At 37.3% G+C, this 288,358-nt stretch overlaps 2 protein-coding genes across 5 annotated transcripts; one reads left to right on the top strand and one right to left on the bottom strand.

The window, feature by feature from the left end:
- Positions 1-66,357: 66,357 nt before the first annotated feature.
- CCDC68 (coiled-coil domain containing 68) lies at positions 66,358-95,411 on the top strand. 2 transcript variants are annotated; one of them, XM_033087775.1, is made up of 11 exons: positions 66,358-66,451; positions 69,170-69,294; positions 70,423-70,509; positions 73,797-73,937; positions 74,953-75,078; positions 76,557-76,685; positions 81,746-81,828; positions 88,152-88,257; positions 89,548-89,631; positions 91,854-91,930; positions 94,946-95,411. In XM_033087775.1, the coding sequence occupies exons 2-11, from the start codon at positions 69,178-69,180 to the stop codon at positions 95,001-95,003; spliced, it is 1,008 nt and encodes a 335-aa protein (XP_032943666.1). In that variant the 5' UTR covers positions 66,358-66,451; positions 69,170-69,177; the 3' UTR covers positions 95,004-95,411. The 2 variants fall into 2 exon arrangements, with proteins under 2 accessions (XP_032943666.1, XP_032943665.1); XM_033087774.1 differs by having other exon boundaries at positions 69,166-69,294.
- A 12,741-nt stretch (positions 95,412-108,152) lies between these two features.
- On the bottom strand, positions 108,153-233,842 carry RAB27B (RAB27B, member RAS oncogene family). Of its 3 annotated transcripts, XM_033087568.1 has the most exons (7): positions 233,771-233,842; positions 233,565-233,638; positions 119,386-119,557; positions 117,675-117,760; positions 112,905-113,008; positions 109,979-110,102; positions 108,153-108,910 (listed from the first exon to the last, which is right to left on the bottom strand). In XM_033087568.1, the coding sequence occupies exons 3-7, from the start codon at positions 119,536-119,538 to the stop codon at positions 108,721-108,723; spliced, it is 657 nt and encodes a 218-aa protein (XP_032943459.1). In that variant the 5' UTR covers positions 119,539-119,557; positions 233,565-233,638; positions 233,771-233,842; the 3' UTR covers positions 108,153-108,720. The 3 variants fall into 3 exon arrangements, with proteins under 3 accessions (XP_032943459.1, XP_032943458.1, XP_032943460.1); XM_033087567.1 differs by lacking the exons at positions 233,565-233,638; positions 233,771-233,842 and adding an exon at positions 161,050-161,294; XM_033087569.1 differs by lacking the exons at positions 233,565-233,638; positions 233,771-233,842 and adding an exon at positions 149,358-149,476.
- Between the last annotated feature and the right edge of the window lie 54,516 nt (positions 233,843-288,358).

Raw genomic sequence — 288,358 nt, 5'->3', positions numbered from 1 at the left:
TTCAGATCTGTGCTGGCAGATCCAGATCTCATCTCTGGAAAGCCTTTCTTATTGGCTGTATATTAATCCTGTTATAATTCCCTCAATGTGTAGTCCCTGAATCACCACTTTCCAACTTCATCATATACTGGGTGGATTTTTCTGTTTTGTTTTGGTTTTTTTTGGTTTTGTTTTAACTGCTTTAATAAAGTATAACTGACATACAATAAGCTGCATATATTTAAAGTGTGCAATTTGATCATTTTTGACATATCTATGAGTATACAGCCATGAAATCATCACCACAATCAAGATAATAAACATATCATCCGTAATTCATAAAAGTTTCCTTGTGCCTCTTTTGCTTTTTAGTAACTCCCTAAGCAACCACTGCTTTGTCTTTTGTCACTACAGATTATGCATTTTGTATTTACTAGAACTTTCTATAAATGGAATCATAATTATACACTTTTTTGTCTGCCTTCTTTCACTAAACGTAATTATTTGAGTTCCATCTATGTTGTTGGTTCATTCATTTTTATTAATGAATATATTCCATTGTATGGATATACAACAATTTGTTTATTCATTCACCATTGATGGACATTGGGTTGTTTCCATATTTTTGGCTGTTACAGATAAAGCTGTTTGTCATATATGCATCTTTGTATGAACATAAGTTTTCATTTTCTTGTGTTACTTGCGTAGGAATTCAGTGGCTGAATTATATGGTAGGTGTATATTTAATTTTTTAAGAAATGGTCAAACTATTTTCCAAAATGGTTGTACAATTTTATAGTTCCACCAGCAGTGTGTGACAATTTACTTTCCTCTATATTCTAGTTAACACTTGGAGAGGTCTGTTCTTAAAAATTTAGCCATTAAAATAGGTGTGCGATGGTATCCCACTGTAATTTTAATTTGCATTTCCTAAAGACAGTAATGTCAAGTGTCTTTTCATGTGCTGCCTTGCCATCTCTATGTCTTGGTGAAGCAGGTACAAATGTCTTGCCCATTAAAAAAAAATAGGTTGATTTTTTATTACTGAGTTTTGAGAATTCTTTGTATATCTGGATACAAGTCTTTAAGCAGATATATGATTGCAAATATTTTCTCCCACTCTGTGATTTGCCTTTTCATTTTCTTAACAGTGCTTTTTGAAGAACAGAAGTTTTTTATTTTGATGAAGTCTAATTTATCAATTTGTTCTTTTATGCATCATGCTTTTGGTGTCAAATCTAAAATATCTTTGCCTAACCCAAGGTCACAAAGATTTATTTCTGTTTTATTTTAGAAGTTTTATAGTATTAGGTATTACATTTAGGTCTATGATGCTTTTAAAATTAGATTTTATAATGCTGCTAGGTATAGATCAAAATTATTATTATTATTTTCTATGTCTGGAAATCCAACTGTTCTGGCACCACTTATTGAAAAGACTATCCTTTCTCCACTGATGGCTTTTGCCTCTTTGCTGAAAATCAATTTTCAGTATAGCATATGTTTCAGTCTATTTCTGGACTCTATTCTATTGCATTGAACTATTTATTTATCTTTATGTCAATTATCATACTGTTTTGATTATTATGGCTTTCTAATAAGTCTTAAAATCAGATAATACTAATCTTCCAATTTCGTTCTTTTAAAAAGTAGTTTAGTTTACTGTTTTCTTATTTTTACAATATAACTCTAAGCTAAAAAAGTTGGCAATATTTTATTCTATCTTGCCCACCTTAAAATATTTTACTATGCACACTAAATACTTAGTTCTATTTTATCGGATTTATGTTTCCAAATAAACTTAGAAATACTGCAGCTTTCCCCAGTCTCTTTGGAACTTGTTCTTGCCATTTGTCAGAATTCTTTGAGAATTTTTGAAGTGTGACAGTTTTTGCCAACTTTAGTTAATCATAAAGTGCTCACGTACTGACAAGCCAGTCATTCTATATGTTGGGAGGCGTGCTTTCCCCATAGAACGAGAAGAAAGAGGAAGAAAAAAGTCATACACATTAGTGCACAATGCTGCAGAAGGTGTTTTTCTGAACTCTAGACAATGGACGCTAATGGATCATTTGTGCTGTGTGTTGAAGTCTTTTCAATTCACAACAAGAGAAATCATCTCTGATGATGCTTTGCTCAGCCAAGTTCTCCAATCAACCAAATTACAAACACTGAAACTTCAAGAAATGAGACCATCTTTGGAAGGACAGAAAGTCTGTTTGGCAGCTTGACTACTGAATAGCGTGGGGCACAAGCTGGTAAATAGTCTAGAAAGGTGAGAATGTATGCGGGATCTATTATTCCATGTATTAATATATATTTTATGTAATATATACTATATATAATTTAATTATAGTTGGCAGTCGATATAATTCTACTTCAGCTTCAGGTGTGTAGCACAGTGGTCAGGCATCTACACAGTCTGTGAAGTGATCTCCCTGATAAGTCCAGTGCCCATCTGGCCCCCTACATAAGCTTTGCAACATTATGGATTATATTCCCCATAATGTATTTCACATCCCCGTGACTATACTGTCTCTACTAATTTGTACTTCTTAATCCTTTCACCTTCTTCCCCATCCCCGCACCCCTCCCATCTAGAAACCATCAGTTTTTTTTTCTCTATATCTCTGAGTCTATTTGTTTTGTTTGCTCGTTTATTCTGTTCTTTAGATTCCACATATAAGTGAGATCATATGGTATTTGTCTTTCTCAGTCTGACTTATGTGGTAAGCTCTTTTGGAAGCTTCTCTGAAGGGTGTATCTTGCAGGTGGCTGGTGGAATGGAAAGGCCTGTCCTGTTGGGATGCTTTGGCTCATCTTTAAAATGAGTCTTGCTTGCTACCATATTATAGGAAGTTGGAGCAATCATATCATGTATATCATTTTATTGTGGTATGAAAAATTGCTCCCTGAAATCTCACCTTGCACTAAAAACTTTAACCATTTAGAAACAAGGACTTCACATCAAAATACAAACACAGATTTTTCTAACATTTCCTTGTACTTAATGCTAAAGCGTGGCCACTGAAAAATTAATCTCATTTTTAAAAAAATGGTTTTCCTTCACCATAAATTCTCTATGTAATGTTGAGGACATCTAATATCCATGGAATGAAATCTATCTTGAGAGGCTTACACGACATTGTTTTCATTTTCAGTAATGGATAATCCATCCACTCAACAAATATTAAGTGAACACCTATCACGAACCCCTATGTAGGCAACTAGGAAACAGTGATGGACAAAACTTCATTAACCAGCATTCTTATTCTGGATGGGGGAAACCTGAGGAAGTTAGACTTTTTCTGTTGGTATTCTGGCTTTGGAGCTCTGGCATAATTTAAAAGTTCTGAGGGTCTCAATGATAGTAAATAGTATATTGATGCTTTTGTGACTTTAAACTCTAAGCTCTGCAACGGCTGGCTCTTAACGTAGTTCCCACAACTGAATATCCAGTGTTTTACACTGTCTTTATCATATATTAAGGTGCTCAATAAGAATTAAACAATATAATTAAAATTCAGGAAATGCAAAAATGTCCTGAGGTCATGAAATATAAGGGAAGAAGCTGAGGGTTCATAGAAGTTAAATGCTTTCGTATTTAACTAGCATAGGCTAGGCAAATGACAGGGTCTTTGTTTTGTCCTTATCACATTTGCTTTTAATTCGTTGTGAAAATCTTTGACATAAAACCAATCTTTGGGAAATGAGGGTCAACCTTTGAGTCCACAGTTGTAAAGTGATAGCTCTTTATACTCGTATACCTTCCTTAATAATACATTTTTATTAAAGTCCCTTTTATTATGAATGAATTTGACCCTGATTATTGTTGTTGCCCAGGTTAATAGTATTTGTAAAATCCCGTTGTACAAAACTCAGACCTTATTTTAGACAGTGTGTTGGGAGAGAAAAAGCCAAAGCTCTTACTTGAGTATTTTTCATCTGGAGATGAATCATAGGCAATTAACAGGAACAATTCTAATTAACTGACATAATTAAAAAACTAATAATGTTTAACATTATTGTTTTATACAATGACATTAGCTTTAACAGCCTAGCAACACATCAAGACCTCATTTCCATAGTCACAGAATATATTATTTATCGTAGGTTTCTCGGGTAACTAGTTTGACAATAGTAACAGTAATGTGGGTTCCTAAATTGTTTTGCCATACAGTTTCATAATTTATGCCATTGGCAGTAATTGTAATGTCTGTATAATTTCCTTTTAATTATCAACTAATGAAATTTACGTTCATTTGGGTAAAACAAATATTCACATTCAACTTCCAATCACCTGTCCATGCTTCCATTTAATTTAGTCAAGTTTGATGCCTTTTATTTATATTTTAATATCAAACTGTGAGAGAAATATTAACATTTATTTTCTGATTAGTGTTTAGGGAAACATTGATTATGTGGTTCTTTTCCCTTCTTTGCCTTTAAATTTTTAGTATGAGAATTTTTTAACCTGAGAAGATACACACTTCTTAGTTTTTTCACATTAAACTCCAAGGAGTTTAAGTGGAATTAATTTAGTAAACTTTAATTGCAGAATAATCTCTGCCTGTTCCCTTATCTCTTGATTTATTACAAGCATTTATTTCTACTTTGAAAAATTCTCATCAGTTTCCCAGGGAATTAATTTAGATTTCTAAAAAGAAAAAAAACCCCAACAAATTGCATCTAAATTCAAATTAAGATGCTAATTACAATAATTATTTCATCACATTATATAGAAACTTTGTATATATGAGTATAGCAATTTTGAGGCAAAAAGTGTTATTTTTTTTCACACTGCTAATTCTTGCAACTTTTGAACAGATGAGTTTCTTAGTTTAATTAGTTGTATACAAAGACAATGCCCCTCAAAAGAAGCTATGCTAAATGCCAATCAACTTCGAATTTGAAAAATTGATAATAAATAGTGTTGATAAGTGAGCTGAGTGCCAATATGAATCCACCAAAGTGAGATGAGCTTGTGATGAGTAACTGTGGGGGTTGATCATTAACAAGCTTGAACAGTACGCTGTGGACCGGAGAGACCACAGTCACAGACTGTACTTATCCAAATGACGAAGAACTTATTGAAAAAGTGATTATAACTTTTTATTATTCAAAAGGGGAACACATTAGGAAGAGCATTAGTTTCTTCCGCACCTGGGCCCAGGTCATCTGGGACAGCTCCCCTCATTGGATGTCCATAGGCTGCACACTCAGGGTTTAACTCTAGGGAAGAAACGGCTGGCGGACTTCATGAAAGGGAATGTGCACCTCAATATTTGGGGAAGGAGATTCGAGCAATTCTGGCTTCTTCTTTTGATTGGGGGTTGGGGGGTGGGGAGAATCAAGGGTTTTTTACTCTTTTTTTTTTTCCAGATGAATTCACGTTATTTCTTCTGTGCCGGCTGAAGTGAATGGAGACAGATGATACACGCGCATTGAGAGTAGAGTTGATGGGTCTGTTCCTACACGTTATTATTTTTTTTGGTAGGCTAGGGATAAATGTGTTTTAGCATATTCATACAATATACCAATTATAATCATTCCTCATCTGACCTTTCTTGGAAAGGAAAATCAGCTTATTGGACTTGAAATCTGCTACTAACCTATGTTAAGATTATGTGTCATATTTTATTAGCAAGACCGGTGGGTTTGAAGCCAGGATAAATAGATCAGCTACTTACTGTCTATGAGACTCTGGGGCAGAGACTTTTCTGCTTCTTTGATTTCCTATTTTGTAAAATGGGGATGGATACAATACCTGCTACTTCAGAATTTATATGGAATTAAATGAGATAATAGAGATCAAAGTCATTTAAGAACTATAAAATCCTATACAGCTCTAAGGTACTGTTATGATTATTCTATTCTGGTCTTCAGTTAAAAATGGAACTAACTTCAATGAAACTTCCATTTTGTAGAATGTTTGCTTCCATGAATAGACATTTAAAGTATGTATATTCTTACAGTAAATCTATGACATATCTTTGAACGTTGAAGACTGTTTTTAAATATAAATCATATAGACTTCCTAACTTATCTGTTTTTCAATTTTAGATTTTTTTCACATGGACTATTTTGCTTCTAAAATTGCACATACTTTAGTAGTAAGCCTCTGATGGATTTTAACAATCATATTATTAAATATTAATTTTTCTACTCAATTGATTTTACTATAGGCTAAGACTGTTTAATGGTGATTAATAAGTAGTTATGTGTTACTCCCTGAGGTCACCAAAATATGACATCTAAGGAGTCCCAAAATGATTCTTAGGTACATCTCCTGTGGCTCAGAATGAGAATTTACTTCTTGATCTTTCAATTTAAGAAATTTACTTTTAATTTAGACAAACCAAAAATAATGAATTTATTTAATATACAAAATGAAACACTGCTTGTTAAAACCGAAGTATAGACAATGAATAGAGCATCTGTGTCTTGATGATTACATGAATAATTGTTTTAATATTTATAAAGTCCATGGCAAATTGCATTGGTCAATATAAGTTTGTAGGGTTTATATTTGAGCCCTGTATTACTTGTGCCATATTCCTATTATTATAACAAGGCCTGGACTGTGATAAAAAATACTATTAGAGTTGATGTCCCTTTTCATTATGCGAGATGTGATGAAAACTACAGTGAATGTTTCAATAAAAAAAATTTATTACACTAAAAGACACATTGCCATTAAAGACACATTTGTCCCCTCAAAATACTCCCCCTCACTTCAAATAGACTTATCCCATCATTCTTGCTACTTTCTGAAGCAGTTCTGGAAGTTCTCTTTCATGAGTGTCTTTACTTCATCCTCCATTATGACAACGCTCTGTGTCACGCATAGCTTCTGGTATGGCAATTTCTGTCCAATAAAAACATTACCCACGTCCTCATACATCTTATTCACCAGTCTGACATTGTGTGACTTCTGGCTCTTCCCCAAAGTCAAAATGATTCAGGACATCAAGGCAGCCACAAGAGTGCAACACTCACTAAGAGGATTTCCAGAATTGCTTCAGAAAGTGGCAAGAATGATGGGATAAGTGTGTCCAAAGTGAGGAGTATTTTGAGGGGGGTTAGTAGCAAAGTGTCTTTCACTGTAATAATTTTTTTAAAAAATTTAAACATTCACCGTAGTTTTTTTCTCACGCCGCGTACACAGTTTGCAATGCTCTCTTCACACAGAAACGTCATCCATGTCGAGACTGTCTGTTGACTGAAAGGTGCTTGGGTGACCAAGGTATGTTATAAGGAGTTCTTCCTCTCAAGATGTTTTCATTCGATTTGGGAAAGTATCCTAAGAAAGTAAAAAAAAAAAAAAAATTACAAAATAGCTTATGGCCAGTGTAAAATGAAAGGTAGAAATAGTAAGCTTTAAAGGAAAATTCCAGAGGAGTTGGTTTGGGGCAGAAATATCAATGTTGCTGTTGTAGCATTTTCACAGAAGCAGTATTTGTTGAAAGCACAGGATGCCAGGATATAAATTCGCTGTACCCCTTACTAATTCTGTGACCTTGAGCAATTTAGTTTCTCTTAGTCTCAGTTTTCAAATCTGTAGAAGAGACTAACTGTAGATCCTACTTCCTAAGATAGTATTTGATATTATTATTTTATCTATATTATTAACTATTATTATTTTCATCTTCCAAATGAGGAAACTGAGACATAGTGAGGGGACGTAACTTAGTAATAATATGTCTGGGATTTAAACCAAGCTCTTAAACCTCATGCTACCTTGCTTTTCTGTAACTCTGTATACAGACCATCTCTGGAAAAAAGTGTATTTCAAATTTTAACACAGATGGTAAATACATCCGTAAGTTGTTACTGAGACTTGAATATCTGAAATTCATGCGTGAAACTCAGTTATGGAAGAAGCTCTCAATTTAGTTGAAAAAACAGGTTTAATATGTGGAAGTATACAATAAGTTGAACTACAATTAAATTTTTGAAATATGAGTTTAAAACAATGCCAACAGGAAGTGTCAAAAGGTAGTTCTTGATAAGTGGCCAGTTAAGTGAATTGAGTGGTCTATCTAATAATTACCTCAGTAGCAATTAGAGAAACCAGTGGAAAGACAGATTTCCCCTGGTTAAGAAGCATACTACCCCACCTAAGAGGTTGTTCCAGCCTCTATTAGGTTCAGTTATGAGTAATATCATAGTATAACCCAAAATAATAGTGATTTAAACAAAATAGAGGTTTATTTCTTTGTCACTTTAAGAAGTCATGAGGTCCAGGGCTGGTATGGCAGGACATAGTATCAAGGCTCCTTCTATCTCGTTCTTCCATCTGTGACTTTTATTTGTAGTGATTCTTATGGTTCAAAGTGACTACTGGAGCTCCAGCTATTAAGTTCATTTTTTCAGTCTTAAAGGAAAAGAGAGGGAGAGAGAGAAGGAAATGGCTTCTACTTTTAGGGATGTTCTCTGGAGTCTGTACAGTCAACTTCTGTCTCTCTCCTATTGGCCAGAAGTTAGCTGCCTGACTCCACTGATTTCAAGGGAGGCTGGGAAATGCAATCTTTTTTTCTTTTCTTTTTTTCCCCCTGGATGGTGATATGCTCAGATAAATGTATTTCTGCTACTGAGGAAGGTGGGGGCAACAATTGGTTGTCTAGGGGCCCAGTGGCTCAGGCAGTTGGAGCTCCGTGCTCCTGACTTCGAAGGCTGCTGATTCAATTCCTCCATGGGCCAGTGGGCTGTCAACCACAAGGTTGCCGGTTCAACTCCTCGACTCCCGCAAGGGATGGTGGGCTGTGCCCCCTGCAACTAGCAACAGCAACTGGACCTGGAGCTGAGCTGCACCCTCCACAACTAAGACTGAAAGGACAACAACTTGAAGCTGAATGGCACCCTCTACAACTAAGATTGAAGGGAGAACAACTTGACTTGGAAAAAAAAAAAAGTCCTGGAAGTACACACTGTTCCCCAATAAAGTCTTGTTCCCCTTCCCCAATAAAATCTTTAAAAAAACCCAAAAAAACAATTGGTAGTCTATGCTATCCAACCTCATAAACAATGTTTATAGGCACCAGGCCACACACGTGATGACGGTCCACACCCTGAAAAGATTCAGAGGTAAGACAATGGATGAAGACTGGTTCCTTTCATACCCTTGCTATAAGTTTTTTCTTGTCCTAACTAAGTGGATAAATGGATTGGTGAAGCTAAGTTACCATTTCCATATCTTTACCTTCCCTTTACACTTGTATGCATTCATCACTTGCCATAAGCTTCCAGATGAGGTCAATAAAAGTAACCCCAAAAATCTTTTGCAAGCAGTATACCGTGATCCCCAGTTGTATTGAGAGAAGAGTGGAATGATGGATCTCTGCCTTATTCTGAAAAGTTGAACATGTCCCCACAATACTCCTAGAAAGCTCTGTATTTGTAAAAGTAAAAGGAAATATGTGCATGAATTTGCAAAGTATTTGCAAAGGGCACATCATAGGTCACTCTTCGGCCTGTGTTTAAATACGAGACTGATTATGTGAGCAGACGGTGAACTAAAATGGAGACTTTATTCCAAACTTGTACTTGTTGTTTTTGTTTTATTGGTGTTCTTGAAATCTTGAAAGATTTATTTAAGCTCTGTAAGAATCATTTTCCTCTTCTGCAAATAAGAGACCAAAATTAGTACCCAATTCCTTTCCTCACAAGGGAGAAAGCTAATTAGAATAAAGCTGCGGCAATTATTTGAGCTCTGTGGAGAAAGGTTAAGCAATTTCTTATAAATTCCTACAGGGAAGGTCATTATTGTTAATCTATGAGTATACATATATATATTTTTTCTACCTAGAAAGCTCTTCCAACTCATCTCTGCCGTCTCATTCTTCAGGATAACTTCACTGACATCCCCCTGGTTAAATGTAGATGTGTGTCTTTCTTTTCTGACACTTGTGTGATTCCTGAAATTTCCAGGATGTGTTTGTGTCTTTAACGGGGCTTTTATGATCTTATTTTGGTCAGCAGTTATTTGAGCCATGTGCTTCCCTCCTAGTATGTACTGAATGGTGTGAGTGGTTAAGCACTCACGCTTTGTGAACAGAAAAAAACGGGTTCAAACTCTATCTCTGATGCTTGCTAATTCTGTAAACTGTAGCAATTTAACCTTTTAAGCCCCAATTTCCTCAATTGTAAAGTAGATATAATTAATACCTGTTTCATAACATTGTTATAAGAATTACTTAAGATGATGTATATACAGCATCTTAATAGATTTAGCTACACAGTCAGAGCCTAATAAATAAATGCTGCCATCATTTTAGTAAAATAATCAAATATAGAGGTTTTCTTCATTGCTGTGTCCTCTGAGGCCTAAATATTTGTTGGATAAGTGGTTAATAAAAATATTTAGCATTTCATGTGTAGAGTGGGTGGTAATCATCAGATCATCAAGTTTGAAAATGGCAGGGTTAGAATTTGAATCTGGGTCCTCTGACTCTGGACTTTTTGCAAGTAGCCAGCACTCTCTCCTCCAGACCACTGAGGCTGGTAAAAGTCGCACGTAGATACCTGCAAGGATTGTCAAGGGTTTTGTCTCTACTGGTGTTTGTGAGGCTCCATTGGGATTGACACCTCTATGCTCCGATGGACTCCAAACACTGGGCTGTCACTCAAACTTGATCCAACACTTGACCTTTGGAAGTGGGAGGTGGTGATGGGCATCAGCCATGCAGAGCTGTGTTTTCCACCACACACTGCAACCACTCAGCCCTCCAGCATGTGGAGCCCTGCACTGCTGCAAGTCACAATTGCTGTCCTGGCTGGCTCTGCAAAATGCCCTCTCAACAGTGGCCATATAGCAATGCCAGACCTGGTCCCTATAATGGGGATAGAATGTTCTAGCAAATTTTCTCCATGGGTTTGGAGCCAAAATGTAATACTATAAATTCTCAGATATCTATGCTACTAAGGAGGAGCAAATATGTTCATTGAAAATATTACAATTAACTTGGCAGTACAGGAAAAATAGACCCTTAAAGCGATGTGGTATGGTTATGATGGTTATGACTGTGCATTTAGAAACACATCTATACCACACACACACACACACACACACACACACACACACACACACACCCTTTTTCAGATAGTAGACCCCTCTGGGACATCACACTGCTTCCAGTTCTGGCTCACTTTATAAGGCACTAGGGCAGAGAGATGGGAAGTAAGGGTTTTTGAGAGATGGATAAATGTTTAGAGAGGTCACCGGTTTATATAATCCACGCATACAAAATTAGGTGGCTACTACTGTACATGATGAGGCATGCCTATAGACTGAATTGAATGATCTTTGCAAAAGCCTATCAGAATTCTTACAGACACTTGAGTATTTGATCTTCACCTGAGCATTTCCTATCTCTGCAAAGAGAAACCGAGGCAGTTAGTGCTGTCATCATTTGCTGTTGGTCAAAACTGCTTTAGAATTCCTTTTTGGGATAACAAACCTGGAGCACAAACTTTAAATAATCAAACGGTACAAGATATATTTTAGAGTTGGTTTCTCAGTTTTAGAGAAATTGTTTGAGATCACTGGGCACTAACTTTGGGAGATAAGATCAGGCTGGATAGCAACATTTAAAATTAAAAATAACCAGTGAAGACAACATCATATCAGTTTCCTGTGATGCTCACCAGGTTGCTTTGGGGCAGATTTCAAAGATGAGTTAGAAAAATGTTTTGATGATGTCAATACCTGGGAAATAAAAGTGTGTGAACCTCCTAAAGTATTTAATTTAGAGGGTATCAAACAAAACTGAATATATTAGGTTGGTGCAAAAGTAATTGTGGTTTTTGCAATTATTTTTAACCTTTTAAACCGCAGTTACTTTTGCACCAACCTAATACAAAATCTGAAGTTTGTTAAAAATTGAAAGCTTTTCTTTAGAGTTATGCTTCATTCTCTTTAACGTTTTGCTTTTTCGAATCAGTAGATGATTCTCTTCTCTGGGCTAGACCTAATCTCAGGACTTTTAAAAATAAGCACTGAAGCAGAAATAGCATACCGAGAGACAGAGACAGGGTGCTTTTCTACTCTGCCATTATTCTCTATCTACAGACTATTAAACATCATTTACTATCAACTCTGATTTAGGTCCCTGGCTTAAAATAATCTTTTCCAAAAATCCAAGTCATTTGATGGGGAAGCCGATACTACACAAACTGCTTAACATGGAGGTGTTTTTATGACTGTTTTTATTACCTCCCCAAGCAGAAATGATTGACTTTTGTGAAAGCCGATCATAAAGCCATTACCTTATACAGTCTGGTACCTCAGCTGGTCTGAGGGCTGTCATTACCTTATATGTTAAGAGGTCAACAGGACTCTGTAACTTAGCAGCAATGTCCAAGTAAATAAGCATTGTTTTGGCTAGTAAAGATTTCTTAAAGGAACTTTGCAATCATTCCATGCTTTGCTTGTTGCAACATCCAGTATCTATCTTTGGGAAAACTCTCAAAAATTTGGGTATCACTTACTACAATACCATGACTTGTTAATTACGTTTTATTTGTGTAAGATGGGGACGGAAATCACTAGTTGTACAATGAGTCTAGAAAGGAAAATTGTACCAAGTTGGACCAAATCTGACTCCAGGATTTCAGAGCCTCTGGAACTTTAATGTGTAGGAATCACCTGAGGACCTTGTTGAAATGGAGATTCCAACTCAGTTGGTTTGGCTGGAGCCTTCATGTAACATTTCTAACAAGATGCCACGAGATGCTGATGTTATTGGTCTGAGGGCCACGCATGGAGTGGCAAAGATCTCAGGAAATATTTCTTTCTGAAGAGTCCCTATTAAAAATAAATAACAGTGAAGAGGGATGGCCTCCCAGTTATAACTTAGGCACGTGCTCCCTGTGATTCATGACGTTCTGAAGAGTCGAGCTCTGGAAATCACTAGGAAGCTGTACCTTTCCACGTGTACAGTGCGTGGGATCAGTTAGTGGTGGGTTGGGCCAGGTGTTGCCTGATTGGTGAGTGGCCTGGGAGGTGAGCCTTGGAAGTCAGTTCAGGTATAGGTGTATTCGGTTTTTAAAACCACAGGGATCAGGATGATGGTTTTAAGTATCCTAAAACTCCGGGGCCTATGGCGCCTTTGGGTGATCATATAAATCTTCCATGTGAGAAAGAAGAAGGAAGGTTTGGCTTTCATTAAGAAATGTGTTAAAAGCAAGAATCCTATCAGATAGTTTGCTTTGATGTTAATTCTTCAATAAAAATAGGAACTTCGGCTTTTGGTTACAAAAGCGATACTTTTAAAACATGAAGACTAAGAACTCTCCCTAGGGAAGCCATCTCTGTTTGCTGCCACCACTTACTCTGCAGTATACTTACTGTATCTGAGCATAAATGGAAGGCCTAGATTTTAGTGTCCAAATGTATTTTCTTATATCAGGGGAAATAATCTAACTACTCCTTGATCTTCACCTCAAGAATGGTAGCTACAGCTTTGCAGGGTTAGATACACTGGAAGCACAGATGTAAGAAAGTGTGCTATTCATATCCTGCCATATAAATCAGATCAGAGTGTTTGGTGTTTGTTTAAGAGTGTGTTTAAAGAAGAGCAAAGTCACATATCAGTTTGTAATATGAGTAGAAGTTTTTAAATCAGTGTAGAGCTGAAAGTTATCACAAATTTCTACTTGCTCATATATTTTAAAGATGCTCAGATTGACAAAGAACTTGGGTCAAATTCTGCATATTCTTTGAAGGATGGATCCAGTGTCTCACCAACCTCGTAGAGGAGCCAATTTATGTTTTGTTGGAATGCCAGTCCTACAAGGTATTTTGAAAACATGAGTCCCATTTTCAAGTGTGTTTGGGAAATGTTGCCGACAATATGATCCTCATCAAGAGTCCCAATGCATGCTAATCAAGTAAAGGCTCTGAGACATCTTGTGTAAGGATTCCTAGCTGGTAAATTATTAACTTCCTGCACAACAGTTTTGAAAAAGGAGACCCTAATCAAGTTTTTATATATAAGTGGTTTTTATATATCAGTGGTGATTTTCATATTATCAAATATTTGTGACTTCTATTTATTGTTTCACTGTAGCCATACTATGTTAATTGTATAAAGATTTCATATAGTTTTAGTGAAATTGGATGACTAGTAGAAAATGTTATGAAAATGCAAGCTAATTCCACATCTATATTACAGTGGTGGTTTCCAATCTCTGGTATATGGTTATAAAATTTTTTGATATTGTAGATATCACATTTGCTCCTTTACATAGGAACCCCTAAGATGAAGTTCTAAATCGTCAAGAGCCTAATATAATTCTTGCTATGAGGATGCAATTAATAACTTTTTACTGACTGATTGACTAAAAATGTCTCTAGAATAACAATTACTGTAGACTTTGAATTAGACTGGGTGCCTTGCAAACACAAAGAGACAATTTTCTGGACTTTAAGAATTGGCAACGTAATTGGAGAGACAAGACAATCTCCCTTAAAAAGTTAAATAATAATAATAATAAAACCCACCATATACTTAAACACTACATGTGTGGTATAGCTATTTGGACGGTGGCTATTTAGAGAAGGATATTCCATGCTGCTGGAGGGTGAGACAATTTATTTCTCATTCCTTCGCTCACCCTCAGAGCCTAACAAAGAATTCTGTTGAGCTGCATGGGATTATACCGGTTGGCTGGGGTAGTCAAAGAAAGCTTCGTGGAAGACAGTGGCTCCAGACCAGTCTCATCTGCTGCATATGAAGACTCAAAGGCTCTTCTTTATTTAGGTTATACAAGCAGCCTCATGGCAAAAGGAATTGGCACAAGGGCAAGCAAGAAAGTCATAAGAAATCATATGAGAGGGTCTCCAAGCTCAACCTTATGAGGTCCCAGCATTTGACAGACAAGCTTAGCCTGCAAAGATAGGGGAGCACTGTTTAAAGAAAGGTGTCATACCGCCCACAACTCGAGGGTGGCTCCTCATGGCACCAACGAGTGCCAAAGGCAAATTACTAGTGTCCAATGAGTAATTCCCCTGGGTTTGGAATGGTGGGAAAACTCACACACAGCTATGCTCTCAAACAACTTCACAGAGCATTCACTTCTATAATGTCATTCTCGTCAATTTAAAAACTCACCCTGTGTCCCACCAAAGACTGTTGGTCCTCCAGCCCTCCTATGTCCTCCATGGATGTATCTGTCTTGCAGCTTTTTTTCCTTTTCTCTGAAAGGTAACAGGAACATTTTTCTTTTGTTTCTGTGGATTTTCAGTTATTTTGAATTTTGACTTCCACTAGGTTTGTTTCTCTAACTTGAACTAATCACAGAAGAGATCCGCTGACAGGGACAATAATAGAGAAGAATGAAGACTCACTGGGGCCCAAATGAACAACATCTTCACCGATGTACTGACGAAAACAGTCTGTTACTTGGGGAATAACTGGTTTCTGTCAGTTTTCTTTTGCCCATTATTCCTACGCAGGTGTTCATGTCCCACTGTACCCACAGATTCATTGTGAAGCTCGACACTTTGACGGGTAATGGACCACAGAGAAGAATCTGATGAATGGGTGACATGGGAATGCAAGGGAGTAGAGGACAGCAGTGTTGGCGGAATTGCTATGGGGCAAGGGGCTGGGATGCCATTGTGCTTCCAGGATGAGTTCCATGGACTCGCAACCTCTCGTAACCTCACTGTCCCCGGGGACTGGCTGGGGGGGCCCTTGTCCAGCCACTTAACCTCCCTGTGCTTCTCTTTCAGGCTCGTAAGTTAGGCATGCTGCTGCCTACCACTTTGTAACAGGCTTTGGGATCCCCGCATGTTGTAAATTACTTGATATTAACAATAATTGCCTACAGATTTTTCCAAACCATTTACATGAAGAATCTGTGCAATATGAAGTGAAATTATAATATGCTTGCTAATAGTCAGTCAGTGTTGAAAAGTATACTTTCATACACTTTGCCTGCTCAAAGCCAGTGCATTCCTTTTCATATTTAAGTTTTTTTGTTTCCTTCTGGTTCAGGCTTACAACTCTCTTGGCATTAGGGAAATAAAGTCTTCCTGACATAAGCTTTCCTCTACACTTACGTGGAGGCACAATGCTTTGGAAACCACTCATGTATCTCCCTTCCTGAAAAAGTGATGGGCTCATTCCAGTATAGGAGGTGTGCAGCTGTGGTGAGACGCTCTAGAATTCTTGGGAACAAGGAAAGCTCTGTGCTGAAAACAGAGCTTAAAGGAACGGCATTAAGCAGGAGGCAATTTTCAGGAATCTACCCAAAGGAGAGGTTATCGGAACTAAATTTCGACCAAGAATAATGTAAATAAATCTAACTTGTGTAGGACCTATAAACCAGAGAGACCGTGGACAGTGACTAGAAATGTAAGCGACCTGATCCAGGCTTCTGACCTGCTTTGAAGGACAGGTGGTAGACGAAAGTGAGGTCAAGGCTGCTGGAGAGGTATCTTTGGCAACATTTACACTTTCTCCCCTTTGGCGGCAAAATTAATCAACCAACAGTACGTTATTACAAAATTGTCAAGTGGAAAACACGGAAGCATAAAAGAAGCATACGCCACAGCCTCTTACCTTGAGAAGCTTACAATTTAGTTGATGAAACAAGACAATCACCCAAAATGGACAACCTAGTTAAGTTTCCCTTTATGTCATAGGTCAGTAGATTTCACAAAGATGTGTATCTTGAATGAAGAGTAGCCTTATCTGGAAGCGTGTATTGCAGACGCTGAGTTTCCAGAAGGTAGAATATCATCCTCAGGAGTTCAAAGGACTTTATTTTGTTCGTCACTATATCCCCATCATCTGGAAGATTTCCTGCCATGGAACAGATGATTAATAAACAGTGAATCAATGGAGTGATGAATAGAAGTGAAAGGGAGCATGAGTGTAGTAAATATGAACCGAGGTCTATATTCAGATGACAATGATTTCCCTTTTCATCAGATGAAATGGGTTGGGCTAAAAGAACATAACATCTAACCACAGAGAAAACATAGGGCTTCATGAAATCTGGGACAGCCCAGTGCCATGAGTGACCCAGGTCATTCCATGTTTCTGCTTTGCCATCCTTAGTATATAGACTTTGTCGTCATTGCTGTCATCTCATGGTCACAAGATGGAGGTTGCAGTTACAAATATCACATCTGTGATTTGGGCAGAAAAAAGGGGGAGTGGGGCAATAGAATGACGGGGGAAAGGCTGAACTACAAAGAACTTTTTTCTCCTAGGGAAGCTTTGCCCTTTATTTTTGTCAATTTCTTCTTCCCCCCAAATTCTTGCAGGCATTTTGTTGTCTAGAATCATGTTAAGAGACTACTATTTCTAACTGCAGGGGAGGTTGAGAGCAAGTTTTCAGGATTTTAATCTCTATAAGAGAGGAAGGTATGAAAGAATGAGATTGAGAAAGGTTGGTGAGTGACCACCTATGGTATTTGCAACACAGCATTTCTGTGACTAGTTGATGGTCCATGGGATTGGAAGCTTGGAAGTCATATTCAAGAGGAGTCTACATCCTGAGCCATCATTAGGTGATGTAGAAGTGGCTACCTACCCCAGGCTTCCTAGGATTCTAGAATCAGAATGAGTCAAGTGAGTTCAGAAGATTACTGGAATTGCGACATTTACGAATGTTCCCAAGCTGCTACCAGGGGACTCTGGAAAAGACTAGAAATCTGGTTTCTGGACAGAGAATACACAACATGGATATGGAAAGAGTGAAAATTTACATTCATTGCAACTCAAATGTGAGTATATATATACACAGAGGATGCCAAAAAAATGTATACACATTTTAAGAAAAGAAAAAACTATTAAAATTGCATTACTCAATATATACCAATAACAAAAGGTGAATGCAAGTCACGTTTGACTTCTGCAATTATAAGAGGTACTCAAAGTGGTTACCATCAGTGTCCAGACACTTCTGATTACGACGAACTACTGCTTGAGCACCGTTGACAAAAGTGTCCACTTGTATACATTTTTTGGCACCCTCGAGATTTTTTTATGTGTGTGTGTGTGTGTGTGTGTGTGTGTGTGTGTGTGTGTGTGTGTATGTTGTTTTGGTTTATATAACTGATTTAATGATTATGCTAAATAAATTTCTCCTTTCTGGGCATCAAGAAAAAAAACCTTTATGTTTAAGTTAACTGTTCTTCAGTATCTTTATTGGATGGTTTGGCCTTTTTCGAGTAAATAATGATTAGATTTTTTTCACCCTTTCCGTATCCATGTAGTGTCTGTGAATGTTCACTGTTTTCATATGGTCTCTCGAAATATTCCAATACCCATTGCTCTAGCTTCTGATCCTCTCCGTTTGCTTTTAATTGACAAATCTCTGCCTACAAAATCTTCTTGTCCTGACCCAGACTTATGTGGTCTACCATCTTTATACATGCTCCTCAGTCTCCCCACGAGGCACGGGGGAACTTTCTGGGTCTCCCTCAAGCAGGTTCCATTCTTAGTCCATTAGGAACAAAGAATTCTCCTCAGGTTTATCTATCAAACCACTTTCTTTGGCCACTGATGTGAAATCTTTCAAACCCAATTTGGAAGTCTCTTCCCAAGATTCCTGCTTTCAGGGCTCCCATAAACTTATCTAGTGTTTTTCCCTTCTTCAGTGCCCTAAGTCACTCACTCAAACCTATTATCCCCCTCCTTTGCCTGACAGTAAAACTTCACACTCTAGGTCACCAGGCCTCCTTCAGGGTAGAGTAATGGAAGCTAGTGGAATAGAAAAATGATGATTGACTTAACCCAAACCTACTTTACAAGATGATTTTCTTCATGCAGTCTCAGAGAAATCATACTTTGAATGTCAAACGCTGACTCTTTCTTGTTATTAATACTTTTATTGAGATATAATTTACATGCAATTAAAAGCACCCATTTTAAATACACATGTTGATGGTATTTTATTATATGTCTCACTTTAATTCAGTGCTAAATGAACTTAATTTGTATCGCCAAGAGCACAAGTAAAGAGCCCAGGAGAGACGGTGGGAGGCTTCTGAGGAGTTCAGAGAAAGTAGACTTTTTAGTAATTCTCAGTGAAAATAATGAACTTGGGAAATCCAGGTAATCGATATATGACTAGAGGAATAGTCTTAGATGTGATCTTTGTGGCTCCCTCTCAGGTCTCTGAGTCCCTCTACTATCTCCAGATTGGCTTCCGGAGACTCAAGCTGGTCAAAATCCTCTCCCAACCAGGTCTAGATCCCATCTTTTAAAACATGCCTTCTCTTTAACTAAAAATTCTCAATCCATAAAGGAGCAGGCAGGGCTTATTTGATGGTAGCAAATTAAATTAAGGTATAAAGAAGGGTACTTGGGGTTACCTACATTTCCAAAGATTGTCGGTATCCAAGTATTGAATCTAATCTGTAAAAAGGCTATAAGAGAGAGTTTGGGGCTTGGGCCTTCACACAATCAATTCATGGCTGTTTCAAGCCATCATCTGCCTGTTTGGGGGATAATTCTGATGCTCTTCTCACTTTACCTTGTCCATCTGGGAGCCAATGGGAAGTCAGTTTTGCAGCTTCTTTCTCATGCCTCTTCTTCACTCTTGCAGTGATCCCTGCAAAGGAGTCGTTTCATGTGTCAAGTGCATGAACCCTAAATGCTTAAAATGGTGAATTCATAACCATGAACACGTAGAAGCCACATGAGGTTGCTGTAATATTAAACACACAATATCACAAAGGTCAAAGGTGTGGACTTTGATAGACTCATGTTTGAATTTAACCCTATAAGTCCTATTTTTTGAGTACTTAATTTGAGCCAGACACTTTGTCAAATGTGTTATATATTTCCCAGAATTCTGTTATCCATGAGGGTAAATTTCCTTTGAGCACCTAAATTACAATAATTTGAACCCTTATTCTATTTAATAGCGGGAGAGCCAGTCTTTTACTCAGTATTTTTTGGAATCCTTAGGAAACACTTAAAATACATCCCTCAAATCCAATAGCCCATTTTTGTCTACAATGCTGGTTTCCCACCCTGTCTCTAAATGCCCACGAGCCTCTGCTCATGAGCAAGCTTGTCAGCTCCAGGGATTTGAAGGCTGGTTTCTCTGTATCACTTTACTCCACGTGTGGGCTCAGGACCACCCCTCTCCCCATTAGAGGCAATAGCAGAAATTAATTTTTTATTTAAATTTAAGAAGTGTCTAAGAAAAAAGTCACAGCCATGTGTATCTAGATGGGTTTATGTCTGTCCTGTTAATAATGTATGTACAACAGGAGGGCTCACTGAGATGTTTATCCTCCCAGTAATCTAGGGACGATTAACAAGAGGTCTATGGTGGGCCTGCAAAGATGGTCACCATCGATCCTGCCCACTGCTCTCTGTGCATGCCACCTCTCCAATCAAGAGAGAAACTGTATTCCCTCTACTTGAATCTGGGCTGGCCTTGTAACTTGTGCTGAGCAATAGATTGTGACAGAAGTGAGAGTTCCCCAGTTCTGGGCTGAGACCTTAAGAGATCTGATAGCTTCCACCTTTGTCTCGCATAAGCCATTACCATGTAAAGAATGCAAGTAACTTTTTGGAGAGAAAGGCCATGAGGAGAAAGAGAGAGATTAGGTAAAGTTCTTAATGTCAGATGTCTAGTCAATGGTGGAATTGGGATTAGAACCCAGTTCTGTCTGTCTCTGAGGCTCCTGCACTTAATCTTTCCTTTTCTAGCTCTGAGATAGTGTGCAATTATTTAATTCCTAGTAAGACTTAGTTTATCTTTTTATATAATGGGATAGTTATAAATTCAGGATGTTTTAAGAATTCACAAAAATAATATTTATAAAATATTCCACCACATACATTTGCGCGCGCACGCGCACACACACACACACACACACATACATGAAATGCATAGAAAATTGAATGACCACCATATTAACATATAAAAATCAGAGATTTGCATTGATACCAAAACTAGTTCATTTATTTTATTATAATGCAAAGTGATACAGAATTTCATTGCAGCCAAGATGCATTGCAAAAGATGGCTACTTTCTCCAAGATTACCAGTATAGAGTTTGCTGGTCTCCAAAGCAGCAGCAGTGGTCACGTGTGTGCGTAACATGGTTTGGATGAGTGAAGGTCATTTTAGACCTTCTGGCAACACAGCAGGCTCTCTCTGAGTCCTTACCTCACATACATAGGAGCTTTCTGCATTACTTAGTATGCATCCTGCTGGGCCATCACACCTGGGCCAGGTGCAACTCCTCGATCGTGGAGTCATGCGTTGCGCTGTAGATTGCAGGGATCTATAAAATTCAGGCATCAGCAAAGTCCTTCTTCAAACTACACTTGAACACATCAGTGAAATACAACCCGTGCCCAGGATATTACTAAATTCAGGGCCACAAAACTAAAACAAAAGTCGTGTTTCAAAATTCAGTTCATTCTCTCAATAAGTAGACTGACTATGTCTTGTATAATAAGATGTGCTAGTGATTTCTTTTTAAACAAAAACATACACCAGGGGAAAACTGAAAACTAAGATTTACAACATTACATATAATTGCAGCGTAATGAGGCTGACAGGCCACATGTGACTCTCACTCTCCATAACTCACGTGCACAGACTTAACGTTCCACTGCCAGGAAAGTCTTTCTTGCCAATGCACTGCGTCTTTAAACATAGGAGGGTGTGAAACTGATCAAAGAACCAGATATTAAAACTTTTTACCAAGAAAACTATGGTGTATTTTTTAACACATGTAGGCAATGTTTTATTTTTTTCCTGATATAAACAAAATAATGATTATTTTAGAAAAAGTGGAAAATACAGGAAAGCCAAAAGAAAAAAAATGAAAGGCACCCAAAAGTCCATAATTTTTAAATAACCACTACTCTTTTGATCTATTATTTTCCAGTTTTTTCTTACAAATGTGTTGATTAATGTTATATCTATTATGAGCAAATATGTTATATGTTTTTAAGAGCCTGGGATGATTAACATAATAAAGTGAACATTTTATCATATTATTAAATATTTTTCACCCACTGGATCAATCAACATGTAGTCTAAATAAATTGATTTCTAACACAAGATAACCAATTGATACTTCCATGTGAAGTGTTAAAGAATGCTCATCATTCTTAAGCCTACAAGCACTGAATTTTTTATTTCATTTTAAACAAATTAAAATTGGTACCTCTTTAATTTGTAGACAATATCTCTATGATTACTGGAGATTTAAAATTTTTATGTGCTTACTGGCCAATTATATATTATCTTTTGCAAACTACCTCGTCCTGTCCTTTATGTAGTTTGGTGGAGAGGAGAGTGGGAAGTTTTGTTTCTTACTGATTGGTGAGACCTATTTCTGTGAAAGAATAATAAACCTTTTATCTAACTTTTATTGCAAATATTTTTCTGTTTGATGTTTGGCTTTCTTCTGGTCATTTTCAGTGGTAGAAATTTAATATTCTTATGTGTTCAAATCTCAGGGACTTGGAAAGAACCACAAATGTGAACGCATAAGTAAATAAATCTTTCTAATCAGGACATTCCTGAAATAGTTTGGACCTAGGAGTGCATATGTTTGTGTATGCAGGTGGCTGCTGGCAGGTCCTGGCCCAGGCTCAGTCAATGGCCTCTAAGAGGGTGGCTAGTTTTAACATGCATTTGCTGCGATTGCTTTAAGGAAAGGTACAGGCGTGTTAGGCACCCTTTCTGCTGCGCGGAGGTGGATAACCTTGTGAAGGACCCAGTCAGAGAGCGAGTTGCTTAAAATAAAATGGGAGGAAGACTTTTAAGAGATGGAACATCTGTGATAAACTCATTTTCTGTATGAGCACCAATGGAGATGCCTGTCTGGGTCGGCTGAGCAGCATTTCTATAGCAATCGAAAATTCATTTCATTTCATTATCGGAACTGTTCAAGCACCCCGGTTTGGATCAGGGAACAGCTTCTTAAACCTGCAGGAAGCTCATTTACCCCCGCTGAGGCCTCCGTTCCCTTGCTTATGGAAAGGTGGAGATGGCTTGCTTACAAATCCCAGCAGATATATACTATATATATGATCTGTAGTGAAGGAACATGCATATTTCCCGGGATCCTCCATCTCTAGCAGCCTTAGTTGGATCCTTTTCCTGTTTGGTTTGGGCTTGTTTCAAGGCTACTTTCCTAATCCTCTCATCTGTTAAAAACACTGCTCTCAGTGCATTAGTAAACAGAGAAGTGCCTCTGAGGTGGTGCGCAGTAGAACAAAGAACAGAGCATCAATGCTCGCAACATCCAGCAATAAGGCAAGCCGAGTATTTCTCAAACAGCAAACATTGATTGAGAAAACTTTTAAAGAATCCCAGATGGCATTTACAGATTCAAAACTAAATTAATGGAGGGGGAAAAAACATCCATATAATCTAAAGCCTTTACAATGAAAGCCTTAAGACCTATTCCTTGCCTGTGATTCTCTTGGGCTCAAAAACCATAACTGTAAGGGTATTTTTGGATCCCCCCTGTCAGAAGGAACCAGAAGCCAGTGGGCAACAAGAAGAGGCTGGCTAAGTGATGCTCAGGTGGGGGAAGGTGGCAAGTGGGGGTCAGGTGATTGGGTGAGACTAAGATGGAGGTAAGAAAAGAGATGCAGCCAGTTAGAGCAATTTGGTGTTGAGAAAGTAGAATGGCAAGGAGTGGGTGACAGCCAAAACAGTCAACTAGTGTGTACCAGTGTCCCAGGAATCGGGGAGGAGGTGTTGCTGAGGAATCCAGGCAGGTGGGCCCCAGTCAGGGTAAGGGAGTTTAGAAATAACTCCGTAGAAGGGAACCAGCACAACCCTCCATCCTTTTGTGACTGCTGTAATAAACCACGATCACTCCCTGGAAGGAGCCCTGGGCAGATTACTCAAGCACGGACCCAGGCACAGGGACACAAGGTTCCCATCAGAGATGACGGAGGACTGGTGGAGCAGCTCCGTGGAGGAGTTCACTTAGACTCCCTCTGCACGTCTTGGGTTCTGGCTCCTTCTGTTTGCCCCATTCACTGTAGGATTGGTCTCACACCTCCAGGGTGCTATGTCTGCAGGACGGAGAGAGTCCAGTTGGACTAAGGGCCAATCCATATAATAATAACGTGATCAAGTTCTGCTATTTTCAGGGAGTTAAAACTGAAAATAATGAATAGTATTTTACTAATTTTTCAATGCCTGGCAGATTGTGTTTTTGTTTTTTGCTTTTTTTTAATTGAACTTTCATGTAAGATGATTAAATATTTCCAAAGGGAAAGACTAAATTGGGACTTTGTAGGCACCGTAAGAAGTGAAGGGATAAGAATCAGGAGACCAATGTGTACTGGGAGCATGTTAGCATTAAGATTCTTATATTTTAAAGGGTGCACTGCGTTTATTTTGTACCCCCATCTATTTCTTTCCTCCAAGGGGTCTGCTTATCATGTCACTGTGTGCGCAGTGGGAGTTATATTATGTCATGTTGCTGGACTAGCGACGTCTCAGGAAAATCAAAGAAATTGGCATTGTGGTTAAGCCACTGGAACCAGTTCTGGTCCAAGGAACCTGGGCTCTATTGTGTGGGATAAATGATTGGGTCATGGACTGATGGAGGTCAGACAAAAACAAAACTACAGCACATGGGCTTGGTTGAGCACTTTTTACAGACCACCATGTGAAAGAAAGGCTTCCTGTGCATTGTCTCATTTACGGAAGCCCTAGGAGATAGGTACTACTTTTTTCATTCCCACTTACAGATGAAGAAAGTAAATCTCAATGTAAATAAGAAACAGCCCCTAGATCACACTAAAATAAGTGGTAGAAGTGGCACACAGATTTCTCTGACCTGGAAGCATCCTGTACTGTAGCAAGTCTTCTTGGGCGGGTAATATTTGTGACACGTAATGTCAGGCTCAGCCTCATTGACTCACTGCTGTTCTGAAAGTACAGGATCACATATCTTGTCAGCACAGTTAGGATACTTTATTTGAATTCCCGACCTTCAACGGATTCACCCTTTGCCTGTGTGAAATTAGTAAAATGGCTGCATTAACATTTCTCTTAATGCTCTTTTTTAAAGAGTACATTTTTAAGCACGGAAATAATGCATTTAAATGTGCTCTATAAAATGTGCATTTGTTTATAATAGACCAAGAAAATTGCAAATGCAAAAGTACAAATTGTTTTAGACATGAGCAATTTTTGTACTGATAGTACTTATAATGGCCTAAAATACACATTTTAGTGTATATATGCTGAGAAATGCATTTTTAAATGTTGACTTGTAATGTAGGCATATCAAAAATTCTCATTAATTGCAAATATATCCTAGTTACTACCTATTTCCTGAATTAGAATAATATCTACCTCATTTTAATGACCAATATAGAGCAATTCACACATACGTAATTTATGAGTAGGAAGCAAGATGGAAAATAAACATACAAAATGGTAAGTCTGTTATCTCAAAAGACAAACACCTTTTTTTAATGTATTTGAATAATTGTGCTTGTTGTTTGATCTGAACAATAAAGATGGAGATGGGAAGAAAGGAAAATAGTAAAGTAAAATGGCAGGAAGGAAACAGAAGTAGAATTAACGGTGGGAGTGGGGAAGAATAACATTTATCCACATGACAAATAAAAATGAATGATTTTTTGGCAGAAATATTTCATTAAGGTAGAACTGTGCCTTTTTTACTCATTTATATTAGACTTACATGCCAGAAAAATGTTATTATTTTGCCTACTTTCGTTTATTAAAATCATTTTTAAAATGTAGTTCCCAGACATCCATCTGTCATATCAGGAAATAAGCTAATTTTCTCTTTCTGTCTCTTTTTTCAAATATGCTAAAAGAAATTAGATAAACTAATATAATGTAATTTATCATATATTTTCGCCACTGTGTTAGAATACATATACTTATTAGAAAAACTTGGAAATAAAGAAGAGGAGAAAAATCAGTATTTCCACCACCCAAAGAAAACAAATCTTAACATTTTAGTGAACGTCCTTCCTTCCAGTCTTTTTTCCCCCCTATAATCTCTAACAGGTTGAAACCAACATTTTTGCCAACTGTTAAAATATCCAGAGTTCAATAATTATTAGGTCCATCGTTATTATTTTCTCCCAGATTGTAAAGAAGCAAAAAAAAAAAAAAAAAAAAAAAAAAAGCCTTCAGGAACTCTTAGTTCATGCATCTTGTTCTGAGTCCAATAGAAATGATATTTTAGTCTGAACTGAGTTAATTTCAACCTTGCATCCCTCACTGCTTTTGATGTATCCAACCATATGTGTGACAGAGCAGAGCTTCCATATACTGTTCCCAAGTCTCTCTCCCAAGTGTATTGTAATGATGATGGAACCAGGAAAGCAGCATCAATGAAGAAATCGCTCAATTCACAGTGTCAGTGCAGAATAAATCTAATGAACTTAATGTCTCAGTAGGTAGTCATTGGTTCCAAAGTTGGAACATACTACATGGTAAGAATTTTCTTCCCTGGAGACTGTAGCCAGTAATATGTCAGTTTTGATTCCACTAGCTTAATTTAAAGTGTAAGTTGCTCTCTGCACTACTTAGTCTTTTAACCAAAGATTGATGAGAAAATGTCTATGGGGTCCAAGCGAAGGGAAATGTTGATCATTCTGTGGGAAATTCAGGTCTACAGGAGCAGACTTTGGATCTGAATGTGCACTTCCTTACTTGACGCAAACTTTAAGTCTCTGCTGTGTGGCTGCTTGAATGAGGACTCACGAGGCTTAGAGGCTTTGGACGTTCAGTTCAGTCAGTCACTCAACAGCCTGACTGTTATTCTACAGTCTCCAGTTGAGGCATGAGAGAAGTTATTCTAATTTTGAGAATGGAGATTTTACATTAATTATAACTGATATAGTTTACAGATTTGAACATCATAGACTCAAACCAATTAGGTATGCTCATTGAGATGTCAGCATTTGGTGCCTTCGTACATGAGTGGCCAACCCTATGACAGAGGAAACGATGGGCGGCTTTGCAGCTTTGGCAATTCTATCACACAGAGTCCATGATTTCTTCCTCAAGAGAGTAGTTCTGGCCTGATGATTAATATAACTTTTTGTCTTGGGGATATGCCATTGCCTTGATCTTCTCAACATGGAAGGAACATCACCCAGTCATTATCTCTATATAGGCTGGATGTTCTTGTGAATCTTCACATATACAGAGGGTGCTAAAAAAATGTATACACATTTTAAGAAAGGAAAACTGTATTAAAATTGTAATACTCAATATATACCCATAACAACAGATGAACGAACACAAGTCACGTTTGACTTCTGCAATTACAAGAGGTGCTCAAAGTGGTTACCATCAGCGTCCAGACACTTCTGATTACGGAGAACTACTGCTTGAGCAACATTGAGCAAAGTGTCCACTTGTATACATTTTTTTGACACCCCACCCCCCCTTGTATCCCAACAGCTTGACATCTACTTGTAGATAATCAGACAACCAGATTTTGCTGACTTTTCTAGGTTCTATTTTCTCTGCCATAGTTGTCTTAGAGTTAGTGTCAATATTTTTGAGGTGCGCACACATACATTTTTAAGAATTGTACACAACTTCACTGATTAATTTCTGTATTTTATTATTGCCTTGGAACATAGACCTATTCAGCATGAAGGCAGCATTCCTTGTTTGCCTTAGTTGCTAATATGAAACTTCATTTTTCTTTGCTCTTCCTTATCCTTTCTCTTTCCCTTCAGTAAGATCTGTTCTACTTGATTTTCTTCTATAGAAGTTACTATGACTGTTTTGCTTATTTGTGAATCAGAGTCATTCTCACACTATCTCTTCCTTTGGTATCTCTCTAAGGATTGCATTTCCTTTAGTGCCCATATATTCTTCTCTGATCCTTGTATTCTGTTTATGATCTGGATAATGAGATGGCAAATTTTTTCTGTAGAGGACCAGATACTAAATATGTTAGGCGTTGCTGGCTATGCGATCTCTATAGCAACTTCTCAACTCTGCCTCCATAGCACAAAAGCACCACAGACGATATTTAAGAATGGGTGTAGTTATGGTCCAATAATATTTTATTTACAAAAAAGGCAGCAGACCTGATTTAGCCTGTGGCTTACCGTTGGCCAATCCCTGTTATGAACTGTCATCTGCCAGGTCAGACTTGCCATTATCCCATAACAGGTTTGGCACATTGAGAATTTATAAATATTTGCAGCTATGTGAATTATTAACCATAAGGAAAAGCTAATAATAATAATAATAATATTTCTTAAACACTTAATATGTCCGAGGCACTGTGTGAAACATGGCACATGAGTTATCTCATTTAATTTGCTTAATGGCTTTATGAAATCTATTTTAAGATTAGTCTTATTTTGGGGCAGCAAGTTCACTCAGTTGGTTAGAGCGCAGTGCTTTTAACAACAAGGTTGCCAGTTCGATCCCCGCATGGGCCACTGTGAGCTGCACCCTCCACAACTAAACTGAAACAACTACTTGACTTGGAGCTGATGGGTCCTGGAAAAACACACTTAAAATAAATAAAAGTTTAAAAAAATATATTCGTCTTATTTTATAGATGAGGAAAGTGAGGCACAAATAGGTTAAATATCTTGTTCATGACTACCTATGAAAAGGTATCAAAATGGACTACCCTCAGAGTCCACTCTAGTAACTAACCACTATTCAGTATTACCACCCATACGTATGACTCCAGGTGGGAGGATGGTAAGCCCAAGAACACCATGGTCAAAATGGCCATTCTAGTTTATTTTAACTAGCTATTACCCAGAAAAATAACAACACTGCTATGAATGATCACCCATATCTTAATGATATTAAAGGTTAGGTATTACTATCTTAGAAACCACTATAAAGCATTTTAGCTAAGGTAACTTCCTTTTCCTTTTCTTATTGCCTTTTGATTATCCACAAGACTAGAAGAGGAGATTTAACTATTAGTCAAGAACATATTTATAATAGCGTCGACATCATTGCTTAGTTCTCCATTCACACGTTAACATCAGCAGCAAATCAGAAAACTTCTAGCTTCTGGCAGAAACTCTGGGCTCAAGTAGCACATCCTTAGAGTTTCCTCTGACTGAAACCTGACTGTAGTGTGTCCTTACTTTGCTTTGTAGAATGTAGATACAAGATGAGGGGTCAGATATGCATATTATATCTTCTAGTAGACCCCTTAGCCTCTGTGATAAGTGAGTACACATTTTTAAAAAGTCTTATTCTGTAAAAGAAAGCTACAAAACCTCTGATAAGGGGCTAATATCCAAAATATATAAAGAACGCATAAAATTCAACAACAAAAAACAAGCAATCCAATTTTAAAAATGGGCAAAGGACCTGAACAGACACTTCACCCAAGAAGACATACAAACAGCCAACAGATATTATGAAAAAATGCTCAACTTCACTGGCTATTAGGGAGATGCAAATCAAAACCACAATGAGATACTACCTCAGACCTGTTAGAATGGCTATCATCCACAAGACAAGTAATAACAAGTGTTGGAGAGACTGTGGAGAAAAAGGAACGCTCATACACTGCTGGTGGAACTGTAAACTGGTACAGCCACTATGGAAAACAGTGTGGAGGTTCCTCAAAAATATTAAGAATTGAAATACCATGTGATCCAGCAATCCCTTTTCTGGGTATCTACCCAAAAAAATCTGAAAACATTTATCCATAAAGATATATGTACCCCTATGTTCATTGCAGCATTATTCACAGTGGCCAAGACATGGAAACAGTCTAAGTGTCCTTTGATGGATGATTGGATAAAGAAGATGTAGTACATATATACAATGGAATATTACTCAGCCATAAGAAAAGATGAAATACTTGGCGACAACATGAATGGATCTTGAGATTACCATACTAAGAGAAATAAGTCAGACAGAAAAAGTTGAGAAGCATGTGGTTTCACTCATATGTGGGATATAAAACTGAAAGCAACAAACAAACAAAAAATCATAGACACAGACAACAGTTTACTGGTTACCAGAGGGTAAATGGGAAGGGAAGATGATAGAAGAGGGTAAAGGGGGTCAAATATATAGTGATGAAAGGAGAATTGACTCTGCTTGGTGAATACACAATGCAATATACAGATGATGCATTATAGAAATGTACATTTGAAACCTATATAATTTTACTAACCAATGTCACCCCACTAAATGTAATAAAAAAAAATTTAAGTACACTATGAAAACAAAGAAAGCTATTTAAAAAAAGAAGCATTCTTTTAGGTTCAAGAACAGCCTGGGTATGGAAATGCCCTCAGAATTTTTGAGGGAATGTTTTTCTGCAAAAATGAATAAACGTTCTCTAAGCATCTACTACATAAAAATATGTAGTCATTACTTAATATGTAACAGGCACTGTTAAGTGGAGGGTAAATAGAATACTTATAAAAGATTTAAAAACCAACTGCCTTTAAAAAAATAACCTGATTATAAGAAAACTGTGCATTGTAGAAAATCTGAAGAATAAAGACACGAATGAAGAAAAATGGTTCAAATCTTCTTTAATTCCCCATTCAAAGAGAACTGTGTTCCCAATTTGAGGTGTTTCATATTTTCCTGTGTATCGTCAACATGTAGATCATTTTTTAAAAAGTAGATCAAAAGGTCTGCATTTCCCTGTACATACTCTTCTGTAAATCATTATCAGGATAATACAGAATATAGCTTTACATCTTTTGCAATTCAACATTACAGAGTATTTTCCATATCATTAAATATCATGCAAAATGGCCTTTAAATTATACATTATATTCTAATTCCTGCTCACCAGGTATCAGGATTTCCTTCTCACAATTATTTGGTATTCACTTGGAATCTTCAGAATGGTTTACTTAAGAAATGAAGGAAGTTAAGACCTTTCCATTACAATGGTTAAAATAAATAAACAAAAACTGTGGTTTAATTTTGGTTATCTGGAAAATTCACTTATGCAAAAACTTATGATGGTCAATAAATGAGCTGTTAACGAATGCATATCGTGTCCGGTCCAAAAATGTCTATCTACATGACAGAATAGAATCACTATTCCTTTAAACTGATGCAGAGAAGTAGAAGGTGTGGTATCAATAAAGTTGCATTTTTAAGTGAAAACAAAAAGGACTATGGGTCTATAGGTCAAATAAAAAGTAAATTGATTACTTGACAAAATGAATTAATATAAATTATTGTAATTCAGATATTCAAGATTTTTTTTTCAGATTAACGTTTCTCATCTTGTCACTCCCTTCCCTTTCAAAATACATACACTCACACAACATATCCGCAACAAACAAACACCTGCTCAAAAACACACATCCATATTCCTGGATTAGTCAATCAATTCTGTTTTGCTATAGCATTTAATCATAAGATTTAGTGACAGGTACTTTTCACATCTTCTCATATCTAACTTGTAGAATAATGTACATATGGTGAATTTTAGTGCAGAATCGTGGCCGGATTTTTTTCTAAAGCACCAGTCAAAACATTTTGATCTTTCATATAATATAAGCAATAAAACCCCTTGCTTTACCTTTTTTGTAACTTTGTAAAACATGATTTGGAGGATGGGGTAGGGGTTGCTTTCACTGCATCAACAAAACTTCTTGAATCCTTTTGCCTTTTTTTCTCCTCCTTCTTAAAGGTTCTTCAAGTTGGAATTCAGCTCAAAATCTGAGTCTAAAATTCAATTTAGTTGTTAATCCCATAAGGGGATACAAATAGCTGCTACACATTCTGGCAGAGTCAAAAATGTACAAATTTTAACTTTTAATAATGTTTTCCCTGTCTCTAATTTCCTGTGTAAGAAAACGTTCTCTTGGACAATTACCCCCGTAATAGCCTTGCCAGAATCAATTTCAACTTTAGCTGTCTCAGAGAGTTCAGTAGTAGCAATCTGAGATTTTTTTCCTACAATTTTTGTTTTGTTGCACGAGAAAACTAAGTTTATTTTTTAATTGCCTTCTCAAATGCTTTCACATATTGTTAAATACACACAGGACTATATGTATTAGCATAATGTATTAGGACACTATTCAGATTGTTTCCAACTTACAAATGAGTTAAGTTCCAGAAATCATTTTATCCATCATTTGAGGCATGTTACACATTGCCCCCACAGAAACAGTGGTAGTGTTAGAGGGCAGATTCCAAGAAAAACAAAAAATAATTTAAACCATATTGCATCAGTATCAAGCACTTTAAGCAATATTTTAATGGCACCTAGCCACCAATGAGAATAAGAAATTCATTCTGAATTTCAGTTACAGATACCAGAAACCCATCTCTCCCCATTCAGTGGTTTCTCTGCAGGGGACATAAGGAATGACATGTGGGGTTAGGGAGGAATGGGTGACATAGGCATAAAGAATCCCCATGCCAATATCTTGTTAACACACTACGGCTTCAAAAGGAAACACATTTTCCCACATAAATCACACCCCAGGGGGTCCAAACTGAGAAAAAAAGGATAGATTTATCCAGAAAAAATGGGAGCTACAGTCTTCAATATATTCATTGGCTTGGTGTTTGTCTATCAGATTCCTTTTTTTTTTTTTCCCACTAAGAGAGTAAACTTTTTTTGAATAACTTAAAAATGTAATGAAATTCAACTTGCATAACTTTGGAGGCTCAGAAGCTTCTCTCAGATCACTTTTATGTTCGTGAGAATTTCATAAGCAGAAGTGACCGGCATGCTAGCTGCAAGGAGGCAGGCGAAAGCACCACTTACTTAGTGAATCCATCACCACTGAGGGATGGAATGACAACTTCATGGCAAATAAGCAGCCAATCCATTTCCTGTACCCATGTCACGCATCATTCATCAGTTGACCCATTGTTGCCTGCTGAGCCTGAATGAGGTTTCAGAATCTTTTCCCACAGTCGTGCCACATTCTTTTCATAAAGGGAATATCTAAAATCAATGTAATCTACCATATTACCACAGCAAACAAGAATAACCACATGATCATAACAAGAGATGCAAAAAAAAAAAAGCATTAGACAAAATTCATTCATGATAAGAATTCTCAGCAACCTAAGAACAGAAGAAAATTTCCTCAACTTGGTAATAGGCTGTAGGTTGTTCATAGAGGAATGCCCAGAACTCAGCGTCAAGAGTAAGACCCGTCCCTATCAGCCAAACTGAAAAAAACGAAAACAAAAACAAAAAAAGAACCAACAAAAACCTTATGATCCACAGGGCATTGGATAGTTGCAAACATTCTCAAACTTATGATAAAGGGGCATCCACAGAAATGCTACAGGTAACGTCATGTTTACTGATGAAATACTAGATGCTTTTCCCCTAAGAACAAATAAAAGACAAAAATGTCTGCTCCCACCACTTCAATTCAACATTGTTTTGGAGTTTCTAGCCAGCACAATACAACAAGAAATAAAAATAAAAGAATTCCAGATTTTAAAGACAAGTTTAATTGCAGACAACATGATATCTATGTAGAAAATCCTATGGTATTTACAAAACAAAAGACACTAGAATTGGTAAGTGGGTTTTGTAAGGTGCCGGATACAAAATCAATATAGAAGTTCATTATACTTTGATGTACTAAAAATGAAAAATCAGAAATTGAAATTAAAGTAACATTACTATACATTACCATGAGAAATTTTAAAATACGTAAATAAATTGTATCCAGTATATATAAAGAACTCTTAAAAGTAATTATAGAAAATTTAAAACTCCCATTTAAAAATGGACAAAAGATTTGAACCACACATTTTACCAAAGAAGATACATGAATAGCAAATAAACACATAGAAAGATGCTCAACATCATGAGTCATTGGGGAAATGCACATTGGAACCATAATGACATCTCACCACACACTAAGTAGAGTGGCTCAAATGGAAGTCTTACTCACCAAATGTTGACAAGGATGGAAAGGAACCAGACATGAACTGCTGGTGGGAGTATAAAATGGTGCAACCATTCTGCACAACTGTTTGGCAGTTCTGTCTTAAAAAGTTAAACATGTACCATATGATTCAGCCATTCCACATGTAGGTATTTACCTAAGAGAAATTAAAGTGAATATCCATGCAAAGGATTGAACATAAATGTAGATAGCAGCTTTATTTGTCGTAGCCAAGTACTGGAAACAACACAAAAATCCATCAACAGGTGACTAGATAAACAAACTGTGGTATATCCATACAGTGGAATATTAATTAGTAACCAAAAAAAAAGAAAGAAAGAAGAAAGAAACAGAAGAACTACCCAATGAACATAAACAAATTTTTAAATGATTTTGCTGAGTGAAAGAAAAGCAAAAATGGTACGTATTATATGATTCATGTAAAATTTTAGAAAATGCAAACTAATCTAGAGCGACAGAAAGCAGATCTGTGGATGCCTGAGGACCCTGGGGCTGGAATGGTAGAAAGAGATTACAAAAAGGTACAAGGAAATCTTGGTGTTTCACAGGTGTATTCATATGTCAAAATATATCAAATTGTATACTTTAAATATTTGCAGTTTATTGTATGTTAGTTATACCTCCATAAAGCTTTTAAAAATGAAAATAATCACCATTACAGACTCTTATTCAATCCTTTGGAGAGGAAGATATCTGGATGGATAGTTCAGTTTCATGCAAGGAAGAAGTATTAGTGTCAAAGGATGGTTTCTAAACAGATAAGAGGTTAAAGAAGGACTATTTCAATTCTGTTTAACCCAGCTACTTTTATCAAATTACACCGATTATTTTTAAAAAATTAAAATGAGCTATTTATTGGTAACAATGGAGAAAAAGGCAATAATGTAGAATGATCTATCTGGGCTTTCTCCACTTCCGCTATCAAAACTGAAGACCCTGAGGTTCCAGCCATTGCTGGCTCAAGAATGGATGTGATTGGTGATGGACAGCCTTCTTGGACCATTCAAGACTCCCAGCTGGGAAAAGGGAAATGCTCATTTTGCATCTTTAAATAAAGAGAACGCACAGCACTCTCCCTCCAGACCCAAACTCAACTCTTATAATGCTCCCATTCGTCTCTCTGGTCCATCCAACCCAGGCCAGCTCCAAACTTCTTACCCCCATTAAGGGCTTATCTTCTCAGCTGACCCGTTTGTAGGAAAGCTATCGGTTCCAGTTCCTTACCCTTCACTGAGAGAGAGAATTTAATCAGTGTGTAGGATCCCGCTATGTTCAAGTCTTGCTGACCAGTACAGAGTGATAGCTGATTCACATTCTAAATAAAATAAAAAATCCTCACCCAAACTATGGGGTTATGTCCTTTACTACTTCTACTTCTCAAGGTAAGAAAATCCTGAACAAAACAATATTCTACATAACAAAGTCCCCGGAGAGAGCTCCACCCACTCTCCTCTCCTCACCAATCAAGGGCAGATAAAAAAAAACAAACACAGTTTTAAGGAGTCTTCTAAACACTAAATGGCCGTAGGAGCTGAGGCAGATCACCACTTGTCAGTCCTTGATTTTCCTAGCTGTAGAAATGAAAAGATTATACAGAATGATCTCGAAGGTCTCATTCAATTCTATGCAGACACATACATTTCCAGGCCTTAGTGGGTTTGCAATCTGGTGGGAGTGGAAGACTAACTACCCTGAAAAAAAAGCAAGCATTACTAGAAAAAAAAATACAATTAAGTGTTCAATTATGTGGTACAATACTGAGTGTTCTAAGAATTGGGCGCACAGTTATTTCTGAGGTTGGAGAAACAAGTCAAGCCTTCATGGAGAAGCGGTGGTTTCATCTGGATCTTAGACGTGATTTATTAGCATTGTAATCCCCAAATCCATTGAGGCAGTGGCTAATTTTCAGGGCAGGAAGTGTGTCTTCCTAATTGTTGTACTTTTTCTCCCTGGAGCTCCTTGTCTACACCATTGGATTTAGCTCCAAATCCAGTCTATCTTGTCCTGTTTACTGTGGACTCATGTGTGTTAGTCCAACCATATTGTAAGTTCTTTGAGAGCCAGGCCTTTGCTCTACATTTCTGCATCCAGATTCGTCGATTTTTTATTTCAACACTAGAGTATATCACACTCTATATGACAGAGACCTTTCCACACTCTTTTCATAGAATTGAAGTAAAATTAAAGGTGTGTGCTAAGGGCAGGTTTCAAAGGAAAAGAAACTATTAAAGAGAGGAAGGAGGTTGGAGAGGAGAGGGTGGTGATGGTGGATGCTTGTGTGGTACGTAGATATATACCACGAAAGGCACACGTAAACTACATATATACTGCCCGTGGTCATCATGGGCTGACTGCAAGAATAGCAGCCTTAAACTTTTTAGTAATTTTGTTTTATCTGTTCGTGTTTAGCTCTGTCACCTTCTACTCTGTTTGCCAGCTTCTAAAATCCTTCCTCAACTCTTTACAATTTGCGATGCCCCATGCTGAGGTCATTAGAAAATTGCAGTCTAGTGATAACTGCATCTACTTCCCTCCCCCAGGCTCTAGTATCGAGAAGGGCATAGATTGATGCTTTATAAAAATATCTGTGTCTTTATTTATTTATCCCTTTACATTTAATTTTCCTCAGGTAATCAAAATGCTATTTGCCTTGTTAGATTACTGCAGTGTCAAATTTCAGAGCGTGGTTAATTCTGCTCTAGCAGTTGGCTGAGGCCAGAGGGCTGCATGAACCTAGACCTACCTGAACAGTGTAGAAATCTGAGACATGATGGCTTAGGGGACTTGAGCCTGGATGGCTTATGATTAGGCTCTGTGCAGCAGAGGGTATAGAAGATTGTGTTAATGCCCCCAAATATCATTCAACCATTCCTCAACCTTGCCATGTGATTTTGCAGTTTCAGTAAAGAGGTGGACTCTACTTCCCCTGCCCTTGAATTTGAGCTGGACTTGTATTTGCTTTGACCAATTGAATACAGCAGAAGTAATCAGGTACCAGTGTCAAGTCTAGCCCTCAGAAGGCCCGGTGCATTCACGCTTCTCTGTTCTTGTTACTCTGCCATGGCCATGAAAACATACCTGGGTGAGCCTGTTGGAAGCTGAGACAGAGGAACAGGGCTGAGACCCTCCATCATCCCAGCCAAGGCCGAACTAATCATAAGACCGCAAAAGTGTGTGCAAACCAAGCCAAGATCAGCTAAGCCATGTGGACTGAACCCTGCAAACATGTGAGCCCCCCAAATGCTCTTTGTTGTACAGCCCCAAGGTTTTGAGGTTGTATGTTCTGCAGTATTGTTGTGGCAATAGATAACCGATACAGAGGGTTTCCCTGCAGCCATGGAAAGTTATGGTGTTCAGCTGCAGCTCTTGTCGTCAGTCACCCCTGACACACCGGTGCCGAGGGAGTTGTTCGACTGTATTCCTTAGACGTGTGGTCCTCTCTGTCTTGTTTGGAGGCAGAGTTGGCCTCTTTTTGGACTGAGAAAGTTCGAGAGGTTCCTGGGCAAGTGGGGAGGGGCACAAAAGCCCTCAAGACGGAGATACTGTACTTCCTGCTAAAAAAGGGGGTGTCTTTTTTAGGGCTCAAGTGATTGATTAGAAAAAAATAAAAGAGATATGGGTGCATTTTATAAGTAGTCCACGCCAGTTATACTCTACTTTCAAGTAACTTGGGGGAAATAAAACAAAACGAAAACAACTAAATATAATTCCTATTCTAGATGTGGTGATGTTTAGATCTATTAAAATGTCTTGAATAGATGGACTGAACTATCCATTCATGCAACAAATATGTATTCAGCAGTTACTATATGCCAGACACTGTTTTGGGTATTAGAACTACATCAGTGAACAAAACACCAAAACTTCTACTTGGGGAGCTTCTGTTCTAGTGGCGGGAAAGATAAAATAATCAACAAATATAATAAGTACATCATAAAATATGCTGGAAGGTATTACATGTTATTGGAAAGATGAAAAAAAATAAAGTAAGTTAAAAGGCATTGGGAGCACCACAGTGGAGAGTTGGGGTCAGTTACAATTTAAAGGCCACCCTTAAGCAAAGACGTAGATGTGAGAATTAATTGAGGTACGTGGAGATCTGAGGAAGCAGGTCCAGGCAGAGGCAGCTGCTGGAATAAAGGCCCTGATGTGGGATCTTGCCTCATGTTTAAAAAAATAGAAAGAGGCCAGTGTGGCTCAAGTATGAGCTGGCAGATGGAGGAGAAATAAAAAAGGTCAGAGAGGCAACACGATCTGAAGTCTTGAAGGTCTTTATGACAAACCCTGCTTTGTACTTAAAGAGACAATGGCAGCCCTTGGAGGGTTTTGAGCATGAAGATATCGTAACCTGACTCAGCTGTCTGCTGGGAGAGGCCAGACGGCAGTGAGGGATGGGGAGACCAGTCAGGAGGACACTGCAGAAATCTAGGTGACACATGGTGGTTTGGCCACAGTGCTGGCAGAGAATGTGGTGAAAAAGGGGTGGATTCTTAGTATATATTAGTTACAGCTGAAAGGATTTGTTGATGGGTGGGATGTGGGGCATGAGAGAAAGAGGAGTCCAGGATGAATACAAGGCTTGGGGCTTGAGAAATGAGAAAAATGGGGTTGCCCCTAACCGAGATGGGGAAACTGTGAGACAAACAGGGTCTAAGGGAAAGACTAAAAGTTCTATTTTACACATGTGAAGGTAGAGCTGTCTGCTAGACATTCAAGTAGAGATAGCCTTTACTGTGCAATACTGTACTAGCATCTAGCTTTCTGCATTCATTAGCAAAACTATTTTCTCCCTTTAAAAACACACAAGCAAACACAGAAATCTATAGGTTTTTCACTTTCTAGAAGGGTGATGATTATTAATATGTTTGCTTTACTTTCATTTAAATTACATCTCCATTTTATTGACCTTTGCTTACACAATTTAATTGTTCCTCATCAGGATACACCCAGTTATTTTATTTCCAAATTATGAATTTGTTTGGTGACATAAATTACCCATCACTATCACAAAATTTCTCAAAGCATCCGCCACATCATTTCAAGTGCAAAGTAACAACAGAGTTGAGGAAACCAACATACTGTCAAATTGTGTATTTAGGGTTTTAATTTTAGATATTTACATTTATTTTATTCACTCAACAAACCTTTGTTGAATGAATACTGTGAACCTGGCATTGTGCTAGACACCAGGGGGTCCAGAAATTTAAAACAAACAAAACCTTTAAAAAAATTTTTTAAATTTTTTTGCCTTTCGGAGCTTGTATGAGGCAGTGGTCGAAGTGATGGAAGCCGTGAGGAGTCAGTGAATAGACTGAAATAGTCATTATAATATAAGCAAGTGCTGTAAATAAAGGTTTGAACACATTGTTAGGGGAGCACCATGTCTCTTTCCTTTGTTCCACATGCAAGCTTTATCTACACTTTTGCAGTCAATTTTTTGATTTACTAGTTCTTAGACTCAAGCCTTCCTCCTTCTACCCCAGCAAGAGATGCTGGTTGGGCTCAGAAACAACAGGCAGACATGGGTTTATTAGACCAAATATTCACAACTCCTGGGTCACCCTCCCGGATAACAATGTTTAACCCGAAAAAAGTGACCACTCCCGTTCGAATGCTGGCAGTGGGTGATGCTTTGTCAGGAGTGAGCTGCTCAGATCCCACGTCACTGTGGCCGCCTTCTGCACTCCAGCACTGCTTGGGGTCCTCTGGCGTTCTTTTTTGTAAGCCTAGAACCACACCAAGCATCGTATACATTCAATAAAGAACACAAAATCACCCCCTAAAATGCCGTATTTTATAAAATGAGGTCTAGTCTCAATCTTCACACATCATCAACCGAGGGAGTTCTCTCTGTTTAGATGAGAGCTTGGGCTCTGCACGCAAACCGCAGCTCCACAGCTTGAGACCAAGTGCCTTGAGTGAGTTACGGAATTGTCCCATGCCTTGGTTTCTTAAAATATGTGAAAAGGGGAGTTATATTAGTAATCGGGTTGCTCTGAGGACTATAGGAGATAATCCAGGTAAAGTTCGACACAAAGTAAGTGCTCACTAAACTTTAGGCATTTTTATCTTCTGATTTTGATCTTTGATTTTACAACTCAGATTTGGATGAGTCTAGAACCTAAGCTGTTAATGTGAAACAAGAGAGATGTATAGGATGGCGGCCACGTTCCCCGCAAGCCCTGCATTTTATGATCCCAGGTACATAACACGCTGCATCAGGAAGCAGGATGTCTAGAAATTTTGCAAAATGACCACTAGGTGGCAACATGTTGTCATATTTACTGTCCTCACTGTTTAATTCGCACAGGAATCCTGAGAGACCCCATTCACCTTCTATGATAATTAAGAATTTTTATCACAAACAAAAATGGGCTGGTCACAGTCATCATTTGAAGAAAAAAGCTCTAAGTAGTGGCTTCTTGTTTAAAAAAGAACACTTACAATATTAACTACTACACTGTACAATTTATCTATTTCCTATTCTTAGGCTGTGATGTATTTTAGATTTCATCGTCTTAGATCAAAGAACTGACAAAGACAAAAAAGAGTCAGGAATAGCACACTACCTGTGTGACAAGTAAAGGATGAACTTTTTTACAAATATCAAAGTCATCTCTCTAAAATGAACTGCTATTTTACTTTCTTTTGCTGTTCTTTTGTAGTTTGTTTATTTGGGGAGTCATAGGGAAACATGAGGGAAAAATAAGTTGATGAATGTGGGAAGCAGCTATCAATGAGAAAACGAGGAGTGGACGAAAACAAAAGTTGTGGAGGAGGGAGAAAACCTTCCTAGTGATGCAAATTGGCTTTAAATATCTCCATTCTGAAGAATGGATTAGCTTTATATGTGAAACACAATTATATAGGAAAACCACTATAAGGAGACCATTTAGGAAATGTTTGTATGATGAAATTTTATCTTACCTTATTCAACATATATTCGAGTGCATTATTGAGAGTGTCCTAACACACGTGGTTACTTACTTACATTTACCGTAAAGCATTAAATGGATGGGGGAATATCTGATATTAACAAATGAAGTTCCAGAACAATTGTGGGCCTTGCTTCTGAAATCCCATTGCCTAGAAGAAAACAATAATATAGCATTCATCCACACGCATGCTAAATCTTTCCTTTTTAATTGAAACAGTTATTAATGATCCACCTATGGCCTGGAGAGTAACCTCTGGCCTACTATAAAATTAGCATTCCCAAACTCATATTTTAAAGCAACCCTTCAGAATCACTTTTGCTGTTGTTAGTGATGGCGCCGGAATCCATGGTGGAAAAGGAGGTAGCATGATTCCAATACATATTATTGAGGAAGGATCACCTAGCTGGAGACTTCAACTACGTTGAAAGTCACCCTCTGGTAATACGTAAATATTTACAAATGTTATGTAGTAGGGTTTTCTCTGTTTGTTTAGCAAAGGATACAGTCAGTACATGAATAGTTTAGGACTATTTAAAGGATAGTTGCTGAGAGCTGGGAGCTTAGCTTTAGCAAGGACAAAGTGTATCGTTGCTCATTAAACAAATATTTATTAACTTCCTGATGTAGGGCTTAGGGATTCATTGTTGATCCAAATAGGCATAGTCTCTGTCCTCACAATTGCTCATAGATTCTAATAAGAAAACAGATAATAAGTAAACAATTATGATACATGGAGTAATGACGAGAAAGCAGGCTAGTGGAAATCTGAAACGCAAGAAGAACGTTTACCCAGAGTACACATTGAAATCTAAGTCTACTAAACACATGACTTGCACATGTAAAACAAAGAAACAAAAATCCACGTTGTTTAATGTAACTAGTTTAATGATCTTTCAGATCATCAGCAAACATGTTACACTACCCATGTGCTTGCTATCTTTCAGGTAAAACACAATCTATAAAAGAAGCTCGTTATCTGATCCCCACCTTGACTCACTGAACTTAACCTCTAGTGTCCACTCCATTGATAAAGTTTATGAGTAATGCTCACTCCTCTGGATACTGGAAGCTGGTGAGGTAACTCTACAATGCCCAGACGCTTCTGCTCAACTAGTGAACTACTATGCTTATTAAGTATCAATTACATTATTTTCCCAAACCTATTCATGCTAGTTCTATTCTACATTTTAGTTTTGCAATTTATTTAAATCAGGGGTGTCCAAACTTTTTTGAACGTTTTTCACCAAGGGCCATATGCGGTAAAACACACAAACAGCCGGGCCACTCACTCGAGGTGAAGTATGTATTGTCTCACTTGATTTATTTAAGTAAACTAAATATATTTTTGCAATTTGCTGCGGGCCAATTAAAAATGGATTGTGGGCTGCAGTTGGCCCGCGGGCCGCAGTTTGGACACCCCTGATTTAAATATTATATATACTGATGTACAAAAATAAGGAGTTGGTTTTACGAAAAATAAAAGACTCAAAGGTATGTCGCTAAAATATTTTTGCTTTGAAAAGACTCAAAGTTATGTCGCTAAAATATTTTTGCTCTCAAGATAGGTGTAGGTAAGAAAACAAATGGGTTAGGAAAACCAGTAAAAATCCAGAAAGATCCTACACTTAGCTTGCTTCACAAGTATAGGTCCTTGCTTTTCATTCTAAGAACTGAATTTGGACATTTTAAGCCATGCTTATGTGTGTGTGTTTATTTAGGATCAAGATATTCCAAGATGAATCATCAGAGGTCAGCCACTTAAAGATTTGGACCCTGCCGCAAAATACTGATGAATAAATGTACATTTACATTTTAAGTTAAAGTAAAATGTTTAAAGTATTTACATACCGTTTTTTATGATTCTACCACTTTAACCAACTTTTTGGATCCTGCTACAATTTTTTTTTTCACCAAAAAATTTTTTATACTCCTTACTCCTTAACCCCTTGACTCAAGACATTAGCAATCTCAAATGGTGCCCCTGAGGACCTAACCACCCGAGCCAGTGGCCCCATTCTCATGTATCGTTCATTTCCTTTCCATTCTCTGTTCAGTCCAAGTTCAGGCCCTTGCATTTTGCAGAACCCTCCCAGCTAGCCCACTGCCTCCAGTCTGCTCTATACATTGATGCCAGATTAATCTTCCTAAAATACAGTTCTGTTAGGTTGCCCAAGTCCTCCTTGAAAGGTCTGTGCGGTCTGACAGGAGTAGGTTGGACAAAGGAGGGTGGGCAAGAGAGAAAAGAATGGGGCGGGGAGGCTGCAATAAGGGTCTCCAGAGCCACGTTGAATGAACCATGTAGACTAAATCAGTGGAATTAGCAGGAAAAAAAATCAAACAGTGGTAAAGGGGCAGCCAGGAAAACTGCGCCATACGTGAAGAATGAAGGAAAGAATGAAGTTAAAGGAAAAACCATAAAAAGAAATAGAATTGGAGAACAGGAAGATGGAATATAGTACTGAATGTGGCCAAGTAAGAAGGCCCTGAATAGCAAGAAGGTGGGCTGGGGTTGGCTTTCTCTGAGCTACTTGGTCTGTGGTTTGGGACTGGGGTTGAGTTTCGGAGCTGTGGTGCCTTTCCAGTCTTCTACCTATCTTTGGGGATTCCTTGGAAAATTGTCTATCCCCACTGCATGCATGTTTGATAGTGCTGTAGACCAAGATGCTCTTTCTAACGTTGGCCAAAATGACGAGCAATTGACACGTATAGATCAATAAGATTCTCTCTCTTGGAAATCTGCATCTTGGGTGGAGAGAACCAAATATTTAGAGTTGATTCACTCTAACATCAGTGTCTTGGAAAGACTTCCACTAGGTCCTGCCTCTTAATCCCTAATCTAGTAGAGCTATCTGGTGTCTCTTGTTCCTGAGACCTGGCTGTTCAGCTTTTCCTTTGTTTCTGTGACCTCCTTCCAATTAATTAACCCAATATTTCTGTTGGGGGTACAGTTTCTGTTGCATGCTATCTGAGAGCATTGACTGGTTCTCCAGCTTAAAGAGTCATCCTGCCCCTAAGCCAACGGTGCTCTTCTGTCCAAACATTCAGTGATGCCCTATGATCTGGAAAATTAAGTGTACATTCTTCACCATGGAATTCAGGCCTCCCAAACTATAAAGGCTGTCTGCTTCTCAAGTTTTATTTCCTGCTATTTCCCTACTTACATCTGGCTTGCTAGTCAATAAGTTACCATCTGGGGTAAATCATGATCGTAAAATCTAACGGTAAATCATGCCTCCCGGTATCCATATCTTTGTGGAGTCCTTCCTCCATGTGACTTGCTTTGGCCAAGGGGACATTATTAGTAAATAGGACAGAAACAGAGGCTTGAGAAGTGTTCAGGCATTGGGGCTTGCCCTCTTGGAACGCTGCTGCCACCTTGTGACGAAATCTGGTCTAGCCTATTAGAGGCCCAGGAGAGAGGCCCAGCTGCCCCAACCCCCAGCAGGCATCCAACAGGAGCCTCATGAGCAAACAACCCAAAGAATCACATTGTGAGAATTGATATATGATTGTTCTTTTAAACTCCTAAATGTTAGGGGGCTTTGTTTCATAGCAATAGATAACTGAGGCAGAAATTGTTTCCATCTCTTTCCATCTCATCTAATCAGAGCCATAAGTTCATTAGATTTTTTTTTCTTTTTTTTTTTTTTTTTTTTTGTCTTTCAACTTGTCATACAGGCACCAGTTTGTCCACCTGGTGCCACAAAACGTGGCTTTGGGGCAGCATCCTTCCAGCGTCCTATAGCAGCATCCTCACTGCTCTTCCAGACTCCGCCAAGTTTCTTTGTGGCTCCTCTGCCTGCTATTTGGTCACAAAGTCAAGGCCACATGTTTTCATTTTTTGTTGTTGTTGTTAAGGCAGCACCCACATAACCAATTTCTGTCTCTTGCAAAATATTGCCATCACATTTTAACGTAATACAACATTTTCAAAAGATGACTCTACATGCCACCTTGTTCCTAAAACTTTCCTCATGTACCATGTGGGGGTCTCTGCCTTTTCTGAATAGCAGAACTCTGAGCCTCTCTCATGGTTTGCATCATATTCTTTCCTGCCTTGTCTTTGTCTTCTGAATAGCCTCCACTGCGGCATTTTACCAGATGTTAGCGCACTCGTCTCTGCAATCCCTATGTTTTTCTCCTCAAAAAGTGGTCTCCAGACCAGCAGCAATGACAGCAGTTGGGAGTTTATTAAAAATGCCAGATCTCAGGCCCCACCCCAGAAATACTGAATCAGAATCTGCATTTTACTAAGATCTCCAGGTGATTTGAATGTGTATTAAAGTTTGAAAAGTATTACTTTGATGCAGTAGTATGCATTTGCACATTACAACAGCTTGGGGACTTAATAAAAAGAATCCCAGTGCCTGGGTACCACCCAGAGGAACTAAATTAATTTATAGTCTGGGATGAGACCCACTGTTCTAACGTAGAATTGGTAGATTTAGCAAGTGAAAATACAGAACAACCAATGAAATTAGAATTTCAACAGTAAAGAACTTTTTAGCATAAGTTTGTCTCAAATATTGCATGGGGACATACTTGTACTAAACAATTCTTTGCTGTGGATCTGAAATTCTAATTTCACTGAGCATCCTAGATTTGTTACCTGGCAGCCCTATGCTAATGTTTAGTCTGGGGAAGTGAGTGGTTTTCAAACGTTGCTGTGCAATAGAATCACGTGAAGAGATTTAGCAACACGGAGTCCTAGGCCCCCATTCTCACAGTATCTTGTTCAGTGGAGCTGGGCTGAGGCACAAGAATTTATATTCCTGACAAGTTTTCTGGGCGAACCTGTTGATCTGGGCACCATTTTAGAGAACCATTGGTCTAGCATTTGACAAGTCTGAATGGGTGTCTTAAATGTATATAAATGAGTGATTGGAACAAAATTTCTGAGTAGATACCGTGGCTGTCTTCATCAGCACTAGTGAACATGAAAAAAGTTATAATGGAGATGAGGATTACGTAAGGGTCAAAGGCATTGGTGAGGAAATACCTTCCTCATTGGACATAATGCGCTTCAGATGCCCACAGGGTCCCAGTGTGCACCCCTCCGTCCAGGGACCATCAGAAGCTTGGCTTATCTCTAAGAACATGGCTCTAAACCATAGTAACGCAATGCGAGCCACAGATATAATTTTTAAAATTTTAAGAGTTATATTAAAATACTTAAAGAAACAGGTGAATTAATTTTAGCAATAGCTTTTACCTCGATTTATCCAAAATCTCATCATTTTAATCTGTAATCATTACAATTATCCATAAGATCACTTACTTTTTCATTCTAAGTATTTGGAATCTGGTGGATATTTTACGTTTACATCACCTCTCGATTCAGACTCGCCACCTTCTAAATGCTCAATAGCCATCCATGTATGGCTGGTGGCTGCCTTATTGAAAGATGCTGCTTGAAACCATTGCCTGACCCTGAACTTGACAAGGACAGAGCCCGACCTTGGAGTGATCACCTGGTCGAAGCCCCTCACTCTTCTTTGACCGTAGGATTAGACTTGTTCCCAGGCCAGCGGTGCCCTGGGAATTTTTCCTTTTCTCAAATTCCTAGCCCTGCCCTCTGCCTCTTCACTCCTGTGCCGTTGCTCAAGAGGAAAACACATGAATGGACATCTCAGTGCCAAAAGGAATGAACCAGGCTTACAGGGACCTTGTTGTACATCCAATGTAATGGAATGCGAGTGGCTGAAACATTGTATGAGTCCATTGAATCTTTGCTCCAGACAGGTTTTTCCACTACACAGGAAGCTTAAGTGGAGTCAGTCCAAGAAGTCCTGTTGAGGCCTTGTTTAATCGAGTTTTAAAATCACAAGTGCCAGACAGACCAACTAAGATAGTTTGAATCCTGTAGCTTTCATTTTCGAGAAAACTGGCTTTATGTAAGTAACACAAGTAAAGGAGAAGAAAAATCACCCAAAGATAATTAGCCAAATGTCGTAAGTTCCTCGGTAAAAAGTAAACAGGGTGCTATACTTGAAACCATTGTTTGTATTTTTTTCCACAGGTCAGTGGCATATTTGTCCCCTATTTGAAACTCTTTGGGTTGTGAAGACGTCATAATTTAGTATTCTTACAGTTAAAAGTCAAAAACAAATGGTTTATCAATCGTATTACTCTACTACACAGAAAAAAATAAGCGCAGATTTTCTGAATATTAGTTCTATTTTCATAGCCTAGGAAGGTTCAGATAAGTTTCAGGTGTGGGACAGAAGCGCCGAGAAACCTGAACCTTGGCTACTTCAATGGCACATGGGGCATCCTGCAGCTGTGATCCCTGTTGTCATCTGAAATTATATCTGAGGTCCTGAAACTTGGGTTAAATTTAACTTAGATCATTAACTAGATGAATTTCGGCAAGGATTCAGCTGTAAATAATCTGACAGGGTGATTGGCAGCTTCTCATTATAGAGGTGTAGTGATTAATTAACACAGAGCTTAATTAATTTTGTAAGGCAAGGAACAGTATTTCTTTGCAGTGAAAATCAATATTGGAATACTTGGAGCCCCTTCTCGGAGTTAATTTCACTCAGATATTTAGCTCACTTTAAATTCACAGTTCTTAGTAAATGGTATCTGCTTCCAACTATTAAGGTAATTGGGACTATTTATGATAGTCTACCTGAAGTTATTTTTGGAAGATTGTAAAGTATAAATAAATATATTATTTTATTCTTGCTTCAATGTCTGTTATTGTAGTTATCAGAATGTTAAACTACATTGTGAAGGCAAAACTGTACATAGAAACTGTGGGGAAATATCGCCCCCCACCCCCACCGACCCTGCGTTTGATAGCAGGTATCTCAATGTCGTGCTTAATGCACGTTTAAATCATTTTGCCATAGTCCAAGCCTAGAGAATTATTTCCTTAAATGTTGGAGTGAGTCGTAGGGGCTCCACAGAAAGGAGATACTTTCCTCGGCGTGTGACTTAACAGTAATCTCTATTCTGTAAATAAACCAAGAACAGGGGATTTTCTTCAGCCTGGAAAAGTAATTTACTGGGAGAGTCTGAAGAGAGCTCAGAGGTTAGAAACTGGAAGGGCTGGGATTCTCCCTCTGCCTGGGAAAAAGACGTGATGCCTGCCAGGACACTCAAGATGAAGACCAAGCTACATGGCGGTCCCTTAGCCCACCTGAGGTCTGGGCTCAGGACAGCAAATGAAGATGCCCAGTTCCCTGAGGAAGACGGCGGGGAATGTGGCTTTGACCAACTGTGGACACAGGGAGAGATGGGACAAGGTGGGAGCTGGGCCTCACGAGAAAAGGAGCTCCAGGACAGTCCTGCAGAAGCACAAGGACTTATTACAAGACCAGAAGCCCAGGGAGGACTTGGAGCTGTCTTCTTTTTCCCTCTGGTAAACCAAGAGCGAGAGTATTGTTTAAGGGGCCTTGGAGGGCAAAGTGAAGCAGAAAGGACATGCCTCTGCTGTGAGCAGGTCAGGGAGGACCGTGGGAAGCCGTAGTGAGGAAACAGGTCCTGGGACTAACTCACTAAGCATCCTGCAACATCTATAAGCCATGACATTGGGTCACTACATGAGAACTATATTTCACTTTGCATGCAGAACAGTTCTCTCCAAAGTAAGTTAGCGGTTATTTGGTTAAGCCAAGTTTTTAAGAGAATACCACTCCTTTAGTGTCTCTTTAAGGCCATGGAGAAGAGAGCAGTGTCTCCTTAGGACTCAAGCGTGAGGGTGCCGGGGAGCCCCAAAGCCCAAGAAGAATCAGTGACGGAAGACAGGAGATGAAGTACTGCAGGGAGAATTTCAGGGTCATCTGTGCACGCTTGAGGCCCCAGGCCTGCTTCTGTTACTGAAGCCACCTGAAATGCTATTCCCCAGGCATCTGGACCATTTGATACCCCACATGCAAATCATGTGCACACACAGGGGACATTTCATTGCTTGTAAAGATAAGCTGTGACCTTGGGTCATTCTCTGTTTTTAAGAACAGAATGCACATTGATTTATTTACAGATTTTTAAATGATTCACCTGTTTAAACTGTCCTAAATATCTTCCTTTTTGGTTTTTAATAAATTATTAGGTTGGTGCAAAAGTAATTGCGGTTTAAAAGGTTAAAAATATGTGCAAAAACCGCAATTACTTTTGCACCAACCTAATATGATTTCACCATTCATCATCATGAAAACATACATATATAAGCTGTAAATTGTTACATACTAGACATATTAATTGATTGGTTAATTGGACTTCTGATTGAATCCTTCCATGTTCACAGTTTTTCTCCCAATACATTATGGGTTTTCTTTCTGACTCTTTGTTACATCTTCCTCCTATTTCTATCATCTCAATATTTCTTCTCTATACTCATTCCCTCACTTACTTGATCCAGTTCTATATTTTCCTATTCTTTTAATAATTCACGTATATATTTACTTACATATATTTATATTCAGTTTTGAACTCCACACTCTCACATGCAAATATTTGTTGTTAAATCTCTCCATTGGGTATCTAATAGGTATTTCAGTCATAAAAGTTTGAAACAAAATATTCCATTTTTCTCTAAAACTTCCTTTCTTTTCGTACTCCATAAAGTTAGGTCAGAACTACAGTGGCGTGGACAGTTTCAAGAAGCGGGTAGTTAAAGAAAGTTCATCCTATTTGTCTTGGGAATATATCAGGTTTTCTCCTATTCTAGCAGAAAAAGAAATAAAACAAAGAAAATAAATCAAAACATGAGCAGTGGGAGTAATATTGAAATTGTCCTTATCAATTGCAGGTAGAACGAGGATAAAAGGAGAGAAGTGGCTGAAAAAGAAGCAAAAGCAAATCATCTTATAATTTAGGCTCTATCTACACCCAAAACATTTTGTCTAATACAACCTTCCCATGGCTTTACTCTGGTCTCACATCCCTCTTCCAAACTTAGAAACACCTCGACAATGTATTTAAAATATAAATCTCAACTCTCATACCTTTCTCCACTTTTCTCCTTGCTTCCTTCATTTGGGGGCAGGCTCACAATACAGAAGGAAGTGACATTTATTACTCCAGCTACTGCTGAGGCAGAGTGGACCAAGCTTATCACAGAAAGGTTATGAAAATCAGAATATATTATGTCCAAAGAAATATACCAGACTATGTGCTTTGAAAGGGTATTCCTGAAAGAAAATGAAAGAACATCTAGTTTTGCCCAGAAAGTAGCAATAGTTTAAAGTCATGATGTCCAGGACTGACTTTCAGCTGGTTCGCCTTGGTTCATCTATAGTAGTTGGTTACGGCCAGAGCTTTTTTGATTGGTTGGTGCCACTGCTCAAACCAGTAGGTACATAGTTTGAATATTATTCTTGGTTATGTCATGGTTTCTATATCTATTAGGTGAAAGGAGTCTTAGAAAAGTTTTACCTATTCAGGCAGACCTGTATATACAAGTAGACATTCATATATTGTTCATAAATATTTGTTAATTGTTTTACTATTGAACTCATAACAACAACCAGAGTTTCATTTCCTACACTGATGTTTTTCCTTCCTCCCTTAACAGAAATGGACAAGAAAAAACATATTACCTGCACCTCTCGTCTGTTTCATATGATTTACTTCCACATCTTGACTTTATTTTTCCCTAGCTCAGAATTCAGTCTGCAAGACTCAGGGGCTCAGAGAGTTCAATTTTGTCCAGATACAACTCCTTAATTTCCACATCTCCATTCTCTTCTCCATCCAACGATTCCCAGAATGCCTAGGCAGGCTGTAGGTCTGGAGGGTGGGGAGGAAGAACTTGGAAAATCTTCCAACATCAGTCACTACGTAGGGTGGTATTGTCAGTGTGCCATGGAAAGGGAAGAAGAAAGAAGAGAAAGACGGGCAGAGCATCACTAAAAAGGAAATAGGAAAATGATGCCTTCATAATTTTGCTAAGCCTTCTTGATTTTATGCCTTAAAAAATGAAACATATGACAAAACTTAATTAATGTTTGAATTATAAAGTAATGTAGTAGCATAGTGTGGTATTCAGAATAATAGCCCCTCAAAGCTGTCCATGTCCTAATCCCTGGGAGCTGTGAATTTGTCATTTTATGTGGCACAATGGAATTGGCAGATGTGATTAAGTGAAGGATCTTAAAATGGGGAAATTATCCTGGATTATCCATTTGGGGTCAATGTAATCACAAGGGTCCTTGTAAGTGAAGGGAGAAGAGTCAGCATCAAAGAGAGAAATGCTGCTGGTTTAGAAGGTGGAGGAAGGGGCCACAAGCTCAGAAATGCAGGCAGCCTCTAGAAAAGGATGGAAAAGTCAAGAGAATGGATTCTCCCCAGGAGCCTCCAGAAAGGAACACAGCCCTACTGACGTACTGATTTTAGCCCAATGAGTCCCATGTCAGAATTCTAACCTGTAAGATAAAAAAAAAATATATGTGTTTTTTAACCAACCAAGTTTGTTTTAATTCATTACAGTGGCCATAGGAAACTTATACAATATATCAAGCATTTTGTGGGAAGACCTAAAGGTGCATCAAATGTAAGCCAGGGAGTTCAAGGGAAATATTCCCTATATATACTGAATAAAGTGAGAAGGAGCTTCTAGGGCAAAGAGGAGAGGAAAGGACATTCTAGTCTGTGGGTTGAGGGTGTGTGGGGAGTGAGGGAAACAGGAGCAAAAAGGAATGAAGGGAGAAACTAGAGTGGATTTGGAACACTACAAACCATCCACCTGGCTAGTAAACAACACGGCAACATGGCAAGAGATGAAGTGGGAAGGACGGGGGAGCTTCTCTACCTTGGGAAAAGGCTTAGACTTTAAAACCAAGGTAACGAGGGGGTAATGGAGTGTTTTAATGAATGGTGGTGGTGGTGGCAGTGACAGTGGTGGGGGTGTGTGTGTATTGGGGGGGCTGGAATGACATGGTAAGATTTACATTTAAAAATATGTATTACATATAATTTTCTTTTAGCCAGTAGTCCCCAAACAGAAATAAACAACAGTGATCGCAAATATGAGCCCCAGCCAGAATATCACAAGGTAGAGGCGCTGAACGTGGGTGCTTGCCTTGTAGTCTGGGCAGCACTGTGTAGTGTGCTTCAGGAGGGGAGACTGCATCTGGTGTTTTCTTCTGCTCCTAAATCCTTCCTGTTTAGTGGGCCTCCCACACAGGGTCACACTAGGAGGATTTTTCAGTGAGGGTGCTGACGGTGGTTTGGGGATGTTCTCGTCCCTTCACAATCTCCCTCAGATCAACCCAAGCCATTCCAAAACATACACAATGCTAATATTTTATTTTAAAATATAGATAATCTTAGGTAACGTGTGAAGAAAAACTGCTTTAGAAAATTGGGCTATTTAAAATGATTTGTACCTATTCTGTCATAAAAACAGCAATCAAATGCTCTAGCTGTAACAAAAATCCATAAACATTGACACCCCCTCCCCCAATTTCTAACCTCTGAGGCACATGAATGGAATTTTACTTGTAAGGATGGTTTATGGCTTCTCCTGAACAGCACTTACGTACGTTGCGAACAGTTTTTAATTCCACATTCGCGTTAATCCTGAGTGTCCCCCTGCTCCCCTCCACACAAGATGTATTAAAAATTACCTAGGTGACAGTACATTGGCGGAAGTGGACACTTAGTACTTCACACTGATCATAATGATTTCTTTTAGCAATAATAAAGTTTTCCATCCCCCCCCCCCCCAGAAAAGTACACAGTAACACAGTAATCTCACCTTCACCTCTGATCTTTTCAATTTTTTCTGGGATGTGGTAGGGCTTCAATACAAATGTTTTCCCTTAACTATTGATATTTTTAGTAACTTTGTCAAAAAATACTTGAAAAATAGAACATCGCTTAGCTCTGTAGTCCTGGATTACTGCTTGGGCCATCCATTCTGTGTTTACCTGGACTAATGGGGTACATTTCTGTCTCTAAGAAGGGTGAAGGCCAGGAAGAGAGGTGAGAGTATCTCAGAAAGCAGGACAGCATCAAATCTGACCCAGATCTCAGCTCAGAAGGAAATGTGCTGTTTATGGGACCAACTTACAAATTCAAACAGGAGCAAACCAAAGCAATATAACAAAGGACCCTCAACAGCTGGATTTCTTCAATATTTAAAGTTGTTATAAACATCCATGGCTAACTTTGGAACATGATTTGTTTATAAATATACATATATGTATTTAATAAAACCATAAGGATAAGTTAACCAAAACTTACCTAACAAACATCAGCTTTCACTTCTCCCAATCCATAAGTTCATCACAAACACACACACACAGCACACACCACATAACACACACACACACACACACACACACACACACAATTTCTTTTCCCTTCCTGTTACTGTGGTGGAAATCAGTAATCAGGATTTCCAGGAAGATTCTGAACAGCCCTCAGATATTGGGGGATTTGGCCTGCAGTTTTCTAAAACTGTTAAATGTGAGAGGGATTGAGCAAATAATCAGGGAGATTTTTATTTTCCCTAGCCCTAAAAGTTTATGAACTCTCAAGGGGACACAGGAGCCAACCTGAAAGGCTTCCCAATGGTCAAAGCTAGAACCATTTGAGCAACAAAATAAATAATGTAGTATTGAATTAGAGCTCAAGGTATAAAGTAAATATACATGAGTCCATACCAATGTAAATGAGTAAATAACTGAATAGATAAATAAATGGGAGAAATGAAACAAATCTTTCTTACAGCATAATTACAAATAACGTATGTAGATACGCCCCCTCCTCCAGAAGGTGGAGTTTTATTCTCTCTCTCTCTCTCTCTCTCTCTCTCTCTCTCTCTCTCTCTCTCTCTCTCTCTCTCTCTCTCTCTCTCTCTCTCTCTCGTAGGCTGGACTCAAGAAGCAAGAAGCGAGTATAGAAAGAGTAGAAAGGGAAAAATAGAGTCACTCTGCCTTGGAAAAGCCCAGCAGACGCCACTTTAAGTGAATTGAGGTTAACATCAGCTGTAATAAGTGATGTTATCATGTGCCCCTCATCCAATGCTGTGATGAGAAAGCCCCTTTACCTTTGTGGTCTTCCTTCACCAAACCCGTAACTACAGTCTAGTCATGGGGAAAACATCAGACAAAACCAAATAGAGATATCCACAAATCCACAAAATAGATTCGCAGAATTCTTCAAAATATCAAAGTCCAAGAAAAACAAGAGAAGGCTAAGAGATGATCACAGATCAGAGGAGAGTGAAGAGACATGACGCTTTTACAGGCAGTGTGGAATCTCGGATGGGATCACCAGAAAGCTATCCGTGGAAAACTAGTGCAATACGTATAAAGTCGAGTTTATAGTTATGGACAATGTGAATTCTTACTGTTGACAAATGTATCATCGTAACGTAAAACGTGAATATGAGGGAACAACAGCTGCGCGGTTTAGGGAACTTTGTTCTATCTCTGCAAATTTTTCGTAAATCTAAAAATACTCCAAATAAAAAAGTTCAATTGTAAAACAACAAAAATAAAAGTTTATGAACTTAGTGCAAACAGAACCTTCTTTAAAAGCAGCAGCAACTAGCCCCCACATTCCTACTGAGGGGTGCAGTGTTCGGGACTTGTGTTTTGAGGGTGCAGGCGGTGCACCCCGGGGTGTGTGGAGCAGGGCGTGTGCGTTCCAGCGTGGCAAGAGCCCAAGCTCCGCCCCGGAGCCATCCCGGCGCCGGACTCTGCCCCGGGGGCGCCCTGCGAGGCGGAGCCCGGCCCGCCAGCTGCGGAACCACCATTGGTCCCCAGCAGCCGATCCAGGCCAGAGGCCCGAAAGCCGAGCGGAGGAGCAGAGCCGGGACCCCGCGCGCGCGGGGCGCCCTCGGTGGGAGGTGAGCGCTGGAGATCTGCGGCCTCTGCGGCGGGCCCCAGGTCACCCCCCAGGTGAGTGGGTGTTTAGGTGCCGTTGGAGCCGGTTCCTTCAGCACAGATCGTTGCACCACGGGCATGTCCCTGTGAACAGGTCCTTGGAGAAGAGAGTATTCCTCTCGGATTCCCCGGGCGAGAAGTTTGTGCTCTTCTAGGAAGAGAAGGAGTTGCCTTAACCAGAGAAAGGATAACCCCTCCTTAGCCCCAGGCACAGCTGATTATTTAGGTTGCTATTATGCAGTCGCTTTGCCGGGGGTCCCTGCGATTTCTACTTGCTCAATTCCGAAGCCGTGGAGAAACCCCTTCGGAAAACTGACTGTCATCTGTGAACCCCTGCGTCGTGGCTTTGAAAGGTCACAGGGCCCGTAATTTTTAAGAGCACAAACGAATGAATGAAGGTGGTTGTCTTGCCCTTCATTCATTGGTTCTGGCTTCTATAGCTACAGGTGTAGCAAAAGAAGAGCAGCTCATTGGCTGACAGTTTTCTGCTGTCGTGGAATGTTACAGTTGGAAATTCCAGAGCCCTAGGCAATTGTGCAAAGGTGCAGTGTTATGTTACTGAAAGGATAGTACACGACCGTGCAAGGGTAGATTTTAGACTGGGTGATGATATATAGCTGTGATTTTCAGCCTTCTTCGGAAGGAAAAAAAAAACAAAGTACAGAAAGAGAATATAAGGATTGGAAGAAGCAATTAGCTCCCAACATAAGTGAAGTTGTGTCTCTTCACCATTACACTATAGCTGTTTTATTTTAGGAATCCAAACCTCCTTTACTTTCTTGGTATTTATAGACTAGATGACCTGTGGAAATGCAAAAGGGAATCACTGTATTCTGCATTGGCAATAGGGTAAACATAATCTGCCTTTATTATTTTACCTGATGCTATTAAATATTCAGTTCTGCGGAAGTCTGGTTTTTCAGAAATTTGAGCTGAACGGGAGTCTCAGGTACCCTGGCTGACACAATTGGTGCTGTTGTTTCCTATTGCTAGACTGTCTACCTCTCCCCCAACCCCCCCCCCCCCCCCCCCCCCCCCCCCCCCCCCCCCCCCGTCACTCAAAGAGTGAAGATCTCTGACACAGAACAAAAGAATTGGTGCTTAGCTGAGGCTGTGAATGCTCTTGCAGTGGCTCCTCAATTTATGGAACAAATGAAAACAGTTCCCACTTTCTGTGATGCAGGCAAACTTCACAAGAAGTTTTGTGATTTGCCAAATAACTTAAACCTGGGCTAACTAAAAAGAGGCTTTTGAAATACAGACACTATTTAAGTTGTATTATTCACCTTTATGATTTTGTGAATTATTACAGGCGTTATTTGTTAGCTTATTGATTTAAATGTGCTGGACAACAGTGGGCATGAGTTGTAATCGAAATACTGGCCCAAGACGAAAAATATAAGTTAGATTTGCCCAACATTGAAAAATGAGGTGTATATTTATTTGCTTGGGATAAGGACTGATAAGGGAAAGAATTGAAGATTTTGGAGGCAATTTTAAAACCTTTTAAAAGTAGTTTGTTTCAAATCTTTTGAAGTGAGATATTTACATTCAAATTATATGGCCACGTATTGATTGAAAAAACGTCATGATGACAAAATGTTACTATCAATTTAATAACACAGTTAAGTCAGTTTTCATTTTACTAAGCATGAAATCTACATATGTTCAGAAAACAAAAGCATGCATGTGTTTCCATTCAGTTTTAGGAAACGTTTGGTGCATCTGGATTTTGGGCCAATGTATGCATTCATTGAACCAATATTTATTGAGCTCCTATTGTGCAGGACACTTTGTTCTGTGTTGGAGACACAAGGGGATCTGGACCTGTGTAAATAAGACATATTCCCGTCCTCATGGAATTTACACCACATTGGAAACTTCTAGGACACAGGAGACCATAGATTAGGAACACATCAGTGATCATCCATCAATTTTGACAATGACTGAAACTAGATCAATTTTCAAATCACATACTGTCTTACATTGATTTAAGTAGTCAAATCTAAAAACTGTAAAGGAACTTACATGTTATTCGGGTTGATGGCTTTCTCTTTTGCTTAATTGGGGATGAACTTAGGAATCATGTGTTCTGGGTTTAATATTATGAAATATTGAGATATTAAATTTAAAATCACTAAATACCACTTTGAGGCAGATTAAATAAACACTAAACTTGTACTGGCTGTCAGTAATTTAGGGGGAAATGAATGGAAAACTTCAAATCAAGAAAATTCTATCAAATTATTTTTTCTTCTAGATGGGAAAAATATGACTACAATTATATTTTACCACAGAGAAAAGAGAGACTTTAATCAAGGGATTTTTGCTTTTCTTTTCTTTTTTCCCCGTTTTTTAAAACAGCTTTATTAAAGGTATAATCTACATAGCATAAAATGCATTCAAGTATACAATTCAATGATTTTTAGTAAGTTTGTGGAGTTGTGCAACCATCACCCCAATCCAATTTTAGAACATTTTCATGATCCCAAAAAGATGTCATGTGCCTGTTTGCAGTCACTTGCTATTCTCACTCCCAGCTCCAGGCATCCACTAATCCTTCTGTCTCTTTAGTTAGACTTTTCTGGACATTTCATACAAAAGGAATCATACAATATATGGTCTTTAGCATCTGGCTTCTTTTACCTAAAGTAATGGTTTTGAGGTTCATTCAGGTTGTAGCATATGTTGGTTGTGCGTTCCTTTTTTATTGCTAACTAATATTCATTCCACTGTGTGACTTTACTACATTTTTGTTCACCACTTGGCGGGCATTTCTGCAATTACACTTAAGTGGTAAGACGGATACATTGGTCTAGCTTCCGGGGTAACATAATTTGAAAATAACTGATAGAAGCCAACCTTTCATGTATATTTATGAAAAATATATTCCTGGTATGGATTACTGATATTTACGGAATGTGACATAGCTGTGATCTTTCCAAGATACTCCCATGAATATTGTAAATAATAAACACTGTGCAGATAAAAAGAACCATCAATCATTTAGTATTCTTGGTTGGGCTTGGAAGGTGTTTAATTCTTGACATTAATATTTGTAAAGAGCATACTTTTCCTTTGCTATATTTTTTTGCAAATGACATGCATTCAGAGTGGGGGGATTTTGAATGATTGTTTGACCTAACAGTGATAACTGAAGTACTAAAAACACAAGTGCTTCTTAATAACATAATTTAGTGGTATACTTAGCATAAAGCATGAATCACCTGTAGCCTTTAGCCAAACGTAGAAGGGAGTGCATCTGGATTTATGTGCTTTCACTTTTATTATTCTGTAGTTTCTATGACTCTGCTAAAGAATGAAACCGATATAACTGTTTCTGTATTTACAATGTCAGGCACTGGTTTGATCTCTTAGATCAGAGAAAATCCATAACGCAAGAAATGACACTCCTTTTTTCTCTGGGGCCTTATTTGGAGCTAGACCAAAATCATAAATTATTGAAGTTCCTGTGAAGCAATACTAGGTTTCTGTGTGTAGTCTGGAGAACAAAGCAGATAAGAACATTCTAACACTGCAAAAGCGTTGACTTTGCGTGTACCCTCTCTTAGCAATCAGGAACGTTGAACAGCAGTTCAATCAGAGCTGTTTTCTTATACACCCCCATTTACCGGCTTTGTGCCAACTACTATATGATAGATGAATTCTTAAGAGGTTACACTTGACAACCTATGTTTAAAGATCCCCTTAGAGAGATTTTTTTAGTTGAGTAGAAGCTCTTCCATAAATGTTGGTAGATTCTGTGAAACTAATGAGAAGACAATGTGTCTCTGAATGCCTGTAAGTTACTACTGAAATTGCAAGTTCCTATTGGGGGGAAAAAAGAGCATTCCCATAATTTGAAGGTCTCAGTTTATTGACAACTGAGAATGCAAAGGATTTTATCTTTAAACTTCTAAAATTTGAAAACAAGAGAGACTAAGTTACATAATATAGATTCCAAAGCTGACTGTGCTGTTTTTCTGCTTAAAATATCAGAACAACTTGCTATAATAAAACCCCTGGGTGGGAACACTACTGTTTTCATGATATCTGTGTTCAGATGAACTGATCATTCTTTTTTTTAACTTGGTAAGGGTTTAAAAATTTCTAGAACAGGTGTATTTTTCTAGTCATGCACTGACAATTTCATTCCAAAGGTCTCCTAAGAGTCATATACTAATTACAGGAATCCAGTTGCTTCATGCACTTTGAAATTGGAGTGGATGTGCTCCCCAGACAGAAGGCTCCATCAGCATTGAGCTGTACGCATCTTCTCATGATTTTGATGAGCTCACTCACTCATCACTCCTGTAAACATGACGTGGCATAAGGAACTTGTTTTTTACCCACAACCGAAGCTGTTTCTCACCCTTGTATCTTTCGGTCATCTCCTGGATTTTGGTAGGATGGTACCCTCAGATTGGTCTGACGTCTTCCTGGCATGGTAGGGTGGGCAGAGTCAGCGGAGAAGCTCAGGGTCAGGGCTGCTTCAGGCGGTGGCCACCCTGATAGACTTTGTAGCCACCGATCAGATAGTCTACGGGCAAATGGGCAACTGTGAAGGATAAAAACGGTTATGCATCTAGGAAATGATTAGGAGGCAGAGGTAGATGAGATAAGGTGTTCTAGGTTCATGTATTAGATTTCAATTTTGTTGTTGCAAATACTCTTCTATACTTCTTATATATTCCCTCCTACTTTTCCACCTTCGTAAATAACAAGTGTGATTAACTTTTTTAAGATGTGTAAGATGTACGCTTGTTTCTGTCACCATATTGAATGCCAGGCTTCATTGACGATGCTTGTAGCAGCAACAGTTCTACCTACTTTTCAGGAAGTAGCCCAGTTGCCTCCATTTTCACAATCCTGATTCCATCGCTATGTTTTGCCATTTACACTTTTGGGGTGGCATTGGGGTAGTCAATGTTTTGAATGGAGAAAAATCCAGCTAATTGTGGATTCCAGTTGGTTCTGATAAAGTTAGTGACGGTCCTTGGATTTTGAAATCTCAGTAGTGCTGTGCTTTTTCTGCTTTTTCTGGGTCCCGTTTAAAATAAGAGTATGTAAATTCACGCTTTTTAGTGTAGAGTTCTGGAAGTTTTGACAAATGGTTATAGTCGTGGAACCACCAGCACCAAGATACATCACTCCCCACTGAAAAAAGTCCCGTGTCCCCTTTGTAATTAGCCCCGCTCCCACTCCTGGCCCCAGGTAACCACTAATCTGTTTTCTGCATAGTTTTGCCTTTTCTAGAATGTCATCTAAATGGAGTATGTAGCCTTTCGGATTTGGCTATTTCAGTCAGCATAATGCACTTCAGATTCATCCATCTTGCTGTTTGTATCCGTAGTTCATTCTTTGGTATTGATGAGTAGAATGCACCTGTTGCTGAATATTTGAATTTTTCCCAGTGTTTGGCAATCATAAACATTCGTGTTTTATGGAACATGAACTTTCATTTCACTTGGGTAAATACCTAGGAGTGGGGCTGCTAGGTTGTGTAGTGTGCGCTTCACTTTATAGGAAACTGCCCAACATGGTGGCACATTTGTATTTCCACCAGCAACAGGCCAGAGTTCCAGCTGGTCCACATCCTCACTCACACTTAGTATTGTTTGTCCCCCTCCCCTGCTGGATAATTTTTTAAACAAAGTAAATTAGGTTGAAGCTAAAATATTCCAAGATGAGTTTAGGAAGCTATAGCTATTTTGTAAATGACTGAGTATTTTACTCTTAAAATATTGTATCAAACCATAAAAGAAATTTTCCGAAAGGTCTCCTTTCTTATAAATGTTACAAATGGCTGAGATATATGTCATCGACAACTGCTTCTTTTCATATTTTCTTCACTGACAAGTCATTGAGTCGACTGAGGTCAAAGCAAAAGGAATGATTGACTGATGGGCGGGGAGGGATAGGAATGGTGAGGGGACAACTGAGCTTATCATGGACACTTTCAAATGATGTCCTATAAGCAAATGTCCACATAGAAATATTTAATATTCTTTGAATGTGTACTATGGGTCACATTCTCCATTGAGCACTTTTAATCCCCATGAACTCTGTGAGGAAGTTAATATTGTCATCTGAATTTTTCAGTTGAGGAAGCTGAAGCCTGGGGAGTTAAAAATGTTCCCAAGGCCACCCAGCTAGTGGGAAGGAGAACAGAGTCTCGTGAACTGCACCAACCAGGTACGAAGCCCCCATTTTTAAGCCATGAAGTCATACTACCTCTGTTCCTGGAATAAATCTATTCAGACAACAAGATCTGCTCAGGCTTCTGACGGATACACCTGGGAGCTCACAGCAGGAGTTGTTTGGAAAACAACTTGGAAAACCCTGAGTACTAAACTAGCTTGTGCCCAAGATACTGAACTTAGAAATCCATTCAGAATGCCGCAGGAGGCAAAGTGGTAAGTTGGAAATAGCCGCGGACTCATGGGTTGTGATCCACGACCATCATTAACTTCATTTTACTAGCTGTCTTTGCTTAATTATGTCGAGTCTCATTTCCTCATCTGTAAAATGGGAATAATAACACTGACACCTCAGGTGTTTGTGGGGTTTATTAAAGGCAGCATACCCCAGCCTGCATGTGGGGACATGGACCAGATCCTGCGCCCTTCTCCCCACGCTTCCCCAGTGGAAAGGGAGTCATATGATTTACACCCTTTGTAGTTTAGTTGCTGTACTGGGCACTGAGTGACACCTTATGCTTTTTCAAAGTTTCAAATTATACCAATGAACTGTGTATAGATTATTTCATTACAAAGACGCCTGGATTTGAAGTCAATCTATCTGAATTCAGGTGATGAGGTCAATTTATGACCTTGAAAAACTTCTTATCACTTGTTTGTGATTAGGTTGCATTATATACACAGCTATAGATAGATATAAATTATGGATCTAGATAATAGATATAGATATATAAGTAATAACTAAGCACAGTGTATTATAATGATGACTTTTGACAATACATGGAAGTGACTTTTTGGTAAATGACAAAGTGCTTTGTCATCAGTCTATATTTGTATATTGTGTTAGTACCAATATTTCAATCCTTTTTTTCCCCAAAACTGAATTGCTTTTATGTCATGTCTAAGAGCATTCAATAGCACTGGCTATGATATAAATATATGTGTGTATACAAATGAGTAGCATTTACAAATGATGCGATTACTTCAACTTAAAAAAATCTTATATCGTTACTTGAAAGCAGTGTTATTATTATGTGGGTTCAGGGTTAACATGCATGTCTTTTGGTGATACTGTGCATCACTTGCAGGTACACTGCACTGTCACCTGAGATTTAGCCGGCCGACACTGGATGTCACCATTGTGCTGTATAATGCAGCGGCAGAACGGGTGGGCTCTTTAAGATTCAGGAGACAGTCAGTCTCTTCAAGGGTTTGGAGATATGTTAGCTTTTTTCCCCTCACATAACCTACTTGCAGCACTTTTATTGTAACTCACTTTTTCAGTTTCTACTCTCTAAGCGCTATATAATAGTGATCAAGAAGGATGCAACACTGTGCAATGTTGTTAGCTTAAAACTGAGAAACCGAGAACTCAGAAACTGTGCCCAAACCAGTCAGAGCTCTTGGTTGCAAACCAGAGTAATTGACTGGCTAACTGAAGTAGAAAAGGAATTTACTGGAAGAAAATGGAGCAACATTCAGAATTGAGGCGAAAACTCCGTTTGCAAATGGGAGAGTCCAGTGTGTTGGTACCTCAGCAAAGATGAGGCTGTAGGCAGAACAAGATAGAGTCCTTCTGGCATTGCCACTGGTCACTAGATATCTCCACTGCTGTTCCTGCTGCTGGACATAAAGCACTGCCATGTGCCAGCCTCTTTCCCTTCCCAGAACAATAACGGGGTTTTCACTAACCCCCTGCTTCCACAAGCCTGATAGCCAATCAATCCCTTACTGGCATTTCCAGGTTGGAGTACTCAGTTGGCTGAGTCTAGGTGTCATACCTGTGCCCCAGCCCAAGGAGGGAGGAAGAAGAGGGAAGGGAACTTTCCTGCAAAGACTCATACAGATGGTGATTCCACATTACATATCTAGGAAGGAGATTCAAATGCTGGACAGCCAAACCATGCCAAGCGTCCACCATGGTGCTGTTCAGTCAGCACCCACAGAAATGAGTTGAGCATAGCACTGTGCAGTCAACTTTATGACCCCTTCTGTGGGTTGACCTGGAGTCAGGTGCATACGCCTTGTAGCATCTCACAGCGTCCCAGACTTCCCTATATCCTGCCTTTCCTTTCACCCTAAGGGAGCCTTACCAGCCAGGGCGAGACCTGCTTTAAGTGGCTAAAGAAACAGCTCCTTACGCAAATTGGAGGTCATAAGTTCCAGGCTATTGAAAAACAAAAAAAATCCCTGCTGCCTGCATTAAAAGAAGAAGAAAAGTAAGCTACACTGCGTTCCTCCTGTAAGCAAATCTCAGCCTCTGCTGTTGCTTTCCCCTTTGCATGGAATGCTCTTTGCCCAGATGGCCACAGGGCTTCAGCTCCTGTTAGTCAAGTCTTTTGCCCAAGTGCCACCTCTTCAGATTGTCCTTCTCTCACCACGCATCACCTCCTGTTTTTCTGTTACCTTGCTCTGCTTTTCTTCATGGCACTTGTCACCACCTCTCACTAGGTTCCCTGTATATTTATTGTTTTGTTTATGTCTTTCTCCCTCTCTGTACTGCGAGTCCCATGAAGGCAGGGTCTCTGGTTCACTTCTGTGGCCACAACTCCTAAGGTAGCTGTTTTCAATAAATATTTAATATATGAATGAATGAATCAGGGTTAAGTAAAGGAAGGAAACAACTTGGTTAGAACCTCTAGAATATAAACAGTGCCTATAATTAGTATCCTAAAGCTGCTACGACAAAGTACCACAGAGTGGCTTAAACACAGTCATTTCTTGTCTCACAGTTCTGGAGGCTGGAAGTCCAAGATCAAGATGTTGGCATGGTTGGTTCCTTCTGAAGGTTTTGAGGGATGATTTGTTCCGTGCTTCTCACGTTCTAGCTTCTGGTGGTTTCCTGGCAATCTTTGGCGTTCCTTGGCTTGTAGAGGGATCACCTGGATTACTGCCTTCCACGTTATAAAGCCTTCTCCCCATGTGCATGTCTGTGTCCAAAATTCCCCTTTTTATAAAGACAGCAGTCGTATGGAATTGGGGTCTACCCTACCCAGGTATGGCCTCATTTTAACTAATCTGTAGGGATCCTATTTCTAAATAAGGTCACATTTTGAGGTATTGGGGTTAAGACTTCAACATATGAATGGGAGAGGGGACAAACCCGTAACAGCGCCTCATATGTGTTTATTGTATAATGGTTCAGCCATTCTTCTGTCATTAAACAGAGAAGTCGGTTTAGTTACATTATTCTGGGTGCCCAGAGATGTACTGGTTTATCACAATTCACAGTAATGTGTAAGAATTGCTTTGTAAACTGTAAACTAGTCCTTAGATGTTAGCATAATCATTTGGGCACATTGATGAATTATTGATGCATTCTCAAGAAAGAACCCATACCATGGATTTGCTAGTCTTAAAATCCTCCAAAGCAGATTTTCTTTTATAGCCCAAATCAATCTGTAGACTGCTTAAAATATTACCTGGTTCATCTCTATCACTCAGACTGCTTGTCAGCAGTAATTATGGAGAATGGTTTCATGTTTTATTTACTCATTTGACAAACATGCAAATCATTTTTCATGTGCTAGGCACGGTTATAAGTGCTTGACAGATGTTAACTCACAATTCCATGTGGTTTATTATTTATCTTATTAATAATTAATAATTTATATTAATATCTGAATTTCACTGAGAAGGAAACTGAGGCACAGAGAGGTTAAGGAACTTGCCCAAGATCACACAGCTACTAAGTGGCAGAGTCAAGCCATGAATCTAGGTTGTCTAGCTCCAAACCTTTGATATGTAGACTATTCTTTCTTCACTATCAGTCTCATGGAAAAATTCAGTGTGTGATTGAATAAAACAGAGCTGCTTTGGTTCAAGCTGAGATGGCAAAGACCTATCTGCTCAGCACCTCACGTTCCCCTGGGAGCCCTGTTTGAAAAGCCCGGAACTAGGAAATAACACCTCTTGGAGTGATGCCACTTGTAAGCTGTCTTCAAACCACTCTAGTATAAAACAAATAAAATTCTTTTCTCACTTTAATTAACTGATTGTGTTTTGTTTTGAAAAATTTATCTGCCTAATCTACTTCTGGCAGAAATAAAATGCTAAGATGGATTTTCCCCAGGATAGTAATGCCATATGGCGATTTGGACTTTGCTAGCTGAAGTTCCCCTTGGGTTTCTTTATACAAATCAAGGACTGTGGTTGTAAAAGTTTTCTGAACCAAGGAGAGAAAGGGAATTTGATTTCGTATGAATATACTTTACAACCAGATAGGCATGAACTCTGCTATGGGCTGCTTATCTTCTGTGGTTATTAATAATATAAAATAATAACAGCAACAATATTAATAGTTACTGTCCACTGAATGCCTTCTGCCACCAAGGATTAAAAAAAAAAAAACCAAACCCCTCATTTTTTACAACTCTAGGTGTCACCACCCCTATTTTACAGATTTGTAAGTCGAGGCTAAGATTTTATGGAACTTCTTTAAGGTGGCCCATTGCTGAGTGGAGGGGGTAGACTGTTTTGAGAAATAGCAGTGATTAAGGAGCAGCATTTCTTGATATTAAGAATAAAAGACACGTAAGAGAATATACAGAGGGTGCCAAAAAAATATATACACATTTTAAGAAAGGAAAAAACTGTATTAAATTTGTAATACTCAATATATGTTGATAACAAAAGACGAATACAAGTCATGTGTATACATTTTTTTTTTGGCACCCCCTGTATTTTCAGGTGTACAACAGAGTCCCAATGAGATTTTCAAATTGTGAAAGACTGTGAGAATGCAGTGGGATCCATTTTCAAGAGTAATTATTTCCTGTGGTGAGACAGTGCCTCTTATTGTTTGTTAAGTTACACAATGTGTAACATGCTAAAAAGAAAAAAGAAAGTAAATCAATCAAATGGGACCATAGCTTAAGGGGGACTCAACTGGAGAACAAAACACAACTCAGACCAAAATGATTTCTTGCTTTCCCACTGGTTTTGCTCCAACCCCCATCACACCCTAACGCAGGAGAGCAAACTTTTTCTGTAAGGGACTAGATAGTAAATATTTTTTGACTCCAGGAGCTTGGGCTCCTGGGCCATGGTTTGCTGACCACCACTCTAGCCTGACCACCCCCCTCTGGTTTCCAAACACATTGCTGATTGTCTCTATGGGTGTTTGTTTTACTCTGAGCATTTAAATGTTGTTTTGGACCAAGAGCTTAATCCAGAAGAGACTTCCGAAGACCCAGTAACAGAAGTACTTCCACTCTGCATTCTGTAGAAACAGACTTGCAGAGCTGTGGCTGCCAAATCAACTTCAGCCGAAACCAATAGAAGCCGTAGTGGCTGTCTAAGAGGATTTATAATAAAATGGAAAATTCTTGGCATACTCTGTCAACTTCATCGAAGATTAAAGGATAAATGCAAAACTCTGAGTTAGTTATCCCCAGAAGCTATCTAGTTTTAAAGTGATGCCAGTAAATATGAAGTAAATATGAAAATTCTTTGTGTGTTTTAACACCATGGATCATTGCTAAATGTTAAATATTTCTGTTGTTTTTTCTCACTAGAGAAGCCAGCCTTAATGTGATGGAAACACCCTTGAACTTGGCGTCCAAAAGTCACAGGTTTCAGTCTCAGCTCTGTTAGTTTTACTGTGCTCTTGGGTAAATAAACATCACCTATGGGAGTCTTCGCTTCCTTATCAGTAAAATGAGATTAATAATCCTCCCTCACAAGGCTTTTTATTTTATTTATGTATTATTAGAACTTTACTACTTCTTATGGAAATTTCACACTGAAACAAAATAAGTAGAGAAGTATAATGAACCCCATGTGCCCTCGCCCAGTTTTAACAATTCCCTGAATTTTGCCCAAACTTCTTTCATTTTTACCCCCCCCCATTGCTCCTCTTTGTTAGAGTATTTTAAAGCAATTCCAAATGCAATGTTATTTCACCTGCAAATAATTCACTATATATGACTAACAGACAAGATCTTTATTTAAAGAATGTCATAATTTCGCTATCATACCTAGCAAAATGACAGTTATTCTTTCACCTCATGTATTACCCAGGCAGTGTTAATGTTTCCCTAGTTGTCTCAAAAATGTCTTTGTATAGCTGGTTTATTTGAATCAGAAGCCAAAGAAGATTCATATATTGCATTAGGTCGTGTGTCTCTTAAGACTCTTAATTTATGGCAGTTTTTCTTCTCTTCTTCCTATCTTTCTTCATATAATTGATTTGTGGAAGGAGCTAGTTATTTGTCCCATAAAATTTCACATAAATCTGGATTTGGCTGATTGCAACCTTTACCCTGTAGAGTCATTAAACATCATCCTCTTTTTCAGATAGAGGCTTGATTAGATTCAAGCCTACTTTGAAAAAAAAAAATCGTACTTCATAGGTGATGCTTTCTACTTGTGATTGTACCATATCCAGAGGACAAAATATCTGGTTGTCTCTTTTTAACTTGTGTCAAGACCGATTAGTAGGGCTCTTCAGGTAAATGCATACTTCATTAAGCTCTCACCTAATGTTTTTCGCACCAATTGATAAACTGTTGCTTAGTTCCATTACTTCATAAGGGGTTGAAAAATGTAGGTTTTCTAATTGTATCAATTCCTTTGGATTTATTAGCAAGAATTCTTTTGAAAAAATTCCCTCATCAATTATTTGGTCACCATGAACTACAGTTCGTACAGGAAAGGCAAGACAAATGCTTGTTGGTGTTCCCCTCACCCCTTTTTAGGGCTAATGTTTAGTATAATGGTGGCCTGCCTCCATTGAGTTGGACCATGAGGATTGGTGGTGGTGGTGGGGTGGTGGTGGTGGTGGTGGTTTTTCTCCTATCATCATAAATTTCGATATGTTTTCAACCCCTCACAGTTATTTCTCTTCAGGTTGGTTTTTATGTGTTATTCAAGTAGTATTTGATTACTTTTTTGCTTTCTGATAGGATAACACATCTCAGACTTGCTTTATACATTTCCTGCCCCAGATCTAAATCACTCAAGAAGCCTGGTTTCTTTTTAGTAGAAAATGGTATACTGAGACCACAGTCTAGACACTAGAATATTAATTGCTATTTTATAGTGGATAGATCTAGAATGTACATTTTAAAGGAAAACAAATCATTGTGTTACACTCATAATTTTAGTTCAGATTATAAGGTTTTTATGCAACATTTTTGGTTCTAATTTGTATATATTTTCCTCTTATGCTAAATATCTTGTTCTTAATGACATTAAGAGAATGACTTCTCGGCTTTATGCATGCATTCATTGGGTGAGCGCAGACACGTGTGTATTAACACACATATAATTTCAAAGTGGCAATACTGATGTTTCCATTAACAATACTATTAGTAGGTGTAGTTAAAGAATTTTGCTATTCTTTTTGTCCTTAGGACATAGTACACTGGGATAAATAGTTCCTGATGTGTGTTTTAAACTCACTTCAAATAATTCATGTGGACATCCTACCAACTTGATATACAGATATTTATTTCTTATTTTGGAGGATTTTATTTTTTTCATTTTAATTTAGTTTTATTTTATAATTAGGCAAAATAATTACATTGTTCAATGTCAAAACTATAAATCACAGATTGTCCCCTTCCATCCATTCTTCCCTTCTTATAGAAATTATGATACAATATGTCCCTTTCTGCACTGTGCTTTTTCATTGAACAATACATTACTAAGAAGAGTCCATAGCAGTAGGTGGTTTATTCAGCCAGTCTACTTTTTGGAGGCATTTGGACTTTCCCAATCTCTTACTTTTACAAATAAGTTTTCAGTAAATGGTCTTCATAGGCTATTGAGAGTTAAATAAAATGCAATATATTAAAGGTCTGTCTTAACTATAAAGTGATCTACATGCATGTATATATATATGTATGTAAGTAATATAGAAATGATTTTATTATAATTATTTTAGTTCCACAGAAATTTACTAAACACTTACAATGTGCTGGAATATAAAGGCGAAAGTGACAGTCCTTACTCTTGAGGTTTTACAGTCTAATATAATGTGGGATGAAAAGAAAAATTTTCTGGGAGGGGGAAAAAAAAAGAAAAATTTTCCATATTTCCTTCTCAGATAATTTTTAAGTTTCTAATCAATAATTGTTTTAGCTGGCGTTATTTTTACATTAAATTAATTCCTGGATTTATGGATATATATATATATATATATATATATATATATATAGAGAGAGAGAGAGAGAGAGAGAGAGAGATGTCAATCATTTATAATATTTTCTACTGTACAGTATTGGATTAGAGTGCTAGTACAGAGCTTCTTCCAGTTTACAAACCCTATAATCATATCATCAAGGAAGTTAGTGTTGTCTAACGGATTTGTGTTTTCCTAAAGACAGAGTTCACAATGGCAACAATAACCGTGACCACAGAAGTTCCCCCAAGGGGTAAGACAGAAGATAATTCTGCCTTGTATGACTCCACATCAGCTCACATTATTGAAGAAACCGAATATGTGAAAACGGTATGTGGGAGCCACACATCACGTTAGTATGATTTTTGTAAAGTAAAATCTAATATAGATTGGTAGACTTTGTTTCTCCCTCCATAGAACCTGAGAGGAAGAGCAGACCTTGTTTGGCAAAGAATAATCTTGATAGCTGACATTTAAACACATGTTGAGCATTTTCTCTTGAGGATATGAACCCCTGTTCCGACCCTTGCAGTAAAATTGAATAATGGGCAAGGAGAGTTTGAAACACCTGTCAGGACTTAATTTGTCCCACACTATTCACCACTGCACTTCCTACTGTTTTATATCATTTCTCAGTTGTTTCATGAGTTGGTGCTGTGTTCCCTAGTAGATGTTTGCATTTCCTGCTGAGTGTCTGTCTCTCCTTCGCTTGTTCCTTCTTACAGTTCAGGGTCGCTATTGCCAATGACTACGTGTAAGCATAGTCCTTCATTAAAAACCTGAAATCCTATGAGAACCCAATGATAATGGCTGAGAGAAACATATATTCTTATGAACTGTTTCTCAGAACAGATGGAAAAATTTGGACATGGGTAAATTGTAACATTCAGATCTATGGATTCATCTTAGAGTGTCTCGTAATTCCATAGGTCACAAAGGTGTGGGACTTATATTTTATGTATAAATTTGTATGATTTCCACTTAGTAATTATTCTATAGTAATTACTAAATAGAAAGTATTCTCTAGTAATTACTAGGTAGTAATTATTTTGTAGTAATTACTAGATAGTGATTATTTTGTAGTGATTACTAAACAGTAATTGTATTATAGTAATTACTAAATAGTAAATTAGTGCTAAATTACTATATAGAAAAAAATAGAACTAAATAGAATTAGATACTAATTACTAAATAGTAATTATTTTGTAGTATAATATTCATTTAGGTTATATTTTAGGTTTGACTGAGAAAGAGTTATAAAGACCAAATGCTCATTTTCTACAATCCAGACAACATTAGCCTAAATGCAAGTTAGGTTGATGGTAATTATTTAAGTCTGAGATCAATATATATGTACTATTTTCTAGATAAATTCAGTGCACTACTGCTGGTATAGAGAAAAAAAAGTATTTGGCATTAAATGCCTTTAAAAAAAAAAACATATTTTTTTTCTTCTAGATTCGTACTACTCTGGAAAAGATCCGAAATCAAATGTTTAAAGATGAAACAGGACATAACAGTATAAAGCACAGACTAGATGCAAAGGTAATGAATTTATCAAAATGTACCATTTCTATTTCGTCAGTAAATAAACATAAAGCCATACAGACTGTATTTAAGTAACTTTTTTTGATAATTATTAAATTATTCTTGGAAGCTTTGAACGATGGGTATTAAATATTTTGTCATTATCTAAAGATGTTAATGGGCACATGTATGAAATATTTAACCACAGATGTCATTAGTAGGATCCGATTGGAATGACCAGACCTTACTTGAATATTTTAAACTGAGCTTACTTTTCTAATGTATATGGGAAGATGTCGGCCCAGCCAAGATACATGGCAGCAACATTTCCCAATTATAGACAAAGATACAAGCTTTTTGGCTCACCTGGACCACACCAGCGGAAACACAGTTGAAGCCATTAGGCCAAATGAGCAGACAGCTGATAAGGTTAAAGGCACCCCTTCCTCTGCAACCAGCCTGATTTTCTTAAAATTAAGCACTCTGCACTTAACCTTGTCTGGATTATGTCACATTAAACTTTACCTAATCCAAGTGCATTTGTCAATGTCAGTGTTATCTAGTCTTGAATATGGCCAAAGAACACCAGCTGTAGGTATGATGCATAAACATAGTCTCCTTTAATCATCCTCAGGCCCCCAATCTAACACAACTAGCTCCAATTATTTTAAGTGTCCTGAAACTGGAAAAAAGGTTAATATTTGTGACTGATGGGAAAGATTAAAAATTCAGTTTTGGTTATATTGATTGCCTATTAGAACTCCAAGTGGCGTTTTCTCCTGGGCAGCTGGATATCTGATTCTGGAGTTGAGGGTAGAAATCTAGGCTAGAAGGTCCAGGCTACAGGATAGAGATTTGGGGAGTAAGGATGGTACTTTAACTTCTGAAACTGGAGGAGATCACCAGGCATGTGAGTGTAGATAGAAATGAGAGAAAATCTAAGCACCGAGTCCAGAGATTTCCAACATTCAGATGTTGGGAAGAAGAGGAAAAAGCATCACAGGAGACTGAGAAGAGAGGCTCATGGATTAGGAGGAAAGACAGGAGAGAATGGAGTCACTGAAGACCAGCGAAAAGGGGCTTTAGAAAGGGGGGAGGGGCCTCGGTGTCAAACAGTGTCCATGGGTCGAGTAAATTGAAGACTGAACATTGACCATTGGTAATAACAATGGGGAGGTTTGGGGGACCTTGAGAGGAGTAGCTTGTCAGGAATGGAGATGAACTGTGTTGCCAGTGTGTCTGCTTGGCCATCTCAAACCACAGAACGTTAGCAGACAAACTGAGCATCAAAATATCAGCTCCTCCCCCTTCAGTATCTAGGCAGCACTGCTGTAGGGACTTACCCATAATGATCTAGGGCTCTACTGTTACGGAACCAAAGTCTGTATGCCCGATGCTTTGAAAGGCCAAAACTCAAAATGTCAGAATTTAGAGTAAGGAAAGATTTATTGATTGAGAAGTCGCCAACTGAGAAGACAGGAGACCTAGTGGTACCTCAAATCCATCTTCAAAAAATACAGAGTTCAGGCTTCTTTTATGGCAATGGGAGGGGCAAGAGGTGACTGACAACCACGGACATCTAGGCACCAGCAGGGGTCTGAGAAGATTGTGAAACTTCTTTGTTCTTAGTCTGTGGACTCTAGTTGATGTGAGTCAGGTCACAAGGTTTCTGCAAATCTTTGATAAACATCCATGATTTTCTGTACATACTTCCCTCATGTCCTCTGCAGAGGCACTGTCAGGTAAGGGGCTAAAACTGAAATGGCAAGCAGAATTCCTCTAATGATTAGCATGTCCATGGGCAAGAAGCTATTAACCGGAAGGCCCTGGAAAGAAAGCAGGCTTGAACAAGATGGAGTCGGAGAGACTGAGCATTTCACTCTGTTATACTGCTGCTCTCAACAGTCCCAGCAGCATGAGCTGCATCAGGGAGCTTGTTAGATACGCAGCAGCTAGAGCTCCACCTTGGAACTCCTGAATCAGAATTTGCATTTTAACCACATCTATCATTAAGTGATTCCTATGCATGTTAAAGTTTGAGAACACTGAACTGTGACCTTTGTAGCTATCTACCACAGCCGGTGATCTACCTTCTACAAGAGTCTTTCCCTCAAGTATTCTTTAACAAATAAAAAAAGAAAATAATGCCTTCTCTGTATATGGAGAGTAAGAAGTATGCACTAAGGCCTGAAATAGGAAAAAAACAAAGCCTTGACAGAATTATGATGACATATATTACTTGACATATATTATTTATATGCACTAATTTCTTTTAGTTATTTCTGTAAATGTAGTCTGTCTATTGTACAGGAAAGGACATGGGCTTTGCTGTTAAACAAACTTGGATTCTAATCCTAATTCTGGAAGTTGTTTTAAGTATAACCTTGAGCTTGTTAGTTAACCTTTCTCACCTTCAATTTCCTCATCTGTATAATGAACATAGTGCTTACTAGTGTCCTGACAAGGAAGTGTGTATAAAACATCTAAAAGATTACCTGGCACATAATAGATGCTTAATAAGTAAAAGTTGTTATAGTTGTAGGGTATGTATAATTGTAGTCACTCCTTGGTCTGTCTTGAAATAATTGGGAAGATCAGAAAGAGCACAGGATGGACAACTAAGAGACTATATCCTGAGCTCTCCCACCCACTTGCTGTGTAAACTTGGGCTCTGTCTCTCAGTTCTCGTGTCTGGAAAATTAATGTGGTTGAGTTAAATGGTTTCAAATTTCCTTTCTACTTCCACATTTCCTTGATTCCAGGTGAGATTGATTTTATGCTCTTAGTGTATTTTCAATGAGCTAGAGTTTACACAGAATTACACTGGCAGTAACATTCAATTCTGACATCTCTGATTAGAAATTTAAAAGGGTGATTACAACAAAGCATTACTGAACATTGAATATTATGTACTGTAACTATTAGATCTGATTATATTAGTTTTTAATGCAATATGACCAAAATGCATTTATGTGTATAACTTAGATTAAAAAAAAACCTGAATTTGTGGATATTATTTATTTCCTAAGAAGGACTTAATGGTATATTTACAACTGTATGCAATGTAAAAGACATAAAAGATTCACTTCTACATCTTTTAAGAATCTATTCAAATTTGAGCAAATATAGAGGCCAACTCCTTCATTTTGAAGTCCCCATTGATATTTGAGATTCCAAAGATGTATTTTATTTGTGCTTACCTGAATCTTTCTTGATATATGTAATACAGAGTGATAATTATTGTGTCAGAGTTTGTAGAGGAAGGGAAAAGACAGGTCTGAGACTTACATGTTTGTTCATTTCAGCGCTGTGGAAATATTCAAAACGGCTCTGACTCTGAAATGGATCCCTCCTGTTGCAGTCTGGATCTGCTCATGGAAAGGATAAAAGGAAAAGACCTACAACTTTTAGAAATGAGCAAAGAGAATGAAGTATTGAAAATCAAGGTATGGCCATAGAAGGAATTTCTGATTTTGTATTTCAAGCCTTTGAGCCCATAGGATAGATATATGGATCTGTGAAAGCAGACAACTAACTGCCACATGCAACCACAGACCTATACAGACGCTCGCATACCTAGAGGAGCATTTTGACATTTCATCAATTAAATATAACTGTTTTATTTGGGGACCTACTTGTATTATTAAAAAGATCTTACAAAAGTTCAATGGGTAAAAAGCTTCAGTTGTGTAAGATAAATAAGTTCTGGGGGTCTGCTGTATGACATTGTACTTGTAGCTAATACTATATTGTATGCTTGAAAAACTACTAAGAGGGTTGGTCTCATGTTAAGCGTTCTTACTATAATAAATTTTTAGTCTTCACATATTTAAAAATATTAATTAGAGCATTCACAGTCAAATGCCTTACTCTTTTGTTTCATGAATCTAGTGTTGGATACTTCCTATTTTCCATTTTTTACTCATTATATATAGAGTCCTGCAATGGAATATCTTGGTAGGTAAATCTTTTCAGCCATCCTTGATTATTTCTTTAGGTGATATCATTGAAGGATTCATGACACTTTACCTTTATTGCCTTTACAATTCCAATTGTGTCTCAGTGCTATTTCAGGAAGAGACATCATTTAGTAGCACCGTCTCGGACACTGATGATAAAATGCTTGCAAATAAACGCTGATAGGCGCCATGGAATTTTTTGAAGGGTTCAGTCTATAAACTCAGGGCACTGAGGTGCGTGGAGCTCTGGTTTGGCCTGGCCAGGACAAATCTGCCTGCATGACAGCCCCACTACATAGGGGTTTCTCATTTTTCATTTTACCAGATAACAGCATCTTTTCTCCTATCTCTTGTCTACAAGGAGCAAGTGGTACAACTATAGCCTCTGTGTTTTTAATTGCCCATCAAACTGTTCTGCCTTAAACTCTTTTTTACTGTAAATGTCAAAACACGCACAGTGACCTTTTCTTTTCTGTTCTTTTCTTTTCTTTTTTTTCCCTAGCTGGAAGCCTCCAGAGAAGCCGGGGCAGCGGCCCTGAGAAACACAGCCCAGAGAGTATTTGAAATCTATCAAACACAGTCTGAAGAAGTCAGAAATAAGCACGAGGACAGTAAACACTTACTCCAGGTACTCAACTAGCAGCTTGTTTATTGGAGAACTGACCCCCAGTCATTCATATCCCTCGTTTTGGCGGAGTTAGATGTGAAACAAGCAATGGCCACGTGACTTGGCAAGCCCTGGGAAGGCAGGGTGCCCATGTTCTGTGCTGATCAACCCCAACCCCTGCTTAGCAGGGTACCCAGAGCTTGCCAAGCTGCTGTCTTGCTACTCTTGCCCAGAACCCTGCAGAGCACAGGCTTCAGGGAGACTGTGCCTCCCTGCCTAGAAGTCAGGGCTGTCCCAGGAGACAGTGCCAGTGATGGAGCTCATGGTTCTGCCTTTGACTACCTGGCCAACCCAGGTTGAGTCATTCCACCTCTTTGGGTTTTGATTTCCTGGTCTCAACAATGAACAAGTTGGGCTAGATAAATGGTTTCAGAATGGTTTGGGTCCCAGAATATACTCTTCAGATTAAACAAACAAAAACGTGTGTGTATGTGTACGTATATATTTTGAAATATACAAATGTTATATATTTCATATACACACAAAAATATAAATTAAAAATATAAAAAAACATAAATATGTATATATATGTATGTATCATACACACCCGCATATATGTTTGTTGTTTCTCTTTAAGTCTGAAGTATATAGTCTAGGACCAATAAAACTTTATCTGAAGAATACATTGTAGGACTGGAAAAGGAAAAATAAATATGTGAGTGTGGATGTGTGTGTGTTTGCCAAACCTCAAAACCGGGATGCTCGTTCATGCTGGGGTGGGATGCTTGGATCTGTGAAGTGAGGCTTGTGTGGACCCTAGTGCCCTGTGTAAGTGGTGGCCCTGCAGGGACAGGCATGCCCATGTCCCTGCCAGGGGACTCAGTCCCAGGCTGGAGTCAGCTGGCAGGAATGCCTACCTTGTGTTTTCAAGGGAAGCCAGACATTTTGTTTTTCAACCGTAAAATCTCAAGTTCTATTAAACACACATGAAAATGTGTGTGGGTGTGTCAGTTAGAAGTCAGTTGCGACACGCCCCAGGGTGACCTTTGGGCGGCCCCTTGAAGACTACTCTCGAGTGACAGCTACCTGCCCTGACACAGTCCACTCATTATTCTGCTTTTACGACACATTCTCATTAAAAATAAAACATTTTTGACTTAAACAGTTAAGATTTTATGTTTGTTCTAGATACATTTGGTGGACAAAAAGTCAAAAATGTTGCTTTTCTTAAATGAGTGTCTCTCTTTCTGATACCAGTTCACGTAATATGGTTTATGGTAACAAATGTAAGCATTCTGGGAACAATATTTACATATTATTTATTCTCCATTGTTTTGGCGTTGTTGTCATCCATCAGGTTTCTTTTGAAAGAAACACTGTATTCAAAAAAGAAGCCTAACCATGTGTGAATTATTCAATTTTTTTGGTTCTTTGGAAAAGGAAATAATGTCTGTATAGATTTAATAAATCTAGTCTGACAACTGTTTTTCTGACCAAAGGTTGCCAAACTTGAAAAAGAGCAGAAATTGAAACAACAGGTTGAAAATCTGAATCAAGTTGCTGAAAAGCTTGAAGAAAAGCATAATCAAATCACATCTTTGGAGAACCTTGTACAGAGAATGGAAAAGGTAAGTGCCTGGAGAATTAAAGGGATTTCTTCCCAGAATTAAAAAAGTAACACTAAAATAAATAAGATAACATGAGTTAGAAGTAGTCTGTGCAACTCCTAAAACTTTAGGAAGCATACAGTGATGTTAGTTTCTTCTTTACTGTCAGTTATTTACCTCTCTATAAATATTGCAGTCATCACTATCTGTCACTTCCTCCTAGTAAATGTATGACTTAGAAAGGGGAACCAGCAGAGGCTGTGAATGGAAACAACAGAAACGATCATACAGTCTACCTTTTACAAGTAACAATATAGAGAATCCCTGTAATCATAGCATTTTTACGTACTTTAGTCAGCCAAGCGTCCACTTTGGCCACCCACGTCCACTTTAGGTTTGTAAAAACCTATAGCTGCACTAGGACTGACATAGTTCACATTTGGAAAAGACATTCTGTGGAAATTGGAAATTTCAAAAGAGAGAATTCAGGGAAAGTAATAATAGAACAAAAAGAAAATTAAAAGTTTCTTGCACTCTTAAGTAGTTGGCACTCCAAATATATACAAAAAGTGAGCACAGAAATTTAGTTATGCATGCCTTAAAATTTAGAATTCAGACAAACCGAGATACAATGTTTTGTTTTTGTTTTTGTTTTTGTTTTCAAATATACTTTTTTTAGTAGCAAAACAAACTAATAGAAAATTGGCATCTCGGAAACTAAATTGGGGGTAAATAAGAATATAGACTTTTACTTCTAGTAAATATTTTCTAATAAATTTTTATATGTATTATATTAATTCCTTGATTTGCCTCTGTTCTTCTCAGCCTTATTTTAATGAGTCTGCCTGAGTTGATGCCATTTTCGAAATGTCACTTCAAAAGCATCACAGTTCAATAGTCACATTTCTTGCCAAAGGAACTTTGATTAGATTTTAAATATGTCCCAAGAATTTAATTTATAACACTATGTATTTGGCTGAATTTGTAATCTTAATGAAGGTCCTGTGAGGAAATCATGAAAATTAAATAAGCCTAAACTTAACTGAACCTAGTAATAATAACATACAGCTACATCTGTGCTGTGCAGTGGTTTACTGAGTATTATACTTTAGCCAAAATCACTGTTCTAGAATGTTCTCAAGGAGCTGGTTTGTCCAAGTATGACAGTTTATAATTGTGATGTTTTGGACAAATTGTAACATTTGGATGAATCCTTTTAGTATTAGAATATTTATCACATATATATAGTTTAACAGACTATGATAGTACAGAGAATGCTGGCATTTCAGAATGAAAGACAATTCTGGAATGCAAATAGGGTTGTTTAACCAAACAACTTGATTAACTATTGTCACATTTGAATTTAGACTTACGATCACCTCGAACCCAGCACCACTGGGTCAGTTTTAGTGGCCAGCTGTCAGTCCCTGAAAATTAACAAAGAACAATGGAATACAATTTGTATTTCCTAGAAACTCCAGGAAATCTGTACCAGATGTGAGTTCACCTCAGAATTCTGGGGTATATTCACTTGACTATTTATTCAACAAATGTTTGAGCACCTCTCAGGTACCAGGCAGAGCTAGAGGTTAGATACCTATTTGTGAATGAACCAGACAGATAAATTCTCTTTGTGGAGATAACAGTGTAGTATATCTGGGTTGCATGGGATTCGAGGTACTTTCCAGATCTCCATTCTTTCTCCTAGGGGTCCTTAGAGATGCTGACACCCCTACTGAAGGTAGGGGATATACCCCAGAAAAACGTTAAGTGGCTCAGATACTGGCAGACATTTTTGAGAAGCATTTGTTTTGATACTGACACATAACGGTGGGCTGTCTCTAGGACTCTGTGACATAGTGAGTGGACAAGATGCCCATGGTTCAACCAGGCCTTGCAGTAACCTTCCAGAATATTCTAGTTTAATAACATCTAAGGTGGAGCCTGTCGGAATGTCTAGGAGGCAGAGCGAGGTGGGAATGGAGTGGAAGGGCAATGCGCAGAAATTGTTTTATTTTTTGACAGGTTTAGTTTAAAGATACTTTACACGTGTAAAACAAACAAGCAAATAAATACAACTATAAGGAAAGCTGGGCAACATCATCTTGGTTTAAGGAGAGACTGAGAATATAGACTGTGACGAAGGGTTTTTCAGGTGGGGAGTGGGTATTAGAATGAAGCAAGGGGGTACTGAGGCTTTTGTTGTATTAGTAGGAGGAAGGCTTGAGTACAACAAGGAAATGCAAATTAGAAATGAATATCCACAACAAAGGTTGATAAAATACCGCCCTGGTAGTGGGTGCCCCCTGGAGAAGGATTCATTTTCTACTCACTTGAACAAGCCACTGCTCCAGTAAATAGCCATTAGTGGTATGAGGTCTGGTAATGAACACATTACTTAAAACCTTCACCATCTGTTCCACTTTAATCAAGAATGCAGTGAGAATGAATTCTATAAACACAGTGATAAGCCAGTAAAAACGCCCAGTAAGAGCATTTTAATATGGCATATGTTCCTTTTGCTAGCAGTGCAATTCTGTTGCATCATATTTGTTTTCTAGTGTCATTGATTTAGCTCTATTAGAATTTTAGAGCTCAAAGGTGCTTCTGAGACCACCTCGTTGTTCCTCATCATTTTATAAATGAGGACAGTGAGAACAAGGAACTATTCCACAGTCCTCCAGTTACCAATTTCCAGTCCTTTTCATTACGTCCCTATCTTCTCTGACGCTGCATAAAAATGACATCCTCGGTTCCTATGTCGTTTCGATTTTAACATTTGGCAGTGATTTAAATTGGTATCTGCTCCATTCTGATCAGTAGAATAGAAGGAATGCTTCAGCTCCACAGAGGTGTGATTTGGGAAGAATAGATTGCCCACTAGGTGGCGCTGTGAACTCCTTTTCCTTTCCGGAAGGCACTGTCCCTGAGAAGTACTGGCTGGTATAGTGTGATTTTCTGTGTTGTCAAAGAGGAAGCATTAAGACCCTAAGCTAGATGATAGAGACGTAGCCAAGGCAGAACAGTGACATGTCCACCTGTCTGGTCTCCTTAAACCCTGAGTATGAAGATCCATTCATCAAGAGTAAGTCCATTAAGAAGAATGTTTGTGAAACACCATCTTCCTCCCTACAAATTCAAAATATATTATAAGAGATGTGTTTCTTTGATGATACAATTATTATCAGCTTACAAGGCATATCGGTGATCCCTCAGAAATAATTCGAACTAGGGCTACACCCAGATCAATTTCTCTATGTGACAAAAACGCTACAGGAAAAAGTTAGTATAAATTTTAAAAATAACATAGCACATAAGATATGAAGTGTTTGGTATCTTCAAATTATTATATACCAAGGTCCTAATATGTGCCAGAGAAGCACGTAGGCCTTTCACTTATATTATCTTCAATCATCCCAACTTTTAATATAGGGAGTATTGTCCCCATTTTAGAGATGTTCAAAAAGACAAAAACATGACTCATACAAATATAAGAATAAAATACAGAAACACGTCAGATGTTTTATTCAACTCATCAATTAATGAGGCAACCAGTAAGATGGTAAAACTGGTTAAAATAAAATATTTTGAGAAACTGCTATTTATAGGCATTTTGGGGAAAAAAAAAGGAATATACATACGATAGGATTACTACGTTAGATACGTAGCTGGTTAATATTCTTTAAGGCAATTCATCCATAACCTTTGGGGTTATTTTTTCTGCCAGGTAGAAATCTGTAAATTAACACTCAGCTTCAGGGTCAGGGCACTAATCAAGTATTAAATAATAAAAGTCAAACACAGAGAAATTCTCCAAGAGAAACATTATCCGAGTCGGATTATTCAACAGTGACCCATTATGACTTTAATGGGTCACTATTTAATTAAGGACATGTGGTCATGCTGTAGATTGTTTGGATTTCTGAGTTTTGGTTCATTTTTGTTACCAGTAATAAGGCCCAGAGAGGTTAAAGCTTTGGCAGCCAGAAAGTTTCAAAACCAGGTCATTCCATATCCAAAGTCATTCAGAGGTTTTTGCCTCTCAACACTGCTTTGTATTTCACCCATATAAATGCTGCAGCAGGAGTGATTTTAAACAGCAATGTAAAAAAATAAATAAATGAATAAATAATCTCTGACCTTCAAATATAAAAAAGGACACGATCATCCCAGCTTGTTTTTTCATGGACTTGTCTGTTTTCCTTTTGGATGGAAAGAGTTTGGCTTAATAATGACATTAAAGCATTTCTTTATATGTTCTTAATATCATAATTTCTCTTATATACTAATTAGGAAGACTTTATCAGTTGTGGCCTTGAGCCTTCACTAAAGATGCATTTACTACCAGGGGTGCCAAAAAAATGTACATCTTTTAAGAGATGTTATCTATGTATTACTTTTCGAAGTTGAATTGAACTATGGTAGCCATGTGTAGTATGACGGTCGCTCAAAAGATGGCATTCATCAAATGAATACTAGCGTCATTCACTGTATTACAATTTTAATACAATATTTTCCTTTCTTAAAATGTGTATACGTTTTTTTGGCACCCTCTGAATTTCTATTTTCTGACAGATGCCACGTGACTAAGTAGGAGTCAAGAAAAACAGTGGTGCCTTGGATACCAACAAGGCAGTCTAATGGAGAAGTGTGTGTCAGGGTGGGAGAGCCAGTGCCTAGGGAGAACTGAGCAGGCGGTTTGCAGTTGGAGTGAGATGGAGAGAGGCAGGAGAAGCGTTACTGAGCAGGCTCTTTTTCAGCAAGGGGTTGGAGGAGGAGTGAAAGATCTCCAGGCAGGTAAGGAGAGTAAAGACAGCTAGTCTTGAGTTGACATTGAGCTACTTGAAAACCATACAGAGGAATGTCTGACCAGGCTTCACTGGGGTGGGTTGTCACATCTCCACATGAAATTACCTCTTTCACTCAAGACATATTTCTTGTATTACAAGAAGCATCTTTTGTGAACAGTTTGCAAGAATGCGTCACCATACATACACAGAGATAGAGAGAGAGAGAGAAAGAGAGAGAGAGACAGAGAGAGAGAAAGAGAAAAGCAAAAATTGTGTCTTATTTTTTCCTAGGAAAAGAGAACACTGCTAGAAAGAAAGCTGTCTTTGGAAAACAAGCTTCTGCAACTCAAATCCAATGCTACGAATGCAAAAAGGTTTGCGAATCTACTTCCTAAGTGTGTAGAAGTGTGTAGAAATATTCACTTGCGAAGAGGCAAGAAAATGAAATCCGTATGAATCAGACACTTTTAGTTAAAGCAATAGAGACTTGGTTAAGCTACCACAAATAAAGGTGATTTGTTAGGTTAAGGTTGGAGAAATATGGCCATAAAGAGGATGCCTCTCATGAGAAGACAGGAAGACCACCCTTTTGCATCTAATGTCGTTTTTAGGAACCAGATTATTTTGTTGCTCCCATTCAGTCATGGCCATGTACAGTTTCACTCTTCTCTTGTTCTTCCTGTATGATTCCTTAACATTCCCTCCCCTCCCTCATGTTTCACCACCTGGTTTATATTCTCTGTGTTTTCCTTTCAAATTCCAGAGGAAAGAGTTTTGCCTAATACTATAAAACTTGGCCTAATACTATTTTCTGTATTGGGCAGGTGGATCAATCTCTACATTGTCACCAACAGCTTTTGGCAGGCACCCAACCCCAGTCGTTTGGAAGTCCTCTTCTTACTCAAGGAATAGCTTAGGGCTGCTTCCCTGGGGACTATGGGTTATTTAATTTCCCTTAGATGTAGATGTTTGTTCGACAGGCACCATGACTTGAATGGCAGTGTACCTCATTCTCTCATTTTGATAAAAAAAATTCGATGTGTTCCAATTTGACATTTCTAATGTTAAAAAAAATCTCTTCACCTTTTATAACTCAGAAGAAAATGACAGGTTTTTTCTTGCATATAGCTATGTGTATATCATTATAATATGTTAAGCTAATCCTCACAAATGAGGGTAAAAGATTTGGCAGAAGCATCTTCTCCTAAACACAAGGTTGACTCCATATTTCTGCTTCCGTCACTACTGACACATGTGTTGTGACTTTCAGTTTGTACAGTAACCCTCGGTACCTTATTTAATGTAATCCTTCCATCGACCTTTCAGGGAGGGAACAGAGCTTCAAATTGGTTAAGTGACTTGTCAAGACTACTCAGCTTCTCAGAAGTTGTTGTCATAGCATAGCTTGTGCTCATTCTGCTATAGAAGAAATTTTGCCTTCTTTAATTTCTGGAGACCTCTTGAGACCTTCTCTCCGACGGGTATCCTCAGTCCCATGTGACTATGAGCATAAAGCAAGCTTCAGACTGATCCCTCTGCCCTGTGACAAACACACAGGCCCATTTTATAGTTGTCCTTTGGGGAAACACACTTGAGGTTTGTAAGATAAGTAGTGGATTGGCTCCTCCCTCTACATATAGGAGCTCCTTAAGGATGACACATCCCTTATGGGAAGAAAGAGGAGATCTGGAAGCTGAGGTTGTAGGGCAAAGCACATTGTTCTTACTTAAACTGTACATTTACCTGTGGTAGTTTGGACGGCTCTCACAAGCCCCCCATTTAGTGCCACCACTGAAAATAACAATGGGGAACATTTTTGACAGGCAAAAGTAATACATATTCCTGAGTTTTGTAGAGCTGTGCCTACCTCTTAGCTTATTCTTTCAGCTTGGTCTGGCCTGGGAAAGGTAAACCAAGCGTCTTCTATTTTTGTGGCTGTGCTCCTCAGTTTCCTTCTCTTCCATTGGGGAGTCACATTCAGCGATGGCTACCATAAAGGTGCAGTAGACATTAGATCCAAAATCACAGGCAATCTGATCCCCGGTAGACTCTTTTATAAGATTCTTTTATAGTTTCAAAGAAGCTCTAGGGTGTGACCAATCTCATTATCTTCTCTCTCAGGTGGCGATTCCATATAGGGTAATTCATAGTCCCGGTGCTGGGTGATGTGTCACGTGCACAGAAGTAGCAGCATCTTAGAACAACAGCATAGCTTCAGCTGCCACTTTCACTGCTTTCCTGTATCTCAGTACCTAGCTCTTTTTATTTCTTCTGGAATTTTCATTCCTATAAATATCATAATGCATTAACCCCTGGTAATAAATGCACTTTACGAAGACTTAAAAGAGTTGTATTCCGGGATTGTGTAAATATGGCCATCCTCATGCTATCCATACCCTTTATAATTATATATTTCTGCACACCGCGTTCTAAGAAAATCAAAGACTGTTTATAAAAACTCCATAACCTCTAAATGATTCATGAAACTGGGAATACATCGGATGAGGAGGCAAAGGAGATGCGAGGACAGGTAAGTAATGAGGTTGGCCCACACACTGCGTTCCATGAGGTGCTATCCACCTGCTCACAGGAGACCCTGACTCTATTTTAAATTTTTTAGCAGGCAACCCAAAGAGGAACTTAAGACTAGTTTTGTGACTCACAATGTTCACGACTAAAACCAACCCATTCTTTGGGAGAAGTCCAGTTCTTTTTAATATGTCTATGAGGCCAGAGAGAAGATTTTCCAGGATATGCTCATAAAGAAAACCACAAAGAATGTCTTCAACTGAAGCCTTACAGTAACCACAGAAAGCCCTTTAAGAAAGGATAGCACGATGCCAAAGCCATAGCAAATGTGAGGAGCAGAAGGCAGTGTGGCAAGGCTCAGTAATGCTACTCTGGTGTTCGTAACCCAAAGATAGATTTGAAAGTATTCTGATGAATGGATGGAAAGAGTTCTCCATGAACTCCCTTTCCCTCAACCAAATTTGTCTATGATCATTCCATATTACTAGTGAAAGGCAAAGGCATTTGTTTTCACATGTCTGCAAGTTAAAGATAGGCTCGACCTCCTTTCTTGAGCTCTAAGGAATCTAACAGGACGAATACAAGAAATGGTACTCTCTTTACTCTCCCTCAGGAGTGCATTGAGAGGGGATCTTCCATTCTCTTCCTCAGAAGGGAAGGGCCAAGATTTTCCTCTCTTTTTGTTTGGGTTTTGTTGTCTGCTCCCAGTGGCTTTTCCAGGCTTTGGCTTTTTTCAGCTCCAAGTTTGGGAAATATGAGGCAAAAAGAAACCCAGGCACTCACTGTTGTGTTGTTCCTTGGATTCCAAGGTCCCAAGCTGGTCTGCCTTCTCCTCTCCACTTTCCAGAGTCTTCTTGTGTTTGCTTATGTATAATCTTTAGATTTTTGGTTGTACTTCATACAACCAAAATAATAGGCAAAAATGCATCTTCCCGAAAGTGGAAGTTTTTTTTTTTATTCTATTTTAATTTCAACATTTACTTTATATTGAGGCATTGGGAGGCATAGTATGAATCCTAGATACGGACATTTATTAGAAGGACTTGGCCTCTTCTCCGCCTGGCCTTTGTTATATTTTCTTCCTGCTATTTTGCTTTAGTACCTCTTTATTAAGACTGAGTGCTTTAACTGAAAGGTACATAACAGAGAATAAAAGGATCTCAAATGGCAGCTTTCCGAGGAATATTCTCATACTCAAAGACCTTAAATGGATGACTAGGTTTCACATTTATTGAACAATCCCTGAGAGATTTCCTGTAACTTCCTTTAGTCACTGTCCAGTATACTAACGCAGGCAGGCAAGTCTGAAAGCCCTGTGTTTTCAAGAGTGCTTCTAGAAATACTTTTCTTCCGTCTTGAAACCTATTTCAGATTTCTGTGTATCGTCAGTGACTTTTTTGGTAGTATTCTCATGGAATAGATGGGGAAAGTTCCTGAGCTTCGTATTTTGCAGAGCATAATATCTACCCGCTGTGTCCCCAGTCTGCTGTGCTTCTAACGACACTTATTTCCGTTTGGGCCCAGAGTTCTGGGTCATCATAGGGCACAATGAGAGCATTCTGAATATTTGCCTTTAACATTTTAATGAAATTTTTAGTTTTTAAATCAATTTATGAATATTTTATGAATATTCAAAGCCAGCCTGCCTCTGCAAGTTCTTTCTCATTATTTCCCAGTAATGTTTTCAGTCTGACTGCTCTTTCTTCTTTTTTCCCTCCTCACTGGAGCAATTTTGAATCAGTCCCAGCTGTGGGCCAGTTTTCTGTGTGCCTTCTGTGCTGTTTTGATCCTTTTGTGCTCTACTCATCTTTTCTGTGAAGTGCCTCTTCAAGTCACTTTCTAATTTTTCTACCGGGGTACGTGTCCTATTGACTTATAGATGTTCCCTATGTATTCTGGATATATTCGTGCCTTTATTAGTCATTTGTGTTACCAATATTCTGAGGCTGCCATACTCATGTGTATTTGACAAAAAAGTTTTAAATTTTTGTCTGTTCAAACTTGTCAGTCTTTCCCTTTGTGGTTGATCCTGTTTTGAGTTCTATGTCTAAAAATCCTTCTCTATTCCAAATTCATTAAGATGTTCTTCCATATGGTCTTTTGAAAGTCTTTGGGGTCCCCAGTTTTATTCATAATCTACATGGAATTTTTCTTTACTATAAGGTGAGGTTAGGATCAATTTTCTTTTTTTCATATGAATATCCAGTTGTCTCAGTACTATTTGTTGAGTAGACCATTCTTTTTATAGCATTTTGCAAAATCATCTTTGAAATAAATTAATTCTATTGGCCTATCTCTGTGATATGTGTGTATATGTAAAATAAAAGTAGCATGGACATAGCATAATTTGTTTAATCAGTCTTCTATTGATGAACATTAGATTGTTTTTATTTTTATGCTAGTAACAATGAACTACATTTTACATATATTTTGTGACATATATGTTATGTAATGGTACAGTATTTTATAGTATAAATTGCTTAATTTCATGGGGTAAATAGTCATTGCTATCATTATACATCATTTGTACTTGTGCAAGGATTTCTAGAGTTTTAGAGAAATTAATTTTCTTAGTAAAAAAATTATTTTTAAAGCTTTCTCATGCAAAACCAAAAGAGAGGGAAAAAATTAAGACTGCCTGAAGTCTTGCAAGTGGCCTGCAAATTGTTTGGCTTTAAGAGACTATGTTGTTTACTAAATAACAAATGGAGACAAACTTAGTGGTTTAGTACTGCGCTGCTCAAAGTACTCAAAGCATGACTTATGGACCAGGAAAACCATTGGCAGTACCTGGAGCATGTTGGAAATGCAGAATCTCAAATCCTACCCTGGCGTATTGGATCAGAATTGTAACTAGACCCCTGATGATTTAACAAGATCCTCTGATACATATTAAGTATGTGAAGCAATATTTAGTGCATGACATGAGACGGAGATGGAGACTCCTTTTCTCTAATGAGTGCACGTCCTCTAGTATCACATTACTTTCCATGACCTTTGTAATATTCGAGGAGGCTATAAAATATCAAAATTGCGTTTGTATTGGGTGTTGGCTACTAATTGGAAAACAATATTAATATCTCGTAAAAAGCTTATTTTCCAAAAGCACATTCACTTTACCTCTTTAAGTCTATAGTATAATTTTGAAAAGTAGTTGAGGTAGGAATGATTATATCTGTTATACTGAGACTTAGAAAGGTGTGTGACTTCACAGTCACAATGCTCCCAAGTTTGCTGGTCTTGCCACACTGCATGTTTCTTAACTCAAATAATATTGGCGAAAAGAGAAATTAGTCAAAAGCTGTATAATCAATTCCAGTCATCTAAATGGAGTTTTAGGAAAGTATGAATATTCTAAATTCAAACTTCACCCATCTTTCTTCACAATTGTTGGTATAGACTTAAAATATTAGCTGGAATTTAATTTCTTCCTTTTATTTTCTTGTCCTACTTATAGGTAGCAGGATTACCAAAAGTAGGAAGCCAAAAAAATAAAAAGACAAACACAGGCAATCTAAAACGTATACTAACTCTGGTCATTGGAAGTTGGTTTCTGATTATATGTAAAGTCTCCATTGCTGGCTCCATGTTCTAACCCTGCTACCCCGGAGATATTTGGGAAATTGTGTTTAACTGCCCTTTAGATGTTTCTGTGATTTTTAAAAAGTGTTCTGAGCCAGACAATGTATTCTCTTCTTTAGAAGATTTTGTAGATTAGGCGGCTAGGCCTTTTCTTGAAGAAGGAATGATTGATCAGCTTCATGTAATTATTTGGGCATTCTGATGGGTGCGAGGTCCGTGGATGCTCTTAGACAAGCCGGATTACATACATAAGTGTTTTACCTGGTTTAATACAACTTGTCTCTACTACCTGCTGGAGGGCGGAGAGTCACAGGTAGCCAGAAAGGAGCTTTTGACTAATTTCTCTTTGAATTGATATTCTCACTCAAGTTTATAGCTGAGCTAATTGGAGGCTGCTCTGTGGTTGTCTATCTTCAGTGTGTGTTGTGTGGCATACGGGGCCCTGGACATCTTACTCGCATGATGCCCAGTAGCAGTGTAGCAAGTGAGGAGAGCCTGGCAACACAGCTGTAAAACAAAACAAAACAAAACAGCTGTATAATGCATTAACAGATCTGTTTCTCTTATTTTTCCTTTGCATTTCCAGTTGCCAGAATCTTCACATGGAGATTTCCCTTCTCCAGGAGCAGATCTCTCATCTGCAGTTCGTGATTCACTCCCAACATCAGAACCTGCGCGGTGTCATCCAGGAGGTCAGATTAATCAAGCATGTTTCTCTGGTAGATGGTATGTGTACAGCAAGAAGACCAAATACAAGCGGCTTGCCTGGGCTTTACAAGCAGCGAGATGCTTCTCCCCACTGACATTTCCTTTTTATTCCCATACAACACGGCTCTGTGTTCAATGCCCTCTTTTGTCTGCATGCCGACACCTTGAATGGTCTCAATGGAGATATTTGGGAAATTGTGTTTAACTGCCCTTTAGATGTTTCTGTGATTTTTAAAAAGTGTTCTGAGACAGACAATGTATTCTCTTCTTTAGAAGATTTTGTAGATTAGGCGGCTAGGCCTTTTCTTGAAGAAGGAATGATTGATCAGCTTCATGTAAATTTACTTAGCAGGTGTATTAGGACGGGGCTGTTGCCTGGCCCTTCTCTGGGAACATCCTGATAAGGTTATTGTGGTGGCAGCCAGCTGGATGGTGGATTGTGTACTCACAACAATAACATCAAGATGTGTATTGATCTGGTTTGGGGGATGTGCTTTAGACTTGCAATCAGACATTTATTTGTTTGTTTGTTTGTTTTACTACCTAATATTTGTTTCCAAAAGGAGTCTTTCTAAACAATACAGATACCTCCCTGACATAAATGTAGCATCTGTGTTTGCTTGACTAGGACTTCACCAAGTTACTCATGGCACACGAGAGCCAGAAAGGACCCATGTTTTCATTTTATAGGTGAGAAAACCGAGGCCCACAGTAGTTATATGACAGAGCTGGTAGTGGCCGAGTTGGCCTTAGAATCTATGTGTTTCCTCTCTTCCTGCACCATTCTGAGCTTCATCACCACACTTCTCCAGTTCCACGTTGCCCCTTGGCTGATGCTTTTCTTCCAAAACACAGCAGGCACCCCTCTTCATGCCACTGGTTGACCAGATCTCTTCCTCAGGGAGCCTCCCCATGCTGGGCTATGGCCATGCATCATGTCCACTGGCCTCTGTGGCTGCAGGATGAAAACATTACATAGCTGAGACATAAAAGAATGACCAATGCTTCTTTCTACAGATGCACTCCTGCTGAATTTGGTTTAACAGGTTTTCCAAAGATTCAAATGTTTAACAGCAGCGTCTGGATGTTCTCATCCCCAGGTGCCAATTTGCGCTGCTGTTTTCTGTAGCCTGCTGAGTCCGCTAGTGCTTTGGGATTTAACTTTTTTATTGGGTGAACATTATTTGACCACAGAAACCTGTACAATTTCCTGACTTCATTTTCTGACAAGTTGTCTGACAAGATTTTTTCCAATTGTGTTTCCTAATTCTTAGATGGAAGGATTAAAGAATAATTTAAAAGAACAAGATAAAAGAATTGAAAACCTGAAAGAAAAAGTTAGCACACTTGAAGCCCAGGTAAGGACGGAATCTGTTGTATATTTCAGTGTGAGAGTGTGTGTGTGTGTGTGTGTGTGTGTGTGTGTGTGTGTGTGTGTGTGTTCACTGTACCCAGGAGCCTTTGTATGAATGTTGTATGTGTGTGCTTGTGCATGATGATGTGCCAATATGACACTGAATATGTCTGTCTGCAAATGGGTGTATGTGTCTGGGTGTGATTGTATGTGCCTATTTCTGAGTGTCTACCATGTTTCCTCAAAAATAAGACCTAGCTGGACAATCAACTCTAATGCATTTTTTGGAGCAAAAATTAATATAAGACCCGGTATTATATTATATTATATTATATTATATTATATTATATTATATTATATTATATATTATAATGACCTGGTTTTATGTTATAGTAAAATAAGACCAGGTCTATCTAATATTTTTTCTCCAAAAGACACATGAGAGCTGATTGTCTGGCTAGGTCTTATTTTCGGGGAAACATGGTATGTTTGAGTGTATATGCAAGTGTCTGTGTGTATATATGAGTGTCTTTTTGTGAGTATATGTGTATGTGCATCTTCTAAGAATAAGAAATTATAGCTTTGAGGGAGGTACTGTTAAAGTATTAATTATTAAACATTTTGTATTAAGTTATTAATATTAAATATCATTAAGTAATTGTTAAATTTCACCCGAATTTCCCAAAATATATGGAGGAGAAAGATCACTTCTCTTGATGTGGACTTGAATTAAACACTTGGTCAAGGCCACTCTTGTGTAAGTTCAGCTCTAGGCAGAGAGCCAGGTTTGGTGTCTCCCACCCTGAGGTGTCTTCTCTCCTATTCTTTCTTCATCCATATCCATGAGGTTTCCAAGCTTTGCCTCAGGCCTCACTTCAAGAAGTCTCTTGTAATTTTCTTATTTTTCAGTGTTTCAAAATTTAACATCAAACTGTATGATTTACTGTTAGGGGACGTGCTTTTCTTCCTCCCCACTACTCCCCCTTAACTAGGGAAGACTTTTTTAGTCTTTCAGCTGCAGTCCTAAGCTGGCAGTACCCTTGCTTCACAGGAAGTCTGGTGGAGTCCCCACTGAGGCTGGGGTTACCTGAGGGCCCCACAGGTGCCTTTACTTCAGCTCGACTTCGTCGAATGGCTACTCACTGACGGCCTAGACATGGTCCCCATTCTCCTTCACCCCTCGGTAGTTTGACTCCCTGCTTGCTGTCCACCTGCCATGGTGTCCTGTCCCGTGCAATACAGAGATGCTCTGACTTCCTCCCCATAATCATGCTCCCAGCACACTGTTACGCTATTCCTTCCACCATGTTCTTTCTACTTTCCCTCAATGGAAGAACACAGTCATAAGAACAGAAAAAGGTTGTAAATATTTTCACATCTTAAATTTTGTAAACCTCACCCAATTTTGTCATTTCTACCTTCCCAGAGGACCACTGTTCTCTTTATTCTGGAGGGTGAACTCTTCAACCCTCAGGTTTTCCTTAAGATTGTCATCTTCTTTAGGTTATATGAGACTATTTGTTTCACAGAGGTGATGCTCAGAGCTCTGTACAGCTGAAAACACAGAGATTATTTGGAATAATTGGCCCCAAATTAACGTCTGCTCAAGTGCCCAGTAGGGCTGGCCAATTTACATCAAGGGACCTCCGATGATGTGATCCATATCACATTAGAGCCTCTTCCTTCCAAGAAATGTCTCTAAAAGCATTTTGCGACCTGTTGGCAAATTTACATGATAAAATATTTTTCTTACATTATTTTGTACATAGCTGACATATTCATTCTATACAAATTAGGACATCATGATAAGCCAATGTCATAAGAAAATCATGTAAACACACCATCCATGGGCAATCACTCAGCATGGTTTATAAACAACTGCCTTTTAGTCTTAAAAATCTGTTCCAGGCCCTGAGCTGAGTTCTTTACCTATTTCTGTCTCATCTCAGAACCTGTGAAGAAGAGACCATGGTTATACCTATTACACGGATGAGGAAATTAGGCACAGAGAAGTTAAATAGCTAAATAAGGTCACGTAGCTAGTGAACGTGTTTGTAATTTCAGAGGTAATAGTGACTTTCAATTGGCTATCTTCTGTGTTCCAGTAGAGGGGCTGGAAGGACAATCTTACTGCCAAGGAGTGACGTAGAGTTGACCAGAAGCGTTAAGCATGTGGCTGATAAATGTGCTAGCTATGTGATCTCTGCACAGTTTTTTAAATTTTAGAATAAAGAACTGAAAACCAAGGTGGCACTTTGGTCTGAAACTCCTAGGACAATGGTATCCAAGGCCATCTCTACAAGGTAAGGTCTTTCTTCCCCTACCCCCATCTGCCTACACAACCTCTGCTGAACATTCATGAATGGTGACATTCATCCCACCTGAGAAAGATTCCCATGTATCAATACTTATGGAATCATTTGTTTACTCTCCTGAGAATAGGAATAGTGTTCATCATTGAATCCTTGAAGCCTAACAAATAAATACTTAGTAAATAAATGAATGAATAAATTTAGATATATTTTTCCTCTTTTTTGCTGTAGAAAAAGCTTCAACACTTTCTCCAAACAAAACAGATCATCTCTAGTATCCTCAGTCCTTCATTACAAATATTTTCTGTGCCATCACTGAGCATTTGAATCATAAGTAGTTTCTACTTACTTAAATGTCCATGTCTGTATCTCAGATCAAAGAGATTGTAAATGTCAAGAGTACAGAGATAGGTCCTTGTATTTCGTTTTAATTCCCACATTGCTAAGAACAAGTGTCTTCAGTAACTACCTAATAATGACCAAATCAAGCAATGGTAATGACCCACTAAAGCAATCAAAATGATAAGTGAAACCATTGAAGTCACTTTCCAGTGTTGACAGAATCTGAAGTGACAAGTTGTTAAAAAAAAAAAAAAAAAAGAAAAGAAAGAAAGAAAGAAAAAGTAAAAGAAAAAATAATGAAAAAAAAACTTCTGGGCTCAAATCTCATTTCCATAATACTCCATGTAATTATTACGTAAAAGAGAACGTAGTCTGTAATTACACGAACCATTTAAAAAGTGGTTAAAAACTTCCTGTTCTTGCAGCTTTTGGATGTCTCACTCTAGTCCCTCTAGGGCAGAAGCCCATTTTCTGAAACTCTCTGCCTCACAGTGCCTGAGCTGTGATGAACACTAGTCTAGGAATTCCCTTGGATTCCTCTCCCTCTTCAGAACCCCTTGCAACAGTGCTTCACGTTGCTAGTGATATATCATTAGAGCCTAGAGAGGAAACCATTATGAATCAAGTCTTCTGAGCTCTTTGGGCCCCCAGATGCTACTGTTGCCGGAAAACAGGTTCTTGGTGTCGTCACAGGAAAGAATTCAAGGAGGCACCGAATAAGCCAAGCAAGTGGTGAATTTATTAAAAGACATAGGATAGCACATTCCCAAAATAGCGGGAGCAGGCAGGCCAGGAGAAAAGCAACTGCCCCAGGAACAAAGAGGTTTAGGGTTTTATTCCTTCTAAAATGAGGGTGTTAAATATTTAAGTTTTAGAGGTGACATTATAGGCGTTCCTAGGCGAGTCCTCACTGACCAGCCCTTCCTGGCATTAGGAGCGATTTTTGTCCTCATTTCGGCCTTTTGGGAACTGCCATGGCGACACACGGGTGGAGCTTTTCCCTGCCACAATGCTAATAATACTAGACTCCCTTATAACTAGCTCAAGTTCACCTTGAGGGATAAGATAGCTTCTTGGACCTGTTCTCGGCCACTGAAACCTAGTTCTGGCCACTCTGGTGGCTGTGCCTTTTCTTAAGCAGGATTTCATCTCCTTCCTCCTTTGTCACCCTTTGCTTTCTCCTTCTTTCCCGCCGCTCCCCCCCCCCCCCGCCCCCACCATGGCCCTATTCTTTCTACTGACGATAACCCTACCTTATCAACATTTTAGCCCTGAGCCGGGCAGCTTCTAATAAAGGGAGAAAGTAAGCCCCAGCAGTACTAAAGGGAGAAGTGAAATAGCCACATTTCAGAAGCAGTGAGAGAAGTAGTCACCTCTTGGGAAGGGATGAAGAGCTTAGAACAGAAGGACAAACATGACTGCAAGGGAAGGAAGGAAGGTCAATTTTTTGCTCCCTTACCAGATACCGTTCCCCTCGGGATGGTGAGGTGTCCTGGACAACTTCAGCTGTTGTGACCCTGGAGGGAATGGAGCCAGAGTGGAGTTGAGGACGGAGCAATTTATTGTCTCCGTATTGTAACTACTCCAGTAGTGAATGCTGAGACTCTGGCTGATAAAGAAGGGATGTGTTGGAGAGAGAATGAATGACCTCTGTGGCCAATTCTTTAGCTACAGTTAATGAATTGTTAAAGGTCTTTTAGTTTTAAAGAGTTATTTTCTTCCTATGACTTGGGAAATGTTGCATGGGAAATTTTTCTAATTGAAATAGGGAAATTGGACAGGATATGCCCTTTGTTTTATGATCTTTTTAATAGAAATTCCGGTATTGATGATATAATGCTAGGTCTTATGTTTGCAAAATGAAATATGGCCAATGGGCTACTTTGAGAATGTAAGCGGTAGTATCATCTGGCAAATCTGGATTCACCAGCATACAGTGGAATTATAACTCTAGGGAGAGATTGGAATATAAGAGTAGTCATTAGGAAAAAAAATCATGTACATTTAAAAACAAATCTCAGCAAATCCCTTAAATCACCCATAAAATATATTTCCATGCCATCTCTCAGTAAGTACAAAAAATAAAAGAAAATAAAAATTTTTTTTCCCCTCAAGAAAACATATAGATGTTTCTTCAGTTAAACACCAGAAGTAGTAGTTTGCTGGGGATTAGGGGTCGTGGTGTTAAACAAATACAACAAAACATGCATATATATATATATATATATATATATATACACACACACACATGTATGTGTGCATGTGCACGCACAGTGAGGAGAAAAGTTCAAGCTCTGAGAAACCCACAGAACTAAAACGTCCTAAGGGAACAGGTGATTGGTCTCCCATCTCAAGTCACTCCGGAGCAAATCTTCACTGATTGGAATGGCAGACAACAAGCTCTAACTTTCTCTCACTTCCCCTCACTCTCGTCCTAGTACAGCTAGGTGAATTTACATAAGTCTAAGGCTTCCACAATGTGATTTGATGGTGTCTCATGGGGACTTAGTCAGAATCAATAAATGAACTGCCGGCTCTCAACTGAAAGCAGTGAGTCCAGACTTGGTGGTATGGCGATGGTGGAGATGGTAATGGTGCTGGTAGGGCAATTGTGTCACTTCTGTTTAATGTGCTCAATTTTCCTGATTGTGGTCTTTCCTACAGTGAATTGAAGACTGAAGGCAGTACCCCCTATGTGATGTTGATTAGGCTACGGAAATGAGCTGGCTGGCTGAAGGTCTGAATGACAATGGTCATTATGTGGGTCTTATTTATTCCTGCAAACAGTCTAAATTTGCATGTTACAGTGGCTCCCCCAGATTAGGTGGCATATTTTATACATCAGTAGCTGTAGAAGAAGACGACATTCCAGAAAATCAAACCAGTATGCATTTGATGGGGGAAACTCTTTCTTTAAAACTTACTAAATGGGTGAGGAGACCAGGTACTTTCCCATGATGCAACATGAATTCTTTAAAGTTAAAAAAGAAATCTGAATCTTTTTTGTAGACTTTTGCTGAAAGGAATGGTTTGATGTTGTCAACTCTGACCTTTTGATAGTGTTTTTTATGTATATAAATAAGAAGGAAGAGTGTATATGCGTATGAATAAAGTTTACATGTAAATTTGACTTTTGGAGAATAATAAATACCTTACCAGGAGGCACATTCACCTCCTGACCTATTGTTAGTGGGACAGTTATTCTTTCCTGAATTATGGGCATCAGAAAATTCTTTTTAGCTAATTCTATAACCCACCCATCCTTCCAAAAGCTGAGAATCATGGCTGCCTCACAACACCTTAGGAAGCCACTGTTCTTCAGTTAGGATTGAAAATTGGTTGCTAAGGCAACCCATACATAAGTACAAAAATGCACTTTGAGACTCTGTGACTAATTTTCTTTTCAATATTCATTATGTTATCTAAGGAAAATATTGGGGGAAGCGGGGAACACTAAGAACATAATGCCATGAGCTCATACCTCCATAAAATGTGTATATTATGGCTTCAAAGGAACGGTGGCTGCTATCTGCAACCAAGAAGAATCTGAATTCATGAATTAGAATTTTATGTCTAGTGCTTTTGTGAAAGTGTGCTTAAATTTTGATACATATGTTCCTTACAGGTGGTTTGTGATTGCTATGAGTAAAACCAAACTCTAACTCGTAGAAATGGCAAACCTACTGACACTCAGGAAAGCAGAAGGCATGTCGACTAAAGGGATAATGGGAGACCTTACTCACCTGAAAGGTCGAATTACTTTAAGCCTTTTGATTATCCTCTGATGTATAACTACATTTTCTCAGGAAAGATGCTTCCAACCTGTCCGTGTAGAATGTGAAATGTCAGTATTATCTATGAAATATTTAAAGATATGTGCAAATGAGACATAGTAATGTATTTACAAAGTCATCGAAGTACTGTAATCCTTGGAACGTTACATGACTGTTATGTGTGTTTCATACTTTATTTTTATTGCTTGGTAGTTTTGAAGTCGTAGCTGTCTAATAACATTTAGGGCACAGTTAATCTGTGCTAGGAACGATTCTAAGTGTTTTACCTGTATTGTTTTACTCCTCCTAACAACTTGCAGAAGCAGGTCATATATTATCCCCATTTTGTAGGGGAGGATATTGTGAGTGGTTAAGTAATTTGCCCCTCTGCTAACTATGGGTGAAGGATTCGAACCTGTTTGACTTGGCTATCAATTTTCCTTCTACCTGCTTACTTGGTAGTCTGAGGTATTTCCCAGCAATAGAAATGCCTCTTTTTTTTTTTGCTGCTTTAACAAACACAGCTTCCTTGTTGGCTCTCTATATTATCGTGTGGATGACAGTTAGAAACAATACTTATTAATAAAGTAAATATTTTGCTGAGATATGCAGCCTTTCACCTGTTGGACTACCCTCATGAGAACTTAGTTCAGAAAAACTTCCCCACTAAAAACCTGCTTATTTTACATTTATTTTTCATGACTTTATGCCACATCAAAGATTTTTTTGGTAATATATTTTCAGGCACATTTGTAGAGAAATTGGGATCATGAATTTTGCTTCAAGTATTTGCAGTGTAGAAGTAGAATTCACCTTTCACTCATAGATCACTTAGGTTCCTCTCAGACCTCAATCATCATTCTCGATTGTAATAAATATGAGATTTTGGAATGAACCCATCTAACTAACCTAACAACCTGGATGGTTTCCATTAGAATATATAGTCTAACATGGAAAATGGAAAGACACTCTTGGATTCTATTTTGGTTTCGCTATACTCATTTTTGAACATGGAAGTATATAGCTCAATGAAGTACAGGTAGGACCTGCTCATGGGGTCTCCAGCTTCACTTGCAATGGTCTTTGAATGTCCTCAGAATAAGAATAAGCAGTTTCAAAAGGCTAAAAAGAGCTGAACTCTTCAAATTCAAAAGTATCTTTTTAGTAGCCTCAGCAGCATCATTTATTTGTCGTATACAGACTATTTCCTGTATCCTTGTCATTTCAGCTTTTATCATTTGAAATGTTTTTTAAATAAATATTTCTGAGTGATGAATAATTACAGTGGAGAAATTTATTAGTCTAAAAGTAGTACCACACAGGAAATACACGAAAAGAAACAGTAGTTCATAGTCTAAGTAATTCTATTTATAATTATACGAATCAATATATTGGATAAGAAGGTCAGAGGCGGGCCTTGAAGTGGGAAATGAAAAGAAACTTAGTTTCACATTGATTATATAGTTATAATTTATCATTGTTTAAACAATTGATATAGTATATCTTTTGAATACTTGCTTATAATGTACCTTAAAATAAAGAAAATTAATGTCATAGTTTGAAATTTTGGTTTTTTTCTTTTTACGTTAAAATTATGCACAATTGAATTAACTAGTTTTATTTGATTGCTCATTACAATATAATTCATAATAAGTCAAATGCTTTTGTCAATGAACAGATATTTAGATAGCTCCCTGAATTTTTCTGCTAATTTTCCCTGGATCAAAATTAACAGCAAAGTAATACACTTTAATTCTAAATTTGAAAAAATAGTAGCTTTATAAAATTAAGAGCATACACACACTTCTCAAAGTCTTTCATGTTTCTTCACTTTGAAAATTTTTACCTTTACCTCTGACCTGCAAATAATTGTAGCATCCTTATCAATATCAAAGTAGGGACCCAATCCATCAAGAACTGAAAATCCCCTCAACTAATATCATAATCATTATAATTCCCTTCCCTGCCTTATTCCCTCTCACCATCCTCCCTCCTTTCATCCCTTTCTCCCTTCTCATATTTTTTGATGGCAAATATTAAGGATGCAATAAAGATTTAAATAATCATATTTAATTGCTTTGTTACTATTAAAGTGTATACTTGTATGCGTTTAAAATTATACTAGAAATATGGAAATTAGTCTTTATTCTAGCAATGCAAGGTCGGTTTAGACATATTCAATGTGTTGATAATGGTGTGTTTCCATGGGCATGTGTCATGACAAATATCAATAAATTATACAATTTAAATATTCTAATATTTACTTCAATAAAGTAGTAAACAAAGTTAAGTTAGCACTGTGTTATTCTATAGTCCACCCAATCAAATTCTCATACAGGATTCATTCATTTTGTTCTCTCAAATATTTATTGAATGCCTCCCACTTACCAGGCATTGTTCTAGGTGCCAGGGCTACAGCACTGAGGAGAGAGAAGGAGGTGCATACAGTGGGGAAGGAAAAAAAAGAAAAATCTCTACCTTCATGGAAATACATCCAGTGATGAGGAACAAATTGTAGTCAGAGATATCCCATTGACTATGAAGAAAAATAAAATTGACTCTGGGATCTGGAGTTACCAAAGATGAAAGGCTGTGCTTGTAATTTTAAATCGGGTGATAACTGAAACTATGGGAACTATAGATTTGGTCACTTAAATGGGACAGTAACTTTAAATAAGACCTCTGTCTTTGAAGATAGCATTTAAACAAAGGTGAGAAGAAAGGTAGGGAAGCAGCCAGAAGGAGTTGTTATTTGGTGGAACAGGAAGTCCAGGTGGAGGCCACGCACAGGTGTGTATGCTCCGCAGGAGGCCAGGCAGGTATGCCCGCTATAGCCAGCCCGTGAGCTGCACTGGCAGGTGAAGAATAAGTCCTGATACTGTCTAACTCATTTTCCATGCAGCATATGCTCTCATATTTCGTTTGTATACATCGTCCCCTTTTTTTGATTTGTAAGCTTTTCTCCCTGTTTTCTTTGGATTCTGAGCTGTGGGAACCTAATGACTTTTGGGGATCTGTATCTCATTCCCCTCCTTTGTCTGTGTTTCCCTAATGGACAGAGAAAGCCCATGCTGTCTGGAAGGCACAGTGAAGAGAAAACTGCTCTTACCAGGTTCAGTTGCATTGTCTTATTTTGACCTACCCTCTTTTCCTAAAGGACTCGTAAGAAACTGCTCTTGGAAGTCGGGAGAAGGGGCCTCATGAGGCTACTCACGAGTGGGAGCAAGGCGCCTGTGCATTCACAACCAGCATATTCACTAGCACGACTTCAGGTCACTCCTTCTTGTTCACTTTTTCATGAGAGTGAATGAGGGCATGATGTAAATGTCTCTGCGGAATCAAACAGAGTGAAGTCTTCTGTTGTTAACCTTGCTGGGTTTTTTGTTTGTTTTTAACCTTTTGGTAAAGAACAGTGTTAGAGAGCTATGAAAATGGTCCATAGCTATTGTCATGCAGGGTGTCATGTGGGATTTCTGGTCCCGCTCCCCTCATAAGAACGCAGGATATGGTGAGGCCAAAAGGGAACACTAACGGAATCATAGATAGGGGAGTCATACCACTATATTCTCACTGACGACTGGATTGGAGACACAGGAAGCAGGAGCCATACTATCCACAACCCTCTGTCCACTTCTCTGTCAACCAACCCCACTTGCTAGCTGCAATCTGCTGTGCTAACTGCAATCCGCGCTTGCTGGCTCAGCCACCATCTGCTTGCTAGCCCCCATTTTCTGCTAGTGTAGCCACAGCAGTTATATTAGTGGCCAATGGCTCACTGGTTATAACTGACAGCCAACCAGACACAGTTGATGGCCATTTACTACCTGAGCCAGCACCTTTCCACGCGAGGCCGAGAGCCTAGAAACTGCACTCCTGGCTTTGTCCCCACACTCCACCCCTATAGGGTCTCGCCTCACAATCTATGTGACAAGCGTCTTCCGCGAGGGGCCCTGTGCGAGGATCCTGGAGGTGAATGCAATATCCAGGACACAGCCAGGCTCTCTGGGCACAGCCAGGGTTTCTCAGGGCAACACCACTCCTTCTGGGCACAGCCCGACTTCCTGGGCACAGCCAGGGCCTCTCAGGGCACCGCCACTCTCTCTGGGCACAGCCCGACTTCCTGGGCACAGCCAGGGCCTCTCAGGGCACCGCCACTCTCTCTGGGCACAGTCAGTCTTCCTGGACACAGCAGGGTTTCTCAGGGTACCACCAGTCTTTCTGGGCACAGCCAGGATTCTCACATATTCTCGACAGCGGCCGGTCGAGACAAAAAAGCAATCATCCACCAGTTCCACTACATGGTGGTACTTTCCCAAGCAAACAGTCAAGCGGTTCATTAAATTAAGGATGGAGCCCATTCCCCATAGTCCACAGTCATTCGCCAGGGCTGTGCATTAGCCTCACAATGTGTGCCCTCTCCGCAGGGCAAAGGCTCCAGGTCCTCCCCACCTGGGGGTAAGGGCCTCAGCAAGAACTTCCTAGCCCACAGGGCTGCAAGGACCTTCGCTTTCTCCAGCCTATGCTGATTGGGGACCCATCCACATCTTCCTACACCTCCAGCTCTAGCAGCTGCTCCTCCTGGTCCTCCTGAGACTGAGTGTTCATACGCACAAACTGCTCCACCGCCCTTCGGAGAGCTTTGGCCGACACCGTACCCTGCTCGCTGCACCATGTGTCACACGGGGTGTCATGCGGGGTCTCAGCTCCCACTCCCCCCACAAGAACGCAGGACATGGTAAGGCCAAAAAGGAACACCCATGGAGCCATAGATAGGGGAGTCATACCATATATTCTCGCTGGCCGCTGGGTTGGAGACACAGAAAGCAGGAGTCATACTATCCACAACCTGCCGTCCACTTCTCTGTCAACCAACCCCACTTGCTAGCTGCAATCCTCCGTGCTAACTGCAATCCGCGCTTGCAGGCTCAGCCACCATCTTCTTGCTAGCCCCCATTTGCTGCTAGCGTAGCCACGGCAGTTATATTAGTGGCCAATGGCTCACTGGTTACAGCTGACGGCCAACTAGCCACAGCTGATGGCCATCCAATCACAGTTGATGGCCATTTACTACCTGAGCCAGCACCTTTCCACGTGAGGCCGAGAGCCTAGAAACTGTACTCCTGGCTCTGTCCCTACAGCTATGATAATTTCAAAAACCTGATTACTATGACAAAATGTTTCCAGTACCTATAACATAGCCTCAGTCAAATCATAATTGGTGTGTTGGCTTCCTAATCTATGATGTGAGTCTTCTAAATAAGTTTCTAACAGAACAGCAATGCTCACTCTACTATAACTCTTCTTTCTCTATAAATCGCAGCAATCCAGATTAGAAATGAAATATTTCTTGGTATAGAGAACTGTGACTAATAATACCTTGAGACCTTGCAAACAGTTTTTGTTTTTGTTTTGTTTTTTGACACAGAGTAGGGCACATTTTTATTTTTATTTATTATTTCCCCTCCCCCTTCTGGTTCAAGCTGTTGACTGCCGGCCACTCACGGCAGCACACTGTAGCCCATGGCAGCATACAGCAGCATGCCGCAGCCGGTGACAGCCCAGCTCCAGGGAGAGCTTTCCAGGGAGAGCTGTTGTTCACAAGTTTAGCTGTGGAGGGCGCAGCTCACTGGCCCATGTGGGAATCGAACCAGGGGCCTCAGCATTAGGAGCAAGATGCTCCAACCACCTGAGCCACCCTGCCAACAGTTTTAAAACGAGAGATCCTATAACTCCAGACAGTGAATGTCAAAATAGTCTATATTTTTCTCTCAATATGGGGCACATTATGACTATTCAAAAATCCAATGAAACATTAGGAAAAGCAAGTCCCTAATGACTTATCTTGAATTATTTAAGATAAAGCCAGGAGGCAAAAGATTCTGCCTGTGGGAAACAACATTAATGCTACCGCGGAGTCAAGTTGAGAGAATGATGCCAAGCATTTATTTGCTTGCAGTGGGAGCATTGTTTATGTTTAAATTAAAAACTCATCATTATCTTGGCAACACCTATCTAAGTAACATATGGAGGGAAAGCAACTCTGGGAACAAGGCAGCCTTTGTAAATGAATATTAAAAGGAAACTGTATGGTTGTGGTCATGAATTGGCCTTGAACGTTGGTCGTTTCACCAGTGTGACTAAGGGAGATCCCACCACCTGCCGCAACATTGTATTATGGGGAAGAAATAGGTTGCGAAGGTGCTTATGTACTATAGAAGGCTTCAGCATGTTAATTGCTAATTTTATAAATGTATCGTTCAAAATTATTAGAAAATTTCCCTTGCAAAGTCCAGCCCAGTCTTGAAACAAATTGAGAAAGTTTAGAGAGATGGATAGAACAACTTGGCTGCACCCAAATCACTTCTTATTTCCTAATTCCCAATGGATACCTTTCTTTTTCAGTTGAGGTATAATTGACATTTGAGCATAACATATTAGTTTCAGGAAGATATCATTTTTTAACGTGATACAAGTTTCATGTTAATACCAGTTTAATGCTCCCCACCCACCCTACAGAAATAAGGTTGCTTTGACTACACAAAATAATTGATAAAAACGCATTTTTATTTGAAAAGTGTGCAGTAACAATCACTGAATACAGTTCTCAACCGTAGTATTCAAACCTAGACACCACAAAATCATTGGATGCTATGATTTCTGAAGTCACTAGAACTTTGGTACAACAAAATAATGACCTAACAATGGTTGTCAGGCACCACAGTCTATTCAGGGGTATACAGAATAAAAACTCCATGTTTAAAGTTTTAAGTAACATTCATAGCACTAGACAAAACAGAGATGTGTATAGATGACAGACAAAACAATAGAATCGTGCTTAGTCTAAAAATGACGATGATACCACTTGAAGGTAGACCATTGGGATACAGTGAAGCACATCAATGTTACATCAGAACATTGTTTACTGTGGACACATTAAGCATGATAACTTACTTTTCTTAAATAATTTCAGATACTGTGAGTATCTTTTACAAAGCTATGGACACAAAAGCCCTATTTGTACAAGGAGGATTTTGACCAAGTTGTTATATACTATCTAGATTTGGACTTCTTGAAAGAAATACAAGATGACATACAAAACGAAACCGAACTCATAGTGTTTTCAATAACTCAAGATACTCGTATATTAAACATTTTCAATCATATACAACAACCTGAAGTGGACTACCCATTGGTACCTTCCAATACATCTATTAAAATAAGCTGTGTCCCTGTTGTGACACTTCTTTTCACAACAAGTGGTTTAAATTATGACTGTGATTTTTTTTTATTAGTTCTTAGCTTGTGATAGTAGTATCCGCTTATGACATGGCACATAACTTACAAACTAATTTCTTATATATTTTCGCTATTGAGCCTGACCCAAACCCTGTGAGGCATGCAGGGTTTATAAGTCCCATAAGAGGAGAAGCCACTAAGATATTTCATAACATACTCACAGTCCCCAACTTGTTCTGGACACTTTCCTTTCTATAATACTAGGCTCCTCTGAAAGAACATTTGAAAAAATAACCAGGAGAATAGAAGACTAAGAACAATAGCCACCGGTTAAATAAGGGATCCATTTGGTTAAGGACAGATGTGCCATCTCCTACATAATTTGTTAAAGATCCTTAAAAACCAAGTCACCTGAGGGATATTAGCCATGACTTCCAGAATCTGTGGGAAAGGAAAGGAACCAGAAAATATTCAAATGACTCAATCCAAAGATGATTCATCTGTATACTTTATTCTTCGAAAGATGACACCCTTGGGCGTCCGGATGGATGGCTCAGTTGGTTAGAGTGCAAGCTCTCAACAACAAGGTTGCCGGTTCAATTCCCACATGGGATGGTGGACTGCGCCCCCTGCAACTAAAGATCGAAAACGGCGACTGGACTTGGAGCTGAGCTGCGCCCTCCACAATTAGATTGAAGGACAACGACTTGGAGATGATGGGCCCTGGAGAAACACACTGTCCCCCAATATTCCTCAATTAAAAAAAAAAAAGATGATACCCTTTAAAATAATCCCACCCTTTTGGCACTGTTTTTTGTTTGTTTGTTTGTTTTTGTTCTCTCTATATAAGAAGTTAGAAAGTCTCTCAACCATAGACCATTGGTAAAAAGAGCTTGGCAGAAAAGCGTCTTTGTGATACAACTCCAATTTATGAGAAAATGAGTTTCAGATAAACAATATGTGTTAATTTTGATGCCAATAATAAAATATTTGGTGTTTAAATATTTTTATTACCTTAGTTCTAAGGATATAATCCTCTACTTGGTAGAAAAAAGTGATGTATAAATATTTGCCAAGGATCTAGTTACAAAAACTCTTCTTTTTCGTACTTAAAAAAGTCAACATTGTAAGTTTGAGCACGACCGTCTCCATGTTCTGCCGCATGTAAGAATTTTATTTAGACAACTTTTAACTCTTATGTTTCTTTATAGTTCTTGCTTAACAGTATCATTCTGGTTGGGTCATCACACAAGAATTTTAAAGCAGTAAGTTTATAAAATTCCCTATATACTTAACAATGTTTTTATCAGTTCTACTTTATGAGACAAGGATTTTCATGGCTTTATAAAGCATTGAGACAACACTTATCTCTATATTCTATATCTACTTTTCATGTATAAGAGCTCAGCACTCTCCCCCAACATAGGTTTATATCATTTTGGTCAAAGATAAAGAAAAAAATATAGCTTTTGGTGAATTTTTAGACAACTTTTTCAAATATAGACAGCATCTTGGCATCTTTAAAAAATTATACAGCTTTTCCTAAAATATTTAAATATTCTAGACTTCTCTTAATGTTTTAAACCTTGTTAGTAGAGGATGAAAGACAACTTTTTAAAACCACTTTGGTTAACATCAGCTCTCAGAACTTCCTTTTAAAGAGTTATTCAGTATCTTAGGAAACAGAAACTTCAATATTATTTCTTTTAAGGTTGAATTTTAAACTCCAAAATTCTTATGGATGAGGATTTTTCCTCAAAGTTTTAGTGTGATACACAATGAGTAAATATATGTACTTTTTTCTTCCAACTGAACAGAGAACTACAGAATAGTAAACAATCTTGTTTCGTGAACATAAATTTCCAGATTATATACCATACCTAGTTGAACACTATTACATGTATTGTTTCTCTTTCTAACTGCTGTATTCACCCCATTAGTGAGAATATATGTGAGCTTCACCAAAGTTGTTGATTTCCAGTGAACTCAATTTACAATTTAAAGAATATTTTGGCTGTAATTATTTTTTAATGTAGCCATGTATTTCTCTATGGTCAAGCTTCTTTCTCTTATAAAGGAGAGAGCAAAGGACTCTGGCCCAGTTCATCCAACCTGTACAGATTGGCAGAGAATAACTTGTACTAGAAACATAACAAAGACACCCACTAACACATTGAATGGCCCACCTGGTTAAAAACAGCAGGTAAACTATTTACCTTGGAAAATGCTGGTTTTGAATTTTTTGCAGTGTGATAGCTGATAATACAGAAATGAGAGCAAACTGGCTAGAATGATGACTTGCAAGAATTTTTAAATTCTTATGTAGAGACCCACAAACTCAACTCTCAGCATTTAACATTTTCTCTGCCAATTTGGGACTTGTCACCCTCATCACACAAAGACAAACATTGTTTTCCCTCAACTATACTTGATGCATTTTTTTCAAAGGATTTTTCTTTTTTTACATTAAAAGGTAACTTTGTCGCTAATCACAGTTAAGAGTCTCATGTAACGCTCACCCCATGAGAAGTGAGCTACAAGACCAGCAGATGGTGGTAATAATCTCCAGATTCCGATAATGGCCTTGTTCCTTTTGCTTAAGATATCAAAGACTTCTAGCTGTGTTAGTGTCTCAGTGAGACCTTTCTAGAATATGACAGTCTAGGAAATGAGCTATATGGTGAGAGACAAATTTGGTCACGGACTTATCCGAGGCACTGGGTTAGAGCAATGTAAACATTAAAGCATTGTAAACACTCTAGAAATGGTTTGTATACCGGAAAGGAATTTCATGTCCACTTTAAATATTCCTCCAAAATACAATTTGGTTTACCAGAGCATTTGGGAAATAATCAGTAACAGAACACATCATGGCTAAAACTACATGCTGTTGCAGGGTGAAGGGGATATGAAATTCTTTAAAGCATTCTGTATACTTCATGACTCCAGATCTATTTGAAACTGTACAGTAAATAATACAGAGTAAATTGTGAATTAATGAGAGGAGTTATTTTTTTTAATGTTTACATAGAATTTGGGGTCAGATATCAAATTTGACAGAAAATATTTTTTTAGATGAAGTATTTATAAGTAGAATACTATTTTAAATTAACTCGCTTATGTGTTGTAAGTTTTGTTTCTCTTGAGATTATCACCCAATAATTGTTATTTGTATAGGCATAGTCTGTAATTATGGGCATTATCAACCTCTGCTGTACCTATCAAATGATCTTAAAACAGATCCTGAATAAATGCTTGTTAAATAACTGACAATGACAGAATCTTGGCCTAAGTAAATCAATCATATAACTGGAAAATAAATGGAAACAAAAAGACATATCCAAAATAGAATACCTTGAGGATTTTGAAAAGGTTAAACATTCCCTATTCTGGAAATGCAGGGGATATCACAATTTGAATCCAAATAAGAAGTGGATATAATGACCACAGAAGTTCACCAAATTTTGCTACAGCAATAGTTACACTGTTTCTGTTCACTTTTCTGCAAGGAGAAACATCTTTGATGTTAGCCAATAGCTTTCCATTCTCCTGGCACAGGCACTGAAGTCAGGAAGACCATAGTAGAGAAAAACACCATGGTGGGAATACCCAAGCATGACCCATCTTAGAAGCTGGCACCATGCTGCAGTCAGAGGAACTGGGCAGTGAACACCGAGAATTCCACAAGGGGGCTAACCCTTCAAAGCTTCCAGATTGCTTTGATTCCTGGCACATTTCTGTGTCTAGTCGACCCTAAGAACATTGTATATAGTCCCTTGGATCTGTGTTTCTAAACCTGATTCAATACCAGATGGAGACTGGTAGGCAGACATCAAGGGCATGTGTGTGAGAGGGGAAAGGTGTGTGTGTGTGTGGAGGGGTGGAATTAGGGTTTCCAATGTCTGTAACTTAACAAAAGAAACATGCACAGCATTAGAAAAATGAAGTTTAATTGGCAAAATTTTATAGTAAGAGGAACTATTCTGTCAAAAAATCATATGCTCATAATAAAGAGAAAATGATGTGCAAGCCTAAGTGACTAACTCAAATTTTGGTGAGATAAAATCGAGTTCTATTCCTGACCAACCCTGAATGATAGGTCCACCGTGGGCATTTTGCTTTAGGCAAAATAAAAACAAATGCTAAATCTATTGTAATATGGCAGGAGTTATCACCAATTTTGATGTAATTAATGACATGAAAATTCAGAGTGACCATAAAATTGATCCATCATTATTCTGAAGTTTTTGATCTATGAAGTGACACACATGTATTTTTGCAACTGATTCAAAGCCAGGGGTGGGTGTGGATTGGAGAGGAGAAATGTGATTTAGAGTTTCCAGTGCTTTTGTAAATTCAAAAAACCCCCACAATTAATAGTCACTTTTTTTTTTTACATATCACCAGCAAAGTGTATCTAAAAAAATTAAGGCTAAATAGTTTTCCTTGACTGCATTTTAAAAGAGATATTTAATAAACAGCAATCTTTAATTTTTCCTTGTGACTATCACCATCTGCTAAGAAAAATGAAATGTGAAGCTGAACACTGAACCAATTTTTAAAATTTTGTTTGAAATGAAAACCTCTAGATTCTCTTAATCCCAACTGATAATGTCAACTTCTAATTGGCTTGAGTGAAAGTTGGCTAAGTAATTCTTCCAGACATCTGTAACAGTTACATTTAATTTCATTTGTCCAAACACCACGTTCTCACACTTTCATTTTTCTCCCAGGGCATTTCTCTTGTACTCTGTCATTCACAATCTTGTTCTTGTCTATCTGCCATGTAATAATATAAAAATCTTTATTTTTATTACATAGTCTCCTACATTTTAGCAGAAGTCTGACATTCATCCTCTCATAACCTCATCACTAATTTAGTCCTACTACAGCTCATTGGGTGTACACAGTCATACCATTCTTAGTGATCCATTAAGAATTCTTTATTGTGTATCCATTTTTAGCTAATATGTTTCCCCAATGCAAACCTCAAAGTATGAATCAGATTCTACATAAGAAGTAAATCTAATCTTTTTTTAAAAAATCATGTGTCTGTGTTCTCCCTTTGGTAGCTGATCCCTTTCTCCAAAATGATACGATAGTTTTTGTTCTGACTTAAAAGTTAAAACTGATTTCATCTTGTATACTGTTTCACATACTCATCTTCTTTGTAAGAAAAACAAATTGGGCATCCATAATGGTGAGATCACTTTAGAAAATCTTTGATCTTATTTGAAGGGGCCACAGAAACAATTGGTCAATTCTTTTTGAACACTGTTGACTATTATGGTTTCTTAAAATGGATTTTCAGGCAAAAAAAGAAAGACATGCCATTATGCATGGTCTACTCAACAACAATTTTGTGGTTTGTCACTGTTTTTGGAAGTAATATTTGAGTGGGGTTCTTGATGATGAGTTACTATGTAGAGTCTAGCAGGCACATTTCTTCTCTGCTGGTTTTTCCCCATCGAGCTTTCCAGAGTTTCCACCATTGACAGTGTTGGGGACTTGTGTCTTCTCTACACACTGTTCCATTCGCTTCATTATTAAGTCCAGAAGGGTTTCCACAGCTTTCTCCACATTCTGGCCAGTTGCTGCGCTTGTTTCAAAATATGGTAAACTAGCATAGAAAAGATGGCAAATATTTTTGAGAGAAAGAAATCAGAAAAGATACAACAAAATGTATAAAAGAATCACACATGCAAAAATATGGCTGGCTGAGGGACTGTAAAATAATCATGATTTTGCTGGCCGAGTTGGAAAGCATCCTTGGTTTTTCTCAGTGAGTGAAAATTGGTGGGTTGCTCATTCGTGTGAGTGTAACCATACTACAGGCAAGAAAACTGATACAGGTGGTACATAGATATTTAAAGCCAATGCATTATCACTGTTTTTTTGTGTGTGTGTGTGTGTTTTTAATTAAGATGGTAAAACCGCCCAAACTGGTGATCAATATTACTTTCCTCCCAGTTAATTACCTAGAAATCTGATTCAGAAATTAAGCAGGCACTGAATGGAATATTCATGTGAATACAGTCTATTTATTTGGAATCAAAAGTTTCAAGAATACATGTACATTTTTAAAATTCGCAAGGAGAATCCTTCAGTAAAAATTGGCAGATGTGATGAAACTGCTTTAAATTTAAAAAATAATGACAAGGTCTGCCTTGGAGGTCAATTTATTGTTAATTGCATGGGGTGTTTTAAATTTTTGTTAATCTGTCATTTAAGTTATGTAAGATCAGGATTGCAATACTACATCCACATCAGGTATTATTCTTTAGAGTTTTGCAACTATTAACTGAGAGGCAGGAGAGTATAGTGTGTGTTCTGATCTCAGACTGCCTGCGTTGAATTCAGCTACTTACCAGCTATATGGCTTTCCATCAATCATTAATCTCTCTATGTCTCAATTCCTCACTTTAGATCATCTGCATATGGTTATGAGGGATTAAATGAGTTAAAGTCTAGGAACAGTTGCTAGCACATAATAAGTATTCAGTAAATGTTAGCTGCTATTGTTACTAAGCAATTGATTTAAAACATCACATTCATTCCTCTAGAAGATCTTTTCACTCATGCGTGGTTCTTGAATCAAGGATTTCTCCTCATATCAACCTTGTGTCCCTGCCCCATTACTAAGCAGCAGTGTGCAAGGTCAGGTGACGTTGCCACATAACCAACTTACCCGTATTTGTCAGCCAGGTCCCGGGCTTGCCGTTCGTTGACTTCCCTCTGGTCTGGCAGGTCTGCCTTGTTGCCAATTAATACTATATCCGGATTTTCACAATAAGCATTTGCTTGCAGTTGGCCTTAGAAAGAAAGCAGATGGAACCAGCAAGTTAGTTATAAACAAGTGATGTCAAATGACTGCTCATATCAGATTTCTAACCTAATTGTTCATCTCCAGCTTGGCTGCTTACTAGTTATGTTATATTAGCCAAATTACTTAACTCTTCTCAGCTGCAGTTTCCTCATCTGTACAATAGAGATAACGCCTCATAAATGGCAGATTATGAAGATTGATAATAATGTATGTGAAGCCCCTGTGTGAACACCCATCAGTGCTCTTCTCCATCCGAGGAAGAGCCCTCCGAGATGGATATCCAGCTTCATACCACTTGTTCTGCCAATAGAAGTGGAGGTCATAGAACATGATTTTACAGTGCGTAAGTTTGCTCTTTCCTTTAGGAGGCGGCCTCATTTCTAAGCCCTGAAGTCCAAGGTGATGTTCTAGAAAAGCAGAGCATTTTTGAACCACCACAAATTCATAGAAACAATTTTAAGATAGGTAACTTATTTTTCTTTTCACTGTGTGTGTGTGTGTGTGTGTGTGTGTGTGTGTGTGTCTTTGTGTGAGATGAGAGAGAGAGAGAGAGAAGGAGTAAGAAGAGGGAGGGAGGAAGGGAATAGAGGAAGGGAGGGAGGAAGGAAACAAAGAAGGAAGGAAGGAAGGAAGGAAGGATGGAAGGAAGGAAGGAAATGATGAGAATAGGTCAACCTGTGTTTGCCAAGTTATAGGGATCACCTCTAATGTCCATCTCTAGGCATGCTGTGTGAGACTTTGCCAAGGAATAAGACAAAGGCTTACCCTACAACACCAATTATCTGGTGTTAGAAATTAAAGTGTTATTAGACATGGCAATTAATAATCTTAAATCTTAACAGTATCCTTCTGAAAAAATTTAAAAACAAGGGAGGGTCTCATCTGCCTTAATAAAGGATGAATAAATCATTCTCTGAAAGAATCTAATAATACCAGCTCCTTATTGCCTCAGAATATAATAATAACATCAAAATTTGGATAAAGAAATAGAATAATACAAGGCAATAGAGACAGATTCTAGGATAAACACTTATTTAGAGAAGCAATTAAGGAAGTCAGAATTTGTTGATATTTTCCCCCATGGTAACAACTGTGTTATTGAGCTCACATTTAAGGCAGTTATATATTAATTATTAGGAATAAATAATATATAATAATAAGACATACATATATTATAATATATATGATATATTATCTACTCTGTGCCAGATGCATATCCAGGAGTTGGGCTATTGCAATGGAACAAAGCAAAGTCTGCACTTTCATAGAGCTCACATCCAAACCACAAGGAAAAAAAGAAATACATAATATAAAGTAATGTCAGGTGGTGGCAGTGACTGAAGGAAATATAAAGTGTATTGAAAGGATACAAAGTAATGAAGAGTGCTATTTTAGATGGGGGGGGGGTCAGGGAAGGCTCCTCCCAAGAGATAAATAAAGCTTACAAAAAGGTGAAGGAGATGAAAGAACTTGCATACACTGTAAAAGAAGAGAAAGCGAGGTAGAGGGAATCAGAAGGACAAAGAGCCTAAGGCAGGACTGTGCTTTTGTCCTCCTCAGAACAGCAGCGGAGACTTCTGGCTGGAAGCCCCTGAGCTGGGACAGAGTAAGAGTGAATTAGAGAGGAATCTAAGGCCTGATCACCATGGCCTTGTAGGTGGGTGAGTGACTCTGGGTTTTATTCCAAGTGAGATAGGAGGTCCCAAAAAGAAGGACTTTGACCAAGGGAATAACATAATCTAAATTATATGTACAGAGGGAGCCAAAATCATGTATACTCATTTTAAGAAAGGAAAAAACTATTAAAATTATAATATTCAATACGTACAGATAACAAAAGATGAATATAAGTCACGTTTGACTTCTACAATTACAAGTGGTGCTCAAAGTGCTTACCGTCAGTGTAATTTTAATACAGTCTTTTCCTTTTTTTAAATGTGTGTACATTTTTTGGCACCCTCTGTATGTATATATATCACTCTGGCCACAGACAGCTCTGACAAATCTAGAAATGACAAGACTATCACCAGCCCCATGGGATTACATGTATATCCCTTTAGTATCTATTTGCATTTATAATAAAAAACGCAATTAGTGTTATATTAACTTAAAAAATAAAAATCAAATACTTCTACTCTTCTGTGCTGACATATATTAATCTAGATTTTATAACTGATTAGGTGGCTTTTAACTTTATGTTTGATCTAAATTGTATAGACTTTGTTTTATACACGGCTTCCTCACACTGGAATAGTTTTTGAAAAAAGGAAAATTTCAATGTGAGCCGATGGACACACTGTACCTTCCCTTCCCGTGGCTGGTCTGCTCTGGAGTAGTTTCTCACCTAATTCACCCATGAGTTAACTAACCCATCAGTTAACCCAGGTGCAAGGACAACACATTTTAGGTGTAACCTCTCAGAAAGCTGTTTTTCTCTGTCCTCTCTGGGTTAGATACAGTAGACGTGGGAGCTCACACAGTTCTAAGAAGTCTTTTGAGACTAACCGGACAAGTGGAATTAATGGCCTTTCAGTCACATTAATAAAGACCTTAAATGCAGATGCTTATGAAGCCCCAGAGGCTTCTTCTAAGAGCGTCAAAGGAAAATACAATTCCAAGTCACCCTGGGTGATACACACCACTTTAGAGGTGACGTGGGAAACACTGAATTCATGACTGCCTGAGGTGAACCTGTGGTACCCAATCTGGGTTCATTCTGTGAGGCAAACAAGCAAATAGAGCTGCTGGGTCCCAGAGCAGTTAACACAAGTTACTTGGTCCCACTTACTCATCCAGTTCCTGACATTTAAGAAGCTCTGTTGACTGGTGAGGTCAAACATTAATAAGAAACCCATAGCGTCTCTGAAAAATGCAGTGGTGAGGCTCCGGAATCTGCCAAGAAATCACAGGGGATAGATTTGAAAGTTAGTCCACAGACATAATGACGGTGACAATACTAACAACACTATTTCCCTTTTCGATATGAAATCTCCATGGCGTCGCTTATGGATTATCCTACAGAATGGAATATTGCCCAGGAAGACTGCACAAGGGACATCTGGTTATAAATTCTTTTTCAGACCATGTCCTGTCTTTACCTTCCATCATAGCACTCACACACAGAGGTTGTAACAACCAGTCACACACTTGCTTACACAGCCCCATGGACTCTTTGTCTTGTTGGCTCACGGGCATCCCACGGTCCACAATTAAAATGTCAGCCACTTTAGAATTGGGACTTTAACTTATACTTTTCAATCCTCCTTGTCTGTTCCCAGAAGAAAGTTTGGCACATGGTAGCCTGAAAATGAATGCTTGTGATCACATGCAGAAAACCACAACTTGTTAGCAGCTGGAATGAGGGTTCTTTTGTAGGGAAAAAAAGAATGTTGGAAAGGAAACCCTTTTAGAAACATTCGTTTGGGTTAAAGAGTGGCATTCATGTCTCCTGAAGAACAGAGAAGACACTGAAGAAAGGAGAAAGAGGAAGATGATGAGAGGGGTCAGAGAGACTTAGTAGTTGGGAAGACAAAGCAAGAACGCTCACCTCTAATGGAAAATTTTGAAGAATACACTCAGTCACGTGACGTGTAAAGACTGTCCTTCCCCTGATCCTACCCCCACCACCAAATATACTCAGTGAAGTTGAAGATGTGCTGAGACCCTTTCAACATCAGGAATGGGCAAAACCAAAGACCACACTGGGGCACCATAGAAAATTGGGTTATACTGATAAAGAGGTACATTTGGCAATAAGTTTTTAGAAAGGCACATAACTTTGAAATTGAGAAGGATATCACTTCCTATCATAAATATCCCAATTTCTGGTCTGCTATTTCAGCCTGTTTGTAGATCCTCTGGTTTCCTCAGGGTTCTATCCGAACCCCTTCTCACTCTACGTGTATTCACTGGATAATCTCATCCACTTCCCTGGCTCAAACATCACCAATATGATGAACCCTAAATTCATAGGTCTAGATCTTTCCTGCCTTCACACCGTGTGCCGAATTACTTGTTGGATATTTCCACTTGGAGGAAACTAAGTTACCTCCAATTTCACTTGTCTAAAACCAAACGGATTGCCCCTGATTTCTCTCTCAGTGGTATCACCATACTCCTGGTTGACCACACTCTCTCTCTCCTTCACCTTCTGTACACAATCAAGACAAATACATCCTGACCTTCACATTTCTGTCCACCTACATATCTCGCCACTACCTTAGTTTCCAACCCATTATCTTTTGCCTGGATAACTTCAACAGCCTTCTCAACAGGCTTCCTGTCTCCAATTTTGTTTGGGACCCCCTGCCCTTCCCTAGTTTCTTCCCACTGATTATGTCAATCCTCTGCTAAAAACATTTTAATATTGATGCATTGCTCTTAAGATAACGACTGAACTCTTGAATAAGCTGTTTAAGGCTCTGCACCAACTGACCCTTGCTCATGTATCCAGATTCATCTCTGGACCACCCACAGCCATACTAATCTTCTTTTCATTCTTAGAAAGTTCACTCTCTCACCTGGGCTTTCACACATGCTGTTATTTCTGTGGGTAACCTTGCCTTCATGATCCCTTCCCCTCCTACCCCTTTTGTCTGGATAAGACTCACTCATACATTGTGTATGAGAATATGTGTAACAGTATTGAAGTAAATGCCACTTCCCCAGGCAACCTTCCCACCACCCACTTCTGGGTTACGGTCTCCTTCTGGAACACCTGCCTATGAAACCTTTGTTTTCCTGTTACTGTCCTAAGCTACATTGCAATTGTTTGTTATTTGTCCAAATTCCACCCTAGACTGTAAGCTCCCAGAGGAAAGGAGTTGTGTTTCTAACTTGCTATGCATTACATTTTCATGGCCCTGGATGTAGTATTTAGCTCACTAAATGTCTGTCAACTTAAGAGAAAGAATATAAAATTGTTCAAGATGTATATGACTTCGATAGAGAACAATACTTTGAATACTAAAGCAGGGAGAAGAGATATTTTAACAACTATTTATTTCCAAATTAGAACTTCTTTGGTAGGACATAATCATGATGATTATGAAATACCAACAACTGTACTCAATTTTTTTCTGGTGGACTTTTTCTTTCCAGTCACTGGAAGCTCACAAAGATTATAGCGCTTTTATTGAATGATTCTTTCTCTTTGGAGACTAGCTGTACTCATAAAATTATCTCTTCCTCAACCACAATAGTGTGGCTAACTCAACCACAACAGCCAGCTCTCTGTCCTCTTCCTAAGACTGTGTGTGTGTGTGTGTGTGTGTGTCTCATTTGAGGACAAGACTGTCTGTTCCCCTCTCACTGCCCACAGCACATGATAAAGTTACTTAGCAATATGCTTGCATTATGGACCACATCAGGGCAAACACTTTTGCATCGAGAGCAATGTGTATAGGATACTCTTGCTCCAGACCAGGCTCACCTACTGGATCAGTCTGCCCAGTACCCTTGTTATGCCTCATTCTTCCCACGATTTACTCCAGATGGAAGATCTGATTTCTAGCTTCACCCACCAACCTTATTCTTTCCCCAGGGTGGGGAAAGCTAGGACCCCGTTAAAAAAAAAAAAAAGAAAAAAGAAACAAAGATATCCCAATGTCACATGATCACTCTTTCTCCCTCACTGGGAACTAAGGCTGTTGTTCTGCATCCTTTAGGCTTACATAAGAGGTATTATTTTTTCCTCCTTCCCATTACATCACTTTTATCAATCACCATTATCTTATACAGGTTATGCTGCCAGATGCCTCACACATTGCTGAGGTGTGAGGCATTGTTTCTCTTGTTGCTTAGCTACACCTTATATTTACAGAATGGAAAATTCTCAAGGGGTGAATAATCCCAGTGTTCCCAAGACTCACCCTAGTATTCCCCATTTCCCTCATAGAGCAGCTGTCTTGAGAGGACAGATGAGAGAAGCCTGCCATCATGGAAGGCTGACATATCATGTGCGAAGACATATGGGAACCACATTTTCTCATATTACTTCTTCAAATTTGAATTAAATTGGTCTATAAAACATACATCTTTGTGACAACAAAACTGACATATGAACAGAGATTCTTGTGAGGAATGACTTCAGAAGAACCAGCCGTGTTGAAGGATGTGTGTAAATGGAATTCACAGTCAAAAAAGCTAACAGAGAGGCCCGGCACCTCTCCTGGCATTTACACTCACTGAAAGCGAGAACATTTTGGATGCATTTCAAAAACTGAAGTGTTTACAAGCATAAACATTCTAAGACATGCAATACAGAATTTGGAGGTATGTGCCTTCTAAATATCTCCTCTGACAATCTATTGCCAATTTTTTTTAAAATCTAACATTGAAAAGCTTCACTAGAGCTTGGGGTCTTTTGCACTTTGAAACCCTGTATCTCAAAGACATATATTTTCATCAAATGATGGTATAGCACCTCCAGTTCTAAGCAATCACCTCCACTGTCTACTGAGTATCTCTTGTCTTGGACACTGCACCAGAGATGATGCTAAAAAATCAAGCATGGTCTTAGCCCTTCTAAAGCTGACAGTTTTGTTGGGGTGAGAAGGTCATAAGTGAATCAAAGAACGGCAGTTAGAGTCAAAAATAAAATATTTGCCTTATTACAAGGTGGTATATAATAGGTGTTATAGGAGTCCAGAAGAAAGAGGGAGTTGGTTTAAGTTGGGGTTTCCAGAAGGGCCCCACAGAGGACTTGGAATGGAATATGACCCAGACCTGGTGAAAGGAGAGGCTCAAGGAAGGTGGGAAGGGAGCAAAACATTCCAGCTGGAGGGCAATGAATGACGTGAGCAAAATCTTAAAAGGAAAAGTCGAGAACTATAGGATTTCACTGATATATGGGATATAAAACTGAAAGCAACAAAGGAACAGGACAAACAAATGAAGAAACAAAAACTCATAGACAGACAATAGTTTAGTGGTTACCAGAGGGTAAAGGGGGGGGGTGGTAGATGAAGGTAAATGGGGTCAAATATATGGTGATGGAAGGAGAACTGACTCTGGGTGGTGAGCTTACAATGTGATATAGAGATGATGTATTACAGAATTGTACACTTGAAACCTACGTAATTTTACTAACCACTGTCATCCCGATAAACTTTGATTAAAAAAAATCTTAAACAACAAAGCCAGTCAAATGGCATAGGACAGAAAGGCTATGCGGAAGAATGGAAAGAGATCAGAAAGATCTTAACACCCTTGCCTTCCACTGAGCAGCACTTGTAATGGTGTTAATTCCCCACCTTAATTCAGTTAAATTCTGGAGGAGTTTTTTTTTTTCCCTGTTACAAAGTAAAAAGGCAACACATAACAAGAATCTTCACAAAGATGTTCAAAAATCTAATTTTTGAAATCTGAACCAACCCCTACAATGCTAGTGATGGCAATTAACCACAAATAATTTATTTTTATTTCTCAGTACAAATGTATTTTTCGAAACCAGGAGACAAGTTACATATCATTTCATTTTCAAACCACATACAGCATTCACTTTAAAATAGGTTTTTCTAAGCTATTTGTGCCCAGAAACAAGGTAATTTACTATTACCGTTCTTGTCCTGCAGTGTCCCAAAGCTGAAGATGCACCTTAAACGTTTTCCCTGACGATTCATTTGGTCCCTGTGTACTGTACACCTGAAAGATACAATTTTCATCAGTTGATACTGCTTTGTATGTTGGCAACATTCAAATTCTCTGGGTTCACTCAGGATGTTTTTTCTCAATTACTATAATCAAAGTTCATAGTGCAGGATAAATATTTGCTGTGTTTTTTTCCCCAGAAGTATCACATATACTCTCACTTTTAAATGTCAAGTAGAAGTATGATTTTCAACACAGTTTAGGCGTACTGCAAACTTAAATTAGACACCTTCTGTCATTTCCTCACACAAGCAGCAAACATTAGATTTAGGACCCAAGTTCTAGGTTCAAATATCAACTCTTCATTTAACCTCTCTGAATATTATTTTCTTATCTGCAAATTGGAACTGATTTCTTCCTACTTTACAGAGCTATGGCAAACTTAAATGAAACAACGAATGTGAAGTCATGTTTAAAACCATACAGTGATTTACAAATACCTAAATATCTTTTCCTGTGAATTGGATTTTCAAAATGACTTAGGCATGAACTATTCACAGAAATCCTCAAAGGTTTACACAGGGTATTTCAAGTTCTCCTTTACTAGCCATTTCCTCAAAGGCTTTTTTTGGAAAGTTAAAAGTTTTAAAATTATGGTCCCTTGACCTCTTATTCAGTAAAGCATACCAATTTTAATATTTAATCAGCTCCTCTAAGTATGGCTTAGTGAAAATGCTTCAAGGGGAATCCTTTGTAAGAATTTATACCTAGATCAGTGTTGGAGAGGGGAGAAGTCACAGGAAGACCCAGGAGGGGTTGGAAGCAAGTTTGCTAAGAGTGCACTACAATGTATCGACTTTCAGATAAGGTCTAGAACATTAAAAAAAAAAAACCACGATTTAATTTCTCAATCATCATTTCCTTTGTTGTTGTCCTCCCCTCCCCGCTCAATTCTTGAGGAAGGAGTAGATTTGTGACATCACCTGGAAGCCGTAGCCATCTCGGCAATCAAGAATACCTTGGGTGGCAGTGAATCTGGCTAAGCTTATGTGCCTATGCTACATGTCTCACATGTCACAATATCCTTATTGCTGTCATTAGTGTCTAGCATCGGAGAAGAAAGTGGTTGTGATTCTCACTTCAGCTCCCTTATCTTGGAAAATAGCATGGACTGGTCTCACATTCTGTTCATAATAAGCCAGTGATTGATGGCTGAGTCTACACATAAATAAAAATGCAGCAAGGATGTACAAAGCTCATGTTCCAGCTCCTTGCCAATCATCCTTTTTAACGTCTTTGGGGAAATGAATACTTTTCCTTATTGAGCAACTTAACTCAGATCAACCGTTAATGTCTTTAGATCCTGAATAATTCAAGTTTTGAAAGATTCCGTAAGCATTCACTTAAAAAAAAAAAAAACCCACCACACTATATACACCCATAAACTGTTTATTTTAGTTGCCCTGTATACTTTTGGAGACAAGCAATAGTGTCACTCAATATTTTCCTATGCAAAATGTTATCGTTGAGAAAGTAAAAAATACCTATTACAAAGGGAAAGGTTGTAAATTTCATGTGATAAAAGACAGATACCTTGCAATGCAACAAACATAGTCTCTTAATTCTTTTATTATATGGGTGGATCAGCACCAAGTTTAACAGTACGGTTAAGAACTCACCACGCGTTTTTCCCGAAAGTCTATCCCTACTGTTGTGATGAACTTGGGATTGAATTTATTGTCTGTGTATCGATAAAGAAATGTCGTCTTCCCCACCCCCGAGTCTCCAAGGGCCAGGAGTTTGATCAGATAATCATAGTCCCCATCAGTCATAGTGATGGTCTTGTTGAGCCTGCATAAAAGAGGAATAATAGTATGTTACAATTAAAGTTGGGCTTCCTTTGTAGTCCTTAAAAATAAAACATACATTTAGGTTTCCAGGTTACAACATTTGAATGCCTCTATTCTGCCAAATTCTGAATTAACATGTTCAGAGCAGCTTCAGGAGTAAAGGTACATCTATTTTTATTTCACTCAGTACAAATCTTTTTACATCAAGTCAGTTAACGGGGAATCAAAGCTATATGATATCCACAGTAGCCATTGCCACAGCAATAGTAGAACTTAAAGAGTCATAACTTTTTGTTTTAAAGCCAGTGCCCTTTTGGGATCAGGAGTATGATGCTTAGAAGAGAAGAGAGTCATAGGGAATAGAAAAACCCATCCAAGACAATGCAGGTATGCTAGAGAGAGACGGAAATGATATATGGGTATTGAAAAAGCCTAGAGAAATATGTTGCATCTAATCATACAGGATGAGCTTTCTATTATTATGTACATACAAAATATTCCTTTTTGATTTTAAAAATGTAACAACTGATCTGATAACCTTTCAAAACATTGATTTGAAGTCATTTTAAAACCAATATTTAAAAATCTTCTGATTTGGAATTCTGAAGTCTCTGTTCTCCAAGGGCACATCTGCTATATGTAGCAAGTCGGCTGAATATTTTCCAGGCCTTGAAAAAGAGGAAGAGGTATTAAGAGGCAAAATTATGGCAATTATGCTAATATTTCTCCTGACAGAAGGACAATGTCACTTTCTGTTTCTTCCAGTGCTCTAACCTCTTTTGCCTCAGTCTTATTTTTTCTGCTGTTGCAGTGACTATGAGTAAAGATGAACCAAGAGCCTATGCCAAGTACACCTACACTGGTAACACCAAAACTATCATCACCACACACATATGAGTGACACCATCACCTACTCAATAGTTGCTGACATCTCCACTTTTGAGTTTGGCAAAATGCTCTGCTACTTGGTACCACTTTCTGACTGATGGATTATAGACATGTTTTGTCATATCCTCATATAGAAGAAGGCCTATGAAGATTTTCCTGGAATGAGAAAGTTTCTCTCCTCACTATGTGAGAAGGAAGAATATTTTCCCCAACCTCTACAAATCCAAAAATCCAGTACCCTTCAAGAGCTCTCAGGTGATTAAAATTAAATTTCAATAACAGGTTATTCCATGGACTTATCTAAAAATTGTTTGAAAATGCTAATTATTTTCTACATGTAAGAAAATTTTGCACGTTCATCAATTTATTTTTGATAACCTTGCTTTAGTTAGTGGTGAAAACTCAACGTTTTCATGTTTTTGGATAAATAATGATAAAGATGTTATTTTAGGTACTTACAAAATCAGTATCATTACAGCATTTGGAAGATTTGTAATTTTTTTACATTAGGATTTTCTAAAATTTGAACCATACTGCTTCTAAATACTAAATACTTACGGATTTATGTTTTTTTAATTAATGAATGGTTCTTGAGGAAAGGTGTTTTAAGAGCTGCCAATACATAATTTTGTGTAAAACTTTCCTCGTCTATAATCTGCTTTCTTCACTGAGTAGGACTCTCAAGGTGGATGTTTGCTGACCATGAATGGTCACTTTTTCTTTTTTAATATCTATACAAAGTACAGTCATTGCTCAGGAAGAGATGCCATCAACAACTAGCCTTCCTTCATAAAAGGAAACATACCGCAACTATTGACATGATATTCTTCTTGGGAAATGTCTGTGTTGGTTGACTGCCTCGTGACTAGTTCTGAATTTGGATGGTTCTAAATATCTTACCAGAACTTTGTAATTGAAGATGCTTCTGCTCTTAGTCTTTGAGCCAAATGGATTGCTAGAGGAGATTGCAGCCAAAGTAGTATGATTTCTTTCCATGTAAGGTCTATCACCACCACCATTACTCTACCTTCTGCTCTCTTTCCCCTACCAATCTTGCTCATATGAAGCTCTTCTGAAGGGTAATAAAGTCTGTCATTTCACTAGTAGAAGCTGCTAATTCTCATGGGAAAAGAGATTAATATTTATTCTAGATAGCATATAAGTGACTACAGCCAAATTTCTTCCCTGAGCACAAGTCTTGATACGCGAGGGAAGAGATTGAAGCCACTGGCTGCCTAAATACAAGCTAAAGTTGAGGATACTGTGGCTTCCTGGAAAAATGAAAATACTAGAGTCAAGAAGCTACATCAGCATATTTTAAATTTTTGCTTAGTTAACTATGGGTTTTCTTGCAATATTTTTTTGTGTGTGTGTGACAATGACCAGAAAGGCTAAGTCTTTAGCAAATCTAATTAAATATCTTCAATATATAGTATCATGACCAAAGACAAAACTTTTTAAAAAGGTAATTCATAATCTAGTTCCTGACAAGGCATGAATACACTTGAGCGTTAAATAAGGATTCAAGAAAATGCAACATAACTTTACAAGATCGAACATGATTAATTGATAAATGAGTCAAATAGTTGTGCTTTTAGTTCAAACAAAACAACAATTTTCATAGACTTCAGTGGTCAGAAAAGATGTTGTGGAGGAAGAGAACTTGCATTTAACCTTATAGCATAGGGAGGAATTAGGTACTAGGAGAGGAGATACAGAGACTATCCCTACTTGCCAACTACATGACCTATCAGTATTCCTGATCTCAGCCAATTTGTTCTTTGTTGTTTGTACATAAACCTGACTGGGCAATACTGGGGTTGCCGCCCAGTCAGGCTTTGATCCAGAGTGAACAATTCTGGCTAACAGAGATCGATTCCACTATGTCCCACAGTAGCACTTTTCTATGAGTGAAAGGTTGTGGACTCTGTAAAATTTAACATAAATTCCACCTGAAATGAATGCAAAGCTTGGCACTGTGAAAAACCTTCATTTAATATCTTCAATGGACTAAAGAAATTGACATATTAAGCTAGGCATGAGATAATTTGCCTCCTAAGTTTCTTTTGAAAATGAATTTTATTTCTTATTTTATATCACTACTCATATCTATATCTATCTATGTATAATTTTTTTGTGTTTAGTTTGGTTCCTCTTTTATCACCATGTGATTTTCTGAGTCCTAAAATCATATGATCTCAATATTCTATCCTTAGCACAGCAAATACAACACCACAAAGAAAAATAAAAGCCTTGGCAAGGTTTCCTCTTCCAAGAACTGAGCTGAAAAAAAGGAAAGAAAAGATCTGGGAAGGATCAAAAAGTTGACAAGTTTAGCAATATTGTTTATTCCTGCACAATGATTAATGGTCTTGTCAGTTCTTGGTTTTATGGATCTAAAAGGGAAGAAAAAGCCAGAAGCTTGCTGTGTTTCAGGAAGTGTGTCAGACATGCCACCTTTATCACTGTGTCACAAGCTACACCACACGGGCCAGAAGGTCTTTAAGATACACAAACTGAAGCGTCATCCTTAGAGCCCTTCATGGGAAGAAGATATGGAGCTGGGAAGAGTAAGGAAAATCTTCAAAACCCCATTAAGCTCTGTTTAATGAAGAGTCCTAAAGGTAGAAGGAAATCTAAGGCATCGCATGGTCTAGCCCTCCATTTACAGATGAGAAGTCATGTGACTTGTGGGGTGACAGTTTCTAACAGAGGGAAATCCAAGACGAGTATTCATTATAATTTGAAATGAAAAGTAGATTAGATAGGTTGAAAGTAGAAATATTTTCATTCCATAAGGGAAGGAAATTTTCTCTGCATATTAAAAGGAACGGGATTTTCCTAGTTGGAATATCTCAAATAAAGTTGCTTATGGTTTCTCTTTTATTTCTCTGCAATGTTTCATTCTTCTTGAATGTAAATTCCATTAGATCAAGAACTTAATATCCTTTGTCCACTGCTGGATTCACAAAGCCCAGTGACGGGCATATGGTAGAAGCTTAATACACATGTGTTGAGTCTATAAATATATTTCAGCATCTCAGAGCTGTACAAATGTCATGGGTAACGAACTTAATCTTTGACCAGTTAGTGGAAGCACTGTCCCGCCAAGTTCAGCCCTTGTATTCTCCTTCCTTCCTTATCTGTAAAAGTGAATATGATCACATGGTACTTTCCAGGTCTGGCTTCCTGCGCTCATTTTTCTATTTTAAGTTACACAAGAGTATAAAAACCTTCTCAAATAGAATATTTTTATCTTCAGAGGAGGAGCTTCAAATAACCTGGGAAAAGAGAACCTACAGAGGAACTACAATGTTTGAAAGCGAGCTGTGCTGGCAGAGTACATAAACTTATCAGTTGAATAGGTCAAGGCTCAGAGAACTGGGCTCCTCCATGAAAGAACCCATTCATCCATCTAACCCACACTCATAGGCACCTCTTACTTTGCCTGGTTCTGAGAATACACTCTGCTTTTCTAGCAGGGAGCTTAACAAATGCTACAAATATGTGTAAATGACTACTATAACAGACGGACTTACCCATGCAAACTGGTGATCTCTGCTAGTTCTCAGAGTAACAAGCTTAAGAATGCCATGACAAGCCATGACCTTGTGACTTGAACTTACTAAATTAATAAAAAATCAACTTAATATTCTTAAGGCACTTTGGAAAACTTAAAATAGTAAACGAAGTGTCATTGATATTATTTTGTACCTAGGGTAGATGGTTTCAAAAAAATAAACCTGGCAAGCATAAAACAGAAGTTTAATATGTTCTCCTCTATCTTTGATTGGTGTGTGTTGGGTTCCAGTAGATATAGTTTGAGGTCTGGGATTCTCACTGCAAGCACTTCAATTGCCTAAATGATAGCCTGACGGTGGTTCTCATTAACTGACATTCAAACGCTGCTTCCCCAAAACCAAGTTCAAGTCCTGGAGGTTAGGGTTCAATCATGGACAGCTGAAGGCCTCTAGGGACCTGTAGCCTGTGCATCAGTAGAACAAAAACCATTTTATGGAGGGAGGGGCAATTTATTAAAATAATTTTTAGTGTATTTTATAGCATTTTGTTCTGTCAGGAAGGTTTATTGAAGATAATTTTTATTTTGATTCTTCTTCAAGTTTATTTAGGATTAATGGATATAGACTATATGGAAAATTCAAACCAAATTGGAAAGATAAATCAACATCAGCTTAATTGCACAACTTTTACTTAACACTGACAATGGTCAACGTGTCTACTGAAGCAATCAAATGTATTTTAAAAAAGAGAAGTGTCCATTTTGTTTCATTCTGTGATCAAGGGATCTAATAAAATAGAGAGAAATCACAAATTTATTGAGCTCTGAATTTCAGCTTACTTATCTTGAAAATAAAGGATAAAAATTCTAACACAACTGAGCTTTAAATTGATTTGTCTCCATCGAGATATCACTATTTTCACATATGAAACTCACTTCTAAGCCAGTGACTACGTTTATTTCTCAGAAAACTTTTTTTCAAAGATAACATTTTTTTCCTTTTAGCTTATTTTTTGTTATCTTTTGAAACTATATGAACTTCCTTTTTTTCTTTCTTTTTATTGCAAGAAATTTCAAACATATACAATACTTGAGGGAATAGTAGTGTACCCCATAAACTGATCACCCAGCTTCTAAATTACCAATATATGGTCAATCTTGTTTCATGTACCCCAAACTCTCCCCTACCAGATTATTTTGAAGCAAAATCTAAGCATAACATTTTTTTCATAAATAATTCAGTACATATCTCTAAAGATGTCCAAACTTAGCCCTATTGACATCGTGCCAATCTAAAGAGAAGGATATCAAACATTTAGCTTTCGAGGTATTTGATAGGTCAGAAATAATGTATTAATACTGTTTTAGTCTGTATTTCTCTTACACTGATCAAGGTCAAGCAACTTTTAACCTGTTTAAGGGTTATTTGTGTTTCTTTTTCTGTGAATGCAAGGCTCATGTCTCTTGTCCATTTAAAAATATGGCTTACCTCTTCTAATTTTTAGAAGTTCTTTACATATTAGAGATATTACAACTTTGTTATTTAAGTTGCACATACTTTTTCCCATTTGTCTCTTTACCTAGCATGTGGTGTTTATGCCACCCAAAGGGCTTTTATGGTTGTTAATGTTGTTTGTGGAGACGAGAAATCAAATTCTGAGTCACAGTTAAGGGAGGTTTTCCCACCCCAGGTTATAGAGAAATTCATTCATGTGTTCTTTCGGTACTCATATGCTTTCAATTTTACATTTAAATATTTCACACATCTGGAATTTATCATAATGCATTTTATGAATAATTGATTTAAAGTTATCTTTTTATATCTGTCCCAATACAACTTATATACAAATTCATCTTTTCATCGCTGATTTGAGATGCCACCTGTATCATCAAGTAAAATTATATGTAGAATTCGATCTATTTCTGGATTTTTCTCTTCTGTTCCACTGGTCTGATTGTCTTTTTATGCGGCACCATTTTAAATACGGTTATTCATAAACTATTTAATATTTGAAAGGTTATCCCCTCCTCATTGTTTTTATTTTCTTAACATTTTTATGATATTTTTTTTTTTCTATCCAAAAACGTGTCTTCCATGTGGGCACATCATCTATTGTGACTTGCAGAATTACTTTATGGTTTTCCTCATACAGGTTTTGGATATTTTTATTAAATTTGCATCTACATTTTTTATTTTCTTTATTTGCTTTTGTAACTTGGAAACTGTCCATCATCTTCTTGCTTTGGTTTGTTGTTTATATGAAGGTTAGTGACTTTTGTACCCAAAACTTTGTTAAATTTTCTTATTATAATGGTTTTTCGATTCATCATTTTGAAGTTTCCAGATGTACAATCATGTTGTTTATTAATAGGTATGGTTTTAATTCTTCCTTTCAAATTCTTATGCTTCCAGTTATTTTCTCTTGTCTAATTTCACTCTCTAATATCTCTACTATAAAGCTAAAGAACCATAGAGATAATGTGTAACACTAGGAAATTCTCTAGTGTTCTCCCACCAAGCAAGATGCTGGCTACCTTTAACATGAGTGGATACTGAATTTGTCAAATATGCTTTCTTCTATTGAGATGATCTTCTGATTTCTCTCCTTAGCTTGATTTTAATAGATTTGCTAAAATAGCAATATCTTTCCATTTATGACATAAATTTCACTTGATGATGTATTATCTTTTAATGTGCTGCTGGGTGCTGTCTCTTATGTTTTATTCATCAGTGTTAGAAAGATTTGTCTTGTTTTCAAAATAATCTTTGGTTTTTAGCTTCATATTATGTTCACTTTATTAAAAGAATATGAAAGTTTTTCTCCTTTTTCTGTGCTCTGAAGTCATTTAAGTGTTATCAAGATTATCTTATCTTTAAATGTTTGAAGGAATTTTCATGTGAAAACATTCTGCCCTGGTGATTTTGTGTGCAGGTGTTTATTAATTTACCTTCCCTATTTCTTCTTTGGTCGTTTGTCCATCTTATCCTGTCTCCACTAGGATCAATTTTGCAAACTTGTAATTTTGTAGAACACTAATCATTTCAGCAAGGAATTCAAATGTACTTTATGGAATGGTACAAACTACTGTCATGTAATTTTTTAAATTCCCTTTGTTTTGATACTCATTTTTTCACTTGACATTGCTAATTCTACATATTTGTACTTATTTGTGGAAAGCTTTTAAAACCAATGAAACTACCAATCTTATTAACTCAAGAATTTAATTTTCATACTCTAGTCCATAGTCCAATAACCCTATTTTATACTATTATTAATTTTCCCCTTAGAAAAATAGGGGTAGTCCTCTCTACACCTACTGTTTATCTTCTAAATTCAATCATATCCACAATTTCCTTGTTCATGAGTTCTTACACTTCTCTAGAAGTGTATAAAGAAACACTACAGTTTCTATATACCCATAAGGGACTTGGTGCCGTGGAGTCAAGTTCTAGAATACCTTGGAATGCTGGTCTTGAAGTTGCTGACACCCAAATTTTCTCAAGGAGTATTCTTACTGAAAACCCTGCAGCACACCAACAATTCTCACAATCAATGGTAAGATAGGGTTGCTCCCTGACCTAAGACATTTTTACCTGAGTTGAAAGAGCTTTCAAATTATTGTTTGCTAATATCGACCCATTCAGATCAATGCTTTTCATGTGTTTCCCTACTTTTGGATCATTATAACTCAGCAGGAGCCAGCTACGCACAAAACTATTTTGTCCACAGTTGTAGCACAACACTGACAGATGTTCAAATGGAATCTTTCTGAGAAGGACATGAAAGCCATGACTTAGCATTATCCCTAAAGCTCACACTGTACCCCTGGATAGAAAGCAAAAGCATAACTGATGTATGCTTAAAAATACTGTTTAGCAGACATGACCCAAATCTCAGGGTTAGTTAAAGCAATGCAGGCTTTTGGTGTCACGTGAGTAAATGGTCAGTAGAAACAAACGAAAATCACTATTTCAGATTCAGAGAAACCTCTCTGAGGGCTTGTGCTTATAGAGTAAGGGTAATTGAGGAATATTCCTAAATGCTTATAAAGTGAAACACCTCTTTAAAACAGAGAGAACTTCACAGCCTTCTTGGAAACTTGAATATGTGCAATCCCAAAGCATATCCAGGTTCACAGTGTGGGCATAGGACTTGAAGCTCACATACATTGTCACCGATCTGTCAGCTCACCTTGATGGCACAGGAAAAACTCTAGATGTGCAGCTCCTCTAGCTCCCATATGACCTCCCTGTTAGCTTCTCTGAATCCTAGGCATGGTGAAGGCACAGCCCCTCTGACAGGTCATCTGCACCATTGAGATCAGAGTTGGTAAGAGCTCCAGGCAAGCTCCAGGCACCCTCCTGGATTTCAGTTTGTACTCATGGATTCCTATTTGACCTCGTTCTCACCCACTTCGTGTCCATCTTTCTTTCCTGATTCTGGTTCTGCCTTCAGGTACAATACAAAATAGAAAAGAAAAAGGCTTACATAGACTGCATAGCCAGCTCCCACAATTGCATAAAATTCTGTCTGATTAGTAAGTCTTATATTCTGTATCACTATCGTGATTCTGTTTTATTTGATAAAACCTTTACTGATACAAAATGCTAGGATGTTGAGAATCCTACTTCACACCTTTATTATTAAATGTTTAAAAAATTAAATAATAGACATGGTTATAGCTAAGAGAGTGCCATGGAAAGGATACCTATTTCATATCAGATCACCTATGTAATTTACTTCACCTCATAAATTCCAGGTTGGAAGGCGAGCCACACAATTACCACATTAAAGAATGCTTAGCTATCCTGATATCCATCTAAGAGAGTCTTTGGTGAACTGGCTTGTAGCTGAACAGTTTGTTGTATATTCCACTGCAGTATTTCTATATCCCCTGCAAAAAAGATTTCAAGCATGTAACACTAACTTACTCAGCTCTATGGCATAGTTTTGGCATATCCCTCCAAAATATCCAAAAGAAGCCCATGGATGCTAACATGTCTCTGATCAATGAGCAAGCGAATCAAAGAACTTTCATTTTAAATGTACACATCAGCCTTCAGCTCACACTGATGATTTAAGAGGAAAATGCTGGCTTCTAGCCCAATTTACAGTGTGTTAAGCTGATGGTCAATGGGAGAATAACGCTTTTATGGCTTGGAATAAGAGCATCTTTAGATAGTACTCATAAGTTAAAGACTTCGTGAAATTCAGAAACAGTAATTAGAAACTTCATAGATACTTCTCTACAATGTTACTACAAAGGAATTTATGATTACTTCTTCAGTGAGGTAAGAATTTCACTCAGGCAGTTCTAATAGACTGTATTACAGTTCTAATTCTGTAAACAGAATTTTCATAAAAATATAATTTTTACCAAAGAAAGCAATCTGTGACTATGAAGAGAAAAATGCCTCACACAAAACAACTGCAGTTAAAATAGCAAAAGCATCAAACTATTAGAAAGGGATATTTCAGAAAACTCAAATAATAACAGAATGGTATCTAACAACAGTTATATTGCTTTATTCTATATCAGTGACTGTTCTAAGCACTAAGTACTAAGGACGAACACATTTAATCTTTAAAACCACCTAACAACACTATAGGTTCAACAGAATCTCTATCAAACTCTAGCTGCCTTTGGGCAGAAACTATAACCTGATCCTAAAATTCATATGTCAATGCGAGGGACGTAGAATAGCCCAAACAATCCTGACAGAAAAAGAACAAAGTTGAAGGACTCGTACTTCTCAATTTCAAAACTTACTATAGCTACAGTAATTAGTACAGTGTGGCACTAGCCTAACGATAGCCATGTAGATCAATGGAATAAAATTGAGAGTCCAGAAATAAACTCTTCCATTTCGGTCAGTCATGACAAGGGTACCAAGGCAATTCAATGAAGGAAAGAATAGTCTTTTCAACAAATGGTGCTGTGGCAACTGGATAGCCACCTTCAAAAGAATCAGTTTGGACCGCTGCCGTACATCATATACAGAAATTCACAGACAATGGCTCATAGACCTAAATGTAAGCGCTACAACTATGAAACACTTAGGAAAAAAACATAGGAATAAATATTCATAACCTTAGAGTGGGCATAATTTCTTAGATATAACACCAAAAGAACTAGTGACAGAAGAAAAAATAGATAAATTTCATCACAATTAAAAACTTTTGAACCGCATGAAAATACAACCCCCAGATCGGGCAAAACTATTTGCAAATCATGTATCTGATAACGGACTTGAATCTAGACTACTATATAAAGAATTCTTATAGCTCCATAATAAAAAGATAAGCAAATTAAAAAATGGACAAAAGGTTTGAATGGATATATTTCTCCAAAGATGATATACGAATGGTCAATAAGCACGTAAAAGGATTCTAACACAGCAATAGTCATTAGAAAAGTACAAGTCAAAACCACAATGACATACGAATTTCCACCCACTAGGATGGCTATAATAAAAATATGAACAATAACAAGTGCTGGTGGTGATGTGGAGAAATGGAGCCCTCCTGTCTCACTGGTGGAAATGTAAAATGGTGCGGCCATCTTGGAAAACAGTTTGGCACTCCCTCGAAAAGATAAACATAGAGTGAGCCTAAGACCCAGCGATTCTACTCCTCTGTCTATATACAAAAGAAATGAAAACATACATCCACACAAAAACTTGCGGACAAATGTTCATAACAGCCCCAAACTGGAAATAGCTCAAATATTTATTAACGGATGAATATGTAAACAAAATATAGCATATGCATACAATGGAATATTACTCAGCCATAAAAAAGAATGGAATACAAATACATGCTACAATATGGATGAACCTTGAAAACAATATGCTAAGTGGAAGAAGCCAGAAGCAAAAGGCTGCATATTTTATGATTTCATTTATATGAAATATTCAGAATAGGGAAACCCATAAAGAAAGAATGTAAATTCGTGTTTGCTGGAGGGTGTGGAGAGGAGGAATGGGGAGTAACTGCTAATGGATATGAGGTTTTTTGGGGGGGTGAAGGATGATGAAAATGTTCTGGATTTAGATAGTAATGGTGGTACATATTTGTGAATATACTAAAAAACAATGAATTATGTACTTTAAAAGGGTGGATTTTATAGTGTACGAATTATCTCTCAATAAACATTACTTTTAAAGCCCAACAATGTGAGAATCATTATATATTTTATTTTCATAATAATTGATAATAATTGATAATAATAATATTATTATAAAAATAAAATCATAATAATTGATTTTATTTTCATAATAATTGATTTTAGATGTTAATAATATTTGTTTACAATGAAGACACTTACTAATAGTGTTTTCTTTTTTATTCAAAGAATAACACCCTTCTGAAACCAATGGAAAGGGCCTGTAGAATATACTCTATGAGCCTAATTACCACAAATACAATTATTTCCTATGTGTAAAAATATTTATTATTTGACAAGTTCCTGAGAGCCACTCTACTGAGCAAATGTGGTTACAAACCAGGACTGAGTGATTGGAAATCGTTCGGAAACATCAGGGCAGATTGATTAATCAGGATCCTGTGAAATAACACTGGAGTGACACTTGAGTGCACATATAATCCCGTGGGACCCAACCCTGGTTTATCAATATTCCTTGGGGGGTTAACAAATACACATGTTAGGGCCTCTCCTAAAATTTGAGAGGCCCTAACATGTGTATTTGTTACAAATACAAATTCTGACTCAGAGAGCCGAGTCAGAATCTCTACAGACAGGTCCTGGAACTTGGAGTTTAAATCTCTCACTGAGCTATGACAGAAAAACAGCCACGTTTGGGAACCATTTTGTCCATCATCATCCTTTACCTTAAGGCCCATCTTCCAGAAGGTTGAGACTCTGTAGCCACCCCCAGCAATTCTTTCTAGTGTAGAAAAATCCACTGGTCAAGACAGGAGTCATTTTATCTAATCTAATCCTGTTACAGTTGAGAGCAATTTCCTCTTGCTGATTTCCATCAGTGAAGCTTGGCACACAGCTAGTGGATTCCTCCTTCTGCTGAAACCTGTTATTACAATGCCCTTAATACACTTTCCCAGCTACATATAATTTTGTTCCCTCACATATTCTAAAATTTATCTCCCTGACAATTAGGAGCTCCCAAAACATTATTTTAGTCACTCTACACTCATACACTGCATGCACTGAAGATGTTGCATGAATGTTTGGATTAAATAAGCTTCAAGATTTTTTTGAAAGATTTAGCATTTGATCCAATAAGCTTTTCTACATGTTTTTATAAGTAAGCTGCATGGCTTACTTTTTGATAAGGGAGTCATACTTTTTTGAAAATGCTTTCCTAGTTCCTTGTAGCCAGGACTTCAGCTAAGGAGCAAGAAAAAGAAACGTAAATTCCTTGAAATTTTGCAAAGCCTTATATTGAAAGATTGATCGCATCACAAGATTTTCCAGCCTGGTGTTGCCCTCTTTGCATACCTGCAGATTAGGAAGTATATGCAAAGAGGCCAACACCTTCCTGAAATCAATCCATAAGAACAGAAAATGGGTTTTCCCAATTTAGCGGTTCTCAAACTTGGCTGTTTTTAAAACCCTCTGATGCCTCGGCCACATCCCAACCATGTAAATCTGAATCCTGTTGGTGAGACAAAAGCATTAGTACTTTTTGACGTTCTCCAGATGATTCCAATATGCCACCGAGTTCGAGAACGACTACCCTGCCTCTTAGCCCAGAGACTCTTCACTACCAATGAATGACTTTTACTCTGAACAGCTGGAGGTAACCTCCATCTCACACCATAGCTAATAGGAGAGAAGAGTGGACCAATTCATGAAGACATATCTTTTTCTAAGAGAGTGGTTGGTTGAGAAGATGGTTCCTTTCCCACCATATGCACCTGCCTCAATGGGCCAACCAGCACCAGTCCCAGGACACTTCCTTTCCCCATTATGATAAGGGTATGCCATCCTCCGATGCCAATCCATTTCTTTTTTCTGTAGAGTTATGTGATATATGCAAGGACAATGAATATATATATATATATATATATATATATATATATATATGTATATATATCTCAACAGAAGCTTCTACTGTTTAACAATGTTTTCACATAGAAAAAAAAAGACATGATTTTTTAAGTTAAAAAGATGCTCGTTTAAAGGATGTTTTACTATTTTCAGACGTTGGCCTAATAATCTTGCAAATTGGGTTCATGTTCCAGCTGGCTGCTGCTTAGAGGAAGTCATGCCAACTTCTACTGATTTGCTTCATTATCTGAGAAGGGGCATACTAATAAAAATATCTGCCCATGAAGTCTGCCTGTCTGAGATGTTAAAGAAGCCAAACTAGATAACATCGATGGGTTCATAGGCACACATCTAGGAAAATAAGATGAGTGCCATATGATTACAATTTTCTCACTTAAACATAATTCTAGGTGACTCATGTTACCTAGAGCCATGTACTTCCAAAAATAAAAAAGATTAAAAATAAAAAATCCAAGACCTTTTTAGGAAAAGAATGTTGGCTGACCATTGTTTTAGGTAATCTTTAATAAGAAGGATTTTATCAGTTTAATAAATTTAATAAATGCTGCAAAAGACAGGTTCTATCTACAAAGAATGGAGTTAGTCCAAAGGAAGTGCTTACTTGTCTCACAAGGACTCTCTCCACGTTACATAGATGCTTATGTTAACTGAAATTTCTAAATTGGAATTTTATTTTTGCAACATGTATGATATGAAGCTGAATGAAATATAAAGGCTATTACACATGTTTCCTAATCCTTAGGTGGTTGGGGAGAAAATAAATAAATGTTAAGCCCCTTCATCTGATTGGTTATTTAAAATGAGCTCTCCACCAGAAAATCTAAGTCTAAAAGGTGTTCAGAGAAGGAAAAACTCATAAAAGATGAGCAAATGGGAGTGGAAGTAATCAGGAAAGCTTCATGGAGGAGATGAGGTGAGAGCTGGCGCTTAATGGGGAAAAGGGAAAGGGGGGATTGGGATGATCAGAACTCACTGGTTCTGCAGGTAGAATGTATACCCACTGTCCCTGGCGTCAGGAAACTTGGCTCAGATGGAAGCAGAAGCAGCACTGGTGGGCGCGGGGGGTTCAGCTGACGAGATTGGATCTGCAGGGTCAAGTATTGACTGTGGTGTCATATTAAGAGGTAGCTGTTGGAACCCATAGCCCTAGGTTTAGAAGTTTAATTTTATCCATTTACCCACCATGTGGCCATGGACAAATTACTTAACCCTTGATCCTTAGCTTCTTTATGTGCAGTTGTACATATGTACAATACCTAGCTCAGTGCATTCAACCACCATGAATTCCCTCTCATTCCCTCTCCACTCTTGACTTGCCAGAAAAAAGGGAATCATTAAAAAAAATTTTTTTGACTAATGATACAATGTAACAAAAACACAAATTAATCAATTAACATAGGTTACTTTATAGCCTAAAACGAATTCACCAAGCTTTTCAGAACAAAGGTAGTATTGAAATCTCAAGGAAAAGGCAGAGCTACATTTTTAAAAACTGGTTTTACTTCTACTTAACAAAGCACTAGATTATTTCAGCTACTTTATCCCCTGCTGGAGTTCTGATTTAAAAATAAAATATGTCAACAATGACTAATTACAGCTTTAATGAGTCTATTGTTTACTTCTTGGCAGTAACCTAATAAATTGACCATGTCTTAAAATCACCTAGCATTTTCCAATATAAAACATTTATAATTTTTTCTTTGACAACTTTCACCCCCAGCTGTTACTGGTGAGAAAAGTCATCATTAGCACAAAGACATTTACAGCTATGCCTACCCTCCCCTGCTGTTTGGTACATTTTCGAATCTAATCAGAATAGCACAGAAGTCAGCTTATTAGTGCCTCACGAGGAGCCTGTGAAGGTTCTGATAACGGAGAATCCTGGCAGGGCAGTGCGGTTCTCCATTCTGTGATATTCGTTAACTTTAGAGTTGGTGAACGTTTTTTGGTTAATAACAATTTGGGGCTGAGAAAAGCCATGAAATATTCAAAAGTGTGCGTGCTTTGCTGAAATTACACTTAAATAAGATTCCTATGCAGAATTATGCGTTATGCTTTTGTCCAACTTTTCCTTAAACTGAAAAAGGGACTTTTATGTGGAAACATATACTCTCGACTGCTCCAATCCTCAGTGGCTGTTCTCACTGAAAAAGTCATGATTTCAGCAAAGAAATAAATGCCAAGAGTTGGAGTTTTCATAAACTAAGATTTGCTATAAAACAGCTCTTACAAAATTATCTTTGCCTGTATTTTCCAGAGTTGAGCTAAAATGAGAGCAAAGCTTGTGGCATGCTGGAAGTACAGAAACTGGGCTACACTGCGTCTCATCTCCTCAAAACCACCTGGCCGAAGTCCACTCCTGCCCAAGGAGAAACGTGATTACATTTTCCATTAAAGATTCACATTTTACTTTCTGGTTGTTTTGAATAAAAAGGACAGATGTCATGATTTACTGTGTTAAGTCAAAATATTGACATGTAAATACTAACATTTTAGCAAGAAAAAAAAATCACAATAAAGTATCTGTCCACAAAGAATGCATTTGCTGTATCGGACACTTTTCCAATTTATTAAAGCCTGTGTCCCAAAGAAACTCTTGAGAATCAATCTGCTTTCCCAACATCAAAGAGTGTTCTATATCATATCCAACAATTTTTTAAAAAGAAAATCCAAATGTGTTTTTCAGTGTCTTGTATCCTGAGGTTCCAGTGACCTTAACTGCAAGGGAGGGGTCCTTCTAGCTAAACTAAAGGTTTTCCTGATGAAATCTGAGCCCATCTTAGTAGGTATTATTATTACAATGAGAGGCAAAATTATGAAAGCTAAGTGCTTGCATATTAAATTTCAGGAGTACAAATTCTAGTTACAGAGACAACAAAACAGAGAAGTTTCACATTTGTTCTGTCTATATATTTCTGTTAAATAGCATTGTATGTGACCATTAGGGGGTTTACATTTTAGAATAAAGTTGGCTCTGCCCTTCTGGGATAATATTACTCAGCCGCTAATCTTCTAGTTCATATTTATACAATGACAAACACAGGCTAATATTAAGTCCATTTTATTTCCCCTAATTAAACAGAAGGTAGGACTAGGATATTATACACCTGAAAATCTTCCAACTTCTGGAAGAGCTGGCTTTCCCTAGGACCTAAAACAGAAACTAGTCCTGTAAGTTCTACTATGGTAAGGTTTCCTTGTTGAATAATTGAATAATTTTACAAACGTCAGCAAATGATATAGTATATCTCATGGTGAATAGGTTTACATTTTCTTAAGCAATACAAATAACTAGGATAAAATATGAAGAATGAGTTTTAGAATGTAAGCTGGAACATTTTTTCCCCAACATATTTATACAGCACTAACTGGGTTACATCAGGGATTAATTGCAAGAACTGGCAGGGTCGTAATGAGCACATATGCATACATGCACACATGCACACACTCATGCATACGCACACATGCATGTATGCACACAGGTACATCTAGCATGGAAAGGACTTTAGGCCTATGCATCCTCTCCCAAAAAGCCAATCTTCTGTGTAAACCGATCTCGTCATTACATAAGTCTGCTTGAATGTTTTGGAGCAAGCCAGAAACATATACAATTTACAATACAAATTTTATAAAATACACACATTTGAATTTTTCCATGCCCACAATTCAAAGTAGGAGAGTGAGATCATCTTTTTTATTCAGAATTTGGTTCAAGTTATCCCACATGCAAAAGCTACTCTACCTGTAACAAGTGTGGGTGGGTACTATGGAAATGATTCCTAGGTCTCTTTACCTGGAGTAAGGTGGCACTAATTTCCTGGATGCACAGAAGAGGATAGAAGAGGGAATTCTTTGTGTAAGAAATGAGTGGTACATTTGGGCACAACAGACTATCATCAGCCTTATTAAACGAACCCTGACAGATTACCCAGGTGGAAGCCTTATGAAGTTGGGCTTTAAATGTGGCACAGGGCACTTCAAAGGAAAGATCAAAAAGTTGCCCGGGGACTCTACACTGTCAACGACCTCTCCCATTCTTGCCTTTGATAAAAACTAGTACAGCCAACACATTTACAGAATCTCTGTGTGGAGAACACTAGACCCAGGAAAGAGGAGGATTTGAAGGAAGGAAATGGAAATACATGTTTAGAAACACTGAAAAGCAACAATAATTAGTACATAAGAAGTTAAAGAAAGAGTATAGGTTTTATAATCAAAATTAGACTTCAAAAATATACTTGTAGCACAGCTCCATTTATAAAGCAAGGATACTAACATCTTGCAGATTTATCCATTAATTCGTTCACTCTCACTCACCCAACACACATTTATTGGGCACATACTCTGTACTGAGAACAATAAAGTGGCCTAAAAGGTTTCACTACTCTACCAACACCACTGTAATAGCTGAAACAACCACATGCCCTGGTATGCTCACCACAGACCCAGTTTTCACCTTCTATTCTGTTAATAGCATCTCCTTTCACTCTCAGAAGGGTTCTAATTTGAACAAACTGTGTGGCCGCTGCAATTATTAAGAGCATCCTAACTTTGTCTTCATGTCTCCAGCTTATCTTTTATTTTCAGAGTTATCTTTTAAAACTGTAAGTCAGACCAGGTCACTGTTCAGCTTAATGCTTTCCAATGGCATCCCACCAAACTGAAAATAAAACCCAAAGTCCTTCTTCTGCCTTACAAAGTGCTGTATGACCTGGCTAACTGTTCTCCACTAATTCTCTGTTCCTTGAAGGAGCCACATTTCATCCTGTCTTGAGGCCTTTGAATTACCTGTTCCTTCTGCCTATCAGCTTTCCTCCTCCCCTATTTTGACAAGCTGTCTTCTTACTATCATTTCTGAGTCTCCTTACTATCAATTCTGAGTTTAAATGTTTCTTTATCAAAGAGACCTTGTAGGGTCCATGAATCTAAAGAAGGCTTCTGTTCATTTTTATGGCATCACCCTATTTTAATTTTTGCATAGCCCTTTTCCCCAACTGATAACTGTCTTCTGTTTCATTATGACTTGCAATATTGCAGAATCTCATGCAAGAGAATTATCGGCTCACACCCTTATTTCTATGATCTCATATGCAAGGTTCTTAAAGGAGCAACACATTATCTTGGATATCAACTGTGGAGGATACATGATAAAAATAATCTGTACATCTAGTAAAAGCAAGAATCATGTTTTTAAATGTATAAAAATGGCTAGTGTTTCAGGAAAATTTCAGAAAACATTATCACCATAGGATGCAAATAACTCACATTCTATGTAAATCAAAGGATGAAGTTTGCTGCGGACCCACTGTTTTTATTTAGGACTTGATTCCTGGACAGAGGATCTCGTATGGGATTAGACTCTGGAGGAAGATCTGCCTGCCGACAAATTTTGGCTAAGTTGAATTCTCAAAACCTATATTACAGAGATCTTATGGAGGATTAAAAAAAGTTTTACTTAATTTACCATCTTTATTATTCCACCTCCACATATTTTTAAAATAAAGGTTAAGACTGATCTGCCCCTATGTGATCCAAAGGCAAAGTTCTAGAAAATCACTTGTGTTTTCCCATATTTTTTTTTCCATAATTGTCCTCTAAAGTGGCTTCTGTGGACAGCTATTTTGAGATATGTTGGGAGATTTTCTTGAATTCCAGCATCTATCTACTCAGTCCCAATGTCTGAACTGCTCATAAAATCCTCATGAAATAGACATTGCTAATGGGTCTAGTGAAAAGAAGTAATATTCACTGTATTAGGGCAAGAAGTCACCAAGGAGATGATATATTAACTAGTTCACTCATTGGTGTTGATTAGGTTAACTAATCAAGCTCATAGCTTCCCACAATCATCTAAACTAAGTCTTCCAAGCTAAATTTTCATTAGCAAAGTACTGGGTAGAAAAAGACAACATATTTTGTTGAATGGGTTATGAAAAAGAGGCAAAGATTAGAACAGGGCATATGTGTATTAATGAAATTCCTGAAAGAGAAAATACACAAGAAACTTAGTAGGATAAGATCAATGTGCAGATGGAAAGACACTAAAAAATGGCGGAGGGTATCCTAAATCATGCCCCTAGCTTGTCCCTCGCAATTTTGTTCTTAGCTGGCCCGAAAGATGTCGTAACACATTCTAAATATCTGTACTGCAACTGGTCTTAGCCCACATTTGTTGAGCTCTTCAGATTCTAAAAGCTATTGTAAATAATTAAGTTGGAAAAATCAATCTGCCCTTTAATAGTGGCATTTAATTGGATATATAATAATCTGCACATTTGCTATTCCACTAAATCTACATCTATGTGTTGGAACTAGATGAAGTAAAATGGTGAGGAATAAAGGGGAAAAATAAATTGTTCAGTTAGAATTTACAAAGACATACTTGCATTACTGGGTTCCAGATGTAAATGAAGACACAGACAAAAAGCTACCAGAAACTTCAAATGAAAGTGGTCTGAAGAAAGAGGATGAAGTGAGGCGAAAACATTAGAAGTGAGATAATGAAAGGCCGGGGCTGGATATGGGGAATTTCATGAACTCCTGACAAGAGCAATATATCATTGTGAGCTTATAAAGGCTAGCCCTTCAACCAAAAGGTGCACCAGCAGTCATAACACGTGAAGAGAGCCTACTGTAGGTAAAGCACAAATGATTGTGCTGCTTCTGAAAAAGACAGAACCAAGAAACTCCAGTCCAATTCATAGAATTAACAAAATACTAAGAAAATTAATAAAACATTAAGAAGTTGACCTGGTTTCCATTTTTCTCTTCTTTCATAGTCTTTAGAGAAAACTATACTTTCAGTTTCTTTGTTGCTATCACAGCATTATCCTTTGCATTCTGGGCCAAAACCCAATTCCAAACTACTGGAATCACTTAAATTGTGGCTTCATGGATGTCTTTTTTTTTTTTTGTGGTTTCATGGATGTCTTTTTTTTTTTTTTTTTTGATACTCCCCATCAAGCTCAAGCTCTCTCTGAAACTCACTAGACCTTAAAGAATTCTTTCTCATACACTTTTTGCTGAATATTACGATTTCAGGTTTAGTAGATATTCTAAAGATGCTTCTTGGTGAATTGAAATTGTCAAAATTCAAAGAATTTAAGATCCTACTGCAGCTTTATGGTCTCCAGTTCCATGATAAGTGTGCTTGCAAGATTCAGCCCCGCTGATATCCCCACTTTGCCAAACTACTCAGAACACAGTTTATCCTCAGTTTTAAAAGAGAATGTCAAGACAGTTTCACAAACATTTACTGAATATCAACTATATGCAAGAGATTTTTACAAGTGTTGTAAATAAATATGGAGACAGAAGAAAGCCCCTAAGCTAGGAATAGAATTCAGTTTCTTCTCTCCTTCATGAATCTGCCTGAAAGTTACTAGAAGATACCATTATCAGGAAATGACCTTGAAAGAGATACTCACACTGTGTTCTCTGCTGCAGAAACAGAACGGTTTTGTGGTCTGTCTGTATGTCACGCATTTCATAAAACCCGTCCACAAAGGAAAAGACAGAACATTTGGCATGTGCAGGGACAAGATATCCACCCCTAAGGTCTTAATTCAACTCCTTCGTGTAGTCACACATCAAGACGTGGATATGAGAGATACACACAATTTGAGACGAAAGATAAGGTTCATTAGCAAAAGACACTGCTTCCTTTCCCCTTAAATCACAACTGGTAATTATGTCCGTTCAAGTGTTTTCATAAGCCCTTCACACTCAGTTGACCCAAGGCAGGTGAACAAACAAACATAAAATCCAAAACTATCTTATAAAGGCCTACAGAGATGAAAGGAACTTGTGCCCAAAGGAATTTTACCTGTTTGGTGTCTCTCTCTGGTTCTCTCTAGAAGGCATTTTAGCTGAGGTAGTCATTCACTGAGAAAGAGAAACAGCCATCCTGAATCCTTTTTTCCAAATTAGGAATAGGAGCTTCTGAATCTTGTTGAGAAAGGTGGAATCTCAAAATTAGCTCAGATTGGGATGTGACCCTAGCAAGACCTGTAGTCAGACATGGTTGAAATCCCAGCTCCTCTAATTACTAGCTACATGGCTTCAAGGATATACATAAGAGACCCCTCTTACGTAAATGGAATCATACAGTATATGTAAAGCACCTGCCTTACTGGGGAGCTAGTGGTGCACAGGTGAAGATGATCTCATGGTAAAAAGCACTGTTGGCAACAATTTCTTTGCAATCTTTGCATTTCTTTGTAATTAGTGTTACAATTGCAAACACTCGTTAATAATATTTCTCATTTTGTGCATTGAACCTAAATAATGACTGCAACAAAGGACTCTGTTCCTAGTCAACCTGTATTTATCTGAGACACTTATAGAGTGCTCAAGTCCTATGAAGAAAAGTAACACAGAATACAATGCTTGCTCTAAAGGGTTTACACTTTAAAAAATGAGTTTTCAGTGATTGTCAAAATATATATTGTTAAGGAAAAACAGGTGTATTCATTTGTCAAAGTGCAATGGACTATACACTTAAAATAAGTGTGATATTTAATGTGTAAATTGTTCCTCAGTTAAATCACTGAAAGAAAATCACTGGGGGGGAAAAAAAAGATGGTCGCCCAAGTACAACCCCTAGACACTCTGATGAAACTGGTCTGGAGTGTGTGGCTTGGGTACGAGAGTTTAGAAACCCTCCCAGGTGATTCTACTATTTAAAAAAAAAAATCAAAAACCAAAAGCAGACAAACAAGATGCCAAACAATGAGATGGTAATTTAAGGGATGCCAAAGTAAGCAAATAAAATTCAGGACACTCAGTTAAATTTGATTTTCAGATATAACACTAATTGTACATTAGTGTTACAAGTATTGTACATTCAACCAGATGTCATGTATTTCATTTGACAACCCTAGACAGTATGCTAACTTTTGTGCAAGAAAAGTAGAGGGAAGAAGAATATGTGTATCTAATTGTTTATTTATATAAGCATAAAACAGAATTTGAAGATTTGCTTCTGGGGAGGGGAGTTAAGAGGAAATCAAAGGAAGGGTACTTTTCACTATATACTTTTGTGCCTTTTTAATTTTGAACCACATAAATGATTACATATTTTTAAAACAAATATAATTACAAAAAAATTATAAATTAATAATTTCTAAAAGGAGTGAAGAATCAATATAGGGAGACAAAAACTAATACATATAATAAACTTAGAAAACAAAATTGATAGGAATTTATTGCTTTATCGAATGCTTTATTCTATTATACTCTGATTTTTCAGTGTAGCTAGATATAAGTAGAATATTAATAACCATTTCTTGAGTTGCCGGACTATAACTGGAATTAACATTAGCAACCTCCTGTTGAGTTGCTGTTATACTAAGCACTTTACATACATTAATTCACTTAATTCTCACAAAAATTGTTGTGGGTTTTGCAAATGAAAAGACTGAAACACAGGAAGGTTCAGTAACTTGTCCAGAATCACAGAGCTAATGATTGGCAGTTTTGAATCCATCTCTATCAGAATCCACAGCCTGTTGCTTTTACACACAAAACAATATCGCCCTGTCTTTCAGAATATGTATTCCCAAAGTCGGGAAATTTATATTTGAGCATGGAAATCAGCGCAAAAAAAAAGAGCGGTGAATAAGCACTTCTATATACTAACATCAGTCACTGAACTGTGAAACATGACACACTGGTAAGTACTTTGTTTTCAAGTGCATATACAGATATACTTCAAATTATGCAGTGCTTGTGTTACAGGTCAGTTTATAACTGACATTTATACAAATGTAATCATATTTAGAATAAAATGGGAGTCTCCTTTATAGAAAAACTCTGCTAAATTCTTTTTTTAGAAGGGAAGATATTATTGTAATATGATTGACCTCTATTCAGGTGTTTTTGGACAATGTACAAAATGGCATAATCTAGGGGCTTGGTAGTTGTCCTTCAGAGTTGGGGGGTCTTAATACAATACATGACTGATGGTCTATGGGTGGAGAGGAGTCTTTGCTAAATTACAAAGAATTTAACTAGTTAAGTTTCTAACTGGAGTCTACCTTTAGTGAATTTATTTTAAAAGTATGAGTAAATATTTGCCAGGGAGAAGCAGAATGTCACTTAACTTATCAAACCAGTATATTTTCATAGCTTATCAGAGACAGGAATAAGTTAGATGGCTAGTTTTTCACTGTGAATGGTTTTTCAAAGAATTCTCTAAAATCTATTTTGGTCTACACAGTCTAAACATTCCCAAAGAAGTGTTCTGCCTTTTGTATACTGCAGGGTGTGGGGAGTTGGAGGAAAGGGCATTACCTGTTGGACATGACAATTGAAAGCTAATATTTCAAGAGTCTTTAAACTTAATAATTTTAAAAACAGTTGAACAAAAGCTATCATCCCATTGAGGAGAGAGCCTCAGCCTCCCTGAATAGTTGTCAGGATGTATGTCAGATGCTGGGCTGGGAGTGGTGGTAAGGCAGGATATCATCCTCTCTAGCCCCAGTGCAACCAGAGTAGGGCATGCTGAGGTTAAGGCAAGGCCTGACTTCCCCATGTTCAAACTTTGTACTTTCTCCCAATCAATATCAACCCTTTTGAACAGCCAGTACTACAATTCCAAATTCATGCTTTTAAAAATCAACTCAGGAGTGAACATTTAAAACAATGCCCCTGAGATGCTGTTGGCCAGGCAACGGCCCCATTTGTTCAGTGTCGCCATTTTTGTATAGAGGTGTTTGTGTCATCATCTGAATTTTCTGTTTATTTTCTTCTTTATTCCTTATAAAAGGGAGCATTTTCTTTGAAAGAACAAAATGTAAAAATATGTATATAATGCTATGTCTACATCATCAAAGTTTATGTCTAAAAAGCGATGAGTGATTGAGGATTTTATGTCACTTTTAGATACTGTGTTTCCCCGAAAATAAGACCTAGCCAGACAATCAGCCCTAACGCATCTTTTGGAGCAAAAATTAATATAAGACCCGGTCTTATTTTACTATAATATAAGACCCAGTCTTATGTAATATGTAGAATATAATATAATATAATATAATATAATATAATATAATATAATATAATATAATATAATATAATACTGGGTCGTATATTAATTTTTGCTCCAAAAAGCACATTAGAGCTGATTGTCTGGCTAGGTCTTATTCAGGGAAACACAGTACCCCTTCAACTCCCACTACTTATCACCCCACACTATGCCATGAAATATATATATATATTTTTTATATTTATACATATTTTATTCAATAGATGTTTTCCAGAATGCACTACATTCTGATAAGGTACTGCTAGTAATCTGCATGAAACTCATATTATTTCAGATAAATCAAATTGCATGTCCATTTAATTGTATTTGTTATATATAAAACTGAATCAAATTTTTTGTTTATTCTTCTTAATTTTAAAAATAGGGAAATTGAATTGTTTATCTTTTACAAACTATGATGGTTAAAATTTTTTTCCCTCAGTTTGTTGACGTCTTCAGTTTTTTTCCCTGTAGGTCAGCAGCCTATTCTTACTTAAATGTCTCCTTACCTAGAGTCCATGGAAATATGGTTCATTTATTTATAAATAAGTTCCATTTAATTTTTCCCATTTAATCTTTTCACAATGTGAAGGCCCAAGACTCAATCTAAAAATCTCTATACAAAAATTGCTAGTTTACAAAAGAGCCACAGACACTGATTTTTATAAATTATGACAAGAGCTATGTTAATATTCAAACCAGTACAAAATCAGGAATTTTCAGCTCAAGAATTTGGGTATCAACGATCAATCCATAAAATATATATGGGAAGGTTTAAATGAGTTTATAAGCTTTGGCTGAATCTTTTGTTTTTTTCTTCATATTTCTTTATTCATTACAGTATTTGAACTTATACTTTGTACCTTACTCCAAATCTTACCAGAAAATTCTCAGCACCAGTGGTAGAATGAATTCATAAATAAAAATGAACATGGATATGTAAGAGTCAAGACTTAGAAGGACAGCTTCAGGTATATTTAAACTCATAATCAACATGACATTTCTAATTAACATCCTGTGCTTAACTGGAGTGGTCAGGAATGGGTTGGAAACCCCAGCTTGCCTCATTCTGGGCTGCCGCATGTGGATTGTCCAATCCATAGGTAAAGGCAGATGTCCTTTTCTACAGTTACTTTAGAGGCACCCAAACAGCACTCTGCTCAAACATATTACCCCCTCCAATCTATCAGAGGATTGGGTTGTTCCACCCTTACAATAATTTCAGCTGGAGCTCTTTAAGAATGTCCATGTCAGTACATGTTGTGATAGCAGCGCACTGTATGTCAGTTTCCCAGCATTACACAAACTTTAGATCCCTGTAGAAATCCTTCATAGAACAACAGAGAAAAAGTGTTAGTGCCTCAGGCTTCTTATTGTCAATATAAAGGTAATCCTATCAGGTCCATTTCTACATCATTTATAAAACTACAATTAGAAACGTTACCCATTATGCGCTTTGTGCCATAGTTACACTTACAATAGAAAAATGGGGGAAAAAAGTCTCTCTCCCAATAAATTGATATGCTGTCTTTAATCTGATAGGAAAAGCTATCGTACCTATGGTATTATTATTATTATTATTATCATTAATATTTTTATTTTTTGCCTCTGTTGCCTGGAAGCTCAAAATTCAGTTTTTTGCTTAAACATAATAGGCATCAAAGATTCTCTGGTTAAACTACTTTACCTCTTGGTCCTTCTGGACTTTATGACTCTGTTTTTCCTTGTTTTTCATTCTTTATTTAGCTACTTGAATCCATTTTTATCTCTAACTAAACTACTGCAAACACTTTCTTGGGAGGAAGTAGACACAGTTGATTCTTGTTGTACATGGCAGTTTTGTTTTATAAAGATACTGCAAACATTGAATCAGGGAATATTGTGCTCCCAGTGGAAATACGGGGTGTAGTTTCTGCGAGCCTCTGGTCATAATATTTTTAGCAACTGATCAATAGAAACTGTATGTGTCTTTCTGTTTAAAAACATATATGTAATATATGTTGTTGATTCCTGAGCATTGAATTCATGGCCAAGAGCACTGTAAGCCACATATTTTCTCAAGGCACATTGCCGCCGTTTTGCACTTAGGAACACTAGACAGCACTTCAGCACTATATTTGGGGACCATTTTAAACAGAAAAACTTCCACAAAAATGCAAAAAATGTGGCACTAAGTAAACCGTGAAAAGGACACTTGTATGCAGTGTGAGAGCTGAAACGAGAAAGTAGGTTGTCAACTTGTTTGACTTCCAATGTGCACATCAGGAAACTCAAATTTTTCCCTGTTTCCATGCCTATCTGTGGATGACCACAATACATCAGGGGTATTGATGTGGGGGTTACAAATGAATTTTAACCAGCAGGCAAATTCACAAGTACACAATCAGCAAATCATCAGTACTGATGATATGGTTTCCCAAAATGAACATTATTATATTTGGGCCAATTAGCACATTAGCAACAATTAAAATATCAGATTATTAAGCAGAAGGGAGGGCCCCGAGGGAATGGAACCTGGGACTGGTACACTTTGATAACCTTGTGGAAATGTGAGAAAGGTCGGAGCAAAGGCAAGAGGAGCAGATCCCAGGGGAGTCCCATAAAGGACTCAGGTCCCTGGGGAAAGGAAAAGAGAAAACGGGTGAGCCTGAAAAGGAGACAGTATTAACTTATTTTACAATTTTACTTTTTTCCTATTGCAGTGACCCTTTTATTATATCCATTGTTGCTTAACAAGGGAAATTCAGAGGGACTTTTTTATTCCTTCAATAGAGTCCTACCCTAAACTTAGAAAAATGCATCAGACTATATAACCAAATATTATGATGCTAATATGTCTGAAGGAAAAGTAGCCTAATACATAATGAGTTAAGTTTGGCCAAATTGTTAGTAAAAGTTATAACACCAGGTTCTGAGGGGAAACTCTTTCTTGAAGAGTTGAAGATGAAAAACATTATTAAACCTGGAATAGCCATTCCCCCCTCTCCTACACCCACATATTCACTGTAGCATCAACACAACAACATACACTAGGCAAAGACTGGTAGAAAGCAGGTTGGGAAAGACACGTGAGTTTTGTAGCGCTAGTAGTGAAGCAAATCAGTCCATTCAACTAGGATGCTGCACATAGTAGGTCCTCCAGTGATCGACTACTACGTAAGAAGTAGCCCTAAATTAAAATTAGCTCACTAAGTGAACTCAGTCTAGTTTTCTGTCTGTACTTAGCTTACCACCAACATTAATTCACTCTCTTGGATCTTTCATACAGTGAAAATTATTGGAATTATCAACACGACAGAGCTCTGTAGATATTTTAACGCAAGGCTCTTTGTCATGGTTGTTGGCTAATTCAACGTCTTTTCCCACAAAGTTATTTCCTGCAGAGGATATTGATATGTAGATAAACCATAATTGTAACTGAACTTCATACATGAACCTGGTTTGGTTCTTGGTCACACCCTTGTTATTTCACACTCCACCCTGGTTCCTATGGTCCTCCTCCCTCTTCACTGAAGCCATCTCAAGGTTATGGAGTGACTTTTCTTCTAGTCCTGTGGCATTTACATTTCTTGTCCTTCATTTGGACATGATCCTAAACCTACGTGGATGAGCAATTGGCATACAGATTCCCACAGATGAGGAATGGTTGCCCTAATATTCATGGTTTTAAAAATTATTTTAATCTTGATTACCTGAAAATGAAGAAAAATATATAGCTCCAGTTTGGTCAAAGTGTATAGAATTTGAAGAAATATTTAAAAGAAGACTTCATCATTCACATTTTATATTTCAGAAGAATAGAAATAATCCTCTTATACCGTATGATATTTTAAAGTGTTAGAATCAAGTAGGTTGAGTTGAAGGTTAGAATGTGTCTGATTTCTTTTTCCTTTTGTTATTAAAGTTTATCGGGGTGACAATGGTGAGTAAAGTTACATAGGTTTCAGGTGTACAATTCTGTAATACATCGTCTACAGATCATATTGTAAGTCAGTTAGCTCTGCTTTATTTTATAATAGTTTGACATTGATCACCTGGCCCAGCTGACATGTAGTAGGTACAAGCCAGTATGGCTTAAATGTTCCTGATATTCTGATTGGTCAGCAGGTCCCATGCTGGTTTTTTGCTATCACCCCTGGCTCCTGGGGAATCAGGAGAGCACACAGGAGAGATGGTTGCAAAAACACCTCCGGCCTATTTTTCAAACCACTTTCAGGAGCAAGTTCTCCTAAAAGAGAGTCAGAAGTGTCTTTCTGATATAGGATAGTTTACAACTGCTAACACAAAGGAGGGAATTTTATTGAAAATCTAAGGGTACAGGTATGCTATTAATGCAAAGCTTTAAAAAATGTCAACTGTACATGGTGCTAATTTATTTTAGTGCCTTCCTGAACCTCAGTCATCAGCAAAAGTTTTACCACAAACTGCAATCGGTTATGTTACTTGTTGACACAATACCCAGTGACAATGGTACAAGTAAATTTGAAGGTCAGTGATTGACTTTAGAGAGGTTGAGAGTTTCTCCTCATTCAAAATTATTACAAATGCACAAATTCAAGACACAACAAATATTGTTGTATGAAACTAGCAACTCAAAGGTGAAATTGTTAGTTGCAGTAGCCTTCCAAACTAAGAATGTTTTTAATAGGCATTTTTGCTCTTAAAGGTAAAGAAAGATAAAACCTAATGGCAACGGCATCTTGAAATGTATTGCAGTCAATATTCTGAATTCTGTTTTGACCCACAGGACAAACGAATTCTACCTATCCTATTGCTATATTCCCAACGGTTACTTTCTTTGTCTTCCTTGGTATTATCATCTAAGCTTTGATGGACTTGAAAATGTCCTGATAAACTGTGTTATGCTTAAAAAATTAGTTGCAAATATCTATCCAAATTTTCTTTTACACGTAAAGTTTTACAGAGATCTTCTTCTGAAAAATAGTTCAAAAAAACCTTGGGTCCTTGAAAAGAGACCAGAAATGATTTCAGGTCATTTGATTAAGTGTTCTAGTATTCATAGTTCTACAAAGAAAAGCCCATAAAAATCTTTCCAAAAATTTCAGTAGTCACCTGACCTATGTTTTCCTTATGGTAAAACAAATAAGAAAATATTTACATATCCCTTCTTACAAACAAGTGGGTCAACCAGTTCCATGTCAGTTTTCTAACTTTCTCTGACTTGAAATAAAGTATTGTGTGGAAATAAGCCAAGTGCAGACAGAAAACCAGGACTCAATTTTCCCATAATGAACTAGTTTCACTTTAGGGCTCTATCTTACATAGCAGTCTTCTGCCTTGAGACATCTGACGTACCTTGTTCTTGACAACACCTCCAAATTTGTGTAAATGGCAAACGCTGGACTCCATTTTGCTTACTATAATCAATTACACGTTTTTGTCTGTAAGGAAAGTCAAACTGTTATCTCTTTGTAATTCCTGTGAAGTGCCTAAATCCTCAATTTGGAACCATTTTATCCTAAGTATTAATAATAAGTGTGGTTTTCCAGGCTGGTAGGCTGAAGTATACTGGTGTCTGTTTCTTTTTTCTTTTCTTTTCTTTTCTTTTCTTTTCTTTTCTTTTCTTTTCTTTTCTTTTCTTTTTCCTTTCCTTTCCTTTCCTTCCTTTCCTTTTCCTTTCCTTTCCTTTCCATTCCTTTTCTTTCCTTTCCTTCCCTTCCCTTCCCTCCCTTCCCTTCCCTTCCCTTTCTTTCCTTTTCTTAAATTTTATTGGGGAATATTGGGGAATAGTGTGTTTCTCCAGGGGCCATCAGCTCCAAGTCATTGTCCTTCAATCTAGTTGTGGAGGGCGCAGCTCACTGGCCCATGTGGGAATGGAACCTGCAACCCTGTTGTTCAGAGCTCGTGCTCTAACCAACGGAGCCATCTGGCCTCCCCTACTGGTGTCTGTTTCTGATGGTAACAACTCAGAGGGCAGTAATGCTGTTAAGAATTTACTGAGATGCAAATACCCAAGTCATCTTTTTATATCATGTATCTATGAGGTTGGCCATTTAGTTTGTAACTGTGGACCTGGACCTGTGTAGAGAAATGAGTTGTTTATAAGTCTACCTCTTATACTAGCAATTGGCTGAGGTTAGCTAAGAAAAATGCCAGCACTCCTGATAGAAAAATGTTCAGTCAGTTTGATGAGTTACTATTACTTTAGTCTATGGACTAACCACAGTGTCTGCCAGTTTACCAAGTCTATTTATATATACTTATAATGTTCATCCATGAGACAGGAAACTTAGAACTTAAACTATCAAAGATACACAATCCAGTGTAGTGGATAATATTGGTGATTAAGCCTCAAACTCCAAGAAAGGACCAATTCCCTTTCTGAGGATGGACTTAAGAGACTCTATAAAAAGGATATGTTTTCTACAAAGGAATATGACCATATTTTCAGAAGCATGGATTTGAATCCTTATCTAGCCTAGAATCTGCCCTGGTAATGGAAGATTTTAAGTGGTGGCTGCTCCAGAAATTCCAGACCATAGTGCCATCATCCATATGGGCAACATCAGCTCTAACTGATAAAGTTCTTTTTGCCCCAAATTATTCCCCTACAAATCTATTCTTAAGCCTGGAACTTCTCACATTCGGCATGCATTTGGATCTTTGCTACATATTATAAAGCAAAATGCTTACTGAGAAGAGTAATTTGTTAGTTGTTTTCAGTATAGCTACTTCAGCAGAAATTAATTCATCAGAAAGACTGGTCGACAAGTCTTTGATTTTCCAGCTTGGTAGTAAAAAATTGGTACCAAACAAGGTAGAAAAATATCAAAAGAGAAAAGTGGGCTCTGAGATAAAGTTCTGAGAGAAATCAATTTTACCCTCAACTTGTACTAAAAAGAAAGTACTTTGCTCGACTGTGAATAAATGTCAAAGAAAAAAAAAAGACTCAAGGAGACAATCTTACTTTCATGATAAAATAGACATACAATAAAATTATTTGCCCAGGCAGGAGTTTTGGGGCCCCAGGGAATGTTTGGCCTTATAAAAAGCTTCATTATTTCCAATTACATCGGAGACTCTGAGGATATATCATTTTCTCTAAAAAGTCTACAAAAAAGCATCTTTTGTTTCTTCCCTAATAAAGCTTCATAGCACAAGCAACTATTCTTAAGAATGATATGGATTTACTTATAGACACCATTGCCCTAGTATAAATGTAGTCCTGGAAATTCACCACTGCAATGGATATCATAAAAATATTCACTCTCCTCTTTAACTCTAGTATCAATTTATTTTAGATTCAGTTAAACAGAGTAATTTTAAAGTAATGGGAATTAAGTGAAATTTTCTACTTAAAAAACAAAAGATATTATTCAAGGTCTAGTTTACTTCTTAGACTTGTCTTAATTAGTGCTGGATTACATATATGCTGTCAGTATCTGGGGGTGCTAGATAATACATCAGGCCAAGAGGAAGACCCTAAGTAGACAAAAACTTTTACTTTTTGCCTTTATATATCCTATCCTTGAGACTCTATGGTTTGGCAAAGACTTCACTATCTGCCTGGATCATTTAGTTCAATTTTGCCTTTATATCATTCCTCTATGAGCTTAGTTTCTTGTAACACAATTGCCAAAATCATTATTATGGCAACTGTGTTAGTTTCCTGCAATTGTGTTACAAGAAACTAAACTCATAAAGATTATGTCTAGAATGGGAGAAGTGTTTGTTTACTTTAACCTTCTTTCGTCTTTTTCACACCTTGGCATATATACTCTATGAATGTCCTGAAATCTCTACAAGTTATATGTAAAAAATCATTCCAAACCGGAAGCCTTTGTAAGAAAAGTAGAATTTGCCAAACTGAGCCCATTAAAAGGAAAATTATCAAACTTTCGATCTTCTTATGCAATGGCCTAGACCCAAAAATTGGTGCATTCAATGAATACATTCTTTTGGTGATAATATTTCAAAGCTGGAAATGATGGTGCTTGTTGTCAGTCTTTAATCAAGAACTTATTGTCAATGCAGATTTTCACTCCTAACAACCATATCAAAGAGTCATAATTTACTTTGATCATAAGTTATAGGAGGACTTTGTGTGTGTTAATGATATTTGTGCTTTTTTCTTCATATTATTATTATAATACTCCTACACAAGTCCAAATACTCTGCAAAACAAGAGATGTGTGCCCATTATATTAACTTGCTTATAGACAAACCTCCAACAAGAAAAAAACATATTTTCCAAGAGAATATGAAATACTGATGTAGAGGGATAATTTAGAAGATTCACAGTTAGATAATAGCTTAGTGAGTAACACAAGTAATCAAATGCATTAGGAAAAATGTTCAAAAGAACTAGAGTCAACATGGTTCTAATTAGAAATCCTGACTGGGAAATTTCTAGATGTGGATTATGTGTCTTACTCACAGGTGAGTCATTAAATGTTTTTTTAGGATTTTGCTTCTCCATCTATAATAATCAGAACACAAATAACTGGGCTATTGGCATATTATAAGAAGCTTTTATGAAAAACACATTTGTTCAGAACTAGATGTCTGAAATGATACATCCATAACAAAGAATGCTTTAACCACCTGGAATCCAGAAGGAACACAGAGAGAACACTTCAACTGGACAAGCGGGCATGCAGAATGTTCTTATACTGATTACTTAATAATCAGAAATATTAGCAACAGAGAATGAGAGACAATCAAATGGTTGTATAAAGAATGTTTGTAAATGTAATAAGATATTCCCCAAACTTTTTAAAACAGTGCACTGGAAGGCGAATTATCCTGGGAATGGAGATGAAGTGGGAAGAGGAGTGAGGAGAGAGAGAATAACTTTCCCTAAACTTAGTCAATCACTTGGCATATACTTTCAGGTCCATCACTTGACAATATTTTACATTTTATTAGAAATACGATGTTTCCCCCAAAATAAGACCTAGCCAGACAATCAACTGTAATGCGTCTTTTGGAGCAAAAATTAATATAAGACCCAGTCTTATTTCACTATAAGACTATAAGACTTATTTCACTATAAGACTGGGTATATAATATAATATAATATAATATAATACCAGGTCTTATATTAATTTTTGCTCCAAAAGATGCATTAGAGCTGATTGTCCTGCTAGGTCTTATTTTCGGGAAACATGGTAGCAGAAGTAATCATTACTAGAGAATTAGTCTTCAATTCCTTTAGAACATTGAGGTACATTTTGTATGCATTGGTAATTTGATCTTAAAAGTGTCATAAGTTCAGTCATAGCAGAACTAGAACAAAGCTACTGAGTAAAATGAAGAGAATGGGAGTTAGTTTGTTCTTAAATTAATATGGGCTGGGTATCAGTTATTAAGGCATGATATTAATGAGCCCAAATCAATAGATTTGATCATTTTAGGAATCTGTTAGGTTTTCCATTCTATGGTACTAGAACACACTCCTACTGAGGTATGACTTGTCATTTTCACAGGGCAGCTGGGAGAGAATATGAACAATATTTCAGGGAAAGAAAAGTGATCACCCCACAATAAAGGATAAATGATGTCATAGTCATAAACTAAGAACTATCGGCTTATTTAATATATCCTCCCAATTTAACAATAATAATAATGATAAACATATATAATTAGATACATCCTTACATTTCCCCTAAGTCACTATTACCAGTCTGATTTCTCCTAGGATGTTTAGATTCTGGAAGCCATTTTCCTGAACAAATCCAAATGAATGACCACAAATACCCCAAACACAGTATATCTTCCTCCCTCAATGTGCTTCATGTTTTCTATACCTCTTTTCAATTTGGGGGACCACTACTCATCCATCTATTGCCTCCTTTAACCAGCAATGAGATGTTATAAAAATTTTTCCTTTATCCCAATGCCACTCGTTAACAAGTTCTCTAATCTGACTTTTCTTCTCTAATCTTACAATCACTGACCTAATTTCAGACATTTTTCATTTCCCACTCCTAAATGATCTCTCTAGTTTTAGCCCCCTTAAATTTCTCTTTCTCTTTATTACCACAATCCAGTATTCAAACCACTAATTTTACCAGTTTACACTGAAATTATCTGCTCATGTTACTCTCTACTTTACCAGATTATAAATTCTTCAAAAGCAGGAACTATGTCTTATTCATCTTTACAACCAAAGTGCCAAATATGATGCTGATACGTAAAAGGCACTTAATGAATTTTTTAATAAAAATTAAGATATATAAAAATTATACCAGCGACTCAATTGCTACTATCAATTTTAATATGGTGAACAGATCTTTTATTATAATAAATAACGTTGTCAATTTTAACATAACTAGCTCAACATATTCTAAAGTTCATGCTATCCAGGTAGAATTTGTACTCTTCAAAGGATGTCAGTAATTTGGGGGATTCTTATTTTCGTCTTTTGGATCAAGTGACCACGCACAATAATATGATTATCGTAGAAAGGACTAATTATGAAGCAGTTTTGAGCTATTTCTTTAACCCTCCTATTCAAATTTCCACATTTTTAAAAACATGTTTCCTGAAAAATAAAAATGTTACTGTTGGTTATAAAATATGATGATGCCAACAAAACTTTTTCTTTAAACATATAGTTAACATTTATGAATTTGAATTGTTCCTTTTCTTTTTCGAATTAGTTCTCTGTTCTCAAGATGCGTATCCCTGTAGGTGTATAAATATTTACTATATTGATTTCAAGAATCAACATTACTACTCTAGACTAAAGACCTCATGTTTCAAGGCTCTATTTCATTAAAATCACCTAAATCCAACACCTTCCGTGAACTAAAGGATAGGAAACTAGTTTCTGGTTCCCTGGGCCTCATGCATGAGTTTACTTTACAAGTCAAATGGGAGTGAAAACCCGTAGGAAGTTAGAACCATGAAAACCACACTTGACTGGAAAATCTAATGGGAACCAGGAGGAAGAATATTATAATTCAAGGCAAATTCATCTTCACAGCAACTCAGTTATTATCATATTGTTGTTTTACAGAGAAAACCACAACATAGAACTCAGAGACATCCTCACAGCTTGCACTGGAAACATATGCACACCAGGCTTTCTTCAAGTCTGCAGAGGAGACCAAACCCTCACAGGCAGGTGTAACTTTCACTGTTAGAGTTAAAAACACACTGAACAAGGGTCCTGACACTCCATTTTTCAACTGGCCCTCACCTTTAACCAGGGAACCTCTTTTTAATCTCAAGCAGAATGAATTCTCATCAAGTATGTAAATTCCTGGGGTGGGAGGAGTACACCGCAATTAAGGAGGTACCCAGGAGCAGTGCAGCACTGAGTTATGCATTCTACTTTGGTTTGCTTGGTTTTTCTAGTAGATAAGTGAAAAATTAAAATCTAACAAGGGCGATTGGGGAAATTGTATAGGTTGATATCAAAATAACTAGCACCTGATAATGGCCTAGTGAGGTCTGGAGAGAGAAGCAAACCAGACCTCATTTCATTAAATTGCTCATTTCATTTTATTACTACTACGCCATCTTCATTGACTAGCATCTCGTTTCCAACCAAAGCTTAAGGAACAGGTCTTTCTCATATCATGTTCTATTTATTTATGCCTGTTTCATTATGTCTTAACTCTCAGTTGTGAAAACCAGAACGTGTTCATTAAAGTGATTTTTTTTTTCTAAGATATGTTTTGCAGTGTTGTTTTCTGTATTGTTTCTAGTAGAAGCTTTTACCTCCAAACCTGAGAGCCTGCATTTGACAACAGTTATTCCCAACCTTAGGAAGATTGAAATCAGAGATTGAATGAGGGAGGGATACTAGGAACAGAGCCTGGGAATAATAGGTTCCACATAGTTAGTTGTGATATCTATCTTGAGTTCACTGAAAGAATTAAGAAATGAGCAAATGGGTTGCATTGTTCCTGCATGTCCCAGCAGTTGGGAGAAAACTTCAGAAAATCAAAGGCACAAAGTCAGTCCAGGGAGGCACCCGAATCAATATGCAGAAGCTCTCGATCTTGGAAAAGGTTTCCACGTGTTTTTTTTTTTTAAGCACTAAGAGATGCCTACTTTATCTTTTCCTCTTTGAAAAATGTTAATTGTGTTCTATATTTGAAATATTTTGACATGTCCAGAAACATTTATCAACATTACATTTGAGAAGAGCATATTCTGAACAAAAGACCATGAGAACTGAGTAATTCTTTTAATGAACTTCTGAGGCTCTGAGGTCCTTGCCTAAGTTCGATTGGACAAATAGAATACAAAGCAATTCTGCTTTTTCTAGTTATTTTTGTTCTGGTGTATCCCTCAGGTCAGATTTAATACACAGTTTCATTTTTTTCTGAGCAATTTAAAGTAAGAAGAAACAAGAAAACATATTGGGTTGATCCCAATATCACTATAATTAAAAATAAATTTTTGTGCTACAGAAAGAAGACTAAAATAAAACCTGTACTTTTTCCCTAAGCCTTTTAAAATAAAACTTTTCCCTTTTATAGTGTCTATACATTTCTTTCGTTCTTCTTTTCTCTCTGTGTGTACATATATGTACAACTCTCTCTCTTTCTCTCCATATATATATATATATATATATATATATATATATATATATATATAGCAAGAATTGTAAATTACCCAGGTATAAAGCTAGACAATAAGGACATTAAAAGAATCAATCTATTCCTTCATTTTTCACACAGGAAAACATCAAGCATTACAGAGAATGAATGCCATACCCATAGCTATATTACTCAGCACTAGCAGGATTTTATTAGGGATGGATTTCTTAATGGTTTGATGTAAAGCTCACTAATTTATGACATCTAATCTGCCTTCTCTGAAATTATTCCCAAAATTATGTGGGCAAGTCTTGATATCCTTGAATATAGTTTTTCTTACTAAAAAAAAATTTTTCTTCCTGTATTTCTGGAGGTTAAACATTTGATTTATAGGGCAGCTACAACTTAATTTACTTCGATCTATGCTATTTTTTATAACTGTATTAACTACACTTTCACTACACATTATCTCTTAATTTGTGGTCTAAAATATCTGTCAAACATCAAACAAATTGCGTTCTTGTATTTGTAAGATCACAGTTTTGGAAGAGAGCTTGAAGGGGATTCAGTCCAACTTCTACTACAAGCTGTCTCTACAGCCAATAAGTCTTGGGGTGCTGCATTTCTTGGTCTTTGGTCTTAGCTTGTCCCTGCAATGACTTCCCAAGTGGTCTCTCCAGTGTCACCTTGTGCTCCTCTCTACCGCCTGCCTTCCACTCTCTAAACTCTCCTGTCAGATCACTGAATGCATCAAGCTCTTTCCTAGGTCAGGAACTCAGCAGATGCTTTTGCTCTGTCTGGATTGTTCTCTCTCAAGTGTTTGCCTGATTGGCACCCAGACGTCTGTCAGGTCTCAACTGAAACAATGCTTCCTTAGACGGATCCTCTCTACTGCTCCTGATGTTATTCTTTCCCACTTAAAGAAGTTACTTCCAGTCATAATAACTTCTCATCTTTCTTTTCTTTTAATTTTCTTTTAGTCTTGTCTTATCCTTCCTGGTTTTGAACACTATTTCTTTTCATTGGAAAGAAGAGGGAAGCAATAGACCCTGAGTAATTCCACTTTCTGTCATATCCACTAACTTCCTTAATTCACTGTTTTGCTCTAAACAACATTAGAAGAATCTTTGGCTCACCTTAGCATTTTTTCCAAACTTCAGCCCACTCTTGGTTTTATTCTTCCTCATACTATGCTTACAGCTCATTTAACACCTTGGTAATTATGTGTTCCTTTATTCATCCATTCTACAAGGCATTTTTAAAAATTGATTGTATTAGAGCCTCTATGTAGCCTCATGAATTTTTCTAGTGGTATCTATCTTGGGATAATAGGAAATGCTATTTTCAAATTTTTAAAAGTTAGTTTATCTGAATTCCTTATTTTTAAGAACTCCATCTCTTATCAAAACTGCCAATGATTCCAAATTACCACATACACTCATCACTCCCCAGTCCTCTTGTCACTCATCATTCTAGCAACATCTGACAAACATCTGACAAAACTGAACTTTCCCCTTTTTTTTAATTACTTCCTGGTTTGGGTTCCCTGACAACATGTTCTTCTGGTTTACCTCCCTCTTCACTGGCTTTTTACTGGCTTCTTCTATGCAAGATCCCTCAGTGTTAGACTAAGCCAGAGCTTGGCCCTTAGGGCCCTACTTTTCTCTCTCTTTCTACTATCGCTCCAGGTGATGTCCTGAATGTGTGGCTCGAAGTAGCATCCACAGGCACATGATTCCCAGCTTTCAATGTTTGACTGTGACTTCTTCCAACTACTCCAGATTCTCATATCCAAAAGCCCAGTTTGACATTTCCACTCAGATATATAAAAAGATCTCAAAGGGCTGGATACCAATTCTTTACTTTCCTTTCAAACCTGTTCTTACACTAGGTTTACTCACCTTAGGAAACAGCTTCACTACCTACCCAGTATTATTTAGTATAAAACCTGGTGATCATTTTGATTCTTCCTTTCCTTCATCCCCACCCCTTATCCAATTAGCCAGCAAGTCCTGTCAGTCCTGCCTTCAAATGTTTCCTGAATCTATCTACTTCTCTTTGGGACCACTGTTTCCACCCTGTTCTATGCCACTGTCATCTCCGGTCTACTGAAATAGCCTCCTAACTGGTCTCTCTCCTACTCCGCTTGCCCTACAATACATTTTCCTCACGGAGGCCATGGTGATCTTCTAAAAAGAGGGCCTTCCCCGAGGCTTTTCCTCACCACTGCATCACACAGTCTCCCTCCCCTGCCCAGGTTACGCTCAGGATTACACTTTACATTTTTTAATAGCACTGAAACTTGCACAATTACTAATTTATTTATTGGCTTAGGTGTCTAATGGAAGGTATTTTAAACTACGTGTTAAACAGAGTTTTATTCTCATTATTGGTACGCTAGACATATTTTCTTCATGGAAGGAGGGCCTGTGAGAGAAGGTTAATGTTTAGAGAACACGAATATTGATTGCAAAGGGCATGAAATAAATTAAGTAATATTCACAACTCCATTTATGGGGTTTACAATACGGTTTTTATTGTGCTTAGTGATATTGCCACTTCCTACAACTATATAATAAACTTAAGCTCCATAGACACCTCACAAGGACCTAAAAAAAAAAAAATCATTCCCCTTTAGCCGCCATCTTTAGAAAGCGACAAATTCATCACGAAAACAACTTGTTTGTCCTGTTTTTAGTGTAATTGTTTTCCTGCATCACAGTATTACAATGGCTTGCTTAAGAGCTGCACTACTGGTCAACCTGCCTTGATGAATCAACTCAAGAAACTGGATTAATTGTGAGTTGAGCATTATGTGAATAGATGGTCTACGTTTTACGCTCCACTGTTCTGAAAAGACCAAAAAAAAAAAAAAAAAAAAAGAAAAGAAAAGAAAAAAAAAATCTAGCCAGAAATTTCCCAGAGTGAGGGTGGGAAAAGAGCAGCTTTCTCTTCTGAACCACCTGGAGTTTTGGAAAACTTCCACTTCTCTAGAAGAATAGTTAAATACATGAAAAGTAATTCAGAAACCAAAAGGTAATTTTAGTATATGTTGGTGTGCCAATGAGCTGGGTCGATCAATTATTGTAGGATTACCTTCCCTATCAGGTCAAAGATTCCTGTTCCAAAAAGAGCCTACGAGAGTTGTGGTTTGCCTACATACGGCAGATCCCTTTAATTCTTTCTTGGCAACTATGAGAACTGGCTCCTCCAGTTTCATCTGCAATGTTTTATTTCCCTTTCGAAAGCAATGATGGTAACATTTTATGGGAGGCCATAGTCAGTTCTTAAGCAGAAAGCCTCATTAACATTAAACTACTGTCAAGATTACCCTTTTTTGGGCATCCATAAGAATCCCCTCTTGCTTTCAAGAAAGGCTGATCCCATCTGGGTAGAAGATTATGCTAGGAAACTGTGAAAAATATTGAGGGAGAATGGCTCTCACTTCCTACTACAATTTGGACTTGATAGTAACTTGAAAATTCAATAAACTTAAATACCTGAGGCTATAATGCTGAAGCCCATCTTTTCTGTTAACTTTAAAAATTTAGAACTATATAACCATGTATATAATATATATTTATAATGTTACTGAACATGCATGAATGTAACTAAATATTAAAAACAGCACACATTTTTAAGCAAAATTCATAGCTATTATTACGTTAAATAATAATTTTGCTGCCAATCATACTGAAACTGTTATTAATTTGGGCTTAATAGTGTACCATTTAAACAGCTGGAATCTTATACTCTTAGCTTTAGATCTTGAAATAAAAAGCTAGCAAACATGTTATAGATGTGACTTTAACCAAAGACAACTTTTTCCCAGGAAGGCAGCCTCTCTAGCTTTTGCTAATTGCATTTCACCTGCTTCAATAGCTTTCAGGTAACTAAATAATGTTATTTTGGAAACTAATTTATTATGACCACTTGAATGAACACACACGCTCACACCGTAATAGCTGCAACACTTGGATCAGAATTTGGAAATAACTGAGCAAAAAATTGGAAGACACAAATTACTTTTGATTTTCTACAGCTGTCTCACCTGAGGACGTGCAAAGAAATGTCCTATCAGTTGCCCGGCTTGCCTCACTAAATCGCTTCTTAAATGAAACTCTATATAAACAATCGTGATTATCATTATAATTATTATTAATTTCTTGGTTGTTTTTTGAGATACAAATGGAAGGACACTGGCATTGCAGTGCCTAGCTTTGTATCCTAACCAGCTGTTTGATATGCGGAATACCAAAACAAAGACAGCCAGCTAGACTTTTCCGATGCCATCCTCCTACACACATCACGTCTTCACTAGGATTTCTGTGGAAGCGCGATCTAGGGCGCTCACACAACCAGGCTCCGCTCGCCTGTCGGCCTGCTGCTCCTCATCCACGTCTTACTTCCTTTTCCAGGCTAGCAGCTGAGAAAACCCTGAGTGGGTGGGTACACATTCCAGCAAGAACAGCCCGGCTTCCCCAACTCACCAGCCTGCGAAGTTTCCTTTGCGAGACGGCTGGGTGTCAGGTTTCAGAGGCTCCCTTCCCCTTTCCCAAGCCCTTGAACTCCGGGGCTTCCACACCAGCAAAACGCAGGGTCTGCTTTACAGAGCAACCATCATGGGGACAGCTCCTTCCTTTTCCAACCTGTGGCGCTGGACCGGCCCCACGCTGCACTGTCCCCAGCCCCTGCCCGTCAGGACTGCAAGTGGCAGGACTTGTAGCACCACCCCTGAATCCTCCGAGACGCCTGGATCTGGAAGGTTTGTGTGAGAAGAAGGCGTGTCTCCCAGTCCTAACGCGGATGTGCGGAACTCACCTCAGGGCAAATCTTGATGGGTGACTCAAACTGGCTTGGCTCCTGGTGAAATTCTCCTCTGTGGAGCCTCAAAGCTCGAGCAGCAGCTCCTTTCTATTGCATTATTTTCCCGTATTTTCTTTGATATCTCTTACTGCAAAAGCGGAGGGCACTGAGAACTGCCTCCAAAACATTGCATTCTCTCCTCCCAGAGGATGTCTCATTAACTATAGAGAGCAAGGAATTGCCAGTGGAGAACGAAGAAAAGCCTCAGGAAATGAAAGTTGGAAAGAAATTGATGTTTTAAAAGTTAGGATCTATAAATATGAATACATCAATCAGTATGTTAAACGCTAATCTTTGCCTCCTAGTCACTTCAGAGATCAGCAGTTTAGTAAATAGAGATCCAGGCTATGAGATCAAACAAAATCAGGACACACATTCACTGAACAAATATTTAGTACCCACGATGTGGCAGACCCTGTTCTAGACACTTTGCAAGCATCCACAGAAGAGATCCTGGTTGGCTCTCTTGAGGTCACGTTTCAGACAGACTGACATCCGTAGTTTACAGACTGATGGTAAAGGTAAGAATCCAGTTATATACATATAATAGCAGCTGATTCATTCCTCTGTGAATAAAGTTAAAAAGGTACAAACCTGTTGCTTGCACTCATTCATGTTGGTAAACAATGAGATGACTGCTTAAATTTTGTTATGGGACCCAGTTCTGATAGGGTGCCCCAGAGAATCAGCTAGGAAGCCTCTCCCAGCTGTGGGAGGGGTAAATGAAGACCCCAAAACCAAAAGCGACCACAAACAAACAATAGCAAAGAAGTGGAGGAGTATTGGAGAAAACATTTGGTCCCGCGGGAATCTGTTCCTCCAATTGGAAAATATGGAAGAAGTTCTATTTTCTATGCCTCAATGTCCTTATCTTGAAAATGGGGATAATAAAATGCCTTCTTAGGGTTATTGTGAGTAAATGAGATCATGTCAGCTAAGTGCACAGAACAGTGCCAGCCACAGTAAATTCTATACATGTGTTAGCTATCCTTCTTATTTTGGTAGCACTTATCTACTTCGTTCTCCCAAAGTAAGGTCCAATTCATAAAAAAATATTCTGATCCACCAGGAGAAAGTATAGGAGGGTCAGGTTGTAGATTTTCAAAAGACATATGCTGGGAATCTATAATCATGGTAAATCTATTTTGCATCCATCAGCAATATCTAAGTATACGACAAGTGTGTGTCCAAGGGCCTGGAGAGAGATAAAAGAAGGACCGTAACCTTAAATTTATTCCACTGTATGTAGCACATTAATTTAAAATAATTCTCTGCGCTATACAATGATAATCTGTGTTCTTCACCTCGTTCATGTGTTCACTTACATTAACCCTAATAGCTATTGTTTCCTGTGTGCAGTAGAGTTTATAAAGCCCTCGCCCATAGACCATCTCACTTGCTTTCACAACATTGCTCTGAAATAGGTGAGGCATTTGCTATTTTTTTGGTCCCCATTGTAGGAATGAAGAAACTGAGGTTGAGACAGTCCCAACAATGTGCCCACAACCATGAGGGTCCATAAACGCAGAACTCAGGTCCACTGATCCCGAAGGCAGGGCTCACGGCAGTCACTACATCATGCTCCCTCGCTACTATTTCTAGAAAAAAATCCTATCATGAGAAAGTCTAACACACACATTTATCACCTGCCCTCTTTGTAAACTTCCCCAGATACGTGTATTGGCTGCCTTGCAGGGTCAACTTGTGCAGGGACTGTCACTTGCCACCTAAGTCCTGTCTTTCAGATTCCGGGGCTCAGAAGCACTAGTGTTACATAGTGACACTACTCAGCTAGTCCAGAGTGGGAGAATTTTTCTTTCCCTCTGGGAACAGGGATGCTAGGAGAAGGAGGTGGGGATACAAGAGAGGAATGAGTCTTGGCCTCCTCGTGAAAGCCACTTTGAACAGAGGCAGGGCAGAATAAAAGACCTTGGAAAAACCAGGCGACAGCATTATGTGTCATAATAAAAAAATAAATAAATACCTTCCTGTATCTGGAGTTTCTGTAGCATGAATTAAATAGACGTAATCTCTGTCAATAGGCTTGTCCTTCAATAAATACAGCACTGAGGTCAACAGATATAAAAGTACATGGGAAAATTCTAGTGGAAAAATGGCAAATTGATCACAGGTGTTTCATCTCCCCTGCCTCACACTCCTCTAACACAAGAATAAGTGATTTAGAAAATATATATATATCATGAAATCATAAAGACAAATAAAAGGGAGAGGAGACATAAAAAGACAAAATAAACTGTAATAGATGGTGGGAAGAACTTAAGTCAGGTGGAGGCTGGGTAACTGATTTGGAAGAGAAGAGTTAAACCATTTGTAAGCCTGTAGGAGGAGTTAAGGATAAGAAGCAAGACAATTCTCTCTGCATAACCCAGGGAGGCTCAGGCCTAGGAGGCATAAACATCACCATAGAAGGAGACCAGCTGGTGGGGTGAACACAGGGGTTTGGTTAGATGTCTGTACACAGAATGCTGGACCCAAAGTTCCTTTCTCCACTGCAGTGCCATTAGCCAACCATAACTTCATCCATCTGCTCAACCTGGCCTCCAGGAGACTGGAGGTTTATTTTTTGGAGAAAGTAAACTAGAGGAATTGTGGTTTAACGAGATGAACTAAACACAAACATTTTTACTCTGCTCCTGCTGAAAATGAATTAAAAAGAAATTTGTATATAAGATAGAAAAAAAAAACTCTTGAAATTGAAAATATACTATGGGTCATAAGATTAATTTGACAAAAAATCTTCAGGAAAATAGAACAAAAAGTTATAGAAATAAAAAATTGGAGAAAAGGGAAATTTTTTCTGACTAATGAAAATCCCAGAGTTCCAGAAAAGAGTTTTTTCTTTTTATCCAGAAAGGGATGAAAAAATTAATTAAAGAAATAATGCAAGAACAATTCCAGAAATGAAGATCATGAATCTTTGGGATCAAAAGTTCCACTAAAAGCCCAGGAGAAGAATTTTTTTTAATATATTGATTAATCAATTAATTAAACATACTAAGATACATCATTCTGAAATGTTAAAAACCGAGGAATAAAGAGAACAACCTAAAACATCTTCCAGAAACACAAAGTAGATCACATCAAAGGAAAGGAAAAATTTACAATAGGTATAACGCATGCTAAACAAAACAAAACAAAAGGATATTACTAACTCCAATGAAAATAAAAGGTTGTGAGAGAACAGAAACATAATGATAACACAGCACTTTGCTCAGATGTGGATATAATAAGAATAATGGGAACATTGAAAAGAAAGTAACCATAAATTATGACATAACTGTACGTAGAGAGTAGAGATAAGATAGTCTGTGTTTATGTGTGTGTAAAACAACTAAATCCTCAACTATTATAACATAGAGTCCATAGATAACGGGTAAAATTGCTAAATAAAGAAATAGCAGAATAAGGAAAACATTTTGAAATATGTCAGTACAATAAAAAGGACTAAAAAAGTCAAATGTCTTCCTGTGGGGATTGAGACTTGAGGAGATGTCTGCTAGCTAGTTTATTAGAACTTTAACACCATTTAAAACAAAAAAACTATGAGATATATTCGCTAAGTAAAAATTAAATTAATATTAAAGTAGCTTTAAAATATACACAGGGAAACAAAAGACATGTGTTCATTAGGGAAAACATTCAATTTATTAAAATACTTAAATATATTTTTTTGCATAATAACTTACAAGCAGTGGAGAAAGTGAATTTGGGGTGTAGACTAATGATAGATTGTGAGGTTTGCACAGTCATTTATTCACTCAACAAACATTTACTAATAACATGTGCCTCATACTGTGCCAGGAAGAGGGCATAACGTAGAGAAAACAAAGGAAAACTATAAGGTGCTGTAAGAGAAAATAAGCATTGTAAAGCTTTAAACAACAAATATATTTGGTTTCTCCTCTCTTGTCCTTCGTGTCATGAGCCACTGACTTAATTGCTTTTCATCCTTCAAAATATTATACTCTTAAAAATTGCCATCTTGTCTCTCTCTACTTGAACCCCAAACTGGTGAGATCAGAGGTTTCCTAACTCACCCTTCTCCTGGGACTGCAGGGAAGCTTTTGTCAGCTAGCCATGCACAGGTTTGCCTCCACCCTCTGCTGATTTTCAGTTCATATGAAATCTGTGTAATCACAAATAAAAATCAACCCCTCCCCAGTTTGAAGAAACCCCACAGCATGACTAAAAGTCACAAAACTGGACTTCCAGGTCATGCTAGTTTTACTAACCACTTTGAAAGATGTTACTTCAAGAAATATGTAGGTTTAAGTGAATTTCTACTAGCAAATTACTTTAAATGGGTCACACATCAAGACCTATTTTAGGCATCAAAGTGGACTTGTTCACATAATTGTATGTAGGGCATCTGCTCTATGATGAGGTCTTTTTTTTTTTTTTCTCAATAGGGGAAACTTTATTAGGGAATAACTCTCCAATAGACTTGAAACAGTTCTAAATTATAAGATGTTTTCCAGAAATTCATGATGCGAAAGGTAAAGTGAGTGCTACCAATACACACAAAATCCAACCAAAGTTTCTTAGCAGCTGCCAGTAGCAATGCAGGTGCAATTCCAAATTCTGACCTTTTATTATTGGCAAGAGACAACGTTGCCAAGTTTTGTTTTGTTTTGTTTTTGTATGATGAGGTCTTAACCTCTCTATTTCCAACTTCATTTTGCCTCTGTTTCTTAGAATGTGAAACCAACACACACTGGGACCTTCTATAGAAAAGGACCAAATGGTTTCATGAGTAACATTTGCATGTAGCCTTGATGCAAGCCCTGACTTGAGAAGCCATAGTAACAGGTAAGCCATTATTCTGGCTATGAATAGTGTTTGACCCTTTATAAATAACCACAAAAAATCTACATGTATAATTATGGGTATAATTAAAATTACAAAATTGTTTAATCAAATTAACAAGTTGATTAAGAAGAAATAGATTTATATTAATAAAAAAACTAAGCAGAGAATAATGTCATGACAATACATATACATGAGCATAAATATACAGAGAGGTGCCAAAAAAATGTATACGCATCTCTTAAAATGTGTATACATTTTTTGGAACTCCTGGTAGTTGTATATCAACATATATAACTGTAAGTGTAAGCATAAGTATAGTTATATACAAGCACATGTAAAGTATATACATATACTTGCTTAATATTAGCTTTATAGTGAGCTACAAAATAAAATGTTACGTGTGCCTACCATGTAAGTGTAAATGAATAGATGGTGATTTATTCATTTTTCCCAAAATATGTTACCAAAAAACAGTGTTCTTGTTCACAACTTTTGCAACCTTTTAACTGCAAATACTTCAAATTGTCATGTCACACATCTTCGGAATAATTTTTTTCTTAAATTCCTTTGCCTTTTACCCAATTTTCAGGTTATTTTCCAAGCATCCAAACTAACATTGACCAACATAATTTCAGGCAAATTTGTATTCCCCCCCAATTTTTTTGATCAAATTGAAGTATCTTCACGAATGTTCCATTATAAGATATCTACAGCGACAACAATATATACATCTCTTTTTTAGAGTATAATTTGAGAAATGATGTTTGTCTTATATTTGATCACACAGGATGTTAAAAGATAATTTGCAAAAATAACATTTAGTAAATGAAGATTTGGTTATAACAAAGAATTCCATGTTAAATGATTTCTTCTTAAAACTATATTTTCAAATATGTCAACTGTAATTGAAAATTTTTTTAATTAAAAAATCTATATTTTTCCAAAAAAAGTAATGATGCCTTAATGAATAATTTTACATCATAATTACATGAAACACGATCTAATATATTTTTATCATCGATATGGTAAATGTCTACAAGCACATAATGAATTTTTATTATATTTCTACTATATAGTTAAATGTTCTATTTCCAAAATAACATGAGAATCATAAGGACCATAGCTGTACAATACCTCCTGAAATATGCATTGTTACCATATCCACTAAGTAGGTTTCTGTTCTGTGGAATTTTTCACTACAGATTTCATTACTACTGTAGATTGAGGGAATGGAAGAAAATCCCTACATACTTCTTATAAAGTATATGCTTTTGTTAGAACCACTCACCTTATTTTACATAAGTTATAAATAATCTACTTTTATAATTATAAATCTGGTGTGAGTCTTGAGAGAGGAGAAGATGTTTTAAAAGAACTGATAAAAGAATACACGATCAGAATGAATATACCACAATTAATAAGAACTTCTCATGTTCTTGCATTTCCCCACCTATTAATCATCTTCTTGGTATAAGGCTTTCAACCCCTTCTCTGTTTGTAAGGTCTCCTCCAATGCTTATCTTGGTGGCAGTCCCTTATGAAAGTCAAAGGGGTCAGATACTCATTATAGGGGTAGCAGAGTGTATAGCCTGGATGCAATAGAATTGAGTGGTTCCAACAGTGGCATTCATGTGATTACATATGATTAAATGCCTTTAGGCTTATGCCAGCTTGCCCTGGAGTGGGGGCAACAAAATATCAAACCTGGGAAAAGCAATCTTACAACTAAAAGAAATATGGAACATGCTAATTTACATAAGCCAAGAAGTGAGAAATGCATATGCAAATGGGTTCTAAGGGTGTTTGTATCAAGGAAGAAGGAGCACAATTTTAGAACAGATGGACTGACTAATATAGATGCCCAGGATAAAATGTACTAATTTGATTAGCAGTGTTTGTAATTGTTTTTTTCAGTTTGATGAGATTCAAAGCTAGAGTAAGCCATGTCTTAATTCAAAGAACCACCCTTGTTCTTTAAGAAGGAAACTGCAACAATATTACAAATACTTACAGAATATTCTATATTTCTTCTTTCTACATTTCCCCAAAGGATCATACAACTACTTTTCAAAGTAACAGGCACTGGGGAACAGGAACCTTTCCAGAACAGTAGAACATTGAGGAATCACTAATGGCTAAGTAACAAAAAAGTCACTGCAATTCAGATTCAAGTCAAGGCTAATGGCTTAATCAATTCTACTTCACAGTGGATTCAATCAGAGTTTCAGCTCCATCTCATGTTTGTCGTTTTCCTATTGGCTAAGGGATAATGTAATAGAAAGGTTAATTTGGAGATACTGAAACTATGCAACACAGCCCCAGAGACTATATCCAATGGGATAGTTACTCTCAGAAAGAACTGCAGATATGAGTGTCACTATTAAGACCTCAAATGAGGCAAAGGAGGTGCTTCCTATCACATCTCCACTTGAGTCCCTACATTGATCTGTGTAGAAGGTAGATGGGTCTTCAAGAATGACGATGAATATCTATAAACTTAATCAGATGATGACTTCAAATGTAACTAATGCAACTAATCAAATAGATATAGATTCTAATATAATTGGTATACTTGGATAGGTGGGTCTAAGTCATTTATTTACTGAATTACCCACAAGGTTCTCCAATTGATCCACATTTTAGACAAAGCACTTCTGCTTCTTGTACTTGATACCAGAAAATTTATAATAAAAGAATTGCCTGCAGTACATAAAGTAGGGTGCTTCATGGAGCCTTTGGCATTTCCTTCGAGGGGGAGCATTTTGGAAGCCTCTGTCTACAGTATTCTATAACTTAGGGTCTTCCCAAGTTCTGTATAGAGTAAGATGAACAAGAATTCCAAACCAAAAGACTTGCATTTTACTCCAAGTTCTGCCAAAAGACCTCTGTGATGGATTCTTCTTTGATCTTACATGCTAAAAACAGAGGATGTAAGAATAATTCGTTCTGCTTATAAAAATTTCATTTTTTATAAATTATGGTCAATTTTTTAAATTATGGTCTGACACCATTATAGGTGTCCAAAGGACGAATGTTCAATGAGTCAGTAAATAAATGAATATGTTCACTACTCTGACATCTTTAAAAAGGAAGTTTTCGCAGAAAAGGGCAAAAGAATCTCTTATCCATTCTGTGACATATTTCAGCAAATATGATTTTTCATAACTAAGATATTAAAAGTTGGGGGAAAAGATTTGTGAAAATGATTCAAAGCACTACATATTAGTCTCTCAAAGATAATATAATTTGCAATAAAAATGTCCATAGCAAATTAAGGGAACTCCTTGAGCCAAAATGGTACAAATGTGTGTAATTTTTCTTAATGAAAATTAGAAGAAGAAATTTTGACTCCCTCCTATGAGTTATTATAACCTCATGTCATAATTAAAGGTAAACATACAGGCAACTCTCTCTCCTACTATTTAACATAAGATAAATAAATCACAGAAGTGCCTTGGCTATCTATTGCTGGGCACCCTGGATATGTCACAATCAGAAAATACACGGCCCAAACTTGTCCTTGATGATATAAGATCTTGTAACATTGCTCGTCACAATTTGGAATCTGCTCTCTACGACTAACAGCAAGTGTTTGTAAGTTATCTTTCCTCTTCTTCCTCCTTGACTCTATCACTGTAAAGATAAAATCATTTTCCTTAAAACTTCTGTTTTATAAAATTAGAAAATATTTGCTGCAATCATTCATTGATTGTTAATAACCACCCAATTAGTTAGAGAAAAATTTAATATACAATTTCACACAAGTCCATCCTCAGTTGTTTCAGCATAAATAGATCTACAGATTCAAAACAGCACTAATATAGGCTTTGGATAATATTGGAAATTTGTGAACTAGCTCAAAGTTGAATTTAATTCCTGACGCCATAACTCCATGATCCCCATGAGTCCTGTAGTAGCAAATATTATTGTATATAAGCTATCCTTGATTTGACATTGCTTTTTGCCCTCAGTTTGGCCCTAGGGGACCTCGTACATTTGCTGGCTCAATTAAGGGTTTTGGGCTATGACAAGGAAATACTAACTCCACTCCTCCACAGTAACTCCAAGGGTTTGCTACTTACACCTCAGTAGCAAATGAAACTTGACTTTATACTAATGAAACTATACTTTATACTGTTAATAGAGACTATAAATAGTTTCATCTCTACAGCTCAATTTTTTATGTCATAACATAAAGAATTAAGTGATATTCAATAAACCAGTTGAAGAAGGCAAGGGATTAGATAATTAAATTTAATAAATAAAAACACTAAAACAAAAAAAATTGTATTTAAAGAGAGAATCTTTACTTAGCTGGTAAATTAATAATATTAAGTGGAATATCAAATTCCTTGATGATGTCACAGAAGTCAAACATTTATAGTTTAGTCAAACGTTTTATAGTCAACCATTTTAGTTTTGAAAATTAAAATCCACATTTTTGGCTCTCATTGGCTAGAATAATTATCTCATTATTTTATTTACCCATCCTCAAAATTAAATCACTTAGTCTCTACTTATCCTTTTTGGTGTCCCCGTTTAATGCATCTTTCCTCATTCAATTAATATATACCTGTAATTTTTAAAACTGCATTAAGTTTGACTGAATATTTTCCATGATCATCATGCTTCTGATGAGAAGGAAAAGTTTTGATTTTTGGTGTTTTGGTTTTTTTTTTACAAATATTTTTGTTCTAACATTTCACATTAAATTTCTTTCTTTGAAATGTTCTGATATTTTTAAATCTGGTAAGTGGTATTAAATATAATACAGTTGGCCTAGGACTCATGTAATAATCATTACTATTTTCTTGAATTTTCAGTATTGTTTTTGACCATTGTTTAAAACTTTTTCTATTTGCTGAAAATATGAAGCATTCTATTCTATCTTAGCTTAATTGATGTATCCATTAAGTTATGTTTAATTATAATATCCTTTTATAGCTAAAGAATTGCTAGTTCTAGGCTCATTAATTTTACTAAAGCCAAAACCTAGGACAATTATTATATTGTAACTAATCTATAGTAGAAAATGTAGACTATATTTTTATTTTATCAACTTAACCCAAGAAAGGTAACGGCTGCTGGTTTAAATTTTTGCACATAAGTATTTTTAAAAGAATAGTAATGTACACAATCAAACATTTACAGTATATCAGACATAAGAATGTGTCATGTATAGTTTATTAGTACTAAATAGTCAAGTCCTATGCCCAAAAGGCTTTGGCTTATGGTTAGTTTGCATTTGGCACCTATTTTATTTTTTCACTTATTTGTATCTATTTATACCCCAATTTGTTTCAGAAAGATAATTTTTTTCTATAACTTCATAAAATACAGTAAATAAAATTGAAATCAATAACATAATAGAGAAATGGGCAATAAAGTTGAACAGGCACTTTACAAAAGAGAATACCCAAATATCCAGTAGGCATGAAAAAGTGCTCACCTTCTTTGGTCATCAGAGAAAAGCAAACTAAACCGTAGTGAGACATAACTATGCATCTACCAGTACGACTAAAATGAAACAGCAAGTATGGACGAGGACATGGAGCAACTGAAATGCTCATTCACCGCTAATGGAAGTGTACATTGGTTTGACTATTTTGGAAAACTGAACTTGGGCAGAGATATGGTCCATTCTAAATATACGGTTTGTGGAACTTTGTAATGTGTACACCAGGAGTCTTTTACAAGAGCGATTTGTAATAGTTGCAAACTGAAAACAACCTACATGTCCACAAAAAAATAAATTACAAAATGGAATGTAGGTGTATTCATAAAATGGAATATTACACATCCATGAGAATAAAGGATTCCTACCTGCAACAACATTAACAAATCAAACAAGCATAATATTGAAGGAGAAAATCCAGACGCAAAACAACATTAATCTGCAGGATTTCACCGTTATAAACTTCAAAATCAGACATAATTAATCACTAGTATTACCAGCGAAGACAGTGATTATCTTACGAGGACCAGGAGGAGTGACTTAGAGGAGACACGAGCGGGCTTCTAGTGGTGTTCTACATCCTGTTGAATACATGTTCTATGTCCTGTTGAATATATGTTTATCTTTTCTCCATCCCAAAACTCCAAAATATGGCAATGAGGGAATTAAAAAGGCTTTAATCCATAAGGACAATAGCAAGAGGAAGGTACAACAGCTATTTTGAAGTTAGCAAGGAGATAGAAGTGTGTTAACTGCCTTATCAGAGTGGAGGGAAGTCTCTGCAGAGTGGCTCCTTCACTGGAGACCCAGGGTACTGCAAAAAGTACTGGGTGGGTATAAAGCTGAAATATAAGGATTGAGGGAACGTCTCTATGTAGAGTACCTCCTCTCCCACCCGAAGCTTAGGAAATAACTATTTCCGAGCAACTCAGCTGGGTGATGAAGCACAGGAAGGCTACCTGAAGAGTAATTAAACAATCTAGATTCTCATGACTATTGATTTTTTTCATAGGAAATGCGTTAGTTTCATGTAACACGTATAGAGCACTGACTATGTAAAAGTAATGGACTAGATGCTGGGCATACAAAGATTATTTCACAGCAAAATTTACACAAAAGCCATGATTCCTAGTCTTAAGGAGTTTACAACTTCAAGGGGAGGGATCACAGAGTTTTTCCAACTCTTTTAGCCACTCATTCAACAGGTAATTAGTGAGCACCTACAAACTTTACGAGGTCCTGACTATGAATTTCAGCACTATGTTAGTTCAGAAAATTTCCATAATCTCTCTAATCCCTTGTTCCCCCCTTCCTACGAAAGAGATACTAATACTAATACTAGCAAAAACTACTTCATAAAGTTTCATGCCTGCAGCACACTTAGATGGGTGTTTCTAATAAACATATAAGAAAGCACAGCATTCCCTAGAATTAAGTATTGCTCAACCAAATTTACTAGGAGGCTACTAAGTGACAAACCTTACAAAGTTTAATTTTGCTAAAAGTGAACAGGGAGTGCAAAGGGATTACAAACGAGAAGGAGGAAACTTTAGATGGATATGTTCAGTATCTCGACTGTGGTAATGGTTTCATGAGTATATTCATGTATCAAAACATCAAGTTGCACACTTTAATTATGTGCAGTTTATTGTAGGTCAATTATACTTCAATAGAGCTGTCTGAAAAAAGGAACATAAATATAAAGCTAGGCTTAAATATCCACCCCCTTAAAGGAAACACCATCCTCTTTTTATATGACTCCGCCCCCTCCAACTCTAACCCCCTCATCGTGGGGTACCTGAGGGCCCTTATGCTTCTATTTTATATTTGACGATGTTTGCTTATTCACACAGGGTATCTAGTTTCAATAACATTGTCAGATCAGCTATTCTCAAAACCCAATTTACACAAATGCTGAAAAGGTGGACAGTTAGAAGAATAAATTATGATTGTTTAAGTTCTTAACAGTAAAATCTAACTTCTTAAGCTTTTTAAAAGTCAGTCTAATCCAAAAATATCATTATCTGTACATGAATAGACGTAAGCATACTCTCCAAAGCAATTAAAAGAAGATAACCCAATGTACCAAGAAATTTAATCTTACTGGAGGGTCTATTTAATACGATTTATGCTTAATTTTTGAAGTGTTTTATATGACATGTCCATAGATACTCAGTAAAGGTGGAATTGTATTGAAGTGAATAATTATTTTATAATCCACTGCCATCTACTTAACTAAAGCTTTTCTACGTGTTCTTTGCCCCCAGACACGTGGTTTTGACTTTTGTACTAGTGAAGCTTTTACTGCAATAACATACTATAGTAAATCACTCCCAACCTCTGTGGCTGAAACCAATGTGTATTCTCTAATTGGGAAAATTCCACTCAAAAGGTTTTATCATGTACTAATTGCTCGAATAATTACCTTTCCTTAGGAAAGTCCTTCTGTGGCCCTTGGGTTGTTATCTTTTCACTCTGTTCTCATTTTAGCTCCATGGCTTTCCTTTTGCTTTCTCTTAGCAATTTGTCATTAGCTCCTGGTCTGTTGGAGGCCCTTCCAATTTGTGATTCCAGCTAGATATTGCTTGACTACTTTTCCTATTTTCTGTTATTCTAATGAAATGTTCATATTAATTCTGTTCTTTTAGTGAGGTGGGGGTACTTAACTGTGTATTCAGTGTATCGTCCTGAAAATTGGAAGCTTTTGAAGGTATATGTATATGTGTTTGTGTGCACTTGATAATTACATTACATTTTTTACTATGCATTGGAAAGAGTAAACTGACTTAGTTTGGCTAGTAAAGAACTTTATGAGGAATCATAAATTAATATATTTTTAAAACACATTCACCAGTTTATGGCTTTGTTTGAAATAGGTTGACATATGGCCAGCCTGGAACACTGGGCCAACATGTGGAGGACAGCTGCGCTGAAGGGTCAGCTGGACTGTGAATAAGAAAGCAATTGTTCAGATATGGAGACTGTTTGATAAGCACAGCATTACTGAGCATATCCAGATGACTATAAAAGGTGTATGGTATCTTAATTAGTAAACAATGAACAAAATTTAAATATTTATAATTGCATAATATGAAACCAATCTTGTTTGTTCTTACAGAATGACTTACTTTTATTATGATGGAAACTCCTCTGGCTTTTGGCTGTTTTTTATCCATGCTGAGCATGTAATTAGTGCAAAATTCACTCCTATTTTGTAAGATACAAGCAGACTGGGGCCACAAATAAGATCTAAAAGACAAGGCCACGTATCATGTATTCCTGTGTTCAGAGATAGATGCTACCTCCTGGGGTGCTGAGGTAATAGGGCAAATTATATGGTCACACTTATTTTCTGACTCTTCCCCTCTAGCTCAGACATGGATGATTTTCAGTGTGCCCCCCCGCCAGCACAGAAGTATCCCATTTTCAAAACTCGCCTGTGAGTGCAAGTGCAGATGAAGGGTTTGGTAAACTCGGTCATTTTCCCACTGAATGTCTAAGAACAAAACTATTAAGACACCGCTAACAAGACAGTACAGGTACTACTTAAACCTCACAAAGGTATCATGACTGATACACATTCACCATTAATAAGGGGATTGCTTTCATCGCTGGCAGTCAGATGATATACGTATTGATAGAGTTAAGAAATGAGCTTGTTTGGTCAAAGGCTGGGGGTTCAGAGGGGTGGGAGGGATTGCCATCACCCCTGTCAAGCTCCAGCTTCCTGAGGAGGTGATCTTCTTAGGGCAGAAAGGTGAGGATGTATATGGAACCTGTCCAACTCTCCTGCCTGTTACCCACTCCTACAAGAAAAGTTCAACCCTCCAGAAAAGACTTATCCTCAAAGTCAGTGCCCAGAAAAACATTCAGAGACATATTTTCTTGAACACTTGTTTTTTCCCTGAATGTTCAGAGACCTTATGTTCAGAGATACTGCCCATAATGGGTGGTATGTCAGACAGGAAAAGAAACATTGAATTAAAACTAAATGCCAGTTAATGTAAGGAAACCTCAAAAAGTGATCCAGCATTTCAGAATAAGCTTAATATCTTCTAGTTAATTCACTTTGCTCCAACCTACTCATGTTTGCTTTTAAGAGATCTAGAATGTTTGCTTCTGATGTTGAATAGGTTGGTATTGATGTAATTCCTTAAATTTTTAATGTTATTTTGGCTAGTGTAAACATAATGTTAATGACTCATGTTTCTGATCCACTTAACCATCCCAGCTTGATTGTAACTAACAAAACTTCCTGAAAGCTAATCTAACTACACCATTTATATCTCAAAAGTTATAAAATGATATGTATTTATAGTCCCTGCATGTTATTTTCTTTGATAGTTTAGAAAATTGTTAAGTTTTCGATTAATATATTGAGGTATTCAATTTCAACAGTTCTTCCTTTTATTTGTTCCTGACAACATTCATCCCCATTTTTAACTCATAGTTGGGCCAAGAGTCAAGGGTGTCCACAACGTAGCACACAGACACGGCTACGTGAGAGAGTCGTGCACTTTTTTATTGTAAGAATTTCAATCCCCAGATACTGCGCATTACTATTAGCAGTCATATTGATCAATCTCGAAAGAACCACACATTCTTAAAATAAATATTCCTAATGCCTTTAATTCAATAGGAGATCTATTTCCTGAAAATAGGGACAATGAGTTCTCTTTTTATCATTTCATTAAGTAAGCAATTTTCGACACGTTTTGGGTAAATAAACCTTAAATATTTTTCAATATACAGTTGACCTTTGAACAACATGAATTTGAACTTCACAGGCCACCTATACCTGGATTTCTTTCCATAAATATGTACAGTACTGTAAATGTATCTTCCTTGTGATTTTCTTAATAACATTTTCTTTTTTCTAGCCTACTTTATCGTAAGACTACAGTATATAATACATATAATATATAAAACATGTGTTCGTTGACTGTTTATGTTATCAGTAACACGTCCAGTCAACGGTAGGCGATTAGTCAAGTTTTCAGGGGGTGAAAAGTTCTATGTGAATTTTCAACGCGTAGGGGTCACTCCGCCTAACCCCTGTGTTGTTTAAGGGTTAACTGCACATTGAATAAGCAGACTGCCTGGGTAGTGAGGTGCCCCATCACCCACTGCTTCTGTCCCTCATAACTTCTCAAGTGCCTGATGAAAAACAAGCTGTTCTTTTTTAAACACTTAAGTTATTTAGACTTAAGGCGGGGGAAGAGCCTGAACTAAAGAACCCTTTTAACGATCATTTTCCTTGTGATAATTCCTGTAATAATAACTTCTGAATTAGTCATACATTTAAGCCCTTAAAGACATGAACGTGAAGGAAATAAGGGCGTCTAAGAGTGTTAAGAAGGCTGTATTTTTTTTCCTTTTTTATTTGAATACCTGATGCTTGTATACACTTGAAATCAAAGTGACTAGATAGAGAGACCGCTCCTCCATTCAAAGTCTTACATGCACCCCCACAAGGTGACACACAATAGTCTCCATGTCACACCAGGCTCCCTGTCCCTAAGCAGAGGTGGGTTCTGAGTTAAGCAGAGGATTCAGACACCAGCCACCGTTTGCAGTCCTTGCCCCAAGGCTGAGTTCATTGCTTATCCGTACCCGCTGTCAACATATTTTAAAAACCGTAACTCTCCACAGAGCAGAAGGTGTGGGCATTGGGGGGGAAAGAAAGCAGCAGGAAAGTGTTTCATATCTCTGAAAGAAATCCCATCGCTTGCAAGCAAATTAAGTAGATTGAATGTATCATTCACATTTATCACAATAGATCTTGATGCAGCAGCTAAGTCAAACGCAACTTGGAAAAAGTGAGTCCACGGTTTCCTATGAAATGGGTTTGTGCCAACTTCTGAGTAATAAATACTTGATTTTGATGGAGCAGTATTTATTTATTCAATCCGTGCATTTGAGGACCTAAATTGTATTTTCCAAGGGAGAAAACAGTAAACGCTTTTCTGAAGCATTTGTATTTATTCAACATGAAATCCCATCTCTTGAAACCTGATCTTTGATTGAGGAACCAAAGTTTCAAACAACAACTAAATGCACCTATTTGGTAAATGATGAGTTACTCTCGAGATTACATTCATCTCTATTAATATTTCCTAAGAGTTATCGGCCCTTCGTTTTCAGGGTATGATAATACATGATCTCTAAACTTACAAATGACCTTTGCTGGGATGGTCAAATCAATACGACTGGACTGGAGTCTTTTCAGACAGGGAATTCTTCAATCACGTTGGGATAAAGACCAAACTGCTCGTGCATCCTCCAAATACATGGAGCAAATCATCATCATTATGGTTATAAAAATTGTTTCGTGCTTTGGAGCTATGCCTAGGATAGTACCCTGACAATTTTAAACAGAAAAACATAAATTTCTACAAGTAGAGAAAATGGCAAATATAAAGTTTTTAACATTATACAATCATTGATGGAAAAAATGAACCAGAAGGAAAGGAGATGCAGAGCTCTAACTCTTTCTGCGGTGCTTTCTTGTCTAGCCTGTTCTGGGAATGACTGCCACAGTGTCTCCTCAGTCTGCCTGCATACTCCCCCCTCCACCTCTTGGACACGCGGTAAGACTTCTCCTTCCCTGAGACTCAGAATATGATGTAAGAGAGGCCAGCAGAACACCTGCGCGTGGGTAAGTCTTCGTTGCCCACCAGCTGAGATTTTAAGGAGAGCACTCTCAAACTCAAGTGAGAGCTCCAGAAACTCCTCTCACAGATCTGTCACATCTGTCTCAACACTGCATGCAAAGGGCCCATAGCAGTCAAAGTTAGGAAACCAAACAAAAACAAAAAACGAAAGCTTCATTTAAAAAGGTGGCCACACAATAAGAAACTCCGACATACCTTTCATCCAGAGACCCCTATTCAAGTCTGGCCAGCCATCCCAAGAAGACCTTTTAAAGCAAAAGAATCTAGCTCCAATTCAGGATCATGCGTTGCACTTAGTTGTCATCTCTCTTTATTTTTCTTTCATTTAGAACGCTCCACAGTCCTCCTGGGACCTTCACGACATTGGCGTTTTTGAAGAGTACAGACCAGTCATTCTGTAGAATGTCTCTCAGTTTGGGTTTGCCTGCTGTGTCCTCACGATTAGACTCAGTTATTCCTTCCTAAAAGTCAAACTTGAACGTGCATAGGAATCTCATGGGGATCTTGTTAAAATGCAGATTCTGTTAACAGGACTACAATGAGATCATGGCTCTGCATTTCTAATAAGCCCCCAGGACCTGGACGGTCTGATCACACCTTGATTAGGAAGATCCCAGAAGACACCGAATCAAGAAAAGGAGGATATATTAGTACCGTGTACCCACCTGCCCCTTCATCAGGATTTCCCCCATCCTTCATGCCTATTTAATGTAGTCACATCCAGAAGTCCAAACCTTCCGAAATTATTGATTTCCCCACTAGAAATCCAAACCTTCCAGAATTATTTTCTTCCATCCTTAAAGGAACCCACCAACCTTTCCTGACCATTATCTCAGTGAACAGTTCCAGCATCCAGCCAGTTGTTCAAAATTTAAAACCTGGAAGTCATCCGTGATTCTTCTCTGTTTGGCAGCTCCCACAACCAGTCTAGCAGCATGATCCAATTCTAAAACATCCCAAATCTCTTCACTTTTCTCTGTCTCTACTGATCCCAATTCTTGCTTATCATCATCACCTCTTGCTTGCAAATACTGAGACTAGTTATTTCCTAACGGGTCTCACTGCTTCCACTCTTGTTCCCCTACACACAGTCACCAGGGAGAGCTTTTCAAAATTATCTAAGTCAGGTTGCTCTGGTAAAAAAAAAAAAAAAACCCTCTAACGACTATTTTCCACAGTTAGGGGGGGAAATTCAAACTCCTTTCTTTGTTGGCAAGGATTTGTGTAGACTTCTCTCATCCCACGCTTGCTTGCACACTTATTTTTTTTCTCTGACCAACAAGAGTCATGCTCCTGGCTTGGATGTGCTTTCTCCAGAACTTTGAAGAGCTTGCTACTTTGTATCATTCAGACCTCTGCTCAAAACCCAGTCTTTCCAAGGACCTCCTGATTGCTTTCTCTGAAATAGTCCTTTCTCCCATTTCTGTACTTCTCTACTCCCTACCTTTATTTATTTTCATGATAAGTATCATTCCTCTGTGAAACTATGTTATTTATTTGCTTACTTGCTTTGTGTTTCTTTTCCCTTCCAGATATAAATTCATCAGAGAAGGAACATTGTATTTCTTTTTCATTGATGTATTTCAGCTCCAGTGTCAGCCATAACAGAAACAATCACTAAATATTAACTAAATAAATGAATGAGTGCTACCCTAAATCAAAATGTTTAGGTAAGCAAAGCATTGCCAGTGAGGAATTGGCAAACCTATGGACTTCTCACATGATTGCTCACTACCAATATATTCTTTGCAAATCTGCACATGCTCCGTCAACATAGACTGGAGACTGGAATGATACTGAGTCATATGCAGCCCTTGGACCATTCCTCTTGCCATAACCAGGAGCTTTCTTCAAGTTTGCAGAATGACAGTAGTCCAAGGAGATATCTAATCCTCAGAGAAGGCATCCCAGTGTCCCCCATTCTACCCAGGGGATTTCTTCTGACTTCTTCTGGTTTCAAGATGGCAAATTGAACCTACCCATTCAAACTCCCTTTGCCCCATATTCCATTGAAAAAAAATAAAGAATTTAAAAATAAGAAAATATCTGTAGCAGTTTAAGAAAATAGGAAAGGGTAAAATCACTCAGCAAGAAACTTGAAAAATGTCAGAAGGATATAGATTTGGCCTGAGAGAAAATCCTATCCATGCTGACCCGTCCACAGTTTCAGACAAAAAAAAAAAAAAATGGACCCACCTTGGACATACATGAAGAGGTTTCCAAAACAAGTCCTAGAAAAAAGGAGAATCTTGAATCACCACATACGATACAAGACAGGCACTGAGCCAGTGGGTGAAGGCGAAAAGAAAGACTAAGGGAACAACCACCGTGTCCCCAACAGCAGCTGACTTGAGTCTTTCAGATTAGAGAAACAACGGAAGAAGCTCAGCTCAGCCCAGGAGTAAAACCTCAGTGTGCTTTCTCTCTGGAAAATTCTTCCCTATCTTCCACTGGCAGTTATTGCTGGAAGCGATACTGGTGATACCAGTGATACCGGTAGAAGAAGCTGGAGCAAAGAAAAGCATCCTTTGAATTCTCCTAGGACTGGGTTTCATCCCACTTTCAATAACCCGGACTCCTGACTTTATCCTGTTTATCCTGCTGACAGAAACAGGGGCTTTGCTGTTTAGAGAACCCCTCAGCCAGTAACTTACACAATGGGAACAGAGAGGGGCCAGGACACGTAATTGTTGATTACTCCTGGCCTATGTATTCTGAAGGAAAGTCCATGCACTGTTGCATTTCCTTATTCACAGGTCCCAAATTCAAGCTCACTCTTAGTTCTCAGCAGCCCTCCTCCACACGAAAGAAAAAAAAATAGGAGGGCTAGTTCCACAGGGGATAGTACAAAGTGACCTACACAATTGCTGACTGAGTCCCTATCTTTTTACAGACTTGAACCGATTTAGAGAAGAAGACTTCCTAAGGCGGTGGTTCTCACAGAGGGGCTATTACGATCCTCCCTTCCACCCCCAGGGTGATTTGGCAAGGGCTAGAGACATTTGTTGGTTGTCACAGCTGGGTGGTAGAGAGTGTACTACTGGCATTCAGGAATCATCACACAATTACTGGCCAGTCCTCCAACTCCCAACAAAGAATTATGTGGTTCCAAATGTCAACAGTTCTAAGGTTTAGAAATCCTGGTCAAAGGTCATTGGGCCCAGATGGACAATGGTAAATATGGAGCTGGCCATGAAACAATAGGACATCAATGGGGACAGTGGTGAGCTGAGCTGTGATAACAGCAATATGGGCCCAGTGACGACAGATTTTCCAATTTTTGAAGAGAGGGGAGGAGTTTGGGTTTTTAATGGTGATTTATATTGTTGCAAACCAGTTTTATAATGGAGTTTATAAATGATGGAAATCAATTTTATAATGTTGAAAACCAATCCAAATTAAAATATAGAAACAAAACAAATAAAAAAATAAAACCACTCCATGAGCCAAAAAAAATATGTCAGTGGTCTGGATCTGGCCCATGGACTGCTGGTTTGCCATTGCAGATTTCATTCTTTATTTATTATACATGAGCTGACTATAATAACACAATTAAGTCCGAGCACTTAGGACAGACAACAGTTTAAAAGCAGGCACTAGTCTGAGAAATTACCAGAGAAAACGTTTACCCCTAAAAAATGTTAATATAAACAAGATCTAAATTTAAACAATATCATATACTTTATATAATGATGCTGAAGAGGTAAGCAGTGGCCAGTCTGAATATCTTTAATATAATCTATTTCAAATAGATAATGCAAAGAATACACAGTAGAAGAGTAGACAAACTAAAAGAAAAAAAACACAAACAGGTAAATCTCAAAAGGAGAATTGCAAACAGTTGCAAAGATGTTCAATTGCAATGATAATCAAATATATGCAAATTAAAATGAGATATTTTTCATCAATGAGATTAAAAAGGAAATAGTACCCTGTGTTGCCAAGCAATGGGGAGAGAGAGGTACACTAATGTACTCTTGGCAAACATAAAGTTTCTTTGCAATCTACAATTTGTATCAAACTGAAAATGTACAGGTTCTTTCAGGCACAAGTCCACATCTAGAAAATTATCTTAAGAAAACAATTAAATAGGTGGAAAGAGATATATATACAACTCTGTTCATTGTGAGGTAGTTTATAAGAGCAAATAATTGGAAATCACCCAAACATCCATTCATAAAGGTTTGGTTAAATAAATTATATTAACAACACACAATGGAGTGTAGTTCTACAGCAGCCAAAGAGAATGAGATATCCATATGTATGGAGAAAAGACAGCTTATGGTCTTGTTTACATAAAAGAAAAACTCAAAATATTATAAATGCATAAAATAATGGGAGGGAATGAGAGAAAATACGTTGGAAAAGGCATTGAACAGAATGTTCTCAACAGTTAATATTGCTGTTGGTGGATGCTGTCACTGCTTGTTTCTGAGTGGTGAGATGCGATATTTATTCTGCTTTTAAAAAAAAATCGGTCTATATTTTCTGCTATTTTTCCTATATACAGAGGGTGCCAAAAAAATGTATACACATTTTAAGAAAGGAAAAAAAACAATTAAAATGTAATACTCAATATATACCGATAACAAAAGGTGAATACATGTCAGGTTTGATTTCTGCGATAACAAGAGATGGTCAAAGTGGTTACCATCAGCATCCAGACACTTTTTTTTTTTTTTAAGATTTTATTGGGGAAGGGGAACAGGACTCTATTGGGGAACAGTGTGTACTTCCAGGACTTTTTTTTTCCAAGTCAAGTTGTTGTCCTTTCAATCTTAGTTGTGGAGGGTGCCGTTAAGCTTCAAGTTGTTGTCTTTCAGTTTTAGTTGTGGAGGGCGCAGCTCAGCTCCAGGTCCAGTTGCCGTTGCTAGTTGCAGGGGGCGCAGCCCACCATCCCTTGCAGGACTCCAGGAATTGAACTGGCAACCTTGTGGTTGAGAGGGCCCATGTGGGAATCGAACCGGCAGCCTTTGGAGTTAGGAACATAGAGCTCTAACCACCTGAGCCACCGGGCCAGCCCCCAGACACTTCTGATTACGGCGAACTACTGCTTGAACAACGGTGACCAAAGTGTCCATTTGTATACATCTTTTTGGCACCCCTGGTATACTGCAAGTAAATCTTGCTCTTGTAATAAGAAAAAAAAGGAATAAATGTTGTTATTAAAACTAATATATTATTAATTTCATGCATAAATCAATCTGAAACACACACAAATACACAGTATATGTATGTGTGTATATATATGCATATATGCACGTATATACATACACACACACACACACACACACACACACACATATTCTTAAAGGTAGAATATCCACATATTATACCCTAGGGGAAAACATACTATAGTATTTCTGTATATAAAGTTCTATTTTATGATCTAAAAAACCATTATCACCAGACTTTACTTGGCCTGTTAGGTATTAAGAAAATTTAGTTGATCTATTTGTGTCTCTATGAGACTGAGAAAGGGTAGTTAATTATCAAAAGTAAAAATGTCAGTAAGTTAGAAAAGGAGACATTTTTTCAGCCATTGATAATAAATTAAGTGGTCCAAACAAAATAAAGTAAAACATGTAAACTCATATTTCCCCCGAAATTCCAGCATCATCAATTAATACCAATTTGGAAGTGAGTCACAATTTTAATTTTTAAAAAGTATTAGACTAATGTTATAGAAAGTTCAGTTTTTATAACTAGTGCTGAACATAACATAAAATAAGAACTTGCAGGTAGAAACCAACTGGCAATACCATTTTTGTTTTTAACTTTTTAGTGGAAACTGCCAGGGAAATTGAACAAATGATGTTTCCTTATGCAAGTAGTCCTAGAGTGATAAAATGTAACTTTGAAAAAATGTATTTGATCTTTGCCTTTATCTCCACTTCATCTGATGATTTCAATGTTCTTGTAATCTCTTAAATGTCAGCAATATACTCAAGAAATGGATACTTAAATTTTCTTTTGAAATTTATAAGACTGGGGGTATCCTACATTTATATCTAATACAGTAAGTAATACTTTGAAATGCTGCCACTACTGACAACGTTTTTCTAATTTTCTTTGGAGGCTTAATACACAAAGAAACTTCACAAATGTAGGTTGACTTAGAGAGAATATGACTTTTCTTTGCTTTCACACTTATCTGAAGAAACTAATATTCTCACCTATAAAGGTGTGACATCAGGATGGAATTGAGACAGAGTAAGCCTGGATGCTCTGTGATTTGGTTCTCATCTGGGCTCTGCCATCACTAGTTCTTTGATCCTACATTTTTGTGCTTCTGTTTCATCATTTGCAAAGTGGAAGAGTTCTGCAACATGATAGCTAAAATGCCTTTGATCCCTAACCCTCTATGAATCCCTAACCTTCATCTGGGCTCTGCCATCACTAGTTCTTTGATCCTACATCTTCTTGCTTCTGTTTCATTATCTGCAAAGTGGAAGAGTTCTGCAACATGATAGCTAAAATCCCTTTAATCCCTAACCCTCTACGAATCTATGAGCAGATCCAGAAATATGAGTCTGTGCTTTAATCCTGGATCCCTTGGGTTCCTCTCTCTCAGCATCTCTCAGCCTTTGAGGAGGGTTGCCTGTATGTTCAGCTTGCTCTGAGGAGAATAGCTCTCTCCTGGGCTTCTGATATTTTCAGGAACCAGGAAATAAATAGCTAAACAATAGGGAGGGGGGAGGAGCTCTCAATATTAAACAATAACAGGAAAGAGAAGCAGAAAGACTAGAGACATGGTAAGAGAGGTCAGTTGTCACATTACAGAATAGACTAGTGACTTTCACATTAGCGCCACCTAGGGAATTTTGAACAAAATACCCAGCTTCATCCCAATCAATTAAATCAGAATCTTTCCGGGTATGGCTCACATTGATATTTCAAAAAAAATAAAACTAATAAACACTCCCAGGTACCTCTCTTGCACAGACAGTATTAAGAATCACAAGACAAGATGATGGTGAGAGTATCATTTGAGAAAGAGAGGAAATAAATTAATTCAGAAATATTCTTATGCAAATGGAGTTGTTTTTTTTTAATATCTACAAACCTAAAAACGTTAACCGTTCTGGATTTATAAAGACATCACAAATCACAGTCGATGGGGCAGCCAAGGTTGAGAATCACTAGAGCATAAGCCACTGTGTAATATTTTAATATTTGATCCTTATTAAATTCCAAACTTAGGTCATTGAAAAGTAGAGACAGATAGTTGTTTATTCAATCTGTCATCATCAATAAGAAAAGCTCTAATTTACACTCAACTATCCTGAATAAAGAAGGAATGAATTAACATTTTGGCATTTTTAAAAAGTTGTGGATCCCAATAAACAATGTGAAATTCTTAAAGGCCTGTACATAAACGCTTCTACACTCAAATGCCTGCTTGCTTTCTGTGTATATATAATAAAGGAAAGAACCACAGGCACATACATATTTGTGAGGGGGCAGGGAAACCATCCAGACACTGGATATAAGACAACAGGGAATGCTGGGGACTGGGGCATTCTGGAGGCTCCCCCACTCTGAAACGGGCCACCTCTGCTCAACTTAGCAGGTCATTATCATGGGACATACTGCCAGGTCTTCCCTTCTTTCAAAGGAAGTGGAAAATTAAAAATTTTATGTGAACTCTGATTTTTTGAAAAAAGTAAAAGTTATTTCAATAATATTTTCAACTTTGTATGGATCAAATATTTTTTGAGCAACATACATATATACAATTTATTAAAAATACATGAACACATTCAAATCTCACTGTATGATCTAACCTTTAGCAACCTATACAAATACTAAGTGACTACAGTCCATGCCGAGGTAAGAAAATACATGTATATGCCTAAGTTAAGTGTTCATAACTTGCACGATATAACTTTGTCACACTGATTCTTTAAAAACCAAGTTAATTGGTCTAAAGTTCCAGTAAAAGATCCATTCAAGCAATATTGAACCAAAAATATCTGAATTTACATGGTGCCCAGTTGTCATCTAAAAGTCACTATTCTGGGATTCATGAAGAGACCAACTTTGAGTGTGTCTCTAGCATCAGTTATGCACATCTATATTTTCAGTGTCTCTCTTCCTGGGTTCCTCCCATTTCTACCTAAGCCATAGGTTAGCAATTGTTTTCTGGAAATTAGCAAACATGGCAGACGCCTTATGGATCAATCGCCCAGTACGCTTCTTTCAGGGACCTGTCCCCCCTCCTTCCTTTCTCAGGTTTTCATTTGGGCAAACATCATTGGATAATGTGATCCTGCCTTTTGTCACAACTGATTGCGTCAGGGCCAGGTATAAGACCCCAACTGGTTCAATGGGCAGCGCCCCAGGGGTATTTGTAATTCCGAGAGTCTCAACAGCGTCTGGCTGTTCTCTTGATGAGTGAAAGTGTAAGCTTGGAACATATTATTGGCATCCATTTTCCACCATGGAGACTGAAGTGGAAGGATTTGGCTTTGAGAAAAAGGGAAGAATAAAGCCCATGTCTGGAGGGAAGCAAGGAGATGAGAGAGGGAGAGATCAGAACACTTGCTTCCAGGCCATTTCTGCGGTCCAGCTTACTTGGTTTCCATTAGACACCCTTGTATCCCCACAATAAATGAACTTTCTTCTTCTTACTGTGAGTTAGAGTCAATACAATTATAAAAATCTTTACTATCAAAAAGTGGTATAACAACTAGAGATCTAAAAGCACAATAATCACGGTGTATAAACAGCACATACAGATACAAACTTATAAGAAAATATATCTGTATACATAAATGTGTACAAAGGTATAGAAACGTACACACACACACACACACATATATCTATCTCCACAGGCTCCATCATTAACATTTTAAAGCTGAAAGCCAAATATTTCCTAATTCAGCCACCACATTCAAAATACTTTTTAGAAATGGATATCAGAGTTGCAAAAATCACAGTAGGGGAGGTGATAAGACACATTCTTCAAATGCTGAAAGAATTGTCATAGTGGTAATCGTCAGCTTGGTGTGTTCCCCCAAACAGTTTAAAATGTTTTCCTAAGAATCTTGTCACTGTTATCCTAAGAAATCTAGAATGACCCTGGCACTGTGTCAGGGGCACATTTAGTTCTGATTTTCGTACAGGGTTCTGATCCTTTATCTCATCAGTGGAACCGAGCGAAGTGCTACATGATATATTTCCAGTTTTAAAAAATATGCTGCCCTAGCCATTATGCACCGATTTGTTACTATGGTTTTCTGAAGTTGCACAGGAGTCAACATCACTCCTATTCAGAATAATGGACATATATGAACAGTCTGTGTACATCACTCCTATTCAGAATAATGGACATATATGAACAGTCTGTGTTTTACAATCAAATTTAAAGAATCAGTTTAATTTTAATACCAATTTTGAAATTCACTGTAGAGGTTTTCTTGGAATTTATATGACAGTCAATGACAAAAATATATCAAAATAGCCATAAAGTTGTACCTTAATGTTGTTTTATACAAGAGAAATAGGAAGGACAAAGCTAGGAAGAGAAGGTTCTCTTAGAGTGTTTAAATACGGTAAATTGTTTTTGCAAAAAGCACCTTCTTACACCTCTTAGTGAGGAGGATGAAGAAAGGCTGTACAAAGCAGAAAGAGAACAAAGCACAAGGTGCGTCTAGGGACCTCATTGGGAGAAGAACAGAGACAAGAGAAATAAGGGCATAAAGCTGAGTTAAACCAGAACGAGATAGCCTTGAAAATAAGATAATAATCATTTATGGCTCATAGCTTTTATTTATTGAGCATTTGCTAAATGCTATACTATAAAGTCTTTCATCCCTAGAATCAAACACAGTGCCTGGTACAAAGCAGGTGCTCAATAAAAACAAGTTCAGCGAAGGCATGAAGTCTTATGCTCCTTAATTGATTTATATCAGTGATGTATACAGGTGTTTTTATCTCCTTTATAGGTTCACAGAGGTTAATTTACTTACCCAAGTGTCACAGGCATATTTGAATTCAGAATTATGTAACTCAAAGGCCAGTTGTTTTCACCTATGCACTCTGAGCTGAGGAGTTAATTTCTGATGCTACAGGAAATGGGGAAATGGTAGCAGTTTTTGAGCAAATTGGGGGTCAGGCCAAGTAGCCATTTTGGAGAAATGACGATGAATATGCCTCGTATGGCCAGTGATAGCAGGACTCCCAAATGCAAACTCTGGAAGCACCTTCGAGAACGGAATGGCAATTATGGCATTTGTGAGGTATTTAGAGAAAGAGCATACAACTTACTGGCCAGAGGAAAACTGCCAGGCCTTTCTACATTGGCTGAAGATTTCTGAGAGAAAGCCTACAGTAGTTCTGAAAAAATATAAATTGTTATAGCGAATTGGCAGGGGAGGGACTTCTTCACTGGCACATTGACTTCTGTAGGAAGTTGACTTTTTAAAAGTTTTTCCTGTCTGACACATTCTTGCTATTTTATATTTTTACCAGCATCAAGAATTGCAAGTGAGACGTAGACTGAGAACAAAGGAAAAGAAAGAAGAAAGGAAGAGGAAGAGGGAGGAAGAGGGAGGGAGAGAGAATGGCCTCCATCATATCCAAAGAAGTACTGAAAAACCAAATAGGCAATTCTTAATTAAATTTGTGAGCAACCTTGGTTTTGATTATATCATGAAGGAAATAAGGAAATATAGTTCGCAATTTAAGTCTATCTTTAAGGAGGTAAAAGGGAAAATTAAGACAAATAGCAAACAAACTAAAGTTAATACTTAATGTTAAATGTAATCAAGCTAAAGAACTACAGCCAAGGATGCAAATAACACGTTTCTTGAGTACACAAACTGCAGCTGCATTTCTTTTTTATCTAACTACTGAAACCAAAGGTAAGTTATCTCCATGTTGCTCTCTAAATTTCCTCCAAATCCTTCCAGTTTTTATTTGAGGACTTTCCACTGAGTTTAAGTGCAGGTCGAATACAGACTGCAGGCGTGCTGGGCTGCAGAAACTCTGCCATCGTTTCTAACTGTGCAAAAATCAGTTTGCACGTCAATGCATTTCTACTAACATTGTCTCATTCCCCACCTACCCCCCAGCCCCACCCCAGCTGACCTGTGACTACTGCAAGGTCTCTCTTCTCCTTTATCACCATTCATCATGTATCATTCTTGACTCCTTTTCTTTATCAGGTCAAAGCGCCAATTCCTCAATCCTCTAATAGTTATTTCACCTTATAAAAATTATTGTGAATTTAAGAATTTCTCTCACTTCTCCCAAAATGTACATGAATAAAGGGTGCTTCTAAGCACCCTACTTTTGTATATGATCTCTGTTATTGGGATCAGAGTCATTCATTCACCAGCTCTTCCTTGGGTGACTGATTGTGAGGTGAAGTTGCCCTAGCACCGTGGACACAGAGGACAGTAAGGCTCCATAAGTTTTTACAGCTCAGAAAACAGGCACAGAAGCTGACAACTGCAGAACAATGGTGAAGGGGTCCACACAGAAATCTGCACGGGACATCATGGCAACACTCCTAGAATCTAGAGGTTCATTCAGCCACAGGGTTTCAGGAAACCAAGGGACAGAGACTGGCCACTTGAGGTTTACTGACCCCGGTTGCCTACAAAATACAGAGCCCAGCAATACTCACCTATAATTCAGGCTGCTCCTGCTCTCTGCCTGAAAGTGGGGGGCTGATTGTATGAGTGATGGAGGCCTCAGAGCTGGATCAGCTCCCTTGGCTTTGGGGTGGAATACAAAGGTGTGTAGGGAGTCAAGGGGAGGGGCTGCGCCTGCAGCCAGATGTTGCCTGAGCAGGAAACCATTCGGAGGAGGGGAAGTGCCCTAACCTCATTCTTTCCTCCTACCTGAGATTATGGGCAACTTCTTTCCTCCCTGGAAACTCTGAAGGGCCAGTTTCTCTGTTTTCTACAAAACAACTATAGTCAAGCAAATTCAGTTTGCAAAGCAATCAGATTTATAGCCAAGGATTTGCAAATATTCCATGTTCTGCTCTCTGTGTAACCTATGGCCTACTTTCTGAGTAAGCCGCACATCAATCTTAGAGTAACTTGCTTAAGAGCTATGATCACAGCCTATTAACTCCAGTGTTGTTTCCACAAGAAATCATCGGTGGAAATGCCAGAGGGTTTTCGCCTTTCCCTATGGTTACCTTATAGCACCACTGTGCTTGTCAGCGTCCGACCCACTGCAAGGCACCTAAATGTTCAGCAAGCATATGATGATGAGTGACGGCACCAAGGCTGAGCATGAGCTCTTATGGGTGGTGGGGGCATCAGGGAGGAGGTCAGAACAGAGGAGAAACTGGCTAGGTTGCGGAGAAGAGGGGTGATGTGGGCATTCAGGAAGAAGCAACAGCATGAGCAAAAGCTGTGAGTGGAGGCAGCATGGCTGACACGGGGGACCTTACAAGTAGTTCTGTCAGGGGGGTGGTGGAAGATGAAGGTGGAGAAATAGGCTAGACTTCAGGGTACACTGTATGTCAGGTTCAATACATGGGCACAATTATTCTGGTGTCAGACTCCTTGTGGTCCACATACATGAGTAGCATCCAGAAGGCCAGGACGCACAACCTGGCAGATGAAAGACGGGAAGAGTTTCTGGATGCTGAAAAGACCATATCCCTGCCTAGGCAGCGGGTGTTTGGAGACAAATCCCTAGACATTTTCTCCTCGGCAAAATGATGCCAAAAGGACAAAAATTAGGCCAAGAAATTCAGCCTGTTCTCTGGAAAAGTAATGGATGGAATATTGTTAATTTGGCATCAATTCCAGACTCAAGGAAAAGGTCTAAAGTGCAGCTGCTCATTCCATCATTTAACTAATGGGAGCTTGAGGACTTGCCAGACACCCTTTCTGGGCTTGACACGATTTCAGACCTGCTTTATGTTGAAACCGCGATCACTGCCTTCTCCAGGCAGGGGCTGTGCAAAAGGAGATTGGCAGACACTCTCTCAAGGTGAGCCTGGGCGAGAAGCTGAACTGCCTGCTCCAAGGTCAGGCCCTCGGAAGAAGCAGTGGAAAGGACTGAGGCCAAGTTCCTCCCAGGATGCAAGAGCTGGGACTGACCGCCCAATACAGCACATATGCCTCTTTGGTATGTGATCATTCCACCACCGAGCAGAGAGTTGTTATGTGCATAGTGTTTGCGGGGATGCAGCAGTCACCGAAACATAAGGAGCTCGGATGGAGTGAGGAGAGACTGACAAGACACAAATGAATATAAACTGTCAGATGGACGGTAAGTCTTATGGGGGGGGGGCGAGAGGTGGGGGAAGCAGGATAAGGGGATAAAGAATGACGGCAAAACGATGCTATTTTGGGGTCTTGAGCAATTTTTGAACAGTGCTTCTTCCTTGCAAAATAGAAATAAAAATAGACGTGAAGAGTCTCAACCTCTCCAGGTTGTAACAAGAATTAAATACAGCAAGTAGAGAGTAATCGGTAGCTTACATGATTACTGAGGGTGGGACCAATATTGTACTGAAGATCTCTTAGAAGTCTGTCAAAGTAACCTTCAGGAAAGTCTTTGCCATCATGAAAATTAGCTTTCTAGAAGGATAACTGTTTCTGAATAATAATACGTGATTTTCCTTTTCTTAAAGCACCTCCTCTTTGGGAGGAGGAAAAGTAGCGTTCAGAATAAACTGGCAGAGACACCGCGTGTGTGTCTTACTTATTCATTCACATGCAAATTCTTAAAGACATCTCTGGTGTCTATTTGAAGGCAACGATACGTTAGGAAAAAAGATGTCCTATTATTTAAAAATTAACTGAATGACATATTTTGGCCTAAGAGAGCTGTGTCTACCCTGGTTTCTGTGTCTGTATCCTCGGCAACAGTGTACATTCCCAAGTTAGGGAATCTTCCATGTATTTTCATTACGTGTTGGCAACACGTAAGACAGTGCCTGGAAGAGTTAAGTGCTGGGAGGATGAGGTCACATTGAGCCGAGGAGCCTGGCTGTAAGTAACACGTGAATGACAGCCACAGGGACAGGGCACAGGCTATCCTCCTAGGCTGTGCTTGCATCGCATGGGACTGGGGGCTCACAACTGTGGAAATGGAAATACCCCTTTCCCTGTCCTCCGTAGATCCTCTGTGGGATGTTCCCCTTGGGGAGAATTAGGCCCAAGTCATCTCCGCCGCTGGTTCAGTCACGTCCTCTGCTTCCTTAGCCACTGCCCCAATGCAGTGTGCCACGGCGTGGTGCTGAGCCTCCACTCAGAAGGTCCGTTCGGGGGCATCCTTACAGAAGCTGCACATACCCACACTGAATCACGGCCTCAGGAACAGGAAAATATTGATCCCTCCAACTGTGGACTTGACTCATAAAAACATTCATTTTCCTTTGTGTTTTAGAAAAAGAAATTTCAAAGCCAATGTCAGCTCAAGTCAATTAAATTCAGAACAAAATGTAAGGTGACTTAGCCAAAAGAACCGAAAATGATTTGAGAAGGTGAAGAAGGAAACACAGGCATAACAATTGGTCTACAGCTTTTTAAAATAATTCTACAAATCCACTGGATTTGATACTGCGTATAAAAAAAGTAATCAAGTAAAAAATGCATGAAAGGAGCACAAAATTAAATTATGAAGGAAACTAGTATTGTTCTTCCAGACAGCAAAGAAAAAGTCATACAAAGAAATGGGGAAACAAATGAAGGCAGTGAGAAGCAAATGTAATACAGCATATAAGGTGGGACATGTAACCTGGTGATGGTATATAGTATACGCTCAATAAAACCTTGTTAACTAAGTGAATAAATAAGAACCATGGCTTATGAAACTAAGTATGAAACAAATTGAGTATAAAATAGAATATATTAAGTATTATTCTGCAATAATTAATAAAGGAGACTGGGTTTAGAGTAAGGAGTTTAACTGTCCTGATTCAGTATCATTAGTTCAATGCAAAACATCTCTGATCCTCACACTGGATGTCTATTTGAAGTTTGGATGCATACAACTATTAAAAGGAAAGTTCTCACATTTTGATTCAAATTGGTGCATGGAAATGTAGAAACATTCAATACAGATAAGCCCAGAGCCCGATGCAGAATGAAGGATGAGCCACCAAAACATTCCCTTTTCTCCAGAGGAGAAAGGAGAGCTCTAATTCCCAGGCTTCATTTGCACATGCTGCTATTCACAGATGACTAAAATGTGCCACTTTGTTAGTCACCCCCTGGGTCCATAGCACGTAAGCACAGAGAGGAAATGGTCCAAGAACCATTGGCATGCAACCCATGATACATTATGTTACTAAATATCTGGCATGGCAATTGGCTAAATCTCGTCAGCCAGTTGCCAAATGTCATTTAACAAAGCAGTCCCCATCCAGGACCTCTATGTGACTATACTGATAATATTATCACTGGAGGTGAAGAGACACATTCCCTAAAGAAGCTCATCATTAGAAATAAACATGGCAGCTCATCAAAAAGCATAGGCAACAGGAAGAAATTGAGGAGGAGCTTTTCAATAAACCACAGTTTGTGTAGGTTTGCACGTGGTTTAGTAAGTATGCAAATACGAAAGTCTTTATTCTGTCAAGTAACATAGGTGATGTATTTTTTTTATCTTAATTGCCTAAACTAGTGACTAGACTTCCCCAACACCATAAATAAAATAAACATTTATTCTTGCCAGCAGTCTTCAGATCACAGTGTCCAAGGCTGCTTGGGTTTTAGTTCTTCCTTTGAACCATTTTGGAAAACTGAGCAATGATTCCTCCTCAGCCTGGCTTCTTTACAAGTAGAAATATCCTTTGTCATTTTGCCAAGCATGAAGTCAAATGTGGTGTTTGAAAGAGAGAGTGGAAGAGTTCCTTTAATGAACTTTTATCTTATTTTGCATGGTCTTTTGGGGCAATCTCATCCCCTACACACAACATGCAAGCCTGTGCCTTCTCTCCCTCCCTCCCTCCCTCTCTCTCTCTCTCTCTCTCTCTCTCTCTCTCTCTCTCTCTCTCTCTCTCTCTCTCTCTCCCTCCATCCCTCCCTTTCTGTCTTTCCTCACAATCAGCTCCACCTCTATGATACTTCCTATGATACTTCTAACCCAGATCTCTCACTGCAGCTCCAAATTCATATCTTATTAGGCATTTCAAAATGAAATGTGTCCAATATTGAGAACATCACCTCTCTACTCTTGGAAACGTTTCCCTTACTCTGACTTCTTTTTATGAATGACGCACACATGAATCCAGTCACAATCCAGCCAAGATCCTGAGTCATTAGATACTCCTATGTATCCATCCACTTCTCAGTTGGTTTCATTAAGAACTAACCTGGACTATACCTCCAAAATAACTCTCTTTTCAGTCTCCTCTTCACCAATCTGATTGTCACCGCCTCAGCCTGCCTGGACTCAGCATTTTCTGGATAGTGGTAATAACCACACCGTGGTGGTCCTGATCCAGTCTTATTGCAATCTAACCCATTGTTCTTCCCACTCTGATGCTGTGCTGAACCTTCAAAATATACATCTTAGCATGTCCAGCAACTGCTGAAAAAACCCTTCAGTTTAACAAGAAAGGGACAGACCCTAAATGAGGAAAACTATAGTGACTTTGCTCTCAAAATTAATATATAAATTTAATGCAATTAGAATCCCAAGATTATTTGAATTGGATCAAATGATCCAATTACCTTTATATGGACTAGCAAGTGCTGGAGAAATTTTTGAAAAAGAGTGTTCAGGGATGAATAAGCCTTCCCACATAGTAGAAAATACTATAAAGCTGCTATTACAACACATAGTATTGGTATAGGCATGGAGAATTAGCCCAATGAAACAGAATTGAGAATCCAGAAATAGATCCCAGAATACAGAAGAACTTAATATGTGATAAAGGTGGTATTTCAATGAAGTGGGGAAAAGGTAGTTTATTTAATAAATAGTGTTGGCCCAATAGGTTATTTAACTAGAAGAAAATTAAATAGGACCCCTGACATAGCTTATATACTAAAATAAATGCCTCATGTATTAGAGACTTCTTTGTAAGGTATAAAACCACAAGATCTTGAAAGAATATCTTAGTAAATACATATACAGTATAGGAGAAAGGAAGACCTTTTTAACCACAACCAGAATCCCCAATGCTATAAATGAAAAAATATCATGTAAAAGTTAAATTTTTATATGGCACAATATAATATTAACAAAGCCATCAGAAAAACAATAGATTTTGAATAAATATTACATTGCAAAAAATAGACAAAGAGCTCTCAAAAATTAACAAGGAAAAATAAAAACAACAAAATTGGGCAAAAAAAGAAAGAGGTTATTTCCAAAAGATCAAATCTAACTGGTGAAGGAATATAAAAAAAGATGCTCTAATGTAATAATAAGAGTTCTTTTGACATACAATGGACTGTCCAAAAGAAAAAAGAACTGTATCACCCAGTGTAGGAAAGTCTGTAGAATAAAGAGTACTTTCACATCCTGTTAGCAGAAAAGTGTGTTTTTTATAGCCTTTTGGGAATATAATCTGGCAATTGATTAAAATTAAGTCTTTAGAAATAGAAACACCAATTGGTAAGAATACGCATGTATACATATGTGTATATATAGACTGTACACAAAGAAAAACTATATCAATAGATGAATAGGTAAATTACTAAATACAATACGGAAAATATGGTACAGTCGCATTTCACAAAGACTTAAAAATATAAGTTGATTTGGAGGAATTTCAAAGAGTCATTAGTGAAAAAAGCAAGATGCAGAAAAGTATATATAATACAAATTCTATAAAACAATGACAACCCCACCTACATATGTCTGTGTGCTTTTACATAGCTGTATATGATTACACAAACCATGGGAAAAACATGAAGGTTAGCTTTGATTGTTAACATTGATGACCCGGAGTGGGTAATTTGGTGTTGAGAATATAGAAGATCAGAGGCTCCCCTAACACAGACCTCCCCTGAAATGATTCTAGGTTACTTTTACAGAGCAAAATGTTCCTTTATAATCTGATTACTTTATTGGAGATAAGGCTGAGCTCCTTGTGTGTCCACACAATGGATAAAGCTATACAATAGCAGCAACATTCCATGTGCAGAGAATAGTACTTGTGGCTACCTGTGTGCTGCGGTGTCAATTGTGGAAAACAGGCAGAACAACCAAGCTCTGACTTCAGCTGGTTATGGACTGACCAGATGGAATAAAATGAGCGTATACGAGGTCCGCCAAGTAAGTTTGTTGCAATGATGTTGCTAACCTTTTTTGATATCAGAGGGATTATTTATTATGGATTTGTACCAACTGGACAAACAGTTAACCAAGTTTACTATTTGGAAGTGCTGAAAAGGCTGCATGAAAAAGTTAGACGACATGACCTTTTCGCCAACAATTCATGGCTCTTGCATCACGACAATGCACCAGCTCCCACGGCACTGTCTGTGAGGGAGTTTTAGCCAGTAAACAAATAACTGTATTGGAACACCCTTCCTACTCACCTGATCTGGCCCCCAGTGACTTCTTTCTTTACCCAAAGATAAAGGAAATATTGAAAGAAAGACATTTTGATGACATTCAGGACATTAAGGGTAATACGATGACAGCTCTGATGGCCATTCCAGAAAAAGAGCTCCAAAATTGCTTTAAAAGGCAGAGTAGGCCCTGGCGTCGGTGCATAACTTCCCAAGGGGAGTACCTCAAAGGTGACCGTAGTGATATGCATCAATAAGGTATGCAGCACTTTTTCTAGGATGAGTTCGTAAACTTAATTGTCCTACCTCGTATCACATAAGATAAAAATGAAAGATAAACAACATTCATTGATTTCATAGTGTTGAGGGTCATTATTTAAAATACAAAAGTAAAGTGATTGACTCATTGTGTCTGGGAACACCTTGATACACACATAGTTCCTACCTGTGTTATTTTTACTTGTATCTTAGAAGAAGATCATTAACTGGTCACCATCTACTGGTGGTTCTCTCAAAAAATGCTAGCAGCTAAATAACTGTAGCAATTAAATGCCCTCACAATCATTATCTTACCAGAGAATTATACTATGACCTCTAACCATGTAGTGAGAACAGCTGGGTGACTCCTGAAAAATCAACACTGCCCACCACAAGTCAGGGTGAGCCACTCGGTAAACCTTGGATATGTGTGGAGTTATTTGCCCTTCCAGGTGAGATGGAATAAAGTCGTGTGTTATACTTTATAGAGCCATTACAAATCTGGAACTGAACCAACTCCAGGAAGTCTAAAGTTCACTGAGGTCTGAAACTGGCAATTTTGGAGGTGTGATAGTTGAGCACTAATTCTAAAAATGTGCCACAACAAAAAACATTCATGGTGTGTAGTTATATAGGTTTGGGAAATTACAGTTTCTGGTAGAATTCAATGCTTATTAGCATATTAAAGTATCTGAAAAGTCCTGCTGTAAATAAAGTGGTTTAACTTTATTTAATGTATTATTTCTCAAACATACTTGAATTGGAAAGCTCTTTTTTTGTGTGCGCCTAACACCAGTTTCTGACAGAACTAATCTTCCATAGAACAAATATTAGGAGCTTGCCTTATTGCAGTCAGCAGTGAAGTGTGTTATGGCCTGACATCTCCTCTTTCAGTACTTCATTTTATTCCAAATTATCTAAAAAAGGTTTCCTGCAGCAGCTCATTGTAAGTTGGGGTGGAAATAGGGAGAAGAGAGGGAAAATGGGATATCTCAAGCTAAAAATGACTCTCGACCTCCTGAGTTTATAATCTCATTGTGTATAAGAAGACACACACACAAGTAAATAAAGGCAGAAGACAGTAATTCAGCCTCCAGTATCTCCATTAGGTACAGATGAAGGCATTAGGATTTTAGACATGCTCAACTGGGACAAAGGACGTTTTACATTAGACCCTGAAGGATATGTAGGAAAGATAGTGCCTGGCACAAAAGCGATCAATACATGTTTACTTAACAAATGAAGGACATTCTGGGCTGGGAGCAGCATGAGAAATATCTTGAAGTCAAATTGAAAGTAATGTGTTAGTCTTGGAGGAGTGAAGAAATCTAGGCTGCTTGGTGAGGGGGTAGGGCGGGCATTGTGCTGGGGGGAAAAGAAATTAAGATGAGAGGGAAGGATATATGCAGAATGTAAAACTATTCTGATGAGGATTCAAGAGTTTTCCTGAAGTTGTGGGTCTTTTCTTCTTCAATTTTAGTATCTTGCACACACCTGAACATGCAATAGGCATTGAAAGGATGTGAACTAAAAGAACAAATGAATGAGCATGAATAAAATAAGTACAATGGAGAACTGGTGGATTTCTGTTTGGAAAGTAAAACGACACAAGCAGTCTCTTTTGGAAAATAAATCTGGTTGATGATGTTTGGTGTTTTGAGACACCACAGACAATAGATATCAGTTAGAAGACAAAGATAGGGGTTGAGGACAAACTTCTAGCCTGGAGCAGATAAGTTTGAAATGCATTGAAGGAAGAATCAATAAGCCTGAAGAGTAACTAAACAGAGAAAATAAAGAAAAGGGACACTAAAGAAATAGCAACCAACTTTAAGCCCAAGAGAGTAGTAGTGCCATTAACAAAGGAAAATTACAAAGAGGAATAGGATCTGTAAAGGGATTGTGTGTTGAAGCATGATGGTAAATATTCAACGGGAGATGTTCCATCACCATAATGGTGACATAGGCAAGCACAACTGCTCACAAAGAACTCATCTTAGCTCATTTTCAAATCAGATATGGAATGATTATTATCACCCCCATTCTTCAGATGAGAAAAGTAAGTAGCAGAAATACCAAGTATTGCGCTAAATACATACACCCAGCAAGGAGCATAGCCAGGACTTCAATCCCCATTTATAGTCAATGTTCTTTTACATTTCAGGAGACTCTGGACTGAAAATCAATGTCTGTTCAGAGAGAGAGATTTGAAATTTACCCACATAGATATGAGAGTTGGATAATAGTATTTATTCCATGAGAACTGAGTTCAGTTTGAGGAGCTTAAATTGGGTGCCTGGTATGTGCTCAGCTCTGTGACACTGATGAGGGAATGGGAAGACGATAAACACACGGTGAAGAACTGGCATCCAGAGAAAGCTAAGAAGGAAGACGGATGAATCAGTACACAGGTCAAATTAAATACAAATCTAGTTAACTACTATTTCATGAGTACCTACTGTGTGCAAGACTGGGCATGGTTGACTGAAGAAGAATGTGCAGGTGAGAGAGTGCAACATTTCTGACATCAGGGCTGGCAAAGAGGGATGGCTTGATTGGGGTGAGAAATGCCACACCCAGGAAAAAGAAAGAAAATTTCCTGTTCTCAATTCTTTTCCTCCTCTTCAGGCAAACCAAGAATGAAAAACAGGCTCAACGAATACCTCCCGTTCCTCCACTTTGCCAATTTCTACTAGGACCAGACTCTTGCTGGAGTCCTGGATTGAGTATGGGGCTTTCTTACTAAAATGGTTGGGGCCAAGGGAGAAGAAAAAATAATGCCTAAGGATTTAAGGGGGAAAGCCTGAGTCACAAAGGTTTTCAAATATATTTGGAATGACAGAGACTCCTCCTACCCTGTTTCTCTCTCCCTCAAACAGAATTAGAAAATTCAAATGAAAACAATTACCATATGCAGGATATTTCAGTCTATCACCCAACTTTCTAGCTTCTCGCCCACTAAAACTGGACATGCTGCACATTGGGCAGATCACTAGTATTATTTGCTGTCCTTAGAGCACATTCTAATTATCTCCACCTACGAAAATCATGCATATCTTCATAGTTTTGCTCAAATACCACCTCCCCCAGGAAGCCTTCCCTGAACACCTTGGTCTGAAATGAACTCATTCTTTCTGAGCTCTATAGCACTTTATGTTTTTGAAAGGAGCCTGTCACTCACTGGTCTGTACTGTGACTTTTCAAAAACCGTCATCTGTAAAAATAAGAATTTATTAAAATATTTTAAACACCAAAAATAATGGCAGACACAGCATGTGAACCATGGTATTCTCAATTCAGAGCTTTTCCATTATCCTCACTTACTCTTTTTGTATATATTATTTACTCTTTAAAGTTTTAAGTTCCCTGATGGCAAGTCCCAAGTTTTATACATCATAAATATTCACCAAAGCATTGAGCTTAAAGGTGCAATGAATATTTGATGAATGGATGAATTAATCTGTTAGAAAAAAAAGTGGGAAGTAAAGTAACTTTTTTTACCTTAAACATTTACTCATACATGCCTGGGTGTGTTATGACACACACTGTTACAGGTGCTGAGGATATGGACGGGTGTGAGCCAAACAGTAAACATCCCCTCCCCCCCTTTCCCCCCGCCCCAACTCACAGCCTACAGACCAGAGGGAGGAGCCATACAATAAGCAAATAAAGGAGTAAAGCATTTGCTGAAGAGTGATAAGTCCGAGGAAGAATAATAAAGCAGGGAAGAAGGATAAGAAGTGTCTAGGGGGTGGGGAGGGATGTGCGATTTTTAAATAGACGATCAGGGAATACCTCACGGAGGAAGTAATCTCTGAGCAGAGCATTAAGGAAGTGCCTGGGTAAGCCACGCACATATCTGACCAAAGACTGCTCCTGAGAGAGAGTAGTAAGTGTAAAGGCTCAGACAGAAGCCTGTTTTGGTTTTTAAGGAATAGCACAGAGGCCAATGTGGCTGAAGCAGAGAGCGCAAGGCAAGAGTGGAAGGAAGTGCGGTTAGACTGCAAGGGAACATATTAGTTTCCTAGGTCATCCGTAACTAATTATCACAAACTAGCTGGCTTAATATAGCAGAAGTGTATCAGAAATCAAAAATCAAGGTGTTGGCAGAGTTGGTTCCTTCTGGAGACTCGGAGAATCCGTGCCATGCATCTCTGCCAACTTCTGGTAATTGCTCGTAATCCTACTGCTCTTCGGGCTGTAGAGGCATTGCTCCAATACTGACCTCCATCTTCACGTTTCCTTCTTCTCCCTGTCTCTGTCTTCTCCTCTTCTGTCCCTTTTAAGGACACACTCATTGAATTTAGGACTCACCCTAATCCAGTAGGATCACATCAAAATCCTTACCTTAATTCTATCTGCAAAGACCTTATTCCCAATAAGATCATATTCTGAGGTTGTGGATGGTCATGAATTGGGGGGAGACTCTATTCAGCTCCCTACAGGGAGCAAGGGTAAAGCACCAAGAGCAGTTCGGAGGCCATTCACATGTCAGCAATCCATCTGTGGAATCATGTGGTTTGAGCTGGGAACAGTGGAGGTGATGAGAAGTGGTCCAATTAGATCTCTTTTTTAAATAGAGCCAATGGGATTTGTGGACACATAGAATTATTGACTTACTGGGCTTTTCTTTTCTGCTTTATAAATAAGAGAAACACTGGTGTTTGGAATAGAAAGGGTCAGTGGCAGCTCCGTCTACCTGTCATTGCTTGTTTGAGTCAGCCATGAATGCCCCAATAAAGGTTTACAAACATTTGTTATGTAGGCAAGGGAAGTAATAGCCGTTTTCCAGGTTTAACATTTAGTGTTTCTTATTAAGTACATCTATGACAATATATTTTGTTGCAACTCAAATAGAGCAAAATTTTAAAGATTTGTAAGTTGTTCTGAGGAAAGGAAATACATTCAGAAGACAGGGATGAATAAATGTATTGCATTTCTTATGCAAAGCCCAGAACCAAAACAACTCTTTATTCTGATTCACTGTATCTATTTGAATGGAAATATTTTACTTCAGGGAAGAAAACTGATCTCACCCTATCTAAGAAGAAAGAAAAGACTTGCATCTTAAAGAGGCTTATGAGTGGAGCTCAGCTAGAAAAATAATAATGAGAATCAATATGAACTTTTGAGTGCTTTGGTAACAGTTTCAGCTGAAATCTCGATTTACTTCCCAAGTTAGGACCTCAGGGAGACAAGACATGCAGAGAGAATGAAGGAAATGAGATACTATAAATTATCCTCATTGTGATGTCAGATCCTCAAGCAAATTTCTTGTTATTTAGTACAAAATAGAGACCAAGAATGCCCCTCATTTAACAATTGCTTCTCCATGGACCTTTCCCATTGATTCAACAAAGGTCTCTTGCAATCTAAGGAATATTCTCTCATTTTCTAAGACAGGCATTCAAAGGCCTCTAATGTTACTCTCATGTTTTCTCCTCCTTCCAAAAGAAACTCAGGGCTCCAGGTAAAGCCACTCAATTTCCCCAAACATGGTGTTTGATTGCTCCAGGCTCTGCCTATCCTACCTGAAGAGGTCACCATCTCTCTCATTCAGAGTTCTGGTTTTCATGACCTGGTTCAGTCTCACTTTCTCTGTGATACTTTGCCCTGTAACATCAATTCATACAGCGAAATTTCTCCTTTTACTAAAATATTCATAGTCCTGCCATGTCATCCTCTCTTGCCTGGACTAATACAAAAGCCTCCTAACTGGCCTCCGTGCTTTTCCCTTGGACTCCTGTAGTCTATTCCAAAATGATATTTTCAAAACATAAGTTAACTTATGTTATTCCTTGATCAAAATCCTTTGAGTGGCTTTCCATCTCACAGAGTAAAGTGCCAAATTATCTCTCTACGATGAGGCCCCATCTCCACCCGCAACACAAGCCTTTCACTCCTGGTCGGGTTTTCTGTGCGGATGCTCCCACCTACCTCATCTGACCTGAAATAATTATTCTCTTTCCCACGTTCACTGTCTTCACCCTTCATATTTTAGCTCAATCATCACATTTTCAGAAATGCTTCTCCATTCCATTAGATCAGGTACCCTGCTTTTTTGTGCTCAACACACTGTGTTCTATTTTTTCACAGCACTTATCACAGCCTGTAATATATGCTTGAATGATTAGGCAATTCAGTTCTATGCAGATAAGGGGTCATATCTGAGTTGTCAAGATTGTCTCCAGTGTCTGGGAGGTCACCCTGCACAGAGAAGTGAGTAATTAAATTCTTGTTTAATTAATGAATAACATTATGTTCTCTACCACTAGGTTGATATGGATTATATTTTACCCAGCATTCTTAGCTGTCTTTGTATTTACACCCCTCTAAATACATGACTTCTTGCAAAGTACTGTGTTTCACCAGTTAGGGACTTGCCATATTTCTTGACACTAGTGGTGGTTAAACATTTGCCTACTCACCAACTACTATGTGCAAAAATCAGTGCTGCTCACTGACAAAAAGTCAGTGCCGCTCACGGATTTAAAAAAAATGAAAAGGAAACATTTGTTTACTTCTGGTAAGAATATGGTCATAGAAACTGGTGTGTGGTTTGTGTTTAATTATGCAATTCCAGAGCTCTAGAAGTACTGAAGTCTTCTGATCCCACAACCTCATTTTAAAATGAGGCATCACGGCCTAAGCAGGTTAAATGAGACAAAGCTAATTTAGTGACCAGTCAGGGACAAGACACTCAATCTCCTGTCTGCTACTCTGATATTTGTTCCTACTTCAGCACACACAGAGCACCTTAGAGTCATCAGCCCAACATCTTCGTTTTAGGGAAAAAATAAGAGTAATTTGCTTGTCCAGAGTGACACAGTGAACTCATGGCAAAAATAAGTATTAGAATGCAGCAGGGTCTCTTGGATTCATTCTCATTCCTCTGTTTTACGTTGTTTGTTCGTTTTTGGTCACCTCCAAGCTGGAGAGAGGCATCTCTGTCTACTGACCCCCTGACACTAGAGACCCATCTCAGTTGATGTTAACTCTTAATACTTTGTTTACAAGACATTTGGGGTATTTCTCTTATTGCACTTTGTACTATAGTCTGCCAGTGAAGCTCACAAACTTGTTGCAACCATGTTGCAAATGTTTTTTGATATCAGAGGGATTATTCATTATGAATTTGTACCAATGGGACAAACAGTTAACCAAGTTTACTATTTGCAAATGCTGAAAAGGCTGCGTGAAAAAGTTAGATGACTGAACTTTTCACCAACAATTCATGGCTCTTGCATCACAATGCACCAGTCACACGGCACTGTCTATGAGGGAGTTTTTAGCCAGTAAACAAATAATTGTATTGGAACACCCTCCCTATTCACCTGATCTGGCCCCCAATGACTTCTTTCTTTACCTGAAGATAAAGGAAATATTAAAAGGAAGACATTTTGATGACATTCAGGACATCAAGGGTCATATGATGAGAGGTCTGATGGCCATTCCAGAAAGAGTTCCAACATTGCTTTGAACGGTGGACTAGGCACTGGCATCAGTGCATAGGTTCCCAAGGGGAGTACTTTGAAGGTGACCATAGTGATATTTAGCAATGAGGTATGTAGCTCTTTTTCTAGGATAAGTTTGCAAACTTAATTGTCATACCTCTTTATTTGGATTCTTGTTTAGTTTCCTTCATTTAGTTGTCAGCTTCTTGAAGGTAAAACCTTTATCTAGTCTATTTTTACATAATCCATAGTTACTAACACAATGCCATACACATAGTAGCTTTTATAAGTATTTGGTAAATTGAATGGAGTTAATGAGAAATTACAACATATTGTACCTACTATGAAGGCCATTTCTGAATCAAATGACCAGGGAATTGACAACAATCTTAATTATTATGACTCCAATGAGAAATTGTTGTAAGAACACTTGGTTATTATCCAATAGAGGACAAAGAATTATCTGGAAACCACAGGAAGAAAACCTAGGTTACAAAACACAGCATTGATGTTACATCTAACATGCTTCAGATTCTTTAAAAATAGTTCTTTTGTCCTAACCTCAAACCCTCTCGTCCCCCAGAGAAAGGAAAGATATTACACTCACTGAGTCACAACTGGTTTCACAAAAGGATTTCTCTTTGTTCCAAATGAATGACAAGAATAGTGACAGAAAAGTACAATTTTTTATTTGAATTGGGTTTCCTACAGCATGCTCTCATTTCTAAAGAAAATTGCATTATTTCTTTGTGGTGGGGGTGTGGGGAAGGAATGGGAGAATCTGGTAAATACTACAAATGAACACTTTGAGGAGAACATTCAGCAAAACCCACTTGAGGAGTTAGGGAAAGATACAAATAAAAAATATGAAGGAAACTCTTGAAGGCTCTACATTTACAATAAATTAAAATAGTAACTGAAGCTTTTAGAAATTAATTTTAGTTTGGATCAAATCATTCAAACAAGTGAGCTACATATAGAAATTCAGAATTTGAGTTAAAATAAAATCTAGATTTTATGATGTCCCTTATATTTTTCAGTGTTTAGAAGAATTTGTAATTTGTTGTGATTGTTTTGGTCATTTCAAACAATTATTTACTTCCATACCAAATTTTATATTCATAATTAATTTACTTATAATCAAATCATACAGGCTCCTGCAAATATTATTATCATAAGCTTCAGGCCCCACAAAATCTATTATTTCCTTTTTTACTAGGATAATTTCCACAAGAAGTATCCAAATAAAAGTAACACTTTTTAGTCTCTATTATGTCAAAACATTCTTCCTTAGAGATAAATTACATTGTCATTGCTACAATTTATATGACTTGTCCATACTCAGTTTTAGTGGCCACATATAAGTATTCATTGTACACAGAACAAAAGATACTGTAAACGATAAAATCAGATAATCAACAGTTTTCTCAGGAAAGAATAGAGTGAATTCCATACTATCTTTTTTATTACTATGCCATCCATCACTGTCACTCAAATTAAGATGAAAAGTTTATGGTTGAAAGGTAGAACTCACTGCAAATGTTATAAGGAAATAGTTTTTTAATTGATATCCAACAGATAAGCTGTAGTAATTAGAACCCACTCAGATGTTGCTAGAGCAATAGCTCCTTTCCTGCCTCACCAAACGTTCTAAATTTATCTCCAAACTTGGGTTCTGACTTTCCCCGATATCGGCACGGATATCCAAGGGTTTCCAGCATCCCCTGTTCTGTTCTGACTCTGTCGTCCTTTTAATACTTGTGATCTGTCCGCTTTCCTATGCTGTGCGTGCTTTGTGTATTGATATTTATGTATGGCCCCTACTAGTTGAGATTTTGCCTGTTCCTGTGCTGCAACCAAAACTGTTGGGCCTCATCTCCCCAAGACTTGCTGCTTTGAGCCTAATGGCCCTCTGTCCATTCGGTTCTTGGCTCTATCCTGACCTCTAGCGATCACTGCAGGGACCACCCTATCTGAAGTCCTTATTTATTTGTATGCTCTATGAGATGGATCTGGCTGAACAGTCTCAATGAGGATTACCCTAAAAATTGTCTACTTACATGGAGTACGCAGCTTTAGTTACAAATAAAGAAAGAACTGGCTGAAGATTAGGGTGATAGATACGGGAAATTTACCTTCTTTTAAGCAAAATGAAGTTTCTCAACTGACCTTAATAATTTATTCCTGTATCTATCACCTTCATTATTCATCCATTCATCCATTCATTTAACTTGAGTAGCTGGCAAAGTGATAAGGCAAACTAGAAAATTTACATCACAGTTTGGCCTGGGGCTAGTCTTGTCCAGACTCGTAAATACATTCAGCCCAGAATGGAACAGAGTATGTTTCTGTTCAACAACACAAATTCTGGATTGAATAGCCATAGGATTCCCTGATGCATCCTATTCAACAGGTAGTTCTAAATAAAAATGTGGTTTGTTCCCAGGAGCAGGAGGAGTAGGCTGGAAGAAAACACTGTGCTAGAAAAGCAGTATTTTGGGTGAGGGCAAATTGAACCAGCACTCGGGGTTCTGAATGAATATAGCAATACAGAGTCACTTAAAACAAGCTGCGAGACTTAATAGGAAAGGCTTCAAGTTGAAAGAGAAGAATATTGTGGACTTCAAAGAAAGGCGGGAATGTTGGTAATTATTCCAAGAAAATGGAGGAGTGCTTTCGTGTTGTGCTTCTGTGACTTAAGGAAAATATCTCTGGGAGAAAATAGGCAATCATTCCTATTGATTTTTTCATATGGAGGTCATATGTAATAGAATTACCTAGCTGACAGATCAATTATGATCTCCTACTTTTTTCAATAGACTGATGGCACTACTCAGGTATTATTCTTTACTACCCAGTGACAGATGTTTTCACTTTTGCCTAGAGATATAAATAAACTGCAGATAGATTGTACTACCCAGAGCCTTTGTGAAATGACCTATCAAAACAGAGTCTCTATTAATGACCAGAGGTCTCCATGGGTTAATCATTTTTTATTTCATGCAGGGCTTTGAGCCAAGAATAGATTGTGGCGACACTGTTATTTGCTTCCCTTGTTATATTCAGCATCCTTTCTCGCAATATTTTTGCGTGATCATTGCCCACCAACATCAGATTACTACTTTCTTACAGATTCGTTTGGCTGATGGAATTCTTGTGGCTGTGCTAGAACAAGGGCATTTGCTATTGTCGACTTTTCCTCCCATGAATTCAGCTGAATATTAATAAAGATGGGGATGTGAGGTCAGACTGGGCATTTGCACAATGAAACTACTGCTGAGTGATAATCACATCAGTCCATACGGCTGGCCTGTTTTATTTGGTGTCTCCCTAGCTCTAGAAAGCCAAAGTGCCTAGAAAATAAGCCCATTTGTCATTTAATGTGGTCTGCAGCTGTGGAGATTACATTGTCACATATGGAAAAATCCTAGAGTCCCTCATAAACCAACCAAAGCATGATGCCATAGAGAAATTATTTCTGGACCCCAAAACCCACCTTTAGGTGAAAGTTGGGGGTTTTTTATGAGTTCAATTTATTGTCACAGGCAGTGAAAATATACAGATGACACTAGAATTTATACATCGAGGATATTTTACTGAGATAATAATGTACAGGTATTTATTTAACTTGACAATTTTTTATATATTTGGATATATATTCTCTTTTAAATAAATTTTTATTTTTCAATTACAGTTGACATACAATATTATATTACTTTCAGGTGTACAACATAGTGATTAGACATTTATATAACTTACAAAGTGATCACCCCAATAAATCTAGGACCCTCTGACAGCATACTTAGTAGTTATTACAATATTACTGACTATATTCCCTATGCTCTACTTTACATCCTCATGACAATTTTGTAACTACTAATTTATACTTCTTAATCCTTTCCCCTTTTTCACCTATCCCCCCAACTCCCTCTTCCATCTGGCAAACATCAGTTTGTTCTCTGTATCTATGAGTTTGTTTCTGTTTTATTTGTTCATTTATTTTGTTTTTTAGATTCCATATATAAGTGAAATCATACAGTATTTGCTTTCTCTGTCTAACTTATTTCACTTAGCATAATACCCTTTAGGTCTATCCATGTAGTTGCAGATGGCAATATTACATTCTTTTTTATGGCTGAATAATATTCCAGTGTAAATATGTATCATTTCTTCTTTATCCATTAATCTACTGATGGACACTTAGATTGCTTCAATAAAATGGCAACAACTACATATCTATCAACAATTACTTTAAATGTAAATGGATTAAATGTTCCAGTCAAAAGACAGACTGGTTGAATGGATAAGAAAACAAGACCCTTACATATGCTGCCTACAAGAGACTCACTTCAGATCAAAAGACACACAGATTGAAAGTAAAGTGGTGGAAAAAGTTATTTCACGAAAATGGAAACAAATAAAAAATCTGAAGTAGCAATACTTATACCAGACAAAATAAACTTTAAAACAAAGGCTGTAACAAGAGACAAAGAAGGACCAAGTAACTCTACTTCTGGGTTTTTATCTGAAGAAACCCAAAACACTAATTTGAAAAGACATATGCATACCTATGTTCACTGCAGCATTATTTACAGTAAGTGAAAGTTTTAAGTTATATTTTTAATGCAAGTAAGCAAGCATTTCCAAAATGCAAAACAATATACCCTGTACAGAAAACATTCCATTTCCAACATTTCTCTTTCACAGAAGAGTCAATACTTCATAATAACATATAGCAATAAGAATAACCTATATTCATATAGCTAATGCAGCTTACAAAGCAGTTTTATAACAAGGATACATGTCCCAAGAGAACTGTCTCCTTCAACCATCACTGTGTGTAAGCAGGCACCATTTCCTTCCTCAAACTTCTCTCAGCAGCAGTAGAGAATCAACAAAAACAGGAGGTCATGCTGTTATAAATATTACTTCTAAACACCAAGTGTGAGAGCGTGTATGGGATTGAGGATTTGGAAACTAATTTCTTTCTTTATAAAATAGCCAAACTTTTGGATATAGGGAAATAAATTATTCAATGAAATAAATTGTATACAAATTGCCAAACAATTAATTTGCACTGATATATTACCTTTCTTATACTTTTGTTGTTCTGTACATTAAATGCACCTGTGAAAGCCTATAAAAAAGTTTTGCTTTAGGGGAAAATTCAGGTGGAAGATGAATAAGTAAACAACAAAATAAATTACCAATAATGTATAGAGCTATAGTGCCACGTGGCTTACCCATTTTTCTGGGATTTACAATCTGTCTAGCAATGGGCTAAACTCTTTAGATGTATTCCCTAATTTAACTTTCACAATCAACTTGGGTACAGACAAAGAAATGGATGCTAGAGAAATTCAAATAACTTGCCTAAGGCCAAATAGTTATTAAGTAGCCAAGCCTACAAATTAGAATATAAGTGTTAAAATGTGCTGCCTGGAGATAGATACAAAAAGTGGAGAGGCAAGTGGATAGCTTAGGAAACAGAAAAAGGGCGTAGAAATCGCAAAGCAAGCAATTGTACATGTAAATATACTCGTAGAGCTGGCACAGCTATTCCATTAGAAGGGTGACAGGAGGGCTTTCATAAACCACTCGGATGCTGAAAGGAGTATAGAAACTTCTACCCTGTTTCTCTGAAAATAAGACCTAGTTGGACAATCAGCTCTAATATGTCTTTTGGAGCAAAAATTAATATAAAACCCAGTGTTATATTATATTGTATTACATTATATTATATTAAAGTCTTAGTCGTATATTATATGAAAATAAGACCAGGTCTTATATTAATCTTTGCTCCAAAAGACACATTAGAGCTGATTGTCCAGCTAGCTCTTATTTTCAGGGAAACACAGTAGGCTGCCTACTACTGCCTGAGTCAATTGCCTTCCTTGTATAGGTACATTTAAATAGGTACATTTAAGGTTACAAACAACAAACAAATAAAACAAAAACCTTTCTTGTTACTTTCTTAGGACTTCGCTATTTTGTTCCTCTCATATGATCCTCTTACAATGTGATTATACTTTCACGCACATTATTGATTTTCTTATTTGATTACTTCCCTGCTACACTGAATTGGCAAAGCAGGGGTTTCCTTACTTAATAGCAGTGGTCTTCAATCTTTTTGTTTGTTTGTTCATTTTTGATGATGCACTCATTTTTAGTTAAAATAACCGCCCTTAATTAGAAATTTCAATAATTGGTAGCATTTACAGTTCTTCCTAATAATCATCCCTTTTGCAAAATGATACATGACAACTACACGCTATTAAACATTTTTTCCGAATGACAACTTTCCTTAAAATGGATTCATAATCGCAAAATACAGGATTATCAATAAACGTAACCAGGGTTCACTTTAATCTTTAATTTATTGTTACTGTTATTATTCCTAATCAGAAATTGGGACAGGTTAAGTAAGAGGCATTAGTTATTTACACATCTTTTTCCTTACTTTGTTGATCTCTTCCACAGTAATTTTTAAAAAGAGGTAGCTCATGTTGGAAAGGAAAAGAGTGGATTGGACAGTAGGAGCCATGGTGTTTCTTCCTACTTTGTGACTTTTAACGAACTACTCAGCCTCTCTGAGTCTCAATTTTCTTGTCTATTAAGATGAAATGGGTATACTAGAGCATCCCTAAATTTACTGCCAGTGCTGAATTTCTCCCCATGATCTTCCAAATGTAGGAAGTACAGGAAATTTGAGAAGTCGTATCACTCAGTCACCTGAATTCAGAAAATAAACTCTTCTACTCTTCTACAGTGCTTACGATTGATATGCTCCAATGGAGTGTTTGCCACGTACGATTCTCAACCTTGTCTGCGCACTAGAATCACCTGGGGGACTTTTAAAACATATTAATGCCTGAGCCCCACTCCACAGCAATTAAAGCCATCATCTCTGGGGGAGTGGGTTAATGCTTCCTGCTTTGTAAAAGCTCCTCAGATGATTCCAGTGGGCAGCCAGGGTTGAGAGCTGCCATTAAGCATGAATGAAGGAAGGTTCATGGCTTAAGCTGACAGTATCAGAAGTGGGCCAACCACACACTGTGTTCCCGTGCCTCAATTACACGTGAATCAAGCACAGAAAAATATATGGTGGTGTTAAATGAAGTGCTAAATTGAAGAGTTGCAACAGTAATAACTCCTGTATCTAGAAGAACCATACGCTCTTCCAAACCTCACAGTTTGGATCCTAGAATGTTAGCCAGAAGTGGACACTGGGAACAAAGAACCCCCAACTAGTATGAACTGTTACCTTGCAGCCCCAGGAAAGTGACACAGATAAATTTTAATTTCAGGAACTATCTTCCCAACTCAGCATTTTCTCTAATTATTGTGTCCCTTCTCCAGTTGCTTTCTCACAACCTAATAAATATAATGCTCAATTTTTATGGATTTTGGTATTCCGTGCTTTATTAATTTACTTCATCTTTTACATTTTCCCTCCTGTACCTAGGTAGATTTAACCACCTTGTTAATCATATTTTATGTAATCTCAGAGAAATGCAATCCACACATGTACTTATGGTTTCAAAACACACATCTCATGCAACCTCACTTCTGAGTTTTTAGGCCACATTCCAATGGACCCTTTCATTCACTGTGCCCAAAATTGAGCTCAGATATTTTCAACTATCCCCATAGTCTTGTGAGCCCCAAATTCATATCCCCTGCCTCGATTCACTTTCACATTCAAATATCTAATTACTTGTGATGGCTCCCCCAGCAGAGACAAAGGCACTTCCAACTCAATGTTTCCAAAACCAAATTGATTATCTTCCTCTTCAGGTCTATTTTCACCCCCAAACAGTCAATAGTCTCAGTCAGTGGTATCACCATATATCTAGTCAGCCAAGCTAGAACCAAGGGTGTCATTCTTGATTGTTCCCTTCATCATTCATTCCCACATCCATCAATCAGTCGGTGTTATTGATTTGACTTCCTCTTTATATCTCCTATAATGCTCTTCAACACTCCTGCCCTTGCCTCCTAGGTCTCTCATCTCTTGCAAGAACTACTACTTCAGTACCTCCGACTTCTAGTATTGTCTCTCACACCCATCAGCTATGCAGCTGCCAGAGTGTAAATGTTAAGCCTGACTCACTTAACTTACTCATTGCTCACTTAACTTTTAGTGTCTCCCCAGGACAGGATAAAGTCCTGTCTCTTCAGTTGGCCACAGGTCCCTGTGGCCTGGCACCCGTCTTCGTCTCCCCTCACAACTCCTATCAGCCTCTGTCCGGGGCTCGATTCTCCGGAAATAATAAATTGTTTGCAATCCTCCTCCAACTTGATTGGTAACCTGTGCCTTGGGTCCTTTGCCCTTTCTTTTGTTAACTTCTGTCCATCACCTAAGACTCATTTCTGTTCTATCCTCTTCCAGGAAACTGTACTTTGCCTCATTGCCTACTAGGTTCCTTTTTGCCTTCATAATATTCTGTGCAATTCACTATCATTAAAATTAATCCTCCTCCTCCTCTTCCTCTACAATGTGAGTTTCTTGAATTCAATGACTATACTCTGTATCCTCAGCAACTGGACAGAATCTGGCACTCAACGAAACACTGTGAATTATGAATACATCCATAGTACTCAGTATATACTTCTTCCACAGTACTTATTACTTTCTATGGTGTCTACTGTGTTTTTCTTCTCTCTTTTCAACTAGACTGTTATCTCCAGGAGAGCTGTCAAAGACTATGTTGTATTTATCTTTGTTTCTTGAGGGTTAACCATATTGCCTGACCATAAATAGGTGCTCTATCGGTGACAATGAAGAGAAAGGAGGAAAGGAACGTCCAATTTTCATATAAAGGTTCAGCATAATTTGAAAATTTTAAACATTCGAAACTCAAGTAAAAGTGTAATATCCTTCACTTCTCTACTTAAACAAATGAAACAAAGATTTGTAGAACTTTAAGAGTTAGTTACTATCTTCACATATCTGACTGTAGAATATTTGTCTTATAATATTCCAGAGTTGAATCATCATAAGATTCTGAGAAAAATCATCAATTTCATTGATAGAAAATGGAAGGAAATGGACAGAGACATACTAGAAAGAATGGCTAGTGAGGAAAGATGGAACCTTCATTGTGTATAAATGCAACATGAGTCATTTATCTTTTTAGCTTAGGCACAATGCTTTTGAAAGCATGACATTTATTGATGCAAAATCCCAGACATCAATGATGAGGGACTTAAGAAGTATTTTAAAAAGCTTGTCAGTAGGTGTTTTAAAACAGCAGACATCTTTAAAAGCCCAAAGCAAGGAGCATAATTAATAAAAAGCATTAATCGGTAGTAAAAATATAGCTAACATTGTTATAGCTTGCAGCAAGAAACTAAAACAAAAACAAAATCTCTAATATTATTTGTAGTATTGCTGGGGAACGCTATGAATATATAGAAAAAAATTGTTCGTTTCTTTCTTCCTCTTCTTTTCCTATCATTTCTCTTCACATCCAAATAAGTCACTAATAATTTTATCTTCTGTGGACTCTCCTTATCCCACCCATTTAGTAGCTTTTTTTAGTATAGTATGTTCTTTTCAGAAATAAAAATTTTTTTTAACCATTTTCATTGCTGCTTGTACGTGGAAGTGAAATATAATTTAGAGAAGCCTTCCACAATCTCTGTTAGTACAACTGAGGAGGTGGATGACTCATATTACAAAATGACAGCTGTCAGCCCGTCATAAGAAGTTAGGGTCTATGAGCCCAAACTCCTGTGACAGAGAACAAAGTCCAGCAAGTGTTAGCCTCGGAGTGAAGACTAGGCATTCAGGCTGGAAGGGAGTTGTGAGATCTGTTGGAGACCAGGTGTCTTTTGTGAAGTTGAGCCACTGTTTGTGAACCTCTTCACAATGTGTCAGAGCCATCTGGGTTGGTTTGCTTGCTACAGACACAGATGTGTGTACCTCAACCCAAACCTAATAACAGATTCCCTGGAAATAGAGCCCAAGAGTCTGCATTTTGCCCGTCTCCCCTAAGGAGGCAGAGGCATGTTAGAGTTTGGGGACATCTGTTTTAAGCCATATACAAAATGTCTGTAACTACTGCCTCTTTTCTTCCCATTCAAGAAAACCACATTATTTTAGGGAGAGCCTTCAATTCCACTTAAAAGTAGGCAATTCATTTGGAAACTTCCGTCTTTTGCTGACAAGAAATTACTAGTGACATATCGCACAGTGAATCCCAAAGTGTATTAAGTCACAGAGGTGAGAACTGCTGAGAAGTTTCAGAGAATCCAGCTCATTGAATTTCCACAACTGTTGTGCTGACTTTTCCATAGAACGCTCCGAAAGCTTACCTTTCAGAGCCATCCTCACAGGAAATATGTTCATCCTTATGAGAACTCAGATGATTTTGTGGACGTAATACATTACAACTTCAAATGGGATAGGATCAAACACTGAGACAGTCTTAACAAAGAGAATATAAAATACTCGAGCTGGGAATTCTAATTTCACAATCGAATAACTAACATTGGCCCGGAAATGCATGCATATTTTGGAATGTCATAATTATTTGGTAGGCAAAGTGTGGGAAGCAAAAAGAAAATTTAATGAACTCAAACATGGGTGTGTGCACACACACGTACACACACACTGAAATGCCAAGAGCTATCATTCAGACTTTGTTTAAAAATCCTCCCACATTCTTCAGAGTGAATCACCCACTGTGGTCATTTGCTAAACACCACTACCTATCATTCTTAATTTGTAATTCACATCCATGGCAAAAAGGCATTGATTAGTCTTACCCAGGTTTTGTTTTGTTTTTTTAAATCTACATTTAAGACTTAAAAACAACTATGTATTGAAAACCCTTTCTTAGTTTTAACCATATTGCCTGGAAGGAGTAACCGATAGATCTTAACAATCACTATTATATTAATTTGTATTTTTTATAAGGTAATAAGAAGAAAGTGAGACGTTGGGCTGGCACATTTTGATCATTAATAGAGGAGAGAAAAAATTCTACAGGATGGAGTCCCTTTTTATAAGTAAAAATAGAGGAAATTCAGGAGTAGTTTGAGATTGTGAGGAGTGGGGTGCTACTAAATGGTGACTAGGTCCGGCAGCACCAAAGCCAAATGTGAAAATCATCTCAGCTTGGCCTGATGGAACATTACAAGAGAATCTGAAGCAGACACACCTTTCTTTGCTACGTGGAAATCTGAGAAGCAGGCAGCTCAAGAAGAGACTGATTTTACTTTAATTATAGGTAAACATTAAATAGATTTCTGCACTGTTTCTCTTTACTATTAGGAAGTTATTGTCCTCATGTCCTCTAAGCCAGGATTCTTAGATAAAGCTTGGTTTATGTTATAAAATTTAGAATAAGTTACTGGAAGCTAAACTATTATGCAAGTGTACAAAAAATGAACTGGGGATTTAGTATAATAGTAATCACTGTTATGCATTAAGCACTTAGAGTCAGACACAAAGTATTTTACATACACTAATTTCATTTTCACCTATGATGAAAGATACTATTATTCTACCTGTTTACAGATAACAAAACAAAGGCTAATCAAAGTAAACAAGGAGAGCAGGTGGGTGATAGAGACAAAGTTTACATTCAAGTCTGATTTATTCCAGTCACTTATGTCTTAATTCCCCCCTAAAGTAAGAGTATTAACTATAGAAAAAAACATTAAATGTAAGATTCCTTTACCTACAAACTCTTCTGATCTATATAAAATAAGGTCACATTTATTTTAAACCTCCTCGCAAATTTCAGGAATATTTTTATAGATTAAAGCATGACCCATGTGGAAATACTACAAAAGAGGTCTTTAAAAATTATTACATCATGGAGGCTTACACCTACCAGGGATCCTCCCAATAGCAGCTATATCTAATAATATTCTTGCCATCCAGAAACCAAAGTCAATCCTTGGTTTTTATCCCATCCAATTGCCAATTAAGAGTCTTACTCATACCTGAGACCTAAGCAAAGAATATTCTTGCCATCTAATAACACTAGCATAATCTTTCCTCAAGTTTTTCCCCAGTTGGGGACTATTTCTTTTCTTATGAGCACCTACTAATTCTACTCTTCTCAGACAAAGACAAAAACAAGTCAACAGACTTCCTTGTCCACTTAGCAATCTCCTTCTAGCTTCATCTCAGCCATCAACAACTTCTGACACTCCTCTCCCACACACAGTGAGATACCTCCCTCTCTGTACTCCCATAGCTTTCTGCACATATGTTTCCTGTGGCTTGTGCATCACGCTGCTATATGCTGTAGATCCCGCACCATTTCACAACCAGACTGCAATATCCATCTTTGTGTCTCTCTTGGCCAGCATGGTGGCCAACTCATGGCCATATCTCAACAAATATTTGTAAATTGACTGACTGAATAAATACTTCCAATACTCCTTTTGAAGTATCCAGGTAGCATTGGTTCGGACCTTCTTTATATCCTCCTCTAAAATGAAACAAGCTAGGGGATGTATACCGTGGGTGATGAGATACAGGGTTGTCTATGATCTGGGCCTCAGAATTTTAGTATTATCAATGTAGTCCAAATCTTAAAGGAAAAAAATAATTTTTATCTTCTGTTAGAAGATAAAATTTATCTTCTCTTAGAAGATGCTTTTATTAATGTAACATTCATTCACCATTTTAAGAGAGGCAGTACAATGGTTCATTGCACAGACTCAAGCACAGTGCTTGGCACAGATTCCCTCAAGAGATGTTTCCCAGGTATCAATTATGTCAGAAGTACTCCTCTAGCCATTGGTTTTAGCCACTATTATCTCTGGCGGGGACTGTTATGACAGGCTTGGAGCTGGTCTCCCTGCTGCTACCCTTGCCCCCTTTTTCTCAGAGTGAAACAGTAACACGTGACAACTCATGTCTCCCCTTGACTCCACCTCTTCCGGCGGCTCCCCGTCTCACTCGGCCTAAAGGCCACAGTTCAGTGAGATCATCACTCTGTCCGCTCTGGCTCTCTGTTGTGTATCTCATCTCATCTATTATTCTCCTCTCTCTCCTGTTTTTTGAGCCATAGTTACCTCCTTGCTCTTCCTTGAGCGTGGCAAACGCACGCTCATGCAAGGACCGTTGCATTTACCACACACCACTCCCTCTGCGCGAGGTGCTCTTTCCTGCGTTGGTTATCTGTTATCTCCTTCCCTCACTGAGCTCAGGTCTCTGCCTAAGAACCACGTGGTCAGAGTTTCCTTCCCTCACCATTCAATCTAAATCATCCCACACTCTCTGAGTCCTTGCTCTTCTTTAATTATCCCCATCTGTCATATTATAGATGCATTTATATATTTTTGGTGTTCTATCCAGAGCTCCAGGGTAACAGGAATTTATCGCCAGCCCCTAGAAGAGCATCTGGTACACAACAGGCATTCAATAAATATTTATTGAATAAATAGAATACCTTCACTAATAAAGCTTATAATTATGTTAAGAGGACATAAAACATTGAAAACTATAGCATATAAAAAGCTAAATGGCACAATACTGGGATGACATGCCACATGGTAATACAGGATTAAGAGCCAGATGTGCCATCATTGACATACACAATAAATTTAATGTCCCTGCATACTTGAGATTATGTTGTACGGGTTCAGGAAAGAAAATTATTCTTTCTGTTTCTACTTAGGCTACTGAAAAATCCCATCTCAAATTGGAAGACACACTTTTGAGGATGGTCAGCTCCGGGAGGCTTCCAAAAGTAGTACAGGGTCTGATCATCCTGTCAAAAGTTGTCCCCACAGTATGAGTTGACAGGGATGCAAAATCTACAGGGTTGTCTTGCACCCTCTGGAGGAGATGAGACCTATCGACGATGGCCTGCAACATGGCCGCCATCTGCGGAGGAAACCAGAATGTTGTGCAGCCTCTGGTCCCAATTTCAGGTTGGCAGTCTCCTGCTTGTGGCTTGACTCCACAGATTGGCTGTGTTCTCTCTCACAATCTAGGCACACAGAAAATGTGGAGGCCAGACTGGCTTACACCTACCACTCAGCTGTTTTCAGGGCACCTGCTCGTTGAATTACTCGCTTTGTACTCAGAAAAATGCAAATAAACTTGATTATTAGCAGAAGCTTAACACAGAAATGAAAGCAAATCTATGGCAGAAACAACATGAGTTCTTAGTAAATAAATTATGGATGATTTAAGTGATCTTGTATTTTTTAATATTTGTATATCTGACCCTAACTTCTTCCTGCCTTCCATTATTATAAATTCAGATAATTGTATACATGTTCTTTTAGGATTTAAAAAAAAAAAAAAAAGCTGAGTTTTTAATAAACTCAGACAGATGACACTGAATCCAGAAATGTTAGCTACCCAATAATCTGCATTTATGACAGTAACTTCAACACTGTGCTCCACCCACCATTATGACTCAAAGAAAGGCCTCATGTATCCCAGTATTCTTGGGAGATCATGTTCCAAGAGGCTTGCAGCTGCCTCCAGGGTTACAATTAAGTCACCTTTACAAGCAATTGCCTTAGAAGATTTCCTCCCAGTCATTTGCCCTAAACAGAAAATGAGACTGTTTTAAATTTCTTTTCCCTTTCAAGTTTATACAGGAAAACATTCACTTTTCAGTGAAAAGCTGCATTAACTTTTATGCTGAAACATACCTTTATTTGTAGCACAAGGCTTCAGGCTAAAACCAACCCAAGATTGAATTTGCCAGAAGGAAGAATGTCAGAATTCTCAGAGCTTGTTTTCATGAGTAGTTAGACTCTAAAACATGTCTTCAAAAATCACTGGGGCCTTGAGTTCTTACCTACTGCCACTTTCTGCCTCTAGGCAAGTGGAGAACCAAGCTGTCAAGACTGAGAGGTGGGTCACTCTTTATTTAGCAAAAGGAATTGCAGGGTTTCTGCTTCAGCAGCAAATTCAATAAGGTTTGACTACCATATAGAAGCTTAGCAGTCACTCTGTAGGAGTGATATGCTAATCCATAATGCTTTCCATACACCTACGTATATTTTTTATAAGCTAGATATACAACAGTGTATGTAGTATGCTAACTTTCCTGAAACAAAAACGGGACAAAAGACTATATATTCATAGTCTGTATTAGCATAAAGGAACACTGAGTAGATAATAAAATAGTTTCAGAGAGCTGTGGTGTGGGGTACTTATTGGGTGGGTGGAGCAATGGAGATAAGTCTTCTTGGTGTAGCCTTATTGTTTGAACTATGACCATTTATTACTTATTCAAAAATTTAATAGGTCCCATAGGGAGATATGCCCTCCCTTAATAATAACATTTAATTTTGCCTTTTCTTTGAAAATAATTGGGATGCCACTTGGCTCTTTGATTTTGTATGCCAACGATATTATTCAATATTCGTCACTTCCATGACACGCTTCTTGTGAAGGGAGACCACATTTAGATTATTATCGTGACCAAAACCTTAGGTAGGGTTTATTGAAAATGAAAACCCAAGTTTTTAATCTTGTCATCTTTTTTTCCTGAGGAGTTCCTCTGTTCTCTTTCTTTTATTAATAAAAATGCACCAGAAATAAAATTTCTCTCTCTCTCCATTTCATCATTGATATCACCACTCAATTTTAAAAATTACTGTTTCGTGAGAACAGTAGGTTCTGGTGTCAATATCCTAATATTTACATTATAAGGGGAAACTGTGGCTCAGGATAACTAAGTGACTGCTCATGTGGCTACCCAGCATCCACGCTTAGCTCTGACTGACTAGAAAATTCTTACTCTACCCACGGGCATAATTCTACTGAAAGGAAGTGATACATTGACTAGAGATGTTCCACGTCTAAGCTGTGGAAATTCAGGCTAGCATCCTATAAATGAAAAATTGGAGAGATGTTCCTTATTTCCTTTCCTGTTCTAACATCCAGATAAGTTATGCTATTAATATACATTGCTGTCTATAATGAAAATAAGTTCTGGAAATGTGCATTAGAAAAATGATCTGACTGCTAAAATGTTTATCCAATGAATGGAAAAATTAATGTCTTATCATTTCCTTCTTAACCGTGAGGCTCTATAATTCTTTCTGTTTAGATATCAAAGGAATTAGGAGGACAATGTCTATGAATCATTTCATTACCCAGGGGACTAGTTAATAAAAAGTATAAGATAAAATCAGTCTTCTACAAAGATCCTCAATATTACTCCCTTACATGAAGTCAATCAAGTAATGGAACTTTAATAATAACAGCCATGGGATGAATTCTTTCCTTTAGTCATGTGAACTTGTCACCAGGCCTTACACAAACCATTAAAAAAAAAAGGTAATTGAGCTGTATCAAAATTAAAACTTATTGCTCTTAGCAAAGAAACTGCTAGGAAAGTGAAAAGGCTAACAAAACTAAACATTCTAACCATATGATCCAGCTATCATGCTCCTTGGTTGTTACTCAAATGAATTGAAAACTTATATCCACACTAAAACCTACACATGAATGTTTATAACAGCTCTATGCATAATTGCCGAAACTTGGAAGCAACCACGGTATCCTATAGTGATGGATACATGCCATTATACATTTGCCCAAATCCATAGAAAATACAACACCGAGAGTGAACCCTAAAGTAAACTACAGACTGAGTGATTATGATGTGTCAGTATAGGTTCATCAATCATAACAAATATATTGCTTTGGTCAGAGATATGGTAGGTGATCAACAAATACTAATTTCATTCTTTTCTTTTCAGTTGTTCTTATGTGGAAAATATAAGTAATGTCTTCAAAGGCAGTCAGCTATACAATACTGAGAAATAGACAAAAGGATGAGATTGTGAATCAAAGTTAGTCATCTAAGAACAGTTAAAGGCGTCTGGTATGACGTGACAGTTCTTTCCACTTTTGTGATTTATAATATCACCTGGGTTTTAGAATGCCCTTCCTGTTAACCTTCCTAACTCTAGTGTCTTTCACTTTTTATTGGACTCACATGTGTGCATTTTGCACACATTTCCTATTTAGTCACTACATTTTTAAGCACACATTCTTGTTTTTGAACTTTGTCATAAATTCCCAGAAGGGAAGATAATGTTTGATACATTTTTTTATGGCTGATTTGTACAGAGGAGGCATTCAATAAAAGTTGAACATATTGCTGATACTGGTGATACTGATATTCTCATTTTTGAAAATCTCTCGCCTCATCAATATTATTTATTCAAATAACTTAGATATTACTAAGTTACTTTCATATAAAATGAAAAAATTTTATTTAAGAGATTCAGCCAGGTAACAATATTTTTTAAATTTCCCTTAATATATTTATAAATCTAAGATCCTGAATTTACTCATTTGTTCCATCTTTCAATAAACATGCATTGAACACTTTTCTTGCCAAGCATTATGCTAAATGCTGGAAATACAGAGATTATTATGTGCTCACATTCTAAAGGGGATGTCAAATACAGCAACAAATTTATAATGGTGGGATAAATACATCATGAGAAGTGTGTGTGGACAGGGAGAGAGAACACCAAGATAATACTCCAGATAAGGTTCAAAAATAAAATTTTGATCCATCTATTCATTAGCTAATCTAAAATTCTGCAATCAAATCTAATGTCCTTTAGATATCTGAATGTAGATTATCTATAATTGATACTATAAATAAAGCTGTAATTATTCGAGCATTAAAATTGTGGTGATTTTAACAGGCAAGGAGAGTAACCGTTTCTCTGATTACTTAGGACCTGTAGCTACTGTATGCCTAAAGTCAATAAACCTATCCAAGGCTTGACTCTTAATTACAAGAAAGAAACTTTGTTTGCATGAGACAGTCCAGAGAGTCCACAGTGAACCAGTAAATTATGATAAGATTAGAAGCTGACCTCTTCCATTTTGATCAAGGTGAGTACTACATGGGCAGCTCTCTTTCACAGAGGGAAACATTTTTGGCAATTTTGAATGAGAAATTAGTCACTAGGATATTGTGTACTTATACGTATGTTTCCTTGATGGCAATTTGATCTAAGAAAGTAATCTGTGCCTGTGTGCTCTTTCTCTTTTTGCCAAAAACAGAAAAAGAAATAACTTTTAAAAGAGTTCTTTCAAGTCATTAAAGCTTCATCCAATAAAAAACTGAAATGCTCGTGCTACCTCCTAGGCCAAGGACCGTCTACATGTTTCCTTCACGAAACTTCCTACCCGACTCACTCCACAAATCTCCTTTACCTAGAAAATCCCTGCTTATCCTCCAGATCCTAATTTAACTGTCGTTTTTGTGGAGATGCCTTTCATGGCAGCATCCTTCCAAATATACACCCAGCTCCTATCCCAACAGACTAGGAAAGGGTTCTCTTCCTAGGCTGTCATAGTACTTCTTCATAAAACTTACAACATTGGTCATTAGTGTTATTTGTTTATTTTCTGTCTGCTTTACCAGTCTGCACCCTCCATATGGGTAGACACTGTTTCTATTTTGCTTGAATAACAGGCACCTAAGAACTATTTGTTTAATAAATGATAAAAATTAAACGAAATTCAGGGAAACAATGCTTTCATTTTGTTAACGAGAAATCCAAGGTAAAGCAGCTCTTTATTATAAAGGTAATTTTCACAATTTTCAAATAGCATTCTATTAGATAATGTTCTATTTCCTTACTGCACTATTGAATGTTATTATAAAACCTAGGTTCTGTTTAACATACACGTTACTTTTGCGGCGATAAGTGTAATTCCATTTTATCATAATTGAGCACAGAAAAATAAAATTCTATGTCAAGCAAACAGCTATACAAATTTCCTTAGATACTGTAGTTCCCTGACTCACATCGTCTCTGTTTTGACTCACTCTGGTTTACCAGAATCATTCACCACATCCCAACTTGTATGGTTTTGTTAGGATTGATGAATCACCTTGAATAAACCAAATAATACATAATATACCCCGGTACTTTTATATTTTTTAAAAAGTGTGCATTGCTCTAAAGTCTTTTTTTATACTACTACCAAAATACATCATGTATCATTTTGTTTACTCACACATAACTATCGTGTTTTGGCATAATCATGATACATATTAAGTCTGTTCAGATAGGCATTTGCTGTCTGTACTCTCAGACGGTTATAAATTCTATCAAAATTAAAAGTGTCAGAAAAGTTCTCTGAAACATGGAAATAAGGCAAAAATGTGGACAACATATCCTTTTAATATCATACAGGGGCCATGACCCCCTGAGGATTGTCTAGGTAGGCAAAGCACTGTCTCAAAGAACTTTCTGTGAAGACAAAACTGCTGCCCAATATGGCAGCCTCTTGGCCAGGATGGCCCTGAGCACATGAAAAGTGGATAGTGCAACTGAGGGACTAAATGTTTCATTATATTTAATTTTAATTAATTTGAGTGAGTTTAAATGCTAATAGCCATATTTAAATAGTTAACACCTGCCTTATTGGATGACACCGGTCCAGAGGAACGTACTATTTATTTAGTTTGTCTCATTTTTTGTTATTAAAGTTCCCACACTTAATAAAATTACCTATTAATTTGTAGAATTTTGTGCAGGAGATATGCAAATAATTTTTCCTCAGTGAACAAGCAACATCAAAGATTTATGGTCTGTTGGATATTAGCAAGTTTCAAAATTTGACTCAGTAATTTTATTGTAACATGTCCTTGTTAAATTGCCTATATGTACGTAATTTCTCATATTTTCTCTGAAGCTATTAGAACATCTGGTTCCCTTATTAATTAAAAAGTTACATGAAATTGTTTACATGTGTTCATTTTATATTTGCCAGAGAGTCATGTCAGCCTTAAACTTAGCAGTTTTTGAGGTCATCCCCAATAGCTTCTAAAATTCACTCATAAAACTATTTTTGAGATTTCCCAGAAAGCACCTGAGAAATCACAAAGATTTGTTATTTTTGTTTTTAAAAGTTAAAAACAAAGAAAATTCTAGAAATGGTCCGGTTGACTTGGCAGCTTCATAATCACTAATTAGTTCAATATTATTGAAAGAGTTGCATGGGAAGAATTATAAAATTAAAAGAGAGGCTCCAACTTTCTTAGGCTAATTTGTATAAGCAAAACATAATTAATATAAATATTTCAGAAATTATTAATAGATGGTTTTTGGGGAAGACCCTGGAGATTCTTCAGTGTCTTCCATAACATGTTCTTACCCTCAGGGAAAACATTGGTCAAGCCATTATGAAAACCTATTTGAGAATTTTACTCTCCTCTATTCTGCCACCGTTGGTTATTGTTGTGAATTAACCACAGCCAAGCAGCATCATCAAACAGCTGTTCCTTGATGCCTGGCTGAAGGCTCTGCTATAAACCATAGGTTAGAATTGGTGTTTTCAACATAGAAGGACAATTCCGGAACCTCATAAAAAGGACAGTACAAAGCGTTCTTCAAAGAACAGACCCCTAAGGATGGCCTCCAAACCCACACAGCTTAGACAATTTTCAGGCTCTACTTGTGGAAAGAGTCAGGATTTCCTGAACTCTTTTAGTCCAGAACCAGACATATCACATGAAAGCAGACTCCTGGCCCCAGATCCCTGACAACGAGGATTATTCACCAGGACTCAATGAGCTCATGAGGAATATTTAATTGTGGTTATTTGTCTGAAATATGGTTGACATCATTTTAACTTTCTAACTTTAAAAAATATTTTAAAAAAAACCTTTCTCTTTTTTACTCTGTCTCTAATTCTAACCTTAGAAGATTATGCTTTTGTCATTTTCAGTATATACCTAGTTTTTTTAATGCTTTTCACACTGGTCATTACATTGTACTGATATACATCATTAATTAATGAATTAAAGAAAATCTTTTATAAATGTCCATTTGATATTTGCCCGAGAGTTGTAATTTTACATTTTGAAATTGTACTTTAACAAACTATATGTTAATACAATAAGGCCAGGTTGAAAATTATAAGACATGCCTTCTCCTTCCACATCTGGCAGGTAATGATTTGACCACTTGGAACTTCAGGATCTTCATCTCTGAATTGGGGGTGTTGGACCAAGATTTCAAAAGTTCCTTCCAAACTCACTTTAAGTATTCTAAGTCTGAAGTTTGAGCAAATTAAATTTATTACTGAAATAGAATATTACTAAACAAAAGAAACTTGAAGATTCAGAAAAGAACTTGAACAGACTTGGAATATACTAAGTTTTTCATTGCAGTAACAACTAAAGGGGTCCATTCAAAATGAAAAAGCATCATTTAAATGAATTGATCATGTTGCCAGGAGCAATTGGTCTTTAATTGAGCCATTTGTTCTACAGATAGATAACTTTTTTTTTTTCATGATTTAATTTTTTAATCTTTGTGGTATGTTATTATTTTAAAAAATCTCTCTCTCTTCTGTCTCTTCTCAGCAAAATGAGATTATAAACTCTAAATTAATACAGAGGAAAAAGAATCTAAAGAAAATTTCAGTGTAATAGAAGGTAGGGTTAACAGAAAACTAAATCAGATGAAAGAAATAACCAAATACATCTGTAATCACCATAAATGGCAAAAAATTAAACACATCAAATAAAAGACAGAAATTTTCATTTAGAATAAGGAAAAACAATTGCAATCTAAGATTTACAAGAAAGACACCTAAAACAAAATAATTAAGAAATGTTAACAGTGATGTGATACACAACTTTTCTAATATAACCAAAAGAAACATGGTATAGCAGTATACATTTCTGATAAGTTAGACTCTTTGAAGAAAAAAAAATTAAAAATTAAAAAATGTCATTACGTGACGATAAAGGAATACTTACCAGGAAGATGCAGCAATCTTAAAACTGTGTAACCTAACAACTCTTTTTCAACATATGTAAAATGGAAATCTACAAGGATAGTGATGGATTTTAACACATCTTTTCCAGATAGATAACTTTTGACACACACAGAGAATGATACAAAATTTATATCTTTCCTAGAGTTGTTTTGTTTGTTTTTTGTCAAGGCATAAAAATAAGGTCATTCTTTATCAGAGAGCATATACAAAGCTCGGATATCAAATCTCCCCACCCTTTTCAGAGAGCAAAGTTACTATAGATTTGAAATGGAATTTTGATCTAGTTTGAATTTAGACAAATGGAAAATTGTAAATAACTAAAATGTTATAAAGAAGGGCAGTGGAATAGTGTGTTAAGGATCATAAAGAGTTCTTTATTCTAAGGTTTTTAAAAAATAGTTTATAAAAGAGAAAGGCAAGATAATAATTAAAACAGTTTAGATAAAAATATAATGCCTACAATATTCATAATGCAGATAAACCATTTTGGTATTCCATCAATAATGAATTCTTTTGGTACTTATTTTATGCAGTGATTAAAATATTTTCTGTACTAAGAAAATAAAGGATATTGCAATATAGACCATCTTAAATCCAGTTATGAGTTAATTCTAACCTTGAAAATGAGATTTATCCACAGGGCATAATAGTTATGAGAGTAGGCCCAGCAGAAATTTGGCTTCGGAATCAGAATCATTCATTTACTAAAAACCAATTATTTATTTGGTTATCATGAAGATGTGATTGAATGGGAAAATTTCAAGGGTGCTCAGTTCAGAAATCGGGTTGTTTTATCTAAACCCTTACACAGTACCCAGGGTAGAAGGTAAAAAATATACCTTGTCAGAAATAATCCCATGAGATGCATGGATAAAAGTGAAGTTTTTAATGGAATCAAACGAGATTTAATAACTTTTTTTATTAATAACTATTTCTAAGATTAGACACTATTTTTAAAATTTTCAAGTCTGGATTATATTATCTTTTGTTTTGTAGATGGCTAATTTGAACTGCATACAATTCTGATTAAGTAATATTAACTGTGTGGTATTGATCTGTCATTTATTGTATTGTTAGTAAATTTTTATGCATAAAAAGAATGTTTACATAGATTTAAAAAGAATAATTTTATTGGTTGCAGGTTTCATATAAAACCATTAGATTGGGATTATAAATTGCATTGTTCAAATTCTCCTAATTTTCTGAAAGAATTTTGGCAAAGTCTCTCACTGTCATTGTGGATTTGTCAATTTCTCTGCTTTATATGTGTTTATACTATTTTAGGTTATGTTATTAGGTATTTACAGGTTCGGGATAGGTATTTTTCTTGTGAATTGTATGCTTCATCCTTATTTAACAACCCGTTTAAATCCTAATTCTGCTTTAAAATCTATTTGCCTACTATGATTATTGCTACTCCAACTTTAATTTAGTAATTATCTACCTGTTATTCATGTATTGCACTTATTCTTCATTTAATGATATTAATTTATTACTAAAGTTCAATACATTGCAATAAAGAAACTGAAACCTAAATAGATCAAGTTACATTTCCGAGGTCACATGCAGCATGACAGAGCTGTAGATATATTTAAATACTAACAGCACTAAGTCTCATGAACTTAAATTTTACTTCCTTACCTGACCCTCTCCACCGCTTTTGTCACCTCGTCAAAGGCCTTTGCTCTTTCCTGGTCTTGCACAAGGAGAGATTTTAGTCTGAGTTTGACAGTTTGTCTATGGCTGCCTTTCTGGAAGATTCCTTTTTCTCCTACAAGGTCAGGAACTAGGCCAAATCAAATCTAGACCTACCAGGGACTTGCCTCCACCACCACCACCACCAACCAGGCCTCTTTTCAATGCCATTGTCTTTCATGCTTTTGTTTTAGTTTTCTATTTTGAATTCTGCCTGATAAAGTAGCTTCAAGAACATTTAGCTGATGATCCTGGATTAATATTTTCCTTTGAAGTAATTGGGGAAAACACTGTTGAATCATTTTGCCCCTCTGATTACTGCATTGTGAAGATCAACAGGGGGCAAATATTTAAAAGGCAACCCATAGGAAATTTTCCACTTAACATTTTTTTTTTAATATCCTCATATGGAATACACGTGGTTGTTGGCAGGCATATATTTTATGGCTGCACACTGATGAGATGACAAAATTCCAAAAGTGTTTAGATGTGAGTCACTACAAATAACAATGAACTACCTTCTTCATCAATGAACTTGCTTCTTGAACTTGAGCCTGAACTTTGTGCTGTGCACTAGGAAGTGCCATGTTCATCTCACGGAACATTTCAAGAAGTTGTTTGACAGACCAAGTTGTGTGACAGACCAAGTTTAGTAAGCAGTCCTGCCAGGGGACATGTGTCTAACCTCCTTTGGAGGTGGTCATCTCAGTCCAGCATTTCCTGGAAGGAACAACTTAATTAATCCCCATCCACCACCGTGTCGGTGCATTCTGAGGAGACAATCAAAAATCTACCATGACTGCATCGAACAGAGCTCCTAATTGAGACTTGGCCTTTAAAAGATTCAGGAACAATGCTCTCTCTGCTGTCTGTGGGAGTGGCTGCCTTTTCTCCCTCAACATGTGTGATATAGAATCACCAAAAGAATTTAAGGAAAGGGGCACAGGAGTGACAAAATAGATCAATAGTTTTTTATTTGACAACTAGTCAAAGGAGTAAATTCATAAAGTTAAGGCAACACTCTATAAGTCATTATAGCCATGGACACTTGAAATATTGTCATGGACACTCCACATTTTATCTTAAAGAAAAGCTCATTATTCTCAAAACTCTGTAAAGTTTTATCAAGGGAATAAAATGCTCAAGATTTCAAGGTTTAGGAATGACACAGGATGGATTTAAATTGCAGCACATTAGCACAAAGTCTGCCCTCTTTGTATCATAGCACACTGCCACTCACTACTTAGCTGCCTCTTGTAGTCAGATTCCTGATGACATGTCACTTTTTCACACATACACACACACACACACACACACACACACACAAAATCACAAAAAAGCCACCAAATCATTCTTTATCATAGCACTCTATTCTAATTTTTAGTACCTGTCAGATATATCCTGGTTCATTTAATTTGTAATAAGTTAAATAATAATTTTAAAAGAATTTTACACTGATTCCAAAGGGCAGACTATAATTATTACACTATATTTTTGGGAATAGCAAAGCATATTTGCAACTTAGATATCTATGGAGTCATGATTAATATTTATCAACAGTTTCCTTAGAGGTTTTAACTTCTTCCCTCTTCAATAAAAGACATAAGTGGAAGGGAATAAGAGTATATTAGTGGTGTCTCTTGTTCACATTAGTTAGAGTTATGTGAACCAGGAAGGACAATTAAAACAATGTGTTGGATACATTTGCTTATCAATAATGCATGGCACACATTTCATATTGTTAATTGGCCTTTTATACTCAAAGTCTAAATCTCATATATTTAAAAGCTTTCTGCTGTACCTACAAACTTATTTCTTAATAAATAAAATCAATTTCAGGAGACAAGATTGTTGCTTTCGAGAAAACCTTCTTCCCCAAATGATATGAATAATAGTTTACCCCTTTTGCTAAACTTCTAAAAAGAAAATACATAACTTATCCCTTCTGGTTCACACAACTATAATTGAGGTGGACATGGCATACCCCTAATATGCTCCCTTTCCCTTCCCTTTCAGTCTTTTATTTAAGAAGAGGAAATCATAATTAGATTTCAAAGAAATTCTCCTTAGATATAACTCCTATTTATTGTGGAGTCATGCTTGTATATGTGACCAACAGATTTTTAAAAACTCATGTTAGCATTGATTCAGGACAAATCAATGATTGTTTGTCATTTCTTTACGTTTGTTTCTTTATCCCTCAACAAACACTAAAGGCTTCCCACAGGCTTACCATGAAAATGCAGCTGCCTTATTGCATTTTCTGGGACTTCTACTAGGAGACATCTTTTTTTACTGAAAGCAGAGGTGCTCAGAAAACAAAAATAAAAGTAAACTGAAGTGCTAGCACAAGTTTTGCTGATGTTCCTTTTCTCCCTTCACATTAGCTCCTTCCACGTGATTTAAGAATGTAGAAGCTGATTTCCATAGTGGCTGCATCAATCTGCAATTCCACCAACAGTGCACGAGGGTTCCCTTTCTCCACATGGCTAATTCGAAAACATCTATGTATCCCTATGTTTATTGCAGCGCTATTCACAACATCCAAGACGTGGAAACAACTGAAATGCCCATCGGTAGATGACTGGATTAAAAAATTGTGGTACATTTATACAATGGAGTATTACTTGGCCATAAAGAAGAATAAAATCTTACCATTTGCAACAATATGGATGGACCTAGAAAACATTATGCTAAGTGAAGTAAGTCAGACAGAGAAAGACAAATACCATATGATCTCACTCATATGTGGAATCTAAAGACTAGAATAAATGAAACATCTAATCAGAAACAGTCTCATAGATATAGACAAAAACTGAGGGTTGCTAGATGGGAGGGCGGTGGGGATGAGTGAGAAGGTGAGAGGATTAGAAAGCACAAATTGGTAACCACAAGACTGCCATGGGGATATGAAAGACAGTTTGGGGAACATAATAGATAATGTTGTAAAGATTTTTGTAGGGTATCCGATGGACACTTGTCTTATTAGGGAGACCACTTCAGGGACGGTGTAGATGCCTGATCACTGCGCTGTACACCTGAAGCTGAAGCTGAATAGCAATGAATGTCAACTATAATTTAATATATGTATAGTCACGGGATGTGGAGTACAGCATAGGGAATAGTCAGTGGAATTGTAACAGCTATATACAACGTCAGAGGTGTAGTAGATTGGGGGAGGGGAGTTATCACTTTTTGAGGGGGGTAAATGTCTAACTATTACATTGTTTTGTACACCTGAAACTAATAAAAAAAAATGTAAAAGCTGTCTTTTCCCACCTCCTTCTTAAATGTTTTAGTAAGCACCTTATTCATGTGAAATATATTGTTCTTTCGGGGAAAAAAAAAAAACAAACTGCTGAGGGGGAAACCCATGTGACCAGACTGCCTATTTGCTGAATCTCTTTTTAAATAAAAATCTGTATGTTAACATTAATTTTTTAGAGCTGTCTACCTTACTATTATCCGTTAAATCCAGATAATAATGATATTCGCCTGGATCTCCTGGGCAGCGAGACTTTTCAAGGCGTAAGGGGATTATCCTCAGGGATTAAAATCACCAGATAGTCACTACTTTCACACTTTAACAAATTAGTTTTACGTTTTGCATTTTCGCCTCAGTTTAAGCCCCACTTGTTTGCCAGCAACCCTGGGCTACTGCTGTGCATTCTTCCCATTGTCTTTGGTCAAGTAGTTCCAGCCAGTGGACTAATTTTAGGATTTAAATTCCAGAAGTTAGTTCATATCCTGAGAATTTCAAATTCTGAATATGATCTAAGTTCTTGGGATTTGTTTCCCTGCATCATTATCGAATTCAATGAATCTCTAGGATCAACACATAATAAAGTTATTTTAAAATTCTTTATGATGAGACATGTATAATGAGTATGACATAAAACTGAAATCTAAAGCTGCAAATCATATGTTGGGCAAAAATTTTCAAAACTAAGTATTAATTTGAAGAATTGAGTCATCTTTCCAGACTTGGATTACAGAAACATTTTTTTAAAAGAAGAGAGAGGGAGAAACTTTGTTAACACAAAGTTCATGGAGTTGTAGTATGTTGTTATACCAACTAAAAAATAAATGTAGAAAAGTACTTTTGTTTTACAAAATATTGAAAGTCTATTACTACCCCCAATCTGATTTTCTACCTTCCTCCAGAAGGAAGGCTTTATCTTCAGAAAAGATTTTCCTTGCTTAAGATATATAGCAATCTTAATATATTTTTATATACTTCTATCATTTGTATTTAGAGATGCTGCAAATTAATTGTTAAACTCATTTGTGATTTTTGTTACGTATTTTAAAATATAAGTAGCATATTTACATAGTAAATATTCAATCAGAATGTTCAAAATATTACAAGTATAGAACAATAAAATAATACTAACCCTCCCTCCCTCATCTCCTGTATCCTATTTCTTCTGCAAAATAGAGTTTTAGGAGAATTATAGGTATATGTTCAAAAGTTTAATATTTAAACAATGTGAAATCTCATTTAGGATAAATCAATATATCAAATATACTGTACTTAAAATAAATTTTGAAACATTTAAAGTATTTTAAAAATTATTGTTAAAATGCTTTTTATTAAAGTCACATTTTCAATATCGATGCCTTGCTCTGAGTCTCAGTTTCACATTTTCTTTCCTGAAATAAATTAATATCTTAAACTTTCCTATAAATTGACCATAAATATGACTCAACATTTTATTCATTTTTAAATGTTTACCTATTACATTTTGTATAAAATACCTAAATTTGATCTAATTTCTAAGGTAATAATCTAACCTAACAATTTGACAAAACTTTAAAGTTTTCAAAGACATTTAATACATGAAATTGGCATCAAGGCCCTAAAAAAGCATTTTCAATTGATTTGTATGATTTTGATTGATTCAAATTGAGAATGTCTGATTTTCTCCATAGAGTCTTCTTCATTTGGGTTTTCTAATAAACTACTCCCTTATCACACATAATCAGATATATTGTTGAACAGGAAAGGAGAGCTTAGATTATTGTTTCTGAGTGTAATCTACTAATTGTAGTATTGAGTATGGCCAAGAGAAAGCAAATTAGATTTTTCTTCAATGGCTTTACACTGAGAGGTACAGAATGGTTTCACAGCTTTCTGGCAGCCCACATTTACGGTGAGAGTATTTGGAACACAGAAATAAAGAAAGCATAAAAAGATTTTTACACTGCACCACAGCACTGATTAGAAAGGACAATCTTTGAGCTTTGAAAACAGAAAACAGAAAGCAAAGAAGCAAGCCATCTGCAGCCCTGAGCAAAATCTCTTTGCCATCAAAACTCTGCTGCAAATCCAGCTTCTCCTCTTGCAAACCCACAGGCTAGAGGAGGGAACCACAGCCACTCCAAAGTAGAGTTTCAGGCCCATCATTAGTGGTTTATGTCACTGTCTTGGTGCTTTTCCTTCATGAATGAAATATGCAAATGGCATCTTACATTGGCTCTCTCAATGAGGAAGAAGAAGGTCAAGAAACACAACTAACAAAACCAGCACGTTAGAGATCTGTGACCGATGTACTTACACCTCCAAATGCCTCCAGATTTCAGCCTCTGGGGTATCTAGCCCATTTCTTTATGGCACTGTTGCTTCCATCAGCTGTGGAAATTAACATAAAATAATATAGTAACCCAACAAGTACTGGACAGCATTCCAGAGCATCAGATTAAGTGAACACTAAAGGCGCATTGACGGTGTACAAAATCTGAATGGTAAATAGCAAGTAAATACCTTCCAATCGACCGGAAGGGGGAAGGATGCTGAGCTGCTACAGCTGCTGCTTGCTCTCTTGTGTAACAGCAAAGGCGGCTCAGTCCCGCTGACAGGCTGCGAAGAGTGGCTGCCTATGGGCGTCTGGGCGGTCCTAGCGCCTGCGGCAGGTTAACGCACAAGGTAACTCCGAGAAGCCTATTTCCGGTGATATTTCTGAGGGGTGTCACCAAGTGTTTCAGGGATGCTTGTTAAGCACCAGGGTAGCGGGGTTTGAGTTTGGGAAAACTAATTAGTAAACAGGGTCTGCTAATGTTTCCAGACACTGCTGGTGAAACCAAAAAGGACTATGGATGATCTTGTCCATTAAATAAATGGTGCTTTTGAAAATGTTAAAGCCATAAGGCATTTAGAAAGAAAACTAATTCGCACGTCTACCATATTGACTAATCTGTTTATTTTTTTCCACACCCCCCCCCAACACACACACATTTAAAAAGTAAAGCGAAAAAGGAATAAAGAAGTAGGGGATTTTCAAAAGTTTGAAACATCTTTTCTTACATTTGCAAAAAGTGTTAAAGGTCTAAAAACTCCATGCTTGGCATATTTGGTTCAAAAACCTCAAAATAAATGCAAAAACAAACAAAAATAGACTTTCAGAAGCTTTTTCTCTAAAAGGCAAAATATACCAGACTCCATATAACACTTCCTTTCATCTTTATTTATTTACTTCACTTTTTTCCTTTGTAGCACCTTTTCCCACATAATATTCGCATTTCTTTTTCTTTTTTTTAAACTTTTAAAAATTTATTTTAAGTGTGTTTTTCCAGGACCCATGGCTCTAAGTCAAGTAGTTGTTTCAATCTAGTTGTGGAGGGCGCAGCTCACACTGGCCCATGCGGGGATCGATCGAACCGGCAACCCTGGTGTTATGAGCATGGCACTAACACACTGAGCTAACCAGCCGCCCCATATTTTTAAATATATTGTCTAACTCCCCCACTGCAACATAATCTCTGTGAGGGAATACACTATATTTACTTTGATAGAGTAATACTTTTATAGCCTAGAAGATTGCTCAGCACATAGTAGGTCCTCAGCAAATATTCGTGGAAAGAATAAACTGGACACTAAGCTGACAAATTACACTAAAGAAAATAAGTACAGAAATTAACTCTTAACTGATTAAATTCAATTATCAGATCTCTTTGAGCAACTGTTTTATTTAAGGGACTGTGTTAACTGCTATATATTTGCCTTTAAGGAGCTTATAATTTACATGTAAAGAAAAGATATTGTATGAAAAAAATCTGTATGTAATCAAACAAATATATGCACATCTAATATTTGCTGTAAGAGAGTGAACACTGTAAGTTAAGATGTGCTGTTTTCGCTAGGCGCTTCTATGTTTTGACATTATGGGTATGATATTGAGCTGGGGGACTGGGTTTGAGAATTCAGCAGTGGTTTCTTCCCTCCAACTCCCACCCGAATATATACAGTTTGGTTGGCAGTATGGTTCAGAAGGGACCAGAATTTAGAAAGTCAACTCTAGTAAGATTTGTTAGCAGAGTAAATACAGATACTAACACAGGTAAAGAGAGGGAGGGCAAGTAGGTGGGTACTGCAGGCCCTGGATCAAAGCCTCACATAGTCAGGGAGTCAGCAGGAAAATGGTCCAGCATCCAAGAGCGGTTGCCTTCCTGAGCAAGGAGGGGGCTGGTGGTCTGGGCTGTCAGACCGAGTAGGTGACGTATGGCAGCCAGTAGCAAGGTATTACTGGCCAATAACAAGGTATGCCAATAAAGCTGAGGCTCAGAGGTGCAGAGGCCAAGAGGGGAGAGAGAGAGTGAAGATCAAAGATTAAAGTAAGACTGTCTCCATGGAACACTCAAGGAGGGATTTTTTCATAGAAAAAGTACAGACCCAGAGGCTGAGGGTCAGCCTTGAGCCCAACAGTGAGGGGCACTGATGCCTCTTAAAATCGAAGCATCCAGAAATCAATCAGCTGGATTAATCTCAAGCCATGTGTGGGTCAAGCAGCTGTGACTGTGGTTGGGGAAGAACTGCAGAGAGAGGGAGTCATGCTGGTCACTAGAAAGTTGAACCAGAGTAATTTTGCCTCAATGAAAGAAAAATTGCTTTCTTCAGCCCACAAATTGTGATTCAATTGTCTACTGCATTTTTGTCCCCTTCTCAATCCAGCAGGTTTTCTGAAATGAGATTATGTTTTAAAAAGGAAAAGACCAGGAGCAGCGGGATGGCTCAATTGGTTAGAACGTGAGCTCTGAGCAACGTTGCGGGTTTGATTCCCACATGGGTCAGTGAGCTGCGCCCTCCAGAACTAGATTGAAGACAACGAGCTGCCACTGAGCTCTGGGTGGGTGGCTGACTAGTTCAGTTGGTTAGAGCACAGTGCTCTTAAATACAAGGTTCCCGGTTGGTTCCCACATGAGCCACTGTGAGCTGTGCCCTCCACAACTAGATTGAAACAACTACTTGACTTGGAGCTGATGGGTCCTGGGAAAAACACACTGTTCCCCAATAAAGTGCTGGAAATACACACTGTTCCCGTTCCCCAATAAAATCTTTAAAAAAATTTTTTTTAAATGTGCTTGTTTAAAAAAATGAAAAAAAGGAAAAGACCAGCAGCAAAAGGTGCAATGCAGCCTCAGAGATGAGAGTGGCTGTGACTGGCCCAAGAGGGAGGCAGTGCCCCTCTGTCAAGCATCTCTTTGTAGCTACTGATCTTTATGAATGTTAGAGAGCCTCCTGGGGAACCATCACTATGTCCACGGTTGGGTCTCAGAAATACACTGACATGTCATCTGTGGGATGATACCAAGTGGAGGGAGGAAGAGTAGGACTGCTGAGAGACATGTCACCATACAGATATAGACAGATCGATGGAATGATAGATAGATAGGTAGATAGATAATCAAAAAGACACAAACAATATAAAACTTTTGATCTAATGGATATAGACAAAAACAGATAATGAAACTTCTTCTCATACAAATATAGAACAAAGTTGTTCATGTACAAGGTCATAAAGCAAGTTGCAAAAATTTTTAAAGAATCAATATCACACAGACCATGTTCTTTGACCAGAGTGCAACTGCTTATGTCAGTGACAAAATGATAAATAAAACATTCCTACACAGTTGACAAATAAAGCCACACTTCTCAATAATTTGTGGGCAAAAGTGAAAATGAATACAGATATTTAAAAATAATTAGAAATGTACAATCACTACATATGGGAAGCTATGAAAGCATACTTAAAGATAAATTTATAGTCTTAAGTTTATATGTTAGCAAATACAAAGGCAGGAAAGTAAGAAAGGCGATAAATATTAGAGAAGAAATCAATGAAATAGAAAACAAATTTACACTAGAAAGAAATATACAACATCAAGAATCAACAAATACAAAAGCATTTGTTTTTTGGAAAAAGTTAATGAAATTAATATTTGGCTAAAGTGATTCAAGGAGAGAAGGCACAAAAACCATTTAGAAACACTTTATAAAATAGTAATCAGTTTTTGAAAAATGTATACATTATCTATCGTATAACCCAGTCATCCAAATTGTATTTGTTCAAGAAAAATGACAACTATAAAAGGCTTATATGAATTTTCATAATAGCTTTAGTTGTAATAATTGAAAATAGGAAACAACCCAAATGTCCATGAAGAGATGAATGGATAAACAAATAGTGATATGTCCATACAGTAGAATACTAGTGAGCAATAATAAGGAGTTACCTATCTATATCTGCAGCAACATAGATGAATCTGAAAATCATGATGCTGAATTTTGTAAAAAGCCAAACAAGAAAGGGTACACATTATATGATTTCATTTATAAAAACTGCTAGGGGATGCAAATTAATCTACAGTTGCAGAAATCAGAGCAGTGATTACATGGAGATAGAATAGAAGAAAAGATGGATTACAAAGGGGCAAGAGGCCTGTTGGGAATGATAGGTGATGGACATGTTCATTATTTTGATTGTGAGGATGGTTTCACAGTGTTTACATAGGTCAAAACTCACTGTGTTAGGCCCTGTCCTCAAAAAGTAGATATCACAACAGGACCAGAAGACAACACATCTAATGGGGGGAAACCTGTGAGAGAAAAGGGGAAGGAAGAGAGAGGAGGCTGGGAGAGCCATCAGACCACAGTGCAGAACTGACCCAGGTATAGGAGGCAGGAAAGTAAAGGAAGCAGGATGGAAAACAGGAAGGTCTTGGACTAGAGTGTAGTTCTAAGAAATTTTGGCAAGGCTGATGCGGAATTCTCTGCGCCTATCAATGGAGTCCTGCATCTCGCAGGAATAGGCCTCCCTTAGTTCTTTGCTACACCTGGTCACTGGGTAGGATAGCCTGGGCGAAGTGTGACATGGGCCCAAATGCAGTGCACAGCATTCAGCAGTGTTAGTCAATTACTCTTTGAGAAGTAGATTCCCACCAAATTAGACACTTTAAATATGTACAGTTAATTGTATGTCAATTATGCCCCAATAAGATTATAAAAACAAGAAAGACACAATGGCAGATAAAGCAGAGGTGAAACATAAAAGAGAAACTATGGCCAACTTTATGCCAGTAGATTTGGAAACTTGGAAATGTATAAATTCCTAGGAAAATGTAATTTATCAAAACTGATTCAAAAAACAGAAAATCTGATTAGCATTATAAACGAAATTCAAACAAATACCCACAATCCAGTAATCCTGTTATGGGATGATACCCACAAGAAAGCTCATGGCAGCAATGTTTGAGTAGTAAAAACATGAAGCATTTAAATAGACATGAAAAGGAGACTAGACAAACCAGCTGTGCTCCATTTACACAAAGAATATACAGCAGTAAAAATTATAACTTTAACCTATATACAACCAAATTTTGGAAACATATTATTAATTAAAAAATAAATCCCAGAAGATGATATAATATTTATAGAGATTAAAAAAGTAGCAGAATTAAACAATATAAGCATTCAAGCAAATGTGATAGAACTATACATTATAAAAAGCAAGGAATTCATAATTAGTCTAGTAATCACTTCTGAGATATGGGGTGAAACATGACATACAATCTATTAGAAATGATCTAATTCTTGGGTTTATGGGCATTGATTATATTATTATGCTTTTTACCTTACATACCTCTATCATTAATCCTTTGAATGTAGCAAATAATATGCATCTTCTTAAAAGAGAAATCAGTGGAAATGTAATGGCTGTATGCGATGTCAGAGGGGTAGTAGATTGGGGGAGGGAGGTTATCACTTTGGGAGGGGTATAAATGTCTAACTATTACATTGTTTTGTACACCTGAAACTAATAATAAAAATTCTAAAAAATTAAAAATTAAAAAAAAGAAGTACAAAAAAAGAGAGAGAGAGAAATCAAAGAGAGAAAAATCCTATTCCACACAGAGGAAACAGCAGGTGCAAAGATATTAGAGCAGCACGTTGGAATCATGACATGGAACAAATGAGAAAAAGTAGGAAAGTGACTGAAGCCAGGTGAGCTTGGTATTGGGAAAAAAGAAGCATGGTTCCTGGGCATCGCATAGGACCAACACCACTCCTAGCTATCATAGCTCACATTTTTTCACCTTGTTAAGAGACAGTCTTCACAAACTCGACCTTGCTGCTCTGAGCAAGTGCTGATTAGTCATGCTACGACTGCTGATTTCCAAAGGCACAGCTCACAGAGAGGCTCTTCAGGTTATTCACCATTAATTCAGAATTCATGGATGGATGGAATTTTCCCATTTCTCATGAAGACCGGATAGATTTTCACTTTGTAAACATTATTTAGTATACCGTTTCAATATGTAATCGCATTTCACTTCTCTCACTACAAAATTTCAAATAAAATAGCATTTCCCCCTGGTTACAAAAAAAAGTAATACATTGTTATTGTAGAAAATACATATAAGCCCTAAGTATATAATAAAATTCACTGTGATGCCAGTGCTCAAATATACATGCTGCTTAAAGATTGATGTACAGACACATATACAAATATTGTATTTCACAAAATTAGAAATATTTTAGATATCATTTTAAAGCCTGTTAATTTTTCATGTTGTTAATTATTTTTGTTAATATTGTAACATTGTCTCTAATTCATTACATAATATTCAGATATACTAGGAATTGGCAAATCATGACCTGTAGGCCAAATCCAGCCTGTCACCTGTTTTTGTAAATAGAGTTTTATCGGAACAGAGCCATGCTCATTGGTTCATATATTGCCTATAGCTATTACAACACAGTTAAACAGCAGTGATAGAGACTGTACCATAAAACTATTTTGGACCTTTGCAGTAAAAGTGCCAACCCTTGCTAAAAGACACAATTGAATGGCTATATAATATTTTATATGAATGTATTCTAAATTAACTAATTTCTCATTAGCATACATTTTGACTATATCCAATTTTTCCTGTTCTGTTCACCTTGGCTCACAAACTTTTTCAGCCATCCTAAAAGTAAAATCATTGGATCAAAGTAAACTTACTATATAAGGTCTTTGAAACATGTGGCCAAATTTCCCCCAGAAGATATCACCAACCGACATCACTGCTACTATTCACAATGAAACTTCTGGATGAAATCGCTTCCCCCACTGCATACACATCCTTACCGCCCACTTTTGATCGTTTACTCTTGGGAGTTATGAATGACTTCATCACAATGTTAATGACGTGTGTTCAGTCTATCTTCCTTGACCTCTAGCGCCGTTGACATACTGACCCTCTTTTTCCTTGGATCTGAGGCCCTCCAGGTCCCTTCACCTCTGCTCACTCTATATGCTCCTTCTTCCTCTTAGTTGTTCTCCCTGCAGTCTCTTCCTGGTGGAAATTTCCCAAGAACAGGTCTTGACGTCGGCCTAAGCTGTCTTTTTTCTCAGCATCTACGTTTGGATGTCTTCTCATAACCAACTTCATAGCATCCTGCCACCAGGGCCTACATTCATTCTGGCATATTCTACTTCTACCTTAGAAGGCTGAAGTAGCTTCTTTACTGGCCTACTTCTTATAGTTACGTCTTCCTCAATTTTTTATATACCCCTGTCAGATTGTTTTCTCTTTTAAAGGTGTAATTGTATTAATTTCTGCTCATAAATCTGCAATGAATTTTCATTGCTTACAGAATAAAGTTAAAATTCCTTTCATTGTTATTAAATATTATTCAAATTGGCCCCAATTTACCTTTCAGGCCTTAATTGCCTTAATTAGATTATTTCCCAAACTGTTAGTTTTAAAAAATTGAACTGTTCCCTCTTCTCCAATCATGGGTTTTTAAACCCTTATATATTTTTGGTGAGTTCTATATGTATAATGTCTTTTTAACATTTACCTTAATGCCCTCTGTTTAACCCATCAAATCATACCCATTCTTCAAGGCCTAGATTTCACGTTGTTTCTTTTACAAAGTTTTTGCTTCGTCCCATCAGCCAGAAAATGTATCTGCCTCCTATGAACTCTCCATAATAATGACATGTTTACCTGTGCCTGTCATATGATACTTACTTTCTATACAATGACTTCTAAAATTATCTTATTTCACTGTTTGCTTTACACTAAATTACTGCATGTGTTGTGCCATCTTTTTCTTTGAATCCTCACTATGCTGTCCACAAAATGGAGATTATTCTAGAATGAATGACTGAATGAAGGAACTGATCATTCACCAAATAGAGGAAAGAGAGACTTGAGGTAGTTCAATACTTTGTGATTCATCTAGCATTGGAATAAAAGCCAGAGAATTACAAATTCAGATCTTCTAATAGTATCACTGTTACCACTATTTACTCACCTAAACATAAGTACTATTAGGCACAATATATATACCTCCTAATACATCAAGATATAATACTAATACATCAAGCCATCCAGGAATGACTCTGTTTCTTTGTAACTAGATTTCACAAGGTAGTTACCGCTGATCTGTGGGACTAGGTGGTGTGTGGTGTGGCACTTACCAACTAGAAAAGCAGATGGATAAACTGTACTGAAGCTTGAGGACACTTTCCAGATTGGAAGCAGTAAAGACTTCTCATTATATTCTGGTTCATTAGATTATACACAGACTTAACAGTGGGTTTTGTTTTGTCCTCTCTCTATAGTGTTAAAGATTTATTTACTCACAAAATTCCAGATGACAGAGGGACAAGAACAGTATACTAATTAATATTTATTATTAATTACTAATTCATAATTAATTTTATCTATAGAATGTAAGTACATCAGGTGACAAAGAAGCTTTTTTTATTATAGGAAGTCAAAAAATTTCCCAGCATAGCGTAATAGCATATTCATGTATGTTTTGCTGAACATTAGCTTTATCTAGATTTTCTTGTAAGGAGTGGAAAGAAAAGAACTTGTATTGAAGGCAATTTTTGTCTAGGGTCCTTCATTGTCCAGTGTATAACCTTGGGTAAGTTCTTTCACTTCTCTGGGCTTCTGTTTCCTTACCAGTAAATTGAAAGGGCTCAACTAGGTGGTGATACGTAAGACCTTTCCACCTCTGAGTGTCTGAATGCTACCTCACCACATGTAGAGAATGGAGAGCGACGTCTCAGATCCACATACTGAAACTGCCACTGAAAAGCCCGCATTGTTTGTGTGATGGCCACTAGAACTTTTGTGTTAGATGATCTCCCAGGATGTCTCTTTTCTTACCCCAAACCTTACATTGCTCAGGGGCTCCTACAGAGCATGTGTGCTGGAAAGAACCTAGATCAGCATCTTGGGAATTGAATCTTCTTAAAGCCACTGTGCTGTGAAGGAGTTCTTTAATATAAAAACTATTTTCTGTTTAGAAATGACTAAGGAGTTCTGGTCTTCTACAGTGAAGTAGAGACAATGTCCTGGTCCAGGGCACAAATGGATGGATTTATGAAGCTCCCCCTATTTCAATGAGTCTGTCAGCAACAGTCACATGTTTTGCAAGAATTTTACTTAATCTTTCTTTTTACATTTATATTTATAATAGTGCAATTGCAGCAAATCTTTGGAAAATCATGATGAAATCATTTCCTCTTTAGTAGTTATCAGGACAGGACAGCATTTACAAATATGTGTTCTTCCTAGTTTGCTTTAGCTTATTTTCCTTATCTTTCCAAAAAATCTTGACTGTTCTATCAGGATCACTTTTGCGCTATATTTCCTTGGTCAAAAATTTTGCTGATTGAATTATAATAATGGCACACTAAAGCTTAAAAGGATCATAGAAATAATTTAATACAAGCCCCTCATTTTAAAATTATTAATATTGAAAACCCTGGGGATTTAATAGTTTGAGGTCACTGTACTAACCTAGGTTTCTCAGTAAACAGAGGCAAAGCTTGAATACTGATTATTTATTGGGAGGGAAAACCCAGGCTGGGGAGAGAAAGGGAAAGAGGAAGGGAGGTAGGAAAGGATGGAAAGTAAATGTACAATGATGTACACATATGAAAGAAGTGGAGCTCAGGTAGAATTTGGCTTGAATAGTGGCTTTTGTCAGGTAAGTGTGGGAAGGTCCCGAAGTCATTCATGAAATGGCTCACTCAGTAAAAGGAGGAACAGACGCTCATCTCTCTGAGTTCAGAAGCTACGCAAGGAAGCCTATAAACCTTCCATAACCAAGAGTTATTTAAGATGGCTATTCATAATGGCGACAATACTATATAAAATGCCTACATATAAGCCCAACTAGAAATGAGCAACAACTACAGAATTACATAAAGAAAACTATAGAACTAAAGGACATAAATGAAGACTTGATTAAGACAAAAAGAGAGTGAGAGAGACTAAGTTCCTGTGTTGAAAGAATTTAATATTGTAGGGATAAGTAATCTCACTATACTCATTTATAAATGTAATGCCAATAAATATCACCAAAAGAATTTTTATAAGAATTAGCAAACTAATTTTGAAAATAATAATTAGTTTTGTCTTGCCCTATTAGCTATCAACCACACGATAAAACTAGGTTAACTTGGAAAATTATAGCATTGGTGCATAAACCTACACATTTCACGACGGAACAATTGAGAATAAAACAGAGACATGTATATATGAAAATGCAATTTATGATAAAGGTAGAATTCAAAATCAGTTGAGAAATGACAGATTATTCAACAATTAGCATTGGCACATCCATCTGGGGAAAAGATGTCAGTAAGCCATTCCATACACAAAAATAAATTCAAATGGATTAAGTAATTAAAAATCTAAAAATGAATTAAAAAGAAACTATAATGGAATATTTTAGAATCTGAAGAGTTTATCTAAGCAATACACTAAACCCAGAAGTTATAAAAGTGATATATAAATTTTTAAATATATAGAAATTAAATATAATGCATATATCAGAGTAAAGATTAACATCTATAATTAATAGAGAACAAAATCAAATTAAAGAAAAACAAGCCACTTCATAGAAACATGGTCATATTAGATGAGCAGCAAATTTCCAAAACAAGATACACAGACAAGATAAATGAAAAGACGCTCAACCTTATTGCACATCTGGGACGTTATAAGTGAAACGAGTTCTCCTGTTATGTCCAACACATTGCCAAAAATTTTAAGAATTGATTCTATACATAAGTGACAAGACGGTAGGGTAAGTCACTTGTTGTCATACTTTATTTGTGGAATATATTGCTAAATATTTTTAAAGAGAAACTTGATGTTATTGATCAAGGAACAATACATAAAATACAATTCAATTTACAATTTACACTCTTATTCATATGTATAATTAAGTTCGGGAACTCATCCTAGAAAAATTGCTTCATACCTCATGGCTGAATATCACTAGAGTCACCTTTAAAGTCCTCCCCTTAGGAAGTTATGTACGGATGCCAGCACCTAGTCCACCCTTCAAAGCAATTTTGGAACTCTTTTTTTCTGGAATGGTCATCAGAGCTGTCGTCGTATTACACTTGATGTCCTGAATGTCACCAAAATGTTTTCCTTTCAATATTTCCTTTATCTTTGGGTAAAGAAAGAAGTCATTGGGGGCCAGATCAGGTGAGTAGGGAGGGTGTTCCAATACAGTTATTTGTTTACTGGCTAAAACTCCCTCACAGACAGTGCCCTGTGAGCTGGTGCATTGTCGTGATGCAAGAGCCATGAATCGTTGGCGAAAAGTTCAGGTTGTCTAACTTTTTCACGTAGCCTTTTCAGCACTTCCAAATAGCAAACGTGGTTAACTGCTTGTCCAGTTGGTACAAATTCATAATGAATAATCCCTCTGATATCAAAAAAAGTTAGCAACATCGTTGCAACAAGTTCGCGAACTTAATTGTCAAATCCCGTATATATGCATGCAAATACCATGATTAGGGATGGCAGGATGCCCAGTTATTTATGTGATTACTTCTAGAAAGAGAATAAAACTGGGGGAGGAGAGAGGTGAAAGGGAAAAATGACATGTCTCATTTTATTTCTCTATTTTGTGAATCTTTTACTGGAATTTTTTAGTCAGATCCTCCTTGTCTAAGATAGTTTTAACTTTTTCCTGAGCATAAGGTATGTTTTGCACACACACACTTACACACTTAGTTGCAGAGGGAAATAAACCTCTGTGTATATAGTTGGATGAATTTCCACAAGCCGAGCAAGTAACAGCAGTCAGATGATGAAGCCTCTCCCCTCAAAAGGTAACCATTAGCCTGACATCTGACAATTAATTATTATTTTTACCTATTTTGTTATTTTACATAAAAGGAATTGTATGCTTGGTAATTTTTTTTTTTGTATCTGGCTCCTTTGCTCAATGTTATGATTTTGAGTTTATTATAGTTTCAGATTTTTCATTCTCAATACTTTCCACCAAGTGAACATTCCAGAATGTATTTATTCAATCTACTATTGATGGTCATTTGGGTAATGACCAATTTAGGGGTAATATAAACAGTGCTTCACTGAACAGTCTTCTATATGTCTTTTGGAGAATGCACATCCGTACACATTTCTGTTAGGTATACACCCAGAAGTAAAAGTCCTGGCTATAGGCTTTGCATGTTATTCTTGAGAAGATGTTGCTAAGTAGTTTTCAAAAATAGTATTTTATCAATTTTCACTCCCACCTATGGTGTCCAAGACTTCAGTTTACTCTACATCCTTGGCAACATTTGGTATTATCAGTCTTTTTCACTTGACTATTCTGGTGGTTATTTAGTAGTGGTATCTAGTTATGGTTTAACTTGCACTTTAAAAAACATAACTACTAAGGTTGAGTACCTTTTTGTAGATTTAATGTCTAAATCTTCTCTTGTGAACTAACTGTCTGTTGAAGTCATTTGCCCATTTTCTATTGGATTGTTAGCTTGTTTCTTATTTGTATTTATGCAAATATATATAGTATAATATATATGCATATATATACATATATATGTATACACACAGATATATATACACATATATATATATCGAGAGAGTATCTGTTCTCATTCAGTGGGTTGATTTTTAACTTTTTACAGATACCTTTTGAAGAGTAATTTTTATTGTAATATAATCCAATTGATCATTTTTTTCTTTATAGTTAATCCTTTTGGTGTCTTATTTAGGAAATCTGCTACTCCAAGAGGACAAAGATGCCCTGTGCCATTTTATCTTACTTGCCTGGTTTTTGAAAAGGAATACAAATATAAAGATTAGTAAAATCTTTTATACTGATAACACCTAAAAATTGAAGAACTAACCACCAATAGAATTTTACAGTGAAAGTCAATACTTCCATTGTTATGATCTTGTTAGGAAGGAATAGTCAGTCCCATTTATCATTACAAAGTTTAATACCACTTCAATATTTGTAAATTAAATGCATTGCCACTTGACTATAAAACTCATGACTATAGTGACTAGGCATATGTAGAAAGTATAGGTGAATTCTTTGGGAAAAAAAAATACCTTAGGTATCTTCACATTACTATTCATTATCCTGACAAATAAGGAAAGAGACTTCAAAAATATCAAAGGGGACTTAAAAGATACTACATGACTTCTGTGTTAAATTGAAAATGATTGTTGGGTTTAGCCAGCACAAATGAGAAAGCTCTTTATCTTATTTTAAGCACTCTTTCTTTATACCTTCTTATAAATTTCCTCATTCTCATTTTCTTGGGCTAGAAAAGGATTCTGATTAAAGATGGACTTTACCAGAAGAAATCAAGTTTGTCTCTTGTTATTCTGTTCTTTTTCTTAGTTTAGAGTTTCATAGGTTTATAGCACTCAAATAGATTTTGAAGTCTTATCCTATCCATCCTCCAAAAACAACCCAGAAATATGAGAACTAATCCTGGTTATGTGACAATTTGCCAAGACTTAAGTTATGCAGGAAACATAGTCATCTGGTTCTATTTTTCATTTTGACTAAATACAGTAGAAAGACTATAAACAATACTGAAAAATCACTGAAATAAACTAGAAGACGTGTTTTATTCAATGTCAGTCTTTTTCTAAATTTTTTTTTATATTCCAAGTTCTTAAATGATGATTGTAAAGTATTACAACATTAAGTATATTTAGCGTCTTAACGAAGATAATGGGTTCCATCATTCTCCCAAGGGTTTGGAAAGAAATGATATCGATTTACTTGATTTCTTAGGTACACTAGTTTTGTATGTATTCTCCTTTTAAAACATTCCACTTGTCACGATTTAAATTTGAAACTTGCCACTTGAGTATTTGTCGTTGAACGAGCTCTCAACTGCTCTTCATCCCCTTAGTCTCCTGTAACTCCAATCTGCCTTATTATTTTCAAATTCATCTTCTTACTTTACCCAACTTTTATGTTGTTTCCCTTTGTTCCTTAACCTTCAGTGGCTCCCCATTACTGAAGGATAAGACTCAAAATATCTCAATCGAGCATCAGAGGTCTTTTAAAAACTGGCAGGAACCTACCTTTCCAGCCCATACTCATAACGTTCCCTTACGAAAACTTTGATGGCTACTTCTGGTCATCAGGTATCACATGTACATGTAATCCCTTCTTTTCGTCTAAAATAAAACAATTTTCTCTTTTTCTGGAATACTTTCCTATCCCTTCTCCTTGACCATCTACCTCTTTCAAAGCTAACATCAGAACCCCTGCCTTGGCATTTTACTAATCACTCTTTTCCATGGATAAGAACGTCTATGGAATACATTTGGTCTTGTCATGCATTTGAGGGCGACCAACCAGTACCTGCCTTCCCATCCATTCATGCATCCGTTTATTTTAAATATGTTAAAAACCCACTATTACTAAACATTAATCTAGGCAATAGATAAGTCCCTGCTCTCACGAAGTTTATTTTTATTCTGGAGAGACAGAAAATTAACAAAAAACATGTATTTTTAGATGATAATACTCACTATAAAAAATAAAGCAGAGTACAGGCATAAGTCAAAGTGACAGGGCAGGTCTGTGATCTATTTTATAAATGAGGATCAGGGAAGACTTCTCCATTGAGGCAATATTTGAGAAGTAATTATATGCTAGGCAAAGTAGCTTTGACCTGCAGTAAAAGGTATCTGCATATTTCCATGGAGGGAGAATATCATATGCAAATCTCCAGCAAGATTTTCTATTGACTAGGAATTCTACATAATCATTTTTTAAAAATATGTATCTACAGATTTCTATGATGGAGACTTGTTCCTTTTTCTCCAAGTAAAGTAATATATCTAGTGGAATTTCACCTGAGTGGAGGTCGCAGCCCAGGAATGTTACGACATTGGATCCGAGGGTCTCCTGGAATTGCTGTGAAGGTAGTCTGAACCTACATGGATTTGTTTGTGGGCAAATGGGCAAATTCTTGGTCTTCCTCTGAATCCATTTATGAGAAATCGACGGCAGTTCTGGAATCCAAGATGAAACAAATGCATGAAGTTTCCCACCTTCAGATAAAGGCGAGATAACAATGAGGAGGAAACCTAAATATGCCTTGGCTATTACTCTTAAAAGAGAAGAAGGGGAGGATGACACACTTTGAAGATCATCTGTTTCCTGTTGTCTGCAATTTCATTCTCATTATGATCAAAAGAACCAAGGTGCTCTCTGGCCAGAGGATGAAAGAATCCCTAATTTTGGCAGATAGCAACATCCCAATAAAGTCATATATAATTATCAATATATAACTGTTGAGTCAATGAGATATTCCATTATCCTCACAGTAATTAAATGTTGGAAAGGAATGAATATATGCAAAGATGGGCAACCCAATTTATACCAAGGAAATAAGCGAGGAAACTAAGTTATGGAGTTAATCAATGCCAGAGTTTTAAGCTAGTTGCTTAGTTTGTGTTTGTTCTAAATGCAGTATTTTTAATTTGGCTATAGTACAAATGTGCTAAAATGGGAAGTATTTATTATATTTAAAATCAGTCTTTACTTTTCTAGTATAAAATATGTTGTTCTTAGCAGGTCTATATTGCAAGTAAATAGAAAATAACTTTATTTAACCTTCGAAAAAGTTGAGACTACTTTCTATTGGCCCGCGATGTTTGAAAACAAAGTTTCTGAAATTACATCATTGGAAGTCATTGAAATGAGATTCTGAAGCAATTTGAGGGAATTTTTTGAAAATCAGAGGCATTTTTATGTATCTCCCACATTTCTTCTTGTTTCTTTCATTTTAATATTGACTCACCAGACTTGCTCACATCCTGAATTAATTTCTTTTCATCTCTCTTCTATATTGAAGCTCTCTGTATAATAGTTAGTACGTCACTACTCCATCTTAATTTTTCAGATGACTAAACTGAGTGTGAATGACTCCTTTTGGGACTAAGCTGTTAACCTGGGTATACTTTGAGCTTTCAGCTGGAAAAGCACTAGCCGATGAAGGTGTAATTACAATTTACAGCCCCTGATTCTGCAGCACGTTGCTTAGCTACTAACTCACCCTCCTTGTACTCTGATCTACACATCCCCTTCTGCGCTATTTCTCTTCTTCCGAAAGCTATCATGTGGACATATTTCACTGTTACTCTTGTCTTCTCTCTATATAAAAATGAATAATTTTGATTACAGCTTTATTTTCTAAGAAGGGGAAAAGAATCCATGGAGAAAAGTGTCAAATTAATTTTAGAACTCTTTATTTTTATAACTACATGCCTGCTACCTCTTTAATATTTGTGCAGTGCTACAAAATGTTCCCCATAAAATGATGCATATACAGACATGGGCTTAGTCTTGTGAGTAAAGCTTTAAATGAAATGATTTTTAAGTGGTTTTAGAATATCTCATAATGCATTGACCATCTGTCTTCTAGATTGTATTTTCCAGTAAGTGACTCATAAAAAGAAATTCCTCTCAAATTCAACAACATGTGTAGATAACATTTGATAATATTTATTTCTAAAAAATGTTAAATACTAAAATATGTTATGGTCTCTTCTGTTTTGATATTGATTAATATCAAAATAAGAGAATTTTTGTGTGATATATTTTACATTGAATACGAAATAGATTAGCCTGTCATTGGGAAGACTAAACTCTAAATGGGGAAATAAGATTTAAAGAAATTACACAAAAACGTATACCACTATATTATTCCGTGAATAATAGAATGATTCGGATCCGTGAAGGCATGGAGGACTCAAGATTAGACATGGGTACCCTGAAGTCAGGCAAATCTAGTAAGGCTTCAGAGAGTAAGGAAATGAAAAATTTGATGTAAATGAAATGTAGGACGAGGATGGCAGAAAGTGACAACAGTAGAAGAGAGCAGATTTTTACATAAGAACAATATAGAAAAAACTTTAAAAATGGTAAAGAGATGAGCTATGTGAACTGAACGGATGATATGCGCGATGAGGTCAACTGATGAAGAAAGGTTAAGTTTAAAGTCAACTCATAGGGAAAATGTAGGCATTATGAAACTGTAAAAGTGGACATTATTTTTGCGTGGGCATTTTAAGTGACATATGGTACCAGTGGAAAATGTTTTCCACTCATTTCAGTGAGCTGTAAATGTGGAAGATTTGTATGATAGTATGAACATAAAACACAGATTTTGACATTTCATAAGGCATAATAAAAATAAACACAGAAATATTAATACTACCAAATAATTTAAGAAATGAAAATGAATTGAATTCTCTTACACCTTCATTAAATTTACTCTGCTATATCTATTATATTCGTTAATTTTACAGTACTGTTACTTGGGGGAAAGTTTCCTGAGGTTATATGCAGCCAACTTCACAGTGAAAAATAAATAGAAATGCAAAAACTAACATATATTTGATTGTTAGCCATAAAGATAAATTATTGGCCACTATTTGGTTTAATACTGTGTCATAGATTGTCACTACTCACCGTGTATCTCCTCTGCTGCCCTGTATTCCCCAACTTCCCATGTAATTAGCTTATGGCTTTGTGACTAGTTTTGGCCAATGAACTGTGAAAATCGATGTGCAATGTGTGTCACTTCCAGGTCAAGACAGTTAAGAATATGTGTACTCTTGCTATTCTTCCTCTCCTCTTGCTACAACAACTTTGGAAGTCACATACTATGATGGGGACATGACAAAATGAAGAAAGCAAGGATCTGAAGATCACTAGATGGAAAGGATGCCTCCAAAACTTCATAAGGAAAAAGTAAGCTCTTGTGCTAAGCCAAGAGTTCATCTACTTCGTATAAGACCCATCGACCATATCTGGTCTGTAGCCTGTTTTTGTATAGCTTTCAAGCAATAGGTGTTTTTTTTAATTCTTAAATGGTTAGGGGTAGGGGGGAGAAAGATTATATTGTGATATATGAAGTTATATGAAAATCAACTTTAGTGTTTATAAAGTTTTATTAAAACACAGATGCTCTCATTTGTTTATATATTGGGTATGGCTGCTTTTGTGCTATAATAAGAGTTGAGTATTTGTGATAGAGACTATCTGGATCACAGACCCTAAAATATTTACTATTTGGCCCTTTACAGAAACTTTTTGGTGTCAGTGCTCCCCGTACCCTAGGCACCCATGGATGAATCCCTGACATCATTTTACTAGCTGATTTCTACCATCTGCCCAATGATAGCTGATGAGGCGGCTTCCATTGCGATGAAATACACTAGTAAACTGCTACAGGTTGAATATTTGTGTCTCCCCACGATTCCTGCTTTGAAACATTGGGGATTACCAATGTAATGGTATTTAGCAATTTAGGAAGTGATTAGGCCATGAGGATGGAACCCACATGAATGGAATTCATGCTCTTATGAAAGAGGCCCCCGAGAGCTCCCTGGTCTTTTTTGATATGTGAAAAAATAGGGAAAAAATAGCTGTCTAGGAACCAGGAAGTTGGCCCTAACCAGACACCTTATCTGCTGGCATCTTGATCTTGGATTTCTTCTTCTTTTTTAATCTATGTTTAAATAAATAGGTAATGCATTCACCTGGAACAAAATTCAGAAGGTGCATTGTATTGTCATCACTTAAATTTGCTAAGAGAGAACTTAAATGTTCTCACCAAAAATAAATAAAACATAAATCGATATGTGCAGTGCAGTAGATGTGTTAACTAGATCTTGGACTTCTTAGCCTCCAGAATGTAGGAAATCTCTGTTGTATATAAGCTACTCAGTTTATGGCATTTGTTATAGCAGCCTGAATGGACTAAGACAGACACTACTAAGTATTTATGGAATAGATTGCCAAAACAGTGATCCTGGGTGTGTGTGTGTGTGTGTGTGTGTGTGTGTGTGTGTGTGCAGAATTATTCAATGTCAAGTGGTTCTTTTCCTTTTCATGTTTATTTCTGGCAGCTTTTTAAACATGTAATAAAAGGCTCATTTAAGATTCAGATTCATCACCAGCTACTTCTGGCCTTCATCTGTGTTTATAATATTTCAAAAATACTTGTATTGTAGGAGTGAGATGAATCTCTTTACACAAATAATCGCATAACCTACTTCTCCCAGAAAACTATAAAACTTCTTTGGAAATGTAGAGAGAAAAGTTTTGGCAGCTAGATCTTTTTTGATTGCTTTTTATTATTATATTCCCCTTTAAACTCTAGGAATGTTTCTATTGGGTTATTTCCCTCAGAAATGCTGTTATCACTCTGTTGTAAAAATCTCCTTGCCACTCCACTGTCACTGACCAGCTTCTTTCCCTGCATAGACTTTTCCAGTCAACACATCCCTACTTGGTTGCTATGCAACCAATCCTGGGATGCAGTTTTACTATGCATGTGCTTTCCCTCAGATGAATGATTTGTTTTACCTGTTTTTGTTCAGCCACAATGTGAATCTAATTCTTTACACATTCTCAACTGTGGCTCTAATCTTGGGTTTTGACAAACTATTATAGTACACAAGACCTGAGATTTTTACTCTTTACTTATATAGGATTTCTTTTCTAGGAAGTCTTCTTTTGTTGATGTCTCTCATGATTTTTCCTTTTTTCTTATTACATGTTGGCATGAGTCTCACTGTCAACCAGTCAAGACTTCTCAAATTTACATTCTATCACTGTGGAATGTCCATTTTCTACTTGGTTACTTAACCACAAATTGCATTATAAATACTGAAACTATTACACTTAAGACTCATATGTAAGTTATTGACCTTTAGATTTATATCATAGTCTGGAATTTTTCTAGGTTTGTGATAAAAATGGTAAGGATAAAATTTCATTCATGTGTTAATTCTTTTACCTTTAAACATTTATGAAACTAGCTACAAAATTTGTATGGTCACTTGAGAGACTACGCTGAACAATTGAATGTATTAAAAGCTAACATTATTTGTATCCCCACCGAATGAATTAACATTAAAATCTAATTAAATGTAATGAAATGATTTATTTTAAAATCTAGGTACTTTTCTGAATATGTGAAAATAAATCCCATGTTATTTAAAATAAATCTGAAAAAATAAAATAAATTTTTGAATATCTTACCTTATGTTTTGGAACTATTGTATGCTAGCCCTAAATCAAGTAACAAAGAAATATCACTTCTAACCTAGCAAATTGCCAAATCTTTTTGAAACGGTAATAACTAGTGTTGATAGAAGACAATGAAATGGTTGTTTTGTGTATTTTAAAGCATTGGTATAGCCTTTTCTGGGACAATTGTTATGATGACAAGAATTTGAAATTATATCTTCATTTTACTTTCCAACTTCTTGACTCAGTAAATTCCCTTTCAGACATCCATTCTATGGAAATAACTGACATTCAGAAAATGAATTAACTTCAAGGATGATTATTGTAGAGTTGTTACTGAAGGCTATAATTATGAATTTTGTTTTTCCAACAGGTTTCCCTCTCTTCACTTCTCTCCTCCTCAGGGTTGCACATGACATAAGCTTTCTGGAAGGTTCTCTTATGGATTATTTGATTTTAAAACAGGTCTAGCACACAATGATGAATGATGACTGGAACGAATCTTGTGACAGCCATGTTCTAGAGAGAAGTTCCATTGAGCTCTTTCTTCAGCTCAACTGCCCTAGTTTCTGTCTTCCTCAAGTCTGAGTTATTTTGGCAATTTTCCTGGTTAATTACTTATTAGTCTTCCATTTATTTATTTATTTAGTTAGTTAGTTATAAATTCAATGAATCAATTTTTTTAGCTTAAAAAAAATCTTAATTGAACCACAATACTCATTGTAAGTAAACTCCTTTGGGGATTAAGGAATATTTGAGATGGATTACAGAATCAAATTGAGGCTAAAGGCAGAGAAAGTTTGGCTACACTCTGGGAAAGGAAAAGGGTCATTCTTAGGTGAGCTGTGGAGAAATAGCAAATTATGTTACCTGTAATCACTTGACACCCTCTATCAACCTAGGAGGGAGCTCTGGGAAGGTCATCCAATTTCAAGGTGATTAGAAATGCTAAAATGAGAGGCGAGAAACCAAACCAAACCAAACAAGGCATTCTAATCTCAAAACTCTTGCTTTAAGATAGCACGCAATAAAACTCAGGAATTCTGTGTGCCCTGGTGTGAGAATTCTTTTCTGCTTGTTCCTGCCTGGCCAAGGACATATAAAGGTAGATTTAGATTTCTTTTTCGACATTGATCTCTCAATCAGAGGCTACTGAAAGAACAATCTTGCAAGGTCTCTCATGTGAAGTTTAGATGATGCAGAAATGTTGGAATCCCAGTAAGTGAAAGGGAGATAGCTGGGAATCTCTAACAGCTTGAAATGCTGAGCCTGCAAATGCCTCTGAAATGCTGTCTAATGCTCTTTTTATTTTTTTTTAATTGCGATATATTGTGGTAAGTCTACATGGCAAAAGATGACTATTAGAATTAGTGGCTGACCACGTTCTAAAGCATAAAAATGTCAAATCACTGTAGTATACACCTGAAACTAATATAACCAATATAAGATTGTACACCAACTATACTTAATTAAAAAATAAATTTAAAACAATTATTCCTCAATAAACCTGACTCATACAGTAAAAAAATAAATAAATAAATAGATAGATAGAGATAATTCACGTATCATAAAATTCACCACTTTGTAAGGGTCCGACTTAGTGGTATTTAGTAAAATTAACTCCTCACTTAACGTCATGGATAGGTTCTGTGACTTTAAACAAAACAACATATAACAGAACCTATTTTACCATAGGCTAATTGATATAAACAAGAGTTCAATTCCTGGGGCATCTCATCAACATTATAACAAAATAATGTTGAACGAAACGATGTTATTCAAGGACTTACTGTATATTCATAAGGTTGTTCAACCATCACCATGATTGAATTCCAGAATATTTGCATTACTCCAAAAGAAACTCCATACCCTTAGCAGTCAGTCCCTAATACCTTCTTTCTAGGCCCTGGCAACCGCTAATCTACTTTCTGCTTTTATAGGTTTGCCTGTTCTGGAGATTTTATATTAATTGAATCATACCATATATGGTCTTTTGCTTCCAGATTCTTTTTCCTTAGCATGACGTTTTCAAAGTTCATCCACGTTATAGAAAGTATTTATATTTTATTCCTCTTTATGGTTGAATAACATTCTGTTGCGTGACTATACAACATTATGTTTATCCATCCATCAGCTATTGGACATTTGGGTTGTTTCCACTTTCTAGATATTATGCATAGGACTATTGTGAACATTCTTATACAAGTTTTTGTGTGAACATGTTTTTGATTCTCTTGTGTATATACCTAGGAGTAGAATTACTGGGCTATATGGTAATTCTATGTTTAAATTTTTGAGAAAGTGACAAACTGTTTCCCACAGCAGTTATGCCATTTTATATACCTACCAGCAAAGTATGAGAGTTCCAGTTTTCCACTTCCTTGCCGACACTTTTTTTAATTTTCTGATTTTTAAAAATTATTATTCTAATCACCTTAAGGGGTATGGAATGGTATTTCATTATGGCTTTGATTCTCATTTCCCTAATGAACTTTAAACCATGTCCAGGATTCAAAATGAATATTGTCAATGGGGAAATGCAGAGAATAAGTGTAGGAAAAAGAAAGAATGAGAGAGTGAGAGAGAGAGAGAGAGAGAAAGGAAGGAAAGAAAGAAGGAAGAAAGGAAGAAGGGAAAGGAAAGAAAATGAAAGGAGAGGAGAGGAGAGGAAAGGAGAGGAGAGGAGAGGAGAGGAGAGGAGAGGAGAGGAGAGGAGAGGAGAGGAAAGGAGAGGAGAGGAGAGGTAAGAAAAGGAGAAGAAATCTTCAGAAAGACATTACATAGATTTGCTAAAGTCATTGTCAAAAATATGGGGAAATGAGCTGATTATTGTTCAGGCTGTGTGGTAGGTACATGAGGGTTCATAATCTGCTGATTTAAAATTGTAGAAATGGAAGACAGATTAATGATTGCCAAGGTTTGATAACCCTGGATATATTTGAATATTTCATAATGAAAAGTTACATAAATTTACTTATTATCATTTGAATTTTTTTTTAAAGCTAGAATAAATCTGTGGGCATGGAATTTGGAAGCATTTGACTAAGAAAAAGTATTTCTTACGAGGAGGGAGCCTCGCCCATATTCAAGGATGCAGTCCTCGGAATTAGGCAAGAGGCTGTGACTCTCTAGTATGACAGTTCTAGTCAAGCCAAGACTCAGCAAACCTGGAATTTTTTGGTTATAAAACTCAGGTTGAACCCTATGTCATTGTTTCTAAATCAGGGCACTACTGGCATTTGGGGCCAGCCGAAAATGTGGGGTTCATTCCTGCCATCATTTCCACTTTATTCATCATTCCAGTGAGCAAGCCCTGAAGTGGCAAAAGAAGGAAGACACCTGCTGTCTATCAAGGGGACCTTTCTTCCTGCCTGATCTTGAAGATCCTCTTTTGCACTGGGAGCCTTTTAAGAGTCTTTACGAGACACAAATAATCTCAAGCTCTGAGCATATTCTGGGAGTTCCATCCACGTCTCTATTCTCGAAATTTCCTGTGTCACTTCTAGATTTGGTATCTAGACATTTGAAGAGGTAAATGTGTTTAAGGTTTTCTGTGGGATGAAACTATTATGTTAGGCTGAGGTAGCTGTGGTGAGCAAGGAGTAAGTATTCAGGAAAACTATGAGGATAAAAAGACAAGCTATAGACTGGGGGGAAATATTTGCAAACCACATACCCAACAAAGAACTGATATCTATAAAATATAAGGAATTCTTAAAACACAGTAAAAAACCAAAATGATCCAATTAGAAAATGGATAAAAGACATGAACAGACATTTCATCAAAGAGACTATATGGATAGCAAATAAGCATGTGGAAAGATGCTCAACCATCATTAGCTAGTAAGGAAATGCAATTAAAAATACCTATAAGAATACCTATCAGAATAGTTAAAATCCAAAAAAGTGATAATACTAAGTGCTGACAAAGATGTAGAGATACTAGTTCACAAATATAGGTAGGAACTTAAAGTGGTATGATCACTCTTGAAAACAGTTTAGAAAGCTGCATAAAATCTAAATACACCCTATGACCAAGTAATTGCACTCCTGAGCATTAATCCCACAGAAATGAAAATGTATGTTCCTACAAAAACCTGTATGTGAATTTCGTACTTGCTTTATTTGTAGTAGTGAAATACGAGAATCTGATCAGATTTTCTTCAACAACCAAGTGAGTAGTTAAGCAAACTATGGTACATACATATCCCGGAAAGCTTCTCAGTAATAAAAAGACACAAACTATTGCTATACTGAAAAACTTGCATAAATCTTCAGGGAATTATATTGAGTGAAAACTGCCAATCCCAGAAGGTTATATACTATACAAGTCTATTTATATAACAGTTAAGAAATTTAAAAACTGTAGAAGTGGAAGATAGATTAACGATTGCTAGGGTTTGGTAACCGTGGGTGAGGGAGGAGGAGGCCGGATGGGTATAATTCTAAAAGGGAAACAGCAGGGATCCTGTCACTGTGAAACTGTTCAGTATCTCAACTGTGGTAGTGGACACACAAACTTACACGTGGTAAAACTGTACAGAACAGACCACATATGCACACACAGATGAATACATGTACAACTAAGAAAATATGAAGAAGATTGGCGGTTTGTATCAACATCAATATCTTGCTTGTGATATTACAGTTTTGCAAAAGGATCCTTCAAAGAAATCTGAGCAAAGTTTATACTGATCTCTCTATATCATTTCTTACAACTGCACGTGAATATAATCATCCCAATAAATATTTCAATTTAAAAAATTGATCAAAAAATTCACACTTAACAGAAAAGACATATTATGGGAATTATTAGAAATTCCCATAATCTTATGGGACTTAAGCACTTATGGGAATCTTGTCTCAATAAAAAAAAAAAGATTTTTTCTAACCTCACCAGAGGATCATCACAGGAATTCTTTAACTAAACTCTATATACATGTATATATTTTTTTCCCATAGTAAACTCACAAGGAGAAAAAAAATGGATTCTACATTTTGCAGAAATACACCCATTGTTTAAAGTGAACATCTTCTTACTTTATTTTCATTATTAAAGAGTAGGCAAGTCCCTTTCTATAATACTGCTCTTCAAATAGTCCATTTATAAAATGGACACAGGACGATTGCTTTAGTGTTAGTGAAATCTTTAAATTCTTAAGCCTGAAATGCTAAAAGAGGGTTGGAAGAGACTCATGTGAGTTTTCCCAGGGGCAGGTCCTCAGCACTGCAGAAACGCTCTCATGCGCCAGTCCAGGGGCCCAGCATTGAGGCTGGCAGAGAATGCTTGAAAGGTAAAACAGACAAGAAACATCATCTCTGAGTGGCCCCCGGGAGCCTTTCCAAGTTGTCATCTCTACGGTCAGTGGACTCCTTTTATGATGTCCTGTTTCCTTCCTTGCTATTCCAGAATTGGAAGTGTTGAGTAGGAAATGACTTTTCCCCCTACGGTCAAACATCTTTCACCTGGATACATGCTTCCCAAATTACTAATGTGATCATTTTGCAAAAATTTGTTCAACGTTTTATAACTGCTCATCTTTGTAAATAAAACACATTTTTTGTTTAAGATGAGATCAGAAGTGCAGGTGTGAATGGCTAGGTGTATTTCCGGACAGCCTAGCAAACTTATTGCTAAAGAGTTTGGGTATATTTCTAGGGCACTTTGGGCCCTCCCCTCACCTGCCCAAGATAAAAGGTGTAAATCTCTGTATCAATGCATTTGTGAATCCACAGACATTTGCGGCTAATCACCCCAAGAACATGACTGAACTGAAGCACCACAGAGACATCTACTGGTTGGTTTCCTTTCTTCTGGCCTGGTCTTTCAGAGATTATTTTCTCTTCATAAGAAATTGTAACTAACCAGCACTATTCAGCATTGCATATACGCGCTGTATATACAGCTATATAGACAATTATATTACCCAATAACCTGGGACAATTAATTGGAAGTCTGGAGAGACTGGTGTGCTTATAGCGCAATCTTTCCATCACACGCACTCCACTGGTTTTTACTGGGCTTCTGACAACCCAGATGGCAAACAGCCAACCCTGTTAAATCCAGCATGTGAGGCCGAGGGTGGGCACAAACACGGCAATTCACAAATATAACCCAGCTGGAATAATATGTACATGGCATTCTTGCCTTTTCATAGATTATTTCCCGTAGCTCATTATAGAGGGTAATAATTAGGAAAATAGATAAGGATTACAAATACTTGTTTGGGACATTTTCTTAGACTTGCATCTGAAGCTGAGTACCTAAGGTTTATTTTTAAGAGGAAGTACCAGTGTGGCAAGACTTCAAATGTATTGGTCTCTGCCCTGGAAGAGGCTGACTGCTTGGACAGAAAGGGGTGGTCCCTGCTTCACAAAACGTTAACATTTTGTAAACCTACTTTTAATTTTCTAGATTTTTTTCAACTGTTGTTCTGTATGTACTTTTATACTTTATGAACATCTTTGGCGGCCTGGTTGTTTTAAGTTTCACTATAGAGAATATTTTACCTCAATTACAATTGTGGAGAACTATGGTGGCGCAAGCTGAGCTGTCTAATATTTGATCAAATTATAGAATGAATTTGGAACATATGTGGTGATTTACAGGTCTTAGATCAGACTAGAGCTAGGTGTTTGGCACAAGGAGTTATGATTTATCCCCGTGGCTGTCCCCTCTCACTTTCCTGCATGAGGAAAAAGCATAAGCTTAATGCTAGAACCAGGACAAAAACATTATCTGTCTAGCAGATTTTATTTAAAATGTATCTCCATCAGTATGGAACAGAACTATATTGATATTGATTTGCAAAAGAGAAAGAGGCACGTAAAAGAAAAGTTATATTGCCTTTGTTTTATTAAAATCGATTTTAGAATTGATCACATTGCCATTAGAATTAGGTATGAGGTAGGATTCCTATCGCAATTGCTGGTTATGAATGATCAGCACACACACATTGTAAAAATTCAAACCCCTTATTATCCTATCATTTTTCAAAAGCACACCTCTGTCAAGAGTTTGCTATATAATCTTTAGGTGTTTATATGCATGTACACACATACATGTCTATGCACAAGCATAAACATGAAAACACACCATGGCACGCTTTTGTCACCTGTTTGCTGTTTTTGAAAAACGAATTGTGTTTGGGATATAGTTCCTTTGTAATACACATGTATCTACTTCATTCCTTTAAAATGCATTCTATATTCACCCAGCTATTAGCTCTCTCCTAATTTCCCCTTGGAGAGAACGAGGTTCTTTGACCCACAGTGGTAATCAGAGGGTCTGATTTTCCTGTTGAGGGTCTTTTCCCATTTGTTCTCTGCTATGGGCCTCTCTCTCTTATCTGTTGCCTCCTATAAATTTTTCTTAAATCCAGCAAACAGATGGACAATCCTTATTCTTGGCACAGTGCCCGGCTTCATTCTCCCCCATGCCTTACAGAGTCATTCAAGAAGTAGTCTAGTACAGACTATATCTCAACCACTGTATAGACATGAGTCAGCAGAATAGACATCAGCCCTGCCCTCTTGAAGCTTATAACGGTGTATGTATTTCTTGATTAAAATAACATATGAAGACATCAGGAAAATGAAGCACAGAGGGAATGAGGCACGCGCTCAGAGTAACTCAGTTAGTAAGTGGCAGAGCTGTCATTGGAACCACTCTCGTAATTATCACATTCCAGTGATTTAAATACCTTTGTTTAAAGTATCTATTCGTCTTCTTTGGAAAAAACTCAAAGGGAAAGATATTTCTTCCTGACTTTTCTGAATACCCCAAATCCGAATTTTCCTTCTGGAACCCCTGTGGGCTTTGGTAGTGGCCTCCCAAGTCTCCTGGAATAGTTGGAAGGAGGGGAAATATGGTGGGAAAGGAGAAGGAAGGTCTCATGTACCCATGGTCAAAGCGCAAGGATAGTAGTGGAGTTCTTTGATGTTTTATATTTTAATACATGTTTTAAATGTGTGTGTGTGTGTGTGTGTGTGTGTGTGTGTGTGTGTGTGTTTAGGAATGCAAGTTTCACTTCATAGTGGACTACTTATGTCAAACACATGTAACTGTTCTAAAAAAAGATATATTAATTTTCAGAAACGATGGTCTAAACCTAATAATAGAAATATCTCACTTTACTTGTGGTTTCTATGTATTTAATTATTAGTGAGGTCAAGTGTCTTCTCTATTTATAGTCATTACTTGTGACAAGCACATTCAGGTCCTTTGTCTACCTCTCTTTTTGTGCATCTCTAAGTAACTGTATTAACTTCTAAGTACTCAGTATACATAAAGAATATTTAAAAATGTTTCCCAAATGTTGAAAATACTTTTTCCCAGTTTGTTGTTGACTTTGGTTTATTGTGTCTTTTCCATGTAGAACTTTAAGGACTTTCATGTACTGCTATTTACTAATATTTATCTTGATAACATCTGAGTTTCAATATGGGATATACAGTATCTCGACATTAATATAAATTTAATTTTGTCTCTAATTTTTAATCATGAAAGATGGCATAACACGGTCAGCATACTTTTACATCATAGCTATTACAGGACTTCAAAAGTGCTCAGCAAATTTCACGTTAATTCTTTCCTTAAATTCACACAGAGGTGAATCCTGGCAGAGATGAATTTGGGGCAGAGCCTTAGATATAAAGAACATAAAAAAGAACTTCCTGGAGATCTAATGTGCAGTATGGTGACTATAGTTAATGATACTAAACTGTATACTTGAAATTTGCTAAGGGAGTAGATCTTAAGTGTCTTCAAGACAAACAGACACACAAAATAGTAACTGTGGGAAATGATGGCTACATTAATTAACTTAATTATTTGTCAATTATGCCTCTATAAAGCTGGGGTGGGGGAGGCAGAAGAACTTCCTGTGCCCAAAGAGAAAATCAGCACAAGCTAAAAGAAAACAAGGGTCGCATAAGAATGAATAGAAAATGTGAAAGGTATTATTCTCTCCTACTTTCTCAGATGGGCTTGGTTATGTGACGCACAAAAGCAGCCGTTGTGCGACTAATGACTCTCCCAAAGCATTCTGGGGTCTGTGTTGTCAGCCATTTTAATGGCTGATTAGCACACAATTGATCGGATTAAGCATGCAGTCATCTAAATTAGACTTTCAGTAATCTGATCATGTTAGACCCTGTGTGACATCGAGTTCCTCAGGCTGATGCTAAGGACTCAGAAAGGTGAGAAAAGAGGCTATGTATTAGCAACAGTCTTTCCCAGGACAAAATGAGACAGCAAATACATATGGACAGCAAAGTCTACTGAGGATGGAGAGTGTTGTGGAAGACGGATTTCGCTTGAAGCCCAATTCCACCCCTCGCTACCTATGTTAATTTGGACAAGCTATTTAAGTCCACAAGCCTTAGTGCCCTCCTAAAAGGAAATAAATTAATATCTCTATTTCAGTGTTGTTTTGACTGTATTAAGTAATATCTATAGTGCTCCTAGATTATAATGAAACGTGAAGCAAATTCTTGCAAGTTTTCTTCAGGAGTTTCACTTTCTATCCTTTTCTCATGTTTCCTAATCTCAAGACCTTGTCATTCTCTTCTCATACATTCAAAAATTATTTCTAAGTGCCTATTTTACATAAGACACTATGCCCTGGACTACTAGACTAGAACACCATTGAATAAAACATGAGTTTTGCTCTAAAATGAAGCTCATAGATTAAATAGAGCGATAATGCTAATAAAAGGCAATGTTAATTGGGAAATTATTCTATGCTGGATGCTTAATTCTCATTCAATTTTCACAGCTACCCTAAAGGTTACATGTTCTCTTTACCCCCATTTTACAGATGAATAAACAACAGTCAGGAAACATGTTCAAAGTCACATATCCTGTAAGTGTCAGAGGAAAGATTCAAACCAAGATGCCTATAAATTCAGAGCCCAGGTTTTTAATCAGGCTTAAGCACTATGTCATATTAAAAGGAAATAATAATATAGTATAATATATCTTGAATGTTATAAGCGAAATGAGAAGTACAGACAGATTTGCAGGGACATTTAGAGGAAGGGCTGACCACATCTGCCTACAAGAAAAAGGGAAGGCTCCTTATAGAAGTTGTTAGAGATACATCTTTTAAAGCAATAATGTATTAGTCTATGCTTTGCCAAGGTTATGTTTCTCCTTTCTGTGGAAATGATTTCAAGTGGGGGCCTATGCAATGACAAACCAACACGAGTAAACCACAGCCTTAAAAGTTAAGTGCCCACCGCTGTGAAATAAATGTTCTTGTCTTAGGCCTCCAAATGCCAAGCCTGGGAAGTGGAAATTTTCCACAGAGGAGCAAATGCTATTTCATCCTTGACTAACCATGGGTGGAGGCCAATCTGTGATCTCTCTCAACATTTTTGCTAGTAAGATGGGCTATGTATGTGCTGGTAGTGATGTGACAGCTAGCGACTGTGGGAACAAATACAAGTGTTGCTCTTGGAACCACACAAATAATCTCGTTGAAAGCAGGCTTTCCTATAGAGCATGGAATTATATTATCCATTCCAGAGGAAGGAGAAAAACAAGGATTTCTCTAACCACTTACAGACTAATATTTTTGTGAACAAAATGTGTCATAAGATTTTATCAACACCATTAAAAACAAACTACTGTGTTGTTATTTTTTTTAATGTAATACATTTCAAAGACTAAGTCTTATCAGGCAACTGGTGAGGGAACAACGGGGAAGGGAACTCATTCCAATCCTATCTCTGCCCCTCCCTGAGCTGTGGACTTTCAACAGCAACCAGAAGCCATGCCAGGGCATTCACGCCTTTGGTTTTCCTGTTTCCACCCATGGTTGAGTCTTGTAGATGTCTCAGCTAGACTTGCTAAAACCTGACTCTTAATAGGCTCCAGGGTGAAAAATAGATAAAACTCTTCTCTACTTGCCTTCCCCCCATGCCAGAGGCCCTTAATCTTGCTGATTTGAAGCCGACATGTGTAGCTGACCATCTCCCACTTGCCCTAACATCTCACTTCCCTGAAGACCACACAGAGGTGTTGGTCTTGCACAGCCCTACATCATCATCTTCTGTTTATTGAATTTTTTTTATTATCTTGGACTCCCATGCTACTGTGGCTGCAGTTCTCAGGAGCACAGATTTCCTGCCCCTGCTTCTGTTTCTCCCTTCGATCTGCACTGGTGGGACAGTCATGAGTAGAGGATCAGCTGCTCATCTATCTGATGTTGAAATCAAAGTGGACTTCAGTACAAATGATGTTATTTCCAACTTCAATCCTTATAACTTCTACTCGTATGTTGTGGCATACAGTCCTCATGTAATGGGCATCATTTTGCAAATATAGACTCAGGTGAACAGGAAGTGTCTTATTATTTTAATTTGCGTAAAATAAAATACAATAAATAAAATTTTATCGTAAGTCCTTTTAGCACTTCGCTGGTGGGGAATTTAATCACATCACTACTTGCATTTCCCCTGTTTCTGCAGTCAAAATCTGAAGGGAATTGTGAGGAAACTATTATTTGTGGTTGAAGTAAAATATGTTTGAGCATAGGACATGGTCAATAATATGCAAAAAATCCAAGACCAATATTTTTAATCTATTGAGAACAATAGACACTAAGACTGGCCCACTGGGAGAGAGAACACAGAACAGAGGGTAAGGGTCTTAGATGTCAAACGTGCATATTCAAACTGATCCTGGAGGTCCTACAAGTTAGACTGAGGGTGCTTTTTGGAATGCAGATACCTGAGACCAATGTCCAGGGGTTCTCATTCTGCAGGTCTGAGGTTCCATTCAAGAATCTGCATTATTAACAGGCATTCCAGGTGATTTGTTTATGGGCCACAGAGAAATGCTGAGACAATGACAATATTCGAGCACTCCTGCTCTAAAGATATAAGAAAGCTGTATCCTAGGCTATCAATCAAAAAGTGTGTTGCAACAATGACCCAAAATCTATGGGATGCCGCGAAAGCAGTCCTAAGAGGGAAATTCATAGCATTGCAGGCCTACCTAAAGAAACAAGAAACATCACTAATCAACAGTTTATCTTCACACTTAAGGGATCTGGAAAAAGAACAGCAAAATAAGCCCAACGGGCGTACAAGGAAGGAGATAATAAAGATCAGAGCGGAAATAAATGAAATAGAAACCAGAAAAACAATACAAAAGATCAATAAATAAAAGAGTTGGTTCTTAGAGAAGATAAACAAAATTGACAAACCTTTAGCCAGACTCATTAAAAAAAAGAGAGAGGACCCAAATAAAATCAGAAATGAAAGAGGAGAAGTGACAACAGACACCGCAGAAATACAAACGATTTTAAGAAATTACTATGAGCAACTATGTGCCAACAAATTTGACAATCTGGAAGAAATGGACAATTTTCTAGAGGCGTACAACCTTCCAAGGCTAACTCAAGAAGAAACAGAAAACCTGAATAGACTGATTACCACCAGGGAAATTGAATCAGTAATCAACAATCTCCCAACAAACAAAAGCCCTGGACCAGATGGCTTTACAGGTGAATTTTACAAAACGTTCAAAAAAGAATTATCACCTATTCTCCTCAAGCTCTTCCAAAAAATCCAGAAGGAGGGAAGGCTCCCAAACACTCTTTATGATGCCACTATCACCCTGATCCCCAAATCAGACAAAGACACCACAAAAAAAGAAAACTACAGGCTGATATCTCTAATGAACATAGATGCAAAAATCCTCAACAAAATATTAGCAAACAGAATTCAGCAATACATTAAATCATACACCATGATCAAGTGGGATTCATCCCTGGTATGCAAGGGTGGTTCAACATCCGCAAATCAATTAATGTGATACACCATATTAACAAAATGAAAAATAAAAATCCCATGATCATATCGATAGATGCAGAAAAAGCATTTGATAAAATCCAGCAGCCATTTATGATAAAAACCCTTAAGAAAGTGGGAATGGAGGGATCATATCTCAACATAATAAAGGCCATATATGACAAACCCACAGCTAACATCATACTCAATGGGGAAAAGCTAAAACCATTCCCCTTAAGATCAGGAACAAGGCAAGGTTGCTGACTTTCTCCATTTCTATTCAACATAGTGCTGGAAGTTCTAGCCACAGCAATCAGACAAGAAATAAAAGGCATCCAAATCGGTAAGGAGGAAGCAAAATTGTCATTATATGCAGATGACATGATACTATATATAGAGAACCCTAAAGACTCCACCAAGAAACTATTAGAGCTGATAGATGAATTTAGTAAAGTAGCAGGATACAAAATTAATATTCAGAAATCAGTTGCATTTGTATATACCAATAATAAAACATCAGAAGGAGAAATTAAAAAAACAATCCCATTTACAATTGCTCCAAAGAATATAAAATACCTGGGAATAAATTTAACCAAAGAAGTAAAAGATCTGTACTCAGAAAATTATAAGACACTGAAGAAAGAAATGAAAGAATATAATATAATGCCAGGTCTTATATAATTTATAATAAGACCTGGTATTATATAATATAATGTAATGTAATGTAATATAATACAATATAATACCAGGTCTTATATTAATTTTTGCTCCAAAAGACTCATTAGAGCTGACGGTCAAGCTAGCTCTTATATTCGGGGAAACATGGTCTTTCTACCTGTCACCATTCTGCTACCGTTCTATTGTCAAATATATGGTAAACCCTTCATTCAGTGTTATGGGCAGACGAACTTCAGAGTTTTTATACTAAAATTTTATGTAAAAATCTTTTACATCTTTTTATTCCAAGTCATCACTTTTATTCAGCAAGTTTCTTTAAAGGGAAAAATAAAGCATTACAGGTATTTTTACTCTTCTAAACTTTTAGTCTTTTTTTGTACTTAAAAATGACTTTTTAAGCTGACCTAATTCTAGACTTACAGGAAAGTTGCATAAAATAGTACAGAGAACCTCCCTTAACCAGCTTGGGGAAAAACTGGTGAAGTTCAAATAAGGTTTTACTTAAGAATATCATACTAATGTTAAATCTGGTTTGACACTTGTACACTTGCAGTCTATCTTATACTAATTATTGTAAACAAACGCTATTGAGAGGCGATAGAGATAAATTTGTGAAGTTTGCTCCTTCCTTAACAGAAACAAATAATTATTTCAATACATAAGGTTTACGCCTTAAGTATATGCATTCATTTTTTTCTGTATCCCAGGTGTTGACGGAAAATTATAAGAATTTTGACTCCTTAAATTACTTAGATATAAGATCATTAAAATAATCTCTGTGATTATCGCCATTTTAAAATTAGAGAAATGGAGGCATAGAGAAGTTAAAGTAACTTGCCTAAGATTACACATGATAATTCGAGCAGAGATTCATTCAAACCCAAGATGTCTGACTCCAGATACCACAATTTATGCTGTAATACCATCATATTATACTGCCTCCCATACCTATATAAAAATCCATAAAATATAGCAATGAAAATTATTGTATTCTCTTAAATCCACAGTCTAATATCACAGGGAGAAAAAAAACATCTTGGATTTCACTTGTATAATCTGAATCTCACACTATAATAGAGAAAACAATTATAATTATCCTGCAAGTGAAGGAAAATTATAATATCTATTCAAAGTTGCATTGAACAATTATAGCATAGTTATGATAACATCTCTAGTCTGAAATGTCAGGTCAGAACATTTCTCATGAAAGTTCTTTCTATTACACTGGAAAGTCATAATCAATTGCACTTATATTTTTTTTATTGGAGACAGCACCAAACTAATCTCTGATGTCAGAAAATACCAGTAGCTGTAACAATCTCTGTCTTGGTGTTGAAAGTGGAATTAGAAGTCAAGGTCTTAGCTGCAAGCAACAAAACTAACTGATTATCTTAGGCAGAAACAGGATTTATTGGAAGCATGTTAGGGGCTCACAGAATTGATGACAGGCTGCTGATCCAGGCTGGTAAAGTATAAGAGGGCGAAGGAGCAGAAAGGATGTCAACTTTTAGTAGAAATAGTCTGCGCAGACCCCCTTCTCTGGCAACTGCCTCTAGGTGTCACCACCTTTGTGGATGGTTAGTTGTCTCTTCTTCCTTTTATCATTTTTCCATGATTCAGAGTCCCAGGTGAGAGTATCTAATTGACTGAGCTTTGGTTAGTTGCCAGTGCCTGTTTGAGTAATGGAGCCCAGACTTACAAAAAGGGGTCTCCAGTATTAGGAACAGTGTTTAGTTTCCTAGAAACCCAGATGATAACAATGTCAACTATGACATGTTATGTTCAAGTTTTATGCCAATTCTAATCTGTATGTGGAATTCTATATTGACTTCTTAAAGATTAAAAGAATGAACAGATGCAATATTTCTTTTGTCTGATATGAAAAAATCTTTTCATGGAAACACACAATTTTAGAATTTCAAGAGTATTTTGGGGGCCTTCTAATTCAAACACGCACATAACACCTGAAATTCATCAAAAATTGAATGAAATGAAATAAATGAATACAATTGAAACTCATGTGTAATTGTTGCAATTAGCAATAGTGCTAAACTAGAAGTGTGGGTTCTGGATATCGACAGACCTGGGTTCAAATCCTTCCAACACCCCTTCCTAATTGTATGACCTCCAACAGGTTACTTAAACACACTGTACCTTTTTTCACTATTTTAATATAATTCATGAAAATCAATGAGAACACGTCTTGGTACATAAGAAGCATTCAGTGATAGTTTCCTTACAGTGTAATAATGTCACCACCACCATCATCGTCGTCATCATCACTCAGCTACTGTTTGAGTATGTCTAGTGAAAAATGCATATCTCATAAGGCAATGCATTCCATTGTTGCATAGCTCTCATTATTATGAAGCTCTTGTCAGTTAAGAGAAAATTTCACATTTGCAATACATATGAACTCTAGTTCTCTGCATCCTTCCACATTTTCAAGTGAGCTCACGCTCGAACATCCTTGACAAAAATGTCTTTTCCATCTACAGCACCTACTATTTAATAAATGATGCTGAAATGACATTGAACAACATGTACACACATATATTCTATGTTGAGCTACACAACGTGATCATTTAAAAAGGAATTTTACTTAATAATGACAGAATATACACTAGCATACTGTTTCTGAAACTACTGAAGAGCAAAATTTTACATAATTAACATCATGAATGTTATGCTAAAATATGCTTATTTCACTAAAATATTTGTAGTAAATCATATGCTCTCCAAACGAAGTAATTTTGTAAGAAATTACATTTTTGTTATTAACACTTGTACACTTAATCGCACTATCAACTCACTTCTGAATAACATAATTAAAAATTTTTTATAAGAAATACGTGTTGTAGAGTTTTAAATTAGGTTTGAGAACTTTAATTTTTATTTTATTTATTTTAACTTTAATTTTAATTTCAATAAAAAGGAATGATTGTAAACTCTTTAGGCAATCTTAAGTCTATTTCCTAGCGAATCAAAAAACTAGTTATTTAATGCAATAGTAAACAATTTTAAAATTTGATGGCTATAGCCTAATTTATATCCTAATTTATCCTAATTTATAAAACTGGAAATTAAAATTATGTACATCCAATGGTGTTATAAAAAATTAATAAAACACAACAAGCCTGTTTGTTGAACAAGGTTCTTACAGTTTTTGTTCACAACAAACTTCCCACTAGATGGCGCTAAACAACTGCCAAAATTTTCCTAACCATGACATACCAGGTCAAGAAAATAAACCAAGAATCCCAACAGTTGTTTTAGACAGACAGACTTGGTATCAGTCTCTAAACTTTATGTAAGGTGATATTTAAAACACAATTGGGAGCTATTTACTCAAGAAATATTGCTTATGAGTGTCATTTTTTATAGACAGTGGGATACATTCCAAGATCCCCCAGTGGATACCTGAAAACGTGGATAATACCAAACCCATGTATTTTTCTATATTATATTCACACCTATAATAAAGCTTAATTTACAAATTAGGCACAGTAACATTAACAACTAACTAATAACAAAATAGAACAATATGCTGTAATAAAAGTTATGTGACTGTGGTCTCTCGAAATATTTTGTTGTATTGTACTCACCCTTCTTCTTGTGGCGATGTGAGATGATAAAATGTTTATTTGATGAGATTCATTTGCAGGTTGAGATGCAAAAGCAAAACTAGCACAAGTTTCTTTTTCCTTCTCCATAATTTCAAGGATGGAAGATTTGTTCTTACCGTAGAGTTTAGCAACCTCAGCATAGGATGTTTTTTGTTTCCTTAAGTCGAGAACTTCCATTTTCTCACTTAAAGAAAGCACTTTACTGCTTCTCCTTAGCATATCCAAATTGCCAGCATCACTGTTCTTTCACTTTGGGGTCATTATGAAGTAAAATAAGGGTTACTTGAACACAAGTACTATGATACCACGACAGCTGGTCTAATAACCAAGATGGTTACTAAGTAGTTACCAGGTGGGGAGCGTCTACAATGTGGAGACGCTGAGCAAAGGGATGAGTCACGTTCGGTGCCTCGCGAGATTTCATCATGCTACTTAGCACAGTATGCAATTTAAAACTTATGAATTGTTTGTTTCTGGAATTTTCCATTTAAAATTTTTGAACCCTGGTTGACCGTGAGTATCTGAAACTGAGGAAAGTGAAACAACAGAGGAGGAGGGACTACTGTGCAGGGCAAATAACTAACTAGATACGAACAATTCGATGCGAATGGTAACATGCGACTCTTATGATTAAATTGCATTCACTTGAATTCTACCAAATAACACCCCACTGACTATCTAACCAAGGCCTGGATTTCCTCAGTGATATGAGGAAACAGAGTTCACTAAACAACAATAACAAAAGAATAATGTAAAGAATTCCATGAGCAACAATTTGAACTGTTAATTATAATTCCTTTAGACCAAGGGCTGATGGGTGAATACAAAACATTTCACTTCTTTAGGATATCCTATCCTTGAGACTAATCTTTGTCCAAGGTAGTTAGCTTGTAATTCAGTTAATAAAATTAGAAATATTATAACAAATCTATACAAAGCTAAAACTTCAGATGAAAGCGCAAATAGGTAATGGCCAAATTTGCAAATTTGAAGATGTGTGTCATACCATAGACATACTCCACTCTCATATCGGGGATGATATATGTCAAGCCACAAGATGAATGGTCAAACGCTAGTGCCTGTGAAGGCACTGCACGTAACCTCCTTGGCGCCATTTTCTTGTATACAGATGGGGTAATATTAATGATGATACCTTTGATGTCACTTCATTTTGCCTCCAGCTGTTCATGCAGGGCCTTACCTCCCTGAAATGAGCACCCTTCCGAAAGCATTTATGATCTTCAAATAAAAATCCATTAAAATAAATTCTATGCATATATTTTGATGGATTATTTATGTATACAGGTATATTTCCAGCCCAAATCAGTCTAAACTTGCTGGGGAACAATTTAAAAACAAAAATTCTTTTTCCCTTGCAACCATTTCAACAACACTCTTCAAATCTACTTCTCAGCCTTTAACACGCAGAAAAGTCCTATTGTGTAGTGGTTTAGATCACAGACTCCGGAGCTAATCTGCCTGCCACTCCAAATTGAGTAACCTCATGAAAGTTGATGAAACCACTCTGCATCTCTGTTCCCTGCCTATAACATAGGAGTAGAAATGTTAAGTTGGTGCAAAAGTCATGGTGGTTTTCGCGGTTATTTTTAATCATTTAAACTGCAATGACTTTTGCACCAACCTAGCATTCACGTCATAGATCTGTTACGATTTGAATGAATTAATTAATACAGGTATAGCAATTAGAATAAGATTTGCTACAAGACAATCAGATCTTTCAGTCATTACCGGACGTTTTCCTTCCAGTGAGTTCTGTTAAAAAACAAAATTCAGCAGAGTAAACGTGAAGATTTAATTGGCTTTATTCAACAATTCATGAATCGAGCAGCATTTCATCTAGCAACTAAAAGGGTGCTTTGAGGGGTTGTACAAAGTGGAAGGTTTTATAGGAAGAAGGAGGCAAGGGAGCTACTAACAAAAGAAAGGTGTCTTGCAGGATGTCAGGCGGGGTCTCTAGTCCCGCTCCCCACACAAGAACACAGGACATGGTGAGGCCAAAAAGGAACACCCACGGAGCCATAGATAGGGGAGTCATACCACTATATTCTCGCTGGCAGCTGGGTTGGAGACACAGGAAGCAGGAGCCACACTATTCACAACCTGCCGTCCACATGTCTGCCAACCAACCCCACGTGCTAACTGCCATCCGCGCTTGCCAGCTCAGCCACCATCTTCTTGCTAGCCCCCATTTTCTGCTACTGTAGCCACAGCAGTTATATTAGTGGCCAATGGCTCCCTGGTTACAGCTGACGGCCAACTAGTCACAGCTGATGGCCCTCCAATCACAGTTGATGGCCATTTACTACCTGAGCCAGCACCTTTCCACGTGAGGCCGAGAGCCTGGAAACTGCACTCCTGGCTTTGTCCCCACAAGCCCTTTGGCTGTTAGGGGTTGAGAGAGAGAGAAAGAGAGAGAGGAAAAGAAAGAGAGAGAAAGGGAGGGAGTGTGGGGACAGAGCCAGGAGTGCAGTCTCCAGGCTCTCGGCCTCACATGGAAAGTTGCTGGCTCAGGTAGTAAATGGCCATCAACTGTGATTGGATGGTCATCAGCTGTGGCTAGTTGGCCGTCAGCTGTAACCAGTGAGCTATTGGCCACTAATATAACTGCTGTGGCTACGCTAGCAGCAAATGGGGGCTAGCAAGAAGATGGTGGCTGAGCTAGCAAGCACGGATTGCAGTAAGGACGGCGGGTTGCAGATTGTGTGGCTCCTGCTTCCTGTGTCTCCAACCCAGCCGCCCGGGAGAATGTAGTGGCATGACTCTTGTATCTATGGCTCCGTGGGTGTTCCTTTTTCACCTCACTATGTCCTGCATTCTTATGTGGGGAGCGGGAGCTGAGACCCCGCAGGCTCCCCTGCATGACAGAGAGAGAGAGAGAGAGAAATTGGTGTGGGGGAATCAAAAGAATTCTTGCCTAGAAGAGAGATTGCAAAATCGTCTGTGGGATGTTGCAGTTTCTCTGGGTGATGCCTCCTGGTGACAGGTGCCACCCCAAAAAGAAGTAGTAATCACTTCCCCTTTCCAGCACAATCCTACCAGCCCTAGGAACAATTAATTTATTGTCTGTCTTTATAGTATTGTCTATTCTGGATGTTTAATATAAATAGCATCATATGATTCTTTTCTAATGGCTTTTTTCACTTAGCATAATGTTTTCCCAGTTTATTTATGATCAAGCATGTATTAGCACTTCACTTCTTTTTATCACCAAATGACATTCCATTGTATGGCTATTCAAATTTTCTTTTCCCATTCATCAGTTGATGGACACTTGGGCTGATTCCATTTGGGGTCTATTATGAAAAATGCTGCTTTGAATGACATGTGCAGGTTTTTGTGTAGACGTGTGTTTTCATTTCTCTTGGGTATACACCTAAGAGTAAAATTTCAGGTCATACGTTTACCTCTTTTTTTAACCTTTTTAGGAACTTCCAGACTGTTTTTCAGAGCATCTGCATCAGTTCAGATTCCCACTAGCAGTGTAAAAGTGTTCCAATTTCAACATTGTCTTTTAATGAAGAAAAAAAATGGAGATGCTGCAGGTGTATTTATTAACTGCTGTAAATGAGAGAAGCCTTTTCTATTTGCAATGAGAAAAATATCGGAATTCTCTCAGTTCATCAGGAAAAAGACTGCACCATCCTAAACTTCCTAAATTGCTACGAGGGAGCAGTTTAGATCCTAAAACAATCTGGCTCAGATGCAGGGAAGAAAATGAACACTTTCACCTGTCTTCATTTGTAATTTAATTTTAACTTTTATGCAGCAGTTTTGGTTAAATAAGGACAGGAGAACTATTTTTATGTGGATACAATTATCATTTAATTTTGCATGATGGAGAAATAGCAGACTATCAGAAGATGTGCCTATCGTTTGAAAATTGGAAGAAAATATCTGAGTCTTAAAGTATCAGTATCCATTGGGTCTAATTCCGAACGGATCCTGATGCCACTGAAAATGAGCTTAATCTTGTGTTGGTAATGATTTTATATTCTTTAAAAGGGGAAATCAAATATAGCATCCTTTGTGCCAGGACATTAGAAATCAATATAAAAGAAGATATCTGTGTATTGTATAAATGGATAAGAAAATTATAAGTTCATTTATCAAAAAAGATTACCTGTTCTCGAGTCTTAACGAGAGACCCCATTTGGTAAGCATTTGGCTAATAACTCAGCAGCTGCAGAGCATTATTACTTAATCTAATTATTTTCAAGGAGATGTGATCTATGTGCTTGAAACAAAAAGGCATGCAGAGAAAAGAAATAGGTCTCTATGTTTCTAACTATTCCGAATTAACCATCAAATGTAGAAAAACAATATTTACCTATGGGCCACCTGTATTCCCAATATAATACTAAGGCCACATCATCAGTGGCAAAGCATCTTGGAGAATTAAAGCAATCATGCAGAAAATGAAAGGGAAAGCAATCATTTGCCCTCCCTTTTTCCTCTTTATCCCTCCAATTATCAGAAAATTAGCAGGAAATACTTTTTCTTTTAAAAAGTGAACTATATGAGTAATTGTTTTAATCTTCTGCTTGATTTTTCTAGAAAGTCCTATCAAATAAGAATTCAATTATGAGGATTTGTTACCCAAAATGGTTAATTTAAGGATTGATGAAGCACCTATCATTGCATGTGGAGAAAATTATATCAGGAGTTTTTACCATCATAGGAATCAAATGGAACTGGAGATACAGTTCTGCTAACAACCAAATGTTTATTTATTGATTGCTTCCTGAACCAAAAATAAAAGCTATGAAAACCAGTTTTGTGACAATTAAGAAAATTTGAATCTGAATTATGTACTAGATGATATTATAGCAATATTTTTAAATATTCTTGGGTAAAATACTGACATTGTAATTATCTCTTTGGAGACGCATGCTGAAATAGCAAGGGTGAAGCGTCAGGTGTCTACATTTTATTTTCAAATGGTTAGCCAAAAAAATCTAACGATAAAGCAAATGTAATAAAAACGATCACAATGGGGGAATCTAGGTCAAGAATAAATAGGTGTTGCTTTTGTCCATGTCTTTGCAGGTTTATAATTTTTTACAATAAAATGTAATTTTGGGGAAGGGATGAGAAGGAGACACACCTGCTTTCTAGGGGAAATATCCTTTAAATCCTGGCTTAAATGCTAAGTGTGTGTTTATATGTATATGTGTGTGAAATCTTGTTATCTACCCCATTGTGAACTATCCCTTTCTAAGTTACTGTAACACTTTCTGGTTATGCACTGAATTAGCAATTATCATTTTCTGCTTTCAGTACATATTGCTTAATTTGATTGATTGACCTAAGTTTGAAGTTCACGTAATCAGTCTCTGACAAAGATTTTGTAAGAGCTGATAATAATAACAACAAAATGACAACATCAGCTGCCATTTATCACATGTTCATTGTGTGCCTGCATAGTGATAAATATTTCACATAAAGCACATCATATTATTTCATTTACTTTTGATGTAGCATCCTGGATTTTCTGACAATTCATAAAACAAAACCCTGGTGTGGGGACAGAGCCAGGAGTGCAGTTTCCAGGCTCTCGGCCTCACGTGGAAAGGTGCTGGCTCAGGTAGTAAATGGCCATCAACTATGATTGGATAGTCATCAGCTGTGGCTAGTTGGCCATCAGCTGTAACCAGTGAGCCATTGGCCACTAATATAACTGCCGTGGCTACACTAGCAGCAGATGGGGGGGCTAGCAAGAAGATGGTGGCTGAGCTAGCAAGACCGGATTGCAGGTAGCACAGCAGAGTGCAGGTTGTGGATTGCAGAGAAGTGGACGGCAGGTTGCGGATAGTATGGCTCCTGCTTTCCAACCCGTGTCTCCAACCCGGCTGCCAGGGAGAATATAGACTCCCCTATCTATGCCTCCGTGGGTGTTCCTTTTTGCCCTCTCCATATCCTGCGTTCTTATTTGGGGAGCGGGACCAGAGACCCTGCAGGCCATCCCGCGTGACACCTGGTTTTCTTCAGTACAGCAGTTCTCTACATGCCATGATATTAAAAATAAATGAAATACAGGGTGCTTCTTTTCCTGTGGTGTCACACAAATGGGAGATGTTTAATGGAGTTTGTGTAACTCTAAAACCCAAGGAATAAGTCACTGCAGAGCAAAATAAGTGAGAAACTATTTGTGGAGACCAAGGTGGTGGTTCTCTTTGTATGTGGTGATTTCCTCTTCAGGGCAAGCTGCAGTGAAATAACCCTAAAGCAGTGAACACATCAGTCCATCATGGGGCTGGGCCCAAAGCTCTGTGTTTGCTCAGCAACCTGCTGAAGGCTTTTTCAAACTATCCGTCATTGGGTAAGATTAATTAAGAGAAAGAAGCCCAGGGTCTATTTCCAAGACAGAAGATTATCTTTTCCATTTACATAAAGCTGGTTAAATGATATCTCATGGCTTTTATATTAGGTGTCCTTAACTTATGCCATTCGATGAAGAATCCTTTAAGCAAAACATTGTGCATAAAACTGTGAGAAATCTATGGAGATAGTTACATATGTATCTACTGGCAAGATAATTCGTTGCAGCAGAAGTGAGATGAACCTGAGGTTGGACATGGTTGTTACAAAAATCACTGAAATGGATGCTGTAAAAATGGGAAGTTATTGGTGCATTTAAGAGAAGTATAAAGCCTCAATATCTTAGCTGTATGATGTTATCTTTGGTAATTAAATAATAGGAACAGTAAAGTAATTAAAAATGAGTAATAATTTTCTATCAATAGATTATAATGATGTATTGTTGAATGAGCTAACTCACGAGACAATGTTTATTCATATCTTTAAATGACCAACTCTAATCAGTAAAGTTTATGCGTATGACTATGCATAAAGCAGAGTAAAAAATAGTTTTCAGAGAATTTCTTTTCTGTTTTATAAAATTCATTTAGTAACCCAAGTGGCCCTTGATTTTTAAAAAACATAGAATCAAATACATTGGGCCACTTCGACTTTTGGCCCTGTGTTTGCCCCTCAGTCACACCTGTCTACATAGGACAAAATAATTGGGTTAAGCAAACAGAAGATGTGAATATCCTTGTCTTCAGCTAGTCCAACAGATTTATGGATGAGGAGCCATAACGTTGCGTGCATTTGCCTGGATGGAAACTACTCTGGAATTTAGCTTTGCTTAAGTCAACATCATCTCTCACTGCACGTGCCACGCTGGCCCTTTTCAGTGCTCCAACTTGCTAAGTTATTTCCCACCCTACCACCTCTGCCTGGAATAATTTTAACTCATCTCCACATAGATGGATCCTTCTCATCCTTCAGGTCTTGGCTTCAATGTCATCTTCTCATAGAGGTCTTTCCTGAACCTCCACCGATAGAAAATCCTCCATGTGCAACACCTTTTGTTTTCTATCTTCATAGGCTGTTTGTTTCTTTCATGGCACTTACCATAGCTTAAAAATATTTGAGTTTGATTTGCTTATGTTTTGCTTATTTGTTGATTATCCGCTTTGCCACTAGGCTTTATGGGCCAAGGAGGCAGGATGCATGTGCTTCTTGTTCACTGTTGTACCTTCAGCATACAGCAGACAATGAATGTGGCAGATGGTGAGTACTCAGCTGATACTGACTCATTGAACGAATGAATGGATGGATCCCTGGACATTCGTCTCTAATTTGGCCTGAATTAGGAAAGAGGACTAGATCCTTTAGACCAGGTCAATTCCCTCTGTGACCGGTATACTAGGGCAGTAAAAAATAGATGCAAGCATATTTTGGCTCAACACAAGTTGATTTCTCAGTCATAAAGCAGCAGATGATTCTAAGTCAATGGGGGTGGGGGCAGAGTCACTGCACTTGGCTGGCAGCAGCTCTGCCACCACACATGGCTTTCAAGCCCACAGTGGGAGACGACAGCTTAATTAGCCAGAAGGGAAACGAGCACCAAAGAGCACACGTGGGAGGTTTCTAGGGCTCCACCTGCGGTGGGTACACATCATTCCTGCTTGCTCAGTCACATGTCTACTCCTGTTGCAAAGGATGCTGGGAAACACAGTGTCGTCGTTTTTTATTAAAAGATTTTGGATCAGCATAAGGAAAAATTTTTATTCTTTTATTCATCCACCTAATACGTGCCTATTAGAGGTCTGGGTTTATAAACATTAATAGGCCCTCCCCCAGAAGACCTTACAGACCAATAGGAAAATGTATATGTAAATAACTAATAGTGGTATACGACGATCCATGTCATAATAAAGATATCTATGAATGCCATGTTAGCACGTTAAAATAGGTGATGACTTCAAAGAAGGGTCTAAATTTGAGTCAGGCCATGAAACATGAACATAGCTTGCCAGGTGGAATAAATGATGAGAACAATGTTGAATTGCAAATTGAAACGTTATTGGACGAATAATATTGATTATATTTCAAATAAATACAATTATTATAAACATTAAAACTTTGTATACTTATCACTGTAAGTATAATTCTCCATTAAAGTATTTGAATAGGTTGTGTTGTCCATTACAAAGTATGAAATTTGGAAAGCATGAGCTAGAGTGTTTCAAAAACATTGAGCCCGATGGGCAAAGCCAAAACCTATAACCAGAATAATTAACATTAAGTTTTTGAATAATACTTATTCTACATTACAGGTTCTTTTTAGCATCATTGCTTATGAAACATGTACCAGTTAGATACATTTGTTTTGTTCTCAAATATTTATTACATCAATACTAATTTCTAAATACGAGGGGGAAAAAAAAGGGAAGCCAGATAAAAATGGTTCCTGCTAATGGAGAAAAACGTAAATTTTTGTTGTTTTTAGAAATGTATCTGTAAAAGTCAGCGGTCTAATTACCAATGAGCCTGTTGGTAAAAACCAAGATAAAATGTCTTCGTGCTTTCTGAATAATGACTAATGAGCAAAATCATGACACTTATATGCTACTGAAGCTAAAGAATAAAACCAGCAAATTCATAGAAAGATAATGAATATAATACGATTGTTGAGTAAAATTAAATTATATGACAAATATATACTGTTCAGAATTTTGTGGTTTCTATACTGCCAGCAGACTGGAAGAAGTTATAGGTAATTAAACAGAAAAAAACAATACAGGTGATAAATGCTCTAAATGAAGGGAGGGACAGGTGCCAGAGGAGAAAAAGGAGAAAGAAAATGCCAATTTGGCAGGTGAAATAAGACTTGCTAAGGAGAATTACAAGTAACTTTCCTAAAGTTTCCTGTGTCCTGAAGGATAAGCCGGAACTAGGAAGATAAATGATTGGGGAGAGGGGACATTAGAGTGGAAGAGTGCTTGGGTGAAGGAGCTGTGCAAGCACTTGGAGAGAGTGTGTCATGCTGCATCCGAAGAACTGAGATGATTAGTAAGTACCTGTGTTAGTTTGCTGGGGCTGTCACAACAAAGTACCACAGACTAGGTGGCTCAAACCACAGACACAGAGGTCTGACAATTAAGTTCTCAAACTTATCCTAGAAAAAGTGCTATATACTTCATTGCTGAATATCACTACGCTCACCTTCAAAGTACTCCCCTTGGGAAGCTATGCACCGACGCCAGTGCCTAGTCCAACCTTCAAAGCAATTTTAGAACTTTTTCTGGAATGGCCATCAGAGCTGTTGTCCTATTACCCTTGATGTCCTGAATGCCATCAAAATGTCTTCCTTTCAATATTTCCTTTCTTTTCGGGTAAAGACAGAAGTCATTGGGGGCCAGATCAGATGAGTAGGGAAAGTGTTCCAATACAGTTATTTGTTTACTGGCTAAAAACTCCCTCGCAAACAGTGCCATGTGAGCTGGTGCATTGTCATGATGCCAGAGCCATGAATTGTGGGCGAAAAGTTGAGGTTGTCTAAATTTTTCATGCAGCCTTTTCAGCACTTCCAAATAGTAAACTTGGTTAACTGTTTATCCAGATGGTACAAATTCATAATAAATAATCCCTCTGATATCAAAAAAGGTTAGCCACATCATTGCAACAAGTTCGCGAACTTAATTGTCAGACCTCAGATAACATAGTATCCATATTATTATTTGTACAACAGTGTATGCATAATTATTGATCATAATGTGTACATACTCTGTATGGATACATTTTCATTTTCAGTAATTTAATTCAAATTAAACTATAAGTCTTTCAAGAAAATTTTCTACATATGAATACTTCACATCTTTTGGGGAATGAAATAAAAGAAATATGTCAATTTTGCTACTTCAAAATTTCATGGTGATAAAAACACCAAAATCATGAACCTCACACTTAACAAATCATCTTCAATCAAAACATAATAAAAGATACCAAAAAGTCTAAAGAAAAATAATCCAAAAATTATAGAGAAAAATGAGAAATCCAAAACCTTTCATTTGTTTTTACTCTTCAAATTTCAAACCAACAAACTTGATGAAAAATGTTTTAAGAAAATTCCTTATAGTTTTGAGTCTATTGCACCTAAAATTTTTGCAAAAATTTTGTCAAAAGAATTACTGTAGACTTTTAGTTATAAACCCAGATACAATGTTCCATCCAAAGAACGGATTAATAAACTTGTTTTATCCTGAATTAAACTCTGCTGTACAGAAGTTAAATGAGGTGATAAAATGTGTCACTTGGAAATAACCAGTTCTTCAGTATCACAAATGTGCAGTAAACTGACCGTAAGGACAACTTAGTTGTGTCAATGCTGAGAACTTATTTCACCTCTACAATATTAAACTTCTAATGTGTTCCTTCTAAACACATTAGAACACAACTTCGAATGTGTTCTAATGTGTTCCTACTAAAATTTTAATAATAAAAACTTTAGTCATTATTACATTTAATAAAATATCATATTTTTTTCTTTTATCCCAGAAGTTCATTGTCTTAATAGTGATGTTTGGATTTGGCCTCAGCATTAGCTGGATGTGGATTTTAACACTTGATCATTCATCACTCAGTCAATATATGTATTTTGTGAACTTCTAAATAAATATTTGCATATGCACATATCTTTTTTTACATAAATGATTTAATACTATAATACATTCAGGAAATAGCTTAATGATAACATAGATCTATCTCATTCTTTGTAACAGTTATGTTTCATTTATTTACATCGTCTAATTTATTTAATCATGCCCTTGGAATGGAAATCCAAGTTGTTTCTAGGTTTTTGTTTTTTGCAAACAATGCTTAATGAACATGGCTTTACATGTATTTTTGTGTACTTTTGTCAGTATATGAGTGGTATATTTTCGTAGAAGTAGAATTGCTTTTTCTCTGTGTGCATTTTAAACTTTGATAGACTGCCAAAGCAATACAAAAAAAATGGATTATGAGAAAACTTCTCCCTCATATTCTTGGATAGCTCATAATTATTTTCATTTTCCAAAAAAAAGCAATAATACTTGCACCAGGGTTAAACATGGTATGTTAAAAATTTAGAGGAGCTAGCTAGCTAAAGAAAAAAAAAATATATATATATATATATATATAAATCTTAAAAAATTGAATCTCATTTAAAATAATTTTAACTGTTGCTAACAAAGACAAATTAGAAAGCATTAAGATCTTTAACATGCCTTCCTTCTGTCATTTTTTATATATTCATTATTGTCTTGTGAAGATATATTTAAAAACAAACAAAAAAAAACCCCTCTCTAGGGCCTGGTATCTGGTGACATTTGTATTCTGTCCAGCTGGCATCCACTAGATGTCTCCCCTTCTCCACTCCACTAAGGTGTACTTTTCAGAAAGCCTGTTGCTTTCAGAAGCATCTATTGGTACAGTAAAACTTAAAATATTTCCTCATAGAATTGGTTTTGTTTTTTTCAGGATACAACTCATCTCTTTAAAAATAAACATGAAAATTTTCTTTTAGAATTAGCACCCAACATTAGAGAAAATGGCCTGATACTAACAACATTTCCTCCATTTTGGGGGAAAAGAAGGACTATATCCATAAAAGAAAAATACTTTATTTTTTAAAGGAAAACATCAGTATACATGGGGGTAGTATGTACTTTAATAACATAAAACTGATTTAATTAAAAGAATCTACCAACTGAACCAATTTGTTCTGCTGTTACAAGGACAAACTCCATTATCACTAAAATAGGTTTAACCCTACCTATATTTTTATGAGAGCCTTGATTACTACTTCCAAAGTTTGTCAAAGGTGAGCTCTTTCCAATATAGCCAAATTATTTAAATATTAACCATTAAGTACACTTTTTAAAACTTCATATACACTTGGATCAGGCCGGTGATTTATTTTAAAAAAACACAACAAACCAACATTTATGAAGGAGCTGTGCAAGCAGGAGATGGAGTAGAAAAGAGAGAGGAGAGCCTTAAATAATATAAGAGAATGCTCAATTATTCAATTTGGTGTAATATTTATTGATACTAACAACATTTCCTCGATTTTCCTCCAAAAGAATATATATCTAAATCTTAAAATATTCAAAGTTTTATTTTCTTTAATCCTCATGGCAACTCTGCAGGCATTATTGCTACTTAGAGAGAGCAGTTCACTTGGGGATACCTGACATGAGACTAGAACACAGAACTCACAGATCTTTGCACCATTTAGGCCATCTGTTCTATATATGGCATCTTTGCCTTTTAGTACCTCCAAGTTCATAAACTTCTAGCCCTTCAAAAACAAAGATAATTGAGCCTTATCCTATAAAATCCATCAAAATAAATTCTAATAGATTGAAGGTTAAAACATTTAAAGAAGTAGAAACTGTATCCGAATATTTAAATAATCTTTAGTTTTGGTGAAAGAAACTTTAGAGGCATAGCACTAACAGCAGAAAAATTAAGGAACGTATGAGAGATCTGCAAAAAGAACAATTTTATACTTCTGAAATTAAAGAACCATAACAAAATCAAAATATAAATTATAATGTGAGGAATTATTTACAACATTTGTGACAGGCAAAAGATTTATCTTTTCAATGTTTAAAAATCATTTACAAATCAATAAGACAAGATGACCTGATTAAAATGGGGAAAAGACATGAACATACATGTGATAAATAAACATTGAAATAGTGCAAACAAGCATGTCCAATCTCACTAGTAATGAAATAAAGACACTTAGACAATTGATGTTTAACTAATCTTCTTGTATCAATTTGGGCAAGATTTAAAAACAGTACTCTTTAAATTGGCAACTGTGTGAAGAAATAAGACACTCGTAGTTTTGGTGGGGAAGAAAATTTGTATAACTTTTCTGAAGAACAATTGGGTGAAATGTTTTAAAATTCTTAAAAATGTACATACTTTAACCCAGAAATTTTACCTACAAGGATTAATGTTAAAAATTATTCATGTATTCAAAAATGTTTATTGCAGTATATATTTTAAAGATCATAACAGTTGAAATCAACCTAAACATCCAACTACAGAGAATTAGTTAAACTACAGTGCATCCTTACATAGAATATTTTAAAGCTATTTAAAAATATCACGTTGAAGAGATCCAAGATGGTGGCATAGATAAACACTGTGCTTGCTTCCTTCCATAAACACATTAAAATTACATCTAAATAATAGAACAATCAACCTGGAGAATCATCTGAAGTCTAGCTTAACAGTTACAAATAACTAAGAATATAAAGCAAAAGCTATATTCAGACTGAGAGAAGGGGCAGGGCTGGCCCCAAACCTCTGTGTGCTGGTTGAGAACCAGGAAGGCTATCTCAGCCATAGAGGTTCCCCCCTACCCCCCAAGAGGAGCGAGGGACCCCAGCCCCACATCAGGCTCCGCAACCCAGAGTCCTGGTGCCAAGAAGAGGAGTCTCTACAATATCTGGCTGTAAAAAACAGTGGGGATTACAACTCTCTGGGTGGGACAGAAGGCTGGGGGAAACCCAGATGTCCACTTAAGGGGCCCACACACAGACTCATTCACTTGCAGGCACTCACCGGAGGGACACTGGGCTCCATTGGAGGGACAGTGACTCGAGGGAGGGGGTGTCAGAGGCATATGGGGACAGACTGAAGTGTGTGGCTTTGGGATAGGACTGGAGGACAGTCGCCATTTTCCCCATGAGGGAAAGCTGGCAGGTAGGCACCATCTTTCCTGTGTTGAGCCCTCCCCAACATGGCCAAATCTGAATCTGATTGCTCTGGTAAGCTCCACTGTTTTACCCTGCTGACTCACTGGGAACCCACCCTACCCAACTTACCCAACACTGGAAGTACTTTCTCCTCAAGCAGCCAGCCCCACCCACATAACACTCTTTCTTGGAAAACTATCAGAGTGCATGGGCCCCAGGTGGGTGGCAACTGGTCTTGGTGTGCTCTGAGCTTTTTGCTGAGTAGCTCCAGGCTAGGCACTGGCACCAAACCAAAGTCTACATTAACTTGGTGACCACAACCCTTCCCACTCTAGTGACTCCCTAAAGCCCTATCTCACCCAACTTGCATAACCACTCCAGGCTTTATCAGTGGCTGAACTTTAAGGGAGCTGGCAGGTGGCAGCAGGCCTTGGGTGTCCGGCCTTTTTGCAGAGCTACCACAGGCCCAGTACTGGTAGCAGACAGTTTGCAGCGTGGCCTCTCCCATGCACCTCTAAGTTTAGCACAAGCAGTGAACCATCATGAATTGCTTTATAGCTCCTACCAGGTAGCCCTGGCCAGTCACAGGCAGTGAGTGACCTGGGCCTGCACCAGAGCCCCTCCCAAGAAGTCCCAGAACCAACATACTTGGAGGTTGGCTTCAGATCACAGCAAAGCAACACCCAATTACACCCACACAAAGGGCGGTCTCAACAGGCACCAAAGCCTGCTGGGGTGAGTCCCACTTGGTGTAGGGTAAGCCCCTCACACAGCAGCCTGTAAGCTGTGGACGTGGCCAAACCCTACAGCCAATCAGCCTGAGGGTCAATCCCACCCACTGATGTGCCAATAGCAATCAAGGCTCATCTATAGCAGGAGGGGACACACAACCAGGGAGATTGTGCCTTGGTGCCACTGGGCACCTACCACATAAGGCCTCCTAGCCAAGACTGGGAGACATAGCAGATCTACCAAATACATAGAAACAAACACAGAGAGGCACCCCAAATAAGAAATAAGTCCCAAATAAAAGAATAAGAGAAAAACCCAGAAAAAAGACTAAAGGAAGTTGAGTCAAGCAATCTACCAGATACAGAGTTCAAAACTATGGTTATAAGAATTATCAGGAACTTAGCAAAAACTTCAACAAAAAGATTGCAAGCATGAAAAAAAGACATAGAAATCATTAAAAAAGAACCAGTCATAATTGAAGAATACGAAAACTGAAATGAAGAACGCACTAGAAGGAATCACCAGCAGACTAGATGAAGCAGAGGATCAAATCAGCAATTTGGGAGACAAGGTAGCAGAAAACATCCAATTGGAACAACAAAAAAGAAAGAAGAATCCATAAAAATGAGGATAGTTTAAGAGACCTCTGGTATAACATCAAGCATAACAACATTTGTAACATCATAGGGGTACCAGAAGGAGAGGGGAGAAAGCAAGGGATCGAGAACTTATTTGAAGAAATAATGACTGAAAAACTTCCTATCCTGGCAAAAGAAATAGACATACAAGTCCAGGAAGCTCAGAGTCCCAAACAAGATGAACCTAAACAAGCCCACACCAAGACACATTATAGTTAGAATGGCAAAGCTTAAAGACAAAGAGAGAATCCTAAAAGCAGCAAGAGAAAGGCAACTAGTAATTTATAAGGGAGCACCCCTAAGATTGTCAGCTGATTTCTCAAAAGAAACTTTGCAGGCCAGAGGGATGAAAAATAAAGACCTACAACCAAGATTACTCTACCCAGCAAGTCTATCATTTAAAATGAAAGGACAGATAAAGAGCTTCCCAGCCAGAGACAGCTGTGTACTGGTGGCCTTTAGAAGTTGGAAACAGCAAGGAATAGATTCTCCTCTTTCCTTAGAGACTATATGTCGCGTCCCACATGACGAGAGTTGTGGGGAGTGAGGAGGGCAGCGCAGGGTTAAGAAAAGACAGTAGCCATGAATAGAGTTTAAGCAGACCAAGGGACCCCCAATCTCAAGGACTGGAAGCCCTGAATCGGGCCTGGCATCAGCTTTTATTAGTTTGGTGGGGAAGTGAAGGAGATAAAGCTTGTCAATCTCAAGATCTGTGAATTCCATACATCATAATAGGAAACCGATTTAAGTCAATCACCCTTGCCTGCAGGCAGCTGGACCATAAGTCTCAACTTCCCCAAGGGACAAAATTCTATATGCATATGAATAGATGGAGAGCACCTCATTGAATCACTCCCCTTGCAGGTTTTGGGAAGGAATGCAGCCACAGAGGCTGAGGCTTTCCTTAGCCTGAGGAAGGTGGGGGGCTGTGCCCACCTCTGTGAACCCTGTGGGTTCTCCTGTTGGTCCCCACACGGACTGTGCCTGGCTTGAGTTGTTCCTTCCATGAGAATCTTATTCGTCATTGACTGTCCAGTCATCTTTCTGGGACCAAACAGGGAGGCATAAGGTGCAAACACAAAGGTTTAGCAAAGTCCCTGAAAGCATCCGCCTTACAGACTCTCCTTTCTTTGGGGGCAGGTAAAGGAGACAGACGGGTAGGCTGCTGCGTGGCGACACCTATAGAGGCAGACATATAGGCAGATATAGGCCTCCATTCTAACTCCACACAAAAGGACTATATATAAGGACCTCCCTTATGTTATATATAAGGGAGGTCCTCATATATAACAGGCATTTAATAAATATTGAATGTATGAATGCGTTTATTACTATACTATATCTCCTCATTTATTCTACTTGGAGGAAAGATGTAATATGTATAAGAAGACACAGAAAGAGAAAACGGCTGCCTAGAGAAAGGAATCTAAAGGTAGTCACATTGGCACAAGACTTTGTATTCAGCTCTACTCCCTCCCCCCCAAAAAAAATTAAGTTGGAAGTTAACAGAATCTGGGTCTTCCATGGACAAACGGACAGCATTAACCCATATGTCTTTGCAATATCATTCTTTCCTTTAGTCCCCATTAATATGGAAGACTTCTAAGGAATGTGTCCATCTATCCATTTATGGAGAGAAGGTCACATGATAGAATGGTTAAGAGCATTGTTCCTGCTTATTGGACATCAAGCAAACCATTATTCACATTAAAGGAGTCCCAGAAGGTAATGGCTGAAAACTTCTCTAACCTGGGGAAAGAGATAGGCATGCAGATCCAGGAAACCTAGACAATTCCAAATAAGTCAAATCTAAAGATCCATACTAAGATGCATTATAATTAAATTGTCAAAAAACAAGAGAGAATTTTAAACGCAGCAAAACAACTTGATATATACAAGGGGACACCCATAAAACAATCAGTGGATTTTTTAGCAGAAAATTTGCAAACTAGAGGAAGTGCCATGATGTGTTCAAAATACTGAGATGGAAAAACTGCCAACCAAGAATAATCTACCCAGCAAAGCTGTCCTTCAGAATTTAAGAAAAGATAGTTTTCCAGGCAAACAAAAACTGGAGGAGTGTATCGCCACTAGACTGACCTTATAAGGAATATTAAGGGTACTCCTTCAAGTTAAAAATGAAAAAATACTAATTAGAAACAGGAAAGTATAAAT

This window comes from Rhinolophus ferrumequinum, chromosome 19 (assembly GCF_004115265.2).
Source record: "Rhinolophus ferrumequinum isolate MPI-CBG mRhiFer1 chromosome 19, mRhiFer1_v1.p, whole genome shotgun sequence".
Classification (NCBI taxonomy): Eukaryota; Metazoa; Chordata; class Mammalia; order Chiroptera; family Rhinolophidae; genus Rhinolophus; species Rhinolophus ferrumequinum.
The sequence above is the reverse complement of the archived record's forward strand: the minus strand, read 5'-3'. Positions and strand labels throughout refer to the sequence as shown.

Bases quoted from the DNA above. Each gene is read 5' to 3' on its own strand.
- RAB27B (XM_033087568.1), bottom strand. From the start codon at position 119,538: ATGACTGATGGGGACTATGATTATCTGATCAAACTCCTGGCCCTTGGA. The intron at 117,761-119,385 runs GTGAGTTCTTAA...TGTATCTTTCAG, and splicing joins ACTTTCGGGAAAAACGCGTG to GTGTACAGTACACAGGGACC. The intron at 108,911-109,978 runs GTAAGTTGGTTA...TTTCTATGCTAG, and splicing joins GACCTGGCTGACAAATACGG to TTTACCATATTTTGAAACAA.
- CCDC68 (XM_033087775.1), top strand. From the start codon at position 69,178: ATGGCAACAATAACCGTGACCACAGAAGTTCCCCCAAGGGGTAAGACA. The intron at 69,295-70,422 runs GTATGTGGGAGC...TTTTTCTTCTAG, and splicing joins AAACCGAATATGTGAAAACG to ATTCGTACTACTCTGGAAAA. The intron at 89,632-91,853 runs GTAAGGACGGAA...TTTAAATTTTAG, and splicing joins TTAGCACACTTGAAGCCCAG to AATAAAGAACTGAAAACCAA.